The sequence below is a fragment of the Crinia signifera genome, chromosome 8 (genome assembly GCF_055691185.1).
Source record: "Crinia signifera chromosome 8, ASM5569118v1, whole genome shotgun sequence".
Lineage (NCBI taxonomy): Eukaryota > Metazoa > Chordata > Amphibia > Anura > Myobatrachidae > Crinia > Crinia signifera.
In genome coordinates, this window is record NC_139224.1 from 23,782,646 (window position 1) to 24,071,003 (window position 288,358).

At 45.7% G+C, this 288,358-nt stretch overlaps 1 protein-coding gene across 13 annotated transcripts; it reads right to left on the reverse strand.

Annotated features, from left to right (window-relative positions):
- Positions 1–25,441: 25,441 nt before the first annotated feature.
- Positions 25,442–242,709, reverse strand: MITF (melanocyte inducing transcription factor). Of its 13 annotated transcripts, XR_014454310.1 has the most exons (11): positions 242,463–242,704; positions 124,930–125,176; positions 53,659–53,874; positions 51,088–51,180; positions 48,312–48,429; positions 45,554–45,610; positions 44,213–44,288; positions 33,547–33,585; positions 31,101–31,248; positions 26,921–29,594; positions 25,442–26,848 (listed from the first exon to the last, which is right to left on the reverse strand). XR_014454310.1 is itself a non-coding variant. In XM_083155998.1 (10 exons), exons 1-10 carry the CDS (start codon positions 242,564–242,566, stop codon positions 29,199–29,201), a joined length of 1,488 nt encoding a protein of 495 aa, XP_083012124.1. In that variant the 5' UTR covers positions 242,567–242,707; the 3' UTR covers positions 25,442–29,198. The 13 variants fall into 13 exon arrangements, 12 of the variants coding, with proteins under 12 accessions (XP_083012124.1, XP_083012123.1, XP_083012122.1 ...); XM_083155998.1 differs by having other exon boundaries at positions 25,442–29,594; positions 53,659–53,868; positions 242,463–242,707; XM_083155997.1 differs by having other exon boundaries at positions 25,442–29,594; positions 124,930–125,173; positions 242,463–242,705.
- Positions 242,710–288,358: the final 45,649 nt, after the last annotated feature.

Genomic DNA, 288,358 nt, shown 5'->3' on the forward strand with positions numbered 1-288,358 from the left:
GGGGGGGGGGGGGCAACTATACTATAAATATATCAAATAAAAAATGTTCAATAAAATCTATATATTTTTTTTTTATAAATGACAAAGGGTGTTGTGAATTGGTGCCAAAATATAGACATAGCGAATAAGGTGCTCCTCTTTGGGGTGTAACTAGGGGTTTCCAAATGGTGCTCCTGCCCTATGTGCTTCTGCAAGGGCTATTCCTGGCCCTAATTGCCCCTGCATGCTATTTACAGCATGAACAGCCACCAGGGGCATATTTTGGACATGCCGGCCCCCTCTTCATACTTGCCTAATTTTAAGCTCAGAGCACTATATTTGGGGGCATGGCCAGTTCAATCGCATCATCTTGGCAACGCCCCCTGCGGTGCAATCTCGGTATTACATTGCACTGTGGATCAAATTATGGGAAATGTGACTCATAGCCCCCAGTTCCCTAACATTTAATCCTCACGGGAGACCGATGGCAATGTTAGGAAGCTTGCTCACCGTTCCGGGGCGCTGGGAGACGGACCGGGTTTTTGGGGGACTTGATACTTGAAGGGGCCACCGTTTCTGCAGCGCCCTTCAATCCAGCAATACATATGCAAAAAGTAATGAGAATAATACAGCCAATCAGCAGTGGTGTCAGTAAGGTCATAGGACCAGATGTGCGAAGCTTGAAAAGTGATAAAATGGAGAGTGATAAACCACCAGCCAATCAGCTTCTACCTGCCATGTCACAGACTGTGTTTAAAAAATGACAGGTAGGAGCTGATTGGTTGGTGGTTTATCCCTCTACCTTTTATGACTTTTCAAGGCTTAGTACTTCTCGCCCATAATATGTAAATATCAATGACAATAACACAGGGTTCCAATGAGGACAGGAGGCCTCACCCCAAGCACTAGAGCACACATTTTGCTGTAGGGCATACTTGGATATGGATTTCCACAGCAGCTGCCTAGCGCTGTCATAAAAGCTGCATTTAATGTGGAGGAAATTCCCAGGGTTAAAATGAGTGGATACAGTGTTACTCTCCATTGACTGTTGAGAAAGAGCAGGACTGAGACTTGCAGTTCCACCCCAGTTAGATATATATATACAGTATATATATATATATATACAGTATATATATATATATATATATATATATTTATCTTGCACACATTCAGCTGTTTCAGCCCTCTGCAATTATCTGAAAAGTACATCATAGAGCCCCTAATACCACTTTTACACCAGAATGCCGGGTAGGACCCGGGAAATTGAACACGGGAAATTGCCAGGGCATGCCCTGCCTCAGACCCAGGGGAGCCGAGAGAGGGGGGGAGCAGGTACTAATTACCCGGGCCCAGGCTTGCTGAAGGGGCCCCGCAGGGGCCCTGGTTCGACCCCTCCCTTTCCCCTCCGTCCCTCCCGGGTATCAACAGTAGCACACACTTCTACAGCATGTGCTGTTCTGACAGCAGGCTCAGCATGAGTGTCTCACTGACAGCGTGAGAGGTCATGCTGAGCCTGCTGTCAGCACAGCACATGCTGTAGGTGTGTGCTGCGTCTGAGATTACAGTTTTTAGAGTTTTCTTTTACCCACCTCTAAACATTTTGGGGGTGTGGCCTAAGTGTGGGAGGTGAAAGGATTAGTTCCGAAACGATTGCGCCAAGAGACTGCTGCACTGTAGCCACCCAAGGATTACCACTCCTCATAGAAACAATGTAGCCAGAAAATGATGTCTACAGTTGCGCGGCCTCGGCTTGTAGAGATTCTTTCAGAACCTTGTAGACCCCAAGCTTCGATGGGGGGATGTGTAAAAGAAGACAAAGGGAAGCTGGTCAGTCAGATGTCAATGGATATTCATTCACACCAGGGGTACTCCGTAACTGACCTGTGAAAATAGGGCAAAGTGAAAAGGTCTTCTTTTACACATCCCCCCATCGAAGCTTGGGGTCTACAAGGTTCTGAAAGAATCTCTACAAGCCGAGGCAGCGCAACTGTAGACATCATTTTCTGGCTACCCTAAGTGTGGGAGGTGCCCACACCACCTCCCACACTTAGGCCACACCCCCAAAATTTTACCGGGGCCCGGCATTCCTCTCGGCTGCCCTGCTCAGACCCCATTTACACTGCACTTCAATCCAGGTTATTCCCAAGTAATGCCCTTTTACACTGAAAATGGATCAGCCCTGTCTTTCCTTGCTGCTGGCTTTTTGGCCTGTTGATGATGAGGTCACAAGAAATGGAACATGAAACTGTCAGATTTTTTGCTTTATTTAGCTGAAAATATGCATAAAATCTTCATACATTGTAATCTTTATAGATGTAATGCATTCTCATAAAGAAAGATAAAGATGCGCATGAATACAAACTTGTAAAAACTTTAAAATAGACAAAAATTACACTTTGTGCCCGAAAAGTTTAACATCCCAGGATGCTTTACAAAATGGTGTTTTGTAACACACAAACATAAAACCTTAACCTACAGTATATTGCACAGGTTCTGAAAGTCGGTCCACAGGACCCCCAGTGCATGTTTTGACCTGGACTTTGAGAACCACTGGTATCATAAAACTACCTGTGTATATAAAACACGTAACTAAATGACTGCTTCTATCGGAAATCACACAGCCATAAAGAAATAAAGTGCAACCTCGTAAAAGATTTTCTAAAGAAATAAGTGCAACCAGGGCCGGTGCAAGGCACTGGAGCGCCCCAGGCGAGTCAGGGTGGGGGCGCCCCAGTGCCATGGTGTGTGTGTGTGTGTGGGGGGGGGGTACCTGTTGTGGTGGGAAGCGCATCTGTTTTGAAAACACTGGCCGCACGCTGATTGGCTGAATCAGCGTGCGGCCAGTGTTTTCAAAATAGAAGCGCTTTCCGCGCCGCCGCATAGTGCTAGTTATTTATTATTCACTGCAGGGACCCCCGCCGCCAGGTTTATACACAAAGCGTCGCAGGACAGGTACCCGCGCAGGCTCCTGTCAGATCCCGGAATAGACACCCCTTCCTCCCCAGACGGCACAACAGGTACCCCGTGGCATGGGGGGCGAAATGCCGCCCTCCAGTGGCCAGCGCCCTAGGCAAATGCCTAGACTTGCCTAGTGGTGGCGCCGGCCCTGAGTGCAACCTTTTAGGAAATTTTTTAAGAGTACGCAACCTCAGGTCAAATTCCGGTACACGGAAAATTCTGGGGACTCTAGGATTTGCGGGTCGCAAACTTTACTACTAGGAGCACTAGTGTCATAGTTAAAAGTGGCCCCTCTATATTCTGGTGGTGGTTGGTTTGGTTGGGTGTTAGAAGACGTACCAGGATTGAAGCTGACCCCTCTATTGTAATGATCATATGGGTTTGGTGTGTAGTTAGGGGGGTGGTGGGGAAGTGGCGCTGGCTGCGTGAAAGCACGGGAAAATGTGCGTTCTAAAAAGGACATTTGTCTCTCTTGCATAGCCATCAATTGAGACATAAATGCCTGCTGATTCTACCTCTCAGCTTCCAAATATTTGTCCATGCGAGCATCCTCATTGGACATCCTGCTTGGACATCAGTATCCAATTGGCGTAGATGTTCCACTATCACCGATGTCATCGCTTTAGCCGCTAGTTCAGACTGGTTAAGCTTTTTCTTTTTGGCAGGAACACTGTACACTGTAATAAAAAAAAACAATCACATTAGACACTTCCATGTCAAGTGCACTGGCGTAACTATAGCACCGCAGCCCCCGCCACCGCGCGGGGGGGCGCTGTGCATATGGGGGCGCCGGGGGCTGCGGTGCTATAGTTACACCTCCCCCCAATCCCCCGCAGGCTTACCTATTTCGCTGGTCCCGGCGGCTCCGTTCTTCTGCTGAGGACCACCACAAAATGGCCGCCCCATATAGCACACAGTTCTCTGAAACTGTCTGCTGTATGGCGGCGGCCATTTTGTGGTGGTCCTCAGCAGAAGAACGGAGCCGCCGGGACCAGCGTGAAAGGTAAGGCTGCGGGGGATTGGGGGGGTTTGAATGGGCGGCGGGGGGCGCCCCGCCCCCTAACGGCGGGGGGGGCGCCCAAAACGTAGCTACGCCGCTGGTCAAGTGTTATATCAAAACAGCAGTATTGTTTGCAGAAATGTGCTAGTGGCCTTCTTCCACCTGCATGCTAGCAACTAGGGATGCCAATCCCGGGGCATTTTTTCAATCCCGGGAATTGGGATTGAAAAATGCTCAATCCCGAGATTCCCGGGATCCCCGGGATTGGCCTCTCTAATAATTTTTTTTTTTAAATGACCTCGCCATCTAAACTGCCCGCACCACACATGTCATTATTAATGCCTACTAAACCAGCCCCCAACCCCAGACAATCCTCCCATCCCCCTGTCAGTGCAGCCACTTACATCGGTTGTGACAGGCAGAGGCAGGAGCAGGAGTCTGTCTCCTGTGGACGGGCTGCAGAGCAGGCGTGTGGCCGGGCGTCTGGGTTCGGAACACTGATCTGCACTAACAGGCATAGCGGCGGCCAGGCTGCGCAGCATGACGTAATGTCAGGGGTCACGCTGCACAGCCTGGGCGCCACCATGTCTGTCAGCAAAGATCCCTGTCCCTAACAGCGGCGCCGCAAGGAGGGTGAGAAGAGTCAGCCGGGCAGCATCTGAGCCATATACTAGTGCTCAGCGCTGCCTGGCTTTAAAAAAAAAAGTGAATTTTACACGGGGTACTAATCCCGGAATCCCGGGATTGGAAGCTTCAATCCCCGGATTCAAATCCCGACGATTTTAGGCCAAAATCCCGGGATCCCGCCTAACCCGATCCTGATATTGGCCTCCCTACTAGCAACATTCTGCAACAGATACTGAGCCTCATCCCACCCCGCCCCCAGGTTGTATAGAATGTCTACTTCGAACGTAATGGAGTGCTTTGATTGGGGAGCGCCATCTGACTGTGGAGCGCCGTCTGACTGTTTGCTTCCACAACATCATCTATGGCTGCTTGGACGCTGTCAGAATGCATTTACAACATGCTGTTGCGTGCGATGGATACCTCTGGATTCCAGCAACTCCACAATATTGCAATACACAACCGCGTCCCTAGCGGTGCCGGTCATCTGACACCGAATCTCCTCATCTGCCCTGATTTGCAGGAGCTCACATACCTCCTTATCAGACCAGTTGGATGTAGTGGACATGGACATGATGGTGCAGGTCAGGTTTGGGGTCTGCCAAATAGTCAGGCTGAGGGTGATGCTGTGGGACACACTGCGTGACAGCCAGCGTGTGTTGCTGCAGATGAGGCTGTAAACACACTGGGGAGAGTGCATCCAGCACAGACTGTTGCTGTAGTGTAGGGTACAGGCTGCAAACAGCGTGGTAATGCTGCTTCTGCTGCTGCTGCGATGAGCCCTGTGCGGGTCTCCGGCAGATGACATCATCTGCCAGAGCCGCAGAAGCACCAATCAGCTCTTCCCGACCTTCTCCCCACCAAATGACCCAGATAATGACCATTTACACCACCCTGAGCCCCAGATAAGCCCCGTGTCCGACCCTGAACATTTTCAGATTCCAGGGGAACAGTACCCGCGTTATTTTTTTTCAGCCCATTTACACCGCGCCCCGGACTGGAGCGGCAATATCCTGGGTCCAACCTCTGGTGTAAAAGGGGTATAAGTAGTAATTGCTGCCTACCCTCCTACATTCTGCAGGAGACTCCCTGAAATAACAGCAATCTCCCTCTTTCCCTCATTAGTCTAGCAATCTCCCTCATTTCACCTAGCCCACATTACACTGTTACATCATAGTTACCTCCCCTCCTGCATTCTGCAGGAGACTCCCTGACATAACAGCAATCTCCCTCTCTCCCTCATTAGTGTAGCAATCTCCCTCATGTCACCTAGCCCACATTACACTGTTACATCATAGTTACCTCCCCTCCTGCATTCTGCCGGAGACTCCCTGACATAGCAGCAATCTCCCTCTCTCCCTCATTAGTCTAGCAATCTCCTCATGTCACCTAGCCCACATTACACTGTTGCATCATAGTTACCTCCCCTCCTGCATTCTGCAGGAGACTCCCTGACATAGCAGCAATCTCCCTCTCTCCCTCATTAGTCTAGCAATCTCCTCATGTCACCTAGCCCACATTATACTGTTACATCATAGTTACCTCCCCTCCTGCATTCTGCAGGAGACTCCCTGACATAGCAGCAATCTCCCTCTCTCCCTCATTAGTCTAGCAATCTCCCTCATGTCACCTAGCCCACATTACACTGTTCTATTTTTGGGGGAAAAAGGAACGAGAGACAGATACATTTACATTGAACCATCAGCGACATTTCCCAGCACTTTACCAAGTACAGTATCTATTACTAACTGCTTTGGGGCTCATCTACATTTGGATATAAGTCATTTTAAAAGATTCCTCTCAGATGTAGCAGTGCACACCCACGCTTCTAGGTGCCACGTTCACAATCCTTCTATATATGGAACTAGACATGCCCTTTGGGTGGAGCATGACACGCCCCCTCAATGGGGCCCTGTGCAAAATTCTAATACCAACTATAATCTCCCTGAAACTAGTGCTGAGGGACACCTAGTAGAAGTGAGTGAGAACCTGGAACTGGAACATTGTATATCATCGTACTGGAACATTGAGGACCCACCAGGCATAGGCAGTAGAGGGTGCTTATATATACCCCGACTCATTGTCTCCCCGACTTCTGAAATCCCTTAAGTGGGTCTTGCCATGCCGGTGGCGTGACTGCAGCCAGAAAAGGGGCGGGGCTGCAGTAGGAGGGGAAGAACCTTTGATGGACGGGAAGTGACAAAGTGCTTCCAATTTCATCATTTCGGGGGCATGTTCAGCATTCCCTGTGCAGCTGGGCAATCCGCGAGCTGCCTCTCCACACTTGAGAGATGCTGTGCGCATGTGCATGGCCAGGCGTCTATTCAGTGATCACCAGAGCAGCAGGGATAACTGGCTCTTTGCAACAGATCTCCCCCTCCCACCCTGCCCATGGGGGGGACAGTGCCCAATTTGCAAGACTGTCCTGTTGGGAGGTTTGAAGCCTGAATAACAGCAATACACTGCAGCTGCTACACTATAGTCCTGTATAGTACAATATAACCTGCCGAATGTATAATTCAAGTGCACAGTCTGGAACCGGAACCCTAGAGGAGGGGGAGGAGCCACCGGCGGTTTCTCCACTATCCCTGTGGGACAGTCTGGAATTGATGATCATATCACACTGTAATGATTCAATTGATTAGAAATAAAATAACATACTGTATCCTACACTTAATAAGGGAATAGAATTATTGTGGGCTTGGAACAATCTTTCACATACATATATGTGAGCCTATCTCCTCTACCCGAAACGGCAGCATTCTGTAAGGTACAATATAATGTGCCTGAAGGAGGGGTGTGATTGCCAGGGGCCGGATTGACATAAATGGAACACTCTGATCCACATTTATTTATGTGTTGCCACACCTCAGTGACAGGAGGTGCTTTTCAGGTACAGGTGAATTAAATACTAATTATACCCCTTTTCACTGCTATTGGCATGTGAGAATTGGCTGCATCTTAGTTGAAATGGCTTCTAAGAAAAAACCTTGGGTCTCAAGACTCTCAACCCAGTTTGATGGGATTGCAAATGCAGACAGGGGTGCTATACTGTACACCTCCTCCTGCTTTTGCAATGCTTAGAGATTGTAGAACAGACAGTGTAATGGTTAGCATCACTGCCTCACAGCACTTAGGTCATACTTGCCTACTTTTGAAAACTAGTTTCAGGGAGATTTGAGCTGCTAAAAGAACGCAACGTGTCACTGAGAGGGTGTGTCATGCTCCGCCCAGAGGGCGTGTCTTACTTCACCTATGGCGCACCTATGGCCACTATGGGGTTTTCCTGCAGTGGCAGAAGAAAACTCTGAAACACTTTGGGCCTGATTCAGTTGCGGATGTTGCTTAGTGTAACACTGCACTAAACATGTGAAAGAAAACTTCTGCCTCTCTTGCTGCCTAACACATATATAAGTATGCATTACACACATCTACCCCACAACCCTCCCCTGATATTGCAGTCAGTACACACCACTATATTACATTCCCCCATATTACACCCAGTACATACATGCTATTACATTACACCAGGGCTTGCCAAATGTTTAAAAATATAGGAGCCAGGATGAAAATGTGGGAACCAAACAAAGAAAAAATAGGGACAGCAAAAAAATTACATTGCAATGCCTATTATACATGCCACCCATTACATATTATACCACTTGCTTGATGCCAGGGGTTGCATGCTCTTTGCCAGGGGTTGCATGCTCTTTGCCAGGGGTTGCATGCTCTTTGCCTTGAGGGATTACCCCTCCTCCTCTTCCCTCTCTCTCCCTCCCCACCGTTACAATGCGCGGTAATGACAAAAGCTGGGCAGAGTAGGGGACAATCCACCTGGCTCCGGCTATATCATATCAGGTCTGCGGCATTGGCTATTTCAAAAGGGCCAATTGGAGCTTGTGGTCCAACAGCCAGTCAGGAGCCACCACTGTTGCTCCTGCTTGGCTCCCGAAGTGCGAGCTCCGATTGGTCGCAAGCCATCTCCACACTGCGGACTTGATCTGACACAGCCGTAGCCAGGTGGATTGTCCCCCACTCTGCCCGGCTGTTGCATTAACACAAACCACTACTCTGCCCACCGTGATCTGCTGCCTGGCAAATCTGGTCATCAGCAGGGTCTGGTCGCCATGGCGACCTGGCCCCGGGGTTTGTCGAGCCCTGCATTACGCACTGCTCCCCCATACACACACTGCCACATAACATAACACACATAATATTAAATTATACACAGCACTCCATATTACAACCAGTACACACACACACTGCTATTACATTACAAACACACACCATTATATTAAATTATACACAGCACACCATATTACAGCCAGTACACACACACTGCTGTTACATTACACACACACACTTATACAGTATTACACATCCCCCATAAACCATTAAATCCATTAAAGCCATTAGAACCTCTGTTTTAAATTACAGGCAACTCCTAAATAACACACACATTTTATACAGCCCCTACTACCCCAGGAGATACAGCTCTCACCTGGCTGTGTTCTCCCTCCTGTGCAGGTGCAGGGACCCGGCAGTGTAGTGGAGCAGGCAGCTAGGCTCACTGAAGGCAGACATACTAGGAGCAGGAAGAGGCAGGAGCAGGGCATGTGCCCCTGATACATACAGATAGTGGTAGATGCTCAATTAGTTCAGTAACATTACCCAGGTGCATGAGGGAGGGGTTAAATACTGGGTAAGTAAAACAAGAGATTTTTTCCCCCGGCACACTGAGTAATGTTACTAACCAATCTAGAACACTACATGATAATAGAATTCAGAGATATTGGTTACATATACCTGCGCAGGTGTATGCTATGCCCCCAAGCCACGTCAAGGCTTCTCTGTATATTGGGGGTCCCTAGCGCTATATCTAGGTGCAGGGTGCGGCACTCCAAAAACCATCATAAGCTGGGAAGCCCAGCGCGGCATGCCAGTGAGATACTAAGTGTTAATAATTAGTGATAGGAAGCCGAAGCTATATATAAAGAGAGAGATAAATTAAATGTAATTAAACTAGGAGAGAGATAGTGTTAGTGAGGGAAAAGTGTTAATAGAATGTAAGGGCATACCGCACTAAAGCCACCCAGCCCATCCAGTCCAGGAGCACCGCACCCCACACCACCGTTACCCTAAATTGGGTCTACGATTAACCAGCAAGGAGCCACATGATAATGGCTCCTTACTTGATATATCCGCGGCTTGGGGGCATAGCATACACCTGCGCAGGTATATGTAACCAATATCTCTGAATTCTATTATCATGCAGTGTTCTAGATTGGTTACTAACATTACTCAGTGTGCCGGGGGAAAAAATGTCTTGTTTTACTTACCCAGTATTTAACCCCTCCCTCATGCACCTGGGAAATGCTACTGAACTAATTGAGCATCTACCACTATCTGTATGTATGTTGTTAGAGGCAGAAGGGAGCCCATATTAGGAGGAGATGTGGGTCCTGATATGCCACATGGAGTAGTCTGGGGTTGCTCCAAGGTAGGTAGCTCTTAGTTTGGATATATCAAGTAAGGAGCCATTATCATGTGGCTCCTTGCTGGTTAATCGTAGACCCAATTTAGGGTAACGGTGGTGTGGGGTGCGGTGCTCTGGACTGGATGGGCTGGGTGGCTTTAGTGCGGCATGCCCTTACATTCTATTAACACTTTTCCCTCACTAACACTATCTCTCTCCTATTTTAATTACATTTCATTTATCTCTCTCTTTATATATAGCTTCGGCTTCTTATCACTAATTATTAACACTTAGTATATCACTGGCATGCCGCGCTGGGCTTCCCAGCTTATGATGGTTTTTGGGGTGCCGCACCCTGCACCTAGATATATAGGGACCCCTAATATACAGAGAAGCCTTGACGCGGCTTGGGGGCATAGCATACACCTGCGCAGGTATATGTAACCAATATCTCTGAATTCTATTATCATGTAGTGTTCTAGATTGGTTACTAGCATTGCTCAGTGTGCTGAGGGAAAAAAATGTCTTGTTTTACTTACCCATGTGCCCCTGATACACGGAGCCTGGCTGCTGCTCTGTGTGGTGGGCGGGGCCAGCCGCAGCAGTGCAGAGCCTGGCTGTCAGCTGAGGTCTCACTCGCTCCATTTACCGACTTCCTCTCAGCTCGCGACGCCGGCTGTGATGTATTCCCCGAGGGTCCGACCCCACCATTTCAAGATGGGCACATGCGCAGTCTGTCTTTCTAGGATGGGGGTCCAAAAAACCGGGAGGTAAGAGGGAGCTTGCGGGGCAGCGGGAGGCTCCTGTAAAATCCGGGAGCCTCCCGCTAAAAGCGGGAGGGTAGGCAAGTATGACTTAGGTCATGGGTTCCATTCCCACCATGGCAGGGTTGCCTACTTTAAAGTCTCCTCTCCGAGAGAAGCCCAGAGAGGAGACTGTCAGCAGCATTCCGGGGGGGGGGGGGGGGGGGATGTATGTAAACATTGGGTTGGTGCACAACCTAAAATAAAAGGCCAAAGTGCAAAAAGCCTGGTCTCGAGCTTTTTTTGTAAATCAAAATCTTAAGGGTTATAACCAGTGGCGGCTCCTACCTTCTTGGGGGAGTGGGGCTGCCTCTGGCCACGGGGGGTACCACAATGCAGGCACCCCCATCCCCCTGTCGTAGGCGCCTGTCATCACTGGTGCATGCGCAGTACAAACATATGTACTGCGCATGCGGCCAGCTTCTATGGGCTGCTTCGGCAACAGCCTATAGAAAGAATCTTGGTCCCGGCGCCTGTACAATACAAATGACAGGCACCGGGACCAGCGCATGCGCAGTACCAATATAGGTACTGCGAATGCGCAATTGCGTTTTTGCACTGCAGCCCGCAGCAAGGCGTCCCGGAGGGAGGGAACTGGGACTGCCTTGGTGAATGGCAGGTCGGACTTCCAATAGGAAGTCACTGCCAGTCACAGTGAAGCCAGTGCAGTCTCACAGACTGCCTCTGGCTTCACTACAGTGGTGGATTTTACCTGGGGGGGGGGGAGTCTGTAGCCCTGCAGCCTATAGGTAAAAACCACCACTGGTTACAACCAGGGGGGGCTGCAGCGCAGTTCAAAATTCAAATAGGGGAAGCCCAGCAACTACCACCAACTGACATTCCAAACTGACTCACTTGCAGTGGGTGTGGCTCCACTATTTGAATTTTGAACTGAGCTGCAGCCCCTCCTCTGGATCCGCCACTGGTTATTTATAATCATTGTTCGTAAGGCCTATTAACCTTAATCAGCTCCATGCTTACAGATGAAAATCTGTGCTGGGCGCAAGGAAATCTCAAATTATCAAGGTACTCTAGAATGAAACATACCGATCAATGTCAGACAGCTCAGCCACAGGTCATGGGTCACCAACAGGATAATAACTCAAACACACAGCCAGAAGCACCTGAGAATGTATAAGAACAGCGATTGGACTACTGTAGTGGCCTCTGTGACCCCTTATCTGATCCTAATATCTATGGAAAACGCTGAAACATGCAGTCTAGAGAAGGCACCTTCACATCTTAGGCAAGGGTCAAAGGCATGGACCAGGGTCCCAGTTTGTCCATGCCTTTCCTCAATTTAAATATTCTGTTCAATAAAAAATCTAATACAAACCCTAATTTCTATAATTTATGGAATAAACAATGCTGGGTACCAATTTATTTTGTTGCTTTCGAGCTTTTTCAATGGAAAACATGAACCCACTCTTATTTAAGCCTGATTATTTATTTTCCTCTGTTACACATTGAACAACAGGTTGCTTAGATAACAGCATGAAACAGGTAACGTCTTGAAGACAATAGATTACAAAACTGGATATAGCACTACGTGAGGTATGTCGCCTTCCCCTCAGGGGTGAGTCATTTCTTTATGTAACAAGTTAAATAACTTATTTTATAACCAATGTTCCCTCTAGCAATTACGACCGTGATGCATATTTTCGGTTTGCATAATATAGCAAGTAAGGTACATATAAGCCCTGATTCTGATTTATTCGGCTCCCCCGCGCGTTCATACGGGGGAGCCGTGTTTCCGGCAGGACATGTCATGGGTGTCCCAACGCAAACCTTGGGTGTTTCCATGTAAACGAGGACGTGGGCTGGGGATGGCTGGCTGACACCCACCCTGTCTTCGTCTGGCCACACGCAAATATAAATAAGTCTCCAGTCCACAGACTTATATTTGCGTGTCCACGAGAAATCATGAGATGGTCGTGACCCCCTAGAACCACCCGGCAGCTTCCTGGGCGGCAGGATTGCATGCGCTATATTGTATGCGATTCTTTTGCATGCGATATATTAAATGCATTCCCAGCAAGTGCTGCCGAATATAAAATATCTAAAGTGCAGCAATTGTGATCTAGGGGCTCCAATCCAATGCGCACAGGACCGCACATCAGATGGGATCTAAAACACATGTGATTTGCCACTTTTCACCCATTTTCTTGGACGTTTCCTTGAAATCGGGCAAAATGGCATGTGTATGGTCAACGTTACATTCACACCCAAGAGGAGCAAAGAGAACTGATGTCTGCAGTCATAAATAATGATCTGAGTACATGGGGAGAGCAAACCACTGTCTGCATTTATTCCAAGTGTCCTGGTCATTCTGCTTACTGTATGTCCCTGTCCCGACTTTGATCTCACAGGTTGGTGATCCGAGGCCTTCACAACCACACAACCCATTCATCCCAGACCCCTCCATACCCGCCACTACATCACTGATCCATCTATACCCTATACTACATCACTAACCCCTCTATACCTTACACTACATCACTAATCCCTCTGTAACCTACACTACATCTGACCCCCTATACCCTTCACTACATCCCTGACCCCTCTATACCCTACCCTTTATCACAGACCCCTCTCTACCCTACGCTATATCCATGACACCTCTATACCCTACATCACTGATCCCCTCTTTACCCTACACTACATCCCTTACCCCTCTATACCCTACACTACATAACTGACCTCTCTATACCCTATGCTATACCCCTGACACCTCTATATGCTATGCTACAACGCTGAGCCTTCTATGCTCTACACTACCTCATTGATACCGCTATTTGCTTGATGCCAGGGGCTTCATGCTCAAAGCCAAGGGGGTTTCATGCTTGTTGCCAAGAGGGATTCATATTTGTTGCCAAGGAGGATTCATGCTTCATGCCAAGGGGTTTCCATATTCAATGCCAAGGGGATTACATGCTCAATGCTACAGGAGATTACATGCTCTATGCCACAGAGGATTACATGCTCGATGCCACAGGAGATTACATGCTCGATGCCACAGGGGATTGAAATGATCATTGCCAAGGGGGAATACAGTACATGCTCGTTGCTACAGGTCTGTTAAATGCTCATTTCCACAGGGGAGTTAAATGCTCGTTTCCAAGGGATAGTGAAATGCTCGTTGCCACAGGGGAATGAAATGCTCATTGCCAAGGGGGAGTTCACTTCTTGTGAGCAGAGACTGCTAGACAGAGAGCAGGGACAGACAGGCAGAGAGCAGGGTCAGGCTGAGAGCGGGGAAAGCCCGGCGGGAGTGGTGGGCAGCCTGGCTGTATTCAGACCATGTCCGCTGCTATTTCATATTTTACGCTGACTAGCCGGCCAATCAGAGCTCGCGGTCCAGCAATCAGGAGCGGCAATGGTGGCCCGTGATTGGCTGCTGGACTGCGAGCACCGATTGTTCGGTGAGCCGGCGCAAGATTTGTAATAGCCGTGGACCTGCTCTGAATACAGACGGTCTTTCCACTGCTCTCTGCCTGGCTGTCACCACTTTCTCCCAGCTGGTGGCTGTCCCTGTTACCGCGAGTAGCAGTACACAGTTAGGTGCCATAGTAATCAGGCAGCAATTAAGAAGACACTGTCAGCGACCTGATTACTATGGTGCCTTACCCTGCTGCGTACTCCACTTAACGGGTAGGCCGGCCCTGAACCTAGAAGAGGGAGTGGGAGAAGGGGAGGAGAGCTGGGGGACAGGTGTCTGTGCAGAAGCCTCTAGGATAGATGTGAATGAGTCCGCACACAAAAAATGCTCGTAAGCGTTTTATTTTTATCTGTCAGAAAAACCAACATGTATTTCATGAAGGCTATTGGATGCCTATTCACAGGGTTGGTGGTGCTCCCAGTATAAGTTCAGAAAAACTTAGTCACAGGGGATGTGGGGGTATGGAACAAGAATGCAAGAAAATACTGATTTAATCTTTTTGGGGCACTCTTTTATTATCAAATTTGTGTATATATTATTATAATTTAAGAATTAACTTTTATTTGGTATGCCTTAAAATATAACGTGCTTTATAGCATAAGATTAATCTTTGTTTAAATTAGTGCAAATACGCATAAAGATCAATCTTTGTTTTAAAAGATACAAGTACACAATACCATGTTTACCCAGTTCATACAGAATTAATGAATCATATCCATAATAGATTTCATATTCTTCAATGATTTCCAGTTTGGCGAAAAATAAATCAAAAGTATACATACATATATTAAGTATACTTCTGAGACCCCAAATCCATATTTAGGGTCCTTACTGCTTTCCTCTACAATGACACACCCCTTTGTTTGACTCCTGTATATATGTATAATCAAATCACCAAGGGCGGGATTCTCTAAAATCCGCAGCCCTCTTCGCCGGCCACCGCATTTCTAATGACCGCATATTCTCTAAAATATGCGGTCATTAACGCAAGGGACAGCTCTTGCGGTAAGAGCTGTCCCTTGCGATGCTGCGCCGTTGCTGGACTTCCGGGTCTATGACCCGGGAGTCCGTCTGCGCATGCGCAGACTGACGCGCCGGCCGCAGGGCATGCTGGGAGGGAACCGTGACGGATCCCTCACACACCGCTGCGGTAAGAAGCCCATAGGCTTCTGCAGGGGATCGCCAGCTTTTGCTGGCGATTCCCTCCGCAGGGGTGACACTGCGGAGGGACATTAGAGAATACAGAAATGCGGTAAAAACCCCGATAACGGGGTTTTTACCGCATTTCTGTAATAGAGAATCTCGCCCCAAGTTATTAATCTATGGAGTCTGGGGTTTGTGCCTCAGCACTATCACTCCTAGTTATTTAGAATGTCAAACACACATCTGAAACTGTTGCAAGATAGACCTCTAATGGGAGTGTTCTTGACACACTGTTTCTTTATTGTTTGTAAGAACAGAGAAAAGTTGCACTTCCTCTTATACCAGGTCTATTCTGCTTTCCAGTATCATGTAACTACAGTACATCAGATACTAGGTGAGAGTTAAACCTTTTCCGTCCTATGTGCCTTAAAATAAAGATATAAAGTAGTGTTCACCTCTATTGGTCAAGAAAAATCTGCTCAGATTGTCTCTGTTGTGATATTGCAGCGCAGAGAAAACAAACGGCTGATTTGACCTAGAAGGGTCTCACTGAACCTTGGTTTCGCAGAGGAGTTCAATAAAGATTGCGGCGCACCTCATAGAGAGGAAAGGGAATCTGGGGTGTTCACATATGCCCTTATTCTGCTGTCTGTGCAGAAGCCATCAGGCAGGTCGGAGCAGTAGTGTAATTGGAAAGAGAGGTCACAGTGTGGTCGGGGGAAGTGGGCTGCGGCTTACAAGACCTGCTACTGATGCCACCAATACCATGTAGTAGAAGGAGAGAATGCCATTCAGCTACCCACAATTCTCTGTTTTGAATCCACTCCGTCATGTCCTCCTGTTGCTCTGGGCAAGGAATGTTGGGAGGTGTGGCTGTTATAGTCTTCCCAAGAATTGTGAGGTGACATGAGTGCTGGAGGAGATGGGCCCTTTGATGGCCTTGCCCCCATAGCAACAGCCCCCCCCCCCTCCTGCACCATGGTTACAAAGCAATTCAAGCCAGGGGACTGGGTACACATGGTCACCAAATATATGTGTAAAACTTGTGTCAACCTTTTCATCTGTCAACCTTGTTCATGTCGACCAAACTTTTGTCAACCTAGCCAATGTCGACCTTATATACCACACCCGCTTCTTGAACATGTCATTGAAAATCATTGGCTAATTGCGTGAATATTGGCATTGCATCCAAATAAGGCCCACAAAGTCCCAAATTACCATCATATGTGGAAGGCAACATTTTTTTTTTTTTAGATTAGCGGCGCCTTGCTCTGAGAATAGGATGGGCAGCTGACAAAACCATGTGCCCCCCCCCCCCCCACCTGCACATGGTTTTGCCCATTTTGAGAACAAATTTGTACTGCGATCAGGTCACGATCCTAGGCGGAGATTCCCGAGATACGCCAATCTGAGAATCTCGGCCACGTGACACGGTTACTGAGTACCCCAAGCGTGGGCGTATTTCACCACTATTTCGCTTGCCACCAATCAAAGTATGCTTTTTGGACTTAGTCCACCACAGCTTTGATTCTGCCGACACCGAATGATGAATTACACGGTAGCGCTCTGGCGAATTCCTATCCTACCCTAACCCCCTGTACCATGCAGTCTGCCCCATCTGTGTAAGATCCCCGAAGCAGGGACCTCTTCCCTTGTGTGCTTTTCCTAATCTTATTTATATTGTCTATTACTCTATGCCATACTTAACTTCTTTTAGTGTCTGCTCTCCGGGAGAAGCTCGAAGATTAGAATCTGCTGCTTTTCTTGGGGGCAGATGCACGGCTTACCGTCATGAAGCCCCACCCCCTTTCCTGAAAATTCCATGACTTGAGGCTCGTCGGGGAGGGGGTGACACTAAATTACATGATTTGTGTCCTTTTTGCCCCGCCCCAATCTCCAAAGAGCCGTTTATCCTGGTAATTGACCGGCAGAGAAAGGGGCTGATGTGGGGGCCCCGCTAAGTGCGGAAGGCTTCCCCACTCTTCTGGGGGAACAGGAGGGGGACCTGAAATTCGGGACACTGACGGCCATTCCGTGAGGGGTGGTAAGTATGCTCTATGATAGGGCTGGGCAACACCGGCCCTCCAGATGTTGATGAACTACACATCCCAGCATGCCTTGCATCCGTTTTGCATGGCTACATAGCAAAACTAATGCAAAGCATCCTGGGATGTGTAGTTCATTAACATCTGGAGGGCCGGTGTTGCCCAACCCTGCTTTATGCAATGACACCTAATCTTCTGTTTCTGCCATTGTGATACTTATTTCAGTACCGTTTGTTGAAGCAGCGATGTTTATATACCCTGTCCTATATTGTCTTACATAGTACTGTAAGTTATGTTTTTCTTGTTTTGCCGGTTTATGTAATGCGTAATTAGGTGCTGCGGATCCCTTGTGGCGCCATATTAATAATTAATAATAATCATTATTGGTGTGTTATCTGGCAAAGGTAATTAGGTCGACACATGGAAAATCTCAACATGGTCTAGGTAACCACAAACAAAAGGATGACAAGTTAAGGGTAGACACAATGATTTCATACCCTTCAACTGTACCATTTTAGCCGGTACAGTACCGTTTTTTAACCGTCTGTACCGGCTATAATAAAGTGTACCGATTGTACCGATTTTATTAAGCTCTGGCTGAGGGACTCTGGGAGATGTAGTTAATAACATCGCCGACTGCTTCCCAGGGAGTGTGAGGGAGCGGTCGGCCAGGACTACATCTCCCAGGGTGCACGGTGGTGGGACGTCCAGGCCTGCCTCACCCTGCTCAGGGAGAGACTCCGGTTGGGGGACGTCACGGCTGTGGGGGGCCGCATGTATAAGCTGCACCCCCCCCTCCCAGCACCCTCTCCCCTTGCAGCCGGGACCTGCTTGCTCCCTCTCTGGGCTGGATTGGCGGATACAGGTGTGGGACACCTGTATTGGAGCCCTGGCCAGAGAGTACAGGGATCCAGGTGAGCGGGGGTGGGAGGACACAGAGGCTGGGGCTCACATGTGTGTCTGAGGCACATGTGGCCACACCCCCTGGCCTGTACCGACGTTTGCATTGGAATTGTTGGAGGGTATGTGATTTTCTTTTTCTTCTTTCGATCCAAGTGAGCATAGAGATAGAGTTAACAGTATAACAGTGTGCCGAGCGCAGCACAACAGTGCTCGATGCATGGCACGCCATGCGAGGGGACGCAGTATACTTATACGATGTCCATGTTGGCAGATTTTGACATACTGTAGAGACCATAAACAGTGAAATCTCATGTTGACCTTATCCTGTATCTACCATTTCCATGTCCACCCTATGTTTGTGCCCGCCTTTTGTCAATTTCAACCTTTTTGATGTGTCGACTAGCCTGTTGACCAACAGTGGTCATATAGTAGTCAACCTATTGACTGTCGACCTAATAATCCACACTCATTTCTGTATAAGTGTGTTTTATCCTATATAATAAAAAGCTTAGCACTGCTCCTCACCTCTATGGGGGTTAAAAGTCTTTTGTGTGCCAGCGGCCAGTAGATGGCACCCAACAGAGCAAATAATAGTGTTGCCCCTTTTGGGTTCATTTAGCTGCCGGCACTGACATCACTGATGGTTTGTTCCATCATTTTGATAGGCTGGGAACTAGTCGAGTAAGAAGATAGATAAATGATAGTAATAAGTAACAGTTAGTAATAAGTAACAGTTGTATTATAAACATAACAAAGGATCGAAATGTGAAAAAAAAAACAATTTTTTTTATTCATTCTATCAACAACAATAGTTTACATTTCGTCATTGGATACATTAATATTAATCCATTCCATACAGGGATATGAACCAAAAGACAAAGTAACGCCACCCGAGGCAGCCAGATGCGTACATCAACAAAGTGTTACAGTACAACGCAATAGGCGTCTCATCCATGTCATCTGAAAATTCTAGGTCGTCACGCTAACACATCATCTTTCCAGTGAAGTTTATGTGAAAACAAAACAAAAATATTTAGTTTTTTGTAGAGATGTGCAGGTTCTGATTTACTCTGATTTGAAATCAAAATATCATTAGCTATCCCAAATCACATGACAGCTGATAGCCAATAAGATCCTGCTTTGAAATCAGAGTAAATCAGAACCTGCACATCTCTAGTTTTTTGTGCTTTGCATACTTAATTTTGAACATTTTTTCTGCCAAAAGAGGCATTCTCTATCATGGCAGAGAGAAGGTCAATGAGTCCTACCAGCAGAGGGGTCTTCTTAAAGGCACAGTATAGAAGATTACCCTCTGTGAAGATATTGCTTACCTACTGATAACAAGCATAAAAATATAATATTGCTATTACAATTGATGCATATTTTTTGGCAAAAAATGTTGGCTGTTTAATTCATCGTAAAGCTAGAATATTGTTCTCTAACCTCCATGAGCACGTTATCCCCTCCCGAAAACATTCATAATGTAATATTACCTTCTTGTCTATGTGTGATTACCATGGAAGATGCACAAAGGCAAATACTGTACAATGCATTTAATGTTCCTTTGACAGGTACTGTAGGCCTAACATCGAAGTACGTATAAAACTGGATACATTTCTTGCTAAAAAGGGAATCGTATAGTTATGACCTAGCCTAGGAACGACCAGACTAGTTGTATGGGTTGAACTCGATTGACTGAAGTCTTTTTTTAACCCTAAATTACTATGTTACTAAATTACTATTCCACATTCTGGCCCTTATTCAGATCTGATCACAGTATAAATTTGCTCTCAAAATGGGCAAAACCATGTGCACTGCAGGTGGGGCAGATGTAACATGTATAGAGAGATTTGTGTGACTTATTTTGTTTCTGTGCAGAGTAAATATTGGCTGCATTATTTTTACACTGCAATTTAGATTTCAGTTTCAACAGACCCCATCCTAATCTAACTCTCTCTGCACCTGTTACATCTGCCTCACCTGCAGTGAACGTGGTTTTGAACATTTTGAGAACAAATTTGTACTGCGATCAGAACTGAATAAGGGCCTGTGTCTGTCGGTTATCTACCTTTGTTTACATGTATTTACCATTTCCACCTGGCATTATATAGCATATTGTTGTGATGACCTGCACGCTAATCAGCGCATTTTTGCTGCCTAATGAGCGGGTAAATACCGCCCCAACAAATGACAACCCCGACCTGCTGACCGAATCCCCGCAGTAGCATGTAAGTGGATGTGAACTCTTTCGATGGTCGCTCACCATGTGACATCAGCCGTATGCTCCTAGGATGCATGGGCACACCTGCATTCACAGGTGTACGCCCAGAATTTTTTTGGGCACACTCAAAAAACACTGTGTAGTGCCCTGCATCCGGTCCTTCCTGCCCGCTACTGAGCAAATGCCTCGGCGATGGTGAAACTCGTTGAAGGCATTTGTTCCCAGGTGTGCACATGCACATATTCACGCATGTGCAAACCCACACCATTGGTACCGGGGCAAATTAGGACATGAGCGATGATGTCTAAATCGCAGCCAAAGTTATCAAGCCAAGATTTCAAAGTCACTAGGCCCAATTCCTGTTTCTAAGCAATGCCGATGCTCACACAACTGGGCAATTAGTGGTAGACTGCTCATGTGCTGGGAAAGGACTGTTCTGGGGTGGTAAAGGGCCCTAGTTGGGGCCTGTATATGCCATCAGCTGCAATCGCTTACGCACAAAAACATTGCAGTACTGCTGTGTCTAATCTGCGTAGGCATAGGTCTAGAAAAAAGTTTTTTTGCTGCGCTCTTTTTGAAGTAGATAAATTTATTAAATTAAACAAAAATATTGATATTCTACACACTTTAAAATAAATTCTACACAATTTATTAAAACATTGACAATAAAAACAAAAAATATATAAGGTGCATAATTAATTTAGAGAAAATTCTCTTGATTATTTAGCATGCTAGGGTGCAATTAAGCAGCAGAATAGTCACCCGTAACCGGTTACCAGGTTTTGGTCCGTTTCTTTTGGGACAGAGGAATGCAGATTCTTGGACTAAGTTGGTATTTCCCCCTTGGCACTTCGTAAATTTGCAGGAGTCCTTTATGGATTTGGCGACAAGTTGTTTTCCTGTGAGTTGGCAGTTGGCTGTATGGAGTCAGCAAGCTGGATATGCCTCTCTCTTTTGTTGCCCAGGTTCCAAAGGTTTGGCTCCAAATTTTCAGCAAATAAAGTGCTTGTGCAGGAAAAAAGTGTAGGTCCAAGGGTAAGTGGTATGGTGACCCAAATTGTTATCTGCTAGCACCCTTCCACCGACGCGTTTCGCTGTGGTATACACAGCGAAACGCGTCGGTGGAAGGGTGCTAGCAGATAACAATTTGGGTCACCATACCACTTACCCTTGGACCTACACTTTTTTCCTGCACAAGCACTTTATTTGCTGAAAATTTGGAGCCAAACCTTTGGAACCTGGGCAACAAAAGAGAGAGGCATATCCTGCTTGCTGACTCCATACAGCCAACTGCCAACTCACAGGAAAACAACTTGTCGCCAAATCCATAAAGGACTCCTGCAAATTTACGAAGTGCCAAGGGGGAAATACCAACTTAGTCCAAGAATCTGCATTCCTCTGTCCCAAAAGAAACGGACCAAAACCTGGTAACCGGTTACGGGTGACTATTCTGCTGCTTAATTGCACCCTAGCATGCTAAATAATCAAGAGAATTTTCTCTAAATTAATTATGCACCTTATATATTTTTTGTTTTTATTGTCAATGTTTTAATAAATTGTGTAGAATTTATTTTAAAGTGTGTAGAATATCAATATTTTTGTTTAATTTAATAAATTTATCTACTTCAAAAAGAGCGCAGCAAAAAAACTTTTTTCTTTCCACTATATTGGAGGCTGACAACCTCTTAACATTGCTGCAGCCTGTGTGAGACATCTCATTTATCAAGCGCCCCTCAAAGGGATAACTAAACGTTACCCTTACTTTCTTCTCTAGGCATAGGTCTACCCTAGTAGTTGATGTTCCTGAGAATTACATATAGTCTGGACATGTGCGTGCAGTTGCAAATGGATCTGCGATGACTCTGGTCGGCATCTATATTTTTGCAAAGAATAGAAGCAAGTGCATACAAACATGAATTAGGCCCACTGTCCCCTAAATGCATTTGCCAAAATGCCCCTTATACCGAGGAATTCATGGGCTAGACATAAGTTTAATGGGATTAGATCTCTCCACCCCTGGGCCTGTCCTATGTGAGTTTCAGTTGATGTAGCTTTACCATACCTCCCAATGGTGCTAGGTCAAACTGCTTGTTGTGGACTCCTGGAAATCATGAGAAAATACCAGGGTATCGGAGAGTTGCGACAATCTGTTGCAGATGTAAGGGGGACTTAAGACAGGAGAGATTTCCATATTATGTCACGAAGACTAAGGGTTCCGTTCTGGTTGACTCGGAGTGAACCGAATTCGGCCCCTGCCCCTACGGTTGGGGTTTGTGCATGGGCATTTCTGCATAGATGCAAACCCCGACTGCCGCGGCAATTTACAATGTAGCTGGTCCGTTTGCAAGGAGCGGTGCGGGCCGGGGGCATGTGGCGGCAGGCTTCGGGTGTTGCCCATGGGAACTCCCAACATTTCATGGGCTTCCCCATAAAAACGCTGGGCGTTCCCATGGGATTGTGGGTGGGACCAGGTGTCTTCATCCCGCTGCCCACAAATATAAGTCAGTCTCCACTGACTTATATTTGTGAAGGGAGGAGAAATCCTTCAATGGTCGAAGACCATCAAAGGTTTTCTCTTGCTGCGGGCACATGTCTTTGTGGCACATCCCCTTGCATGGTTTCGTGGGCGAATGGCATGTGTGGGGGCGTGCATTCGCCGGGGCAGCAGGACGGCATCACATGGTCTCGTGAGCTGCGAGCTTCCCAGATTACCGAGTCAACTAGAATCACCCACTAAAGCAGGAATCAACTGTAAACTATAATTAATGTATAATATAAGTAATGTATAATGTTAGTGATGCTAAGGGAAACAGGAATATTATAAGGTATTGTTAATACAATATCTCTTTTACACAAATACAAAGAAGTAAACGTTTGGTTCAGTGTACAGAACCTTTGAAACTGACCAGCCAAGCAAAATGCTCCAAGACCAGAGACAATTTTGTAGAATGATACTTATACATTCAGCCTGCTTCAATGGCACAGGGGCTTGCTGATGGGTGAAATTAGATTTTTATATATTAAAAGGGCTTACTAGAAAGGAACTCTTTCACATTACTATGTACAGTACATACTGTATGAAACTACTAATCTCTCAAATTAAGCAAAAGACTACAGCACTTTGTATTTGTAAAGAGGTAAATTCTTCAACTATCTTTAAAAAAAAAAAGACATTAAAAAAAATTCTTCATGTTGCGCTCTTCATAAGCAAATAAGCTATTTGTCTCTATCATTTTTTTTTCTATTTATAAAAATTCCTAATAAAATATTTTGAAAGTTGGCAGACTTTTAAATTAAAAACATATCTGACTGTATATTTATTATATTTATATTAGGCAAGCATTTGCTATTCATTTATAGGTTGCAAAGCTGTATTAAGGGTGGTGCTACTAGATGATTGTGAATTGAATATCTAAAAGACAATATACTATGGGGGGGTATTCAATCCTGGTCCGTTTTCGTTTTGCTCCCATTTATTTGGCAGACGAGATCCTCGGAAAGGGGGTGTGTCGGCGGAAACGGCCGTGGATTATCGTGATATAGCCGTCATCTCGAAAATCTACAGCCATTCTCAGCAAAACGGGCCAGACTACTTTTAAAGTCGGGTCCATTCTGCCGAGATGCCGCTTCAGTGCTGTTTGGAAAGACAGCATTGATAGGCGCCTGACGCTTTTCCCCCCCATCGCAAATAGTGGTGGGGATTGAATACCCCTCTTGATATCTCAGGAAGACAAAACAAATGAGTGGAATGAGTGGATCCCAAAGTGACCTCTCAAAGAGTTTGTACATAAAATGTACAATTTCACCTTAAAATCCTAGAATAAAAATGCTACAATTTTGTGTTACGGCTGTCCCAGTTTATTTTTACAAAACATTTTTTAAAAATATACACATCTTTTTTACCTGTACTTTGTAAATAAATGTCCTACTGTATAGCCTGCAACCCACATGGGATATGATTTGTCCTTATTACGCAGTTCCCATGTCTTAGTTTACTATGTGGACAAATATAATGTTGAGAACATAAGAGGATTAAAAATGTCAACATCATTAATGCAAACAACTGCAAAATTTGTCATTGACCAATGTCGACATAAGTTAGGTTAGCATTGTAATAATGTAGACATATTTTTGAGGCTCAGGTTTACCTTAAGGATTGTCAGAGTTAGTGTTGCCATTACCATTATGGTTGCCGTAAGGGATAATGCTAGTGTTAAAGTTAGAATTAGGAACAGAATAACAGGAAAAACAGTAGATTGACATTCTATAAATGTCAACATACCATCAGTAATGCCAACATGGTCTATGTTGATATTATAAACCTGTTCACATAGTCAAATTTGACATTACAACTACATATATAGATATTGTGAAGGTCTAACAAATATACGGAACCCTTGTCCTCAGCTGCGAAAAGGAAGAATAATAGCTGATGCAAATTTTGATTTGTAAGCAATTTTAAAATACCTATAAATTAGCCTGATTTTTTTTTAAATAATGCAATTTTAAATTGTTTTTGTACCTAAAAACTGCATTTGTGCAAGTAAAAGCCATCATTTTTAAGACGCAAATTTACAAAATCTTTTAAAAAGTTTAATGTTTTTTAATTTACTTGTGGCAAATTATTAGCATTTTTTTAATTCACATAAAAGTACAATACATCAAGGATTAATTAGTGCAGAACAAAAAAAATGCTTATATTTTATTGGTAATTATGGGAAATGCTACTTTGTTTTAATTCTTTAAGAAATGGAGTATATACAAGAGAAAATTCTATTAATTTACAAGAAATGTGCATCTGTGTTCGAGATACAGTATGAATTTCAAATGCCCCCTAAATAAAAAAAAAATTAATTGGTACATATATTTTCTGTACAGGAAATGTTACATCAGTACATAGATTTTCTGTACAGGAATTGTAACATCATTATTTTTAGATTATATTATTATTTTATTTTTTCATGTTTCAGCCTTATGTTGAATAATATTATTGAAAGGTTAAAGCAATTGAGAGTTTCTGGGCTATGTCTGTTGACTCAAATGTCACAGTAAAAGAAGCTTATACCCACCACAAATATCCCATTACAAAGATTCCTACAGTATTCACATTTTGGGATCCATTATCTTAGAAAATACTGCTTCTCCGGAAATGTAATATTACCTTTATCTGAACCATTAATTGAAAAAAATCTGTAGTTGGCTGCTTGGAAACTGCTACAACCTCTATATCAAGACAATTTCACAATAAAATTCAAACACAATAATTCGGAAGCACTTGACAAGACCATTTGGCACCTTTGTACTGTACTAATCCAATAGGTTTAACTAAGACACACTTCAGTCAGTGCAAACGTAATAGACTATAGTTTAAGGCACTTCATACTGAATGAGACTGTAGTCTGACTACTACAAGAGGAGAGACTGCAACTACAGTGAAAAAATGTAATTAGGTTACAGTATTCCCAGCTTGTTACAAAATACAACAGCCCTCTAATATATAATGTATGAGAGAAAATCACTTACTACTGTTATTGCATAGGTCTAAATGAATAATACATGAAAATTACCTTCACAATATGGATGTACAGTATATTATGATAATTAACAGTTATCATACTAGCCTTCATATAGAACAACTTCTGATAAGACCACAATAAATTGCATAAAATGCATTTATTATTCACATTGGCAAAATAAAAAAGGAACACTGGAAAATTAAAAATTGCAGATTTCAAACAAGTTCAACGTACCGCTAAAAATAAATAGTTATTATTTCTGCTAAAAGATCTAGAAGCACTAATTTAGAAAAACTTTTTCCTGCATTTCCAAAAACAAATATACAAAATATTCCCTAAGATCTCTGTCATGATTTACATACAGAACAGGAATTAAACACTGAAAAGGATGACAGAATGTTTAAACTTTTTAGATGCATATTTTTTTTATAAACCGCAAACTATAAATGGTGCATTTTGACCCTTCAAAATTTGTCAAATAATCACACAATTAAAAAAAAATAAAAAAATAACAGCAATTTGCAAATTAATAAAATAAGTGAAATTATTTGGAGAAATTAATAAAAGAATAGTAAACTACAGCATGGTTGACTGGTCGGAATTCTATTTGTCCATTACCATAAAATTAAATTAAAGGGGATTGCCACGGTCCAAAAGATTTATGTATACATTCAACAAAAACATTTTCAAATGTAATGCTAAAAAAGAAATTCAATAATTGAGAGGATCCCCCTTTTTTACCTAGCCCTATCCTTTCTGTCTCAGCTCAACTACCTCTCCTTGACAACAATTGAGAGGATCCCCCTTTTTTACCTAGCCCTATCCTTTCTGTCTCAGCTCAACTACCTCTCCTTGACAACAGTCTCCAAGGTGCTGTTGTCAAATGACTAGTCCTTTCAAACTCTTTTGCATCTATTTGAACACTAATCTTTAACCATTGGAAGTAATCCCTATATCGTAGTTCATCTTTTCCAATATGACCAGTAAAAATGATTGGATTTTAGGTTATGTATACTGTACATTAAGATTGGCCAGTTCAAGAGTTAGAAACAATTTCAGTTATTTAGGTAACCTCTATAACAGGGGTAGGCAAGTATTTTTTAATGGAGTCCAGTTATTTCTAATTATTTTGATCGAGGTCCACAAAATCAAATATTTGTAATGTAATTAGAACAAGTTTTTATTTTGGTGCTGAAACTAATACTGCTTTCACATTGCAACCCTGCTTTCAACCCATTTTTGTATAGTTTCATAAAACGGGTCAAAAGCCAGTTAAACCCTTTCACATTGCATGTTGTAACCAGTATATTACTGTTTATATACCGTTTTTGTACCTTTCACATTCAAACCGTTTCACCCATAAAAAAACAGCTTCTTTGCAATACAACTCTGTTGTGCATTTCCTGCTTGTGGGCAGTGACAACATGCAGGGAGACAACCCTTGTACAGATTATCATGTGTAGTTCAAACCGGTTCTGGGCCGTTCAGAATGCAGGAAAAACGGCTCAGAACCATGTAGGATCCTGCTTTTGAAACATTTTATAAATACTGGTATTGTCTAACCGGTAAATTGGCCGGGGAGCGTTCACACTGCAGCTGGTATCGTTTTAAAAAACTAAAAAAATAATATATAATATACCGGCTTACAAGTGTGATGTGAAAGGGGTATTATACTACATTCCTTAAAATTTAGTATAAGTTTAAGCACCAAAATAAAAACTTGAGGCTTAAAACGTCACTAGACATTACGAGCCTGCACTGCTTGGTAGTTTTAATTTCTCCTTGAGGCAGGACAGAGCTGTCAGTCTGTCTCATGTGCCTTTATGTTTGTTTACTGGGTCCTTTTTGCCTAACGATGCTCTAAAAGAAAAACTCGCTCCACCAACTAAATACAGGAGGTTTTAATTCTAGAAAATCGGCATCTGCATTATGGGATTTGTGGGGGGGGGGGGGGGGTTCCAAAAAGTTTTCTTACACTAGAATGCGGAATGCTACTTATTGGTAGGCCCGAGCCACCACACTGTTAACAGCCCAGAAAATCTCTCCTCGCCCCTACTAAAGATCTTGTTATCAATGGTTCACAAACATGTGCTTTCCATTCTTGACAATGGGCAATTCATAGGAAATTCAATGGAGCTCTTTTTACTTGGGTAGGACTGCATAGCTGGACTGGCTCTAGTAAAGGAAGACTTATCAGATCAGTAGAACCGGTAGACAACAGGTAATTAGTATTTCAATATTATAGTAAATCTTTTTTTAAATAAAAAAGCTGTGTAAAGCTCTACACATTTGTGACGTTTTATAGAAATTGTGACGTAATAGATGGACAAAAAAAGAGATCAAACATAAGAATATTTCCTGAATTAGAGATCCATCATCTGCCAGGCCAACAAGAAAATATAACTGGAACTTCTGATAACTACATAAGTGTAGTAAATACATGAATTAACCCTGAATAAGACTCTTTTCAATCCTGAGTTATTTCTGCAAAGGGAAAAAGCTGTAAAAAAAATGGTTGAACTGACCTGTACCAGTTTTTGTTTCAACTATGCTAATTAATGCTACGTGGTTACACAAACTGGAAAGATAGCACTAAGCACCTATTGCGGAGTTTGTCATCCTGTTCTTTGCAAACATTTCCACAATCAGAAATCCTAAGTAATTCCCCACAATTCTATTATTAAGGCAGCTCTACGGAATCTACTCTTCTTCTGCAAACAGATATTTGGTTTGTATACATTCATCACCATATTGATACTGACATATGGTTCATTGTAAGCCCAACCCTTCACAGACCCGTGCATTGGTTCTGAGGGCTGTGGGTTTAAACAGATCTGACTTCACAATCGGTTTTGCCTGCAAGTGGATTCAATCCTACCTATTGTGCACAATACTTTGGAGGCAAAGCAAGTACTGTAGTTCTATACACAAATATATATTTACAAAATTCTAAAAAATAAAAACAAAGCGTTAAGTGCTGGCCTATGGATGAAACACAGCGCAATTTCTATGAAAATGAACTCTCTAAAAACTTATTACTCCAAAATAGTACAATTTATGAAAGTCTGTAAGAAGTTGCCTTCAACCACTGCTAACAGTGGTGGTCGTTTTCTTCCATGCTGATGCTGCTCCGCCTGCTGTTTGCTTTGGAGGCCCCTGGAGATACTGAGTGAAGTACTTCATGTACTCTTGGAGAAAGCGTGTCGTCCATGAACATGTCTTCCAGTTTTGAACCCAACTTCGTGGGCATGCTGTAGGCGGTGGGAGAGTCTGTAATATTTCTTATGTTGTTGCTAAAAGTGATGGTGCCATCTGTGAGATCCAGGGTGGTGGTGCCAGAAAGATTGTGGTGGTTTTGCAAAAGTTCTTGGTTGCAGCTGTCCATCATGGGCTCCTGCTTGATGACACGACTCACCAGGTCAGCAGAACAGAGACCAGTAGCAGGCATGATGGAAAGTCCATGGGCTCTGGCTTGCATCTCCAGCTCCTGAAATGTACAAAAAAAGAAAACTTGTAGATTAAAATAAATAAACTTGTTTAATATTCCAAGTTCCTATATAATGTAGACATTACAGGTCTGACACTCAAAGGGTTAAATAATATATTTAAGAATACATATAAAGGAAACAGCTGTTTTGTCAAACGCAGAAGTGAGGAATATTAGGTGATATACAATATTTCCGCATGGAACTAAATGATTTCCATATTAACATGTCGGAAACCAAATCCTCAACAGTCCAAATAAAGATTAATTAAGAAAATCAATATGGTGGCTGCGTGCTCAATAACATAAGATTGATGACACGTGTCAGTACAAATTATCAGAACATTTTTTCACGGAGCTAAAATTACCGTTGCATAACACAGCCGCCCCAAGCCACCGGTGTATGTTATATTTATTTAGTGAAGAGAATTACACTTGAGCTCATTATCAAGGAGCCTAGTGATAACTAAAATAAGCTGTTAAAATGAGGAAGTAAAATAAAATGAAATGAGCATTAATTGGTCTAAATCTGAATGCCATATCCCAGAGGTAAATGGTGTGAATGGCCAGGGAATGGGACCTCATTTTAGTACATTTACTTGTATGTTTTCTCATGACTACAGGTTGGTCTAGTCCAGTGAACACTCTAATGCTCAGATTGACTAAAAGTTTGTCTAGTCCAGTGAACACTGTAATGAACTGATTGACTACAGGTTGGTCTAGTCCTGTAAACGCTCAAATGCTCATATTGACTAAAAGTTGGTCAAGAACAGTGAATACTCTAATGCTCAGATAGACTTCAGGTTGGTCTAGTCCAGTGAACACTCTAATGCTCAGACAGACTACAGGTTGGTCTAGTCCAGTGAACACTCTAATTCTCATATTGACTAAAAGTTTGTCTAGTCCAGTGAACACTTTAATGCTCTGAGTGACTACAGGTTAGTCTCGCCCAGTGGTTCTCAACCTCAGTACTCAAGGACCCCCAACAGTGCACGTTTTACAGGTCACCTGGCAGGTGCACAGCTGCACTAATTACACACTGACACATTTTAAAAGATCCACAGGTGGAGCTAATTATTTCACCTGTGATTCTATGTGGAGACCTGGAAAATGTGCACTGTTGGGGGTCCTTGAGGACCGAGGTTGAGAACCACTGGCGTAGCCTAATGAACCCTCTGTCACTCTGATTGACTACAGGTTGGTTTAGTCCAGAGAACATTCTAAGACTGATTGACTACAGGTTGGTCTAGTCCATTGAACCTTCTAATGCTTTCATTGGCAATAGTTTTTTAGCTCTGTGAATGTTTTAATGCTCTGATTAAAGGACAATCTAGTTTTGCTATGATTTTATTACTGTGATTGGTATTGGATTGCCTATCAACACAACACTATCAACACAAGATGGTCTATTCCCAATGACAATCTGATTTTGTAACGAACGATCACCATTTGAAATCTAGAACTGGATATTGTTCTTCAAGAGGATAAGATGAAAAGATTATAAATGACCTGTATCCGAAGCAGTAGATGTCTGTTAGCGTGTTCTAGCTTTTTCTGTTTGTTCTCAAGCTCCTTGGATCGCTGCTGTTCTCGTTGTAGTTTGCGTATATAATCCACAGAGGCTTTCAAAATCGTTCCCTTGTTCCACCGCATATCCCTGGAACACACAGTGCAAATCACACTTTTTGATTATTGTGGAATGTTTCCAATGGCACCGTTATATTTCTCAGTGCAAAGTTTTTTAAGCTACAAATGTCTATTTCATTTTTATGCAATATTAGTAAGTGTGTGCTATGGTCATTGCTGTTGTAATTGCATTCAGTGCCAGATGGAGTGAACTTTTATGGAGAAAGATACAGAAGGAAAGAAGGTGGTGGTGGTGTGTGTGGGGGGGAGGGGTTATCATACAATTAATAATGGCGTGCAAGTGGATTTATGAGCTCAATCCTGACCTAAAAGAACCATAAACACTAATTGTGCTTAGTTTAGGTTAGAGATTAGAGGGTTCAGTTTACTCAGATTTACTTGGTTCTTATCGTCAAATTATCACAATTTCTGATTTTTCCGATTGGCTATCGGCTGTCACATGTTTTTGATAGCCAATAAGATCCCACTTTGAAATTCGAGGCGATCCGAGTAAACCTGAGTAAAACCGAACCCGCTTATCTCTAGTTTAGGTTCATTATGATGAAGTTATTCTAATAACTCACATCAGTATACTTTGGAAGGGGCTTTGGTCATGCAAGAATGGAGGCATTGCCCCTAATCATTATCAAATCCAAACTCTATGATTTCAAAGGAAGGGGGAAATCTATGCATTGGACCTATGTCCACAAGATGAGAAATCAAAGGGAAAACTGCAGTACAGAGAGGAGTTATTGTATTGGGTCCCAACCAGGTTGGAACAGCTGAATATACAGTACATTAAGCCAGGTTTTATCAAACAGAGAAAAATCCCTTCATCTCTATGGTAAGGCCCAACTTGTTATTCATATAAGTTTTGCTGGATTGTTTAAGGGGTATACTATTTTGAAACTGCTTTGAGACAGATGCCTCGCTCTGCGCACTTTATGGTTCCCAATCATAGTCCACATGGATGGTAAAGTATGGAAAAGTAAAAAAACTAATAAAAATCCCAAAAGATTCATGTTGACTTTTTTTATGTTTCTACTATAGCCATGTTGACTTTTTTCTTTTTGTCTACCTTTTGACCATATTGACCATATGTTGACCCAATGATTGTTAAACTAGACCTTGTCGACTTATCATCCAAATCCTGCCTAGAAAGATAATAGTGAATGTGAACTAGGTAGATAACAAGGGTAGATAATGGAACAGACAATGGAGCAAGGGGCATAAAAATGTTTTGGTGGACAACAGCATCGCATACCTTAAGTGTTGGGATAACTTTGGGAAAGGCACATGAAGGGCTGGCATAAGTTTCGAGGGTGCCACAAAAGAGGACTTCAATCTCATCCAAATTTTGTTAGAAAAAAAGAGTAGTGCTGAAGCTTGAAGGTGAGAAGGCTGGCATGATCCCTAGATCTGTTGAACACTGATATAGGGACTCCTGATACTGTATATCCTTCTTGGAAGTCCAAGACAATTACTTGAGTGGTCCTAAGGTATTGGGAATAGGCTCTATAACTGAACTGATATAAGAATTTTGGTAAGGTCATAATTTACAATCTGGCTATCTTAACCAACAATCCGATATAAAATAATCTAAATACGTGCAAGGGGGTTTTGATCTCTGCTAAAAGTAATGTAGAACTGGATATGAATGTATAAATAGTCAAGGGAGAAGGATTGTCATTTCAATTTGAGGTGCACCAGAGGGCAAGGAGAACTTTAAAACTCAAGACCTTGATTTAATATGCAATAGAAGCCTTTGCTTCTATTGCATATTAGAACATTGTTTGGCGTATACTTGAAATACACAGGATTATTTACGGCCATTAAAACATCATTTGTAAAATAAAAAAGGTAAATTGGATGCAATTTACCATTCTTCACTAGACCCCATATCTGAAGGTGCCAATACAATGAATAAGGGCAATTATTTTTTACCATTCATGATGAAAAGGCTTGAGGAGTATACAGAATTGAACACATTGGCTCACAAACTTGAAAACAGCTCTATGGTGGAGGCCAAGATGTGACCGGAAACCCCAAATAAATGAGGGTTATATTCCTTTAGTCCCATAGGAGCTAGTCAAACTCAGCATCCAGGGATAGTATAAAGAAGGTAGTATTGTTGAGGGAAAGCAACATTACTATCAGTGCCTTCTACTGTAAGGTACCTTTCTGCTATATATGAAGTCAACATGATGGTTCTTCATTAGGAGTGGTAGCAAAAAGTTATTTCTGCGGGTTATCCAATTGGCGTATATATTTAAGTTGGAGTTTAATAGTGCAATGGGTCTACAATTTTGGCACAATGTGGGGTCCTTACCAGGTTTCGGTACGGTCACAATCTGGGCCTCCAGCATTTCTAGAGGGAAAAGAGGAGGTAAGGGAACAATCATTGTATATAGCAGTCAAATTAGCTGTAACATCCTCATTGTAACACCTATAAAAGGTGTCTGAGTAATCATCAAACCATGGGGCAATGGGAAGGTCTAGTGAATTAATGGCTGTTACAGTATGAAGGATGTTATCAAACCAGTTGAGCATACTCAGATTAAAATCTGTTCTAAAAGGTATCTATCAATGTATGAAGGTCATTACCGCATTTATTTACAGTTGCAACTGATTTCTGTAATTACCTGGGAATCTCAAGCAGCTGGTAACATTTAAGCTGTAATCTGTATTGATCTGTGGCGCTCTTTATTTGTACTGTATTTTTGTTATTTATTTAATGTTTTGCCAAGCTTTGTCTCCCTGTATTGTTCCTTTGTACGGCACTGCGAAACACTTGTGGCACCTTATAAATAAAATTATAATAATAATAATTCAGTGCCATATTAAGCCTGTGTCTTTCCTGTATCTGAATTCATGTTGCTGGCCCGGCTCGCTTACTGACCATGCTGACCTCACAAATCCTGACCTCTGCCTGTTATTACACAAGTGACTGTGTTTGCTATTATTACTATTTTAAAGTACCAGCCAACCAGTTACTAACTGCCATTTTTCAAAATAAGCCTGGAACATGGTAGGTATTAGCTGATTGGTTGGTACTTTATATCAGGCCACTGTATTTCTGTACATGGCTTATTACATAGGAGGAAATTTAGGCCTGATCATTGAGGTCCGAATTTGCCACCTGTCCCAATGGTGGGGCTTTGCACATATATATGCATGTGCAAGACTTGGGAGTGAACGCCTTTGGTGAGTTTCAAACTCACCGGGGCGTTCGCTCAATGGTGGCCAGGAAAGGGGCGGTCATGGAGAGGAAGCAGGGGACCGGCCAGCATTTTATGTGCGTGGCCACAAAATCCAATATAAGTAATGGCAAATTTGGGTTGTGCTTAGCTGTTGTGGTGCAGCTTTAAGTGTGAGCCGAGGAGCTATTTAAAAGAAAGCCAAGCAACCAAAAATTACCAAACATATCAATGGATTCTTCAGAAAGGAGATACTAACATCATTAGTGAGCATCATTAGCTTGTTTACAATTTCCCCTCCTAAAAGGAACTACAATATATACCTTCATTAGCACACACCACTGGCATAAGGTCAAATCATCACTTAAAGAGTATAGATAATATAGATAATATTACTGCCTCATAGTAATCACACACAATGTCCCCAACAGAAGCTTAATTGTTATTAAGCTACCTTATATATCAGTGTTACCCGCATTTCTTAGATCATTTGGACAAGGTCATCATGATCTTGTTTTAAGGTGACAAAAGAACCATGGAACCATGGGAATGCTCAAGGTCCTCAAGAAAAAAGATGAACAACTGAAACATAACTGTAAAGTTCCAATTTGCTTTCGTCCCAATCTATATGTAAGAGCAATTTTAGTGGTTAACACATTTTCCAACAATTTGGTTGGATAACTCATTAATGGCAAAAGACTCAACAAAGAGCATTGAGATTTCATGGCTCTCAACAGGTCGGCAAGTAGTTGAAGGTTGGTAAGCTGATTCTTAATGGAACGGTTTCTCTTTAGGATATGGTTCTTCTAATGAAATAAGCTAATTTTTTCACACAACATCATTGCGGCTTTGATCTATTAATTCCTATATATTAAATATAGGGTAAAAAGTAAGAGTAACTATCTAGCTTAGTGGGGTCAATAGTTTCCGATAGGCTCTGAATTTATATAGAATCGGTGTATGTTCCTGCGCTGGCGGTCTTTCAGCTGCCTCAATTGGGATATGGATTTGGTTTAGATTTTTAAGGCGCTATTGTGAAACGTAAAACATATATATATGCGATGTAAAATAATAAATAAGGTAGAATAAAATATGTGTAACGATGTGCTTGCCTGTGGAAAAAAAGATGGTTAAAATTGAATGTATACAGCTCTTATTGGAGTACTGTTTGGTTTTAGCGTTTGTGCGGAGGCTCCGGGGATTGGCGCTTGGGTGAAACAGTCCTACACTTTCCCTACAATACCTCGCGGTCGTCTTGCGGGGATGTCCGTGCAGGGCTGTCACTCTCGATGTTTTCAGCGTCAGCTTCACCCGGCTTCTCCGTCCGATCGTGGTGACCGGAAGTTCGGGTAGCGTGTTTCCGGTCCTTCGTTACACGCTCCCGGCAATGTGTGTCCAACGCGTTTCAAGTTTGGCACTCTTCATCAAGGATACAGAGCCCTTGCTGGGGCTGTCTTTTTATTCTAAAAAAACTTTATTTAAAATTTAAAAATTACAAAAGTCCGTCCCGGAAGTCATCTACGGGAACGGAGGAAGTTGTCATCATTTTCAGCGGCAAGCACATGTTCTATATATATATGTGTTAAAGGAAAGGATTAAATCTATATCTATGTTTAAACCAGCGGGAGTGAGAGTTCTTAATTCATAGATCCATTTGGTCTCATTTTTTAGCAATTCTGTGACGATATCTCCTCCTCGCCAACTTGGTTTCACTTTTTGTATTGCAACAAATTTTAGGCTTGATGGGTCTTTGTTATGGTGTTTTGCATAGTGGTCTGAAACACTATGGGTAGCTAAGCCTCTTTTTATGTTGTGTATATGTTCAGCCAGTCTTATCCTCATTTTTCGTTTCGTCTGGCCCACATATTGATGTTTACATGGGCATTCTAATACATAAATTACTCCTATTGTTTCACAACTTGTTTGTTGTTTTAATCTGTATTCTTTCTTTGTTTGGTGTGAAACAATATTCTGGGTCGGTTTTGATATTTTCTGTCCTGTTGTTCTGCATCCTATGCAGTTGAGGCACGGAAAGAAGCCTGGAGAAGTTGTTTTTCTTTTTTCTTGTTCCATTGGAATGAAGCTACTTGTTAGTTCCTGATTCAGGGTTGTTGCCCTTCTGTATATTATTTTAGGTTTTTGTTTAATGATTGTGTTCAGTTCCTGGTCAAGTTGTAATACATGCCAATGTTTATTGAGTATATCCTCTATTTGTTTATGATTGCTACTGAACTGGGTTATAAAAGTGACTTGGGGGTCTTGATTTTCTGTTTTGTGTTCTTTGTATTGAATCATTTGTTGTCTGTCCATTTGTTGTACTTTGATTCTGTCTGCTTCTAATGTGGATTCTTGGTATCCCTTCTTTAGGAATTCTTGTTTGGCAGCTTTGCTCTGTATATCATAGGTCTCTATTTCAGTACAGTTCCTCATAATTCGTCTGAAGTTGCCATTGGGGATGTTTTTTACCCATTTTCTGTGGTGATTACTATTGAAGGGCAGGATGTTGTTGCCATCTACTTGTTTCTTGTATGTTCTTGTCATTATTGTGTTATTTTTTATGTAGATCTCTAGATCCAAGAAGACTATTGTTTCTTTACTGGTTGCCGTTGTGAACTCTAAGCCATAGTTATTTTTATTCAGGTATTCTTTGAAGAGTTCCAAGTCTTCCATTGGGCCGTCCCATATAAACAAAATATCATCTACATATCGATGCCAACTCCTGATGTTTTTTTGGTAGACGTTGTTTGACCAAATTTGCTCATTTTCCCATTGGGCCACAAACAGGTTTGCATATGACGGTGCGAAGGGGGTCCCCATCGCAGTTCCTTTCACTTGTACATAGAAGTCGCCTCCATACCAGAAGTAGTTGTTGTTTAATATGAAATCAATCTGTGCCATGATGAAATTAATTTGTGCATTAGATATTTCTGTTGATGTGGATAGATGATGTCTTGTTTTTTCGCAACCAAGTTCGTGGTCTATACACGTGTACAAGGACTTCACATCACTGGTACAAAGAATGTATGACTGATTCCACTCCATGTTGTCCAAGATCTGAAGGACTTGCGAGGTGTCTTTTAAATAACTTTTATGTTGTTTTACTATCGGCTGTAGAAACTTATCTATATATTTCGATAAATTTGAGGATAGTGACCCTATTCCCGACACTATTGGTCGGCCGGGGGGGTTCCTCAGATCCTTATGGATCTTCGGAAGATGATAGAATGTTGGTATCCGTGAATTCTGAATGTTAATGAAATCATGTTCCTTCTTTGTTAGTATTCCAGTTTCTAAACCCTCTTGTAATTGCTCTGTGAGTATTTTTTGAAATTTTTCGGTGGGATCTGTAGTTAATTTCTTATAGGTTGTTTCATCTGATATTAAATTTTCAGCTTCTTTTTTGTAGTCTGTGGTGTTCATAATGACAAGTCCGCCGCCCTTGTCTGCTGGTTTTATTGTTATCTTTTTATCGTTTTTTAGTTCTTTCAGTGCTTGTTTTTGTTGTTTGGTTATATTAAAATGATTCTTTGAGTGGTCGGGTAGTTTTCTGATATCTTCTTCAATGAGTTTCTGAAAGGTCTCTATGTGTGGACCTTTTATGTATGATGGGTAGAAAGTAGAGGTGGGTTTTAGGTTTGTATGTACTTCTTCTCAACCTCTCTTCCAAATCCACTATTTTATCTTGCATGATACATTCACATGTTCTTCATGGGCTTTCAGTAAATCCTTTTGGCATGAGAGTTCTCAAGCTTTGTGTCCAAGTGGTCTGTTATCCCACCTATTTCTTCAATGTATAGCTGAATGCTCCTCATTGTTGGTGTGAGGTCTAGATAAACAGTAGGTCATCTTTAAAAAAAAGCAAGCAGGGATGGTGTTGGACATTCAACAATATCACCAGGGTATGGTGAGTGTGAAGGAAAAAGGAGCCATGCTGACTCTCAGCTTCTCCGATCTCTGGAAGCCTCTGGGTCTACATGGCTCAGTGTTGAAAAAAAATGGCATGGCCAATAAAATGCCAACTATCTGGAGATCTCTGATTAAGATCTCAAAGTCTTATGCTCATTGAACAGATCCCTCTCTTAAATAGGTTTGTGTACAGTAATGCTGGGTACACACCAGGATGACTAGGGCCCGATCCCCACAATCTAGATCCAATTCCGATCAATTGGATGTAGATTGTGTGCTGATTGGGCCCTTTTCTGACCTGGTGTGGACCGATACCGATCCGATGCGCGGTCCCGCGGGTCGGTCGTTATTGAGATCCTACCTGCTGCAGGTAGGATCTCAATGACGACCATACAGCCGGGTGCGGGTCGCCATCGGATCGGACCCGCTCACGGTGCACATCGTGAGCGGGTCGTGCCCCCCCGCGTCACCGTGAGCGGGTCGGACGAGACACTGACGACCCGCTCACGATGTGCATCATGAGCGGGTCGTCCTGGTGTGTACCCTACATAAGATTTGAAGTTGATGCACAATGAGGCCATTGAGTGCGGCAGTTATCTCAATTCTTGACTAAGGCTGTTTGTCCTTCAACTGAAGGTCTGAATTCATATAAACCTTCTAGTGTTCTAAAAAAGCTGAGTGACTTGAAAAGAAAACAATAGGTAGGTCTTTACGTTTGTTATGTCGACTCATCTTTTACTAAATTAAGTACTCACAAATGGACCATTAGGTGCTTTTAATGGCTGAAACACCTACCTGTAATTATATTTATGATTGTCCCACTGTTAAGAAGATGTTTGCGTGTGCCGATAAATGTAAGGAGAAACTACATAATAAACATACCTAATGCAAATGAGTAGGAAGAGATAAAGGGGTAAATTTACTAAAGCTAAAGAGGTGATGTTGTCCATAGCAGCCAATCATATTATGGGGGATAGTAAATCTATGCCGATATTTCCGACAAGGGAAATATCGACAGTTAAGTATTCAAACCTGGCTGGGACTCGCGTGCTCCAGACCCGCCTCCTTATGGAGGCGAATCTGTATTGTCGGAAACGGCCACAGATTGTCGAATCCATGGCCGTTTTTCAAAAATAATTGCTGCTTTTTGCCCATCCAAGGACTTTACGACACTCAACAGCCAGATCATTGAATTCTGACTGTCGAGCTACCGTCATAAGAATCGGAAATGGCCCGGACGTTCCGACAGTCAGAGTCCCAGATAAATCGCTCCCCTAAGTCTATCATTTTAAAGGATGGAATAGAGAAAAGAAAGACAGAATCTGATTGGTTGAGCAATATCACCTCTTTTATTGTTAGAAGCTTTTGTAAATTTACTCAAAACACTGGTTGGTGTAGCTACAACTGCTATGTATAAATGTGAAGTAGAAGATTATAACCATGCAGTAGACTGTCTCTATCATGTCACAAGAATGGATAAGAACTTCCACCCACAAACTTATAAACGGAGATCCTACATTCTGCCTAGTTATAGTCACTTAGCAGCTTTTAGGGGCACTGTAGGGCAGGGGCGGGCTGGGCCGGGGGCCAGGATGCCATGTGCCCCCCGGGCTGCTCAATCGAATTGTATGCGGGCCGCCTGGTTCGGTGGCTGCTGCTGCAGCCACGGCTAAGTGCTGACCAGTTTCGGACTGGTCTCCATAAACATGGCCGCCGGCCTCCTGCACTAGACATGTCCTCAGTGCAGGAGGCCGGCGGCCATGTTTATGGAGACCAGTGAGGCGGTGCGCTCTCTGCGTTCCAGCTTACTTCAGTTAAACAGTTCCAGCCTGCGCTGCAGCCCGCCTACTGTAGGTGTCCGACTCCAATGTCAAGATCAGGTAAAAGGGAGTAGGGAGCAGCCTGTGGGGTCCTGTTATTACACAGGGAGAGCAGCCTGTATTGTCCCATTATTATACATGGGGGAGGAGCCTGTCGAGTCCTGTTATACAGGGGGAGCAGCCTGTGGGGTCCCATTATTACACAGGGAGAGCAGCCTGTAATGTCCCATTATTATACATGGGGGAGGAGCCTGTCGAGTCCTGTTATAGAGGTGGAGCAGTCTGTGGGGTCCTATTATACAAGGGGAGTAGCCTGTTGTGTCTTTTATATAGGGGGGCAGCCTGTGGTGTACTTTTATTACACAGGGGGGAGCAGCCTGTGGGGCCTCGTTATTATACAGGGGGAGCAGCCTGTGTGGTCCTGTTATACAGGGGGAGCAGTATGTAGGGTCCTTTTATACAGTGGGAGCAGCCTGTGGGGTCCTGTTATACAGGGGGGGCAGCCTGTCGGTCCTGTTATTATACAGGGGAGCAGCCTCTGGGGGGTATCCGGACTATTTGTCTACAACAAGAAGATAGACAGCCATTAGGTCGACACCATTAGTTTGACAACTCAATAGGTCGACATGCTTTTAGGTCGACAAACCATTAGGTCGACATGTCATTAGGTCGACATGCCATTAGGTCGACAGTGTATAGGTTGACAGTCAAAAGGTCTATATGTTTTTTTTCACTGTTTTTTGAGCCGACATGTGCCGACAGGCGGTATTTCATGCCCTACCATCCACTAGGGCGTGGAGTTAGATTATAATAGTGTGCCGAGCGCAGCAAGGCACCGTGCCCGAAGCATTGCGAGCAAAGCGAGCGATGCGAGGGGCTGCGGTTCACTTCAAACTGTGTCCATGTCGACTGTGTCGACATTTGGGTAAAAAAACAGCGAAAAAACCATGTCGACATTTTGACTGTCGACCTAGACACAGTCGACCTAATGGTAGTGTCGACCTAATTACATGTCGACCTAATGGTATGTCGACCTAATGGTATGTCGACCTAAAATCATGTCGACCTATTGAGTTGTCGAACTAATGGTGTCGACCTAATGGCTGTCTATCTTCTTGTTGTAGACAAATGGTCCCGCATCCCCTCTGAGGTCCAGTTATTATTATGCAGGGGGAGCAGCCTCTGGGGTCCTGTTATTATACAGGGGGAGCAGCCTGTGGTGTCCTGTTATACAGGGAGAGCAGCCTCTAGGGTCCAGTTATTATAATTATGCAGGGGGAGCAGCCTGTGGGGTCCTGTTATTATACAGGAGGAGCAGCCTATGGTGTCCTGTTATACAGGGAGAGCAGCTCTGGGGTCCAGTTATTATTATTATTATTATTATTATTATCATGCAGAGGTGCAGCCTGTGGAGTCCTGTTATTATACAGGGGGAGCAGCCTGTAGTATACTTTTATTATACAGGGGGAGCAGCCTGTGGGTTTCTGTTATTCTACAGGGGGAGCAGCCTGTGGGGTCCAATTATTAGTATAAGACAGGGGGAGTAGCCTGTGGTGTCCTGATACTATACAGGGGAGCAGCCTGTGGTGTCCTTTTATTACACAGGGAGAGCAGCCTGTATTGCCCCATTATTATACATGGGGGAGGAGCCTGTCGAGTCCTGTTATACAGGGGGAGCAGTCTGTGGGGTCCTATTATACAAGGGGAGTAGCCTGTTGTGTCTTTTATATAGGGGGGCAGCCTGTGTCGTACTTTTATTACACAGGGGGGAGCAACCTGTGGGGCCTAGTTATTATACAGGGGGAGCAGCCTGTGTGGTCCTGTTATACAGGGGGAGCAGTATGTAGGGTCCTTTTATACAGTGGGAGCAGCCTGTGGGGTCCTGTTATACAGGGGGGGCAGCCTGTCGGTCCTGTTATTATACAGGAGAGCAGCCTCTGGGGTCCAGTTATTATTATGCAGGGGGAGCAGCCTCTGGGGTCCTGTTATTATACAGGGGGAGCAGCCTGTGGTGTCCTGGTATACAGGGAGAGCAGCCTCTAGGGTCCAGTTATTATTATTATTATGCCGGGGGAGCAGCCTGTGGGGTCCTGTTATTATACAGGAGGAGCAGCCTATGGTGTCCTGTTATACAGGGAGAGCAGCTATGGGGTCCAGTTATTATTATTATCATGCAGAGGTGCAGCCTGTGGAGTCCTGTTATTATACAGGGGGAGCAGCCTGTAGTATACTTTTATTATACAGGGAGAGCAGCCTGTGGGTTTCTGTTATTCTACAGGAGGAGCAGCCTGTGGGGTCCAATTATTATTATAAGACAGGGGGAGTAGCCTGTGGTGTCCTGATATTATACAGGGGAGCAGCCTTTGGTGTCCTTTTTATTTTTTTAATTAATACATATAGGCCGGTGCTCTTGACTTGCCCCCCAGGCTAAAAGTTGCCAGCCAGCCCCTGCTGGAGGGGAATATGTAGAATTTCAACAATGTGTAACTGATGACCCCTGTATACTTGTTAGATTCCCCTTAGGCATTTACTAGACTGTTAAGGAATAAAGGTCACACACAATTATTTGCACGCCTAGTGTGTCTTTGGGCCACTATAAGTGGCTGGAAAGGCAACTAACTTAGAATGTTAAATAGCAGCAACGTCCCATCAAAATTCAGATTTTTAAACACATTTAACTGTATAATGGAAATCAGATCCAATAGAACCAGGTTTGGCTACGGTGGAGTGAAAAACGGATGGCTCCATCAATACATGTCATAGGCTAACCAGGACTGTATGACATCATCTGCAGTCTAGAGGACAATAGGTAGTAAAACCCTTATCATCTCCAAAATAACGGGCCATATTTTAATGATCATATTTAAGTGGATGCAAAATGGAGGTGTGAGCAGAAGGACCAATGAGAAGCTGCAATGTCAGTAAATGTTCCAAATGAGCAGCCACAGTTTTCAGCAGGAACTACGACATGAACTATAGACTTTGGGGAGGATTTGTTCCTGCATGAAATTGTAGCATAGTGCAAATAACCACTTTATGAGCAAGTCTCATTGGTTGCTGGAGCAAATCATTAAGTACAGATGGAGCCGGGCTCCCTCTTGCTGGCGAATCGCCAGACTGTCTCCGCAGGCGATCCACCAGCAGCCCGGCGTCCATCTGACTGAGACGCGCATGCGTCTCACGTGCACGTGCGTCTCAGTTTCCGGGCGGCGAGGCGACGGGAACCCTGTCTGTCTCCGCTTCAGGGAGACGGACAGGGTTAGGGGAGGCGGTGGGGGGGGGTGCGGGGAGGCGTTGGGGACCCCGGGTGACCACCGGCAAGCCAGCGGGGACCCAGGGGAATCGCCGTCGGAAGTGGACGCGCGCGCATCTCGTGTGCTCGTGTCCCCTTTCGCAGAGCATATGGCGGCTGGCGGGGGATGGCGGCTGGCGATTCTGCAGCCATCCTCTGCAAAGACAACGCCAGCTCCATCTGTATCATGAAAACTTTTTCAGGACAAATAACAATTGGGATAAAACTGTATCACTTTTAAGGTGCCCATACATGGTACAATTGCCGGGTGCGATAAGATGCGTGCTCCCACGCACAGCTCAAGAAGTATGTGCTGCACATACCTTTTTGTACTAGATGGAATCTCATTGCGTTGCAAAACGTATGAGATGCGATGTAGTCCAAATTGCATACAATAGTTGTACCGTGTATGGGCACCTTTACTGCAGTCGGGATAAATATTTAGGGGGAAATTTAATAGGATGAGAGATTCAGAAAGTGAGAGATTTGGTAAGAAATCTCCAGTTTCTTTAAAGCGGCAATCATTTACACTGCAAAACCAGTTTGATGTTTGAAGTGTAAATGATTGCTGCTTTAAAAAAACTGGAGATTTCTTACCAAATCTCTCACTTTCTGAATCTCTCATCCTATTAAATCTCACCCTAAGTTTCTGGGGACAGCATAAACCATATTTTGACATCTTACTTATATGGTTTTATTTATAAAAAAAACAAAAGAAATTTATACTTTGTCAAAAGTAACATTTCTGCAGACTGAAATTGAAATTACAGTTACACTTACGGGTCGTTTGATTTTGGAATGAGCGTTCCTAATTCTTTTATACGATCATTAATGTTGAATCTTCTTCTTCGCTCAACTGCAGGGAGAGAAAAAAGCCATACTGTAAGATGAAGACATATTTGGTAACAGCCATGCATTTGTTTATTACGAAGATGAACACTGGGTTACAATAGCCACCTTAATTAGAGCACATGAAAGGGCGAATGAGCCAGATCAATCAGAGGATGCATGCAAGAATACTCTTTACTTTAAATCAGGGGTGACCAAACCGGCCCTCGAGATCTATCAGCAATTCATGTGTTTCTGACCACCTGTAGAACTTTATGTGTCAGTTAGGAATAAATGCAGCAGGTTTGAAAATGTGACAGTTAGTAATGACTACAGCTGTGCACCAGCTACTGTAGGTAGTCTGGGAAATGTGACATTTAGTAATGACTACAGCTGTGCACCAGCTAGGTGATCTGGGGAATGTGACAGTTAGTAATGACTACAGCTGTACACCGGCTAGGTGATCTGGGAAATGTGACAGTTAGTAATTACTACAGCTGTGCACCAGCTAGGTGATCTGGGGAATGTGACAGTTAGTAATGACTACAGCTGTGCACCAGCTACTGTAGGTAGTCTTGGAAATGTGACATTTAGTAATGACTACAGCTGTGCACCAGCTAGGTGATCTGGGAAATGTGACAGTTAGTAATGACTACAGCTGTGCACCAGCTAGGTGATCTGGGAAATGTGACAGTTAGTAATGACTACAGCTGTGCACCAGCTAGGTGATCTGGGAAATGTGACAGTTAGTAATGACTACAGCTGTGCACCAGCCAGGTGATCTGAGGAATGTGACAGTTAGTAATGACTACAGCTGTGCACCAGCTAGGTGATCTGGGGAATGTGACAGTTAGTAATGATGACAGCTGTGCACCAGCTAGGTGGTCTGGGAAATGTGACAGTTAGTAATGACTACAGCTGTGCACCACCTAGGGGATCTAGAAAACTTGAACTATTGGCAGATCTTGAGGGCCAGTTTGGCCAGCCCTGTTTTAAGGGGTTATCACATTTGGGTTCTGCAGAGCTCTACAAAAGTTTGTAACCAGATAATCTGATACTTAACATTTGAAGGATTGTTTTTTTTTGGACCCCCTTCCCCCTAGCCAGCAGTTCTCTGGACACTAGAAGGCTCTAGCACTGTCACAAAGTATACTAAGTATGCGCAGGTGTTTCACTCAATAAGACAAGATGGAATGAAAGCAATACCATTCATTGGCTAAATGAACAGATTTTATTCATAGACCTTGGTGGCATATACATATGATGTTCTGATATGTAACAATTTTAACGTACTGAGATTGTGATTGTCTTTCTTTTGCCTTTCCTTAGCCAGGGCCCTTGCTTCTGACTCTGAAAAAACAAATTCCCAAGTTAAATATTAATAATAAAGATAACTTACAGCATTTATATTTTAGTTAAAAAAACAACAATTTAAACAAATGATGACAGTAATCGAATGACCACCGCCGAGCAATAGAAATTAACGTATGCTATACCAAATCTCTTAACATTAAGGTGCATTTGTAGAAAACAACCATATTGTCAGTTGAATTACTATTGATTACAGGCTAACCATGGGGGTTATTCTAGTCCATTCTTTCTGACAAAATCCTTCTTAGATGGACAAAACCATGTGCACTGCGGGTGGGGCAGATGTAACTTGTGCAGAGAGAATTAGATTTGGGTGGGGTTTTTCTTCAAAGTGAGATCTATATTGAAGTGTAAAATCATGCAGTCAGTATTTTCCCTGCACAGAAACAAAATAACTCACCCAAATCTAATTCTCTCTGCACATGTTACATCTGCCCCCCTCCAGTGCACATGGTTTTGTCCATCTAAGAAGGATTTTGTCAGAAAGAATGAACTAGAATAAACCCCCATGTGACATCAGTGATGTCACTGTTCTTAATGAATTGATAGGCTGACTAATTTTTAGATAATGGTTCAGTCCCTATGTCTCCTTCCACTGCGTAGGCAAAGATTGCCTTCAATGGATGGACATAATCTGGAATAATCTTACACAAAAGTATCGAATTTGATTCTCGGACAAGGTCAAAGTAATTCTCCATCTACCCACTAGATGGCACTCTACGTCCATCATGATTTTAGTGAAGTCGTTCATCTCATCGCCTCACATTGGACATAAATTAACTACATTAGTTATCTTAAAAAATAACAAAACTGAGGTGAACAAGATAAGGATCACTGGTCTGGTCTTGCAAGCAGAGATAAAGACTTAACTGTAATGCAAATCAGATTTGGGGGAGATCTTTTTGTTTAACCCCTTTGCCCCCAGTAAGGAGTACTATTTTATATTTTTGAGAAGTATATTGAATGGGAGCAATTTAAAAAAATCTAGCTTTGATTTCTTTTGTTACTTATTTCGCTTTCCAGTAAGTTTATCTTTTTTTTTTTTAAGGGACCCCTATTTTGCAACTGATGAGTGTTAAATGTGTGTAAGACATTACTTAAACAGTAAAGATGGGCCCCCTTTAGCTTTGTGCCCCATAGCGTCTTCATCCCTTGCACCTATGACCAACTTCAAACTACTTTAATTCCTAACCGTATACAGGTCGAGTATCCCGTATCCGAATATCCGTTATCCGAATTATTCCGAAATACGGACATTCCAGAAAGTGAAAAAAAATATTTTTTTTGCTAAAAACTCACTGGGGACATTTGTAACAGCATCACTGGGGACATGATATGTAACTGGCACTATATATGTGCAAGACAATGATTGCTTGGCATTCAAATTCAATGCTGAGATAGTACACACATTTTGTTTCACGTTTTGAAACCTTGTTTTTTGAACAATTAAAATATATTTGTGTGTATTTTATGTGGTAATAAAATATATTTGTGTGTATATTATGTGTTTATACAGCATAAATGCAAGATACTTCAAAATACATCATTGAAATATTAAAATATTCCGAAATACGGAATAATCCGTTATCCAAAATTCTCCTGGTCCCGAGCATTTTGGATAAGGGATACTCAACCTGTACTGTAAATGTCCTCCTATGACTTTCATTGCAAACGTTTTTCTTTATACAACTCTACATAATTTTTAGTCATACGTTTAAGTCATTATGATGAACGGACATATTTTTTGTTCTCCTGGGATATAACCCGGCTCTCCTGTGGGACTAAGGGGTATATTTACTTCAGCTTTTAAAAATGAAAAGATGATATTGCCAGGGCACCAAGAGGTGATATTGCCAGACTGTAAACATGGCTTCATGCATTAACATGTGGGGTTCCTAATCTCATAATTATTACTGGTTCACATGATAGGTATTCTAATGGTCCTTTTACAATTAAACTAATAATGGGCTGATACCATCATTAATGATTGATATTTTCATGACTGCACTGGCTACACTGTGATTGGCAGTGACTTACCATTGGAAGTGCTACCTGCCAGTTAGCATAGGACAGGCAGAACCATTGGGAGGTGTTTTCTCTAGTTGGGACTTCCAGACCGGGCTGTGATTAGCAGACAGCTGGCTTCCGATGGGAAGCCACTCCCTGCCTTTCAGGCAGCCCTACCTGACTTCTATGGGCTGAAGGCGATGCAGTCCTAGTACCTGCCAGATACATTGCACAAGTTCCAGGGTCAAGCTGACCAGTTCTCTCCTCCAACTGCAGGCACCATGAAAAGAGGTAGGAGCTGCTGCTGGTTGTGATATAGTAGAACTTACAGAGGCATGGCCACAATCCGTTGTGAATATTAGGGCCCTCCGTACACACTGCACTGCTGAATAGGGCAGGGCCCCACCCTCTAAGGGGCGTGGCTACTGCTCCGTGGTAGAATCAGGCCCCTGTCCTCAAATAACATACTTGTATTAGGTACCATCCTTGCCCTAACACTACACGTACAAAGCATTATTTCAACCTCAGCTTTATCACTCTAAGGAAGTACCTCAGAGTATGTTTTCCTTTTCATTCGTCAATGAGATGTCCAATTGCAAGGTAATGGTTTGCAATATAGAAACAGTGGGGCCTAAAATCTCATCTCAACCTCTCTAAGATTTAAAAAATTTACCTGTAAGCTCCCTTTTGATATTTGGAAGATTAGCAGGACAAGAATTACTGATGTTTAACCCTGGAGGAGGCATACCTTGATTTCCATAAATGTCAATCAAATTAGCAGATACTGGCATCTGCAAGAAAAAAAAATGGATGTATATTAATACATATTTACAGCATGTAACACACTAGAAATGAAGACGTCACTATGGGACGAGCAATTTAGGGGTCAACGGAGACTATGCAAATTTACAGTCGCAATGTATTTTTCATGATTAAGAAAAGTAGCGATAACTCACATCGGAAGCACCGATCCAGGTATCTTAATCTGAAAAAAATAGAACCTGAAACTGCTCTAATGAGCTGCAGAAAGCGGTTGCAGGAAAGGTATCTGGCATAACATTGAATTCTCACAAAGAAAATAAATATTAGTAATACCCATGAAAATAACATTTATTGTCACTACTATGCGGAAGCCTACATGATACATAGGACTGTACGTTTTATCCACTTTGAGGGAAAAGCCTTTAACTCTAGAATTCATCTTTTGTGCTGTATGGAGGAAGCCATTTTATAGGATGAACCAATATAAGAAAGATAATGGAGCACAGGAAATGGCCACCTCCTCATGCATGAATTACATCACAGCTTCCAAATGAATGGGTCACATTGCTGTCTCAATTGGGTGCAAGTGATAAGACCACTTTATATATAGTTTGAGAAGTGAATTCCTGGGAGGGTGCCCCTCCAAACACACATACGCAAACACCGTACAGTGCCCCGTCCCTTCTATCTTCTGCTGATAGCACAATCTAAAGTGGTACTGCTACAGTACTGGAGTTTTTGGTAATAACTGCAAGGGTGTCATCTTTTTAAAGAGATCACCTAAAAAATGGTGACACTGGCAGACTGAATAGGGGGATGGGCCCATTGCAGACATCCAGTTGGATCTATTGATGCTGTAGGGTGTGCAGTCTGGGCCCCTTTGGACCCAGGGGCTAGTGTATACCGCATATCCTGCTGCCATTGTATATACACCACTGGATATTGATGAATGTCATAACATTTATTTTGATCTTACATATGCCCCTCCCAGACCTCACTAAAAAAAACGGTATTTTGCCGATTTTAACCATTTTAAAACGGTAATATGTGTGGTCTGAAAGGTGCAGAGTGATTTTACCGTTTAAAAAAAAAAAATGTTTTTTGGAAATGATAAAAAAGCAGGGTCCTACCCGTTTTAGACCCGTTTTTTTTGCTGTCTGAACGGGTCTTAAACGGTACCCAGGCAGCAGTGAGCACTATTGGTCCCCACAGCGCAGTGCATATTTAATGAGCCGGCCACTCATTACATATGCGCATATGTAATGAGCGGCCGGCTCATTAAATATGCACTGCGATGGCTCAGAGGGGACCAGCTAATGCGCTCAGTGTCAGACACCCTACCCTTACCCTTCCAGCATCCTGCAGCTCTCCTCCCTGCCTGCAGTGCGGGAGCTCCTGCTGGCAGTCTAGGTGCAGGCTCTGGTGTCTGATCCCCTCTCTCTACACCTCCAAGAGGTCACTGCCCAAAGCATCTCCGGGATGTCTCATGCTGATTTCACACCGCAAACCTGCTTTAGACCAGGTATTTACATGCAATGTGAAAGGGGGTAAAATTGCTCTGACCCATTTAAAAAAAGTTTTAAATACCTGGTCTAAGCAGGTTTTGCGGTGTGAAAGCAGCAATACTGTATTACATTAGTAAATTTACCCGAGTGTCTGTGTGCCTCAAAAGTCATTGTGTCATTTTTCTAAAACCCAAATTATAATTTTGCCATTGTTATGGGCAACCAAGTATCAGTGTGCCACTGTCCTAAAACCTTAAAAGTCATTGCGTCATTGTTCTGATACCTGAAATGTCAGTCTGTCATTTTTCTGGGCCACCAAGTGTCAATATGTCACTGTTCTGGGACACAATCTTCCAAAGTACCATTGTTGTGGAACCTCAAGAGTCAGTGGGTCATTTTTCTGTAACTATAAGGGTCAGTATGCCATTGTTATGGAACATAAAGGGTGAATGTGATAATGTTCTGGATCCTTAAGAGTCAGTGGGCGAAATTTAATAGGATGAGAGATTCAGAAAGATTCCAGTTTTTTTAAAGCGGCAATCATTTACACTTCATCAATGGTTCATCATCAAATCAAACTGGTTTTGCAGTGTAAATGATTGCCGCTTTAAAAAAATATATATATGAAGATTTCTTACCAAATCTCTTACTTTCTGAATCTCTCATCCTATTAAATTTCACCCAGTATGTCATTGTTCTGAAACCTTAAGAATCGGTGTGTCATTGTTCTTAAACATCAAGAATCAGTGGGCTGTAGGGTGGCGTTGAGGGGTTGCACCCATGGGAATGCCCAGCGTTTCATGAAAACTATCTGCGTTCCCATGCTAATGCGTTCTTGACGTGGGTGCGGGGGGTGGGCATCTGACATCAGTGGATGTCAGCTGTCCGCCATCTTCCCTTACAGGCACCCGCAAGATCTAAGACACCAGAGAGGTGTCTGAGATCTGCGAGCGCTTGCAAAATCATTCAATGGTTTGTCGACCATCAAATGATTTTGTCTCTGCATGCAAGGCTGCGGATGGATGTTTATACTTAACATCCATTTGAATGCGCGCAAACTTGTTTTCATACCGGAAACAACATTGTAGTAAAAAAAGTTTCCTTTTTTGCCAAATGATTAATAACTTTTTTACTATTAAATTAATGAATTTTACTAAGTTTTAATGATAAAGTATACCGTACCGTGTTTGCCATTTGCATTGCAGGATCCATCATGAGAATTTCATCATTATAACTAGATTCCAAGCTAATAATGTCATCGATAACATCGTCCATCTGAAAAAGAGACAAATATTAAAGTATTTGTTTTTGTTACCATTTCCAATTGTAAAGCGCAACGGAATATGCTGCGCTATATAAGAAACTAAATAAATAATAAATAAATTCTTAAACAAAATTGTGTCTACCATATACAGTACACATATAGGGGCAGATGTATTAAGCCTGGTGAAGAGATAAACTGGAGATAAAGTGGAAGGAGATAACGCACCAGCCAATAAGATCCCAACTGTCATATTTCAAACACAGCTGATTGGCTGGTGCGTTAACTCTTCCAAGTTATCTCCACTTTATCTCCAGTTTATCTCTTCTCCAGGCTTAATACATCTGCCCCATAGTTCCTGATGGAATCCCCAAAGAATTACTAATAATCGACCCTATACAAACAAACAAACAAAATGTACTAGAGTGTTGTAAAGAGAAAATGTGGCTTTGCAAATACATAAAAAGCCACAGTTATATGTTTTATATTGTAGCCAAAATACAGTATGTCTATGGCCTATCTCTGCTAATTTTTACAGTGGACATTTAGACCAACTTTTCGACATTGTACCTTTTATTCATCTATGGTATAATGCACCCCCTCCTGTATATTATAATGATAACAGAAATCACGGAGGCGCTCTGTGGCCAAATAAAGTACAATACTGTAGGACAAGTGCCCTATAAAGGCCACCTTTATCACAACGTCTAATAATAATAATACTTTTCAGTATAGGATTCTTTATGACTTAAAATATACAATTTTTTTATAGGGAACAATGAAGTGATTATATCAGAACTCAACTATTATAAGAAAGATTATATCTATAATCTCCTATTATAAAGAGATTATAGATAGACTAACGACACCTATTTATAAACAACCTGTACTAGAGTTACATTTTTCACAGCGACATAGTACCACAAATAGTATATTCTTAACTCTAGTCAGTTGATTATGTGTTTATGCATTGTTTAAGGTTCAATTAATGATAGTTATATTAAAATGGACCTAGATAATTCATCAAGTCCCCATGGCTTTACCTTTCCTACATCACTTTAGAGAAACTTTTTGCTTTACCCACTACCACGTGGCCAGTACACTTATGTAGGGTACACTCCAGAACGATCATGATCGTGAGCAGACCGTAAGCTGATCATATGATCGTCGCACGATCTGTGGGGGCACACAATCTGCATTCGATCTGATCACGATCTGTACCCAGTTGAATGGATCATTTTCAAATCCTGACTGCAGCAGGGAGGATCTGCAAAATGACTTAACAACCAGCAGGGACGCTCATCGGATCGGAATCGGATCTAAAACATGCCAAAACATGCCCAATTTACATACAATCGGTCGAGATTGCATAGAAATTGTGGCTAAATCATTCTGGTGTGTACCTAGCATTACACATTGACATTTAAGGGTACACAGAAGACTCCAATAGAAGGCAATAGTGATTCTATAACATATAGCAAAACATTCTATTCTTAAACTTTATTGTTTAAGATTTTTAATTTTTAATTACTGTGCTCTTTAAATGCACTGAACATTTGGATAAAAACTATATATATATATTTTAAGCCATTCCAAATAGCAATTCATACATATGTATTTATAGAATAGGATGTACTTGAATTTATATAAAAATATTGCAACACATACAAACTAAGGTCTGTCAGTTATTGATAATCTCTTTAAAAAGCAAATTTAGTTTTTGAAATTCTATATTTATTTTATAATCTGAATCTGTGTTTGAAAATTCAGTTGGGAAAATGCACAAGTACAAATGCTATATATTGCTGAGAATAATAATAATTATAATAATAATCTTATTATTAATAATAACTATAGCAATAATAACAACAGTAAATAATAATAATAATAATAATAATAATAATAATAATTTATTTTCATAATAAACTGTAATATATTTTTGATGAAGAAGAAATATTTATATATCATGTTCCTTAATTAAATGAGTAAATATAATTGCCATCAATAAAACAGATTAGTTCCAACCTGAGATAATTTTCAGCAAAATAATTTAAGTTAAAAAAAAACATTACAGCATGCTATTGCAAACATTACCGTAGGGAAATAAAAAATAAAAAAATGAACTAATCCACCAAAAAATGTAATAAAATATTAAGCAAGCAAATAAAAAATGAGTTATCACTACGGACCATATCACAAAAGTGTATCTAACATATGGCATTTTAGAAGTAAACTAAAATTAGTGTTTTTTCAAAAATGTTTTATTTTAAACACACGAGTTATAATTGTAATTAATACAAATTGGTTAATACATGTAGATAAAAACACAACGCCTTGATTGTGTACAAATTATTTTTTTTTATTATAAAATTAACTTTAGCTAAAAAAATGTTAATATTTAATTTTAGAATAAACAAATGATGTTGTGGATTTTAAATGGTGGTAACAGGGCAGATTAATAAATTAGAGAGTAGAATAAATGATATATTCACCTCCTTCTCACAGGTACTAAGTGTCAGCATAGCCATGGGACTGTTTGGCGCACTGCTTCCTGGTCCTGGTGGCATGATATGGTCCCCTGGCTGGTTTGGACAGGGCAAGCTTAGTGCTTTGCTGTGATGTTTGGCAGTTGTCAGGTATTGCTGCACCTGCTGTTTCTGAGCTTGCTGGATGTGGTATTTTGTAGGATTTTCAAGGTGAGTCTGCACCTGGCAAATAAACAACAGTGATTGGCCCGTAGTGAAATTAAGTTCAAGATCATTGCTTCCTTATGACGAGAACAAGAATATAGCAGCCGACGTGTGCTACACACATAAAAACTGCAATTTCGGGTAGAATTATTTGCATCAGCAAACGAATTGCTCGGCTTATTGCTCTATACACCCAATACAACCGTAGGACCACATTGTCTAACAAAATATAAGACAATCCAAAATAAAATACAGGAATTCAAATATAAGCAAGGAAGTGACTAAAAGACTATATTTATAGATGTGAAATAAACAATTTTATTCTTCGCTAGTTTGAAAATCAAGGGGGGAAAATACAGCATCAATCTTAGTACTCAGAACACAATGGGTACAGACAAATCACTGATGCATGGTCAGATTTGCATTAGATGCTTAAAAAGAATGAAATTAATATAATTGGTTCATAGGTTTTATTTTTCCACCCAAAAAAATCCAGATGGAAGTAAATGTAAAAAAAAGTGCATAACCTAATTGCGTGTATAACTAGATTACGGAATAGATAGACAGACAGATAAATACTGTAGATAGACAGAGAGATTGATAGATTGATAGAGAGATTGATAGATCGATTGACAGATAGTTAGACAGATAGGTAGAAGATTAATCATTAATATTTTTTTATTAAGGGAGGCTGCATGTAGGTTTTATAAACAGTATATATTTTTACAGTATTCCATAAAGCCTGTGATCTCAAAATTGCACATATCAGGACTGGGTCACCAAACTATTTAGGCCATATGCCATAATGCTGTGTTTGCTAATCTATTCTGTATTACCAATACGTACACTAATTATTTATCATACTCCTATATTATTTTTCAGAAGCCTCAATTAATTAATATTTATGTTCATAAAAATAAAATACTAAGGGGGAATAAAACCAGACTTCCATAAAAAAAAATGTCCACTGTTTTTATTTTTCCACAATTAGATTAATCCCCATTTTTTTTGTGCCCAAAATTGTCTTCTATTTATTGGATGAAATTACATAGGATCTGTTATAAGTTCACCGATCAATGTGTTTTTGCGATCATGAAGACGAGGCAGATATTGGGAATTCTTTTTAACATGCCAGACGAGCAATTCAATTACAGCGGCAAATTGACTGCCCCCTAAGAACACTAAAGACTAAAATTCTTAATAATTTTTAGACATAGCTAACATCATTTAAATATAGCACAATTTAATTTAAAAAACAAACAGATTAACAGATCACAAAGCAGATTTACAAAGATAGTTTGGTAACCGCACAAAATAAGGATGAAAAGCTCTGAAATACCGTATGTGCTTACATAAGGAGAGCATAATAAGTAATGTACATGTCAATATAATACTACAAACCATATGTAGTCAACTATAATGTAACAGTAACAAAATGTAGAACAAAACAAAGTGCAAAGAAAACGATAATCACCTGGTAATGGTTATAGTCAAGCATTTCCAACATGTTACCAGTCCAATGGTTTTAACCTACAGTAAATCCCTTAATTTCGACGATCTTTTGGCTCTGGAGCAAATTTATACAACCACCACAAACAAGTATTTTAAAGTGTGCTCAAGAAACTTCATTACAGCAGTGTAAGGCTTATAATAAGCCCAGCTAATTAGTTACGCGTGTAAAGAAACAAACGCTTCATACAAGAGGTTTTTTGGAAGCATTGCAAGTGTAGCCATTTGTTTAGATGCTATTTTTTTTAAACGACTTTGACGTCATGCTCCCTCATACACAAAAGGGTCTCTTTAAGGGGCTGTGTTATCAAAGTGAAATTGAAAAAACGCTTTAGGCAGTTTGTCTATTCATCTTTTGTTCCAGTACTACTGATACACAATGGTATGCCTTTCTAATCTATAAGGTTAAAAGTTGTGTGTTCTTTTTAAAAAGCAGACTTTGCATTAAAATTGCTACGCATGAGTCTCTACTACTGGTGTATAGCTGCCTTAGTTGCCTAAAAGTAAAACCTCCAAGACCTGTTTGCGGGTTTTCTAGATGATATAATAATAACTAATAAATAATCAAATATCAATTAATTTTTTGGAGACCATATAAAAGAGAGCTTTACTATTTATTTTTCTTGTTTTCAATCATATCTATTTAGAAAAAAATATATAAAACAAACCAAACTCTATTAGGTCAGTATTAGCCAAGTAGTTTTCAATCACGTTTTCGTTCTGCTCGCCAGTATTCAATGTCCTGCCTGCCGATCGGTCAAAAGGGGGAGTGTCTACAAAAACGCCCATGGATTATCGAGATCCGGCTGTGATCTCGACAAACCACGGCCGTTTTTAGCAAAACGGGCCCGACTGCTTTTAAAGTTTGTTCTGTCGATCTGTCAGGAATGACAGCATTGAATAGGCGCCCACCACTGTTTCCCCATCAGAAATAGCAGAGTGGATTGAATACCCCCTATATAGAGGTAGTCTTAAATACTGTAAACAAAGGATGAAATGCATTGAAATATATTGTAAAACGCTCTCCTTTGATGCAGAGGTGAGGCGCATTTTAATTAATTCTATTGTAACCGGACCATTGCTTTTATGTAATAAAGTGTTCCTATATACTAAACTATAGAAAACAATTTTCTTTCTAAGAATTTTTGGTTTTAAGGTGGAAAATGTGGATGCCGTTGAAACTGTGCAAGTGGACAATTGAGACCCCACTGTGATTGAACCCTAAAAATCAAAAGTTACAAAGGCTATGTTATTATAATATTCCCTGGCTTTTATTGTCTTGGTTTGGAGTGCAGCATACACTTGGGTGTTTTAGAAGGCTCTGTTTGTGTAAGGACAGCCAGTACACATACCCCCCAGCTAATGCTGATTAAAATTAGTGTACCCAGTTTATATTATGCCACATTACAGTGTGCCCAGTTCATATTATGCCACATTACAGTGTCCCCAGTTCATATTATGCCACATTACAGTGTCCCCAGTTCATATTATGCCACATTACAGTGTCCCCAGTTCATATTATGCCACATTACAGTGTCCCCAGTTCATATTACGTAACAATATAAGGTCCTTCATTCAGTTCATATTACACCACACTACAACCAGCAGGCCCAGAGTCATAATCAGATATAGTGCCTGATTCTGGTTCACTTACAAAAACAACTCTCTCGCTTATGGGCAAAACCATGTGTACTGCAGGGGAGGGGGGGGGGGGGCAGATGTAACATGTGCAGAGAGAATTAGACTTGTGTGGGGTTTGTACTTTAAACTGATATCTATATTGCAGTGTAAAAATAAAGCAGCCAGTATTTACTTTGCACAGAAACAAAACCCAAATGTGACTCTCTCTGCACATGTTACATCTGCCCCACCTGCAGTGCATATGGTTTTGTCCATTAGAGAGTGAATTTGCTTTTGCAAGTGAAACAGAATCAGGCCCCTAGTGTGTACGTCACAAGGCACAAGATTGTAAGGGCCCTTACTGTATGTATCACCCAATGGTAAACATGTATATAATACATGTAAATATAGATATAAACATGTATCTAATCTAGTTTAACCACTAGAAAGAATATAATATCACAAAAGACAAAAAGAAAAAAAGGGGCAAACAAAGCTCATCTGTACAATGCATTGAAACCCAAGGAGCAGGTAGGTGTAAACCAACATTTCTATCATCTACTATAACATTTTCCTCAGGTATATGTATTCTAGTGTAACAAATCTGCATATCTCCACCCCCTGCTTGTCCATACTCCACCTCTGACCAGCCCCGCCCCCATACTTACCTAGGTGGCCAGTCCTTCTCTTGTAAGTCTTTCCCGACTCCCTTGCAGTGGGAGCTGTTGGGGAACATATCTATCTATCTATCTATCTATCTATCTATCTATCTATCTATCCAATCCCAGTTGGTGATGCCAAGAGTTGATTAAAATAAATGACATACAAATGACTCTACTTCTGCTTTCTGTGTTTGTGGAATATGAGAGGAATGCGTGGGTTGGGGGCACATTAAAGCCCCAATAGTAAATGGGGTAAGGGATAATGAATACATTCCATAATGCTTGTCCAACTTGAGGCTATAATGTCTCATTAGTGTAACACACTCCCTGCTGGTCTCTTGTTACTGTGGGCCAGAAGTACTAAGCTCAAAAAGTGATAAAATGGTGAGTGACAAACAACCAGCCAACCATTGGCTTATTGTTGTTAATCACTCTCCATTTTATCACTTTTCAAAGCTTAGTACATCTGGCCCAGAGCAAGAAGAGAAGCCAGGTACTGGCACTGAAAGACTAAGCAGCTGAGTCTTTTGAAACCATCCGTAGACAAAGATGCGCAATGAATTCAGCGTCTGATATTAGCCGCTGCCATCCAACCGGATGCAACCACATAGTCCTGCTCACAGTAAGCTAAGTACCCTGCACTGAAGTCTGAAAGCTTCATACCCAGGGGGGAATCACAGTTACTTACACACTCCCGATGAAAACCGCTACTAAATAATGTTATCCGAGTCTTCCTGGAGCAGATAATGATGTCCAACCATTGGAATACTGTAGTATGCTTTTTCCTGACCACGTTCCCTTCTGTTTGATATCTACATTAATTATTACATGCCCTTAAAGCTTATAAATCATATTTTTTTTTTCAAACAATGCCTTCGTCTGTGTTATTAACCAGACTGTAGATGCATCTGTATAATGAGATTTGTTTTAAATGAAACCTATATCAAATAACCTTAACTGTGGAACAAACATGAAGTACATCAACAAACAGGGCCATAACTTATTCCGATAAGGAACTTATCTATCCACAGTTTCAGCTGTAACGTACTTTGTCTTCTGTGCGCCGGTTATACGCTTGTACCATGCAATTACCCTACAAAGCATAGACGGGACACAAGGACTGCCGCATGTAGGGTAAGAGGAGATGAAGGCCAGTAATACATCTATGAGCAGTGATGGGCCCAGACAGTGCAGAGAGGGCTTTCAGCATCAGATTTCTGTATTCCAGCAATTGTTTTATGGTAGCGTAACTTGGATTGTGAGATGAGAGATGTGGGGCGGACATAATATAGGGGGACAGAACGGCATAAATGCAAGTTGTCTCAAATACACCAACTAGTTAAAAGCGGTCAAAATGATGGTTTCTGTAATGTGCTTACACTTTTGATCTGTGACCGTTTTCATGTGCTTTGAGCTGTGACAGTTTTTAGTCCATAAACTCTCCACCGCACCCCCAGTTCCTATTTTCTCCTACCTCCAATCCCTGTCTTTACAACTCCCTCTCTCCATATACAGCAAATGTAAAACCGACCAGTGTCCCTGCAAAAATTGCTTTCACTTTCTGTAATTAGATCTTTGGTCCGTCAAGTACAAGTTGACATCCTTGTACTAGGTGAATGGGGATTGTCAGGTTGCCATCAGTGTAATTATAACCTATTCTAATTACTACTTAAGGGGAAGATTCCTTTGCGTAAGGGAATTTGCCCCTACATATACAGTACTTCATAGCTTTCACATTTCCTGGAGCAACAAAGAAGAGAAGGGAAGTCAGACGGAACAATCGCCAGTTTATCTAGTACACAGCAGATAAGAACATGTTACTGTATAACCCAATAAATGAGTCATCTAATGATACAAAGTAATTAAAGGCACATTTTATTTAAAAAATGTCTACTGTACAATAGACTGGGGGAGGGGTGATTTGTCAAAGCTTAAAGAGATTAAAGACTACATTGACGTTAAGGGGCCTACACACGGGGTGATGTTAGGGCATTTTGTAAACGATCTCACTAGATTGCTTGGAAAACGCCCCTACATCGCTCCTAGTGTAGGGGCCCTAGCAAAGGATATGTGCGGCCCCAAGCATCCCTATCGCCTGGCGATTAATATCCAGCATGCAGGATAAATCTAGCAATATCACCGGTCAGGGCCAGTATTCTCACCGGAGAACACTGGCCCTGGCCGATCGCTCAGAACACAGCGCTGACATCTATCTGTGCTGAGCGATCCTGAACAATCTACCATCCCTTAGAACAATCAGGAAATCTCCCCGTGTGTAGGCCCCTTCAGAATCAGGTTAGTATTTTATCTCTCTCTTGCATCACCAAGCTAGTGAGACAAATGTAGGATGCCATATATCTCAGGTCTACGAGTGCCTACCAGAGAAAAGTGACTACTACTATGGAGTAATTCAGACCTGAGACGCCCGTGAATTTGCAACGGTCAGCATTCAGTTAGATGCCGCCCGGCCAGAGTAAAATCCCCCCTTTGCAAATTAATGTGATCGCTGTGCAAATAGATGTGTTCAGCTGCAAATCAATTTGTAGCTGTGCGAATATGTTAAAAACCCATCGTAACAGGCTCAACATCGATTGATTTTTCACCAGTCATCGCAGGTTCAAAGCAGCCAGAGACTTACTCAGCGGTGCGATAGATGAAGGCATATACGGACTGGAGCTTCCATCGCGCACCTTCCCTAAAACACTTGGGCACGCCTGCATTTTCCCTGACACTCCCAGCATTTTTATTTTGGCACGTCCAGCATTTTTAATGGCTCTCCCACGAAACGCCCGTTACCAACCCCTGGCGCCAAAAAATACATTTAAAAAATTAAATTCGGTCATAACACAAATAAAGAGGGGGCAAAATAAGGCTAGAATCCTTCACTTTTTGTTTTTCATTTTGTTTGTTTTTCGTTAAAATTAATTCAGTTAATAATTAAATGTATTAATGAATGTGTGTTTTTGTATATGTATGTGTACGTAGACAAACAAATCATGCCCAAAACATTTTTTAGTTTGATTGAAGTTATTCATTTCATTATTAGGACAAAAAAATATAAAGAAATGAAGAAGAAATATAATTAGTCTGTTTTTTGGGGGGGGCAAAAGCGCAACGTGGCAAGTAAGACGCCTATAAAAATATTATCTGAACAGGTCAGTAATAAAGTGACCGGAATCTGCATTTTCAGTTACGCAGACTTCATAATAGTGCCGTACATTAATCTGACAATAACATTCTAGTCTATGCAGAGTCATTATGCTCTGGCAAATATTGATGTTAACGTTAACAACAAAAAAAGTTTGTGATGTTGGGTAGTAGAACGTTGGCTGAGGGGGATGTACATACCACAGATTTACAGAGGACGTTCATGCGGGTCTCAGACAGAAAAGATGTTTGTTCTGGCAGAATGGCCGCAGGACTTCAGAGTTTATCATTTAAAAATAAGTTATTTTTCCAGGCCCTTCTTCCAGTTGAAAGGAACTTTTTGTTTTCTCTGAGATTGCAATATCATGGGATTTTGAAACAAAGTTGAAATGATTGATCATTTAAAGTGTATTGAAGGCATACACAAACAATAGACACTAGACACACCCCCGGTCTCCGGGTACACGGGCATGATGTCTTTGCACTGCAGATCACCGATCCCTATGGAAAAGTAGTGTGAATACATACAAACACCTTATCGCTATACAATTGCTAGCCACAGTGAGTCTCTCTCCGGCGGAGGGGTTGGGGGCATGGTCAGCAGCTCACAGAGGGCTGGCCATGTCCCTTTATGGGGGGAGGGGGGCACATGGATCCCCGCTGCAGGCTGCGAAGCCACGCAAACTTTTTGGGAGCGGGCAGTAAAGCTCTCAAATGTTGAGAGGTTTGGATAAAGGGGGTTATTCCGATTTAATCGACCCCCTGCACAATCGCACGGGGGACCCATTTTTTGCGCATGTGCAGTCATGCACATGTGCAGATGCTTGGTGCGAGCGGACATGGCAAACTGGATGCACCTAGCAGTGCAGGCGGTGGGGGCCCCCAGCGTTTCATAGGTGTTCCCACGGTAATGGCTCGGTGACGCGGGTGCGGGGGTCGGGCAGCGGATGTCAGCTGCCCGTCCGCTTTCCACGCAGGGTGCTTGGCGATCTGAGACACCACAGAGGTGTCTCAGATCTGCGAGCGCTGGAGAAGTCATTTGATGGTCGCCAACCATTGAATGATTTCTCCCCTGCATTCAAGGCTGCGAATGGATAATTATGTAAATCAACCATTCACAGCCCAGCGGGGGATCGCGGCGTGCAAGGGGTGGCCATGTGGGCGGCGCCTGGGGGACAAGCAAGGCTGCGAACTTTGCAGCCTTGCGAGTCATCCAAGAATAAGGCCCAAAGTACCAACCAATCTGTGTCTTACAGTCTGTATTTGAAAAATGACAGAAGCTGTTTGTTGGTACTCTATCTCTCTCCAAGCTTTGATACCTCTGCCCCTAAGTTTTCCGCACTACTTTATGATATAGGTCGGAGTTAGCAAGCATCAGATGAGGGATATTGTGGGTTTGGCAGATGTGGTTGGAGTGGCAATCGTTGCTGCTTCCTTGGAAGCGATAGCACTGTATGGTAATGCAGCAGGAGGTGTCTATTACAAGCAGCCAGCTTCTGCTTCCCGTAGTTACCCGAGCTGCATCCTAGGACCCATGGTGCTGCACAAGCTGAATGCTGCATAGGCCAGGAAATCTCTGTCCTACAAATGACACTTCCGTCCTCTAAACGGCAATGACAGTCTCCGCAGACTGGAAGCAGACTGTCAATCATTGATAATCTGCATCCTGTGTGACAGGACCCGTTCGCACACACGCATGAGACGCAACAGCAACTGGAGCGGTATGATGTCCATTGAGAAAAGCACTACTGCTAGGGTACCCTACACATTGGCCCATACTTCTGTCTGTGTATACTATGAAATATAGAGGATCACATGGCACTGAATAACCATATAGGGGTGGAAACCGAGACGGGAGCTTCCACTGGCTTATTGGCTATAAGATGAATACCTATATAAATGGAAAAAGTTTTGGTTTGGACTAGGATAGCGACTTATTTGCACGTTTTAGGTAAACATGGGACAATAATTGTAATTAAGGTGAACAATTTATTTAACACAGAGAGATGAGATAAAACATAAGGAATATAAAAATATATATAAAAAGACAGAGAAGAAAAATACAAATATATCTAAAAAGATGACAATTTATTTAATGTGTGACAGAGTTGGGAGAGATAAAGTTAGTCAGTAAGGCAGACTGGCCAGACTAAAAACCAATATGCTACGTATGTAACTGACTAAAAACTAAAAGCAAGATCACTAAAAAAAAAATTTTTTAAAATAGCAGGGTATTAAGTTGCGAAAAATGAAGAATCAAAAAGTAAAAAATATCAGCTTAACTTGGAGCAGTGCGGTGAGGAGCAGGTGACCGAAGTTTATCCCAACATGTTTCGTCCGACAGGACTTCGTCAGGGGTAAGGGACTGAATGACTGAGGCTGTATTTATGACAGGGATAGAGACTATGGTGCCGCCCCCCTCGTTAGCAGTGCTTAATTGGACCAGGTACAAGTTAAACACAAAACAATGATTAGAGACACGTGGTACATGCTAAAAGAGGCATCTAGTGGCCCCACTTATACATTTCTAAAAACGAGCTGTACAAAGTCTGAAAGACTGGATAGTAAGGTTTGGAGTGTGTCAGCTCCGTTTGGAAGGAGCGTGACATCACATCCGCCCCACTTCCGCCACACATCCGGCGTCAGTATAGCGCTACTGCGCATGTGCGCCAAGTTCTTATAGCGTTATGAAGACACTTCAGTTAGTAACATATGGGTCCTTGTGCGCATGCGCGTTCGGACGCGACCATTCGTTTCTGCGCATGTGCGCTATGTCTCTGATGTTCTGTGTCCTTCTGTGTTGTTCATAGGAGACACTCTCGTGTAACAGCGCTGCAGGGTTATTTCTGGTGCTGACAGTTTGGCTTGAAGTTAACTCATTCATAGCAGACTTTGTTTGAAGATTCCCTATGTGTTGTTCATAGGAGACACGAGAGTGTCTCCTATGAACAACACAGAAGGACACAGAACATCAGAGACATAGCGCACATGCGCAGAAACGAATGGTCGCGTCCGAACGCGCATGCGCACAAGGACCCATATGTTACTAACTGAAGTGTCTTCATAACGCTATAAGAACTTGGCGCACATGCGCAGTAGCGCTATACTGACGCCGGATGTGTGGCGGAAGTGGGGCGGATGTGATGTCACGCTCCTTCCAAACGGAGCTGACACACTCCAAACCTTACTATCCAGTCTTTCAGACTTTGTACAGCTCGTTTTTAGAAATGTATAAGTGGGGCCACTAGATGCCTCTTTTAGCATGTACCACGTGTCTCTAATCATTGTTTTGTGTTTAACTTGTACCTGGTCCAATTAAGCACTGCTAACGAGGGGGGCGGCACCATAGTCTCTATCCCTGTCATAAATACAGCCTCAGTCATTCAGTCCCTTACCCCTGACGAAGTCCTGTCGGACGAAACATGTTGGGATAAACTTCGGTCACCTGCTCCTCACCGCACTGCTCCAAGTTAAGCTGATATTTTTTACTTTTTGATTCTTCATTTTTCGCAACTTAATACCCTGCTATTTTAAAAAATTTTTTTTTTTAGTGATCTTGCTTTTAGTTTTTAGTCAGTTACATACGTAGCATATTGGTTTTTAGTCTGGCCAGTCTGCCTTACTGACTAACTTTATCTCTCCCAACTCTGTCACACATTAAATAAATTGTCATCTTTTTAGATATATTTGTATTTTTCTTCTCTGTCTTTTTATATATATTTTTATATTCCTTATGTTTTATCTCATCTCTCTGTGTTAAATAAATTGTTCACCTTAATTACAATTATTGTCCCATGTTTACCTAAAACGTGCAAATAAGTCGCTATCCTAGTCCAAACCAAAACTTTTTCCAAAACTACCCCTTGAACAGTACACCACTGTTCCTGGACTAAGCTGACACCCAGTATACTTAAAGGGGATTGCACTATATGGGACCTGACGTCCGTGAAAGATCACCTGTTTTAAAAAATCTCTTGGCGCACATCTCACTCAAATCTACTTTGTCCACCTATATAAATGGTTAATGGGTGTCATGAGAAGCAATATTGAATTTTCTCTATATAATGTCACATGTCCATATTAACAGTTTATATAGCGCCTGCTTATTACACAGGGTTAATACAGAGAATACTGCATCATTTAATTCTTATGACCCATTCAGGGTTACAAACCATATCTCCAGCCACATTGATACACGCACTAGTTACGGCTGTCAGACCACAATCAACCTACCAAGATGTCTATGGAGACATGGGAGGGACCCATAGAAACACGGGAAAAGCCACACAAACACACGGGGAGCATACAGACTCCACACAGATTGCATGAAATCCAAACCGCGACCCCAACAGCGAGAGGTGTCAATGATAACCACTGTGCTATTGTACTGCCCTTTCCAGAGGATAACTTTGTTTGCTTTCAACTCTGTCAATGGCCCACATAGTAGATTCTTACTTTTTTTAACATGCTAAAAATAATTTTATTCTGTTTACTTTTAAATGCACATGATAATAATTCTCTTTATGCTGCATCAACTAAAAGCAAACAAGCATGGCATACTAGATATTGTTTTCCTGTGAAGGCGTGCCAGCTTAGAGATTTGGCTCTAGTCTTGCATGTCACACTACAGAACTTTAACAAAGTCCATTTTTTGTGTGGTGCAGACATCACAGGCATGTTACTGTATCTTGTTTGCACTAATTTAACACATAAACTATATAGTCAAACACCCTGCCATCAACATGCAGCCACAAGGCAGGGATTTGGATATATAATCAATGGTTCTACCCCATCAACCAGAGACCATCAATGGTTCTACCCCATCAACCAGAGACCATCAATGGTTCTACCCCATCAACCAGAAACCATCAATGGTTCTACCCTATCAACAGGAAACCATTAATGGTTTTCCCCATCAACCGGAAACCATCAATGGTTCTACCCCATCAACCGGAAACCATCAATGGTTCTACCCCATCAACCGGAAACCATCAATGGTTCTACCCCATCAACCAGAAACCATCAATGGTTCTACCCCATCAACCGGAAACCATCAATGGTTCTACCTCATCAACCAGAAACCATCAATGGTTCTACCCCATCAACCGGAAACCATCAATGGTTCTACCCCATCAACCGGAAACCATCAATGGTTCTACCCCATCAACCGGAAACCATCAATGGTTCTACTCCATCAACCGGAAACCATCAATGGTTCTACCCCATCAACCGGAAACCATCAATGGTTCCACCCCATCAACCGGAAACCATCAATGGTTCTATCCCATCAACCGGAAACCATCAATGGTTCTACCCCATCAACCGGAAACCATCAATGGTTCTATCCCATCAACCGGAAACCATCAATTGTTCTACCCCATCAACGGAAAAACCATCAATGGTTCTATCCCATCAACCAGAAACCATCAATGGTTCTACCCCATCAACCGTAAACCATCAATGGTTCTATCCCATCAACCGTAAACCATCAATGGTTCTACCCCATCAACCGGAAACCATCAATGGTTCTACCCTAACAACCGGACACCATCAATGGTTTCACCATAGTTGGTACAGGGCATCGCATGCACAGATGAAAGGAACCATGGCAGAAAATACAAGAACTTCCACCATTGTCAGCTAATATTGCTGCAAACCAATGATAATTTGTAATCATTGTCCAACGATGGCCATTCCTACCATGAAGACACAGGAAAGAGTAGACAAGAAAGCTTTACATTTACTTATAGACTGTCACTCGTAACTGCCACTAGTCTTATTCTGATGCACGGATCTCTGTTCAGTGGTGCAAATGGCAAGTTTACGCATACAGCACAAGGGGCAAAGGGGCCAGCCCATGGACGGGGGCATAATTAGCAAAGCTGCTGTCATTGATAATTGACAGCATTTCATTTCAGTTCCTTTTTTTATAGTATAGCTATTGTACGTGATCTGAGCCACTGATTTACAGGGTGATTCTGGGCACCTGAACCCCCCCCCCCCCCCCCTGCATTTGCCTATGCTGAGAACATGCATAGAAGTGAGTTTACACATTTATGTTCTGAGGCGGACACAACTTGGCAAGATCAGTCTTTTTGGGAAATAGCGTTCCGGTCAGGTGGTAAAACAGCTAAAGAAACTCGGATTACCCGAAGCACAATGGGCTAGAAAGTTGCAACCCATTTGGACATGCATCATGAATCACACCCACTGCGTTCTCTTAAGTATGAGAACAAGGAATCTAATCTTGATAAAGTTAAACCGGAACTAGTTACAGTTTCGCTAAATCTAAAATACTACAGTTATGGTACTCCATCATCCAGCCATATATTTTTGTACAAGAGCAGCACAGAGAGGAACATTGTTTTCCTAATCTGTTCAATTCATCAGAGCAAATCAATTTTAGCATTATTTTTGCCAACAATAAAGTTAAAGTTCGTTTTGCTACACACCCTGGTCCAGAAACATCAACAAAGGTCTAACATATTGAGACTACAGATACTTTTGTGTTTTAGCGGCGCCCCCGATGTTGGTCGCGCGATGTTTTAATCGAATTGCATTGCATGCCATGTACCAGATGGCATGCGATGCGACGCGATTTTGGCCTCCTATACGATTAAAAATTGTATAAGCACCCTAAAGGGTGCTTTTAAGCACCCAAATGGGTGCTTACGATGTTAAATGCAGCCCCACGCCAACCCCCCACTACAAACGTGAACCCGAAGCGCGGCGAGCACAGCGAGCCCGCGAGGGACGGCGGTACGCGTCCTACGACCTTTTCATACCCCCACTATCCACGTCGGCGTGGAGTTAAGAATAGAAAGTGGCGTCCCCTCGCGGGCTTTACAGGTATCCGCGTCCGTTCGCCACGCTTCGGGCTCGGTGGCTCGCTGCACTCGCCACACTTTCTATTCTCAACTCCACGCCGACATGGATAGTGGGGGTATGAAAAGGTCGTAGGACGCGTACCGCCGCCCCTCGCGGGCTCGCTGCGCTCGCCACGCTTCGGGTTCACGTTTATAGTGGGGGGGTGGCGTGGGGGTGCATTTAACATTGTAAGCACCCATTAGGGTGCTTATACAATGTTTAATCGCATCGCATTGTATGCCATATACAATGTCATACAATTTTAAAATTGTATGACATTGTACAACATCGCATACCATCGCATGCCTTTTGGTATGCGATGCGATGAGCGCCGCTAAAATACACAAGTACCAGACTACAATTTATCTAACTTCATCTTTTGGACAAGGCCCTGCTGCAGTGGTGGCTCCTGCCTTTAGACTTAAGGGGGGCTGCAATTTCCTGGGTACTGCTCGTTGCAAACAGTCATTAATTATTTGCAGGTTATTAGTTTGTTTATTTGCGCTGTACATGCTTGCTCATTGAGAGGGAAGCTTGCATACTAAAGTGAAGCTTGATTACTTAAGTGACTTGTGAGTTGGAAACTGAAGCAGGTGAGTTATCTTGCATTCTGTCTGTCTTGTATTCTTTATCTGTCTTTCTATATAGAGACTGTAATTTTGAGGGAGAAATCTGAGTGTGATTTTGGTTGTGCCTGTATCTGTATAGTGTATTGTTACTAGGTGTGAACAGATACTAGGAGGAGGAGCTAAATCTAGGTGTCAAGGAAGATTAGGGCGAGGAGCTGAGTGTAACAGGGGCCTGACATACTATATAAGGAGGGGCAGAGCTCATTTGGGAGCTTGCTCATTCAGTGACTTGTGAGTTGGAAACTTAAGCAGGTGAGTTAGAATACTGAAAAAGGTGAGTTTGAACACAGTCTAAATTTTCATATTCTGTTTTATTGTAATATATTCATCTTCTTTCTATCCTATTGTAACCTGTTGCTCAATTTTGACATTTAATTCATTTTATCTATATTTTTCCAACATTGTATTTCATTTTACTCATTCACTATTATGTTCTCTTATCTTTGCCACACGTTTATTGCACTCTGTTTCCCTCTTCACGCCTGCTCACATTTGCCTCACTTCTGACCTTCTCTGTTCCCTTCATCCTCTCACTTGTTGTTGTTTCATACTTAATTGGATTACTCAATCAACCTGATTTTACCCACTTGTCTCCTCTCTGACAGTAGTTCCTTGCCTGTTACCTTCTCTTCTTTTCTACCACATCCTCGCAAATCTACTACAGACGCTGTCTGTCCTCCCAAATCCCTCTGTCTGCTTTCACTAACCTACCCTCTCACCTTCGGTTCCTCATGGCTGTTAATCTCTCACCTTCACTTTCTCCAACTGCTCCTCCCCCCTCCCATCCCATACCTATCCTGACCACTCGCCCCCGCACCCCCACCCTCCCAATGACCCCCTCTCGCTTTTGCAATCCCAAAAACCTTATCCACATAAATACACAACCCACCCCCCCTCTTTCCTGTGCACTATGGAACGCCAGATCCATCTGCAACAAACTCCCTGCCATCCATGACCTATTCATCTCTAGAGCATTCCACCTCCTTGCTATCACCGAGACCTGGCTCTCCACCTCTGATTCTGTCTCTCCAGCTGCTCTCTCCCACGGTGGCCTCTCTTTCTCTCACACTCCCAGGCCTGACGGTCGCCAAGGTGGCGGTGTGGGTTTTCTCCTCTCAGCCTCATGCGCCCACAGTGTCATTCACCCTGAACCCTCTCTCCTTTTCTCCTCCTTTGAGTCTCACTCTATCCGTCTATACTACCCCTACCACCTCCGTGTCGCTGCAATCTACCGCCCCCCTGGCCCTATCTCTCAATTTCTTGACAACTTCGCCGTTTGGCTTCCACACTTCCTCTCCTCTGACCTGCCATCTGTCATTCTTGGTGACTTTAACATCCCCTTGGATAACCCCGCTGATCCTGGCACCTCCAAACTCCTCTCTCTCTGCTCCTCTCTTGGCCTATCTCAGTGGACTACCTCTCCCACCCACATCCAAGGACACTCCCTCGATCTTGTCTTCTCTCGCTTCTCTCGCTCTTGTCCCCTTACTGACTACACTATCTCGGCTTTTCCTCTTTCTGACCATCACCTCATCTCCTTCTCCCTCACTGCTTCCCCCTCTCCCACCCCACCTCCTAAGCGCATTGTCTCACGGCATAACGTCAACACACTTGATCTTGCTGCCTTCTCAAACACGCTGTGTCCTCTTCTCGCCCCAATCGCCCTCATGTCCTGCCCGAACCTCGCTGCCTCCCTCTATAATGACACCCTATCTTCGGCATTGGACTCTGCCTGCCCTCCCTCCTCTATCCCCCTTCGATGCTCCAACCCCCAACCGTGGCACTCGCCTATCACCCGATTCCTTAAAAAGTGCTCTCGCACTGCTGAGCGCTTCTGGAAGAAATCACGCTCCCTTGCGGATTATCTCCATTTCAAATTCATTCTTTCCTCCTTCAGCTCTGCCCTTGCTCTGGCCAAGGAATCCTACTTTAAGTCCCTCATCCTTTCCCAATCATCCAATCCCCGCAGGCTCTTCGCCACCTTCAACTCCTTGCTCTCCCCCCCTCCTCCAGCTCTTCCATCCTCCATCGTAGCCGCTGATTTTGCTACCTACTTTTCAACCAAAATCTCCTCTCTCAGGACTGCCATCACTGCTGCCATGACCTCACCCTCTCCCTCCTCCCCTCCTACATCTCCACTCCCCTCCTTCCAACCCCTGGCCTCATTTTACCCCACCACTGCTGCTGAAGTCCACTCTATCCTTCAATCCGCTTCTCCCTCCACCTGCCCGCTCGATCCTATCCCCTCCAATATTATCCGTCGTCTCAGTCCGTCAGTCTGCTCTCACCTGGCTCACCTCTTTAATCTTTCCCTATCCTCTGGGATCTTCCCTTCCTCCTTCAAACACGCTCTTGTCTCCCCAATTCTCAAAAAAACAAATCTGGACCCCAACTCTCCATCCAACTACAGGCCCATCTCCCTCCTCCCTTTTGCCTCCAAACTCCTAGAACGTCTGACCTATAATCGTCTTCTAAGCCACCTTACTGCTAACTCCATTCTAGACCCCCTCCAATCCGGGTTCCGCCCTTTACATTCCACTGAAACTGCCCTGACCAAAGTCACTAACGATCTACTATCGGCTAAATCCAAAGGCCTCTTCTCTATCCTCATCCAGCTTGATCTGTCGGCTGCCTTTGACACTGTTGATCACCCTCTCCTGCTCAACACCCTCCGCTCATTTGGCATCACTGGCACGGTCTTCTCCTGGTTCACCTCATACCTCTCTGATCGCTTCTTCTCCGTCTCCACTCCGAGCTCCTCCTCTCCTACTACCCCACAGCCAGTCGGTGTTCCCCAAGGGTCAGTCCTTGGCCCTCTCCTCTTCTCCCTCTACACCACCTCTCTGGGCACCCTCATCAGCTCCTATGGTTTTCATTACCACCTTTATGCTGATGATACCCTAATCTATCTCTCCTCCCCCGACTTATCCCCATCACTCCTGTCCAAGGTCTCCGAATGCCTCACGGCCATCTCAGCCTGGATGACCCAACGCTTCCTGAAACTAAACATGGCTAAAACTGAACTTCTAATCTTCCATCCCCCGAACATCCCCTCTTCTCCCACTATCTCCATCAGCATTGGTGAAACCGAGATCACGTCCACCGACCAAACGCGCTGCCTCAGTGTCATCATTGACTCCTCCCTCTCTTTCACCCCCCACATTCGTGCTCTCTCACAGTCTTGCCGCTTTCACCTACGCAACATCTCACGCATCAGACCATTCCTCTCCACTGACGCGACCAAAATTCTCATTCACTCTCTTGTCATCTCCCGCCTTGACTACTGCAACATCCTTCTCTCTGGGCTACCTCTCACCCGCCTCGCACCTCTCCAATCCATTCTTAACGCTGCTGCTAGGCTCATCTTCCTCTCCCGCCGCTCTACCTCCGCCTCCCCCCTCTGTCTATCTCTTCACTGGCTCCCCATTCCTTTCCGAGTTCTCTTTAAACTCCTCACCACCACCTACAAGGCTCTCTCCTCCTCCACAGCTCCCTACCTCTCTTCACTGATCTCTATCCACACTCCCTCCCGTCCTCTTCGTTCCATCGCTGACCGCCGACTGACCTCTCACCTAATCACCTCCTCCCACTCCCATGTCCAAGATTTCTCTCGCGCTGTCCCCCTGCACTGGAACAACCTCCCGCCACCCATCAGGCTATCTGATTCCCTTACCTCCTTCAAGCGCTCCCTCAAAACCCACTTTTTTCGACTAGCCTATCCCTCCTCCTAACCTCTTTTGATCCTCCTATCCTGCCTCCGTTCCCCTTCATTCCTACTTATCCTATTGTATTTCGTTTGTCCACCCACCTATTTTTAGTATGTTAACTCTTATGAGCAGGGCCCTCCTTCCTCACGTACTCACCCTACCTCATTACCTCACTTGTGCTCCTGTCCTGTTCTTCCCTTCCTCTACTTCATCTTCAGTCTCCTTGACAATTTTGACACCTACTTCTGAACTTATGCTGATTTTAGTTCCACCAGCTATACCCCTATTTATACTGTATCTTTCAACACACCCTTTACGTTACCTTGTAATTTTATTTTTTTTTGTTTGCTATGTACGGCGCTGCGGACACTTTGCGGCGCCTTATAAATAAACGTACTACTACTACTACTACATGTGTTTGTATGCATTTACTGTAAATAAATGATGTACTCCTATGCACACAACCACAGGTACAGAGCAAAATACACACTTTTATACCCCTTTCACACTGCACTTGTTAAAAGGTATATTGCCGTTTTTTCCCCATTTCAAAACGTTTAAGGCTGCAGTGGGAAAGCGCCAGAGTTGATTTACCGGTTAAAGATAACCGATATTTCAAAATGTTTAAAAAGCAGAGTCCTACACATTTCAGAGCCGGTTTTTATGCAGTGAGAATGGCACTGAAACGGTATTTGGTAAAAACAACAGATTCCAGACCTGTGATAGGCTGTCCCCTGCATTCTGCCTTGAAACGTGTTCAGGGGATTAAACGGGTTCACTGATGTGAATGGTACTTAAACGGTATTTAAAACGGTAATCTACTGCAATGCGAAGGCTCAGACCTGTTTTCAATACTGTTTAAAAATACAGTTTTTAAAAACGTTTTGGCAGTGTAAAAGCGTTATAAATAACTTTAATATTAAAGTACACAAAATGATACTCTTAATAAAGATCTACACACAAATATTATTAAAATAAAATAAACTTCCAAGCACCTCTCTGTTGCAATCCATACCTTCATTCAGCTGCATCACACTGAGTGACTCACTGAAGTCTGGCCATGCTCACTGCAGAGGAATTGCTTCTGGGCTGCACAGACAGCAGCCCATAGAAGCACTGTAGCTCTGGCGATTTGCACAGAATGGCTTCCTGTTGGAAGCTATTGCTGTCATCACTCCATGTACTGGCAGCCCAAGAGGGGGAGGAGTTTTTAGCTCTGTGTATGATGAGCAGAAGCAGCTTCCAATAGAAGGAATCTACAACATACTGAACTCCTCCCCACAGGGTAGGTCTGTTGCTGTGTCTGCCCTGCTACTTCATGGAGCCTGGTGAAAGGAGGTTACTAGCGTGTCAGACACACAGACAGCCAGCACCAGAGCTCCAGAGGTAGGGGGGTGCCCGCGGGGGGTTGGGAGCACCGGAGCTGTGGTGCTGTCTGCCTGTGTCGCTGTTGTGATTTTGACTGGAGGGGCTGTAGTCCTGTCATACCAATATATCTGGCAAAAGCTGTTTTTGTCATTACACAGATGTGTCCTTCCTCATCATTGCTATAGTCACAATAAACACCTCTTCTACTTGTGCCTAGTTGTGAGTGCTTTTACAAATGTCGTGCAAATTTTTGTGCCTCTCCCCCCCAAAAAATGTGTATTATTTGCATTGGTTTGAGAATAAGACTCACAAGCAAACTTTGCTGATTAAAATGATATGTGGCATGTGTATATTCTTTGTGCGACGGTGGCTATATCTGTATACAAAATGTTTTATAGGCAAACACTGTAATATGGCATTTCATATGCAGACACAGTTGCTACGGCACACAGCATATAGGCATGCCACATACAATTTTAATCAGCAGAGCCTGCTTGTGCATCTTATTCACATAGAAACACAAAAAAAAGACGCTTGGCGCAGGTCAAGTTGCACGGAGCTCTCATGCAACTCATTACAAAACTACTTCTGTTACTGAGCAACTGTTTGGGAGTACTGCCTATCGATGTCAATAGATATTAATTCTTTACAACAAGGGCGGGCAACTGTTTAAGGTTTTGGTGAACTGCCAAGGGTATAACATATTTCCAATCCTACAAAGTTTGCTGATCGGGGCAGAGGGCTTGGCCATATCAAGCAGGGGACATCTGTATCACAGAGGGTATGTTACCATGGCCCTGGGGATGCCCCTTATCTCCCTCCTCCACGTAGCGGCTAATGCGATATACTGTACCTCCTAACTTAAATTCAGTCTAACTTGTAATGGCAGCCCACAACTTGGGACTGCACCACCAAAATTGGGGTAACTATATATCGCCTACAAATATGATTATTTTCAACTTTCATTGAATTAATTTACTTTTAATGATTACTTATTTTCATACTTGTTCTATACCAGCCCTGGTCAACCTACGGCTCTCCAAACTATTGTAGGGTATGCTGGGACTTGTAGTGGCAAATTCACTAAGATGGGAGGTCAATTGAAGATGGGATATTGACCTTAGAGACCCATAAGGTTCCATCTATTATCTTAGAAGGTGCATTTTATTTATTAAGCACCTTCTAGAAGATATAATACAATATCTGTTTGGTTACTATGGGTAACATCCCATCCTTAATAGAACACTTTTATTTTTTATCTCAGGGAGCCCAAGGTGTGCTCCCACCACCAGTGCAGTGACTAAACACGTGCATAGGGGGTCGTGCGATGGAATGGACCCTCTCCCAAAGGATAAGGGCCCCGTGTTTCCCCTAACCCCTCTCAGCCATAAGGCCGAAGAGGGGAAAAAAGGGATCGGTGGGTCCTCTTCGCCGGAGCTCAGAGAGACCCTCTTTCCTCAACCCCCGGAAGGGTAGGACGGTGGGTCCTCCGCACCCAAAGGTTTGGAGAGACCCGCATTAGGTTTCCCTCTGCCTTGCGGCTCAGGGTCGCCCTCGAGGGGACCAAAGCCCTCCCCAAAAGGACCCCAAAAATCAAGTGACAAAACTACAGAAAACGTGAAAAGTGCACGAACGTGGAGAAGGAAGAGAAATAAATAATAAAGAGGACCCCAGCCAGGATAGAACTCCTATCTTAGTAAATTCCCCCCCCCCATAGTTTAAAAACAACTGAAGAGGCACAGATTTGTCCGGGCCTGTTATATTCCAACGTGTAAAAATAAAACGGGGATACCATGTCGAATTGGACATGAACGGTGAGTTACACAATTGCTAATTTAGGGCACATTTACTTAAATTGCCTAGGGGAGCAACAAGCCTAACAATGGACAGGGAACGGCATTGGTTATTGCTATGTACAAAGATCTATTTTTGTTATATGGGGGGGGGGGGCAGGCATTTTAAATGAATAGGTTAAAGATTGCTCAAAGTACCCTATTCAGAGGCCAGAATATTTATACACAGACAGGCAACATAAGCATATTGTTGTGTTAAAGGCCTTGAGGATTCCAGAAGGCTTACTCTTTGGATTGGGGCAGAAAAATGGCCGCTTTGTTTCACGAAACTCCCCCAATAACCACTGTATACTGTGTTTTCTTACTTGCCAAGGCATCGTTTTTCTATTGTTAATTAAAAGAAACACTTAAGTATCCTAGCTAATCTAGCAAATGCAAAAATAGAAATCGTTTCTTCGAAAAAAAAAAAAAAAGATTTTAATCATAGAAAGGGGCAAAGGTCGTTTAACTTTTTAATGTTACTCACATAACAATACCTACCTTGTTAATATTTTCCTTTATACATTTTGGAACCGGTGTTGGAGACAAAGGCATCGCTTGTCTTATAGAGGAGAAATGACTGCTCAGACCAATGTGAGATATGTGTATAAGCATTACATCGAATTAAACTAGAGATTCTTTGTCACGTGCGCCAGCAGGATAAGAGAATAATAACTGGCAGATGGCAAGTAGCGCTACACTGTTACTGGAGAGGAAACACGCTTTTTTAATGATAATATCAAGAGGACTGATGTTACTATTCATGGTCATTAGTGTGGTTCTGTTTGTAGATGTTGTGGAAAGTAAGAAGGGCATAATTCAGACCTGTACACTAGGCAGCATTCACACATCCCCTCGCATGCCGCCGAAGCGGACAGAACTGATTGTTATTTCCGTAGGAGATCGGCAACAGGGGGTGGGTGCCGGCGTCATGTGATGTCAGCAGCCCCGTCAGCAGGGAACGGTCCGCCTGCATTGCCAGGGGAACACCGGTGTTTTCATGGGGACATCCATAAAACTCTGAGCATTCCCCTGATGCCGCCCCTACCTATGCGAACTCCTTCGTCAGTGTGATACTTGACGAAGGCGTTCGCACAGGGGGGGGGGTCTGCACATGCACAAATACACGCATGCGCAGACTCCCCACCATCGGAACGGGGCCTTTCTGTGACCAAATGTTTAGTACAGCTGGAGCGCAACTCGCTATTGCTCCGCCAGCGCCAGAATCTGGCCACTGGCGATCGCAGGCAGAGAGGCGCCCCATCTGACTGAGATGCGCATGTGTCTCACACGCACGCGCGTCTCAGGTTCCCGTCGGCAGGGGGATGGGAACCCTGTCCGTCTCCGCTTTAGGGAGATGGACAGGGTTAGGGTGGGGGGCGGCAAGGCGGCGGGGTCCCGGGGCGACCCTCGGCGAGGCGGTGGGGGAGCCGGGGGGAGCCCCGTTGTAAGGCGACGAGCGCGCATCTAGTGCGCGCGCGTCCCCTTACGGTGGCTGGCGAATCTTCCGCCATCCCCTGCAATAGCGAGAGGCGCTCCATCTGTATATACAATTTTTACATCTGATCCCTCAGCCAATATGTGGGCTAGCATTGCAGTTTGGAGGGTCTGCCAAAATACGATTCGCTTTGCCTTGTGGAAAAATGTGCTATCCGGATGATAGGTCAACAGTGTCTAGAACAGGGGTGGCCAAACCGGTCCTCGAGATCTACCAATGGTCCACGTTTTCCAGGTCACCTAGCTGGTGCACAGCTGTAGTCATTACTAACTGTCACATTTTAAAACATCCTGCATTCATTCCTACTATAGATCCACAGGTTGCCTGGAAAACATGCACCGTTGGTAGATCTTGAGGACAGGTTTGGCCACCCCTGCTCTAGATAGACCGTCAATAGGTTGACAGCAAAAAGGTCAACATGTAGAAGTTCAACAAAGATCGACATGCACTAGGTCAACATTGACAAAATGTGGGAACAAGCAAGAGGCCAACATGGCAATTGTCGACACATGAAAGGGTTGACATTTGGATTTTTATATAAAGTAACTTTTTCATACTTCCACATCCATGTGGACTTTGGTAGTGCAGCGAGGTCCCTGGTCAGAAGGATGTTGAGGGAAGCGAGCTATGGGGCCGCTACACTAACTGGACGACCTTCCCATATGTCGACCATTTCCATTTAGCCTGTGTCGACCCTTTTGTCACTGTTGTGCATGTCAACAGTGACAAAATCAACCTAGCGCATATGGACCTTTTGTCACTGTCAACCTTTTGGCCTTGACCTATTGACTGCCTATGTAGATACTGTAGACCCTATAATCGGAATACCAAAAATGCAAAGCAAAAACTGGGCACTTTCACGTATCTGTGCAACCTCCCTCCTGTTCTGATGGTCAGCACAATGTTACAGATCTGTGCAACCTCCCTCCTCTCTTCTTGGTCAGCCCAATGGCCCTTATTCTGGTTGGTGCGTATATTTCCGCTCTCTTTCGGAGCGGTCCGCACGCCACGCTGTGCGGACATCGTCCGTAAAAACGCCCACCGGTCCTCCGCATTCGGACGGTCTCACTCTTTAAGAAGAGGGCGTGTTTACGGACGACATCCAAACCATGCGTGTGCGGTGGACACACACAGATTCTGCACGTTCTTACAGCGCATGCACGGTCTTACCGCGTCAGAACGGACAGGAACCTGCCCGTACGCACCGATGCGGTGTATTTACGCACAAATCACCACTCTTATCAGAACACCCAAATCTGTAACATGACCCACTACCTCATTCAAAAGGGATTGTTTTTAATGGTCTTCTATTATTTATAGTAAGTTCTGTCCATTGGTTGCAGTATAAATGTGTGTGAAAACTGCAGCATATATGTGTGTGTTTAGTAATGGTCCATTTAAGCTGCAATGGTTCCAATTGAAGCACTGACAAGCGTGTAATTAATGAGTAATGAGTAAAGGAGTGGATTGTATTGTGTTCAGCTGACATTGGTTGAGGTGCGGCCGTCCTGATTAGGCGTAGCGATTGAACGAGTGGTGTCCGCAAAGCAATACTTGCTTATGAACACCGCATATTTCTAGCCTTTTTGTTCGCGTGCATTCGGTGTGCTGTCTGAATGCATGCCCACCAGAATGAGTGCACTCCCTCGTGTCCGCCCATGTTTACGCCCAGTTTAACCCACTTTGAAACTACGCCCCTGTGTACTTCCGAATGACGCCCATAATACGCCCATATTTCCAGAGTGATTGCAGTGCACATTCCTGTACGGTATTAGTGAGAACAAGTACGGAGCCCATTCGTGGCACATGCGCATAGCGTACCCCACGCATGCGCAGACGGCTAAAAACGCCATCCGTAAGAATTCGGGAAAGTACGCACAGACCAGAATAAGGCCCAATGTTTCAGATCTGTGTAACCTCCCTCCTCTCTTCTTGGTCAGCACAATGTCCAGCAAACAATCTGTGGTGCAACTCTTGCTGTCTACTTAGAAATCTACATACAGTTCCATGAAACACAAATAGACGTATGTGATGTCACACAGACACTTCTGGCTGTGCCCTTGCTCTATGTAAGTCACCGAAACAGACTTTTCTGATCCGTCTTCTCTACTTTCTCTACTTTGTATGCAGTGTCGGACTAGGGCATAAAGGGCCCATCTGGAAATTACGTTATAGGGGCCCACTTAAGGGTTGTGGCCAGTCTCCCAAAGGCATTTCTTGCCACTGTCCTAATTACAGCAGGACAATCTTGCTAATTGCAGACTGTCCCGCTTACCCTTCCTCGGGTCACAGGGCTCGTGCACGGGGCAGGGGGGGGACACATAGGGTGAGCCGGAGATCACCTCTGGTAATCTGCGAATAGCTGTAGAAGATAGGCCATAGTACTGTGCAGTATAATGTGACCTGCGTATAATGTATAATTCATGTGCACAATCTGGAATCTGATGCATATAATTTGATGTGGGCCCCAGGCAATGCCCCTGCAGGCCAGTCCAACACTGCTTGTATGTAGCTCTTTTGCAAGCAGCAAAAAGCTTCTTTTATACTAACCTGCTAGTCTGGCACCACCAACTGGAATCTTGTGATGGAACACAGAACAGGAAGTATACTGCAATCAGGGTATTAGTACAGGGACTGTCAATCATTGTGAAATCAGCATTATTAGATAGCAGATCTCCAGATCTGCCTGTCTAGGGACTGCAATGTTCCACTCTGTTAGTCAGGGGAAACCAGAACCAATGATGATGACGCAGGCATTCCCAACCTCAGTCCTCAAGGCACACCAACAGCTTTAGTGATATTCGGGCCTCAGCACAGATTGGTAAATCCAAAAAACGGAGGTACAAATTAAGGGGGCTATCATTAAAACATGGCAAGAAATTTACTAAGATGTGTATTCTACTTCACATGTGATGTTGCTATGGGCAACCAATCAGAATCTACTTCTTACTTGCTTAGCACCCTGTAGAAGATAGTAGACAGGATCTGATTGGCTGCCCATGTGAAGTAGAATACACATCTTAGTAAATTTCCCCCATAGACTGTTAGTGTGCCTTGAGGACAGAGGTTGGGAATGCCACATTTAATGGATGCCTATAGATGGACCACCCTCACTGGGTGATCTGTTCCCCACCCAATTCGGTCATGTCCATGAATGGGCAGACTGGACCAAGTCTGTCTCGTGTTTTTCAGACGAGACTCTATAGCGATCATCTTCTAACCACGTTTTCCTCCAAGCCTGATAATGGTCATTGAGCCATTATCAGTTATCACAAGCTGTGCTATAGAGATAACTGCTTGGCACGGTCAGTGACATCATCCAGCTTAAGTACAACGGATGTGTATAGTTTGATACAGTACTTCCAAGAAATAAAAAAAAAAAGCTTCATCCATGTTCTACCAAAACAAGCCCCCTATTTATTTTTGTTGTTTTACGGCTTCTCGAGAAGATAAACATATATGAAATTTCCTTACAATTTATAAACAAAAAAAATGATACAATTAATGGAAAAAATGAAAATACTGAAATATGGGCAATTTCCAAGTCTTGTGATACCAGCAACAGCATCAAGTTTTTGTTATTTTTTTTCTGAGAACTCTGCTTCTTTATCTCTTTGCCCATTTTCTTGTGTAGATTTTACCCCAGGCATTGTTCCCTTGCGTTAAAATCTAGAGTCCTGTACAGCACACTTTACAATGCTGCTGCAATTAATAAAACAGACCACATCCTCTTTAGTTCCTTGATCTATACTTGAAAAGGCTTCAAACTATCCACCTAGGGCCAAAACCCAAGTGTCTGCTGTTTGTGACTGGTACGTAGAAAATTCGTAAGAACCCCCCACAGTGGCTTCCCATGGGCAGTATACCTCTTCAATAATTTAATGGCAGATATCCAAGTCCACTGCCGGTGCCATGTATAATGTTTCTGTCTTTAATTTGCCCATATGTTGCATCCTGTATATGCCACGCTGATATATATACAATAAACTAAGGGGGGGTATTCAATCTTGGGCCACGGCAGCCATGACCCTGTCCCGTTCTCGGTCTGCTCGACCGATAATTTGCAGGTGGGATTCAATGTCCCTCCTGCAGCAGGATGAGAAGGGTGCGTGGCTACGCGCTGCGGCCGGGAAGATGGGAGCTGCAGCTGGGAGCTCGTCACTTCATGGCCGTTCTCAGCAGAACAAGCCCGACTGCTTGTGAAGTCTGGCTCTTTCTGCTGAGATACTCTGTTCAATGCTGCCGGGGAAGACAGCATTGAATAGGGCCCGGCAGCCATCTCCTCCGTCGGGAGATGGCTGAGGGTGATTGAATACCCCCTAAGAATGTATATGCAGGTCATAATATGCCAGGTGGAGCATTATGGGGTTGTTCCAAGGTAGGTAGCTCTTAGTTTGGATATAAAGGTTTTGTATAAAAAGTAATGAGACCTATTTTTTCCTGATGCGACTGTATGTCACAGCAGCATGCTCCAGGCAGGTTTGATGGGGGGGGGAGTCAGCTTCAACAAGCACCGAGCATCAGTCGCTGATGAGGTTCGTATCGTGGTTTTAGTGGACCCCTGTTCCTAGGCTCAGTTGAAACTTAAAAATGCAACGTTCTATCGACCAGCGCTACGCCATTAAATTCTGTGTGGAACTCAGAAAACCGGCTATGGAGACGTTAGCCATGATCTAGAAAGTGTTCGGGAGCAAAAGCCTATCAAAAGCTGCTTTTATGAGATGGCACAAGTGCTTTAAAGATGGTCGAGAGGGTGTGGAAGACGAAACCCGCACAGGATGCCCGTCCATGAGCAGAAACGAGGACAATGTGCAACGTTTGCGTGATGTGTTGAACTCAGACCAGTGGTTAAGTGTTAGAATGACCGCAGACCATTTGGGAATTGATCAAATGACTGTGAACATCATCATTACCAAGGATTTACAGATGAGAAAAATCTGTGCCAAGCTCGTCCTAAAAGTTTTGACAAAAGTTCAGAGGCGAAGCAGTGCGCTTGTTTGCAAAGATCTTTTGCAGAGAGTTCAAACAGACCCAGAGTTTTTGGAAAAAGTGATAAACGCCAAGGGACCATAGCAGAGGTCAAAGCGGCTTCGATGAACTGCTTGAAGGACGTTCTAGAAAAGGACTTCCAGGGCGACTTCCAAACATGGACAACTTGTTGTCAGAAGTGTGTCTCATTACTTTTTACACAAACCCTGTATTTAAGGAAGGAGCCATTATCATGTGGCTCTTTGCTGGTTAATCGTAGACTTTAAAGTAAATCTGCACATAAGTAGGTAAAGGCCATTGAAATTAGTATTTGCATCAATGTATTTCATGGACATTATTGATGAAATTAATTTGTAATGTATGTAACACATCAAATACAGATCTGTCACTATATATACACATGGCTAAATCCTGCTCACCCTTTTGAGGTGAAATACCACCAGTGACCACTGGAGGCCACTTGACAGAGCTGTGAGATTGGAGGTAGGAGCAGATAAGGACGAAGCCGTCATTTTGGCATGCTTTTAACTAGTGTCATTTATATTAAGGAATTTCAGCACAGGTGATTGCAATCATACATTAAAAGGGAAGTCCAGGTAGAGAGGATTTTTGGGGTTATTCAGACCTGCTGCTCTACTAAATTGCAGAGCCCCGCGATCAGGTATAAGCTGTCCAGCCAGAGTGAAATTCCGCCTGTGCAAGCCTCAGGATTGCTTGGACCGGTTTGATAAAATTAGCTGGATCGGCTATTACATGCAAATCCATTCCCAAGCCGCTTATTTTTCCCGTGTGTGCAGTCTGTGCATAGCCCAGGACTTACCCGGCAGCTGGAAGTCATGTCAGTCAACTTGCGTACGGCCAGCGATAAAAGAATAAAAGAATGAGCCTTGATGGTGTTTGTACAGAGGCATAGTGCAGATTCAGTATAGTACAGTACAGATTAAGCACGCACCAAGAAATGTGTTGGGTGTTCAGTGGAGGATTCAGGGGGGCACCGGGGCCCCTCTGCTGCACCCCGTCCCTTTAGGGCTGCTGTCATACATTTCCAAAGTTGGTTTTACAATGTATACAGAAATGCATTTTGGAATGACCATGTGTCTATCCTCAAAACAGATTGGAAGAGACCATCTTTCTTGAAAAGGATGCTGATTAGCATGTTCCTGCCTCTCATTTGCATTCTGTAGCCACTGGCTTTAGCCAGCAGGAAGTATAGGAGAATGATCTTAAGGGCAGTAATAACTGGGAGCAAATAACTCGCCTAATATGCAGTGAAATACTTGTGAACAAGAATATATTTAACCAATGTGACAGATGCACTTTAGAATAAAGTTCATGCTGATATAATACAAATTATATAACCGCTTTCTAAAAAAAATGCAAACAGATAAAAATAAGTAAGGAATGCAACTAATTTCTTCAATTAAAATACCTTTGCAGCCACTAGATAATATTCATCCTGCAGGGGTTCACCGGGCACCCGGTTCTAAGCTGCCGGGACCGAAATCCATGTTAAATAATTAAACGAATTAGCACAATAAATGCTTGTTAATTTCTTTGCACTATAATTCGGGATAATGTAGAAGCATATTTTCGCTGGTATGTTTCCTGTGCAAATTAACAGGTCATTAAAGAACAAAATCTACTTATAAAATAATCACCGTTGTAGGTGGAACAAAGCGAAAATTCATCTGGAATCCATTCAGACAACAGTTTAGTCTAAAATAACCTTTAACCATTTTACAGTGGCTATTCAGATGCTGAAGTATAAAAGTACGTGCTGAGCCACCTTTAGTGGTTTGATAGGGTGCCGAGGTTAAGGGGCACACAAAATATAAGTATGTATAAGTGACATCACGACACACATCCAGTGATTTTGATGCTCCCTTGGTGTACCCACATTAAATGATGAGCGAGTGCTTAAAAAAGCGCAAGCAAACTTAAACTTCTATTTAGTAAGATCGGATGAGCCTCACATTAAGTCATTAAACAGTTAGCAGTTCTGGGGAATGAACCAGTTAGGTCAGAGGGAGTGTCTAGGGCGGAGCCATCAGGCATTTTATATGAGGAAGGAATAGGATCTGTCAATTTGTCACTGGATTCCCCACCCACCCTTCCTAAGTCACTTTTTTCCCCATCCATTTTTTTTCTTTTTCTTTGCCGGTTTGGGTTTGTCAACCGGATTTATCAATATGTGGCGGGATAGAACGGTAGTACAGTGGCTACTGCGCCGCTTTTTGGAGGTGAGATATTTGCCCAATACATTGTATAGACTGGCCTTCCTTACCGAGGGCCACTGGGCTCTGGCTTTCTGGCTGGTCTCATTATGGTGTATTGGGGAGAGAGTTGGAGCCTCAGCCATAGGTGCCGATTCTGTGGGTGCTCAAGGGCCCGAGCACCCACGAAAATTGATGAGCACCCACGGGCCCGAGTCCTGCTGCTGGGCCGCCATATTAACTTGCTAATTTGCGGCTGCAGCACCCACATCGCCGGACATGCCATCTGGGAAACAGTATGCCGGGAAGAGTGTATTCTGTCCGCGGAGTACCTGCACTGTGGAGGAAATTTATGTACCTGCACTGTGGGGGCATTTATGTATGTGGAACTCTGTTGCCATAATTTGAATATTGGAGACAACTTTGCTCCATAATATACATTGTTATTATTTTGTGGCCACACCCCTTCCCCATGAAGCCACTCCTCTATATTTTTGGATTGAGCACCCACCAGCAAAAACATAAATCTGCACCTATGGACTCAGCTGTTTATTGGCCTAGCCAATGAGAGAAATAAAGTTGTGTCGTACCACTATACTTAGCTTACGTATGGGATACCACAGCAGGGGCACAATGATAGTTGGTGTCTCAGCTAACTATCCTACTAAGCGTGAGCACCTCAAGCCTATGGGACATGGCGATTGGAAGTCTTTTAATGCAGAAGGGTAGGGAGCATATTGGATTCAGGAATATTTGTGGTGCGCGGAGTATAATCTCCTGGCAGTCTTGCAGTGTCAGTGGAAGATAGCTGGAGGGATGGAGAAATGACGTTGGAAAGAATTCAGAGACAGCGGGAACAAGAAAGCAAAGTCATGGGAAGAAGACGACACACTGAGGTATTTTGTTCCATAACTGAGATGTACAGTATTATGTAGTGTTCCCGCTAGGCTGTTTTAGCGGGGCGCTGCGCCCTGCCCGATTTCTAAAGGGCAAAATGCGCCCTGCCCCTCCAGCAGCGCCCCGCTAAAAGAGCCTGCTGCCTGACTAATGTTGTGCCCGGGGAAGCTCCAGGCACCGCAGGGTCGGCGGCGCTAGGCTTCCCCGGCAGCTCACGGACTTCGGCGGGGTCAGACGGAGGAAGCCCGGGCACGCCCACTTTGGTGACACGGCGGCCCGGGTACGCCTCCTCTGGTGACGCGGCGGCCCGGGCACGCCTCCTCTGGTGACGCGGCGGCCCGGGCACGCCTCCTCTGGTGACGCTGCGGCCCGGGCACGCCTCCTATGGTGACGCGGCGGCCCGGGCACGCCTCCTTTAGTGACGCAGCGGCCTGGGACCGCCTACAACGATGACGTCGGCGGGCCCGGTCCACCCCCATCCCGTACAGCAGCGGCCTGCCCCCAAAAATTCCTAGGGGGAACACTATTATGGACAATTTATGAAGGTGGGAAGAAAAACATGAGGCCAGTGGGAGATCACTGCAGAAACCCAACGGTCAAACAGGAATGTACAGTATTTGGAGCCAGCAATATAAGAATGATGAAGGTGGTGGATTTGTCTAGGTAAGGGCCCCACCCTCAATTAGATTCTTCAAAGTAAAAGACGTCGGTTTAGGGAACGATAGAGAGGACATATAATGTAGAGCAGGGGACCTCAAACTATTTTGCTCTGGGACCCCATCAGATAATAAAAACCATGACAGGGCCCCAGCAAGTTACATGTGTAGCCAGCAGTCAGCACATACATGGCAGCATTGTGGAGGCACAAAGTGGGAGGAGTCTAACATAACAGACAATTCAACAGATGTTTCAGACTCCTTGAATCACTGACTGAGATTAGAAAAGTCATCAGCCTGATGGTCAGCAACATGGAGTTGCGACCCCATGCTGAGAAGGTCAGGGCCCACTTTGGGGTCAGGACCCACAGTTTAAGAACCGCTGATTTAGAGTAAAGCCAGATAAAGCCAGGGGGCGGGGCACTTTACACAGATGGGCCCGCCCTCACTCCTCCAGCCCTCCATTTGTCAGAACCAACCCACTATGGGAAAGCACAAAATCAAGTACAGTGTTCTGTGGGGAGGGGGTAGTCTATATTAGATTGTGTATATAAAATTTAAACCAATGGTGTATCCTATATTTAACCCCTTTAGTGGTGGTTTTTTTTATGAAGAGCGCTCCCTAAAAAAAACCCACCACTGTCTCCCCGGGTCCGGGCAGCGCCGCTGAACCGTCAATCAGCCGCTGCCCGTCCCTGCGCCCCATCCCTGCATGCAGAGGAGGGGAGGGAGCCGGGCAGCGCTGAAGAATTTTCCAGGCTTGCCAGCCTGGGCATTAAGGCATAGCCCGGAAAATTCTCAGGATTACCAGTGAAGGGGTTAAACTAGTGCCTGGGTACACATAGAAAAATAAAATCATCTTAAAACATTTTATTTATTACCAGTTATTTATATAGCGCACACATATTCTGCAGCGCTTTTCAGAGAATATTTGAAAATTCCCATCAGTCCCTGCCCCAGAAAGCATTACATACTGGGACTGGTATCAGCAGCTACGGCCCCAAATACTCTCATCAGACAACAGGTTATACAGGACCCAGATACATCAATCTGTCATGCCATGTATGGGGATTGTAGAGAAAGTGGCTTCCCAGAGTCACTTACATTCCTTTCTCTAACTCATATCTCTGATATGGTCAAGAAGCTCTGCTAACATTCTGGCCGCCTGTTTCTTCCTTCTGCTGTTGCACAAGAGGGAGAGCCAGTGACAGCGGATGGCTCGGAGTACAATGTCTGCTGCACCCCCCTTTTATTGAGCTTTGATGTTGAGAAGGCTACATTGCCACCGAGGAAGATTAGAGACACTACTTGTAATGGAAAGTTTGATGAAATATATTGACTGAAGTTTTTGTTTTTAAATTAAGTTTATTTTTTTTTATTTTTTTTTTAACTAGAGGAAGGGAAACACAATAAAAAAAAACAATCACCATCCTCTAATAATAATAATAATAATAATAATAATAATAATAAATAAAGTAGAAAACATACATGCATTACTCTAATATTCCTCGGTGGCAATGTAGCATGAGATTTTGACTATATAATCAAAATCGCATAGGGATCGTATGCAGATCGCACAGGTTTTTTACATTGCGATCCCGATGTGCGTTGCCGGGACAGCACAAATCGAAACCCAGATAGACAGGGCAGCAATGACTATATAGTGCAAATCTAATGCAGATTGTATGAATTGTATGTAAATAGCACAGGAGTTAGCAAAGATTGCATAGCAAGTCGAATAACAAAGGAATCTCACTGTGTGTACACACCATTAGACATACATAGTAAAGCCTTAATGCAGGGTTTCTCAACCTTGGTCCTCAGGACCCCGCACAGTTCACGTTTTCCAGGTCACCCAGCAGGTGCACAGGTGAATTCATTACTGATTGACACATTTTAAAAGATCCACAGGTGGAGCTTATTATTTCACTTGTCATTCAGTGATGAGACCAGCAAAGGACCGAGTTTTAGAACCTGTGCTTCAATGTATAGAAAATAAATGTCCTCCAGAACCAAGTGTACAAAAAGCAATTATTAAGGTTGGGGAAAGATATAGTAATGGCCAATAAGATTCTGTCATTGGACAGGCTGTATTTACAATAAGAAAGGACAGTAAGGAGCTGATTGATTGGTTGATAATTATCACTTTATCTCTATGTATGCTTTAATTAGTCTCCCCCTGGGTGCCATCCCATTAACAGATGTGGCCCCTGCCTCCCATGCCAATACCATGAATTGGAGTGTGCCACAAACAATGATATTATGTTAGTTATGATTAGTATACCAGAACCGTTCATGCCACACCACTGTGCTCAGTAGCCAACACCACCCAGCAAATATAAGGGCTCTAGAGGCCAATCAACTACGGGCAATACTAACGTTACACAAAGCCAGGGCATTGAGAATATATTGTTCGGTCGCACAATGACTGAGGCCAAAACCAAACTATACAGATACCACGGGGCGAAATGTAATAGGGTGGGATTTTTTAGATTTTTGGTCAAAATCGGCCAAAATCGCAATTTTTCTAAAAATCGCACATGTAATAGGGTGCGATTCGCGTGAAAAATCGCATTTTTTCCCGTGAATTCGCACATTTAAAAGATGCGATTTTCAGTCACACTGAAAATCGCATCCAGATGTTTTCCCATAGTAAACTATAGAACTCCCATATGTAATAGGATGCGAGTTCTATAGTCGCATATGGGACAAAAAAAATAGACCAGCTTCTTGCTGGCGATTTTTACAGAAACATTGCAACATTTTACAGAAACATGCACAGATCATTGAGATCTGTGCATGCTTCTGTTGTAAAAAAAATAGTTAAAAAAATAAATAAAAAGAAAAAACGGCGTGCGGTCCCCCCCCCCTAATCATAACCAGCCCCGGGCTCAAAAAGCCGGTGCTGGTATAATAAAATCAAAGGAACAATCAAGTTGGGGTTCCCTGGATTTTATAAAACCAGCACCAGGCTCAAGGTCCGGCGCTGGTTCCCAAAATACGGGGGACAAAATGACTAGGGGTCCCCCGTATTTTAAGAACCAGCACCAGACCCAACCAGCCAGCAGGGTAATGCCACAGCCGGGGGACACTTATTATATAAGGTCCCGCGGCCAAAGCATTAACCCCCTGGCTGGTCAGCATGGGCAGGGGTCCTGGGGAAGTGGGGACCCCCCAAAGAAGGGGTCCCCCCCTCCAGGACTTACCAGCCCATGCTGAAAGTCCGGGGCTGTCCCCGATGCCCCTGGGCGGTGGGCATCGGGCTGATGCAAAGTGTAAAAAAAAGAATATAAACTATTGTTTTCTACTGTAGAACTATGAGTCCCAGCAAGCCTACCCCGCATGCTGGGACTTGGAGAACCACAAGTCCCAGCATGCAGGGCATTAAAGGGCCCGCTGGCACTTGTAGTTCTACAGTACAAAAAATAGTTAAATAAAACACACTGACACCCTGAAAAATAAAAGTTTAATACACACACAGCCCACACATACTTATACTTACCTACCTTGAGCCCGTAGGTCGGTCCCTGGATCCTGGGTCCGGGCTCCGGGGCTCCAGGGCTGAAGAGTCCGGTTCCGGGGCCTTGGTCCTGGTTCCGGGGCTGGTCCGGGGTTCCGGGGCTCCTGGGCTGAAGAGTCCGGTTCCGGGGCCTTGGTCCTGGTTCCGGGGCTGGTCCGGGGTTCCGGGGCTCCTGGGCTGAAGAGTCCGGTTCCGGGGCCTTGGTCCTGGTTCCGGGGCTGGTCCGGGGTTCCGGGGCTCCTGGGCTGAAGAATCCGGGGTCCAGGATCCGAAGTAGTCCACAGGGGTACCTGAGGAAGGAAATCCTACTCACCTGGTCCCCGGCGACGACCCCGGCATCTTCAGCTACAGGCGCGCTGCTCCCGGCTGCTGTGGTACCCGCTCAGTGACACGGACTGGAGAGGCACAGAGATTTTCATCTTCCGCGCCTTTCCTCCGGATGATTCTATTGGCCGCCTAGCGGCCAATCAGGAGCCAACTTTCTCGGCTCCTGATTGGCCGCTAGGCGGCCAATGAAATCATTCTGAGGAGAGGCGCGGAAGATGAAACATCTAGGAATGCCTTTGGATTCTGTAGAGATTGTGGGTGAGAGGAGAATGATCAGCAAGATAACATCATTATTGGATAATGCTTCACACCCTCTCAAAAATATTCTGACGGATCTGTGTAGCACTTTCAGTGATAGGTTGCTTCACCCTCGATGCTCAACGGAGAGGTACCGCAGGTCTTTTCTACCTGCTGCAATCAGAATGTACAACTGTCATGGTCTGTAGAGACCTACATGTTCTTAGATTCTAGATTTATATTGTTTGGACTTCTTATCTTATTTGCTATTTTCACCCTTATCTGTACTTGAACCTTGCTGTAACAATTGTAAATTTCTCCATTGTGAGACGAATAAAGGAATTCTATTCTATTTTATTCTATTCTACTAAAATGTAAATGCTGCTGGACAACCGGGGAGGGCCGGGGCTGACGGATGCGGGATAGTGAAAATTTGAGGTCTAGGTGGCAGAATGAGCATGAAAATAGAACATGAAAGAGAAACGGAATCTGTAGAGGAAATGTAGATGAAGAGCAAACCCTGATGGCCCCTGAGTGAGCACTCCATAACACATGATAATAGAAGGTTATATGCATGGCAGATGATGGCAGCCAACAAGCCAAAGAGCGAAGGTCCATTTCCATTACAGTAGTCAACATAGAAAAAATATCCCACATATTATTCCATGGCCTGTTAGATGGGTTTTAGATAAACCTTTTAGGCGATGTAGAGACACGAGGGCAACAAATGGGTTAATATAACTTTAAAAAAAAGTTATAAAAAGCTAAATGAGCCATTGAAGACTGTGTCCAGGATCCACAAACAATGTACTGTGCAGTAAAACCCATGTAATGACAATGGCTGCACTGTATCATGTACGTCTGTACTAGGTCAGTAGAACGCGGCAGCAGCCACTGGACGCAAGGATTTTTTCTACTGACATTTGGATTTGGCTATTTTCAGCTACTGTCATTCACGTGAGCGGAACTCGGCAAGAGCAGAACCTCTCTGATAACATATAGTCATAAGCGGATTAGAGGCGGCAATATTCAGAAAGTTAAAGGCAGTGTTTTAGGAAGGGTTGCCCACCCAGGAATGCCGTTATAGGGGCCCATTTTTATGGGAGTGGCCAGTATGCAAAGGGCTCCACTCCGACTCCATCCTCCCTGCTTTTCCATATGAGTATCACGGTCATGCACACAAAGGGGGCCGGTGGAGTTTGTGGGTGCCATTTGGAAGCTGGAGTAAGTTATTGTAAACAAGAATTCAGAATTTGCTGAATGCGGGGTGGCCACATGGCACCTCTAATAATGTATGGGCCAGTTACGTAATATGTTTGCATACATTATTGCTGCAATCATGCCAACCAACATGACTGCTAGGGGGGAAATTTACTAAGATTAAATGGGTATGGGTGGTTGTACCCACTCAATGTGAACGACCTATGTATTTAATTTATCGTCAACTTTATTCATGTACAAATGTGTATGATTTGTATTTTTGGCAGTAGTATTTTTTTAGAATGTCCAAAAAATACGAATGAGTCCACCATCGATAGAATATGGCCGTTAAAGCCGATTCTTTTCAATGGGACTGACAAATTCACTAATGATTCGTACTGGAGAATACGAATCACTAGTAAATATGAATTTCAAATAGACCATGTTTTTGGGTAGTATTTGAGGGTAAAAAAATAGAATAAATAAACAACTAAAAAAAAAAAAACGATGTGGGGTCCCCCATGGCTAGAACCAGGCCCGGGCCCAAAGAGCCGGTCCTGGTTTTAGAAATTGAGGGGCCAAAAATGTTGGGGTTTCCCTAGATTTCTAAAACCAGCACCAGGCTCAGGGGCCAAAAATGTTGGGGTTGCCCTAGATTTCTAAAACCAGCACCAGGCTCAAGGGCCAGTCCTGGTTCCCAAAATTCGGGGGACAAAATGACTACTATAAGACAGTATAAAAAGTATGTGCAGCACATACTTTTTGTACTGTGCGATGAGATTCCCGCGGGAGCGTGCACCGCACGGTACAATCGCACCGTGCATGGGCACCTTCCCCCCTAGTGTCAGGCGTCTTTTTACCTTTTCTTAGTCGCAAGAGTGGGAGACAGAAAGAGCAAAGGATGAAAGAGACCAAAAAATTCATGTTAGTACAAGGCGATAATAAAAGAGAACACTCAAGAACAGAAGCTATAAAGGGTACATACATTGATAATCACAAAGTTGATATTATCATCACCATAATGTCAAAAGTAATAATATTGAAATGAAAAAAGTTAGCATGCTGACCCCATGCAACACGTCAATACCTGCAAAATGTCGACACAATAAATGTTGACACTGTAAAAATGTCAACAGTATATATTTTAGGGTTAAAATTGAGTGTCAACGTTATGTATCTGTCAACATGTTGGCTTTCGACATTTTAAACATGTTGATATTTTGCAAGTGGACATTGTGGTAGCGGAAGTTAACATTTTGTCTGTCGACATTCTGGTTTCTACATAAAGACTGTCAACATTATTATTATAATAAAATATAAAATTTTCTGGGAGTGTCAGAGAAAATACAGGCGTGCCAAGGCATTTTTCGGCAATGTCATGTGACATCAGCTCCAGCCCCGAACCATCTGTTTCTATCGCTGTCGCGGACCATCAAATGATTTCTCTCCGCTTTGGAAATAAACGTTAGTCTGAACTGACTTTTATATCCATCTGTGTCTGCTAAAGAGAGGGCGCCGTCGGTCCCCTGAAGGCATCGAGCCCCCAGGGGAATGCCCAGCGTTTCATGGGGATACCCATAAAACGCTGGGCATTCGCCTGATACCATCCCCTGCATGCCCCCCCCCCCCCCCCTTCACTCCCTCCGTTCCCTACCTATGCGAATGCTTCGGTGAGGCGTTCGAACAGGGGGTCTGCACATGTGCATATATATCCGCATGAGCAGACCCCCCCCCCAATTGGAACGGAGCCGAATTTCGCCCCGTCCAATCAGTAGAGAATAACCCCCTACATGCCAAATACAATTTAAATATTGCACCCAGAATTTCCCAACCTCAAAATTGTCATGTCAACACAAATGAAACCTCTGTTGGTGATAACCAGAAAGTCACTTTTCTGCCATTTTTAATTTTCACAACACTCGAGTGGTTTATCGGAGGTCAAAAATGTCCAGATTTTTTTTTTTTTTTTAATCTCCGTAAATGTTCAAAGGACAAAGTAAACTGATGTCCTCAGAAATTTTAGCTGGTTTTAAGCTATTATTTTCTTTTGCGCTATTCATAAGGGGCACAAAGAACAATTGTGTAAGAACACGTCTGCCTAGAGGATGCGGGGATCCACGCATGGAATGCTCAGAGCCACAGGAATGAAAAAGATAAAGAATGAAGATTTTGTTAAATCAGGATGGAGTTGTGCAGTTAAAATAGCCTATAGCCAATGATTCTAGACGTCACAGACAATAAACAACAAATCTGGAATTTTAACCCAGTCGCCTTTAGCTGAAGAAAAAAAAAAGGATTTCAAATACTTAAGCTCCTCAAGACTTGCGACTTAAAGGCACCTATTACATTTTTCACAAGAAGTAGAGGGCTTTGTTTTTCAACCTTTTGAGTTTTCCGACTTGTAAAAACGCTCGATTTTCTGAAAGCTACTACTGATGTTAAGACTCTCTTCATACAGTATATGGTGTTGTATAATGTGCCTCAATACTCTAGCTAGAATGGGTGCCAGATGACTGGCCGATGGTTGGGAATCTCGACGGTCAATAGAGACGGACTGTTCGACTGCCCAACAGTTGGGATGATGACCAACAGGGGCTATTCTTCCTCATGGGCGACCCCCATAGAGGGGGAATAGAACCTGTTTTTTGCCCCCCCTTTTGGAGTACTGGTGGCTGGGTTTCCGAATCCCGACCGTCCACTAGTCATGCCACACCCGGCCAAAATATCCTGGGTTTTAAACAATATGATCTACATATTAATCTGTTACTGAAAATTACACTTAGAGAATTTGGGTTTATTCACAACAGCAAAGATTTATTTTGCAGAGTATAATAGTTCTCTATAAATCTCCACATATCCACTATTTTATAGTCAACAAATATTCGAGAGAGTAGCGCTGTGGGACAAACTATCACCACAAATTGCTTGCTTCTGGCCTGGCCAGCCTTTATATAGGGCTGTGTGGCCCTATGACATCACTGACATGCTCACAACAGCCTGCTGCCGATGATGTCATAGAGCCAATGGATTCTGCTAAGACCTCTGCTCCCTATAGTCTCATCATGCCGTCATCTGAGGAATTTATCCAAATCATTAAATATGATCTTCATCTGGTTAAGATTCTCTATTCCCCGCCGTTAAAGGAACGTTTGTTTATGATCATTGACAAAGTGGCACCTGAAAAACTGGTCACTACCATCTATCATCTTAGTGGTGTCCTTTGTTGCAAGCGGCTGTCCAAGTGTGAGATGCACATAATCTTGGACTTTTTCTGCCATGTATTAAAAATAAGGAATGATGTATCTAATACAAGCATGACTTATATGTTGCCTGGAATATGTTCCTGTATGGAATCTGCAACCGATCCCAGCACGTGGAGAACTCTTGCTATACTGACCCACAATGCTGCGCTGGCCGTGGAATGTACGGCTAAGCTACAGCCAGGAATCAAAGCGTGTTTCATCAAAGCCTGTGCCCTGATGAAATTTTGGGGATTCCACAGCTACAATAATCCTGAGACTGTAAATGTAATACTGGCTGCCGTAGTACAAGTCCAGTGTTTGCTGGATGATCAATGTAGAAGATCTACATGGGGTACAAAGAAAGGAGGCCCCGGAACACCACCTCTTTCTTTAGAACTAGGCAAAGTTCCACCTGATGCTTCATACAGCCGATGTCTATCTGCTGAAGACTATGTTGCTTGTCTTGTCCAGACCAGGTACTTGAAGAACATTTTGGGTCATCTTATGCCTCTATGGAAATCCAGTAACATGAACAACAATTTGAGGATTGCCAGTATTTGTGCAGCCCTCCTGGCCTATCCAGATGACGTCACTGGGCACTTTTTTGTAGCTGTCATTAAGGAGATGTTGCCCATGTTGTATGACCTTGATAACAATGTTTGCACAAAAGTGCTTGAAGGCATCGCTAATTGCATCAGGGTATCTCCACACCATGCCCGGAGATACAGAAATGTATTTAGAACATCCATTCTACAAAAAATTAAACTGGAAAACCTGGAACTACTCCCCGCATTGCTGGAAACATTACTGGCGGTAATACAGATCCATCATCGTATGACACGTCAGCAGTGTAATGAAGTCATCCGTTACATCATAAAATTTCTGGACATGGACCACCATGACATACAGCTGTATTCGACTAGACTATTTGGGGAGATAGTTAAGAAAGACTGTTTGTTCCGGTGGAGTCCCAACAAGAGGCTGATTGTAGACCAGGGTCTACCAAGAATGATGAGAAAACTTCATAGCCAGGACTCTGACATTGTATCGGCTGCATTGGTTAGTATTAACCAATGCCTTCCTCACCTGGGATGCAAGAACGTGGGCAGTGAGTGGCAGGACATCAAATACGTACAAGCAGTTTATTGTAAGCTGGCAAACACATGTCTCCTTAAGCCAATGCTGCTACGTGCAATACAACATCTGTCCACCACTTCTGGGGACATCTGGCCAACAGTGAGCCATATCAATGCACTGAAGGATTATATACCCTATGAGGAGCTCACTGAAAGAGACTACAAAGACTTGTGGCATGAGATCAAGAGAGCACATGGCACATATAGTACAGAAAGACTACTGGCGGCCAGGAGGGTATCACAAGATCTAGGGCAGAAGTGGAAGTGCCTGGCATTAAGACTGTAATCATTCCTTACAGATACCTTTAGAGAACGGCTTGGAAAACCTACAAAAGCCGGACCCCGCTTCCAGAACTGGATACCACTACATCTGGGGAGTTTATACCAATGTGCCTTTCATAGCGTTCATTTTCATTATTCTAATAAATGCTATTATGCACATTTCCAAATAGACTAATGCTGCTTTCACATCGCAAAATGAAGGTTCACATTGGGACTTTGAAACGGGTCAGCCACGGCGCGAACCTGCATTTTGGGATGTTCACATTCCCACAGTGAACCGGCATTATTGCCGGTTCGCTTATGTCACCCGGGGGTGCGACGGGGAGTCGACGCGTCTTCAGGGGGGGTGGAGGAGGCAGCACTTAGAGCTGGTGCTGCTCCATAGTGTGAACGGGAAACGGGTCGCTCGACCCATTTAACCCGTATATACAGTACCTCCAAGCAACACGGCAACGAACCGGTAAGAACTCCGCTTTCTTACCGGTTCTTATTGCCGTGTTGCTACCCATTTTAGGGACATGGTAACCCCTTTCACATCGCACCAATTACCAGGTCAAACCGGCTTGTACCCGGTAATTAGCTGCTATGTGAAAGGGGTATAAGGTTATTTGTCACACCAGTTTTCTATATATAAACCATTTAGTATTGATCTTCCTCATATATAGGTCCTATTGTGACCCGATATATATTCCTTCTCTCTGAATGAGCTGCCAGCTGTGCTGTAACAGCCCTTCACAGGGTGGCAGCATTGCCCTTTATAGAAGGAAATAATACTATACCGTGTGGACTGACATTCACAGTGGTGTGTGAGCGCAGCGTGCTATTATCGTTTACTGTCTTTTATCTACACATTTATTATATTGATATTATTAATAATTTAATTTATACAGCGCACTTTCTCCAGTAGGTCCTAAGATGCTCCCTCTTCCTCTTTTTCAATATTCCGCTTAGCATAGAGGAACTTACAGTATGCGTAGGGATGAGGCCAATTCAGACCTGTTTGTTATGATGCGTATATTTGCTGCCTAGCGAGCCAGTAAGCGTCACCCCACCGAACACACATACAGATGGAGCGCCTCTGGTTCTTGGCCGGGGATTGCCAGCATGCCTGCGCTGGCGATCGCCGACGCAGAGGCGCTCCATCTGACTGGGACGCGCGTGGGTATCACACGCACGTGCATCCCAGTTTCCAGACGGCGCCACTGCGGGATAGGGGGGGGGGGCGGCAAGGGGCACCGGGGAAGGCGGCGGGTGGTGGTGAAAGCACCGAGCGAGAGCCGGCCACTGGCGGGGGCTGGCGATAGAATCTCCAGCCCCTGCTCCATCTGTACTGTACACCCCCCCCCCGCCCAAATCCCTGCAATACCATGTGAGCGAATGTTTCGCTTACACATCCACTCGCATGCGCCCGCACAAAGGAAAAATCATTTGATGGTCGCTCGCCATCGAATGATTTCTCCTCTCTTCAAAGATAACAGTAATCTTGGACTGCCGAATTGGGGGCGGGTGCTGACATCATGTGACATCATTCACCTGCCCCAAGCAGGTATGTGCAGGCGTGCGTTATATGTGCACGCCCACCTTTTTCGTGGGCACGCCAATGAAACGCTGGATGGACCCCAGAAACTGCTCCCTGGCTGCCAATCATTTGCGAATGCCCTGGCGAGTGAAAAACTTGGGTCTTGCACATACACATGAGCGACTATGCGTATGCGCAGACCCACACGATAGGGGACCTGGACAAATTCGGACCTGTGCGAACAGGTCTAAATACAGTAGGCCCAGAGGTCGGGACTCAACAGTGAGAATGTCCATGGTAAGTCCTGGGGTTTTGTTTAGAGTTAGGCAATAGGATGAGGATTTGGGTTAGGCTGCAGGTGGCGGGTGGTTAGGCTGCAGGTGGCGGGGCGGTTAGTCTGCAGGTTGCGGTGTGGTTAGGGTTAGGCTGCAGGTGGCGGGGCGGTTAGGGTTAGGCTGCAGGTGGCGGGGTGGTTAGGGTTAGGCTGCAGGTGGTGGGGCGGTTAGGGTTAGGCTGCAGGTGGCGGGGTGGTTAGGGTTATGCTGCAGGTGGCGGGGTGGTTAGGGTTAGGCTGCAGGTGGCGGGGTGGTTAGGGTTAGGCTGCAGGTGGCGGGGTGGTTAGGGTTAGGCTGCAGGTGGTGAGGCGGTTAGGGTTAGGCTGCAGGTGGCGGGGTGGTTAGGGTTAGGCTGCAGGTGGCAGGGCGGTTAGTTAGGCCCCAGGTGGCGGGGCAGTTAGGGTTAGGCTGCAGGTGGTGGGGTGGTTAGGGTTAGGCTGCAGGTGGTGGGGCGGTTAGGGTTAGGCTGCAGGTGGCAAGGCAATTAGGGTAAGTCTGGTGTTAATAAAGATCATTAATATCTTAATAGAAGGTTGCCCAGTCCCCAGCACACTGCAAGTGTATACAGACTCACTTTGGGGCCCGATTCAGATTTGATCACATGGCCAAGAATTCTACATCGCCAGTGTTCAGTTAAGCCGCCGCCCCACTACAGTGAAATCCCGCTTTGCGAATCAATGTGGTCGTTGGGCGAATGTGTACGACTGAGCTATTTGCAGCCAAGTGATTTAGTCCAAAACCCATCATTACAGGCTCACCATCCAATGACTATTACACTGGGCACCAGTCCTCACAGGCACCGCATAGCCAGAGACTTACTAGGTGGCTGTGATAACAAAAGGCATATCCGGCCTAGTCAGATCGCTCAGAAATGGGGCTTTCATTGCCCGGTGTATGCCCCATTATCTGGGAAGTAACTGGGATGTTGCAGCATCTCCAGGTTTGTAAATAAATTCTCAGGCTCTGCCACTCTGACTGACACAGTATAAATGATGATAGCAATGGTATGCAAACACAAGTGCTACATGTGTCTTTGGGCTCAATAAAGTAAAAAATAATAGGATCAATTCAATTAGCTGTGAAGGGTACAAGTTGCCTTGGGTGCGCATTAAAACGCCGATCCAGTGGGGGTACTCCAGGAGGAATTGCAAGCAAGGGGCACACATAAATCTGTCTGCACCGCTGATAGAGTAGCTGCGGTGTGAAGAGGTGCAGCCGCCCAGAAAACACAGAAGGTGGCAAATGTCTGTGGGCTGCAGTCAGACAGGCATTTTATCTGCACGCGTATACTCAGCATAAGGTAGCAATTTATCAAAGCTTGGAGAAATAAAGCACCGATCAATCAGCTCCTAACTGTCATTTCTAATCCACAGTCTGTAAAACAAGAGCTAGAATCTGATTGGTTGGTACTTTCAAACCAGACAAACCACATAAACCATGGAAAGGTCTAAATCAATGATGACACTTTATCAGTTCAGTTATGTACATTAATATATAAAAAGAGAGACAGTGAGCCTTTATAATAGGATTCAATCGATGGCTCCTCCCAGCAAAACGTCCGTCTGACCCAGCGCAGGCCACACACGCGGCGACACGGAGATCCAGACACACCATGGAGTACTAGCACTACCCCCGTCACCCGGTACTATAGGGGTTATTTTGGTTCACTCTCTCTGACAAATTCCTTCTTAGATGGACAAAACCATGTGCACTGCAGGTGGGGCAGATGTAACTTGTGTAGAGAGAGTTAGATTTGGGTGGGGTTTTACTTCAAAGTGAGATCTATATTGCAGTGTAAAAATAAAGCAGTCAGTATTTTCCCTGCACAGAAACAACATAACTCACCCAAATCTAATTCTCTGCACATTTTTACATCTGCCCCCCTGCAATGCACATGGTTTTGTCCATCTAAGAAGGATTTTGTCAGAAAGAGTGAACTAGAATAAGGCCCATTGTAAGCAGCGGTAACCGAAATCCGCATATGTAGTTTGGGACCGCGCATAGAGCCGCCCACTTTTATTACGGGCCACGCTCAAGCATCTCCCATTCCCACTTTCTATAATTTCACGCTGACAGGTGGCTGGTAGCGCTCACTCTCTAGCAATGGACCAGCAAATGGAGAGCAGCAGCATACCGACCCGCCCAGTGGCGTAGCTTCAGGGGTCGCAGCGGTCGCAGATGCGACCGGGCCCCTGAGCCAGGGGGCCCAACCCCCGCCACTGGCCTGGGAGAGGGATGCGAACAGGACGCACCCGTTCCCAGTGCTGCTTTGCGGGCCCGCGTGCGTCGCGCTGACGTCACGCGGCAAGGGGTCCCCTTCCTATTGGCTGCCTGCGGCTGGGGACGGGACACGGTGGCCGTATCTCAGCTGTGATTGGCTGCAGCGTCCCCAGCCGCAGGCAGCCAATAGGAAGGGGACCCCTTGCCGCGTGACGTCAGCGCGACGCACGCATATCGATGCTAGTTTTTGCTATGGGCTGTTGAGCAGCGTTAGGTGGACACCCGGGCGGACAGTACACATAAGCAGCTGCAGGGAGGAGTGCTGCTCGGTGCTGTGCTCACTGGGGTGTGTGCTGCAATCTGTGTGTGATTCATTGCATGTGAGTATATTACTTTTACACTGCTAGAGGGGGCAATGGAGAAGTACAATATGCAGTAGGTACTGTAGTCTGTAATTTGTGATTCTCTGTGTTTTGTTACAGAACTACATGCACCAAATAACGTGTCCCATATGTTTAAATGTTAGTTATATTATTAACATGGGGGGCCCCAAGCTGACCTTTCGCACCCGGGCCCATGAACCCTTAGCTACGCCCCTGGACCCGCCGATCATAAGCTGTCTCTATGCCTGTATCCTTCACATTCCCTACCTTTTCTGGGGCACTCATCTCCCACTTGGGAAACGAATCTCCCTTGCACTGACCTTGTGCCATCAGGTTACCGGATCCCACTATAGACAGCATATGCGCCCATTTTTTCATATATTATACTCTGTACATACAGATGAAACAGTACAGCCCTCTCATACCCCTTTCACACTCGCAAAAATATCCCGGGTTTGATGCACATGAATGCGCATCAACCCGGGATTTAGCTCAGTGAGAAAGGGTCTAGAAAGATAAGGGATATTACTGACTCTCAGGTGATCTGGACGATCCTGATGGCCAGCAGCAGCAGCAGCAGCTGTGTGCTTTACTGTGGAGTCTCATATAAAGCTATTAAAAGAATACTTTGCAAGCTCTTTTATCAATATTGTCCTTTTTTGACAGACCAGACAGAGAACCCCTTTTTTTGGGCCAACTCACATAGGCCATCGATAGAATCATATAATAAAGTCTCAGTGTCTATCTTTTTATATATTAATGTACATAACTGAAGTAATGAAGTGTCATCGTTGATTTAGACCCGCATTTTTTGTCTACTAATTTAGGGCCACCACATATATTATACATGAAGGGTCCTTGGTGATTTTTTCAGTATATGTACTTACCGTTCCATATTTTACACGGTTTGTTTGCCTAGATTCAGATTTTTATATGTGATGAATTAAAAGTTATATTTTAAAACAATTTTTCTGATTTATGCAAAAGCGTGCCCCCACCCAAAAGAGAGTACTTGTTCTTCTCCCTTTCTTTGTACTGAAATCTTACTCTCAGGGGTGCATCTCCACTATGCGATTATCCATACTCTGGTATTATATCTAATTAGTGTGGACATAATATAATTCTGACTAGAATTTTCTTCATAATAATTTCTGTTAATTTATAGTGCAACTTGTGCTCAGGTTTCACCCAATTACCCCTTGCCCCCTACGACAGTACATTAATGGTGCCATTACGCCAGTGGATTACTTCTGTTCCGCTGAGTGCAACAGGATATATTGTTGTCATACACTAGCGGAACTGACACAGTTTGCCCTGAAGAGCAGTCTCGGCTAAATATACAATTAATGAGAAATAAAGTGTGATATTCCAAGTGATAATGCACTGAATCATAGCATAACACCATCCAATCTGGATGACGGTCAGCACACCACAAATAAACCTCACTGGCACCTGAACGGTTTTTGTGATGTTTATCTCGTATTAGCTACAAGCGAGTGTTGAATGCATGGATAGGATGCATGGAGACGCTAGGTCTCATGGCATAAGATCGACCATCGAAGGTCGACATGCATGAAGGTCGACATGACTGAAGGTCGACATTCATAAAGGTCGACATGGGGAAGGTCGATATGTCATTAGGTCAAACAATCATTAGGTCAACATGGGGAAGGTCGACAGTCAAAAGGTCGACAGTCAAAATGTCGACATGGGTTTTTTGACATTCTTTGTCCCAAATGACGACAGTCGACATGGACACTAGAAAAGTGGACCGCGTCCCCTCGCATCTTAGGCACTTAGGACAAGTCAGACCAGTTTGCCCGACAGCTCCCCAGGAGGCTGCTTACGATTTGGTACTTGATGTGCCAAATTATACATGCATTAAATCGCATGCATGTATATCCCTGGGGAGCGGGCGGGGGGGCGGCGGCAGCGGGGTCCGGCGGATGGGAACTGTGTGAATAGTGAATAGTTAAAACACTGGCCGGACGCTGTTTGAGATTCAGCCAATCAGCGTCCGGCCAGTGTTTTCAAATTCAGCAGCACTTACCGCGCTGCCGCCCGGCAAATAGCGCTATTCACTCAGTTCCCATCCGCCGGACCCACTGACGAGCACCGCAGGGAGTCAGAACCCCGCTGCCCACCCCACGTCGCTTCCCAGCTGCCGCTGCCTGCTCCCGCCACCCAACCAGCTGCCCGGACCACGTGGCCCGCCCACCACTGCACGCGTTGGAGGTCCCAGGTCAGGTCCGATACGCACGGGCCCTGAGGGGACATCAAACTGAGCCGATTTGGGCCGATTTCACTGCCCGATTGCTTGCGATTGGCACCATTAGGTTCATGTGATGTTTACGACATTTAAGCTTTAGAGACAAACGTCCCAGATTTACAGGTCAGATTTATTTCTCTAGGAATAATTAGTATAACACCGGAAAATGGGCAAAGGGCCAGATTCAGGGGAGGATGCAATGGTTTTCCCCGCTGACAATGTACAAATAGAGGCGTATTCAATCTTGGTCGAGTTTTTCACCAAGTGGAAAAAAATGGCAAAGATTTGCCTATTAGTATTCAATCAAGGGCATTTTTGCCTATCTATAAGTACATTTTGGGCGAAAACGGCTGCAGAAATGGGCGAAAACTGACGCAAATTCACCAAAAACACAAATTTGCGTCAATTTAACCAATTTACGTGGTTTTCGCAGACTATAGATTTTTCACCCAGGCGAAAAAAATCAGCATGGGGATTGAATAGGGCAAGTCAAAAATGGCAAAATTGCTAAATTTTGCCCAGGATTTAATACCCCCCATAAGGTGCATATACACTGGACAATGTATGCACTGAAAGACATTGATGACCAATTTCCCTTGAACTTCCCCAGTGTACTGGACAAAAGATCTGGTGCATACACACTGAACAATTTTACAAAAGACGAAGGATCTAGCTACAGTCAATAGGCTTATTTTGAAAGATATCCAAATTGAGCTGCATGCACAGGCAATGAACAACCTTGATGAATGACCGGCGGGTACTTGCATCATCGTTCGTCGTTCATAGCAGACACACTGAAAGATATTTTGATCAATATTGTTCAGAAGGGCCAAAATTAACAATATTGGTCAAAAAAATTGTACAGTGTGTATGCACCTATAGTCTCAGAAATCCTTACGGCACTTGTGCAAGTTGAATTTTTGATACTGGACAATTTAGGAGGAACATCGCAACCATCATTATGATATGAAACCGCCACAAAGCATTTGCGTAGGTGGGTGGTGGCCAAAATTGTAGGTACTGTAAATGGAGGCTGTTTTGTGGCAGCGCTGTCATAGTGGCCACATTAGATAGACGGTTGAAGCTGCACGCCCCAGGACTTGCTAGAGCAGCCAATGTTGGATCACTGGTTGAGTGTACGGATCTGCTTAGATGAGTAAAGTGGGTGTATCCAGATAAGTTAAGTAGGCGTCTCACGATTGTACACGTGGATAATGCTTAAACTAGAATTTGCATATTTTTGCCTTTTTTAAAAGGTTCCGCCCCTTAGAATTCGCCAATAACAGCGCTGTGGTAGGAAATGCAGGTTACAACATTCAGTTTTCAGAGTGAATAAGTTTTGTGCAAATAATTAATGACTAATTACAATGTTTAGGGAACATAATCAAAATACCAATAACATACTAAGCATCATACAGCATACATGATACGGTATGTGATAATAATAAGCCACTTTGCCATTTAGCATTACATGGCACATTAAAAATAATGATCTTAGAACACATTTGGACCAGCTTGCGGAAGAGAACTTGCCGACGTTGTTCATTAGCGGTATTCCGACGGATCGTCGGCTTTTAAAAACACTTCCATCCATGACCTCATGTAGCCATTTGAATGGAATCAAAGACAGACAGTCCATCCCTTACATCAGGCATGTCCAAACTATGGCCCTCCAGCTGTTGTGAAACTACACATCCCAGCATGCCTTGCAATAATTGTAGCATTTCCTAATAGCAAAACTGTGGCAAGGCATGATGGGACTTGTAGTTTCACAACAGCTGGAGGGCCCATCGTTTGGACATGCCTACCTTACATGATTCATTTCCCAGCCATAGAACTATTGCAGGTTCTAGTGCTGGGACTGTCAATCAGAATCATCATCAACAATATCATGGCGAGTGGGGGTTATCCATAACTGCCTACAGAGGGGACACCCTGCTTAAGCACATAAGTGACACATAACGCGAGGGGATGTGTACGCAAGGAGGAGAAATCTTTCCATGGTCGCTCACTATTGAATGATTTCTCCAGCCTTCGCTAAGCCAGCGTTCGCTGTCCGCCAGAATCAGCTGGCCTCCCCAAGCAGTCATCGACTGAATCGGCCCCACAGCACAGAAGATCTATACCTGAAGGGATCTGCTACCCGTGCAAGTTTAACAGATCATAAGACTACCGCTGTCACCTCCTGGTCTCAATAATGTGGTCAGTGTATTAGGAGGAGGCTCACATGACTGGGTATCTCTGTCCAAGGGATGTAGCTTCCCTTCACAAAGACAGAAAGAACGCAATACAGTGTTTGTGTTCTCTACAAGTAGGAATGAGGAGCCTTAGGCCTTCATCATGTGTTTAACAAAAAGTTCCTAATGAATGTCGTTAACCTTTGCGTCTAATGTCTGGCAGAGTTAAACTTGGAAATAGTACAAATAGAATCCTCACATTCCAAGAACACAGTTTTACAACAGTTTGATGTAAGCCCCCATAGACGCTTTTATTTACTCGGAAGATCTGCAATATCTGTGTACCTCTTTATCCACATCTTGGCCCTTATTCTGGTCGGTGCGGATATATCCGCGTGCGTTCGGGCCACCGATGTTTTGTGTCTGCGCATGTGCAGAGGCGTCTCTGCGCATGTGCGAGCGGGGCATACGGCCAAATCCTGCATGATATGTGAACACTCTGAACAGGGGGTGGAGAGGGGCGTGAAGGGCTATTTGGGCTCATTACCATATGCATACGCCCCGCGTTTCATGGGCATTCCCATGCAAACGCTGGGCGTACGTATGGTAATGCGGCCGTGACGCACGTGTAGGGGGCGGACATATGACATCGCCGGATGTCAGCTGCCCGCCCAGATCCCTGCTTTTGCACGGAAAAATGTCCGTGTGGTCTGAGGTTGCGGGTGCTGGTGGAGCACTCGGTCCTGCATTCGATGGTCTGCGACCATCGAATGATGGGGGAGGTTCCCTGAGATGGAGGAGGCGTATTCATGAGAAATACACGTGCGGTCCGTTCGGCCAGCTTCTTACCGCGTACGGACGGAGTTTGCAATCCGTATGGAAGGCGGGGTTTCGCACGCACGGTCCTGGCCGCATAATCGGATCCGGCCGCACCGATCAGAATAAGGGCCCTTGTTATCGTTTACCGCTGCCTGCCACGGGTATGGGCCATTGGGTTGACACTATGAAGGTCAACATACATTAGGTAGACCACGAAAGGTCGACAGGGCTTAAATCTACACATGAAATAGGTAGACATGGCTAAGGTTGACAGAGTTGGAAGGTCATCACAGGCATTAGGTCGGCAATGGGAAGGTCAACAGTCAAAAGATCGACATGAGTTTTTCATGATTTTTGTCCCGAATTTCGACGTAAGTGGTCGACCTAAGAGATCCTTGAAGATGCCGGAAAGCCAGGATCCAGCAGAGTGGTGCACCGGACAGCATGGGCAGAGCTCAGCAAGCAGGGAGACCAGCAGTGTGGTGCACCGGACAGCATGGGCAGAGCTCAGCAAGCAGGGAGACCAGCAGTGTGGTGCACCGGACAGCATGGGCGGAGCTCAGCAAGCAGGGAGACCAGCAGTGTGGTGCACCGGACAGCATGGGTGGAGCTCAGCAAGCAGGGAGACCAGCAGTGTGGTGCACCGGACAGCAGGGGTGGAACTCAGCAAGCAGGGAGACCAGCAGTGTGGTGCACCGGACAGCATGGGCGGAGCTCAGCAAGCTGGGAGACCAGCAGTGTGGTGCACCGGACAGCATGGGTGGAGCTCAGCAAGCAGGGGGACCAGCAGTGTGGTGCACCGGACAGCAGGGGTGGAGCTCAGCAACCAGGGGGACCAGCAGTGTGGTGCACCGGACAGCATGGGTGGAGCTCAGCAAGCAGGGGGACCAGCAGTGTGGTGCACCGGACAGCATGGGTGGAACTCAGCAAGCAGGGAGACCAGCAGTGTGGTGCACCGGACAGCATGGGCGGAGCTCAGCAAGCTGGGAGACCAGCAGTGTGGTGCACCGGACAGCATGGGCGGAGCTCAGCAAGCAGGGGGACCAGCAGTGTGGTGCACCGGACAGCATGGGCGGAGCTCAGCAAGCAGGGGGACCAGCAGTGTGGTGCACCGGACAGCATGGGCGGAGCTCAGCAAGCAGGGAGACCAGCAGTGTGGTGCACCGGACAGCAGGGGTGGAGCTCAGCAAGCCGGGGGACCAGCAGTATGGTGCACTGGACAGCATGGGCGGAGTTTAGAAAACAGGGCGGGTCAGCGGTTGAGCTGCAAGAGACAGCCTGGAGGGAGCCCAGCAGGGTCATTCAGCACCAGATTAACAATGGGGCATATGGAGCAGGCCTCTAAATAAAACAGGCCAATCATCATGACAGCACAATGATCACCAGCTGGTCACATGGAGGGGCTAACCTGCCAGAGACAATGGAGTAAGTTGCCGTCAGGATACAGTCCTGAAGGGGCCACCTACTTTATTGTCTCATAGCCAGCTCAAATAAGCAAATCCCCCCCCCACAACCAACCTAACCATAACCCAATACCTATCATGGCACTTCTCCTGAAAAAGGGCTCCTCACAACTGTCCCCCTTCCCCGATCCGCGGGACAATACCACCCGCAGGAGAGACAGCAAGACAATCTAAAATTAGCCGGATTGCCCCCCTGTAATCTGAACCATTGGGTGGAATGCACAAACACGGAACACCAGAACGGAATACAGATAATCAAAACTATATATTTCCAATACAAACAGCGATATTACTGTGTACTACAATCACTGTGCTAAATTGTGACTTTAGGACAACAACCTGACATGACTTCATAGCCAAAACCACTGAAAATCAAGGTCAGCATATACATCACAGCAAACAGCTGCTGCAATTAGAGTCAATGTAACCTTCCGGTCCAGATGTTGGTAGAAATCTGCACGTAAGCTTTATATAAGGCACTGACAAATTAGCATTTCACAGTCTTGTATGCAACACAGTACCTAGGAAATCTGATTCCGTGAAAATGATTTGCCATTTTCTACACTATTTAATCTGTTAAACCTTTTGCTTCCTGTGGCATTCCTGTGATACAGCTCATACGCCGCTCAGCGGCAGGCTGACTTATCCCGGCTTTGAATTGTAAAAATGCTATCCACTTATTCATGTTTTTTTTTAACTTTGATTTGCAAATCTTTGTTATTCATAAGGCTGCTTTATGGCTTAAATAAAGCACATGCATATTACCAGGGGCACAGAAATGTGTGCATTATTTCACACACAGAGGGAGAGAGAGAAGAGGCTGCCGCTGTCTCTCTCCCCAGCTCAGCAAACGTCACTGAGTAGTGTGTGCTGAGCTTTGTACCGTGTGCTGAGCTGGGGAGAGAAGCTGTGCTGCAGCGGTAGCCTGTCATCTCTACCCCACTGCCTCTCTTCCTGCAGTGGGGGAGGGGGGCAGCGGGACCTTGGCCCCTCTAGCAGTCCTGGGCAAAAAGTACCCGCTCCCCTCCCCTTCTTGACACCATCTTCGCAGGAAGAGACTGGTTGGCAGGTCAACAGTAATGTGGTTGATAGTCACTAGGTCGACGGGCCATGGGCCATGAAAAAGGTCAACATATCTTAGGTCAACATGGTGAAAAGAGGTTGACACAAGCAATATGTCAACATGGGAAAGGTTGACTTGAAAAGGTCAACATGCATTGTTCACATTTTGTTTTTTAAAAAGGTGTTTTTCATATATTACCATCTAAGTGGACAAACAGATTATAATAGTGTGCTCAAAGCATGGCGAGCGAACGCGGCACACTTCAACCGTGTCTGTGTCGACTTGTGTCGACATAGACAACAAAACCCAAGAAAAACTCATGTCTAACGATTGCTTATGTCGACTTTTTGACCTTAACGACTTAAGGTAGGTTGAACTTCTTCAACTGTCAACCTATGGCCTGTCAACCAATAGTGGGCGACCTATTGACTTTATTATCGTTCACCCTATGACCTACTGTATACCGCCATTACACTGTTGCCTTATAAGCACAATCTATTATCAGACATCTTTCTGGAGTCAGGACTGCAGCGCTCCTGGCTGGGCTTCATAAGACTGAATATTATTGGGAGGTTGGGAGCAATAATTGATAGACTAAAGGGAAGGGACCAGTGGAGTAACTAGATATTTGTAGGCACCATAGCGAAAGAGTCCCATGTACCACCCAGTGGTGAAAAATTAACATAACACGTTACTTTGAGAGGAAAGGTGGCCCCTCTCAGCTCTGGACCCCTGCTGCACTCCCTGCACCTACGGTAGTTATCTCCTTGGAAGGGACCCCAATAAAGAAATACTGTACGGTGTTCAGTTACTTATAATAAAAGGGAAGTTTCCAAAAGTTCTTCATAAAAGCCAGATACCAACCATCCAACTTCTACAGTTCACTGTCCTGGGATCCAGTGTTCAAGAATTCCCGGCGCCTCACAGTTCAGAAAACTTTTGGGATTGGGGTGTAACTTTTTGATATTCCATCTGAAAACTGGATTCTCAATTTTGGCTTGAATTCTTCCACTCACAATAGTTCCTTCACAATGAGCAATTAATAACAATTATTTGCAAATAAACGTATAATAAATCATTTAAGGATACAAATGAACACAGCAGGATCGCCTACGATGGAATAACACAATAGGACGCAGCGTGCTGTAGCTCCTGTGTTGTGCGAGCGTTTATTCCACCTTTATCATCAGCCGCCAAGGAGTGATAACACGGTATGTGGCTGACTCATTATTGGAGTCATGTAATTGGCACGCACCCCCAAGACATATACGCCAACGGTTCCTCAATACCCGGGGTGCATGACATTATTCCTTCCTTTATTTGCTGAACTGTTTCCCCAATATCCAGGGACAGGTATGGATCATTGGATAGACAGTAACTAGGTCGAAAAGCGTTAGGTCGACATGGGGTATGTAGACAGTCAAAAGGTTGACATGGATACTGAAACGTAGCACCGCGTCCGCTCGCCATGCTTCGGGCACGGTGCCTCGCTACGCTTGGCACAATATTTTATTCTCCCACCACATCCTAGTGGATAGTAGGGCATGAAATACCGCCTGTCGGCACATGTCGGCTCAAACAAAAAGTGAAAAAACCCCATGTCGACCTTCCCCATGTTGACGTAATGCACGTCGACCTAATGACCCTGTCGACTTAACCCATGCAGACCTTCCTGCATGTCGACCTTTATGCATGTCAACCTAGTGGTGTCGACCTAATACTTGAAGGCCTAGTGACCGTAACCCCCAGGGACGGCCCGGGTTCCCAAAAATTTTTCCTAAGAACCCCTCCCCCCCCCTGTTTTTTTATTCTGACCAACTGTCCTGTATAATTCTTCGTACCCTATATGTTTATTTCAAACCTTGCTATCTGCGTTCTGTCTTCATAAGTTTGGGACCGATACAGCCCCTCTGTCGATTGGTTGGGATCGGCGCATAGGCGCTAATGCACATGTGCAGATGCGAGCGCCTTTGATGAAATTTTCATTCGTCGGGGCACTCGCTGCCTGATTGACAGGCAGGGGATCGTTCTGGGCTGGACATCCGGCGTTTCATGGGCGTGCCCATGAAAAGGTGGGCGCGCCCATAGAAGAGCTGGGTGTTCCGCTGCCTGTTTGGGGTGGGTGGCTGAGGTCACATGGGGTTGGCGCCTGCCTCCAGCTCGCAGAAGACCTTGCAACCGAAGTCCTTACTTCCTTTCGGCTGCGTGCAGAGGAAAAACCCTTTCGATGGTGAGCAGCGTAGTGAGGGGATTCGGGCGGCGGAGGGTGTCTGTTCGCTGGGGCGGCGTGGCAGTGTTAACCTGCTCGCTAGGCTCCGAATAAACGCAGCCTAGCGAGCAGGTCTGAATGACCCCCTTTGTGCGTTTGTAGCTTTTCATGAGGTTTGTAGTTTACACATTACTTTAATATGTTTCCCTACGCAATGTACAGCTGGCTAAATAAAGCCTTCTATTACACATCTGACACGTTCTCTAGAAGGACACTAGTCACAAAGCTGTGAATGAGATATATTTATGTTGACGCACAGGTTTAAATTTAAACGGAGATTTGTTCCTATACATAGAATTGAGGAAGGTGTAACTGACAAACTCTACAGAAAAATATACATGCTTCCCCTCCCGATAGCTGCCTGCACGTTGGTTCCGGACACCGGAAACTGAATCTGGATGTCCGTACCACATGCGGCTGAGGGAAGGTGATGGCGTGGGGGTGGAGTGCGTAGGTGTGCCTCCGGCACAGGACAGGTAAGCTTCCACCTCTACATGTATATATATATTGCGGCTGGTACACTTTGTGATTGATGCCATTTGATGAAGGTATATGATTACCGAAACGGCCCGTCAGGGTTATGGGACAAATTATCCCGCACTGTCCAGTCGGTCTGTCTAGTGAGGACATGATAAGTATGGATCTGTACCATAAACATATGTGATTTGTTGACCTGATACAACATTAGCCTACCTCCCAACATGACCCCTCCAGGAGGGACAGAATGCTCCATTTCTGGCCTTTCTCTTAATTTATGATTGCCATCACCTGTTTAAACAGGTTAATTGTGAAGAAAGGTGTTTCACCACAGGTTATGGTAATCGTAAATTAAGAGAGAAGTCCAGAAACAGAGCATTGTGTCCCGCCTGGAGAGGGTGATGTTGGGAGGTATGCATTACATTTTATTGCATTATTTGGCGTGCTGGTTCACTCTGAATCATGGAGGACGTTGCTTCCTGCTCATGAATTGGATTATACAATATATGATTGCCCGACCTTGCACCCATCGGTTGTTCTAGAAGAGTTTCCCACTGGTCATGCATGGCTTGCACACAGTATGTGTCCTTAGCAAGACGGAAGCTGCTGGAGAGGGACCCCAAATATCCCTCTCCTGTGGGAATACCTCCATAGGAATAAAGCAGATCCCTTTCAGAGTTTGCTTCCAGTGTCGGAATGGGACATGATGGCCCACCGGTGGGAATGCAGTGGTAGGAGCCAATCTCCAGAGGAGGTGTGGCTAGCCACCATTTTGGTCATCCTAACCATTACGGAATGGGCCCCTTGATAAATATATACAATAAATACTGCTAGGGCATGCAAGATAATGTACTAGATTAATAACATCAATGCAACACCATAGTCCTGTACTGTATAAGGCAACACATGTATAATGAACAATTCAAGTGGTCAGTCTGGAACCTCATCAATAAAGGAGAAGGTGGGCCCTCAGGCAGTGGGGCCCATTGGGAGTTTATTCTGTACCCTTGTGGGCCAGCCCATCCCTGTTTGGTACATAGGGCTCAGAAAGTAGTCCCCATTGATAATAGTGGGGTTTGCCGCCTGTAGCACCAATTAGTATTCAGCACTAGACTGCTGTGAAATCTCCTGCGTTAGTAGTTTAGTACATAGCAGTGATATAGAAAAATATGCAGAAACAGGAGTTTCTGCAAAATATTATGAAACAAATATGCCCTTTGGTATCAACATTTTTGTTTACAAAACATTTAATAATTTTAAGGCCCCCATACACACTTCCGATTTCATCCAACACCAATGGATCGAGCTGATATATCGAATAAAATCCGCTCAAATCTGAGGTGTTTGACATCGGAATAGATCCTGTAGATCATATCTGCAGCACATATGATATATCGGGATGGGATCATCAGCGGGACAATGCTGGTGCTTTTTATCACCCGCGATGTATGGCATCCATTTCCCCTTGAACGGGTGCTGGATGACTGCACAACAATCGGAATCCTGACAGTCATTATACCGACATCAGAATCCCGACTGACAGGGGCTATCTCCCTTGTGAGGGAGAATAGAACCTGTGGCGAGCGAAGCGAGCCGCCAAGCCCGCAGCGTGGCGAGTGAGCTTCTTTGCACTCGCCCCCCTGTCAGAGCACTGGAAGTCGGGATTCCAATGTCGGTATACTGACTGTCAGGATCCCGATTGTCGGGCAGTCATACCACACCCCCCTTGAACTCCCTCAGCAGCTCCGATTTATCGCATGTAAAAAATGGCACATCAAGTGGAAATCGGATGGATGCTCTCCAGGGGAGCTGCCAGGGGAGTTTAAGGGAAAACGGGTCCGACTTGTGTCTCGGACAAGTGGGGCCATTAGATCACCCACACAAAAAAATAAAACTAAACTTAGTGTGCCATTTAAATTGCTCAATAATTCAAAATGAATTGGATAAATAAGGACAGCGACAGCGATAAGAACGTATTTTAAAACAACTACATTTATATGCCTTTCAAGACCAGAAATGTGCTAATTTCTTTTCTCCTTTTCTCAGGTACAAGATGTTAAATGCCAGCTCACTTCACAATCCAGGTTTTGTTTCGGAGCCAGGCACTGCACTACAAACTTGTCCATAATGAGGCAGAAGGCATTACCGTAGACAGTCTAGCAATAAGCCAAGAGGGGTAAAGCAGCACGGCTAATCACCAACATTCCTTGATGAATTACTAAGCAGTGTGTGGTAAATCTGTGTGCATTTTCTTGTTCTGATCCCCCAAATTCATCCTCGACTTATTTCTTAAAAGGTTAAAGTTCTCTCTGGTGATTAGAGCTGCCGATCAGGCAGCAGACGTGTCCGCTGAAGGTAAGTGTTTCTACTTCCAAGATTTTGGAATCCAGCCTGGTACTTTTTAATCTAATTTTGCAATGTTTATAGTAGTGACGGGGGGAAAGGGGAGAGAGGAAAATAGGAGCTAAGCTGGTGGCGCAGTGGGGCAGGTTACAGTTACCACGCCGTGCTGGGTAGAGTGTTGCATATTTGTAGATTGGCCAAAGAAATTCCTTAAGCCTCTTTTGAAAAGCAGGAATGCCTCTGGCTTGTCAGTTTCAATTCATTCACGACTTTAATTGTTAAGGAACGAACAAGAATAAAGTTATACAACCACAACAAAGTCAGATAATTATGTCACTTCTGAGCGGAGACATGTAGTAGAACGATAACGTACAACACAACATTAAAAGCCCCTCGGTGCTTATAGACATGGGTGAATTTCCTGCAACTTATACCCCTTTCACATCGCACTTTTAAAACGGTATATTGCCATTTTTTTCCATTTTAAAACGTTTAAGGCTGCAATGTGAAAGTGCCAGAGTTGATTTACCGGTTAAAGTTAACCGGTATTTTAACACGGTTAAAAAGCAGAGTCCTACACGTTTTAAAGCCGTTTTTTTGGGCAGTGTGAACAGCTCTATTTCAATGGCTTGAAACGTGTCCCTTGGGGGTTAAACGGGTTGAATGTTTGAATGGTATTAAATGATTTTTAAACTGGTTTTCACCTGCAATGTGAAAGGTCTCAAGGCTCAGACCCGTTTTAAAGTCCCATTTAAGAATACCGTGTCATTACCCATTTCTGCAATGTGAAAGCAGTATCACTTTACAGAGCCGGCAAATGAATTCTCATGCAATCAAGCTCGAAATCTTATCTCTCCATAGGGTTGATGTAGGGGTGTGGTAAAGAGAGGAGCAGGGCTGTGTGCAGGGCGCTAACAGACTCTAGCTTTGTGCTGGAGTCTACGGTGCATGCACTGGACTCCAGGAACATGGGACCTTATTCTGGTTCACATGCAGCACTGCAAAGTTCGCAGCGCTTCGTGTAATTTGCATGGCTGCGAATGGATGTTTTAAACATCCATTCACAGCCTAGGGGGCGAGGACCACATCATTCGATGGTCGCCAACCATCGAATGATGTGGAATGAGCACACAAAACTAAAACACTCATTGGTGTCAGCTTTGCGTGCGCCCTGTGTGAGGACAGGGCGGGCAGATTACATCTGGTGATGTCAGCTGCCCGCCCCCGGCACCCGCGTCACCACCTAATTTGCATGGGAACGCCCAGCGTATTTATGGGAACCACCCATGAAATGCTGGGCATTCCCATGAGCGTGTCTATCCGCCGCCACCCGCCCGCACTATTGGGTGCAAATGGGATGGCGAAACTGCAGTTCATCATGCCCGTTCGCGCCGAGGGCATGTGCAGAAACGCGCGTTAGTCAAACATCACTCCCCTGCGAGTAGACGCAGGGGGCCGTGTCAACCAAAATCAGGCCCATGGTGCGGTGGTGGCCGTTTACCTTTTGATCCCTCCGCAGCAGATTGGGAGAATAAATAGTGTGCCGAGCACGGCGAGCAAAGGGGACGCGGTACACTTTGATGTAGACAAATTTATGTCGACCTTTTGACTACTGACATACCCATTGTCAACCTAATGCTTATATCGACCTTTCAACCCTGTCGACCTATTTCATGTGTCGACCAAAGAAAGCCCTGTCGACCTTCACTGGTCGACCCATACCCTATCAAAGATGGAGATAAAGTGGAGAGAGATAAAAGTACCAAATAATCCGCTCAGAATTTTTTTCGAACACAGCCTATAAAATGACAGAAGCTGATTGGTTGGTACTTTATCTCTCTCCATTTTTTCTCTTCCCATGATCCAGATCCCTCGGCACTTCACCAGTGATGTGTGCTGAGTGATCTGTCACAGCAGTGTTCTGAGTTGAGAGAACAATGGCAATGGCTAGATTTATATGGCATGCAGTATCAATCTAGTCATGCAATAGCGACACACGGAACCGCCAGAGGCCATACAGCAAGAGCTGTAAGGGGAGCACTGAGGAGAGCAGAGAGGGAGATGTACCAAGGTGGAGATGGACCAAGGAGGGTGGGTCAGAAAGAGCTATGGGTGTAGCAGTGAGAGAGAGAGGTATGGCTGGGCAGTGAGAGAGGTATGGAGGGGCAGTGAGAGAGCTATGGGGGTGGCAGTGAGAGAGGTATGGGGTTGGCACTGAGAGAGCTAGGGGGTGGCAGTGAGAGAGCTGTGGCGGGGCAGTGAGAGAGGTATGGAGAGGGCAGTGAGAGTTATGGCGGGCAGTGAGAGAGCTATGGAGGGGCAGTGAGAGAGAGTTATGGCGGGGCAGTGAGAGAGGTATGGGGTTGGCAGTGAGAGAGCTCTGGGGTGGCAGTGAGAGAGGTATGGAGAGGGCAGTGAGAGAGCTATAGAGGGGTAGTGAGAGAGCTTTGGGGGTTGGCAGTGAGAGAGCTATGAAGGGGCAGTGAAAGAGGTATGGAGGGGCAGTGAGAGAGCTATGGAGAGGGCAGTGAGAGAGCTATGGAGGGGCAGTGAGAGGTATGGAGAGGGCAGTGAGAGAGCTTTGGGGTTGGCAGTGAGAGGTATGGAGAGGGCAGTGAGAGAGCTATGGAGGGGCACTGAGAGAGCTATGGAGAGGGCAGTAAGAGAGCTATGGAGGGGCAATGAGAGAGCTATGGAGGGGCAGTGAGAGAGCTATGGAGGGGCAGTGAGAGAGGTATGCGGGTAGCAGTGAGAGCTATGGAGGGGCAGTGAGAGAGCTATGGAGGGGCAGTGAGAGCTATGTAGAGGGCAATGAGAGCACTATGGAGGGGGCAGTGAGAGAGCTATGGAGGGGCAGTGAGAGGGCTATGGAGGGGGCAGTGAGAGAGCTATGGAGAGGGCAGTAAGAGAGCTAATTTAGAGGGCAGTGAGAGCTATGGAGGGGCAGTGAGAGAGCTATGGAGGGGCAATGAGAGAGCTATGGAGAGGGCAGTGAGAGAGCTATGGAGAGGGCAGTGAGAACGCTATGGAGGGGGCAGTGAGAGCGCTATGGAGGGGGCAGTGAGAGAGCTATGAGAGGGCAGTGAGAGAGCTATGGAGGGGGCAGTGAGAGAGCTATGGAGAGGGCAGTGAGCGAGCTATGGAGAGGGCAGTGAGAGCTATGGAGGGGCAGTGAGAGCTATGGAGGGGCAGTGAGAGCTATGGAGGGGCAGTGAGAGCTATGGAGGGGCAGTGAGAGAGCTATGGAGGGGCAGTGAGCGAGCTATGGAGGGGCAGTGAGCGAGCTATGGAGAGGGCAGTGAGCGAGCTATGGAGAGGGCAGTGAGAGCTATGGAGGGGCAGTGAGAGCTATGGAGGGGCAGTGAGAGAGCTATGGAGGGGCAGTGAAGGGGATATCAGATGGACCAGTAACAGCCTGGTAAGTGCTTTGTTGCATCCTATTGAGTGTAAGATGCACAATTGCCAGACCACTTGCCGCAGCTCACTGGTGCCAATCGTTTCACGCAGCATATTGTGCCTAGGTGCGTGAGGGCATAGCTGTACTTTGTCCCAGTTTTTATGCAAGTTTTCTGGAGAATTTTCATGTGCCAAGAAAGAGCAGGGACGCCTCAGTAATGAATGGACTTTGAGCTGTAATCAGATTATACTGACCAATTTGTCCCATTAGTAATGCTTTTAATGCTTGTTATAGAACGTTTCGCTGTTATAGAATATTTGAGCCCATTACAAAATATTCTGCTGCTTGTCTCTACAGTAAGTGGCATCTGGTACACAGAAACTCATCCTGCGTAATAAACTAGCCCATTTAAAAAAAAAGTCTGAAGTGATGTTCCTACATAATTTCATAGCGCTTCATATACTTCGTCTGTCATTTAAACTGACCCACTGAAGATATTTAACTTGGTGACCAATCATGCACCTGAAAAGGCAATCTTTTAATATTTTTAAAAGCAACAGATTCTGGGGGGAATTCAATTGTTGCTATTTTTCACCTACAACAATACAATTTCAGGTGGCGCTTAAAACACAAGCAGGCAACAATGGTAAAATTAATATATAAAAATTTATTTTAAGCAGCATAAAAAATGAATAATTCTAATATAGATATCACCTCCCAGGGGGTATCAAAAATAACGATAAAGGTATACAAAAAATAATGATAAAACATATAAACAATCGCTGAAGAGAGATATGCAATTTTCATCAATACAGTAAAATGAATTGCATGACTCTATAGGATGGTATTGGGAAAAACAACCAAAAAATTCCTCTGGGTGCTGGGTCATCAGAATGTTCACAGTAGTAAGAGGTGTCGAGTTGATCACCTGACTGAGGGGGGTATGCAATTCCGGATCACGGCTGTCGATCCCTCCCAACAGCGGTTTGCCTGACAGCAAATCTGCAGGCAGGATTCAATGTCCCGCAAGCCGATTGGCAAAGAGGGGGCATGTCTGCGAAAATGGCCGTGGATTGACGATCTGCGGCCGGGATCGCGACAATCCACGGCAGTTATCGGCAGAAGGGGCCCGACAGCTTCTAAAGTCGGGCTCGTACTGCCATGATCCCTCTTGAATGCTGGTCGGTAAAGACAGCATTGAATAGGGCCCCGCCGGCGGGAATAGCAGCGGACAATTGCATACCCCCCTCAGTGTTGGACAGTGGAAGGAGCAGGGTCTCCAACAGCACAGAATGAAATGAGGCCCTTTGTATACTGTACACATGCAGGAAAATCCTGGAGTCAGAAGCAACTTCACATGACATACAGTTTACACTTATTTACTTGATTTACACCACTGGAATCTGGCTTTACACCATACGCAGAGTGAAAAAGCCTGTTGTCACAGAGATCTGCTGAGGATTTTAATGATTTTAATTGATTTTGCAGAGAATACTTCGGATGTCTAATTGAGGCAGTTGGTTTTAAAACCTTGTAAGCTGCAAATACAGTCCAACGCAGAAGCCAACATTTTGTATCGACCACGCGGGTATATCATCGATGACTTTTTAACCGGTGGTTTTTAAACAACAACAGCCCCTGGAGTCAATGCTAAATCGGCTGCTTTGAAAATATGCCCATTTGTAAAAAGCCAGATTTAAGGCTAGAAAAGTTCAAGACTTTAGACATGTCCAAAGAAGGGGCTGAAATGAGTTTCGCAGTGGAACAGAAGAATTTGGCGATTACTGGAAATCAGATTGTATGAACAGAGCTGCAGAGGTGACATTCATTCTGCTGGGGAAGGTTTGGAAATCTAGAACGTCAAATGATGCTGCAGAACTTGATGCCGAACAGTTTGAAACATTCTATTCATTCATACACTGGGGCCGATTTGGGTGGGTAATATTGTTTCTGTGCAGGGTAAATACTGGCTGCTTTATTTTTACACTGCAATTTAGATTTCAGTTTCGACACACCCCACCCAAATCTAACTCTCTGCCCAGGCAGGGCCTGATTAAGGGTTCCTGCCACCCTAGGCTAATTTAGAAGTGGTCGCCCCCCTTCCCCACCACCAACCACCAGCCACCGCTGCTCCCACAGTTTCCCGGGGGAGATCACATGAGTCCTTGGTTAGCCCCAACTCCAGCAGAACCAGGAAGCACTCCCACCCCAGCGCAATCTATTATGCCGGCAATGCGCCCCGCCCCAGGACCCATCGCTCCAGGCTGCAGCCTTATCAGCCTAACGGTTAATCAGACCCTGTGCACATGTTACATCTGACCCACCGGCGGTGCAACATGGTTTTACCCAGTTGGGTGTTTTTTGCTTTGCTAACAAACTTGAATCATTGCCACAGTATCACACAATAAAGCATAATGCTGTAGCTCCCATCCCCTTGTATTCACCATAGTAATTTCAGTCCTTATCTGCTGAAGTAATGACCTCGATGGCTGGCTGCTCTGTCTCCTGCTGGCTGCCAGCCCCCAATATGAATCGTTGGGAGATATTTGGCGGTTTTGTAGAACAGCATTATTTTATGCACCTGTTTTGAGAACACTTTGTATTCCTGCACTAGGAGACCAACCTGGAGAGGATTCTTAACAAAGCAACACTGATTTATGAGAGAATAGGATCTAGAGGTGTACGCGATGGAACCGCAATAAATCAAAGAACAAAAGAAGGGAGGGGAAAAAAAGCATATAACATTAGGAATGAACTCTGAGAATTGAATGTCGTTAAACAATGGAAAAAGTTGTGCAGGAACTTTAAAAGTAGAACTTGAGTTGCATCTGTGAGATACATAAATCAATAGGAAAATCCCGTATGCAATGTCATCTTACTTTGTAAGGTATAATCAATGTACTGCAATGATAAAATGCGCTACCACTGGGAGACGCCAAGTTTCATAGCAGCATATTTCAATCTGCCCCTAAAGCTGGGTACACACGGATAGATTTGAAGCCCGATGTGGGCGTTCCCGATCGATGGGAACGACCAATCGTTCCGTGCATCATTAACGATGTGCGTACCTGCGAATCGTTAACAATGGTCTATGATCTTTCCTGCTTGCAGGAAGATCATAGACAAATCTTCTGTCAAGTGTATACAATCGTTCCGTGTGTACGCACTATAAGACTGCAAGTAAAACTAGATTTAGACGTACTGTACGTCACACAGAACTCCATCCGGGGATAGCCCCACACTGTTCTGTTTATTATATATGGAGAAATTGATTGATGACGTCAGCGGATCTCCCCACAGCAATTGCAGCACTGAGTAAGTCTTGGCTTATGCGGCGTTGCACACGGGAAAGGGGGGGGGGGGGGATTCATTTTGATGGTGACTAAAGCCATTCACAGCTGTGCACAGGGGTGGATCCCACTAAGGCAGGGAGGGGGGCTAACTGATCGCAGGGTGCAGTTTATTAACGGACAAATATATCATGCACAGCTATTACTAGAAAACCGTTAATTAATAGAAACATTCATATTGAATCACACCTCAGGTTCCATGCACAAGTGTATATTCATTGGGGACATTCATTAAAACTGTCATACAGGTAATTGCAAAGAGAACATGGTAATGCCGACAGCAACAAGGTGTTCGTTTTCACATTTTCGATAATTGTCATTGGCACCTCTTTTTCTGTAATTACCTGTGGAACCAGTTTCATAATTATAGCTCAATATGTCATGTTCCAGTTACTACAGAGCACACAGGCTGAAAGCAAATTCAGGCACAGGTGACAATATGGGGAGAATGGAGTTCCACCTTTAGTCTGAGGGTTCCTCAGTGCTCCTGGGGCAAATGACCGGTCAGCAGGCTTTTCGCAAAAGTTTGCATACCTTTAAGTTATTCAGATTCTTATCACAGACGGACCCAAAAAATAATGAGATCTGCCACAGGGGTTATTATTATGTGGCTGTAGCCCTGGGTTTAATGCCTTGGAACAGGGGAGGCTCCAGAGGGGGGAGCTGCAGTACAGTTCAAAATTCAAATAGTGGAGGAAGAGCAAATGCCACCAACTGTCATTCCAAACTGACTCACTGGCAGTGGGTGCGGCTCCTCTATTTGAATTTTGAACTAAGCTGCAGCAACTCCTCTGGAGCCGCCACTGCCTGGGACTATTCAATTACCAGCCAATTTCCCTGCCCAATATGCCTATGGCCATCCATGCCTCCCAACTTTGGTAACCTGTAAAGCGGGACTGGTCCAAAAAGGGGGTGTGGCTAATGGGGATAGAAGGTGGGGCCTTGGGTGAAGGGAAGTGGCCTAGTGGCGCGACCCCTGTTTTTACCATTTCAGGTACAGCATCTCTTCAGTGATCACCCCTGCTCTGCAGGATGGCTTCGTGCATGCGTGCTTTGGGCCGTCGTGTATTAGTCCACTTGTGCTCAGGTCTGAACGGTTTTGCCCATTGTGAGAACATTTTTGTCCTGCGATCAGGTCTGAATTAGGCCTGATATACTGCAAATACATGCTGGCACGGACAGCTGGGAAGCCATATGATGGGCAGGAAATCACGTATGAGGGTTACAATGGTTCCCTACACTAGCCCCCCCTTGTGATTGGCTGTTTGCAAAAGCTCTGCTGACACCATTTTTTTTTTATTCAGCACTTCCAGTAAATGCGCTCGTTACTAATAATACAACAAATAGGTTAATAACATGTTCACAAGTAGGATGTAAGTGTCTGCGATGTTTCACTGGAATAAACCAGGCGCATATGCTACTACTGCCGACAGGCAAGCACCTTAATATAGCCGCCGTTCTGCATATGGTACTCATTGTACCTTACCTGATGAACCCAAATGACCTGTACCTGGGATTAAAGCTGGATACGCATACATCATTAACTATGCGCAAACCCCACCGGCGGAGCAGCCTATTAGCATATGTGTTTCATGGGCGTTCCCGTGAGAATGCTGGGCTTTCTCATGCTAATGGTCCGATGGCGGGGGTGCAGGGGGGACCGGCAGCTGACATCACAGGATGTCAGCTGCCCGCCCACTTCCCTCATAGTGCCCACCTTAGATGTGCATGCCATGGAATGATGTGGGTGTTCCCCCGCAGGCTGCGAATGGATGCCGTGAGAACGTACACGCTGTGCGAATGGTGGGCCGGTGAATATGCATCCAAGCGAATCAACTAGAATAACTCCCTAAACCTTGAAAAGTGATCAAGTGGAGAGTGATAAAGTATCAGCCAATCAGCTCGTAACCACCATGTTACACAGAAATGCGGTAAAAACCCTGTTATCTGGGTTTTTACCGCATTTCTGTATGCTCTAACCCCCCTCCGCAGTGTTAGAACATATGCCGTTATTAATAATGCGATGCCCAGCGATAATGGGCAGCGGATCTTACAACATCCCGCCCTATGGCTGTTATCCTATTAGCCCTGATGTATTTTCGGATGATAATAGTGGCCAGATATCGCAATTAATGACCGATGGTCATTACCGCTGTATCCAATAAGCAGCCATTTGTTTATCGACTGTAAATGGACTGTAAACGCGAAAACGCATGAGACCAGGGATAAATCCCGAATTCTTATGTGTTTTCGGCCATCCGGCGACTGGTTATCGCGGATTAGGCTTTGCATGCCTAAGCATAATACCTGATAACAGAGGGTATCGGGATATGGCATGCCGACATCGAGGCTAATAGGATAGCCCCGGACGTACCGATTAGCCGTGGTGAAGCACAGCTGCCAGTAGGATAGAGCCCTATGTTTCAAAAAAGACAGGAGCCGGTTGGCCAGCGTAGTTTATCACTCTCCACGTTATCACTTTTAAAGGCTTAGAGGCCGTTTAGACCTACTCGCTCAGGTCCGAATTTTGCCACATCTCCGATGATGGTGGGGGACTGCACAAGAGCATAGGTTCATTAACCGGGGCACTTGCTCGCCAATTGACAGGCAGTGGGCATTTTGGGGTGGACAACCGTTGTTTCATAGGCGTGCCTACAAATGGCGTTCAGATGATGTCACATGATGTCACATGATGTCCCCGCCCCTCATTCGGGAAAAAAAACTTGCAGCAGAAAAGTAAGTCCGGGGCTACTTTTCTGCTGTGAACTAAGGAGAGAAACCATTTGACGGTGAGCACTCATCAAATTATTTCCTCTGTCTGGGCACTTACGAGAGAATGTGTAAAGGTACACATCCAGTAGAAGCGCAATGAGGGGAATCGGGCAGTGCAGGGGGGTGTGAATCAGGCCCTTAGTACTAGGGATGCCAATCCCGGGGCATTTTTTCAATCCCGGAAAACGGGATTGAAAAATGCTCAATCCCGGGATTCCCGGGATTGGCATCTCTAGTTCGCAGGCGTGTAACTAATACCCACCCCCACACCGGCCGACCCACACATTTACTTACATTGGCAGTCGGGCGGCCGGGAGTGGAGTGAGTTCGGAGGTGCACGGTGCCTCCGGGCGCGTGCACCTCCTCATCAGCAGCTGGAGAAGAAGCAGACAGGCTGCAGGTGAAGACGCGGGCGGGCACAAGTGAAGGGGTGGGCTGGCAGGCGCAGAAGAGGTGGGGGCGGGCGAAAAAGGAGAAGGGGCGTGCGGGCGGCCAGGAGAAGGGGTCACAGCAGAGTGGGCGGCGTGGCCTGCCCAGCATGACCGTCACGCTGCGCAGGCTGCAAGCCGGGGTCAGGAACAGCCGGGCAGCGTCTGAATGAGTGCTCAGACGCTGCCCTGTCTAATCCCGAAATCCCGGGAATGGATACTCCAATACGGGATTGAAATCCCAGACTTTTTAGGGCAAAATCCCAGGATCCCGCCGATCGCGAGATTGGCCACCCTACTTAGTACATATGGCCAGTTGTCTTTTAGCATCTGGGTATCTTTATAGCAAAATTCCTGTATTATCTATTTTTACAAATGATCAACATATTTTAATTGTATCTTAAGTTCCACTTTAGTTACAGTTGAATAAACAAATCAAACATAAATTCACAAGATTCCGATGAATAAAACTGCATTCACGCACTTCCGCCATTCCCAAGTAATGCTTCCTACTGTCTCCGCAGAGGAGCCTGATCCCAGCACCCCTCTTCCCCTCCCAAGAAAGATTTATTTGTGTTTTACTTTGTTTGGACTAAAATCTCAATGTGTGAAATGAAATCTATTCTTAAGCATGGAGAATTTTCCGGTAATTAAGAAACTACACATCCCCGTGGTGCCCAGTTGCTAACAAGCTCCTGCCGATTCTCATCTAACGACGGCTGATAGCTTCTGTGCCCAAGCACTCATGGGGGAATATATCAAAATAAAAGGAGCAAATCTGTTATTTGGACAAACTAAAGAGAAAAAAGTTGAAAAAAAAAAAAAAAACGGGAACCACGTATGTCACAAAGTTTTTCATGGAACACATTGAAGACTTGGTTCAATCGGACCTGTATCAGGACATACTGCAGCGTCACCTAATCATTGTGCTTTGATGGACGATATTAACCCTTTCAGTGCTAATGGCTCTGTGAGAGGTGTGCAAAATATCAGCTAAAAATGCCGGCGTCGCTCACATTTGTTATATAAATTCAAATAAAAAATGTTGTGTAAAAAAAAGATATTTCTTATATAAAGTAAACACTACAGGTCGTTATGATGAAAAAAAATGTTTGCTTGGCAATTTTCACACCAATTTCGACAAATTCACTTGGCACTCAAAGGGTTAATCTAACTGTATAATGAAATCATCCACAGGGACCGCGAGCGTCCGTGCAGGTGAAGGTTTGTCCTTTTAAAGTTTTAACTACCTGCAAAAAAAGTACAGACATCCTTACTGATATCCAGGGTATACACCAGTGGTGTCAAACTCATGGCCCTCCCGCTGCTGTGGAACTACATGTCCCAGCATGCCCTGCCACGGTTTTAGCCATCCATTAAATAAAATCTGTGGCAGGGCATGCTGGGATGTGTAGTCCCACAACAGCTGGAGGGCCACGAGTTTGACACCACTGGCATAGACCCATCATATGTCAGAGTTATGCAAACTCAGACTCTTCAGCAGGTGTGGTGCAGCAAGTCATGTTGGGACTTGTAGTTCCACGGCAGATGGACAAGCCACCGGTTGCACAAACCTCTCGAACACTCACTGCTGCAGTGCTAGATTATAGCATTTGCATGGACATACGCTAAAAGACCCTTTAATACAAAATAGGTTTCACCCTGCAGGGGATGGAACGCTCCAAAATATAGGATCCAAACCCCGCCAGTGTGTACCTGTTAGGCACAGTGCAAGTTGATCATCTTCTTTGGACATTTGGGCAGCTGAAGCCGTACAAAGAAACAGTGTTACTCTGAGAAATTGTCTGCAGGATCAGAGTTTACTGGAAGACTGGGCACAGGGAAAGGCTGATACAGGGCAGAACCAAATTTGAATCCTCTCTTGCAGTCTTGGTGACAGATGCACTGCACAATACATTAATGTCTACCTGTCGGTGTTCGGAACAGGGAAAAGTTCTTCAGACTTCAATGCAGTTACTACACGGATAATCAGCAAACCCCTCATACAAAGGGGACGAACCGCAACAGTCCCGTGTTACAAGTTCCCAGGTTAATATGCCCAAAACAAAATGTAAATGCAGGCGCAGAGACCGCCGATGAATGTAAAGCACACTCGGTTCCACAACCTAAGACAACAGCACCTAGAGTAATGTATTAAAATCACAGTGCATTCAAGCTGATGGAGCCTCTGAGGTTTCAGCATCTTTTAACCGGCATCAATGCAACCAGAATTGGAGAGGAAGGGACGTACCTTGAGAACTTCCATTGGTACCTGGGCAGGAGCGGGCAGGCTGGAGGACACGCTGACGTTGATGGCTGGTGTGTGACTGGCTGGTACCCTCTGCTGCATGTACTGAGCTGCCTGCTGCTGCTTCTGCTCACGACGCTCCTGCTCTTGCATCTGCTCACGCATGAGTTGCTGGCGTAGTAGGATCCGTGATGTCATGTTGGAGGAGCTTAGTGGAGGCTTGGAAGCTCCTGGATGCTCTGCTGAGCTGCTGTGAAAAGGCAAGAGATAGACTCCCAATTAGTGGGGAACATTGTCAGAGTGCACGGAGCATGTTTAAAGGGTTCTGTGACAATTAAAAAAAAAAAAAAAACCTCACTGAAAACATTTACATACATTAAAGCAGCAAAACTCTTCCCTGCTGCAAGTACAAGCGGGCAGGCTGGTTGTGGCCATTATACGGGCATGACAGGTTCACCAGGCGGTGGATGCTTCAGTGCATGGTGCCGTACACTCAGGGCTACATACAGACAATGCATTTCCTTCCTGTACAAACTTATCCACACCTTACTGGTATTTCATTTCACATACTGCACTGGTAAGGTGCAGGAAGTCGTAATGGACCCATCAGAATTGTGCACTTAGTGAGGACTAGATTATAGAGGCCGGGATTATAAAGCTTCATCTCCAGAATCTTTGTGCCAATTATGCTCCCACGCCAATCCCTGAATGTCTCACTTGGACCTCTACACCAGGACCTAACAGGCGGAGAGTCGTAAAAAGCAGCTGGTTCACTCTGTAGAGGTGCTACAGCCTCACGCTCTATCCAGGAATAATTGCGCTCTCTCTCTTTTTACAGAGAATCCAATACATAATTCCACTGCCTATTTGCACGTGGATGTTATTCTCAGTACCTGTTATCAACTGCCCCACTATACAAAGTAGAGCAGGGGCATACACATGATTATACCTTCCCTACTATAAAAACTAGAGCAGGGGCAGAACCATGATGATAACGCCCCCAGTACACCAAGTAGAGCAGGGGCGGTACCATGATGATACCACACCCACTATACAAAGTAGAGTGGGGGCTGAACTATGTTGATACATTCCCAATTATACAAAGTAGAGCAGGGGTGGAACCATGATGTTACATCCCCCCACTATACATAGAACAGCAGGGGCAGAACCATGATGATACATCCCCCTATACAAAGTAGAACAGGGGCGGAACCATGATTATACATCCCCCATTACACAAAGCAGAGCAGTGGAGGTACCATGATTATACTTTCCCCACTATACAAAGTAGAACAGGGGCCGAACCATGATCATACCACCCCCACTATCCAAAGTAGAGTGGGGGCTGGACTATGTTTATACATTCCCCACTATACAAAGTAGAGCAGGGGCGGAACCATGATTATACATCCCCCATTACAGAAAGTAGAGTAGAGGCGGAACCATGATGACACCACCCCCACTATACAAAGTAGAGCAGGGGTGGAACCATAATGATATTTCCCCCACTATACAAAGTAGAGCAGGGGTGGAACCATGATGATACCACCCCCACTACACAAAGAGCAAGGGCAGAACCATGATGATACTACCCCCACTACACAAAGTAGAGCAGGGGCAGTACCATGATACCACCACCCACACTATACAAAGTAGAGCAGGGGCAGAACCATGATGATACCACTCACACTATACAAAGTAAAGCAGGGGCGGTACCATGATGATACCACCCCAACTATAAAAAGTAGAGCAGGGGCAGAACCATGATGATACCACCCACAATATACAAATTAGAGCAGGGGCAGAACCAGAATTATATCAACCACACTATACAGAGTACAGCAGGGGCAAAACCATGATGATACCACTCACACTTTACAAAATAGAGTAGGGGTGGAAAATTATGACATGAATCATATCATCAAGTCCCCCCACTTCACTCAGGTGCTAGCGATGATAAATTTAGGACAAACTGGAAATGATAATGTGAACCTGACTGGCTACTTTGGGCAAGCACGCGTTCTTTCTTTATTATTTATTAACAGTTTCGTATATATAGCGCACATATCCCGCAGCGCTTTACAGAGTATAGTTGAACAGTCACATCAGTCCCTGCCCCAGTGGAGCTTACAATCTATATTCCCTACCACATGTACACGCACACACAGACATTCTAGGGTTAATTTTATTGGGAGCCAATTAACCTACCAGTATATTTTTGGAATGTTTCAGGCTTATCGATTCATTATAAAGAAATTACATTGGCTAATGCTCAATTAAATTAGACGTTATTTACAATATCTTAAATAAATAACCTCAGTTGTGCCATTTGCTCCCTGTGAATTGATTGGCTGTGCAATGGTCCAGCCCCCAAAAAATGGCTGCCTCCGTCCTGCAAGCGGCAGACATAACCCCACCATCATCCAATACAGAACGTGCACCGACCAGTACTGCTTCCCGCACATGGCTATAATGCATGAAGTCAGTAAATTGCTCTGTAACTTTGTGCTGATGTTCTTACCAACGGTATATTTAGAAAACCTCAGAGACCCTTAACAGCTTCACTAACACGGTGTCAGACTTCTCACTGCAGCACAGAATCCTGATATTTCCCAAACAATTCCACATCAATCGTCACATTCTGCTGCTAATTAGGAGCTGCCAGCACATATGGAAATCTGGATATAATAGGCCCAACTGCATCAAACCACATCTATCCAATAAAACATCTTTTATCATTGGCGACCCCTTAGATTTCCGTCGCACCTTCAAATTTGCCTTGCTGGCACTTAATTCTGCACCTAGCAGGAGGAGGTACGCTGCTGTTTGAAGGGGAGATCAAACAATGATTTTGTAGGACGCACAAGCCGATTTTCTGAGGTAAAGATCGCCTTGTTATTTAAGACCTGTCAGGTCACAACATTCCCAAAGAGTCTGATCCTTTTGATAAACCAGGAGAAAAACCTTTGTTCAGAGGCTAATGCAGCTGTGTGGTAATCGCACTAATTAGCTGCTCAAGACAAGTCACTGACTGTGATACTCGCATACAAAAAATAAAAAGTGAAAAACGATGTGGCAATTAACAATGGGGGGGGGGGGGGGTAGACTTCAGACATTCTTGGGCACAAGTCAACAGTGATAAGGTTACTAAATAGCAAAGTACTCCCATTTTGTTTTATCAAAAACAGTGAAACTACAGTAGGAGCAAGTTTCATCTTTGCTCCTTTGGCCATGGCTAGCCATGGCCAGCCATGGCTATTCTATTGTTCTCAGCTGCAATACGTATTGTATTGCAGCTGAGAACAATAGAATAGCCATGGCTAGCCATGGCTAGCCACGCCCAAAGGAGCAAAGATGAAAGTTGCTCCTACTGTATCTGGGACCCCGGTAGTCCGGGACGACTCAAGTTCCTTAGTGCTGTAAGGCCTTGCCATCCCAGAATGGAAATCTTGGAACACTTCAAAAGGCTCCATGTGACTCAGTGATATTGATCATTTACACTGGTCTGATATAAAGCAAAAAATAATAATACAAAAAGTTAACAAACTAAACCACAATATCCCCTCTCTCTACGGGAACAGTTAGAATAAGCCCCAACCTCATCTCTGCAAGCCACGCCCCATTTCATACAAGACACGCCCTGATCCACCAAACAATCATTATGCAGCATGGCTCTGCCTACGTCTGTGCAAACTATATCCATTTTGTGGTCTCCAAATAGAGACTGTACCAAATAAATGGGGACAGATGAGATTTATGCAACATTAGTACCTTTGTTCCTGGGGCTCAGATGCAGTGGAAAGTACTGTATCACTACACTACGGGGGTTATTCTGATTCACTCAGAAAGGCACAATCACTCTTTAATGGACAAAACCATATGCACTGAAGGGTTAATCAGCCATCTTGTCTTAATGTACTTCTTGAGTTTCATTTCTCCTTTACATTCTTAAGTGTGTCCCTGAGTTTCGTTTCTCCTACACACTCTGTAAGTTTCTTTTCCTGCATGTCACGTGTTGCTACTTCCCCATCCCTTCTCAGTTTACTCTGGATGGTGTATTTTTCAGATAACTGTATGTTTTGTGATTTGTCCAAAATTGCTGTATTCTACACTATGGCCCTATATGGTAACTTGTACTCACCCCTCCCTAGACACTGTACCCACCTACCTATATGCCAGCCTATTAGCTTGTCGAGCCTATATTCTATGTATTGTTATAAATATGCTGTAAGCCCCCATTAAAAGCAGAGTTGTACCCTGCATTACGTGGTCTCCGATTACTGATCATTTCTATACAGGGTCCCTCTCTCACGGAATTCTAAGGAGTGATTACATTGAGGTCTATCAGGTAAGGGGGAGATAAGAATATATTCCCCAAGATGCACTGCAGGTGGGGCTGATGTTACATGTGCAGAGAGAGTTACATTTGGGTGGGGGGTGTACTTCAAACTGATATCTATATTGCAGTGTAAAAATAAAGCAGCCAGTATTTACTCTGCACAGAAACAAAATATCACCCAAATGTAACGTTCTCTGCACATGTTCCATCTGCCCCACCTGCAGTGCAACATGGTTTTATCCATCTGAGAGTGAATTTGCCTTTGTGAGTGAACCAGAATAACCCCCTATGTCCGTTTACCTGATTTTAGATCCCAAATTGCTGGGGGTCACTAGGTCGACGCCTTGAAATGGTTGACATACCCATGGTTGACATTGACAAAAGGTCGACATAATATTGTGGTCGACAGACATGGTCGACATGAATAAGGCCAATGTGCGTTTTTCACATTTATTTATTCATGTTGACCATGTCTATGTCATCCATATCATGGTGTCAACTGACGACCATTAGTGGTCGTCCTGGTGACTGTTGACCTAGACATTGTCTACCCAGTGACCGCATACCATTGCTGGGACCTACCAGAATGCTGTGTGATTGGTTTGTGAGGATGAGGCCATGGTCTAAAGCCCCATACACACTAGAAGAAAATTTAAAAGATATCATGAGTCGGGTCCTTCTGAGCGGTATCTGTATAAAAAAATGCGTACTTTTAATACGGTTATCCAGGTGCGCTCCAGCACACCGTTAACAACCTGCACGTTCAGCGGGTGCGAGTGACGTCACTGCACAATATCAGTAACCAATAGTCTAGTTGACCAGAGGCCCCGCGATATAAGTAACTACTTTGTCAGTGCCCCGAGCAATCTAGTGTGTATAAGGCTTAACAAACAATAAGGTTTTCCTGCTGTAACAAACATACTTTAGAAGCAGCAAACTTTTTCTTATTTAAAAAATAAATAAATGCTGGAGAAATCAGTGGGTTTTCTAGCATTACCCTAGTTAAATACCATAACCAAAGACTACCCTAGTTAAATACCATAACCAAAGACTATGGGGACGGTGACAAAACCAATCTATGAAGCATAACAAAACTTGTCGGTAGCCGACATCATCTAAAGACGACATTAGCTACACCCAGCAAATGGGTCAGATAACTAAGCACATGCACGGATGTTAGCTCTTCATGCTCTCTCTGTCTCCCTCTAACATGCTACTGGTGAACAGCAATCAGCAGCACTGCAACTAGTGCTCCTGATGCCCTGTGCTAGCCCCGCCTACTTAACATGTGATGTCACACACAGGGGAAAGGTCTCCAGAACCCAGAAACTAGAAGGCAGAAGGCACTACCACCAGACAACTGGCTGCAGGGTGTTGTTCCATGCACCCTACATGCCAGAAGTAGGGACATTATTACTATGGCAATAGTGCAACTGGCCATCGATAGTGTTAAACTATGCAATGGATGACCATCGATGTTTAATATGGTCATCTTTTTTTTTTTTTGTACTGATTAGCCTGTGGGCCAATCAAAACATTGGGCGGGTCTTCACGATTGTATGGGCCGGAGCTATGCTCTGTGTTCCGGCCCTTTGGGGGAAAATGAAAACCGAAACTAATTCTATATGCTGGACATCGATGGAGGGAAACCATTTGGTTCTCCCCATCAATGGCTAAACTATTCTACATCGGCCATAGACCATTGATCATTTTCGAATCATCGATGGCCATCCCTAAACAGAAGTGCAGGCAATGGGGAAGGCGACGAAGCTCAGAGCAGTACACCGCTCGCCCTTACCAGGATACGGCACTGGCAGTGGGTAATCACAGAGCAGGGAGGTTTCAACCAGCATTGCTATAGTACAGCCATTTCCAAACTGTGGCCCTCCAGCTGATGTGAAACTACACATCCCAGCATGCCTTGCAATAATTGTAGCATTTCCTAAGAGCAAAACTGTGGAAAGGCATGATGGGACATGTAGTTTCACAACAGCTGGAGGGCCATAATTTGGACATGCCTACTATAGTAGCACTAGGATGATAAATAATTTCAGGACAATGGGCCTTATTCTAGTTCACTCTTTCTGACAAAATCCTTCTTAGATGGACAAAAGCATGTGCACTGCAGGGGGGGCAGATGTTACTTGTGCAGAGAGAATTAGATTTGGGTGGGGTTTTACTTCAAAGTGAGATCTATATTGCAGTGTAGAAATAAAGCAGCCACTATTTACCCTGCACAGAAACAAAATGACTCACCCAAATCTAATTCTCTCTTCGCATTTTACATCTGCCCCCCTGCAGTGCACATGGTTTTGTCCATCTAAGAAGGATTTTGTCAGAAAGAGTGAACTAGAATAAGGCCCAATATCTCTGCAATAAGTGAACATAAATTATTGCAGGTTTATAAAAAATAAGGAAAAGGCAGGGAAAAACAGTCACTAATTAATTCAAGAAAGCAAGTGTATATAACGATGGTCCAGGTTAGAACTATGCGATTACAGGCAAACAGCTACAGTACTATTGTGAAATATATAGTATAGTTATTTGTTCATATGTATATCTGTGTGATAAACATGGCAGCTACTGAACCAATAGAGATGTGGTTTTCACTGAATGTTCCTTGACATTGTCCAAGGGCCTGATTCAGACCTGGTCGCTGGGCTGTGATTCCGCAGCCCGAGCGATTATCAAACAACCTTGCATGCTGAATGGTGGCTAATTAGCAGCTAAAATGTAAAAAAAACGAATGGCGTGAGGACATCTTGTGGCCAAAAAGTAGAATGCCATTAGGCTATGTGTTAGTGCAGGGATGGAGAACGTTTGGCCCTCAATCTGTTGTTGAACTACAAATCCCAGTATGCCCTGCTGCAGTTTGGCTACTTGGCTGTTGCAGGGCATGCTGGGATGCGTAGTTTAACAACAGTTGCTGAACTACAATAAAATAAAAATATCAGGGGGGCACATGCATTGGTGCCCAGCCTAGAATACGGTATTTGCCATTAGCATTAATGTGATACGATTTCCTGTTAGGGTATGTTCTGGAATGATAATAAACAAAACGCAAGGACAGTCCTATCATTTAGTTTGTGTGGAATTGCATAGCAAGATTCTGTCACATGGTTAGCTATACCCGGGTATCATATCAGTAATGCTACTAATCAAACGCCGGCTTCCTGTCAATCAACTTGCATACGGCCAGTGATTTAAAGTAGCAGGTATTTATGGCAGGATGGCCTCGTACATGCGGCTGTACACAGGCCTATCGATAATAGCTCGACCTGCAAATTCGCAGCCGTACGGTCCGGTCTGAATTAGTCCTTTTGTCTGCAGGCAATAGAACTCTAATGGTTGGCCGAGCCTCTGTGGTAGCAGTCCACACACCCCCTGGAAGCAATTAGGGCTTTGCACATGCTCAAATAAACAGAGTTCAATCTGCCATAGGTTGGGCATCGGAACCAGCATCCGATGCTTGTCAACCATCTCGAACCTGTTATTCTGAGGAAACATTACTTCCATCTAATTGGAAACATCGATAGTTGCTAATCATCTGTTACGGAAGCTCACCCCGAGTATCCTTTGACCACAGTCTGTGGTCTTACTTAATCTTACTAAATGTTTATATAAATCTGTAGAATGCTGATGTATTAATAACTAGGTTCTCTGCATTCGTCTCCTTTACAAAATAGCTACATTGGCCTACAGACTCCAGGCAGTTAGTCAGGGTTAGCTCTCATTCACAACTATAGCTAATGTGTGATTGTGACATCATCATAGTGACATCACAGGCATAGGATGGTTGTAACATCATAGTGACATCACAGGCATAGGATGATTGTGACATCATAGTGACATCACAATCATTGGAACACTGTAACTCTCAGTGTTCCACTGCCAGTCATTGCTCACTTAACCTTCGGTTAGTTCAGCAGCTTTTTGTTCTCTGTTACTTATTGTTCAGTTGAACCGCGATTTATTCCAGGACCATGAGTTCCTGTATTATTATTCTATCAATATTCCTCCTGGTACCTGGGGAGCTCTATGCCAGGCCTCTCCCAGCAGGACGGACACAAGGCCCAACGGACGAAGCCGCCATGGAACATATTAATGAGAAGCCTCATGAACTTCAGGGACTTCATAATGGACGCCATCAGATTCGGCATTATGTGCGCCACCATGAACATCACCATGGGCGCCATCCAGAGAGACATCATGGGCGTTATCAGGAGCATCATCACGGGCGCCTCCAAGAACAGAATGAGGTACGCCACAAGGAACAGCATCAGACACGTGGAATTGTCCAGAACTTTGTGTATGGATTGCTGAAGTGGCTCCTGATTTCCGGGGCAGTCTACATCATATTTATTTGCCTGAGCATCTACTGCGGCTACAAGTTCCTGCACAGGTACGGGGATCAAATACCAGCCGGCATGTTTTAAGGATGAATGTAAGACACTCCTACGTCCACCTGCGGCTCGTCCATCTGCCAGATACATCAGCAAAGGGTCAAGATCAGTGCGTCTGCATCACCAAGCAAGACTCCACCAAGCAGCATCATCTGACTGCAGCATCTCAGCATCGCCCATGGTACATCTCAGCGGTGCCTCTCACCTCACTGCCCCAGCAGCACCTCAGCAGTGCTTCAGTGATGTCTCTCAAGTTAGGTGCCCATACACATTAAAATTATTGTATACAATATTGTATACAATATAGCATCTCATTGCATCTCGGTTTTGCGTTGAGATGAGATGAGATCAAGTACAAAAAGTATGTGCAGCACATACTTTTTGTACTAGATCTCATTTCATCTCATCACAAAACCGAGATGCGATGAGATGCGATATTGTATACAATAATTGTAATGTGTATGGGCACCTTTACTGTATCTCGCTGCCCCGGCGTCATATTAGCAGTGCCTCCCATCACATTGCTCCTGCAGCATCTCACATCGCTGCCCACAGGAGACTGATCGGCATCTGCAAACTCACATTTACCAAAATAAAATGGTTTATAGATACAGTAAGATGCATAATGTGTTTGTGGTTTTATTCATTTATGATATATTTATTCAGTGTCCTCTGCTGATGCAGCTATGGTTATGTACACTGTACTGATCCTCTATTGTAATCAACTGTAAGTAACTAAGTTGCTTATTGGTTTATGTACTGTGTAATTGGGGACTGCGGATCCCCAGTGGCATCATAAGAATAAAGGATAATAATAATAACAGTAATTGATGAGTTATACTGTACTTGCCATCCAGTGCCAGAATAAGGTCTAAATGGGCCTGGAGCTGAAAATTATTGAGGGCCTATTATGCAAAATAATAGGGGTTGTGGCCAGCACTTAATAATGTGGGAGGCGTGGCCAGTGTTCTGGTTGGGTGGTCTGCTCATGGGTGTGTCTCTATTTGTGTAAATACTTTCAACTAATTATATATGCCTGGAAAAGGCAGGGGGCTTGCATAGGAAAAATGCAGGGAGATATATTGGCGGGTGCCCTCTAAAGGTGCACCAGAAGGACGCTGATGTCCTAAGATACTTGCGGGGTGAGACGGCACTCCAGTCCTAAAAAAAAATACTGAAAGCCAAAACTAGGTAGACAACATTTCAGCACCTTTTATGTGGTCACCTAAGTTTACCACACCATATACCCCTTATACAAATCATGCAACACAATAGTAACCCCCCTTATACTGTACTTGCCTCTTACACATTATGCCACATGGAATGAGCCAAAATTCACACTATGGCACATGGATTGAGTCAAAATTCATGTTAGGCCACACAGATTAAGGCAAAATACACACTATACCAAACTAATTAAGCAATAATGCACAATATGCTCCACAAACAGGGGCAATGCATGCCAAAGGTGCGCTCTAAAAAATTACACCATTCTGCCCATTACATGTTAAACCACACACCATAATGTGCATTACGTATTATGCCAAACACCATAATGCCTATTCAAAATTATGCTACATAAGTACTGCTTACCTACATGCTCATTACCAGGGGTTCCATGCTCATTCCCAGGGGTTCCATGCTCGTTGCCATGTTGGATTACATGCTCATTGCCAAGGGGGAATACAGTACATGCTCGCAGTAACTGGGGGACAGCCACAGCCGGGCAGAAATGACAGCTGGGCAGAGAGCAGGGAGCTGCCCGGCTGTATTCAGAGCACTGCAGGTCCCGGCTATTTGAAATAATACCCCTTTCACATCAGAAAATGCAGGGACTTACCCAGGAATATGGTCCCAGGATCATGCAGGGAAATTCCCGCCCCCTTTTACACCAGACTAGTCCCTGCATTTTCTGGTGTGAGGGGGAGAGAACCCCCCCCCCCCCTTTAACCGACAGCTATATCTTTGGAACCAACTGACCCATTTACATGAGACTAGTATCATATTTAAGAACTTTTGAGTGGGCTTCATTTTGGTCCCGTGAAACTGGGCCATTTGGTTCCAGAGAAATCTGCCCTCAAACAACATGAACAGCCATGAAATTATATTTTAGAAATTAAAAAAATCGGTTTACCCACAATATCTCTGGAACCAATGAACCCATATGGACCAATGGTGGCTAATTAGCAGCTAAAATGTAAAAAAAACTAATGGCGTGAGGACATCTTGTGGCCAAACAGTAGAATGCCATTAGGCTATGTGTTAGAGCAGGGATGGAGAACATTTGGCCCTCCATCTGTTGTTGAACTACAAATCCCAGTAAGCCCTGCTGCAGTTTGGCTACTTGGCTATGCTAAAACTGTTGCAGAGCATGCTGGGATGCGTAGTTTAAGAACAGTTGCTGAACTACAATAAAATAAAAATATCAGGGGGGCACATGCATTGGTGCCCAGCCCAGAATACGGTATTTGCCATGTGCATTTATGTGATACAATTTCCTGTTAGGATATGTTCTGGAATGACAGTAAACAAAACGCAAGGACAGTCCTGTCATTTAGTTTGTGTGGAATTGCGTAGCAAGATTCTGTCACATAGTTAGCTATACCCGGGTATCATATCGGTAATGCTACTAATCAAACGCTGGCTTCCTGTCAATCAACTTGCATACGGCCAGTGATTTAAAGTAGCAGGTATTTATGGCAGGATGGCCTCGTACATGCGGCTGTTCACAGGCCTATCGATAATAGCTCGACCTGCAAATTCGCAGTCCGGTCCGGTCTGAATTAGTCCTTTTGTCTGCAGGCAATAGAACTCTAATGGTTGGCCGAGCCTCTGTGGTAGCATCCCCACCACCCCTGGAAGCAATTAGGGCTTTGCACATGCTCAAATAAACTGAGTTCAATCTGCCATAGGATGGGCATCGGAACCAGCATCCGATGCTTATCAACCATCCCAAACCTGTTATTCTGAGGGAACATTACTTCCATCTAATTGGAAACATCGATAGTTGCTAATCATCTGTTACCGAAGCTCACCCCGAGTATCCTTTTACCACAGTCTGTGGTCTTACTTAATCTTACTAAATGTTTATATAAATCTGTAGAATGCTGATGCATTAATAACTAGGGGCCTTATTTTGGTTCCTTCTTTCTGACAAAATCCTTCTTAGATGGACAAAACCATGTTCACTGCAGGGGGGCAGTGCAGAGATAATTAGATTTGGGTGAGTAATTTTGTTTCTGTGCAGGGAAAATACTGACTGCTTTATTTTTACACTGCAATATAGATCTCACTTTGAAGTAAAACCCCACCCAAATCTAATTCTCTCTGCACATGTTACATCTGCCCCACCTGCAGTGCACATGGTTTTGCCCATCTAAGAAGGATTTTGTCAGAAAGAATGAACCAAAATAAGGCCCTAGGTTCTCTGCATTCGTCTCCTTTATAAAGTGGCTATATTGGCCTACAGACTCCAGGCAGTCAGTCAGGGATAGCTCTCATTCACAACTATAGCTAATGTGTGATTGTGACATCATCATAGTGACATCACAGGCATAGGATGATTGTGACATCATAGTGACATCACAATCATTGGAACACTGTAACTCTCAGTGTTCCACTGCCAGTCATTGCTCACTTAACCTTCGGTTAGTTCAGCAGCTTTTTGTTCTCTGTTACTTATTGTTCAGTTGAACCGCGATTTATTCCAGGACCATGAGTTCCTGTATTATTATTCTATCAATATTCCTCCTGGTACCTGGGGAGCTCTATGCCAGGCCTCTCCCAGCAGGACGGACACAAGGCCCAACGGACGAAGCCGCCATGGAACATATTAATGAGAAGCCTCATGAACTTCAGGGACTTCATAATGGACGCCATCAGATTCGGCATTATGTGCGCCACCATGAACATCACCATGGGCGCCATCCAGAGAGACATCATGGGCGTTATCAGGAGCATCATCACGGGCGCCTCCAAGAACAGAATGAGGTACGCCACAAGGAACAGCATCAGACACGTGGAATTGTCCAGAACTTTGTGTATGGATTGCTGAAGTGGCTCCTGATTTCCGGGGCAGTCTACATCATATTTATTTGCCTGAGCATCTACTGCGGCTACAAGTTCCTGCACAGGTACGGGGATCAAATACCAGCCGGCATGTTTTAAGGATGAATGTAAGACACTCCTACGTCCACCTGCGGCTCGTCCATCTGCCAGATACATCAGCAAAGGGTCAAGATCAGTGCGTCTGCATCACCAAGCAAGACTCCACCAAGCAGCATCATCTGACTGCAGCATCTCAGCATCGCCCATGGTACATCTCAGCGGTGCCTCTCACCTCACTGCCCCAGCAGCACCTCAGCAGTGCTTCAGTGATGTCTCTCAAGTTAGGTGCCCATACACATTAAAATTATTGTATACAATATAGCATCTCATTGCATCTCGGTTTTGCGTTGAGATGAGATGAGATCAAGTACAAAAAGTATGTGCAGCACATACTTTTTGTACTAGATCTCATTTCATCTCATCACAAAACCGAGATGCGATGAGATGCGATATTGTATACAATAATTGTAATGTGTATGGGCACCTTTACTGTATCTCGCTGCCCCGGCGTCATATTAGCAGTGCCTCCCATCACATTGCTCCTGCAGCATCTCACATCGCTGCCCACAGGAGACTGATCGGCATCTGCAAACTCACATTTACCAAAATAAAATGGTTTATAGATACAGTAAGATGCATAATGTGTTTGTGGTTTTATTCATTTATGATATATTTATTCAGTGTCCTCTGCTGATGCAGCTATGGTTATGTACACTGTACTGATCCTCTATTGTAATCAACTGTAAGTAACTAAGTTGCTTATTGGTTTATGTACTGTGTAATTGGGGACTGCGGATCCCCAGTGGCATCATAAGAATAAAGGATAATAATAATAACAGTAATTGATGAGTTATACTGTACTTGCCATCCAGTGCCAGAATAAGGTCTAAATGGGCCTGGAGCTGAAAATTATTGAGGGCCTATTATGCAAAATAATAGGGGTTGTGGCCAGCACTTAATAATGTGGGAGGCGTGGCCAGTGTTCTGGTTGGGTGGTCTGCTCATGGGTGTGTCTCTATTTGTGTAAATACTTTCAACTAATTATATATGCCTGGAAAAGGCAGGGGGCTTGCATAGGAAAAATGCAGGGAGATATATTGGCGGGTGCCCTCTAAAGGTGCACCAGAAGGACGCTGATGTCCTAAGATACTTGCGGGGTGAGACGGCACTCCAGTCCTAAAAAAAAATACTGAAAGCCAAAACTAGGTAGACAACATTTCAGCACCTTTTATGTGGTCACCTAAGTTTACCACACCATATACCCCTTATACAAATCATGCAACACAATAGTAACCCCCCTTATACTGTACTTGCCTCTTACACATTATGCCACATGGAATGAGCCAAAATTCACACTATGGCACATGGATTGAGTCAAAATTCATGTTAGGCCACACAGATTAAGGCAAAATACACACTATACCAAACTAATTAAGCAATAATGCACAATATGCTCCACAAACAGGGGCAATGCATGCCAAAGGTGCGCTCTAAAAAATTACACCATTCTGCCCATTACATGTTAAACCACACACCATAATGTGCATTACGTATTATGCCAAACACCATAATGCCTATTCAAAATTATGCTACATAAGTACTGCTTACCTACATGCTCATTACCAGGGGTTCCATGCTCATTCCCAGGGGTTCCATGCTCGTTGCCATGTTGGATTACATGCTCATTGCCAAGGGGGAATACAGTACATGCTCGCAGTAACTGGGGGACAGCCACAGCCGGGCAGAAATGACAGCTGGGCAGAGAGCAGGGAGCTGCCCGGCTGTATTCAGAGCACTGCAGGTCCCGGCTATTTGAAATAATACCCCTTTCACATCAGAAAATGCAGGGACTTACCCAGGAATATGGTCCCAGGATCATGCAGGGAAATTCCCGGCCCCTTTTACACCAGACTAGTCCCTGCATTTTCTGGTGTGAGGGGGAGAGAACCCCCCCCCCCCCCTTTAGCCGACAGCTATATCTTTGGAACCAACTGACCCATTTACATGAGACTAGTATCATATTTAAGAACTTTTGAGTGGGCTTCATTTTGGTCCCGTGAAACTGGGCCATTTGGTTCCAGAGAAATCTGCCCTCAAACAACATGAACAGCCATGAAATTATATTTTAGAAATTAAAAAAATCGGTTTACCCACAATATCTCTGGAACCAATGAACCCATATGGACCAATGGTAGGCTAATTAGCAGCTAAAATGTAAAAAAAACTAATGGCGTGAGGACATCTTGTGGCCAAACAGTAGAATGCCATTAGGCTATGTGTTAGAGCAGGGATGGAGAACATTTGGCCCTCCATCTGTTGTTGAACTACAAATCCCAGTAAGCCCTGCTGCAGTTTGGCTACTTGGCTATGCTAAAACTGTTGCAGAGCATGCTGGGATGCGTAGTTTAAGAACAGTTGCTGAACTACAATAAAATAAAAATATCAGGGGGGCACATGCATTGGTGCCCAGCCCAGAATACGGTATTTGCCATGTGCATTTATGTGATACAATTTCCTGTTAGGATATGTTCTGGAATAACAGTAAACAAAACGCAAGGACAGTCCTGTCATTTAGTTTGTGTGGAATTGCGTAGCAAGATTCTGTCACATGGTTAGCTATACCCGGGTATCATATCGGTAATGCTACTAATCAAACGCCGGCTTCCTGTCAATCAACTTGCATACGGCCAGTGATTTAAAGTAGCAGGTATTTATGGCAGGATGGCCTCGTACATGCGGCTGTTCACAGGCCTATCGATAATAGCTCGACCTGCAAATTCGCAGTCCGGTCCGGTCTGAATTAGTCCTTTTGTCTGCAGGCAATAGAACTCTAATGGTTGGCCGAGCCTCTGTGGTAGCATCCCCACCACCCCTGGAAGCAATTAGGGCTTTGCACATGCTCAAATAAACTGAGTTCAATCTGCCATAGGATGGGCATCGGAACCAGCATCCGATGCTTATCAACCATCCCAAACCTGTTATTCTGAGGGAACATTACTTCCATCTAATTGGAAACATCGATAGTTGCTAATCATCTGTTACCGAAGCTCACCCCGAGTATCCTTTTACCACAGTCTGTGGTCTTACTTAATCTTACTAAATGTTTATATAAATCTGTAGAATGCTGATGCATTAATAACTAGGGGCCTTATTTTGGTTCCTTCTTTCTGACAAAATCCTTCTTAGATGGACAAAACCATGTTCACTGCAGGGGGGCAGTGCAGAGATAATTAGATTTGGGTGAGTAATTTTGTTTCTGTGCAGGGAAAATACTGACTGCTTTATTTTTACACTGCAATTTAGATCTCACTTTGAAGTAAAACCCCACCCAAATCTAATTCTCTCTGCACATGTTACATCTGCCCCACCTGCAGTGCACATGGTTTTGCCCATCTAAGAAGGATTTTGTCAGAAAGAATTAACCAAAATAAGGCCCTAGGTTCTCTGCATTCGTCTCCTTTATAAAGTGGCTACATTGGCCTACAGACTCCAGGCAGTCAGTCAGGGATAGCTCTCATTCACAACTATAGCTAATGTGTGATTGTGACATCATCATAGTGACATCACAGGCATAGGATGATTGTGACATCATAGTGACATCACAATCATTGGAACACTGTAACTCTCAGTGTTCCACTGCCAGTCATTGCTCACTTAACCTTCGGTTAGTTCAGCAGCTTTTTGTTCTCTGTTACGTATTGTTCAGTTGAACCACGATTTATTCCAGGACCATGAGTTCCTGCATTATTATTCTATTGATATTCCTCCTGGTACCTGGGGAGCTCTATGCCAGGCCTCTCCCAGCAGGACGGACACAAGACCCAATGGACGAAGCCGCCATGGAACATATTAAAGAGAAGCCTCATGAACTTCAGGGACTTCATCATAGACGCCATCAGATTCGGCATTATGTGCGCCACCAGGAACATCACCATGGGCGCCATCAGATTCGGCATTATGTGCGTCACCAGGAACATCACCATGGGCGCCATCCAGAGAGACATCATGGGAGTTATCAGGAGCATCATCACGGGCGCCTCCAAGAACAGAATGAGGTGCAGCCCAAGGAACAGCGCCAGACACGTGGAATTGTCCAGAACTTTGTGTATGGATTGCTGAAGTGGCTCCTGATTTCCGGGGCAGTCTACATTATATTTATTTGCCTGAGCATCTACTGCGGCTACAAGTTCCTGCACAGGTACGGAGATCAAATACCAGCCGGCATGTTTTAAGGATGAATGTAAAACACTCCTACCTCCACCTGCGGCTCGTCCATCTGCCAGCTACATCAGCAAAGGGTCAAGATCAGAGCGTCTGCGTCACCAAGCAAGACTCCACCAAGCAGCATCATCTGACTGCAGAATCTCAGCATCGCCCATGGTACATCTCAGCGGTGCCTCTCACCTCACTGCCCCAGCAGCACCTCAGCAGTGCTTCAGTGATGTCTCTCAAGTTAGGTGCCCATACACATTAAAATTATTGTATACAATATAGCATCTCATTGCATCTCGGTTTTGCGTTGAGATGAGATGAGATCAAGTACAAAAAGTATGTGCAGCACATACTTTTTGTACTAGATCTCATTTCATCTCATCACAAAACCAAGATGCGATATTGTATACAATAATTGTAATGTGTATGTGCACCTTTACTGTATCTCGCTGCCCCGGCATCCTATTAGCAGTGCCTCCTATCACATTGCTCCTGCAGCATCTCACATCGCTGCCCATAGGAGACTGATCGGCATCTGCAAACTCACATTTACCAAAATAAAATGGTTTATAGATACAGTAAGATGCATAATGTGTTTGTGTGGTTCTATTAATTTATGATATATTTATTCAGTGTCCTCTGCTGATGCAGCTATGGTTATGTACACTGTACTGATCCTCTATCTATTGTAATCAACTGTAAGTAACACAGTTGCTTATTGGTTTATGTAATGTGTAATTGGGGACTGCGGATCCCCAGTGGCTTCATAAGAATAAAGGATAATAATAGTAATTGATGAGTTATACTGTACTTGCCATCCAGTGTCAGATTAAGGTCTAAATGGGCCTGGAGCTGAAAATTATGGAGGGCCTAATATGCACAATAATAGGGGTTGTGGCCAGTGTTCTGGTTGGGTGGTCTGCTCATGGGTGTGTCTCTTTTTATGTAAATACTTTCAACTAATTATATATGCCTGGAAAAGGCAGGGGACTTGCATAGGAAAAATGCAGGGATATATATTGGTGGGTTCCCTCCAAGTGCACCCGCAGGACGCTGATGTCCTAAGATACTTGCAGGGGAAGGCGGCACTCCAGTCCTAAAAAAAATACTGAAAGCCAAAACTAGGTAGACAACATTTTAGCATATCGGTAATGCTACTAATCAAACGTCGGCTTCCTGTCAATCAAATTGCATACGGCCAGTGATTTAAAGTAGCAGGTATTTATGGCAGGATGGCCTCGTACATGCGGCTGTACACAGGCCTATCGATAATAACTCGACCTGCAAATTCGCAGCCGTACGGTCAGGTCTGAATTAGTCCTTTTGTCTGCAGGCAATAGAACTCTAATGGTTGGCCAAGCCTCTGTGGTAGCATCCCCCCCCCCCCTCCCACTTGGAAGCAAAAAGGGCTTTGCACATGCTCAAATAAACTGAGTTCAATCTGCCATAGGATGGGCATCGAAACCAGCATCCGATGCTTGTCAACCATCCCAAACCTGTTATTCTGAGGGAACATTACTTCTATCTAATTGGAAACATCGATAGTTGCTAATCATGTTACCGAAGCTCACCCCGAGTATCCTTTTACCACAGTCTGTGGTCTTACTTAATCTTACTAAATGTTTATATAAATCTGTAGAATGCTGATGCATTAATAACTAGGTTCTCTGCATTCGTCTCCTTTATAAAGTGGCTACATTGGCCTACAGACTCCAGGCAGTCAGTCAGGGATAGCTCTCATTCACAACTATAGCTAATGTGTGATTGTGACATCATCATAGTGACATCACAGGCATAGGATGATTGTAACATCATAGTGACATCACAGGCATAGGGTGATTGTGACATCACAATCATTGGAACACTGTAACTCTCAGTGTTCCACTGCCAGTCATTAATCACTTAACCTTTGGTTAGTTCAGCAGCTTTTCGTTCTCTGTTACTTATTGTTCAGTTGAACCACGATTTATTCCAGGACCATGAGTTCCTGCATTATTATTCTATTGATATTCCTCCTGGTACCTGGGGAGCTCTATGCCAGGCCTCTCCCAGCAGGACGGACACAAGGCCCAATGGACGAAGCCGCCATGGAACATATTAAAGAGAAGCCTCATGAACTTCAGGGACTTCATCATGGACACCATCAGATTCGGCATTATGTGCGCCACCAGGAACATCACCATGGGCGCCATCCAGAGAGACATCATGGGAGTTATCAGGAGCATCATCACGGGCGCCTCCAAGAACAGAATGAGGTGCACCCCAAGGAACAGCGCCAGACACGTGGATTTGTCCAGAACTTTGTGTATGGATTGCTGAAGTGGCTCCTGATTTCCGGGGCAGTCTACATTATATTTATTTGCCTGAGCATCTACTGCGGCTACAAGTTCCTGCACAGGTACGGAGATCAAATACCAGCCGGCATGTTTTAAGGATGAATGTAAGACACTCCTACCTCCACCTGCGGCTCGTCCATCTGCCAGATACATCAGCAAAGAGTCAAGATCAGAGCGTCTGCGTCACCAAGCAAGACTCCACCAAGCAGCATCATCTGACTGCAGAATCTCAGCATCGCCCATGGTACATCTCAGCGGTGCCTCTCACCTCACTGCCCCAGCAGCACCTCAGCAGTGCTTCAGTGATGTCTCTCAAGTTAGGTGCCCATACACATTAAAATTATTGTATACAATATTGTATACAATATAGCATCTCATTGCATCTCGGTTTTGCGTTGAGATGAGATGAGATCAAGTACAAAAAGTATGTGCAGCACATACTTTTTGTACTAGATCTCATTTCATCTCATCACAAAACCAAGATGCGATATTGTATACAATAATTGTAATGTGTATGGGCACCTTTACTGTATCTCGCTGCCCTGGCATCCTATTAGCAGTGCCTCCCATCACATTGCTCCTGCAGCATCTCACATCGCTGCCCATAGGAGACTGATCGGCATCTGCAAACTCACATTTACCAAAATAAAATGGTTTATAGATACAGTAAGATGCATAATGTGTTTGTGTGGTTCTATTAATTTATGATATATTTATTCAGTGTCCTCTGCTGATGCAGCTATGGTTATGTACACTGTACTGATCCTCTATCTATTGTAATCAACTGTAAGTAACACAGTTGCTTATTGGTTTATGTAATGTGTAATTGGGGACTGCGGATCCCCAGTGGCTTCATAAGAATAAAGGATAATAATAGTAATTGATGAGTTATACTGTACTTGCCATCCAGTGCCATATTAAGGTCTAAATGGGTCTGGAGCTGAAAATTATGGAGGGCCTAATATGCACAATAATAGGGGTTGTGGCCAGTGTTCTGGTTGGGTGGTCTGCTCATGGGTGTGTCTCTTTTTATGTAAATACTTTCAACTAATTATATATGCCTGGAAAAGGCAGAGGGCTGGCATAGGAAAAATGCAGGGAGATACTGTATATTGGTGGGTTCCCTCCAAAGGTGCACCCGCAGGACGCTGATGTCCTAAGATACTTGCGGGGGGAGGCGGCACTCCAATCCTAAAAAAAATACTGAAAGCCAAAACTAGGTAGACAACATTTCAGCATATCGGTAATGCTACTAATCAAACGCCGGCTTCCTGTCAATCAAATTGCATACGGCCAGTGATTTAAAGTAGCAGGTATTTATGGCAGGATGGCCTCGTACATGCGGCTGTACACAGGCCTATCGATAATAACTCGACGTGCAAATTCGCAGCCGTACGGTCAGGTCTGAATTAGTCCTTTTGTCTGCAGGCAATAGAACTCTAATGGTTGGCCGAGCCTCTGTGGTAGCATCCCCCCCCCCTCCCACTTGGAAGCAATAAGGGCTTTGCACTTGCTCAAATAAACTGAGTTCAATCTGCCATAGGATGGGCATCGGAACCAGCATCCGATGCTTGTCAACCATCCCAAACCTGTTATTCTGAGGAAACATTACTTCCATCTAATTGGAAACATCGATAGTTGCTAATCATCTGTTACCGAAGCTCACCCCGAGTATCCTTTTACCACAGTCTGTGGTCTTACTTAATCTTACTAAATGTTTATATAAATCTGTAGAATGCTGATGCATTAATAACTAGGGGGGTTATTCTAGTTCACTCTTTCTGAGAAAATCCTTCTTAGATGGACAAAACCATGTTCACTGCAGGGGGGCAGATGTAAAATGTGCAGAGAGAATTCGATTTGGGTGAGTTATTTTGTTTCTGTGCAGGGAATATACTGACTGCTTTATTTTTACACTGCAATATAGCTCTAACTTTGAAGTAGAACTCCACCCAAATCTAATTCTCTCTGCACAAGTTACATCTGCCCCACCTGCAGTGCACATGTTTTGTCCATCTAAGAAGGATTTTGTCAGAAAGAGTTAACTAGAATAACCCCCTAGGTTCTCTGCATTCGTCTCCTTTATAAAGTGGCTACATTGGCCTACAGACTCCAGGCAGTCAGTCAGGGATAGCTCTCATTCACAACTATAGCTAATGTGTGATTGTGACATCATCATAGTGACATCACAGGCATAGGATGATTGTAACATCATAGTGACATCACAAGCATAGGGTGATTGTGACATCATAGTGACATCACAATCATTGGAACACTGTAACTCTCAGTGTTCCACTGCCAGTCATTGCTCACTTAACCTTTGGTTAGTTCAGCAGCTTTTTGTTCTCTGTTACTTATTGTTCAGTTGAACCACGATTTATTCCAGGACCATGAGTTCCTGCATTATTATTCTATTGATATTCCTCCTGGTACCTGGGGAGCTCTATGCCAGGCCTCTCCCAGCAGGACGGACACAAGGCCCAATGGACGAAGCCGCCATGGAACATATTAAAGAGAAGCCTCATGAACTTCAGGGACTTCATCATGGACGCCATCGGATTCGGCATTATGTGCGCCACCAGGAACATCACCATGGGCGCCATCAGATTCGGCATTATGTGCGTCACCAGGAACATCACCATGGGCGCCATCCAGAGAGACATCATGGGAGTTATCAGGAGCATCATCACGGGCGCCTCCAAGAACAGAATGAGGTGCAGCCCAAGGAACAGCGCCAGACACGTGGAATTGTCCAGAACTTTGTGTATGGATTGCTGAAGTGGCTCCTGATTTCCGGGGCAGTCTACATTATATTTATTTGCCTGAGCATCTACTGCGGCTACAAGTTCCTGCACAGGTACGGAGATCAAATACCAGCCGGCATGTTTTAAGGATGAATGTAAAACACTCCTACCTCCACCTGCGGCTCGTCCATCTGCCAGCTACATCAGCAAAGGGTCAAGATCAGAGCGTCTGCGTCACCAAGCAAGACTCCACCAAGCAGCATCATCTGACTGCAGAATCTCAGCATCGCCCATGGTACATCTCAGCGGTGCCTCTCACCTCACTGCCCCAGCAGCACCTCAGCAGTGCTTCAGTGATGTCTCTCAAGTTAGGTGCCCATACACATTAAAATTATTGTATACAATATTGTATACAATATAGCATCTCATTGCATCTCGGTTTTGCGTTGAGATGAGATGAGATCAAGTACAAAAAGTATGTGCAGCACATACTTTTTGTACTAGATCTCATTTCATCTCATCACAAAACCAAGATGCAATATTGTATACAATAATTGTAATGTGTATGGGCACCTTTACTGTATCTCGCGGCCCCGGCATCCTATTAGCAGTGCCTCCCATCACATTGCTCCTGCAGCATCTCACATCGCTGCCCATAGGAAACTGATCGGCATCTGCAAACTCACATTTACCAAAATAAAATGGTTTATAGATACAGTAAGATGCATAATGTGTTTGTGTGGTTCTATTAATTTATGATATATTTATTCAGTGTCCTCTGCTGATGCAGCTATGGTTATGTACACTGTACTGATCCTCTATCTATTGTAATCAACTGTAAGTAACACAGTTGCTTATTGGTTTATGTAATGTGTAATTGGGGACTGCGGATCCCCAGTGGCTTCATAAGAATAAAGGATAATAATAGTAATTGATGAGTTATACTGTAGTTGCCATCCAGTGCCATATTAAGGTCTAAATGGGTCTGGAGCTGAAAATTATGGAGGGCCTAATATGCACAATAATAGGGGTTGTGGCCAGTGTTCTGGTTGGGTGGTCTGCTCATGGGTGTGTCTCTATTTGTGTAAATACTTTCAACTAATTATATATGCCTGGAAAAGGCAGGGGGCTTGCATAGGAAAAATGCAGGGAGATATATTGGTGGGTTCCCTCCAAAGGTGCACCCGCAGGACACTGATGTCCTAAGATACTTGCGGGGGGAGGCGGCACTCCAATCCTAAAAAAAATACTGAAAGCCAAAACTAGGTAGACAACATTTCAGCATATCGGTAATGCTACTAATCAAACGCCGGCTTCCTGTCAATCAAATTGCATATGGCCAGTGATTTAAAGTAGCAGGTATTTATGGCAGGATGGCCTCGTACATGCGGCTGTACACAGGCCTATCGATAATAACTCGACGTGCAAATTCGCAGCCGTACGGTCAGGTCTGAATTAGTCCTTTTGTCTGCAGGCAATAGAACTCTAATGGTTGGCCGAGCCTCTGTGGTAGCATCCCCCCCCCCTCCCACTTGGAAGCAATAAGGGCTTTGCACTTGCTCAAATAAACTGAGTTCAATCTGCCATAGGATGGGCATCAGAACCAGCATCCGATGCTTGTCAACCATCCCAAACCTGTTATTCTGAGGAAACATTACTTCCATCTAATTGGAAACATCGATAGTTGCTAATCATCTGTTACCGAAGCTCACCCCGAGTATCCTTTTACCACAGTCTGTGGTCTTACTTAATCTTACTAAATGTTTATATAAATCTGTAGAATGCTGATGCATTAATAACTAGGGGGGTTATTCTAGTTCACTCTTTCTGAGAAAATCCTTCTTAGATGGACAAAACCATGTTCACTACAGGGGGGCAGATGTAAAATGTGCAGAGAGAATTCGATTTGGGCGAGTTATTTTGTTTCTGTGCAGGGAATATACTGACTGCTTTATTTTTACACTGCAATATAGCTCTAACTTTGAAGTAGAACTCCACCCAAATCTAATTCTCTCTGCACAAGTTACATCTGCCCCACCTGCAGTGCACATGTTTTGTCCATCTAAGAAGGATTTTGTCAGAAAGAGTGAACTAGAATAACCCCCTAGGTTCTCTGCATTCGTCTCCTTTATAAAGTGGCTACATTGGCCTACAGACTCCAGGCAGTCAGTCAGGGATAGCTCTCATTCACAACTATAGCTAATGTGTGATTGTGACATCATCATAGTGACATCACAGGCATAGGATGATTGTAACATCATAGTGACATCACAAGCATAGGGTGATTGTGACATCATAGTGACATCACAATCATTGGAACACTGTAACTCTCAGTGTTCCACTGCCAGTCATTGCTCACTTAACCTTTGGTTAGTTCAGCAGCTTTTTGTTCTCTGTTACTTATTGTTCAGTTGAACCACGATTTATTCCAGGACCATGAGTTCCTGCATTATTATTCTATTGATATTCCTCCTGGTACCTGGGGAGCTCTATGCCAGGCCTCTCCCAGCAGGACGGACACAAGGCCCAATGGACGAAGCCGCCATGGAACATATTAAAGAGAAGCCTCATGAACTTCAGGGACTTCATCATGGACGCCATCGGATTCGGCATTATGTGCGCCACCAGGAACATCACCATGGGCGCCATCAGATTCGGCATTATGTGCGTCACCAGGAACATCACCATGGGCGCCATCCAGAGAGACATCATGGGAGTTATCAGGAGCATCATCACGGGCGCCTCCAAGAACAGAATGAGGTGCAGCCCAAGGAACAGCGCCAGACACGTGGAATTGTCCAGAACTTTGTGTATGGATTGCTGAAGTGGCTCCTGATTTCCGGGGCAGTCTACATTATATTTATTTGCCTGAGCATCTACTGCGGCTACAAGTTCCTGCACAGGTACGGAGATCAAATACCAGCCGGCATGTTTTAAGGATGAATGTAAAACACTCCTACCTCCACCTGCGGCTCGTCCATCTGCCAGATACATCAGCAAAGGGTCAAGATCAGAGCGTCTGCGTCACCAAGCAAGACTCCACCAAGCAGCATCATCTGACTGCAGAATCTCAGCATCGCCCATGGTACATCTCAGCGGTGCCTCTCACCTCACTGCCCCAGCAGCACCTCAGCAGTGCTTCAGTGATGTCTCTCAAGTTAGGTGCCCATACACATTAAAATTATTGTATACAATATTGTATACAATATAGCATCTCATTGCATCTCGGTTTTGCGTTGAGATGAGATGAGATCAAGTACAAAAAGTATGTGCAGCACATACTTTTTGTACTAGATCTCATTTCATCTCATCACAAAACCAAGATGCAATATTGTATACAATAATTGTAATGTGTATGGGCACCTTTACTGTATCTCGCTGCCCCGGCATTCTATTAGCAGTGCCTCCCATCACATTGCTCCCGCAGCATCTCACATCGCTGCCCATAGGAGACTGATCGGCATCTGCAAACTCACATTTACCAAAATAAAATGGTTTATAGATACAGTAAGATGCATAATGTGTTTGTGTGGTTCTATTAATTTATGATATATTTATTCAGTGTCCTCTGCTGATGCAGCTATGATTATGTACACTGTACTGATCCTCTATCTATTGTAATCAACTGTAAGTAACACAGTTGCTTATTGGTTTATGTAATGTGTAATTGGGGACTGCGGATCCCCAGTGGCCTCATAAGAATAAAGGATAATAATAGTAATTGATGAGTTATACTGTACTTGCCATCCAGTGCCATATTAAGGTCTAAATGGGTCTGGAGCTGAAAATTATGGAGGGCCTAATATGCACAATAATAGGGGTTGTGGCCAGTGTTCTGGTTGGGTGGTCTGCTCATGGGTGTGTCTCTTTTTATGTAAATACTTTCAACTAATTATATATGCCTGGAAAAGGCAGGGGGCTTGCATAGGAAAAATGCAGGGAGATATATTGGTGGGTTCCCTCCAAAGGTGCACCCGCAGGACGCTGATGTCCTAAGATACTTGCGGGGGGAGGCGGCACTCCAGTCATAAAAAAAAAATATTGAAAGCCAAAACTAGGTAGACAACATTTCAGCACCTTTTATGTGGTAACCTAAGTTTACCACACCATATACCCCTTATACAAATCATGCAACACAATAGTAACCCCCTTATACTGTACTTGCCTCTTACACATTATGCCACATGGAATGAGCCAAAATTCACACTATGGCACACGGATTGATTCAAAATTCACATTATGCCACACAGATTAAGGCAAAATTCACATTTTGCCATATGGATTGAGCCAAAATACACACTATACCAAACTAATTGAGCAATAATGTACAATATGCTCCACAAACAGGGGCAATGTACGCCAAAGGCGCGCTTTAAAAAATTACACCATAATGCATATTACATGTTAAACCACACACCATAATGTCCACTACGTATTATGCCAAACATCATAATGCCTATTCAAAATTATGCTACATAAGTACTGCTTACCTACATGCTCATTACCAGGGGTTCCATGCTCATTCCCAGGGGTTCCATGCTCGTTGCCATGTGGGATTACATGCTCATTGCCAAGTGGGAATACAGTACATGGTTGCAGTAACTGGGGGACAGCCACAGCCGGGCAGAAATGACAGCCGGGCAGAGAGCAGGGAGCTGCCCGGCTGTATTCAGAGCACTGCAGGTCCCGGCTATTTGAAATAATACCCCTTTCACACCAGAAAATGCAGGGACTTACCCAGGAATATGATCCTAGGATCATGCAGGGAAATGCCCGGCCCCTTTTACACCAGACTAGTCCCTGCATTTTCTGGTGAGAGGTGGAGAGAACCCCCCCCCCTTTAACCGACAGCTATATCTATGGAACCAACTGACCCATTTACATGAGACCAGTATCATATTTAAGAACTTTTGAGTGGGCTTCAAATTATTTTAGTCCCGCGAAACTGGCCCATTTGGTTCCTTAGAAATCTGCCCTCAAACAACATGAACAGCCATGAAATTACATGGTAGAAATTAATAAATCGGTTTACCCACAATATCTCTGGAACCAATGAACCCATATGGACCATCTTGGTATCAGATTAAAGGCCCTGCGATTTGGGTTCGAATGAGATCTTGAGCTTCTGTGATTACGAAGGGGGAACTGGAAGCCTTTTGAACTGGGCGGTGGTCGGAATTAGCGGGTCCCATGTTATCCTATGGAAAAACATTCCAGGTTTGTCTGACGGTATCTCCGGTTCTCAGGGGGCTAGCGACGCGGGGCAGGGCTCGTTGGAAAGCCCTGGTCCTCAGCTATAAAATGGGCCTATTTGGAGAGTGGGTCTGGACCTGTAGCTCCATCAGGCCCTTTAAAAATCCGGCCCTGTTGCCATAAACCAGACTGCCCCCCAGTCTACTGAATAATGGAGGCAAGAAGGAGGGAGGCTGTGAGACAGTAGGTTGGCTGGTGGGTGTGATGTCATCAGCTATTCTGACCACTTTTTCACTTATTAAGTGGGAGGCTGCGGACAGGAGTTGACCAGCTCCGGGAGATTTTTTGTCCAAAATGTATGTCAAGCCCCTAGATGTTGCTCTTATAGTTCATTATAGTTATTCTGATAAGTATGGAGGGTCCAGCTGCATTGTTTTTATTTTATGTGTGTTACAAGTCTTATTAGGATGGCACCTCTCCTTAGGTTTTCAATTTGTGCAGTCCAAGGTCCCATCTCCATATATTCCAGTGCAAAATTGAGCCTATCTTTATGTAGACACCAGCACCAGAGAAGGGTCACTGCCAGCCTGTAGTAGCCCCGCCCCCAAACACATGACGTCAGCATTATTGGCCACAGGGTGTTATGCCAAGCACCCAGCTAACTAGAGGCAGGGCCTGTCGCATAGCAACAATGCTGCACCTCAGACTAACGGTGTTGCTTACACACACCTCCCTAGGGGCCAAATGTATCAAGCTATCAAGCTTTAAATAGTGATAAAACGGAGAGTGATAAACAGCCAGCCAATCAGCTCCTACCTGTTATTTTTTCAAACCCAGCCTGTACCATGGCAGGTAGGAGCTGATTGGCTGGCTGTTTATCCCTTTTCATCTTCTAGTGTGCCCCCATAGGCGATATCCAGACCCCACCAGTCTAATCCATCTGAGCCTGTAACACCCTTGTTCTTGTTCCTTCCCTATACACACAGATGCACAATAGCATGCATTGATGAGAAGCATGGCTTTCCTGTTTCGTCTGTTAAGTTTAAGCCACCATAATAAAAAGATGCGGGACCATGAAACCACAGCTAACATCACTACAAAACCTGTGTAAATGGCATATACGTCCAAAGAACATTAGCAGAGTAATCTCATATTAGCGCAGAGCCGGAGCAGGACTGAAGCCACACAGTATGCGCTGCACTCTTTTATGTGGGTATGTTCTCCATGTTCTGCACTCCATGGGCCCGTTCCAGTGAAATTCATTCAGTCTCACACAATGTCAAACAATGATGAAATCCTTTGATTTATTTGCCCTTTGGTGTTTACTCAGAAGATGTATCAAATTGGTTACTAGAAGGGACTGAAAACAGATTGCATCACCCTACTGTATTATTGGCTCTGACACTAGTGAGGGGTGCAGCACACTACAGGGACAATATAAACCTAGGATGGGAGAAGCTGGGTCCCAAGTAACCAATCACCACCAAACCACTGCTGCAAGATCAAGTCAGGAAATAAAAGCAGAGATTTGATTGGCTGCTGTATAGTACAAGCAATTTCTTTCAAGGTTCCAGCTTCAGGAGCTGTGATTTCAGCCTATTAAACATCTATTTATTATTTATTTATTACTGGTGAGCATTACTGCCTCACGGCGCTGAGGTCATGAGTTGGATTCCACCATGGCCCTAACTGTGTGGAGTTTGTATATTCTCCCCATACTTGCGTGGGTTTCCACCGGGTACTCCGGTTTCCTCCCACAACCCAAAAATATACTGGTAGGTTAATTGGCTCCTGACAAAAATTAACTCTGGAATGTGTGTGCATGTACATGTGGTAGGGAATATAGATTGTAAGCTCCACTGGGGCAGGGGCTGATGTGAATGCTCAATTATTCTCTGTAAAGCGCTGCGGAATATGTGGGCACTATAGAAACAACTGGTAGTAAATAAATAAAATATTAAGTATTTAAGGGTTTAATTACTAAACCAACCTTTTACAAACCAACGATTTCAGCAGATGCTTCAGTGGCATTTTTTTCAAGGCAGCGTAGAAAAATCCACGAGTACGGGTTAATATTGGGGAACAGAGGTGGTTGTGCCATTGGTGGCATTTCTAAACGACTGCAACAGCAACTCTACCCCCCCCCCCTCCACCCAGTCTCTAACTGAGTTGACCCCATAAACGTTAATTTTAAATTTCATAGATTTTTAGTTTATAAATAACTTATTCATTTACTTTTATCTGACGCTTAGAGTGAAACTCAAACATTATTCAAAGAAGTTTTCGCTACTGCCAAACATACATGTTTTACTATCTTTTATGGTGCGTACACGGTGAGATTTCACTTTCTATTCGACCCCTATTCGATCTGGGTCTGGGTATGTGTCTAGATCTGGCTTGGTTATGGTGTTCAAATTAGATTTTGACTATGTAGTAAAGATCTGTACTATATATTCTTGCCTGCCAAGACAAACCTCAAGTAACTTAAAAAATAAATAAATATTATAAAAATAATAATAATATATATTAAAAGGATAACTACTCCTCACCTCTATGAGGTGAAGTATCACCAGTGACAACTCAACTGACCAAATTACTCCTTTGTGCGCTAAAAGATGTCATAACAGAAAGTAAAAGCAATTTATGCAGGGACACTAATCTGTTTCAAACTTGCTAGATATGGAAAGAGAGAGCTTCGAAGACAGATCGGAGGTAGGAGCAGATAGGGACTGGGGGTGGAGGTGGAGAGTTTGCGGGATAAAACTGTCACAGCTCAAAGAGAACGTAAAAACGGTCACAGCTCAAAGTAAACGGACATTGCAGAAGTCATAATTTTGAGGGGCTTTTAAGTGGTAGTATTCATAATAATAATCCAGCTTGCATCACTTGACAAAGTGTGACAGTCCTGCCACCTACTGGTTACATACAAGTCCACATCTTCTTTGTAACTTTCTAAGTCTGATCCATCAGTTGCTATGCTTACAGTACCCCTGACAGTCACATAACGTTATGACACTCTGTTACAGATTATTTTTACCTTTCTTGGAAAGTTGCAATGGTGGCCCAGCATAGACTGATATGATGGACAAGGTGGTTTTAGAACATACTGTCCTCTCGACTCATTTGTAATTTATTGCAACTATAAAAAGCAAATATTGGCAGTAAGGCCTCAGAGGTCATACACGGAGCCAGGGATTTCTGTTACTCAGCAATATATAGAGGTCAGGTGTCATAGCACTTAAGAGTGGTAAATATTTAAATGAGCAATAAATGAGAAAGTCCTAAAGCTTTGTTTGTGCTACTTCTGCCTAAAGGGTAATATACTGTAAGTACAAATGAATTATTATTAAAGTATAAATTACTATCATAAGCATACCAATAATATATACTGCCATTATTTCTTACATTTCCAGTCTCATGAAGATTTTTACAGCAAAATTGGTCATTCCCACTATGGGTCCGATTCAGACCTGATAGTTATGCTGCATAAACTCGCAGGCTAGCGGAAAGGTCAGCGCTGCCCCGCCAAACGCACAGCCACACCACCACCCGCATCCCCTCGCTAGCATGCCAGGGGGTATGTACGAGAACCCCTCGCATGCAGCTGAAGGGGAGAGAATTAATTTATTCATTGATCAATGATTCCTCTCCCCTTCCGTAATAAATTATTGCCGTCAGAGTTGGGCACCTGAGTTCCCAGGGGACACCCATAAAACGCTGGGCGTTGCCTTGCTCCAGTGCCCTGTTCAATCCAACCAGCCCCTTCTGGAGCAAACAGCTCAGCGAGTGTATATACACCTGGCCAACAGGTCGGCTGTACTAGGGATGGCCATCGGTGCAGATGCCATCGATGGTTGCCCTCGATGGGGATTCTGCACCCAGCCATCGATAGTCATAAACTATTTGCTGAATAACCATCGATAGTTTTAGCTATCGATAGTCATCATTATATGTTATTAAATGGCCAGTGGGCCAATCAGAACTCGGGGCGGGACTTCTTGGTGCCAGAGGCGGAGCTATGCTCCATGTCAGTGCATATTGAAAATAAAAAAAACCTGAAACATCGGTTCTCCTTTGTCGTTGATGTAGGGAAGCCATCTGGTTCTCCCACATAGATGGCAAAAGTATTTGACATCGGCCATAAACCATCAATGATTTAAAATCATCAATGGTCAATGGCCATCCCTAGGCGGTACCAATCTAACGACTAGTAAGTGCATATACATTTACAAATCATTTGCCCGATACATCGTGCCAATGCCACAACTACAAAGAGATTTGTACGTCATAGTTGAGATGACATTTACCAGTGGTTCCTGCAGCCAGAACCCCAACATATCTGTAGATATATCAGGTACCAGGTATCGGCTGTGCTACAAGGCTGAAGCCATATGTCTGAACAACTTTGTTCACAAACAAAGGGTTACATTTACTCAGGGTTGCCGACTTTGAGAATTCCCTCTCCAGGAGAAGCCCGGAGAGGAGACTTTCAGCAGCAGTTCTGGGGGTGGGACTTGGGCGTGGCATCATTAATCCCCGCCCCCCATGATGCAAAATAACCAAATTCACGGCTCTCTGTGGAGGGGGCGGGGCTAAAATGACACGATTGTGACATTTTACCTCCGCCCCCTCCTCTGATAATAGATAGAATCTGATTAATGGACCATAGCAACATCCCATTTTTCCATAGAAAATAATAGGAATAATAAGCAGTAAAAATATGGCTTTATTGAAAGATGTAAAATAAATTATACCAAAACGTGTTATTGTTCAAATGCATTTAAACACGGTTGAATAAGGTTTTTAATAGATATCCATGTTTCATGGTATTAACATAATAAGCAGGATTCAATTAAATATTTATTCAAAAAGAAATGCTGCTTTGGGGGTATGAGTGAGTATTGATGTGGAATTAATGGAAGTTTTGTGTGAGCTGTGCAGAGGGATTTGGTTGAGTTGAAAAAGTTTTCGAATGTACTGAGGACTTTGATAGGCCGGCATATGTACACATATAACTGTATATAAAGTTACGCATAATGTACTTGTAATGTATGTAGATCAATAAATATATAATATTACATTTCACCTAGAGAGAAGGTGACTATAGTTGATATGCTACAGTCCTTTGTGCTACATTCCTGAACTTAATAATTGACTGTGGGATGCGAAGCTATTCCATTAAGCAATCCTACTGGCATAGCTTGAAATGGAAAAAATAGTTGGCACCACGTTAAATATTCTCCTGCCAAGGACACAGCCTTAAACTCAATCATTTTACCCTGTCATATCAGTAAGAGGAGAGGCGACATGGGCTTTGGGATCCCAATTGAAAAGCCCCTTTTAGCTGCACGCCATTGTAGGGGAAGTGAAAGAGGCTTTGCAGTTTGACACTATCCCGCAACAGTAACGCAGGGCCCTGTCGCAAAATGAAAGGGCCACATATCAGAACAGCTATTTGTTTAGGTTCCACAGAAACAGTTCAGCCCATCATCTATATTTACAGCAACCACTATACACATCAATCCATGTAAAAAAAACACTTAGATACTGGGCACTTTCATCAGGGTCTAATTTCCTCAGAGCACATTGGGGTAGATGTATAGTATGGAGCAGTGATAAGGGAGGAGAAATGATAAAGTGCCTGGTACTTTATCACCGGCCAATCCGCTCCTGACTGTCCCTTTTTAAACCCAGCCTGTAACTTAACAATCAGGAGCCGATCGGTCGGTGATAAAGTACCAGACACTTTATCACTTCTCCTCCGTTATCACTGCTTCATACATCTACCCCCGAGTTCTTATCTCAGCCATGTAGACTCCATGTTTTCAAAAATGTTTGTAAAAATAAACATAAGGGGGGGTGGGGGGAGATGTAACAATCCTCCTAAAGAGGACAACCAATCAACTTCTAGTATCATTTATTAAGTACAGGGTGTGTATACAGATGGAGACCCTCTCATTCTTGCTCGGTTCTCTACAGAACGTCCCCGCTGGCGAGAGCCGGCGGAGAGGGGCTCCATCAGATTTGGGGTGCACATGCGTCTCACGCGCATGCGCATCCCAGTCTCTCGGCGGCGGGATTCTGCCCGTCTCCGATTCAGGGAGACGGGTAGGGTTAGGGGGGTGTCAGCGCGGCGGTGGGGACCGGTGATGGCGGCTGTCTCCACGAGGCATGCAAGCATCTTGTGCGCGCGCCCCCTGGCGATGGAAGCGCCAGCCCCTGCAAGAACAAGTGGGGCTACATCTATAAATGGGTCTACCAGAAATAGGTCAACAGTCAATAAGTCTACTCTATATGGTCAACATGAAGTAGTACGAATGGGTCAAAAGATCGATGGGGTCTATCATAGTTCAACAAGAAAAAGTTAGACACCACAAAAGGTCAACATACACAAAGTTTTTTGTGTAGTTTTTATATTAACCTCTCAGGCTTGCTTCGCTATTCCTGAAGATATGACTGGGAAGATGGTGCCAGGCACAGCCATACTCTGGAGGAAAAGGTGGAAGCAGTGGCATAACAATAGCACCGCAGCCCCCGTGGTCGCGGGGAGGCGCTGTGTAAGTGCGGGCGCCGGGGGCTGCAGGGCTATTGTAATGCCCCACCCCCATCCCCCGCAGCTTTACCTGTATTCACTGCAGTGATCCCGGCTCCCCTCCTGTCTTCATTCTGATGCTATGGAGACGGACTATCATAAAATGTCCGCCCCCATATAGCAGACAGTTCTCTGAAACTGTCTGCTGTATTAAATTATAGTTACGCCACTGGGTGGAAGGGGGCAATGGACCTGGGCCCCCGCCTGCCAGAAGCCCAGGTCTGGGGGCTGATTTTAAGTCAGATGGATCTCTGCTCATGGCTAAGATGGGAGTTCTATTGAATATGGGACTCTGCTCATAGCAACCAATCAGAATGGACTTCTTATTTATTTAGGACCTTCTAGAAGGTAATAGATAGAATCTGATTAGTGGACCATAGCAACCTCCCATTTTTCCATAGAACTCGCATCGTAGTAAATAAACCACAAATAAAATCACTACATAAAAGTCACGCGGTAGTTTTCCATTGCAGTTCTTGTCCCGCAATACAGTATGGGTGAAGGTTTTATCATTCCCAAACCTGACAGGGCTTGTTCTCGATCTTTTAGTAAATAATTAATACAATCTAGACGCTGCTACTGCTTATGCACAAAGCTATACTGGGTGATATGCTTCAGCGCTTGAGTACATGGTGGTCAGGAGGTTTGCTGCTTATTTATTCATCTTTTCTAGCCACAAGGAAGAGCGTAAAAAAAAAGTCGGCGTCCCATTGGTAGAACAGATGTTCCGTGCGAGCGACTTTTGTTTCATAAAGTGTTTTGTACCTCGCCGAAGTTATCAGGCGTAGATTACTTTATCATTACAAAGTCGTTATCGGAAATGTAGGAATAATATTATGTAAATGTGGGAATAATATCATATCAAGTCCAGTTAGAACTTGCAACTGTAATAACTTGGTATTATCTTAATAAAAATTTGATACAATTATAGTTTGCAAATGATGTATATATTTTTTTATTAATCTTGAAATCATTTTGACTGTTAGATAGTGACACTGTCGGGCATAGGTGCCGATTCTGTGGGTGCTCAAGGGCCCGAGCACCCACGGAAATTGATGAACACCCACAGGCCCGAGTCCTGCTGCTGGGCCGCCATATTAATTTGATACCTGGGAAACAGAATGCCGCGGAGTACCTGCACTGTGTGTGTGTGTGGGGGGGGGGGGGCATTTATGCATTTGGAACTCTGTTGTCTTAATTTGAATATTGGAGACAACTGTGCTCCGTAATACAAATTGGTATTATTTTGTGGCCACACCCCTTCCCCATAAAGCCACTCCTCTAAATTTTTGGCTTGAGTACCACCAGCAAAAACATAAAATCGGCACCTATGCTGTCGGGGTAATTCAATTAGCTACTTCGGCTATTTGATCCCCCAGAGGCTATCCAATTAGACATGAAAGCCAGCACTGTTGGGGATTTTTTTTTAATCAGGTGGAACAAAATCCCTGATAACTGACCCGTTTGCTAAATCGCGGCCGCAAAAAAAACACATGGATCCGAGAATTTATCCTAGATCTATGTGTTTTTGTCTGAAAACTAGTTCTTTTTGATTAACAAAAAACATCTGCAATTGAATTGCCTGATAAATAACATTAGACGGTACTTCTTTACTTTCACGGCGCCAGCATGGCGCCGCGCGTCAGAGTCCCCTTGCGGGGCTCGCTTCGCTCGCCCACGCTGCGGGCTCGGTGGCTCGCTACGCTCGCCACGCTAATTAAAATCAACTCCATGCCAACATGGATAGTGGAGGTATGAACTATCCATGTTGGCATGGCGTTAACTTAGTTTATTTAACTTAATTAGTGGCGAGCGTAACCCGGAATTACGCGCGGCGCCATGCTGGCGCCGTGAAAGTAAAGAAGTACCCATTAGACAACAGTCACGAAAACAATCATTTTTTTCTGGCCTGAAAAATTATCTGACCGAATTAAATTCCCCCAGCTTAACAGCTGTCTACATCAGTGGTTCCTAACCTATGTTCTCTCCTGTACCCCTTGATTAGGCTTTTTATTTATGAGTATCCCTTCTTCTCAATTTGAAATATCCACAGTACTTACGAGCAGAGTGTAAGTAAGCGCTATGTGTGTCCTTATAGTAGTGGAAGAGTAGAGTGTGGTCAGAAATCGGGTCCCCCTGTGTGTGGCCACTGGCTTTGTACGGGGGTTCATGCTGGTCGGGTAAAAACACGAGGAGACGCTGATGACACTGCAGACGGAAAAGGAAGTGACGCAAGGTGGTTCATCTCCACGGCAATGGGAGACTTTTTCCACCATTGGGAGACTTCTTTTTCTTCTTCCGCCATTACCAATATTATTTTCAAGTACCCCCAAGTGTACGAGTTCCCCAGGTTGGGAACCGCTGGTCTACATAATTATTTATCAACATCTATAAGTCATATAAAGAGAATACTGGTAATGCCGCTACCTTAATAGTATAATTTATTTGTATTGTGGCACCAGTTACGCGGTAATATTTTCCATTCCCATCAGCACATGTTGGAACTTACAGTCTACAGAGTCTAGTTATCAAATTATAATCCACGACAATGGCCAATGGGGATGAGGATCAAAATAACCGGTTACGCTTTTCCCAATACCGTTGTAGAGGTACGCCAGCTTCGAAAAATATTTCCAGTACTGACGATCACCTTTAACCAAATATAGGTGCCCTGAGTTCATCTTTACAATATGTACTAACATTTTTACAAGATGTACCAATTTTAAATATCAAAATGTTGGTTTGTAAATAATAAAATGCCACCCACGCTAATTGATTAATTCACTGCGCCTTTATAATATACCTGTTGGCACCGCTGCCAAAGATATGGGAGAAAAATATATTTGTATTCTACCCATAATATAGGCTTCCATTGTGCCCAATTGCACCACACTTTAAAAAAAAAACAAAAAAACATTTGCTAAAGTCAAACACTTGAACCTTACTGAATGGTGACCCGATGACGCAGGTTCTAATGGACTCAGATCACAGGAATAGTATTTGTTTTCCCCTTGTTTGACATAATAACCCCACCCTAATGGACCCATGCCCAGTTGTAAGTCATCGATGGGGGCAAATACAACCACAAATGATAAAAACAAAACAGATCAGGTAAAAACAAAATTTATAAGCAGCACTTTTGTTTGCTGCTTTTTTTTTGTAATAAAAATAGAAAAATGGCATAAAAATCAAAATAAATACTGTTAAATATATTTTTTAAAAATGGGGGTAGATTCAATAAGGGGTGAGGCACGCAGTAGCATTATTTTGTTTGCAGCCCCATAGGGTGGGTACAGGAATAGGGGCCTGGGTATAATTCATGTCAACATTTCCCATGTCGACCCAAATGCTTGTGTCCATCTATTTCATGTGTCAACCTAGTGTGTCACCCTATAGTAGTCGACCTTAAGTTGTGTCAGCCATATGACCCATATCCCAACACTGCTTATACCTTAAGCCACTACGATAGTCAGGTATATTTCATGTAAATATTTATTCTTTGGAAGTGGGAATGGTTTGCATTAGATAGAGCACAGGTTCCCAAACTCGATCCATGGGATCCCACGCAGCTCATGTTTTCCAGGTCTCCTGTGGATTTTTATAATGTGAAAGTTGGGTTGGATCCGGGATCCCGGGTTGGCACAGGGGTTGGATCTGGGATCCCGGCATCAGAAGACCGCCCTTGGCATCCCGACGTCAGTGATCCCAACAGCATGGATGGTGTTATGGTTAGCATTACTACCTCACAGCACTGAGGTCATGGGTTTAATTCCTACCATGGCCCTAACTGTGTGGAGTTTGTGTCCACCTAATGCTAAAACTCTTTTACTGCAACCTAACCCCAGCCTTTCCTCCCTACTCACCACAGCCTGAACGTAACACTTCCTCCACACAGCCTAACCCTAACCTACCCCTGATAGTTAAGTTCAGGATGTCTGCTGTTGGAATTCCAGCTCCCTTCAGCCGTCCACTGGTATCCTGAGCCTACTACATCCCATATACAGTGGAGCTGCCTGGTGACCTGCATGGTGTCCTGAGGACAAGCCGGACAGATTTTGAGAACCACTAACCTAGATCAATACCATTGAGAACCTCTGGGGACAGAGTTTGAGAACCACTGACATAGACCAATACAGTTGACAATGATTATAACAAAATAATTGTCTGTAGCCAATCAAATGCCTTCATCGGTGACCCTTCTTGACAAGACACTGAACAGTTATAGGATAGCAGTTAGGGGGAAGTTCTTTATACCGGCTGTTCAACAGAAAATCTTTGTGTCCAAGTGGTCGCAGATTCAGTTTTATCCCAAGAGAATAAAAAGTTCTCTCTCAGATCTCTCTGGTAGCGGTTACTGTCAAAAGAACAAATGTATTTTAAAGAGAATGTTGAGGAGGGGAAGGTTGAGAGACAGGAGGAATGTGCGTGGTTAGGGCATAAGTTCCAGCAGTGTCTGTCACACATACGGAAGAATATTTGTCACATGTAAGACAAAGTTGTGTGTGTGACGTGTTTGGAAGGTGTGTGCGTGTCACGTGCAGGGGAGGTGTGTGAGGGGTGTGAGAGTTGACTGTGTCAGGCGTAAGCAAGTAGCTGGGACTTAACTGGGATAAACTGGGTTCTGTAAGCGCGTGGAATACTTACATGCCTGCAGGTGCCTGGTAAATAGTTGCCAGGTGGGCAGAACCAGTTGCTACAACTGCTTGTCATTTAGAATCGTTTCGCTCTATTACTGCCTTGTACAACACTTGTCCAATAGCGGAGTCTTACTTGGGGCTGACAATCCAGAATCAGTTTGTACAAGTCAGGTTTTCTAGGTCCAGTAATCCAGCAATACGCAGGCATGCATTCATGGATAGATACACATACCACAAACACACACACTCTCACACACACACACACACACTTTGATAAAGGGGCCAGAGAGCTCCGAAATGTTAGTGGAAGAAGTTGTCTCCAGTCTCTTCATTTGCGAGTGCAGCCGTCCCCCCCCCCCCCACCCGTTGTATACAGTGTCAGGAGTTCCCTGACACAAAGGAAGGCACCGCTTTATTTGATTTATCCCTGACTACAGCCACCAGCTACTTGGAGTGCCGCCACTACAAATATATATATATATAGATATATAGATATATATATATATAGATATATAGATATATAGATATATAGAGAGAGAGAGAGAGAGAGAGAGAGAGAGAGAGAGAGAGAGAGAGAGAGAGAGAGAGAGAGAGAGAGAGAGAGAGATAGATAGATAGATAGATAGAGAGAGACCTATCCTATATAATAGCTGGTACTTGTTTCCTAGCACGGCGCCCATCGCATCGCATACCATAAGGCATACGATGGTATGCGATGTTAGCCAATGTTATACAATTTTAAATTGTATACCATCGAATTGTATGCCACTGTATGGCATATACAATGGTATACAATTTTAAATTGTATAAGCACCCTAATGAGTGTTTTCGATGTTAAATGTGCCCCCTATAAGATAAAAAATTGTATAAGCACCGTAATAGGTGCTTACACCGTAATAGGTGCTTACAATGTTAAAAGCACCCCCATGCCACCCGTACTTTCAACGCCAACCTGAAGCGTGGCGAGCACAGCGTGCCTGCGAGGGACGACGGTACGCGTCCTCTGTCCTTTTCATACCCCCACTTTTCACGTCGGCGTGGAGTTGATTTTATATAGTGTGTGGCGAGCGCAGCAAGCCACCGGGCCCGAAGCGTGGCGAGCCCAGCGAGGGGACGCAGAATACATGTGAAGTGCTGCGCTCGCCACGCTTTGGGCTCGGTGGTTCGCTGCGTTCGCCACACTATATAAAATCAACTCCACGCCGACGTGGATAGTGGGGGTATGAAAAGGTCGGAGGACGCGTACCGCTGCGTTGGCCATACTATATAAAATCAACTCCGCACCGACGTGGATAGTGGGGGTATGAAAAGGTAACTCCACCACCCGTAGTATCCCTGCACCTGCTACTGCCCCACCCACAGCACCCCCAAGCACCCTCCCTCACCCACGGCACCCTCGCACCCGACCCTCACCCACCCACACCACACCCATCCACAACACAACTGCACCCGCCTCTACACCACTCACAGCTCCCCCCGCATCCACTTGCGGAAACACCACAACTGCCCCTCCCCCACCCACGGCACACCGGCATCTCCCCCATCCACAGCACGCCCAGACCCCGTCCTTCACCCACGCCAACCCCTCCAACACAGGTGGCAGCCCTGCCCCCAACCAACTGCAGCACCCCTACACCTGCCCCTCCCCCACCCACACCACCCAAATGCGGCACCCCCGCTCCTGCAACTCCATCACCTGCAGCACACCCACATCCGACCCACCGGACACCCTCCCCCACCTGAGGCAACCCCACACCTGCCGCTCCCCCACCCTTAGTACTAATGCACCCACCCATGGCACCCCCGCACCCAGACCTCCTCAACCTGCAGTACCCCTGCACCCAGCCGCGGCAACACCGCACCCGCCCATTCCATACGCACCCATCACTCCTCCAACCACACCATCCCATCTCCAACTCTAACAGCCGGAAATCCTCCATATAATAGAAATCATATTTCACACAGGGGGCGGAGCCCCTTATGATGGTGTGAAGAGCGCCATAGTTCTAAATGCAAGAGATTAACACTGCATGCAATCTGTGTAATGGCTCTGGCTGGGAAGGGGTTAACGTGTGCATCTGCACACTAACAATCTGACTGTCACAGGCATCATTCATTGTGCTAGTCTGTCTGAGGGAGATAGGTAGCTCTTCATTGGGTTACTCTGGCAGGGAGATGGTTAACCCCTCACAGGGTTCCGTTGTAGGGAAGGAAGTGGCAATAAGTAATAAGAAATAATTCTCTAAGTCAAATCAATGGTCAATCTATTATAGGGTTCCTTTGTGGCAAGGAGATGGTTACCCTTAAATTGCCCCTGAGTAATACGACGAATGCAATAGAAATTTTAAATAGGGAGGTGGGTAAGCCTTTCACAGGGGTACTGTGTGGCAGGGAGGTGGGTAAGCCTATAACAGGGGTACTGTGTGGCAGGGAGGTGGGTAAGCCTTTCACAGGGGTACTGTGTGGCAGGGAGGTGGGTAAGCCTATCACAGGGGTACTGTGTGGCAGGGAGGTGGGTAAGCCCATCACAGGGGTATTGTTTGTCAGGGAGGTAGGTAAGCCTATCACAGGGGTACTCTGGCAGGGAGGTGGGTAAGCCTATCACAGGGGTACTGTGTGGCAGGGAGGTGGGTAAGTCTTTCACAGGGGTACTGTGTGGCAGGGAGGTGGGTAAGCCTATCACAGGGGTACTGTGTGGCAGGGAGGTGGGTAAGCCTATCACAGGGGTACTGTGTGGCAGGGAGGTGGGTAAGCCTATCACAGGGGTACTCTGTCACAGGCCGGTGGGTAAGCCTATCACAGGGGTACTGTGTGGCAGGGAGGTGGGTAAGCCTTTCACAGGGGTACTGTGTGGCAGGGAGGTGGGTAAGCCTATAACAGGGGTACTGTGTGGCAGGGAGGTGGGTAAGCCTATCACAGGGGTACTGTGTGGCAGGGAGGTGGGTAAGCCCATCACAGGGGTATTGTTTGTCAGGGAGGTGGGTAAGCCTATCACAGGGGTACTCTGGCAGGGAGGTGGGTAAGCCCATCACAGGGGTACTCTGTGACAGGTCGGTGGGTAAGCCTATCACAGGGGTACTGTGTGGCAGGGAGGTGGGTAAGCCCATCACAGGGGTACTCTGTGAAAGGTCAGTGGGTAAGCCTATCACAGGGGTACTCTGTCACAGGCCGGTGGGTAAGCCTATCACAGGGGTACTGTGTGGCAGGGAGGTGGGTAAGCCCATCACAGGGGTACTCTGTGAAAGGTCAGTGGGTAAGCCCATCACAGGGGTACTCTGTGGCAGAGAGGTGGGTAAGCCCATCACAGGGATACTCTGTGACAGGTCGGTGGGTAAGCCTATCACAGGGGTACTCTCTGACAGGTCGGTGGGTAAGCCTATCACAGGGGTACTCTGTCACAGGCCGGTGGGTAAGCCCATCACAGGGGTACTGTGTGCTAGGGCAGCGGGTAAGCTCATCACATTGGTAATATGGCACAGCGATGGGTAAGACAATCATAGGGGTACTATGTGACAGAAGGGTGGGTAAGCAATGCAATGCACACTCTCCCATCAGCACCCAGTCTATACATGCAGCACTATAATAAACACAACCATGCCTGGGCACAGCTTCCCCTAGGGTAAGTAAAATGCCAGCATTACTTACCGGTAGAAGCAGGGCTGGAACATCTGTACCCCAAGTGTCTCCATTGCCCCAATAGATCTATTTCCTTCTGTCCTGTAAACCCTTAGAGGCCAGTGAAAGTCAAATGAAGTTCTGCCTGTGCCTGTGTCATTGTGGGAGGCTGCTTATTACACCTTGGCAACTCCAATCCAGATAGAGCTGTGTGGCCGGCCAGTGCCCTGTGCTGTGTGTCTGCTGCCTGTTACCGACCTGTTCTATCCAGCAGCTACCTGGGGCTGAGGACAACCTTGTGTGCAGTGCAGCAGTGCCAAGGGCAGGTGCTCGTGCAGTGGGGAGGGGGGGGGGGGGGATGTACTGTATCTCTGCTGTCCCTCAGGACACAGAAACTGAAAGCACCAGTGCCCAGCCGGGGAGAGCCCCCGTCAGGAGGTAAACACTAAAAATATTCTGGATTTTTATTGATGTTTTCATACTACTCAAGAGTCAAGTTACAGTATATGGGTTGAATTGCTGGGATGATGCATTTTGCACTGCACACAGGGAACAGGTCTGATATGTCACCTTTGTAGGAAGGGTTGGGATCATTTGGTCTACAGCATGATGGTCGACAGTCATTAGGTCGACACCATTAGGTCGACATAAGAAAAGGTCGACATGGGTCTAGGTCGACTTGGGAAAAGGTCGAAAGGTCATTAGTTCGACAGGGCGTTAGTTCGACAATGTCTAGGTCGACAGTCAAAAGGTCAACATGGGGTTTTTCACTGTTTTTTTATCTGAATGTCAACACGGTCGACATGGACACAGTTTCAAGTGCACCGCATCCCCTCGCATCGCTCGGCACACTATTTTATTCTCCCACCACGCCCTAGTGGATGGTAGGGCATGAAATACCGCCTGTCGGCACATGTCGGCTAAAAAAACAGTGAAAAACCCCATGTCGACCTTTTGACTGTCCACCTAGACATTGTTGAACTAATGACCCGTCGAAGTAACGACCTGCCGAACTAATGACCTTTGGACCTAGAACCATGTCAACCTTTTTCTATGTCGACCTAGACCCATGTCGACCTTTTCCCATTTTGACCTAATGGTGTCGACCATCATGCTGTAGACCAAATGACCGTATCCCTGTAGGAATTACAGATTGCAGCCACTGTATATGATGGTGCAACGTATGAGGTGGTGCACAGGAAACATGCACTATGGGGAATCAATGAGCAATATCCTGGGAGGAAATGTTTGGATAAATTACTGTAATGATGGGTGTAGTGTGTGCTCAGTGGTGATTTACACTTGTGCAAGGCGACTAGCTGCCAAATCACTATGATTGTGCACATTACGATCACTAGGACGATTCACATGCGATTTAATGGCGGTGATCAATCGCATGTGATTACCAGCAGGTCTGATGGGATGCGCGGTCCAGTGCGCTTCGCAGCGGATCTGTTGAGTCGCACCCCAGCTGGGCAGGCTTGGCTGGGATCGCTTGTAATATGTCACATGCAAAAGGACCAGGACACGTCATTAGGTTGAGCCTATTTAGGTCGACATGCATTGCGTCGACCAATAAAGGTCGACATGGCTTAGGCGACTCCTGAAATATTTCGACATGGCTAAGGTCGACAGTGACCCATACCCAAAAGGAACGCATATGATATATAACATGCGATCCTGACAACTGGGAGGGTCCCAGGCGAATCAAGGAGGGATTGCTGGTGACCTCTCTGCTCGGAGACATCACGCTAGTGTATGGGGGCCTTCAGTATGATGGATGCACACAATTCCCTGCCCATGGGCAATACAACTGTAATGCAATAGACATTCCAAATAATTGTAATTAATTTTTTTTAATTGTGTCATTTTATCTATAGCAGATGACACAACAATTTTCACACCTGTGACCCCCATGTCTTTTTCTACAAAAGCTCCTCTGAATCACCTCACGGCAGTGCAGCCATTTTTTCCTCAGCAGGGTGAAGGGTGTTGTGAGAAAAACACTTCAGGTACTCTTGAAATAAAAACGTAAAATTGAATAATAAAAAAAAAAAATAGAAACTCATATTACCACCGACTGGCACTTTGCAATCCCCCACAAAGGCGTTTACTACAAAGCGCTATGCTGTGTGAAGGAACGAGCCCTCGCAGTGTAATAGTCAGAAGAGCCTGAAGCTAATGATGTATGTAAGTTAATAATTAGTCCTGCTGAACTCCATCCAAACTACTTATCGGTTCCACCTGTACATTTCAGATTACTGTCACCACCGGCTCCGGTATTATTGCCATTCAGGTTTCCTGTTTTTCTCCTTGAACAGAGCCGTTTCAAGGAGCTCAGGACTCAGAGTATGGCGCCAAGCATTAGTAAATTTACTTATACCATGTTCTCATTGCCCCCCTGCAAAATCCCGGGTTTTTCTTGCCGGATTTTTGGGGGGGCACAGACCCCCTTCACACTGCACCTCAGACCCGGGAATTTCCCGTGTCTGACCCTTTCACACTGCTTTCCATGGTTTGCCTTCCAACAAGGGTGTGGAATGTAATAGCAGCTGTGATTGGGTGTTGGGAAATTTGTACAAATTGCTGTGATAGGCTGTTTAAAAGCAGCTTTTATTGGCTGGCTAATGATGATGTCACAGATCACATGATTACATCCCCCAATGAGCTCGTTTTTGTGTGAAAAACCCTGGTCTTTGCTTTTCACACTGCCATACACCCGTGTATTACCCAGGAAAAACCCTGCAAAAAACGCGGGTGTAATTGCAGGGGCATAACACCCAGGAATTTCACAAAGACCCTTTCACACTGAGACAGGACACGGGAATTTTCAGCTTGCCTCGGGAAATACTCGGGTTTTTGCGGCAGTGCGAACGGGGTATTACAGTGCATTAAAAAAACCAGGAATAAATAAATAGATGAAGATCAGCGTAAAACATCTCCTTATACCCCAAACACGGTCCTCAAGGAATCCCAACAGTCCAGGTTTTAAGGATATCCAAGCTTAGGCACAGGTGACATAAGAATCTATTTACTAAGTATTGGAAAAGTAGAATGTGGTGAGAGATAAAGTAGCCCTCGTTCAGCTCCTACCCGCTATGTTACAGGCTATGCTTGAAAAATGACAGGAGCTGATTGGTTTAGAAATGATCTCCGCCCACTTTATCTCTCTGTAATACTTAGTAGTAAATAGTTTGAAGATGCCATGTGCGCAGCAATATCCTAAAACCTGGACTGGGGGCCACGTTTGGAACCACTGTCCTATACCATACCAACGTTACTAAACATTGTATGGTGGCCTCATCGAGATGACAGGAACTTGGGTCTTTCCTCCTCCAAGGTACGCTACCCTTTCGGATGTCGCTGCGGACGAGCGACTTCAGGAAGCCACAGTAGGGCATCCAAGAGAGTATATCAGATTTCCAGGTCAATACATAGGGGTGATTCAACACCGTCAACTAAGCAGCGGCCGTTCGCCGCTCAGCAAGTGGCTTAACGCCCCCTCCCCCGCTCTGAATCCACTCAGTAAAACATTACCAAGGGGATGTACGTGAAAACATCCCCTCGGATGCGGCAGAAGGGGACAGAAATCATTGGATGGTCACCGACCCTTCTCTACCCTTCAAAAATAAAAGTCAGTCTGAACTGACTTATTTCCTTTGGTGTCCGCCGAAGAGGGGGCGGGCGCTGACATCCTTTGACGTCAGTTACCCTCGGCCCAACTGCTTTTCCAGGGAACGCCCATTGTTTTCTTGGTGATGCCCTTAAAACGCTGGGCGTTCCCCACCGGCTGCCCTCCACTACCCATACGAATACGCGAATATGCTGGGGGACGATCACAATTGAATCGGGCCCATAATACTTAGCAATTTGATGTGCCACAAGTTACTTCACATATTGCAATTCCTGCACCGGCATACAGTTATGGCTTATTTGTAATGCATGACCTCCTTTGTCCTCTAGACTCTAGTACATTCATTTGTTTGATATGTTTAATAATTACATACAAAATATATAAGCAAAAAAAAATGTTTCCGTCGGTATGTGATCTATAAAGCTGTGAGGAATCTTTTCTAAAAAAAAAATAATTGGCAACTCTTTTCCGATTGTATTAAATGCCTGCTTCTGCTTTTCCAATATATTTTTCAGTCCAGGTTGAATTAATTAACTGCAGTTACAACATTGTTGTTTTTTAGAACATTAAGCAATCTATTCTATGTTCTAGAATCTAGCAGATAGAAAATAACTGGAAAGTAGGAGCAGACTATTATTACAGTGTGAACAGAAGCCTGCTTGGCAGACATTGCAATATTGACGTTCTTACCCCCTTATGCTGAAAGTGTGTGCAAGTGGTATCTTTGCAAGGGTGAGGAAATGGGAGTGTGGCGACTCCTGTTGGCAGGACTTCTGCCACCACTCTCATAGAAGAAGTATAATAACAGAGGTAGAGTAGATAACAGTGTTTTTGCTTGGGTTACAGCATAGTTGACTACCCTCCTACATTCTGCAGGAGACTCCCTGAATTAGCAGCAATCTCCTGCTCTCCCTCATTAGTCTAGCAATCTCCCTCATGTCACTTAGCCCACATTACACTTACATCATAGTTGTCTACCCTCCTACATTCTGCAGGAGACTCCCTGAATTAGCAGCCTGCTCTCCCTCATTAGTCTAGCAATCTCACTCATGTCACCTAGCCCACATTACACTTACATCCTAGTTACCTCCCCTCCTGCATTCTGCAGGAGACTCCCTGACATAGCAGCAATCTCCCTCTCTCCCTCATTAGTCTAGCAATCTCCCTCATTTCACCTAGCCCACATTACACAGTTAAATTTTGGGGGAAAAAAGGAATCAGAGATAGATACATTTACATTGAATCGTCAGCGCCATTTCCCAGCACTTTACCAAGTATAGTAGCTTTTACCAACTGCTTTGGGGCTCATCTACATTTGGATATAAGTCATTTTACAAGATTCCTCTCAGATGTAGCAGTACACACCCACGCTTCTAGGTGCCACATTCACAATCTCTTTTCACCATCTCTCCATATATGGAACTAGACACACCCTTTGGGAGGAGCATGACATGCCCCCTCAATGGGGCGCTGTGCAAAATTCTACTACCAATTATAATCTCCCTGAAACTAGTTTTCAAAAGTAGGCAAGTATTCCCTTTAAATGGAACCTAGAAATTATAGTGGGAAATTCTATTTTTTGGGGGTAAGTAATAGGTGCCCAACGGGCGATATCCAATTGTTTTGCCAATGGGCACAAGTGCCGCGGTGACCATAACCGATCGTGGGAACCTGGGAACGTTGTGTTTGGGCAGATTCCGGTTACCCACCTCAGGAGGGTGAGAGCAGAAATAATGGATGCTGGTGACACTCGCACCCATTGGCACAAACAATTGAATATTGCTGCATCCTCCCACTATAACACTTACTATTTAGTCCTATTCAGTTAACATGGAAAGTCACGCATTAATCTGAATATGCTAATTATCAACTGAGGAGCCATCATTTAGGCAATTATGCATTAACTCGGAGGCTTTACTTATGAGTTTTGCATTCATTTAAGGGACTGAGGGGTGAATTTATGAAGCTTGGAGAAGTGTTATCTATCCCCATAAAGAATGTTATGAGCAAGGTGATAATGGTTCAGCCAATCAGCTACAATATGTAAATTGACAGGTAAGAGCTGATTGGCTGAACCATTATCACCTTGCTCATAACGTTCTTTATGGGGATAGATAACACTTCTTCAAGCTTCATAAATTCACCCCTCTATATTAATTTGCATAATTTTTGAACAAAAAGTGGATGAGCATATTCCCAAAAAGTGAAAAAAAGGTGGAAAAAGGTTATTTATCCTTAAATGGGGATGTATAGTTTTCATCGCTCTGTGAAGGGAATGCAATGGTTTTCCCCCACATTTGACTGAGTATGGGTCACAGGGTCGACTATATTAAGGTTACATTAATAGCCTTAATGACATTAAAAAAGTCAAAATGTCTTCCATGTCGACCCACGTAATGGGCCGACATGGAAAAGGTCAACACGAAAAAAGGTAGACATGAGTTTTTCACAGTTTTTGGTGTCAGTCGACTTACGTCGACATGGACACCTTGTCCCCTCACATGGTTCGCTTTGGGCACGCTATTATACTCTCTCTCTATGGGCCAGATGTATCAAGCTTCAAAAGTGATAAAATGACAACCAGCCAATCAGCTCCTTCCTGCCATGTTACAGGCTGGGTTTGAAAAATGGCAGGTAAGAGCCGATTGGCTGGTTGTTTATCACTCTCCATTTTATCACTTTTTGAAGCTTGATACATCTGGCCCCAAGTCCATTTGGATAATACAGTAATCAGCAGGAGAGAGGGTAGGCCAGTCGGCCACCAACAGGCAGCAGTATGTGATGTCTCAGCGTTCCTGATGTCATGCCGTCACGCTACCCGCCTGCCAAATAAAGATGGAGCAGCGGACTTTGCAAGCATGGAGCAAGTGCTAAGTGTGAACTGGGGTTACCCAGGTCTGGTGGTGGTTTGGAAGGCTGGAGATAAAGTAGCATGGGGAAACACAGGGGCATGTATCGGACAAAAGGATGATGGGGCTGACATAGGGTGGGGGGGCCGGAGAAACACGGGTTAGTAAAGAGAAACAGGGTGAAAGGCATGGGGGAGAGGTGCTGAGAGACATTTGGGGGGGGGGATACTCAAAGGCATGTTAAAGAGAGGAGGAGGCCCATGTTGCAGGCTCCTCCGACTGAGCCCCCTCCGCTCTTCTGGGAGTAGTGCAGAATAGTATGGTCTAAGCCACGGGTGGGGAACCTTTTTTGTGCCAAGGGCCGTTTGTTTGGAGGGAAAAAATGCTCAGGCGGCTGCCGCTGAATAGGTCTGACAGTCTCCAGCTGCTGTTGATTAAGAGGAATCTCGCGAGAACTACCAACCTCTCGCGAGAATTCCCCTGTACTTGACTCCCGGCAAAGCCGCGGGGCGAGTGGGTGGGCCACTCAGACCGGCTATGGGGGCCGCATACGCCCCCCCCGGGCCTGAGGTTTCCCACCCCTGGTCTAAGCACTAGGGCACTCAGACCCTACTGTGCATGCGCAGATCACAGGAAAAAATGGAGCAGCAGACATTTTCTCCGGTGATTTCCGCACCAGCTGTATAGTGGAGTCAGAGCACTCAGACTTCATTGTGCATGCATAGATCGCTGGAAAAAATGGCGCTTTCTGCAGAGCTCCTGCCTCTGCCGCAGTACGAGGGGAAGTATTTAAAAACTGGGTGCAGCATGTGCGGTGTGGGGGGTCGTCTGCACCGCGCATACTGCATTCATTATAAATACGCCACTGTTGATGCTGAAGAGACATACGGGAGAAGCAATAAAGGTGGGGAGTGAGGCTGGAGACACAGGGGATGAGGCTGGAGAGAGATGGGGATGAGTCTATAGCCGACCGACCTGTACCTAGGGGAAGGATGGGGGCCCCAAAAACAAGATTACTGTTGCCAGTCCTGCTGACTGAAGTAGTACAGAAATGTTACACTGACAGACCACAGCCCATGCTCCTCTCTGCAGATACGCCGGCCCCAGGCGCATCGCACAGATGCTTCACACACCTCTAAAAATAACCAATAATCTCTGTCTATTGTTAGTTAAATCCACCCCGGTTGGCCGCTCGCTAGCACAGCCTCTGCTTCGTGGTATTTTAGGTACGGCTGGCATCCTGCCAGCTACCCACTCATGTAAACAGCTTCCAGTGCCAGAAACAGCTCCAGGACTGGGACAAGTCAGAAGTGCCAGCAAAATAAAAACTGAAAGCAAAGAATTACATTTACAGAAGGATAAATCGTGCCGGAGCCGTCAGCTAATCACGTCCCAGCTGCGGCCCTGCCAGGGCCAGCCACGCGTAATGCTGCTTGTTTACCAGCCCTAACCTTTATTAAGTATGGAACAGCTCACTTTATTTATACTATAGAACACAATGTAACACAGCTCTAGATTCCAAAGATTCTGATTAAGGTCTCTTGGCAGCCTGGGATTATTTATAGCTCTTGTTAAAGAGGTGTAGTGTCAGGATAGCTTCCCTATACCCACCTCCCCTTCCTGTGCCAAGATAAAACCTGTCTGTCATGTGGTCTAATATTTCATGTGTTCATTGAAAGTAAAGTTGATTCCGGGAGGGGGAAATAAAGTGCATTGAGTCAGTGGTAGAGGGAAGGTAAGAATTCTGCAGCCCAGCAGGGATGTACAGAGAGATGTGCTGATCAACAGTTACTGTTTACTAGCCCCTGGCAAGCATTTGTTTTACATTACAATTAGACCACTAGATGGTGCTAAGGACCAGAAGTAGTTTGGTATATTTGCATGCCATAATGAGATATTTTGGGGATGGGACATCTTCTATACACAGCCTAAAGGCCCCCATACACTATGCGACTTCTCCAAGGTGAGAAGACGCATCCAATACCCCCATGAGCCGTCCGGGATCTTCCCGGGAGGCTCACATGCGATTTGGCACTTGATGCCGATAAATCGCAGGTGATTCTCCAGATTGTTAACTCAAATTGACTGAGGTACTAAATAAGTCACCTGTGCTCAAGCATGGATAAAGTTCAAATCTGCATTGTTATGGCAGAAACTCTGGGCTATGGGGTAGATGTACTAAAACTTCTGAAAATGTAAAGGGGTGGAATTGTCTATAGCAACCAATAAGAGTCTAGCTATTATTTCTAGGATGCAATGCAGAAATGATCGCTAGAATCTGATTGGTTCTATGCAAAACACGGTACTTGTGTACTTTCACGGCTCCCATCGCATGCCATATGTAGTGGCATGCGATGGCATGCGATTTTTGCCGTTTTTAGGCAATTTTTTTAAATTGCATGCGATCGCATCGCATGCAATTTGATCGCATGCGATTTTAACAGAAATGCATCCAAATGCATTGAAATTAGTATCAAACATGTTCAATGGCCCCAAATGTTATTTTTCAGGCTGTACCACCCCCACTATCAACGCGAACCCGAAGCGTAGCGAGCCCGCGAGGGGCGGCGGTACGCGTCCTACGACCTTTTCATACCCCCACTATCCACGTCGGCATGGAATTGAGAATAGAAAGTCTGGCGAGCACAGAGAGCCACCGAGCCCGAAGTGTGGCGAGCGCAGCGAGCCCCGCGAGGGGACACGAACACCTGTGAAGATCGCGAGGGGAAGCTTATACCTGTGAAGGTATCCGTGTCCCCTCGCCACGCTTCGGGCTCGGTGGCTCGTTGCGCTCGCCACACTTTCTATTCTCAACTCCATGCCGACGTGGATAGTGGGGGTATGAAAAGGTCGTAGGACGCGTACCGCCGCCCCTCGTGGGCTCGCTGCGCTCGCCACGCTTCGGGTTCGCGTTGATAGTGGGGGTGGTACAACCTGAAAAATGACATTTGGGGGCCATTCAACATGTTTGATACTAATTTGGATGCATTTCTGTTAAAAATCGCATGCGATCAAATCGCATGCAATGCGATGCAATTTTTTACTATACGATGGACATCGTGGGATCCGTGATTGTACACAAGTACCCAAAACACCACCCCATTTCATTTTTAGAAGCGGAAGTAAACCCATACCTCCTAACTAATATAATTTTCATGGGACAGTCACGGGGCCAGATGCACTAAGCTTCAAAAGTGATAAAATGGAGAGTGATAAACAGCCATCCAATCAGCTCCTACCTGCCATGTCACAGACTGTTTGAAAAATGTCAGGCAGGAGCTGATTGGCTGGTTGTTTATCACTCTCCATTTGATCACTTTTGAAGCTTAGTGCATCTGGCCCACAATGTTTTGTGGTCCTAAAGGTGCTCCAACAGTCCAGGTTGTAAGGATATCCATGTTTAGGCACAGGTGGCTTAATTATTACCTGTCAGTTTGATTATACTGTGCACTAGCAGAGATACCTTAAAACCTGGACTGTCAGGATGTCTGGAGAACTGTGTTTGGGCTACCAATTATAAATTGTTCTGATTTACTTTTTTGGGGAAAGCCGCCAGGTTAAGAGCTTGTGGAGGGAACCAGTTGATGTTTCTATGTGCGTCTGAATCTGTGAGTCTGTGCGCACACACCGCGGGACGCATACATCGTGAGACTTTCCTACTCTCAAGTGCAGTCTAAAAACATCGGCCATGGCATCCAAATCAGAACCAGCCCCTTTATGAGCCCTGTCAACGGCATTATCAGTACCTATAGTGCGAGGGCTTGCAACTAAGCAGAATCACAGAACAGAGAAAACGATTACCGTAAGCATTTTCTAAAGCTTTTTCTGTGCACAATTCACATAGATTAGCTAAGGAGAGAACTTGCCTGGAGCGTGAATACTTTTAGTAACACTGGAAGCACTGAAACTATAAATAGGTGTGATTCTAACTTCAGTAACGTACGTTCTTTCACTTGCAGTAATATACATAACCGGTGAGAACGTAATATCGGAGGAGTCAGTTACTCAATGTAACAAAAACTTACAACAAGCGTCCTCACAAAGAGCTCGGAATGATCTCAGCTGTCAGTTCGCTATTCTAAGAATAAGGCTGTGATACTTCCTTTCTGAGTATTCCAAGTCTTTAAACAAAGCAGGTTCCAAATTAGCACAGAAAATAAAAAGACTATGTTCGCGGAATCATGGTTATTTAGCAGGTACTTACAGACCTGATTTACATTATTATTAATAGTAGTATGAGCAGTTATTTATATAGCACACCAGGGTTGGGTAGGAGATGTCAGCGGCCATGATCCCAGTAGCACAACGTTTCTCAAACTCATTCCTTGGGACCTCAAACAGAGTTTGAGAAGTACTGCGATAGCGGATTCCTGACGCTAACAATGCAAATTGATCTTGGTGAGGATTCAAAGTACAAACCTAGCCCTAACCAACCTCTCCTGTAGCCTAACCCATTCCTCCCAACTTTCGTTACTGGTTCAGTGGGCCTTCAAATCGCGCCACTCGTGCGTGGCCATGCCCCTGTTTTACCACTGCTGCCACTCGGCCTGTGGGGAATAGACGCTGTGAGCATGCTGACAAACGGATGGCAACGGGGACTCCCAACTGCCCGTGCCGCGGGACACTGCTAGCCCTGTGCGGGGCTCAGGAATGTCCCCAAAAACCAGGACATTCTCACGGTAAATGGGACAGTTGGGAGATATGGCCTAACCGGAACTCTCACCTTCATCACCCTAGCCCAGGGGTCTTCAACCCATGGCCCGCGGGCCACAAGTGGCCCACTGAGTTGTTTTGAGTGGCCCTCCACCTGCCGCCTCTCATTGCTGTGTAAAAAAAAAAAAACCTTCCGCGCTAGTCCCCTTTGCATGTGAGACGCGGCAGAGGTGGATGTGCAGTGGCTGGGGTGGTCGGGACTGTGCGCGGACATGCGCATTGTGTATTTCCTGATACCGTGCACCTGTCCCCCCTGCGCCCTTTCAGAGCGCAGTGACAGGCACTGCCAGTCCTCTGATGAAGCTGTTGTTTCCTAAAACCTCTGCCAGGGACATGGAGCATCTTGTGACATTGCAGAAGATTCAGGCAAGTTTCTTAGGGAAGGGGGAAGCTGGCTAAATGCAGTGCTAACTTCGGGGGGCTGGCTGCAACGCGGTGCTGAGTATGGGGGGTGGGCTGGCTGCAATGCTTTGCTGACTATGGGGGGGGGGCGTGAGCTGGCTTCAATGTTGTGCTGAACATGGGGGGGTGAATGGGCTGCAATGCGGTGCTGACTATGAGGGGGGGCTACCTGGCTGTGTGGTGCTGACTATGGGAGGGCTGGCAGGCTGTGCAATGTGGTGCTGACTATCGGGGGCAATACTGGGGCACTTTGTGAGGGACACTACTGGTGGCATTTTGTGAGGGACACTACTGGTGGCATTTTGTGAGGGACACTACTGGTGGCATTTTGTGAGGGACACTACTGGTGGCATTTTATAAGAGGCACTGCTGGGGGCATAATATGAATAAGCAGGAGTATTGGGGGCATTATAGTGCAAGGTGCAATGGGCATTATGGTGTGTGGCACAATGTGTAATGGACATTACAGATAAACCGTGTATATTAATTTAAGTAGCCTGTCATTGTTTGGGCTTGATTTGTGAGGCGAGCTAGGTCACTGTGTGGACCTTAATGTTTATATGTCACTGTGTGGCCTTTAGCCAGCCAACTTAAGCGTGGAAGGACAACAACTATTCCTGCTGTAACCAATGTCTGGTCATGCAGGTTGCAAAAGTGAGATGTCAGGTAATGGTTTTCCTGCTAGTTCACACTCTTATAATTAGACCACGCCCCTTAGAATTAGGCCACACCCATTTTTGGGAGCGCGTCTACACCGCGTGCAATTTCATCAATATAATATTATGTATGGGGAGCTTCATTTTTTTCTGTTCGCACTGGGACCCTAATTGTCTAGAAATAGTCCTGATGCTGACTATATATTGGGGATGGGGTTTATGTGTATGGGCAGCTGTGCCAACTATGTATTCAGGGGCTGTGCTATCTATAAATGGCTGTGCTTTATGGGGGCTGCGATGTCTATCTATGAAGGACTGTGCTAATTATCACAGTAGAGATTAGTGGCCCTCAGGCTTCATTGAATTTTTTAATGTGGCCCACACTGTCGTAAAGGTTGAAGACCCCTGCCCTAGCCTCAACCATCCCCCTAGTGGCTAACCCTAATAGTCACCATCGGGATCCGTCAGTATCGTGATGTCGAAATCCGCCCGTTGGGATCCTGACTACATTGTATCTCAGCATATTCCATTGAGATCAAAACAGTAATAGGACAGAATAACAGAGAGACAAACAGGTAGGAGGGCCCTGCTCACTAGCTTACAATCTATAGGGAAATAGCCATTGATACAGAAGGAGAGGTGTTATCTATTGCATGAAGGTCCAGCCAGATAGCAGAGGTCCTTGGTGGGCTGTATGATATAGTCACACAGGATTGTTGGCCTGGGGAGAGAAGGATGTAAAAGTGAAGAAACAGAATGTATATATATATATATATATATATATATATATATATATATATATAGTCATGATTGGACTGTATAGTGGGGATGTGGTTGGGTATAATAACTTATTGAGATTATGTGGGTGGTTCTGGAATATGAGAAACTGAAGTGAGATTTCAGGGAACGCTTGGAGGTTTGGTGACTAGAGAAGACTCTTACTGTGAATGGGAGGGAATTCTACCTAGTGGGTGCAGGCAGAAAAAGGTTCTGTTACGGTGAACAAGAGTGAGTAATATGTGTGTGTGGTTGAGAGACGCAAGTCTGTTGCCCCAGCGGAATCAGTGATCGGTGTCCACCCTGTGGGGTGCCTGGAGAGGGGCCAAGTGCTTGGATTGGTGCCCACTTTCTTGGTCTCCTGTTCCTCCCAGGTTTTGTAAAGCAAGGCCACGTGTTCTGATTACTGTATGTTAGGGCCATAATAAAGGCCACATGGGCCTGGAGCTAAAAATGTTCAATGGTCTATTCTGCGAAGTGCAGGAAAAGAAACCGATGCTGTGTGGGTGTAGCCAGTGTTGTGTGGGTGTGGTCAGGGATGTGTGGGTGTTTAGGTCGTCACTGATTAGGTCTACACGTAAAAAAAGGTCAACATGCATTGTCAACGTGATAAAATGTCAACACACGCAATACGTCAATGTGGGAAATGTCAATATGGGAAAAGGTTCACATGAGTTTTTTATGCAAGAGAATATGCCAGGGAACGAGGTACACTTATACGATGTCCATGTCGACACCAAAAACTATTAAAAACTCACGTCGACCTTTACCCATGTCAACCTTTCTCATGTCAAACTTTTGCTTGTGCAGACCTTTTGACCATCTCTACGTAATGCATGCTGTAGACGGTCGACCTGAACAGCGACGATGTAATGACCCCATACCTCTACCCAGACACTTATCATCTTGATCCCCTGCAGTTTGTCTACACAATGGTGGCCTTTGTCGTACGCTATGCACATTTTTTCACATTATTTTTTATTTCTTCTTGTCCTGCCGACCGGAGAGCAAACAACGTATATCCGTTCGCTCTGCCAGGTAGGATGGTAGGGAAGTGAGCGGCTGGAAGGGGAACTGAGGAACAGAAAACAAATATTTAAAAAGCCGAAGCGAAGGGAAGCACGTTCAGCACCAACACAAAGCAAATGCTGAACGGAACAGTCACCATTCAGAGTTAATGGTCCTGAAAAGAAGTACGTACAGGGCATTAGCAAATACTAGCAACAACTTTCACACAAAGCCAGTCACTCTGGTCACAGCAAATGTTACAAGGTTCAAAGGCTATCACCACACTAGCAAAGCCGGATTCCTAGGCTAGTCTCACTGTAAAATGTGAGATGAGGACATAATATAATATAAGTGTATCATTTTACATAGCAACATATCAAGCAGGGACAAAAGTGGAGAAGTTGACTATAGCAACCAATCAGGACGTACCTACAGAGCCTGATCAACCAATAGGCTGAAAAGGCTGCAGCCTGGAAGGGTAAAGGAAAGGAACCGGGGGCACTGAGAACCGTCCTCACTGGTACTGGTCACATTACACATCTGCCTAACCTTGGTGTCATAGCATCATTGTAATGGGACGTGGCGACTTCTGTATTAGCCTAGGGTGGCTGAAACACTAAATCAGACCCTGCGTAGCTATAATTTTTATAAAGAGTACTTGAGAAGTGTTTCCTCAAAGCTGATTGGTTGCAATAGGCAAAGTGAGATGCCGATGGTACAGTACAGTTGGAGCCCCTTTCATTCAGTCCCGGCGCCCGCCAGAACCTCCCCTCTGGTGAGCGCCGGCGAAGAGGGACTCCATTAAACTGGGACACGCGTGCGTCTCACGCACACGCACGTCCCAGTTTCCCCACGGCAGTGGGTCCCTGCCCGTCTCTGCTTCAGGGAGACGGCAAGGTTAGGAGGGGGTCAGGGTGTTGCCATGTTGCATGCGAGTGTCTCACGCGCACGTGCCCGCTGGCTGCTGGCAGGGGCTGGCGATAGTTTTGTTTTAGTGCATTTTGTGCTAGAGAGCTAATTCTATTCCTTAATGAGCATTTACTATCATCTGAGAGGTTCGTTTACCACAATAAGAAAATAGACAAAAAAAGACCTTGAGCGCTAAAAATCTGTCCTGCTGCTGTTTGTCCATCAAATAATAGTTCAACTGTAAACTAGAAAAAGAATCACAAAATTTCAGGACTTCTCACAGCGCTGAACCCAGCTGAGAAGCATGGAATGTATATTACCTCAGTGGGCAAGATGGCCGCCTCAACTCTGAAGAACTCACAGAAGCACATTAATATATATTACTAATAAAAAAATATATAATGTATAAAAAAAAAAAGCAGGCTCTGGTTGTAAGCAATGCATGTCCTCAAATATCCTCTGTTTTCTTTGTAATAAGAGTAAAATTAGAAAAAAAAAATTTTAACAAATACCTTCGTCCTGTAACGTGTGCTGCGCTGATATTTGCTTAGTCATGGTCTCCCCAGAGATGGGGAATTTCCACATCTTACAGTTTCTCTTAGCAAATAATATATACACACATGCGGGGTGGCACGGGTGCGGGGAGCGGGCAGCTGACGTCAGCCCTCTTCCTGTGCAGGGCACCGCAGATATAAGGCCAGCAGGGACTGACTTAGATCTGCGAACGCTGCCGAAATCATTCGATGGTCGGTGAATGGTTTATATGCAAAACATCCATTCGTGCGGGGAGATTCGCGGTGCGTGCTTTGGACGGGTGTTTGTGCGTGCAGCGTTCAAATCACTTGCAAAGCAGCGATATTCGCAGCTTTTCGAGTCAACCAGAATCACCACCATTGTGGGAGCATGCATCGTTAATGAAATAGTGTGTACACACTTGACAATATACATGACAACGTTGTTACAATATTGTTGTCAGGGTGCATATTGTTTAAAGATCACATTGTTACGATAGGTCGTTATTGTGCATATTGTTTTTTAAAATCGTCTAGTGTGTACTCACCCTATAAAGAGGGAGCACGGTAATATTATTATTATTATTATTATTATCAGAATTATTCTTTTATAATTATACTAGTGAAATGCATGCATTTAAACATCCTCAGTTTTCTTTGTCATAAGGTTAAAATTACCCTTCTTTTATTAACAAATACATACGTCCTGGAACATGTACTGCGCTGATATTTGCCTTGTCAGTCTCTTCCCAGAGATGGGGAATTTCCAAATATTACAAATAAACAAGGCGAAAACACACAGGATTCAGTAAAGCTGGACATACACAAGTGTAATTTGGCCCTTTTTCCACCTGATTCCCATGGATCGGGCTGATAAATGAGGGGGGGGGGGGGCAAATCACATGTGTATAGACTTCGGAGATAAGTCGGCGATCGGGCCGGCTGCATGTCTGACCCCCGACTCGCACAGCCTCCCGGCAGTGGAGAATGGGATCACATACGATATACAGTATCCCCTCAGAGAAGTCGCATAGTGCATAGGGGCCTTTATCCTGTGGGCGGGATGAACTAAAGGGAAAATGCGGTAAAACCCCCGTTTTACCGTATTTTCCTATGTATCATCACCGGTTCGCCCCGTTTTCGCTGGCCTATAGAAGCCTATGGGCTTCTTTCGCCGCCCGCCATACGCCGTCCGCGCGCCGCCGCCCCCCCTCCCGTCCTCCTTTAACCTCCTTCTGGTGTCACAGCCGGGAGGACATCCGGCTTCAGGGGGGAGGAGGAGATGCAGGGGGACGCTGGCAGCCGCCGGGAGGTGACGGAGACCCCCGCAGCCCACATCACAGGTATCGCGGGGGTCTCTGTTACCGCAGCCCGATGCTGGCCACATATGTTAGTACATATGCGGTAGCATCGCAGCGGCTGCCGTGCGAAGGGCGGAGATGTATGTTGATACATCCTGCCCTGTGTGTTTTCAGGTGAATCATACCTCCCAACAGTCCCGATTTTATCGGGACAGTCCCGATTGTCAGGGCCTGTCCCGCTGTCCCACCCGCGGGCGGCAGTGTCCCGCGGTGTGGGGGGGTCCCGCGGTTTGGGGGGGTCCCGCGGTGTGGGGGGGCTGTTAGGAGTCCCCCCGTCAGATGCTAAGCAGCGGGGAATAAACGCTGTGCGCATGCGCACAGCGTCTATTCCCGCAGCCAGGGGGCTGGGGGCATGGCTAGAATCTACAGAGCCTCTGGGTCATGCCCCCTCTGGGTCATGCCCCCATAGCGGCAAATAACGCCCCCGAAAATTACGGCGTGCCTACGGCACGCAGCAGCAGCGTCCCGCCTGCTAACCTGCAAAAGTTGGGAGGTATGGGTGAATTATTGTTACTATTATTTTTTTTTTTTTTTTGGGGGGGGGGGGGGCTCCAAATTGGATTGCCTAAAAAAAAATCTGAAAATCATCAGGGAAAAGAAGGCAAATTTTTCGCACCAGATGTTTCTTCAGGGCTAATACATAAGTATGTATTCTGAGTGTAGACCTCCAAATGGGTAATTCACGATCAGATGGGGCTGAATTCGGCCCCGTTCCGAGGTGGGGGGGGGCGGTCTGCGCTTGTGCGTATGTGCACATGGCTGTTCGCTCCAGAGGGGGCGGGCGGGGCAGACAGGGAGCCAGATCATGGGAAAGCGGGTGGGCCGATGCCTGCCGGGGACGGCTGACATCACATGACGTCAGCGCGCACCCCCTCTTCGGCAGACATCGAAGGAAACAAAAGTAAGTTCAGACTGACTTATTTCTGAATGATTCCTCTCTCCTCTCGGTCGAATTCGAGGGGATGTGTTTGCGCACATACCATCACATGTTAAGGAGGGGATTCAGCGGGGAGAGGGGAGGTGGACCTTTGTCTGGGCGGCGATTCAGTGCTCCCTAAGCAACGAACGACCGCTGTTAAGCCTGGCTGAATCAGACCCTAAATATATTTGAATACAGCAGGTTTATTATATTTCTTTTCTATACTGGTGAATTCATATAATTGCTAAATCTTCATTTGAAATCTAAAAGAAACCAACAATGAGGATTACACCAAGAACAGTGCGACTCCCACTTACTCACATTGAGCCCTACAGTACAGTATTGTTTATGCCCGGGTATTGCCTGATAACTAGGAATATTGTGGTATCAATGTGTAACCAGAGAGATCAGCTCTGTCCCTGCAGTGGGGTTCCGCTACACTATCGGAGTATTTTATACGAAAAACACCCTAATCCTGTAGTGCACATGGGCCACCGCCTGCCCCCCCCCCCCCCCCCTCTCTGTCCTGACGATCCCGTGAGCCGCGACCAGCCCCCACGGGGGATCGGCTCCTGCAGTGCTACCGGTCTTTGGGGCTTCCGAGCTCTGTGACCCCCCGGTACTGTAAAATGAGCTGACGCTTTGCAGCATTATTACTTTACTGCCCCCTGGGGTCACAGAGCAGCAGGAAATTTGCCCAGATCGTATTTCCCATTGCAAGTATGTGATGTAGTTACTAAAATAATGTAAATGACAGAGTTTTGAGCAGTTTTTCACAAAAACTTTTCCAAAAGCCCTTTAACCCCCGAGTGGTGGGATTTGCTGGGGTAGGACAAACCTACGAGGGCAGGTTTGTCCTGCCCCAGCAATACTCACTACTCTAAGGCAGCAGCCAGTCACGACTCCCCCCCCCTTCTGTTGCTCCCCTCCCCCCCATTCTTGACCTCTGCCCTTCTGAGATCTTACGCCGGCTCCCTGCCGCCATTCGCACTGCAGCAGTGACCAGGTGGCCGGCCACACTAGGGATAGTTTGGGGCGGCTTGGGGGGACTTGGGTGCCAGAACTCCTGAGTGCTCCCTAGTCCCCCCGATCGGGGCCTGCAACCTGGTCACTGACAAAGTGCGAATGGCGGCAGGGGAGCTCCAGCGTACGATCGCAGGAGTGCGGAGGTCAGGGGGAAGTGACAGGAGGGGGCAACAAGAGGGTGCCGCTAGAGGTGGTGCGCCAGTGGTGCACAGCTGGAGGCACCGTTGCCACACACCTACCTACTGATGGCATGCCCAGAAATTAAGTAGTTAATACATTTATACCAAAATAATGCCAAAGGTGTGTGAATAAGAAAAAAAACAAAAACATTATTTTAGTAAAAATAATGTTAATAAATAGCCTCCTAAAAAACAGAAATACTGCACTAATACCATTGGACAGAATAGAAAAAAGGTGGGTAATTGTACCAAATAATAAAAAAATAACTAAATAAACATTGGCATATAAAAAAAGTGTCATTTGAAATGACAGTACAACAATAAATGATTAGTAAATAAAATATATTCAACAGTAAACTAAAACAGAAGCAAATTCATGCATGATAAACGAGAAAAACATTCCTAAAAAAAGTAAACAAAATAATAAAAAAGTTAATAAATGTGTCAAATAAAAACAACCTACAGTAGCCAATAGGGCCATCAAGCCGAAATGGTATATTAAAATTAAATTAAACATTTCTTCTAATTACTACTAATAGCCTTCTAATTTCTATGATTAAATATTGACACTCATCTATTAAATAAACTCACAATGCGCCCTTTAAAAATGACATTTTAAACCTACAAAAAAGTCACCTAACAAAATGATTACGAAAACACGGGCACAAAACATGTTTCACATTATTGTTCCAAAAATTCCACAGTCAAAATTGGGCAGGGTTCAATAACTCCAGCAAAGTGCAGAAGATATACGGCACTCTCCTGCTCTATATAAACTCTACAGCGTAACATGTACAGTATCCCAAGGATATACAATAATCAGAGGCACAGATCTTACCTAGTGATAAAGTCATATGTTATCTGCTGGCTGAGTAAGCAAAGCGTATTCATGATGCACTGACAGCCGGAAAAACCAGCAAGTATGATAAAAAAAAAAAAAATCAACACAAAAATAAATAAAATAAATAAAAAATCTCTTTTATCACCAGCTTCCAGAAAGAAGTGATTGCACAAACGCTCGCGTCCTTCAGCGTCCTGGTGTGCAGTCACAAGTCGGGAACTATAAGCCCACTGACAAATCCAAAACGGTGAGTAATGACTGATAATAACTAGTGAAAATGCTGAGCCTGTGGATAGCTCCAGCCGGTTTCCATGCATAATTAGCATACCATGAAAACTATTTGTTGATGCAACATTGCAGCATGTATTTGCTCTTTGAAAATCCGGTTATATTTTCCTGTTTAATTAATGGGCTTTGTGTAACTACAAATGCAAACATTGACTAGAATTTAACATTACGTACAGTCATTCAAACAGGTACAGAGATTGCTTTAGGTTCATCCTAAGAAAATCATTTCGTACCTCATATACATTTAAATTTAAGTTTGATTAATGCAAAATAGGTCATGTGAACCATAGTAAAATATGCAAGCTTGATCTAAAGTATCACTATAGCTTAGTAATGGAGGCATTAAATCATATATTCACACTCGATAACCCAGGATCGCATTGCAATATGTGATCCTAAGAGCGGGATGTATGTCCCTGCAGATGCAGTGGCAGGGGGTCCAAAAGGAGCCCGTCCATGCGGCAGGAGAGATCGCAGCAGGGAACGCAGGTTCCTGCTGTGGTCCTTTTGTCCTACATTTCGGAGGTTTCTCTGAGGTTTTTCAGAGAATTGGCCGCAGATATTTAATGGTAAATGGGCCCCTATGACAGGAGCATCACATCACTGGGACCCAGTCAGAATGTCGACATTGGCATAAGTTCGGCAATAAAAATGTTGGCATGTTCATAATGTCGACATTTAACATCTCAGCAGAGGAAATTCGACAGAACATTTCTTTGTGATTTTAGGCAACAAAAAAAAAGAATATTATTATTTTACCCTTAAATGTCGTCATTTTAACCATGTTGACATATGCAAATGCAAACATATTGCTTTTTGACCTAATGTACATTTCGGAACCTGTTGACATTTTGAAAGTCGAGTTTGGGTATCACACCCACATCACTATACTGTTCTCCTTCCACAATATAACTCTGTGGTTTCCTGCTGCCTCCATTCCCCTCCTTGAATCTTGTCACTGCCCGTCACATGAAGCCATGCTCTCAGTAACAAATCGCTCTTCCCCTGACATACTCTGTGCTGCTGGGGGACCTAGCTCCTTTTTCTATATAACTCTCAGTCTGTGGCTCCCTGCTGCCTCCATTCCCTTCCTCACATCATGTCACTGCCCCTGTCACATGCAGCCCTGTCCTCACTGACACATCACTCATCTCCTGATATACTCTGTGCTGCTGGGGACCCTGCACCTCCCACTATATAACTCTCAGTCTGTGGTGCTGCCCCCCATTCCCTTACTCACATCATGTCACTGCTCCTATCACATGCTGCCCTGTCCTCACTAGCACATGCCTTATCTCCTTATATACTCTGTGCTGCTGGGGGACCTGCTTCCTTCCTCTATATAACTTTCAGTGTGTGGCTTTCTGCTGCCTCCATTTCCCTCCGCATATCATGTCGCTGCCTCTGTCATATGCAGCCCTATCTTTACCGACACATACCTCATCTGATATACTCTGTGCTGCTGGGATACTCTGCTGCTTCCTCAATGCAACTCTCCTGCTGCCTCCATTCCTTCCTCGACATCACAACACTGGCCACCACTTGAGGCCCTATCCTTGCCAACATAATTAAAAAGGTATACGGTTGTTTGGTCGACAAGCATAAGGTCGACGGGCATTAGGTCGACTCCACTAGGTCGACATGCTGAAAGGTGAAGGGAGAAGGTTAACAGGTCATTAGGGTGACACAAGTATTAGGTCGACATGGGCTCGGTCGACAGTCAAAAGGTCGACATTGGGGTTTTCACTGTTTTTTGAGCCGACATGTGCCGACAGGCGGTATTTCACGCCCAACTATCCACTAGGGCGTTGTGGGAGAATAAAATAGTGTGCCGAGGGTAGCGAGGCACCAAGCCAAAAGCATGGCGAGCAAAGCGAGTGGGTACGCGGTGCACTTTTTCCTGTGTCCATGTCGACTGTGACGACATTCGGGTGAAAAAATAGTGAAAACCCCAATGTCGAACTTTTGACTGTCGACCTAATTATTTTATTGACCTAATGACCTATCGACCTTTTCCCATGTCGACCTACTTGCTGTCTACCATATGATCCACACCCATTGAAGAGGGAATAAGTAGACACAGGCAGTAATGAAAGCACTGCTCACAGAAATAGGGATGTGTTTTTGTTTATCAACAATGTGTTCTCTATACAGCATTGTAACTAGCTCAGAATGTGTCTCCATAGTCTGGGCATAAGTTCATGTTTATAACCTTTATACACAGTAATATGTCATTGTTTTAGGGGTCTGTTTTGTTGTTGCACAAAACTATTCCAACACTGAAGAAAATATGTAAACTTTATAAATACTTCTCAGTAATAAGGACTTAAAATATCTATTGCCTGGTCCCATCAGCTGCTATTTCTGTAATGGTCACTTTCTACCCATGGGCCAGATTCTCTAAGCTTCAAAAGTGGATAAAATGGAGATAAACAGCCAGCCAATCAGCTCCTACCTGCCATGTCACAGACTGTGTTTGAAATATGTCAGGCAGGAGCTGATTGGCTGGCTGTTTATCACTCTCCATTTGGTCACTTTTGAAGCTTAGAGAATCTGGTCCCCATGTCCGTTCCCAGAATAGCCACTTGCACAAAGGGGCAGATCTATTAAGCCTGATAAAGTGCTCATAAAGCGGTGATAAGGTGGCAGGTGATAATGCACCAGCCAATAAACTCCTAACTGTCATTTTTCAAACACAGCTGCATTATCAGCACTTTATCACTTTGCCACAATATGCCTACCAGCTGTTACAGGCCGCTCCCTCAGCTCCCGCTCAGCTGTTAATTAGGGCCTTATTCTAGTTCACTCTTTCTGACAAAATCCTTCTTAGATGGACAAAACCATGTGCACTGCAGGTGGGGCAGATGTAACTTGTGTAGAGAGAGTTAGATTTGGGTGGGGTTTTACTTCAAAGTGAGATCTATATTGCAGTGTAAAAATAAAGCAGCCAGTATTTACCCTGCACAGAAACAAAATAACTCACCCAAATCTAAATCTCTCTGCACATTTTACATCTGCCCCCCTGCAGTGCACAGGATTTTGTCAGAAAGAGTGAACTAGAATAAGGCCCTTAGAGAGGTGGCACAAGGGCATCTCTACTGCCTGCTACTGGCTCTGGCTCCAGGGGGAAGGAAACAGATCAAGACCTGGTTTTGTCTCCCTCCAATCAGCCTCCATCTTCTACAGAACATGGCACCTGCTCTGTTACCTCAGGAGACTCCTCACCCTCAGCCCAAATCACTCCGCCTCTACCTCAGAGACAGATCACACACACTACCATGTATAACTCCGCCCCTCAATCTCCCCTCTGTGAGGGATAGCTGTGTATCTCCATGAATTTGAGTGCCCCAATAGTTTTGTTTTGTAATAAATGCCCATATATGCACAGTGATGCCCCATATATCATTATAGGAGGTTACATTAATGGGGGATCAAAAATGTGCTTAAAAATGGAATTTTTGGCATCACAGAACTAGGGTGTTGATCCTATTAAATGGAAAGGGTTTGCTGCGGCATTAACATGCTGCCAACGGCACCAAATCTCGCACACTTTGTGCACTGAAATCGCATAAAGCTGCTCGCTGCGCCTGACTTTTATGCAAATTCCATCCACAGTAAAGTGCGGCTGCAGCTGCAATGTTTCACAACTGCGAAATCATTGCAGCTAGTAGGATTGACCCCCCCCCCTCCCCATATAGGAATAAAGAGCAGGCAACCAATGATGCGATTCTTGATTAATCATGTGCCACCACAGCCACAACCACGATGTGCAATGCCGGTGATTGTATAGTGAGGTGATTGTATAGTGAGATTGTATAGTGAGGTACCACTTCCTATATTGTGCCATGCCCCCACCCAGTCCTCTATGCTACACCATGCCATCCCACTGCCGACCTGGCTGCTTGGCCCTGGAAGGAGGTAACTAGAAATTTGCCAACTCTACAAAAGCCTAAGGGCCAGATGCATTAAGCTATAAAAGTGATAAAATGGAGAGTGATAAACAGCCAGCCAATCAGCTCTTACCTGTCATTTTTCAAACAAATGGTCAGATTCTCTAAGCTTCAAAAGGGATAAAATCGAGAGTGATAAACAGCCAGCCAATCAGCTCCTGTCTGACAGTTTTCAAACACAGTCTGTGACATGGCAGGTAGGAGCTGATTGGCTGGCTGTTCATCTCTCTATTTTATCACTTTTGAAGCTTAGAGAATCTGGCCCTAAAAGCACCACAGTAACAGCTATAGTACAAAGCCAATAATGTAGATTGTACCACAGTGGCCCGGTGTGAGGTCACAAATTCCACAATCTTTTCAATGCCACTCACATCATTAACGTTATAAATGTGGATATTGCGCTGACGGATGTCTGTGTGCCTATTAGATAAGGTCTGCACCTCTATCCTTATCACCTTACAGCCCTCTGACGTACGTGTTTGACCGGTATTTCTGATGACTGTAACTAGACCCTGCAGTAATCTAATGTAACACAATGATTTGATTTGTACGACCTACAGTAACTGCTATGTTTTAATATGGTCAGGGACATGAATCTCAAAAATTAGCTATGCTTTTATTGCCTGACAAATTGACAATGGAGGCTGTGGGGTTCAGTGCGGAGGGTAACGTTATCCTAGAGAAGCCGTTGGGTTCATTTCCAATAAGCGATAAGAGCTACAGCAGCTCAGAGTACAATGCACTAAGGCAGTGAGTCTCAAACTCGGTCCTCAGGACCCCCCAACAGTTTACATTTTCCAGGTCTCCTCACAGAATCACGGGTGAAATAAGTAGCTCCACCTGTGATCTGTTGGGGGTTCCTGAGGACCAAGGTTGAGAACAACTTCATTAATACCACTTTTACACCAAAACTGCCGGGTCGCACCTGGGTTTTTGTACCCGGATGCGACCCGGCAGTTGTTCCCTTTTACACCGGCGTCCCCCGGCATTTCTTGCCGGGTAGGGGACGCCGGTGAATTTGGGCCCTGACCCTGTGCTCGCAGATGACCTCATCTCCAAGCGGCGGGAAACCCACTGACCGTCACCCCCTCAACGAAGACTGACACGCTGGGGGCAAGCTCAGCCCCCAGGTAAGCTGCTGGGCTGCACCCAGCCTCCGTGTGCCCCCAGCCTCCATCCATGAGGTGAATGGATGCTGCACACAGGCATCCATTCACCTCTGCTGCTGTCTGCATAGTACCGCAGACAGCAGCGGAGGCTGTAAGCAGCCCCTGCCCAACCTCCAGACTGACCTCAGGGCGCTGCATAATACCGCAAACAGGAGCGGAGGCTGTAAGCAGCCCCTGCTCAACCTCCGGACTGACCTCAGGGCGCTGCGGTCCGGAGGTTGGGGCTCCCTGATTGGAGGAAATGGGTCCCTGAGTCGGATGACCCTGGTTACCCATTTACACGGCCCCTGACTCCGGGAAGCCCCGTGTCCGACCCTGAACATTTGCTGGGTCTGACACCGGGTAACAGGACCCGGGGTTATTCTTTTTTTGCCCTTTTACACCAAGCCCCGGCCTGGACTGGAGTGGCAATAACCCGGGTCGTGGCTCTGGTGTAAAAGGGGTATAAGGGAACCGTTCCCACGGCTCTCACTAGGGGCTAGATTCTCTCAACTTCAAAAGTGATAACATGGAGAGTGATAAACAGCCAGCCAATCAGCTCCTACCTGCCATGTCACAGACTGTGTTTGAAAAATGTCAGACAGGAGCTGATTGGCTGGTTGTTTATCACTCTCTATTTTATCACTTTTGAAGTTTAGAGAATCTGGCACTAGGGGAGGGAGAAGGTAGGTAAAACATGTACAGTTTGTGGCAGTGCAGCTTTAAGAAGCAGATACCTGGAGTGTTGTACAGTGCTCACAAATTCATAAAGATTTATGTCCTTGCTATAAAAATACCACAGAGCTACTGGTGTCTGCTACATGTTTTGTTGGTAGACTGCTTTTCCTATTACCTGATATGGGGAACCTCTGAGTTCCACACATGCTACAGACCAAGGAGGGACATTTATCATTAGCAGCCCACAGACAAGGGAACCGAATACAATTAAATGAGGTAGAGCTTCAATAGAATTTGATCAACGTTCCAGGGACTAGAATTATGTCCATAGGACAACCTTCAATACACGCCGATTCAATTCTGCAGATTACAAATCGTGGCTTGTGTTCACAGTACACATTAACATTATAAAATCATTTCAAAATGTTGCCCGCTGGAGCTTAAGTGACTGCAATTTTGCAGCATTTGGAATGGAACACATTGCTATGTTCCACATGTGGAGTTAAGGTTCGCCATTCACATTTGAAAAGGTGTTACAACGTCCACCTAAGATCAAACATGGGGGCTAATTCAGGTTGAATCGCATAAGCGATCCAGCCCGTATTATTTTTGATGTTGCAGTTCTGTGCGTTCGCAGGACCCGTCTTGTTGACGGGCTGAGGCATTTCCGGGGAGGATCAGCGGCATTGCTGGAAATAGGAGCGCCAGTCCTGTTTTCCAGGAGTGGCCAGGCCAAGGACTGCACAGTGAGCTGCAGTTTTCTTGGCCTACCAAGCCTCCCTGTTTGGGGGTGCGGTGCCCCCTGTGTTGGTGTGCATTAGGGATAGCAAAATGTTCTTTCTGCCCTGTGGCAGGCAGCCTGAGTAAGGTTAGACTTACTAAGGCTGCAGTCGCTGAGGGACATTGTGACCAATAAACTGCAATCGCATAGCAGTCTGGTGTGATCTCATATGCATGCAAGGGGCGGTATGCAGGCAAGGGGCGGTATGCAGGCAGGGAGCGGTATGCAGGGAGGAGGTGGTATGCAGGCAGGGAGCGGTATGCAGGGAGGGGGCGGTATGCAGGCAAGGGGCGGTATGCAGGCAGGGAGCGGTATGCAGGCAAGGGGCGGTATGCAGGCAGGGAGCGGTATGCAGGCAAGGGGCGGTATGCAGGCAGGGAGCGGTATGCAGGCAAGGGGCGGTATGCAGGCAGGGAGCGGTATGCAGGCAAGGGGCGGTATGCAGGCAGGGAGCGGTATGCAGGCAAGGGGCGGTATGCAGGCAAGGGGCGGTATGCAGGCAGGGGGCGGTATGCAGGCAGGGGGCGGTATGCAGGCAGGGGGCGGTATGCAGGCAGGGAGCGGTATGCGGGCAGGGAGCGGTATGTGGGCAGGGAGCGGTATGCAGGCAGGAAGCGGTATGCAGGCAGGGAGCGGTATGCAGGCAGGGAGCGGTATGCAGGCAAGGGGCGGTATGCAGGCAGGGAGCGGTATGCAGGCAGGGGGTGGTATGTGGGCAGGAGGCGGTACCTCCCGACTGATTTTTGCAGGACTGTCCTATTTTTTAATGGGTGGTCCCACGTCCCACTTATGGCCAGCAGTTTCCTGTGGTAGATGGGGGGGGGGGGCGGGACATTAGGAGTCCCCCTCTCACCTCCAGAGCAATGGGGAATAGACACTGTGCATGCGTGCACAGTGTCTATACAGAGAAGCGGAGGGACAGGGGCCATGGCTAGCAGCTCACAGAGCACTGACCATGCTCCAATAATAGTCATCTTTAGGCATGGATAGCAGAGGAACCCCCTGTGAAGCCACTCCCTTTTTAAAATAGACCACTCCCCTCACTGGGAGTGCGGTGCTTTGCTGCGGGCAGGAGTGACGCTGCAGTGATTTTGAAAGTGTGGAGGTATGGTATGTACATTCTCCTGCATTTGCATTGCTTAAGGATCGCATATTGATGAATCAGGCCCATGGTCATAACTGTTTTTTGTTGAACGACATACGACAATTACCTCTGGATTTTTGACCTGTGATTCGATTTGAAGAACCCGTTGGAAACAGTTTGGAAATTCCAGCATCCCTAGTCATTGGTAAATGTATTACTAAATTATGTTGTACACATTCCTAAAACCAACTTGTATATAAATTCTATTTCCTACCCAGACTTTCTACCCACCAAAGTTCTCCTGAGAAGTCGCGTCTCGTGATAACAATACTTCTGGTGCCCATTGTTAGAACACAGGGTCAGGACAACCTTTGGCGCTTTACAGCACCCTTGCTCATCATCAAATTTCTGATTATCTGGTCCTGCTTGGCATGCAATGGAGAGAAGCCTTTACAGAAAGCAGGATTATATGCCAGATTCTCTAAGCTTCAAAAGTGATAAAATAGAGACTGATAAACAGCCAGCCAATCAGCTCCTGTCTGACATATTTCAAACACAGTCTGTGGCATGGCAGGTAGGAGCTGATTGGCTGGCTGTTTATCACTCTCCATTTGATCACTTTTGAAGCTTAGAGAATCTGGCACAGTCATACGCTTCATTTATATCAGGGTTGCCAACCCTCCCGCATTTAGTATCCCGCTATTTGCTCCTTTCTCCCGGTCTCCCGGGAATATATTGAATCCTCCTGGCTTTTAGCCTGCCTGGCAAAAAAAAACCAGTGACTGCGCATGCACAAGTCACAAAGTGCAGGGGCTGACGCCGGTAACCTCGCGGCTGTCCTATAAATTGCCGGCCGGGGTTCTGTGGGACCAGATGTGGTCACCATCATAGCCCTGGCAGCGGCAGCACAGCATGCGGCAGCAGCAGAGGAGGTGGAACGAGCAGCAGCGCCGCAGATGACATGGTAAGCTAGCGGCTGGGTGCTTCCCTCCTGCTTCTCTCCCTCTGCTCCCCGCTGTTTTATTTAATTGGGTTAATGGGGCTCAGGCTGTCTCTCCTACCCTCTGAAATGTAATTTGGATAGCTCCGCCCATGGCCCCGCCCCATTTACATGCCGTAAATGGGGCGGGGCCATGGGCGGAGCTATCCAAATTACATTTGAGTGCTCCCACACCCCCTCTCTCCCGCAAAGCCCAGCTGAGAAGTCGGCAAGTATGATTTATATGTAAATTTATCATCTACATGTTGAGCACATTAATTTCAAGTGAAACCGAATTTTAAACAACCATCGATGATTTACCACCAATGACTGAGCCCATCTATTGCAGATATCCAATGGTTCTCCAAAATTAGCCATCACCAACCAGCAGGATTCCAACTGCTGTAAAATGACACCTCCCAGCATGCCCTGCTACATTTTTTGCTGTTTCTGCCTGCTAGAACTGTGGCAGAGCATGCTGGGATGTGTAGTTTAACAGCAGCTGGCGTTTCAGACTTTGTCTTACTCCTGTCGGAAAACCGGTAAGTTGCCCATGGTATCGGCTTCTACTTAGCATTTTATAGGATGTACTTGATAAATGCTAAGTAGAAGCTTACTGGTTGCTTTGGGCAACCGTGCCACTCTTGAGAAAGTTTAATACATCTCCTTAAATAGAAAAATGCTTTTATACAGGAAGAATCCTCACTTCTTCCAGATTCACACTCCCCTAGTTTTAGGAAGAAGCCTGGAGAGGCAACACTTCTAGGTGGCGGGATGAGGCTGATGTCATCAAGTTCCACCCCCATGCCATGCAAAAGTTGTAATTTGTCACTTCATTTTAGTTCCACCCCCTCTCCGCAGAGGCACACATTTCAGTATTTGAGTCAGCAGGGAAGGGGGGTGCGGGGGCTCTGGATAGCAAGTGGCAGACTTGCCCACCTACCCAGGGGGGCCGGGAGGCAGACCCGATTTTCAGGAGCCTCAATGCCATTTCGAGAGGGTAGGCAAGTCTGTCCTGATGACTTAAGTAATATATCTATAGTGTCGATGTTGCATGCAATCAATGTTTTAAGTCTGCGCTTGTGCCAAAATGGCACAGCGGATGTGCCTGTGGAAAAAGATGCAGCATCGTCCACGTGTGCCTCTGTCTCTGAATCATGATATAGGTGCGTACCTTGTGCCTCACAGTTCTGATCCCTGAACGGACACATTGCACCCTGATGTGCATCGTACATGGTAACTCCCCTAATGTACACAGATTTCTTACCTTTGCTGCACCCTAAAACTTGCTTATAGCGAAAGCTGTCTCGTCATACCGACAGCCATTTACAGTACCTCATACTTACACAAACAACTGTACCAGGAAGCCTCTGTGGTAGAGGGATGACTTACACACAATATAGTATTCCAGCAAACATGAATTCTAGGAACAGCCCCCCCCCCTCCCCATCCCCCCCCCACTCCCCATCCCCCCCCCACTTATCTGCTTCTCCCTCCTACACAGATGAATCAGGAGCGCTTCCAATCCTGCTTCACTGATAATATTGCTGACAGCCAGTTCAGTATCCGGGGGGAAATTTACTAAGATGGGAGTTCTATTGAAGATATGATGTTGCTTACAGCAACCAATCAGATTCTGGGCAGGATGCACTAACATCATACTTGCCGACTTTGGCATACTCCTTTCCGGGAGAAGCCCGGAAAGGAGTGAAAGGGGGCGGGTAGAGGCTTCGTTTTGGGGGCGGGGCACGGGTGATGTCATCAAGCCCCGCCCCCATGACGGGCTGAAGCCTCAATTTGCTGGTCCGTGGGTGGGGGGAGCGGCTAAAAATGCCGCGAAATGCCGCGAATTGTGTCATTTAGCCCCTCCCCGCAGACCCGCGAAAGTCATAGTTTTTAGACCGCGGGGAGAGAGGGGGAGCCGGGACTGTAGGGAAATGCGGGAGACTTGCCCCCCTTCCCGGGGGACCGAGAGGGGGACCCGATTTGCGGGACCCTCCCGGCCATTCCGGGAGGGTAGGCAAGTATGACTAACATCCATGGCCCCACTTTGCCGCAAATCGCACGAACATATGCGATAATTATTTCAAAGGACGGCTCTTGCATTAAGAGCTGCCCTTTGTGTTGTGCCAGCGATGTGCAGGGGGTCCCCGGTGGCTCCCCCACCCTCCCTTACCAGGCTGATGATTACGATGCTGCTGCTGCGGGCGGGATCTCCTCCTCCCTGCACCTGGAAGAGGATGTACAGTGCAGGGAGGAGGAGGTCACTGGTCCGGGCAGCACAGCACTGTGGACAAAGGTGAGGGGGGGTTGGCGGGGGTCCGCGCGGGGCGGAGGTAGGTTGCATTAAGAAGCACATAGGCTTCTATGGGGTATCGCCAGCTTTTCACTGCCTCCCACAACGAAAAACCGGAGTGCGGGTTTTCCTGCATGTCAAAATGCGGTAAAAACCTGTTAACACATAGGGCCCCTGTCTTTTACCACTCACTGGCCCCATCACACATGGGGGAGAAGTGGTGTCAGCACACATTTTCTCCCCATAACACAGAATACGTCTGCCCCATACTGTAGCAGGGTTGCCTACCCTCCTGGAATGGCCGGGAGGTTCCCAGAAAGCTGGAGCCCCTCCCGGCCCCCTAGAAGGAGGAAGAAGCCTACTGGAAAGCTAGCAGTCTCCCGCGACCCTCTCGTTGCATAGCGTGAATCGTGTCATTGTAGCCCCGCCCACCAATGTGCAATGCCTGTAATACTGCCATTGCACAGTGGGGGGGGGCATGGCCACAATGACACAATCGTGCTGGCCACGCCCCCAAACAGGGTGTTCCTTCCATGGCTCTGCGCCAATTCCGCCTCTTTCCTCCTGCCTCACTGAGCTGGCTTCCCTTTCCTGAAAATGGCAGCCAGAAATTAGGCAAGCCTGCCCCATAGACTGTAGAATGAATTACGGGTTGGTAATTTATCTTTTTTTTCCTTGATCTCTCTATTCGTTTTGATAAATCGTAACCCCCCCCCCCCCACCATATCTGTTTATAAGTTTTTGCGATGCTAAGTTAGTACTTGCACTTTCTCCTACATAACAGACAATAAAGCACGCTAACACCACACAGTTTCCCAGGCTAGATATCTGCGTGTTTATAGGCTAAATATTCCCAGGTCCCATGCCCTGGTGCCCGGGGTGTAACAAACAGGCTGCTGTAAATATTTGCTCTATAAGCACAAATGTGACAATACATTACAGGTTAGAAAAGACACACACATTAATAAACATAAGCCCCGAGCCATTAACAAGATGTAGAGATGGGAAATATAAACACATAGGCTTTGGCTGTTAAGAATCCCAACGTGTACTTTCGATAGATTTAACAAGAAGTAACAAAGGAACCTAAAATTCCCCCCGAGGCACGGAGCCAGGGAAAGTAAAAACAAACTACGGAGCCCGGCTAATGAAAAAAATACCCTCCGCATTTATCCCAGAGATGATTCAGCCATCAGCAATGTGCTTACACACGTACAGAGATCCTTGTGGTGACCACACTGGCCATCTGGCAATGTCATTCAACGGGGAAACTGCTGGACTGCACTAGCAGAGAGTCAGGACCCTGCACTCAATAAGTCATTCACTCCCTCACCTACATGATCTGCTTACCGGCCAGAACAGGGGTCTGACTCAGAACGGATCGCTCATCTGCAAAGTACGGATAGCAAGAAGACCCGCCCCGTTCAAATCTGCAAATGAATTGCAAAATCATCGCTATTCGCTATCCTGTCGCACATACATGCGCATTTCACGAACCGTTGAATGATTTTTACAGTTTGTGGAAATCTGAGTAAAGGCCCCCAGACGCTACCATGATTTGGGTTGATTTCACCCGTTCCCGACGGCCAAAATTGGGTGCGTGTGATCCTGTGCGCATCGGACCTAAGGGGACATCACACACGCATGACTTGGTCCGGCCCCTGGGTCAGGGGTCAGACCGGCATGCAGGTCCAACCTCGGACCCTCCCATAAGGGGGAAACAGGGATCGCATGTGATGTATTGCATGCAACCCTGCCGATGGTCCTGGGCAGCTTGCGGGGGATTGGCTGGCCTACACTGCTGCGAGAGTGAGCCTGCCGGGTGGCTCGCGGGGGATTGGCTGGCCTACACTGCTGCGAGAGTGACCCTGCCGGGTGGCTTGCGGGGGATTGGCTGGCCTAGACTGCTGCGAGAGATTGCAGTAGTGTATGGCCAACATAAGTCTGACCCTTCCACAGAGACAGGCTGATCGAGGGCTGGCACTGACGTCTCAGACCCTCCCTTAAAATGCCTGGGCAGGCCTGTGCTTTTGTGACACTCCTAGAAAACTGCTGGTTACCGCCAATTTCCGGTCAGCCAAATTGCAAGGGGATTGCCATACATAGGGTAACCACCACTCATCCGGGATAACTCCGGAGAGTCCGGTAATGAAGACCGGAGTCCGGAGGGTTGGCGTCCTTGGACTAAATTGCGACAGTATGGTTTGCTAATCGCCATCCACTCACAAATCCAATTTCCGAACCATGAAAAAGACACACACTGGAAGTGGTCATAGCTGACGTCACAGACCCTCCCCTAAACCGCTTGGGAACTATAATCGACAAAAAGAATGCATGTTCAGCAGGGGGGGCATGTCGAAAAATATCTCGGTTCTGGCAATCCGACCCCAGGTATAAGCAGTGTTATATCCCCAATCCATCTATCTATCCATCTATCCATCCATCTATATATCTATATATCTAAATATATATATATATATATATATATATACGGTGTGATGGCGGACCGGCACTCAGTTCCTGACTTGTTGTATTTGCTGCGGTGCCTTCCAATAATGGGAGCAATAGGAGGTAAAGAAATAGCGGCACTCGCAGGCTTGATGAAAAAGATTGTCTTTTATAAAAGCATTTTCAAGTGCAAAAAAGTGACCGACGTTTCGGGGTCAAGCCCCGTTTTCAAGGTGCAGAAAGTACAACAACAATGTGAAATGTAAAGTCTCTTACCTATATAGGGTCAGAGAAGGCTGAGGCGGGAGCCCGTCTCCCACGTCCGTGGCCGGCGTCTCACAGGAAGACGCTGGTGTAGCGCTTCCGGTTCTTCCGGAAGAACCGGAAGCGCTACACCAGCGTCTTCCTGTGAGACGCCGGCCACGGACGTGGGAGACGGGCTCCCGCCTCAGCCTTCTCTGACCCTATATAGGTAAGAGACTTTACATTTCACATTGTTGTTGTACTTTCTGCACCTTGAAAACGGGGCTTGACCCCGAAACGTCGGTCACTTTTTTGCACTTGAAAATGCTTTTATAAAAGACAATCTTTTTCATCAAGCCTGCGAGTGCCGCTATTTCTTTACCTCCTATATATATATATATATATAAAAAAAAACATATGCATTTCGACACATCAAAACAATAGACAGCAGGAAAAGCTATAATTAGCGCTGATTGAAATAAAAGTGAGGACTGCTGTCACCAAGGGACTGCTGCTCCTGTTCCATCTGCTCGTTAAATGAATTTGTTTTCGGAGTATGGATACCTCAGTGAACTTTTTAAATTCAGTATGTGTAAACACAGGGAGTGTTCCAGCTCTGGGGGGAATGAAAAGCAGACGCAGTATGTATAATTCCTGGTGCTGGATTATGAGCTATATTACACTTCATTTACTAACAGGGCCAGTGTAATGTGTGGGTTCCAGGGCAACCACCTTGTGGGGACCCCTACCCATAGAATTGTCTATATGAAGATTTTATCAAAAAGTACGGGGTGGAGGAGAGTGGGCTGGTTGCCACCTCAGGCATCTTCGATTACTGGAGATTCCCCACACATACACACACACACACACACACCTTCATGTGCGCGTGTGCTCCCGGGAAAGTGGGCGTGGCCTTGTAAAACAGGCGTGCCAATTTCATAAAAGTGGGCGTGGCCTCTAATACAGGCATGTATTGAAGTCCCTATTGTTACATTTAATAACACATTTCCCCTACTGACAACTCCCACACAGAGATACCTCATACATCCTCCCCTCACCCTGACACCAGTGACAACAACTTCACAGCAACCTCCCCCACCCCCTCACTTCTCTAACATGCATATCTGCCCCAAACACTGACCACAAATCCCCCCCTCAACACTGGCCTCACCATTTCCTCAGCTGACAGCACAGACGGCTCTGCCCTGGGACTAATGCACAGTAGCAGATGGCTTATCTCTCCTCGGAGGCTCAGTTTGGGAGGAAGCGCTGCTGCAACATCCTAAGCTGTTAGCTGCACAGTGCTCCTCAGTCCTCTCCTTTCCTGTGGCCCAGTTTAAATATTTCTGGAGGTAGAGGGAGCTGTGGGGCAGACAGCAACTCGCAAGTGCTGGAGACGCACTGTGCATGTCCTGTGGCTTTTCTGGCGCCCGGAGCTCGCACTCCGCTGAAACCACCCTCCCTATGCCCATGACAGTGTGCACACTCAGTTGGGAGGCTGTGGAGGCTTTCAAAGTCACCTGGGTTCCGGGAGAATCCCAGAATCCGGGAGACTGCAAAAACGTTCTGGAGGGTTGCCACCAATTCAGGGAGAATCCATGAAATCCTGGAGAGGTGGCAACCCTAGGTATAGTGGTATACTGAATCATAACAATAGTCCTTATACTGTATGAAGGATAGTTTGCAGTCCCCTTGCGATCGGGCCTTACTCCGGACAGTTTGGAGGTTTAGTATATGGGTAACTGTAAATATTGAAGCATTTTGCTGAGACTTCCAGTTCCTATAGGATATAGATAACAGCTGAGGTAGCACTAGTGGTATACTGTAGTGTTGGCAGATGCTGTAGAGCCCATCGCCAGCGCTTACTGTTGTAATAGGTTGTCCTAGTAACATTAAACACTTCCAGAGGAGCCATAAAGCAGCAATCAGCAGTATTTTGGCGGATTTGCATAAAATACAAAATTTCAGCAAAAAAACTGAAAAAGTAATAAAGTGCAATAACTGTATTTAATGAAGGAAAGAAAAAGGGGAAAATGAAATGCTTCAGCAGCAAAAGGAAAAAAATAGACAGCGCCTGTGGCTAGTGCGAATGTAATGATTTAACCCACCATGGCCGGCTGTGAGCGAGGAACACGGGCAGGTGACAGAAAGGGACGGATACCGTGCAAGAGAGAAAAGGACATATTTTAATAATAATAATAAGCTCTGCTGTCTGAAGAAAAAAATGGTGCTCTTATGTGACCCTTAACCTCTGCTGAGATACTGCACAGCAAAGGCTGTTACTGTAGGCCTCAGGCTGGTCATAGCCCATTGCAGTCAATTTGCATTTGTACGCCCAATATTTGCAAATCAATATAGAAATGAATAGAGATAAAGATAAGGGATAAAGGGCGGGATTCTCTAAAATCCGCAGCCCTCTTCGCCCGGCATCGCATTTCTAATGACCGCATATTCTCTAAAATATGCGGTCATTAACGCAAGGGACAGCTCCTGCGGTAACAGCTGTCCCTTGCGATGCGGCGCCGTTGCTGGACTTCCGGGTCTATGACCCGGGAGTCCGTCTGCGCATGCGCAGACTGACGCGCCGGCCGCAGGGCATGCTGGGAGGGATCCGTGACGGATCCCTCACACGCCGCTGTGGTAAGAAGCCCATAGGCTTCTGCAGGGAACCGCCAGCTTTTGCTGGCGATTCCCTCCGCAGCGGTGACACTGCGGAGGGAGGTTAGAGAATACAGAAATGCGGTAAAAACCCTGATAACGGGGTTTTTACCGCATTTCTGTGATAGAGAATCTCGCCCAAAATGTTTAGGCGGCACTATATGTAAATAAGAAGTGTGCTCTAAACAAGAACCGTGCCATCGCACAGAGGGCATAATTCATGCTTGTATGCAATAGCCGAATACCACACAACTGAGCAATTATCCACAAACTGTGCATTTGCTGTGGTCCTAATGCACACGCGGCAAGGTGCAGCTGTGATCTCGCCCGCAAAGAGGATAACAGAGAGGATTGCAGTGACTGTTTGGAGGTGTTAATGTAGTTTATGGGGAGTGATTGGGAAATCGCAGGCCTCATTTCCGTTTTCAGGGGGGGGGGTTGTTTGCTGACGGCTGCGAGCTCAGCTGTGCATTAACATGGCGTCTGTGCAAGACTGTGTAGACATAAAAACAGCACCCTGTAGCCAGCACAGCTGCTACAGTACTGCCCAGAGCGTCTTCTGGATGCTTCAGGTAGTGCTGCACTTCCGGGTGCTGATGGCCCCACCCTCTTTATGCACGGTCCTCCTCAGTGGACAGAGCCAGTATAGGGCTTGATGTATCAAAAGAGTGAAGTAGTTGCCCATAGCAACCAATCAGCTTTGAGGTAGCATTTATGTAGTACATGCTATAAAATGATAGCTAGTAGAAGCTGCTGATTGGCCAGTTCACCAGCGTTCCACTTCCACACTGTTTTCACATTAACCCCATGGCATTAAGGGTCTGATTCAGATCTTACCGCTAATAAAAGAAATTGCAAATCGAGTGACTATCGAATGACTGCGCATGCATACGGTTAGCCTCACGCATGCTCGAAGGTGATCAGCAACAGAAAATGGATCGTAAATGCAAAGTGGTTGGACTGACAGGAAGCCGGTGTTTGGGTGGTGGTAACTGGGCCATTTTGTGGGCGTGTCAGAAAATCAGACACGCCTCCTGGCATTTATGGGGAGGGTCTGTACCTCCTGAGGCTTCCAGACTGTCTCAGTCGCAGATTAGTGGGGCCACAGACCTGCTCACATTTGCACAGACTGCAAAAACTGTTCGATGTTTCGAGAATTGCAAATGGATAGCGATGTATTCACAATTTATCTTCTATTTCTGTCTGGCAGCAACTTTCTCCTCAGTCTACTACAAATTCCCACATTTGCGGTCATATCTGAATCAGGCCGAAGGTCTTTAAAAATCTTAATGACTGAGTATACAGGTTGCGTATCCCTTATCCGAAATGCTCGGGACCACAAGCATTTTGGATAAGGGATTTTTCCGGATTATTATTATTTTTTTTTAAATACTTACCGTTCAGAATCCCGACGCCGGAATCCCGACAGCCGAAATCCCGACAAGGGGGGGGGACGTGGATCGCCCCCCTTGCGGGCTCGCTGCGCTCGCCATGCAGCGGGCCCGGTGCCTCGCTGCGCTCGGCACACTAATTTATTCTCCCTCCAGGGGTGTCGTGGACACCCACGGAGGGAGAATGTATCGGGATTTCGACGGTCGGGATTCTGAACGCCGGGATCCCGACCGCCGGGATTTTAACTGCATCCCGGTGCCCCAATGCTCCCCTGGCATCCACGGAATCCCCCGGCGTCCATGGTGGCCTTCAGGATCCTCTTCAGCGGTCCCAGGGGTGCATTGCACGAGTTTGCAGGTGCGCCAGTGATGTCACTGGCGACCGGAGATGCCGCTGAAGAGGATACTTAAGCCTGCCGTGGACGCCGGGGGATATATTAATAATGAAATAAGGGGTGGGGGAACAAAACAAAACCTAAAAAATATTCAAAAAAAAAAACAGTTTTTGGAATTTTTCGGTTTTTGTATATACGGATACGGGATACTCAACCTGTACTGGGATACTTTCCGATTTGTAATTTTCAGGAGTTTTCCAAGTTATAGAATATATTTGCTCTGTAATTATGTGTGTTATATTTTCTGCATTCCGCTACCTACTGACAATGATAATGAATGGCTGCTTCTAGGACCGAGACTCTAGGTATTCCGTCTCACTGTATCATTGTTCTCATCAAACAAAACATTTCTTGTTCCGGTAATAAATGTTGATTTTGTTTTCTCAAAGCGACTGTAATCTAGTGTCCCGGCTGAGATAAATATCAGTTTTTGTCCAGTATTTCACAAAGAAGTTAAAATAAAGTCAGTTTCTCATCCACTAAGTACTAGCTTGTGTGTCGGGTAATAGAGGGCTGTGCAGGAATGTTGGTTCATATACGGTCAAGACTGCAGTAATTTAATAGGCGCTTTGGTATATTTACAATCAGTGATCAAACACAATGTTGTACTGTATGCATGATACAGTATCTATATATGCATGATAAAGTATCTAATAAATAAGAACAAACTACACAAATACACAAATACACATGTATCTATGTCACTGAGTACATCAGCTTAGCAAGATGAGCTGTGGGCGGAGCTAGGACAGGGGGAGTTCCCTCCCCCGCTTCAAGATCCACCACAGAGATGGCGGAGGACACCTCTGCTATGTCAATTTAACCATGCGGCATGGTACATAATAATATCATACATACAATACAATGCGTCTCCAAGCATTAATTCAGATGCTCAGTGTGCATTAACAATGCCTGGTAGAACACGCTCAGATGCCCTGAAATAATGTTAATAAAGGACTCCTTTAATGGACCATGGCAAGATGGGCTTTCCCTGACGTTGTCGCATCTGATGCGACCGTGTCAGAGGTGCACACCAGCAGCTACCGGAAACTACTTTTCCAACAGTGCCAGGCTCCACCCCTCAGCCGGACCCTCCTCCTGCAGGGTGCGCACAGGGCAGAAAGCACTACCCGGAGGAGGGGCAGCAGCTGCATTACTGGACAAAATTGGGAGAATTTATCCCATAAGCCCCTTGTCATGGCAAAAGGTCAATGGTACAGATAGAGCCAGGTTCTTCTTGATTAAGTTTTTGCACCTAGGCGCAGAAAATGCTTCCTTTCATCTACTGTTCTCAGCTGCAATACAATAAAGAGAAGGATGCTATAAAGCCTATGATATCCAGCTGATTCAGAAGTGGGAGCAAGGTGAATAAAGGGAGTCACTTTTGCACATGCATTTGGATGTAGCCCAGAAATACTGGACTGTGGGCGAGATGAACTAACCAGGGCATTGCAGCGGGCGGTTACGCCAGTTCTGGTGTAACTCCATAGAAGCCTATGGGTTTTCCTTCGCTCCCCCCCCCCGCCACCCCCGTACATCAGCGCCACACTCCTCACCTGTGTCCGGGCAGCCTCCTGCTGTGCTGCCCGGGCAAGTGACCTCCTCCTCCCTGCTCCTCTTCCAGGTGCAGGGAGGAGGAGGTGGAGCCCTGGCCGAGCAGCAGCAGCAGAGGGAGGAGGGACCCGCCGCACATCGCTGGCCACAATGCAAAGGACAGTTCTTAACACAAGAGCTGTCCTTTGCAATAATTGTCCCATATGCGATATTAGCCGGCGATGTGCGACGGAGAGGGGCAGCGGATGTTAGTGCATCCCGCCCTGGGTGACTTACATTATGGACCTGGCCACCCTGTTATGATTGGACTTTGTGTCTATCCTCCCTGGCATTGTACTTTGCACCTGCACATGTATATGTGATGATTGTCTCATGTTGCATTGCTGTGATTGGCCAACTGTTTGGTCAGGGATGCTAAATATACCACTTGTGCCATCCCAAAGCATTTCACTTACCCATTGTAGATAAAGGTATATACAGATGTAGACGCGCTCATCTATCCTGTTGGCCCACCATTCTAGCTAACCAAGTGGCGTAAGTTCGTCCAAGTGACCCAGAGGCAAGATATATATAGGTGCCCCCCTTCTTTATATATCACTCAATAGCGAGAGAGAGAGAACAGATATATATTTAAAAACTCAGCCACAGACGTTATATTGATGGCTTTCAATTAACTGATTTAAACTCGCAGGGGAGGAGAGGTGACCCCTTGGGAGCTGGAGCCCGGCGGCAGATGACTCCATTGCCTCCCAGAGTTCTGCCTCTGACCACCACCATTAGGGAAAGCCTAGAACAGTGCCAAGGAATTTGTGCCCTACACAATAGTAACTACAATTAAAATTACACCACACGGTAGTACAATTATATAAACATTATACTGTATGTAGGGCCCCTGATTCATATTACACCACATAGTAGTGCCCCTTCTACACATAATGTCCACAGTAGTGCTATTTATACACATCTGTCACTGTCACTCCAGTAGCTAACTGTCCATGTACCTCAGCAGCTCCATGCCCTGTGCCCTGTGTGCAGCTTCCCCTCCTCTGAGTCCCTCCAGCCCCCTCTCACCCTGTCTTTAGCAAGCAAAGAGCCTACTCCACTTAGTGGCTCTTCTTCACTTCAGAGGTGATGATGGCATGACATCACATACACCGTGTCAGAAGAAGCTGCTGGGACAGGCTTTACTGTTGGAATTACTGTTCAGGACTGTGGTAGAGGTGGAAATCAGTTCTCCCTACCATTAGAGGTGGTGGAACTCAGTTCCACCCCGTTCCCCCTCACTTTAACCCCTGAGAATCACCTTACACACCTTAACTATAGCTGTCCCAGGGATCTAGCCCTAACGGACTGCCTGGAGTCTGTAGGCCAGTGTAGCAGCTGTATAAAAAGGAGACACATGCAGAGAACCTAGTTATTAATACAGGCTTTATTTATTAGCATTCTACAGATTTACTGTATATAAACATGTATTTGGTAAGACGGAGCAGATTATAATGAACTTGTACACAGACTGTGGGAGGAAATGTTTGGTCAAAGAACTATTGATGTTTCCACTTAGATGGAAGCATTGTTTCCACAGAATTGCAGGTTTGGGTTGGTTGCCTACCATCGGACGCTGGTTCCGATGCCCATCCAATGGCCAAATGAATTCAACTTATTTGAGCGAAACTCTGATTGCTATCACATAAATAAATAAATGAATAAATCAGTGTGTGTGTGAGTGTGTGTGTATATCTCTCTCTATCTCCCCCCCCCCCCCCCCATCCCCCTCACACACACTATCTACATCAGTATCTCTCTCTGGCCAGGATGTATGAAACGGATAGTGCGGTAAGAACCCTGGTTTTGGGGGTTTTACCGCATTTTCAGATGTATCCACGTGGGACCGCCACGTTTCCGCAGCGATATAGAAGCCAATGGGCTTCATACCGCATCCCCCCGCCACCCAGGACCCCACTGCCCCGCGCCGTCCACGGTGCGTGCCCTCACCTGCTGTCTGGGCAGCCTCCTGCTGTGCTGCCCGGACCCAGTGACCACCTCCTCCCTGGCAGCAGTACTTCCCCTTCCTGGTGCAGGAAGGAGCCCGGGAGTCCATGCAGCCGCCTGCAGCAGGAGGCTCCCGGGAATAGGAGGTGAGAGGGACCCGCGGGCACCTTCTCACCCGGCTGCTTTGCAAAGAGCAGCTATTTTCACAAGAGTTGTCCTTTCCAATACTGTGTATGTTAGTACATATGCAATTAGGATCAATACGATATACCGCACATGCTTAGTACATCCCACCCTCTATCCCTCTCTCCCCAACACACACACACACATATACAGTATATTATTCCCACGTCTCATACAAAAGATGAGTACGTCTGCCTGATTTACCAGTATGCAAAGCAGGTACACTCAAATACCTAAATATTTGCTAATTTTAATGAACAAGTTTGATTATAAATATTTAGCACACTGTTTACTTTCTGCTCTTCTTTTCCCACAGTGCACCTTTGAGCCACAGACGAGGGACACCTGCAGGCGGATAAGGATACGGTTACAGACATCTCTCTGCGACGCTGCCAGAAAGATTTAAAAAAGAAACAAACCTGTCTTTGCCTAATAAAAGATCGCTACTTTAAACCAGTGGACAAGCTCCCTAGGATGTCGCATATGCCTGCAAGCCACAGGTCACTATGTCTACCACTATAAGGGGCCCATTTATGAAGGATCGCATTTACAATGCGATCTGGGCGGAATATTACCTATCGCTGGAATGTATTGTCCCCCGCTCGCAGGGACCCCACAGGGACAGGGCTACGAAAGCATCCCGTCCTTGCGATGTGCTGAGCCGGGCACCAGGGGTTTTGTGCATGGCCTCTCCTCCGACTTGGTGAGTGATCAAGTGGGGAGAGATAAACTAGCAACCAATTAGCGCCTGTAATTTTTCAAATGCAGCCTGTAACATTCCAGTTAGGAGCGAATTGGTCAGTACTTTACCTCTGGCCAAGATTTACTATATCTGCCCCTAGACTTCAAAGACACCACTGAAGAGCCTTTATATTACCCACACTCCTCAGCAGGACTGCAGCAGCGTGAGAAATAGTCTGGGCACACACTGGACGACCTTGGAAACAATTTTGCAGATTCCGACGGGTTGGAACGACAAAATGTGAATGTCATTCAGTGTGTATGTACAATGTCGCTGGACGACGGAGGATATTGCTAGCAAGAGCCTTCCCCATACCCTTGCTGGGTTCCACCGCGCACGAGGTCACTATGTACACACGACATCCAGTGTGTACCTAGCTTAAAAAAAAGATAAGATGTATATCGTACTGTGGGTGGGATGTACCCAGGGCCGGTGCCACCACTAGGCAGCTCTAGGCATTTGCCTAGGGCGCCGGCACCTGGAGGGTGGCAGTTCGCCCCTCACCCCCAGCATATAGCTGTTGGCGTCCCTGCAGTGCTGGAGCGCGCAGGGGTGTCCGTGCCGCGGGGGTACCTGCGGCGCTGTCACTGTATAAAGCTGCTGGTACCCCCGAGATTCAGCCAATCAGCGTGCGGCAAGTGTTTTCAAAATCAGAAGCGCTTCCCGCTGCCGTCGCGCGCATAGCGCTAGTTATTCTCTATTCACTGCAGGGACCCCGCTGCCGCCAGCAGCTTTATACATTGACAGCGCCGCAGGTACCCCCCCGGCACGGACACCCCTGCGCGCTCCAGCACTGCAGGGACGCCGACAGCATCCACCACAGGTACCACACCCCCCCCCGGGCACCGGGGCGCCCCCACCCCGACTCGCCTAGGGCGCTCCGGTGCCTTGCACCGGCCCTGGATGTACCAAGCAATTGCGGTGAGCGAGTCTACATGGCACTCCCCCTCCAGCTGTGTCCGGCAGCCGACAGCTGCAGGGACTGCTGGGCTCCTCCTCTCTGCACCCTGAAGGTGCTAGTGAGGAGGAGGGGTCACTGGTCCGGGCAGCACGGTAGGAGGCTGCTCAGACGTCAGGTAGGGGGTGTCGCGTGGATCCATGTGGGGTGGTGGGGGTCAGTTCGGAGCAGCGTAACCCCTGCGGCGAAGCACCAGTGCAGGGGCTTTAGTGCATCTGAAAATGTGGCAAAACCCCCAATAACAGGGTTTTTACCACATTTCCCGCCCTGTATCTGTCAGACAAATGTCCGGCACTGCCGAATCTGTGGCTCCTTATACGCAGAGCCATAGCAGGGCGTGTCCCAAGGTTGATGCATGACTTGCACACCCCTAGTTACAGATGTATACAGGCGGCGAATCAATCATGTTTAGGTCGACAATACCTTGGTCAACCACTAGTGGTCGATGTCGTCTAGTTAGACGACTAAACTTGCTCTACCGCCACTAGTTAGACAGTGATGGGAGATTAACGCCTGTACAGTAAATGGTCGACGGGAGCACGTTACAGAGTAGCAAGGTCGACACTAGTGGCCGATCATGGTATTGTCGACCTAAACATGGTCCGATCCTCTATCCCAGAACCGTTACAGACCTGTCTGTACATAAACAATAATGGTAATGAGAGATTTGAATCTGCATATCTTTATTTTTATGTTTTTATCATCTTAACGATCGTTAAAATCTGTTATCACCAGGGGAATTAAAACCAAACAGTGTATGATTAGAAAACTTTGTGTCAGCCAGATAGAAATTATCATCATCCTACAGTTGGCAGCAAAAGATTGGCATCAGCGTCTGTCACCACAGCTACGTGCTGGAGAAAATAGATAAATACTTTGTCCAGACTCCGATAATGGAAGCAGAGAAATTGTTCTGTATGAGCGTGACACACAAGCTGGTTTCCACCCATGACTGTAACCCCGTTTAGCCCTTATTAGAGTTAAGGCATCAACACAATCACAAGGAAACCGTAACAACAACGCTAATTAATTTATTTTTCCACTGTTCCAGTACTACAGATTCAGCACAACAGACTAGAAAGGGTTACGATGCACAGAAAACTTTGTGTGTGCTAGGCAGCAGTTGTGATGGCGGCCATATTGTTTTGTGGCTGAGGTAAATTTATCTCCCAGAACCTGAACACATAAGTATACTACATATACAAGCGGTTTATAAAGAGGTGTTCTCATACATTATTGCTCCAGTCGCGGTTGGGCTAAGAGTCTTTTTCGTCTACTTCACATGTATTGATTAATTTTATGTAAAACATTTTGCACATCTGCGTGCCAATGAGTCTGAATCTGTATACAAGGGGCTACGATGCAGAGGCCACCGCTGTTTTTTTTTTTTCACGAAGAGTTCCACAGTGCGAACCTGTAAATACGTTATGCTAATTCCTGTACGGATAAAGTCGCAGCCCGGCGTCCGTGGTACAGATTGAGTGGGGTGTTGCTGCAGTGCTAATAAGAGATAGATTTAAAGAATAAGTTGCCGTGCTAAACCGCTCGTTGTCGATCAATTTCGCGCCAGGCACCTTGCAACGGATGGCGTATTGAGCCTACTTGCATATTTGTATATTTATTATTTATTTATTTGCAGTTTCTTAAATAGAGCAGCAAATTCCATTGCGCTTTACAATAGGAAACAGTGATAAAAAAACTGGGTAGTAACAAACTGACATAGAGGTAGAAGGGCCCTGCTCGCAAGCTTACAATATTCCCATGTTATCTTACAAAAGTGAGAAAAAATACATTTTTAGTTTACAGTATCTACATTCATTGCCAGCCACAGACGGAATGTGACACAAGTTAGAGATTAGAAGACTTACATTTTTAGCTGCAATCAAACTGTCAGTAATCAGGGATGAGTATCATCATTATTAAGGCGATCAGAGGCATCCTTAAATAATGTCAGCTACTGTAGGATATATCAGGATTATCAGGAGATATCAATCTGACATGGAGATAACACATTTCATTACTTTCATCTTCTGCTTGTTTATATTACATTATTTTTATTTCTTAAAAGTTTTTCAAAAATCACTAAATAAGACAGCTGTCATACACCTCGGCTGGCAGACAGGCTGCATTGAGAATAAGCAGTTCCCTGCTGACAGGCTGCACGGATAATCAGCAATTCCCTGCTGACAGGCTGCACGGACAATCAGCAATTCCCTGCTGGCATGCTGCACTGAGAATCGGCAGTTCTCTGCTGACAGGCTGCACCGAGATATCGGCAGTTCCCTGCTGACAGGCTGCACCGAGATATCGGCAGTTCCCTCCTGAAGGCTGCACCGAGACATCGGCAGTTCCCTGCTGACAGGCTGCACCGAGATATCGGCAGTTCCCTGCTGACAGGCTGCACCGAGATATCGGCAGTTCCCTGCTGACAGGCTGCACCGAGATATCGGCAGTTCCCTGCTGACAGGCTGCACCGAGAATCGGCAGTTCCCTGCTGACAGGCTGCACCGAGAATCGGCAGTTCCCTGCTGACACGCTGCACCGAGAATCGGCAGTTCCCTGCTGACAGGCTTCACCGAGAATCGGCAGTTCCCTGCTGACAGGCTTCACCGAGAATCGGCAATTCCCTGCTGACAGGCTGCACCGAGAATCAACAGTTGCCTGCTGACAGGCTGCACCGAGAATCAACAGTTGCCTGCTGACAGGCTGCACTGATAATCAACCGTTTCCTACTGACAGGCTGCACTGATAACCAACTGTTGCCTGCTGACAGGCTGCACCGAGAATCAACAGTTGCCTGCTGACAGGCTGCACTGATAATCAACCGTTTCCTAATGACAGGCTGCACTGATAATCAACCGTTGCCTGCTGACAGGCTGCACTGATAATCAACAGTTGCCTGCTGACAGGCTGCACTGATAATCAGCCATTTCCTGCTGACAGGCTGACAGGCTGCACTGATAATCAACCGTTTCCTACTGAAAGGCTGTACTGATAATCAGCCGTTTCCTGCTGACAGGCTGCACTGATAATCAGCAGTTCACTGCTGATATAAATCTGACATGGGGATTACACCAGGGTTGCCTACTTGTAAAGTCTCCTCTTCGGGAGAAGCCCAGAGAGGAGGCTGAGTGTCAGAAGCACTTGGGGGAACAGGGCCTGATGTAGAAATCATCAAGCCCCCAGTACTGCAAATCCCACAGTTTGTGGGTCTTTGGCGAAGGGGCGGGGCTATATCATGTGATTTGCATATTTACCCCACCCCACCAAAAGCCTTGAATCACAGGAAATTACCTCTGCCGTGAGGGAGATGCTGCAGTCATGTCGGTATCCGGGAGGGTTGCCCACTTTTCCGGGGGGCCGGGAGGGGGACCCGATTTTTGCCATCGATGGGTTCCTAAGGCGAGCTCAGGGAGGACAGAAACCTCCCATGGAGCAGAAGGGAACCTTGGGGAAAAAAAACTCCCTGCACCTTGGGGAAAAAAGCAAAAACGAAACTATTCGTTTACGCTTGACATCGATGGTGGCAAACCATCTGGTTCTCCCCCATCGATGGCAAAACTATTCAACATCGGCCAGAAACCATAAGACATTTCAATACTTTCATCTGTTTGTTTATATTACGTTATTTTTCTATCTTAAAGTTTTTTCAAAAGTCAGCTGCCATACACAGTTCCCTGCTGACAGGCTGTACCGAAAATCAACATGGGTGACATGTTGGGGAAAACGGGATGGGCAGAGGGGCATGCGAGGGAAAGCAGGTGGGCAGAACTGTATGTTTTATGTGAGGAAAATGATAGTGGGCAGGAACATCATTTTTCTTTACTCTGCTTTAGAATAGACACTTTGGTGCTGTACATGCTTTATTTTGTTTCATTTTCTTAATCTAACATTTACATATTCCTTGTTTGACGCTGGACAGCAGTGGAGACTGGACAGCAGTTTGCATCCAACATCATTCTATTTGGACAGCAGCCTTGCAGGATATCAGAGAAGAGTTGGTTTTATTTTAGAAAGTCTGGCATGCTATTGGCTGAGAAGTGGGCCGAGGTGGGAGGTTGAAGTTGGGGAACCCTTGTATTGGCCCTGTTTACGAACGGTTTATAAATTTGATGTAAATCAGTGGAATATTTCTAAATCAAACACTAGTATACAAAACTGCTTATGTTACAGTACACTAATATCAAAATTAAAGGATGTCAAAGTGGATGTTTCATCTGAACTTTTTTTTTTTTAAAGTTAATCTGAACAAAAACACAGAAATGTCTAAAAGGTTTTAGAAAGGATATGAGGAAGGAGTGTCTTAATGAGTAATTATTACTATTATTGATATCATCATATCATTATTTACACTAGGAATTAAGAAGGAAGGCTTTGTTAAAAACACATTATTGCACTACTTGCATCACCTTGATTATAAATGTCTTTTTATTTTTATATCAGATGATTTATTTCATTTTGGGAGCAACGTGAGGAAATGATTATATATTATATCTAAATTATTTATATTGACACGTGTGAAAGCAGATACAGTAATACTGAACCCACATTATAAACCAGGAATCGATTTCTTATTCTTCAGCCAATGGGAAAGCTTCAGAATAATCAACTTAATTTGACAATATAAATATTTAAGCGGATACTAAAATGGGTCTGGTGAAAAACTGTTGCAGTACTAGCGATAGACACCAGGGGGCATGAACTGCTGGTATCAAATTCCTAGGTGTCAGCATATAAACTCAATATAAGATGGGAATTCAATATGTATAACATACAAATAATATGATATATTAAATAGCTGTTCTTCTAACGTAACTTGTTTTTTTTATATTTTCTTGTTAGCGTAAGTTAATTCAGAGGTAAAACAGGTAAGTCCTCCTGTGTCTCGTCAGTAAGTTCTTCTACTCATATTTGCTATGGATTCCATGTACAATGATCCCTTGACTCTCATTAAGGGGAGGCCTTGTGCCTATTACTAACCTGTAGGCACTCAGGACTCAACATTTTAAGTGTGTGCCTTATGTGTGTTTTATATATATATCAACAGCGTAGAGGTGGCACACGGATAAACAGCATAAAAGACACGGATCCCGTAATTAGGTCAACGTTTCGAAGCTTTAATATTCCGCTTCTTCTTCAGGACTTGGTCCTGAAGAAGCGGCGGAATATTAAAGCTTCGAAACGTATACGGTTTATCCGTGTGCAACCTCTACGCTGTTGATGTGATTACCTGCTGCCAGCAGGATTGTGGCGTGCACCAGACTTGTACCCGTGGAGAGGAGTGCTACTTCATTTGTGACTATATATCGGCATCATTGGCTTTAATCAAATCCTGCCACTTCTCCAGGGCTAATGTATGAGCCCAATAGGCAGCTGCCCAAGGGCATTCTAGGGGCCTTCAAGCTGGGGCTGATTGGGTTGTTGGCATCTGCCACCTGAGCTTCTTGGGAGACCGTAGAGAATGCTGCCAGGCCATTGATTGTGAATCACACACAAACCGAGCGACCAGGCAGCATTCCCTTCCTGCTTCCCAGACTGCAGCCAGACCGTGAATGGCTGCCAGCATGCTGACTGGTGGATGGCTGGAGCGATCCACCAATCAGAGTCCAGCATTATCTGTCTGCCTCCCAACTGAAGCCATACAGTGAATGACTGTCAGCATGCTGATTGGTGGATGGCTGGAGCTAGCCACCAATCAGAGTCAAGCATTCTCTACCTGCCTTTCAACTGTAGCCAAACATTGAATGGCTGTTAGAATGCTGATTGGTGAATGGCTGGAGCAATACACCAATCAGAGTGCTGACAGCCATTCACTGTATGGAACCAAGTGGAGATATGGCATGGGACCACTAGAGGGGCGTGATATCATTTTGTTTAGTTTACATTTTTTCCCATGAATGGGTGTGGAGGGGCCCAAAAGCATTGCTTTGCCTGGGGCCTACAATGCAGTTAAGATGGCCCTGCACTCCGAATCACCTACAAAGAGATGGGGCAGCCACAATTCCTTAGGATCTAGTCACATTATTGGGGTTCAATGAGGTGATCTGGAACCTGTTTCGGTTTGTAGGCTGGATGGTATCATATTCAAACTAGCAGAGTAGGGGCCATAAGCTGGGGACACATATTCCATCCTTCGGCTAGTTGGCTTAAATGCTCCCAATCAGCCAACCGTGACCCTCTGTGAGGAGGTGGTAACAACAGTGAGGTAAGAGCCTCCTCTATGGTGATCGGGAGGTCGGAGGTGAAACACATACGGTCCGACCTGCCACACAGGGGCAATATAAGCCGTTTATTGGCTAACAATCCTGCATGCATGCACTAATATGCGGGTACAATCATTGGCTGACGATTGTGTGTATACCCAGCTTATGCGTATATTCAACAATAACCACAGTTTTGCCCCGTTAAAAATAATTTCTTGGTGCCGCAATAATAAATGGTAAATATTAGGCTCTGCCGGAACACGACTTCAGATAAGCGGCCATCTCGGTGAACAGATACAAGCAAAGTAATAGCTGAATGTGGTAATGATTCAGATTTATAAATAAAGCACACAAAAAAAAGCAGGAACAAACCATGTTACCAATGCAAGGGGAGCAAATCCATTTATACTTTCTCTATGCAGGTTAAATACTGGCTGCTTTTGCAAGTAGCCCACAAGTGATGGACCGCTTTATATTTACACTGTTATTTAGAGTTCAGTTTGAACACACCCCACCCAAATCTAACACTCTGTACGTATTACATCTGCCCCACCTGCAGAGCAGTATGGTTTTGTCCAGTTGCTTTACTTGCAAAATTGAATAAGGCCCTTTGCTTCCATATAAGGATCTAATGAGCGTAATGTGCCCATGCCATGGTTGCTGGGATAGAGAGGGATCTGATGGATCCGTCTCTACAAATATACAATTCATCATCCATAGCCAACCAATCAGATGCTTCTTTCTTAACATACCCACTGTACTAGCAGCACAGCCATCCCTAACAAGCATTAGGGGTGGGGCTTCACAGGTGTTGGGGGCGGAGCTGTGCTCCGTGTCCAGGCCCCTCGATGACAAAAGAAAAACGAAACTGTTGAGTTAAGCTTGACATCGATGGTGGGAAACCATCTGGTTCTCCCCCATCGATGTCAAAACTATTCGACATTGGCCACAAACCATCGATGAGTTCTAGTCATCGATGGTCATCCCTAATATTGCTTGTGTCGACCTTCGGCCTGACGACCTAGTTCTTGTGTCAACCTTCATACTGTCGACCTTTTGACCCATGCCCGATAAATGGAGGAGAGTCGTCAAGTGTGTGTCGAGGTGTGTTGGGGGACACACAGGCACGCAGCCATAAAGCGAACAACCACATTTGGGAAGTGCTAATAAACGAAGAATGATTCAAAATAAACACAGCTCTGAGTTCACGTCCTTAATATGAGATTCTGCAAAAAATCTCTAGGTCAGGATAACGCCCTAATTCCGTGCATTATATGTCCAAAAGTGGTCATGGGGAGGAACTGCAATTGCTACAGAGGTCACTGCGTCCAGTAATAATAAGAACTGCTTTACATACAATGGATATTGATGAAGTGTAGGAAGTAATCTAACGATACTGCTCAGAGTGAGCGGGAACCAGGCATACAAAGCGAGCCCTGCAGTGAGCGGGACCAGGCATACAAAGCGATCCCTGGAGTGAGCGGAACCTGGCATTACAAAGAGGCAGCGAGCAGGGTGTGTGTGTGTGTGTGTGTGTGTGTGTGTGTGTGTGTGTGTGTGTGTGTGTGTGTGTGTGTGTGGTGCCTGGCTGGCATTGTGCTCGGCACACAATAGCCGGCCACTGTTCTGATCTGCTGGAAAGAGGCAGCTTGTACTGACGGGACAGAGAGAGGGAGAGAGATGCTGCGATTAAATTCTCTAAAATGACACAGATGATTCCCATTCCAGGACATTAATACAGTCAGCGGTTTTCTGTGCATGGCATTTTCTAAATACACATAATAAAAGGAAGGAACAATACACAAGGGAAAAGTGCAACTGCTGAGCCTATTATATTGTTGTTCTAACAGAACCACAATTCATTTTGTGCAGGGAGGCATCTGTGACCGCCGCACCGCATACTTCTGGCAAATTGTCATGGAAAAGGACCAAATAATCCCCCTTTTTTGGGATGGAGGGGGGTCAGTACAAAAATAGTAACAATGTCCAAACATGACAAAGTTATAGTACAAGTCTAATTATATCCCTTTACGATAACATTACACTTAGCTGGTGAATACATAGTAAACGTGCACTCTTAACCAATCCTTGCATAACTTGCACTAGATTCATCAAAGTCAACAGCTGAGCTGATTGGCTACAGATAGCTTCCAATCATTCTCATTGTGTTCATGCAATACAGAAAAAAAACACATGCGCATACCTCTGCAGCCCATAGAAACCAAAGTGGCAGCCTTGGAGAGAGAGGGAACACCTCCCAATTGGACTGCCTTGGGTGATTGGCAGGTCGGACTTCCAATAGGAAGTCACTGCCAGTCACAGTGAAGCCAGTGCAGTCTCACAGACTGCATCTGGCTTAAGATGGAGGGGACTGCAGTCATGCACCCTATACCCTCCAACATGGCCCATTCCATTAGGTAAAAAATGCTCTGTTTCTGGACTTCCCTGCCAGTGGCAGTTGCAGAGGTGAGGCTGCAGCACAGTCTTATTCAAAAGGGGAGCCACACCTTATGCCACTCCAAACATCACTGTCCTGGACTCACTGGCAGTTGATGTGACCCCCTCTTTGAATTTTGGACTGTGCTGGAGTCTGTAACTGCCACTGGCAGGGTAGTCCAGGAACAGAGCATTTTGTACCTAATGGAATGGGTCATGTTGGAGGGTATGGCACCCCATAGGTGAAAACCGCCACTGGTACCAACCAATCAGCTTCTGACCTGTTTCCAACACAGTCTGTAACATGACAATTAGGAGCTGATTGGCTGGTACCTAATCTATCTCCCCTTTCTCTTCAGGCTTGACACATCTCCCTCCTAAAAGAGAAAATAGGATTTTCTGTAACTGACTCAAAACGTGGGGAACCAGTCACGCCCCGGAAGCTTTAGTCATATTATAAATAACATAATGACCCTTTCCCTACCGGGAAAATGTTATGGTCATGGCCTACCTCACATAGCAATAGCGCGCCCAAACTCACTACGCACCAATAGAAACCCCCCCACCAGTAACCTCTGGCAAAGCACAGAAACAACTATTGTTCCCTCTGACATATTTTACACATGATGAATGGCTTCCAATATCCTACACTAAATGCCCCTATTCGCTGCTGCGTCCCACGTATACTGATCTTACAGCTGATTAGCGCCAGTAAGCAGCCTAGCCCCCAAATCTGTCCTCTTGGGTCACAACACAATAAAAGCGGGTCTCCTGACCCAGATCCACGGACATAAGTAAGGAGTCAGGGCAATGAGTACAAAAATAGAAATGTAAAAAAAAAAAATTCAAATATGACATAAATGTGTGAAAGCTGGAAGCAGCCTCCGGTCTAGACAGAAAGGAAGGCAAAGTGTAACACCAGAGAACATTCGGGATTTCACAATATACAATAAACTGTCAAAAACAAACTTTGTTACAGTAATATTGCCGACATGTGTAGACCGGTCTGTACATATGGAAGCCGATGATACAACCTTCTCCTAACCGTAAACAAATGCTACAACTCCAAATAACTGTAATTATCCAAAGAATGGCAATAAAGGATCACACACATTTTATCTATATGCATGTTAATAGTAGAAGGACAACTTTTATCAGTGACTTATTTCTATGACGTCGAACACATCATATACCAAATGAACAGTCTTGGAGGATATGGATCATTGGATAGACATGAACAAGGTCAACATCACTAGGTCGACATGACTGAAGGTTGACATGCAAGAAGGTCGACATGACTGAAGGTTAGACATGACTGAAGGTCGACAGGGGCATTAGGTTGACACAAGCATTAGGTCGACATGGGGACAGTCGACAGACAAAAGGTCGATATGGGGTTTTTCACTTTTTTTGTCCCGAATGTGGACACAGCTGACATGGACACTAAAACGTAGCACCGCGTCCGCTCGCCATGCGTCGGGCACACTATTTTATTCTCCCACCACGCCCTAATGGATGGTAGGGCATGAAATACCGCCCGTCGGCACATGTCGGCTCAAAAAAAAAAAGGGGAAAAAACTCAGGTCAACCTTTCTGACTGTCAACCTAATGCTTGTGTCGACCTAACCCATATCGACATTCATTCATGTCGACCTAATGCTTGTAGACCTAGTGACCACATGCCATCTTGGGGGCCGTTTCAGAACCGTTCCTTAGGGTCCGAATTCGGCACAGTTTTCGATGGCGGGGGTCTGCGCAAGTGCAAACCTCCTGTGTGAATGCCTTTGGCGATTATCGCACTCGCCGGAGGGGTTCGCACTGTGAAGGGAGGGAAGGGGGCGGGCAGGGGGCTGTAGCAGAGGAACGCCGAGCGTTTTATAGGTGAACCAATAAAACGGTTGGGTGTCACATGATGTCAGCTCCTGTCCCGAATATGGCCATCTCCTGACTTTTATCTGCGAACGGGGAGGGGGGGGGGGGTGTGTGTGTGTGTAATTAATTTGATGTTCAGCGACCATCTAGAGCGTACACATCCCCTCGCATACAAATGCAGAGATTCGCGCAGTGGGTGGGGGCGGGCATTTCGGCGGGGCAGGTGGATTTAGCTGCTTACTAGGCTGCGGACATATGCAGACTAGCAAACAAGTCCTGAATCAGGCCCTTGGTCGGTAGAACTGCAAAAACATATCGATGCTTTGTTTCAGAGTTATATGGCAAAACATCAGCCAATCACAATGCGACATTGTGACAGTTGGTGGAACTCCCCTGGGCATATGTGACCTGCTGTGTGACAGAACGGGGAAATATCTCCTTGACAGTACTCAGGAGACCATGCACTGTGAGATCTTCCAGTGTACGGCCGGGATATCTGCAGTGTTATCTGACGGTGTATGCCCAGCGTTAGCTGTGCAGAATACTGCATGCCGGTCCTGCACTGGTAACACGAGGGTGATGTGATAAATCAGAACAGACCACGCCTCCCTCATAAACAAAGGCCCGGCCCATTCAACAATCCACGTAATCAGTAGCCCCTCCCCTTCTCGACACCCCTGAATATAGCCACTAATATAAGATCAATGGAAGCAGATCCAAGCTAAGATGTGAACACACGGTATGATCGGCTGCTGCCTATATCAGTGAAATCCATAGCCACGAGGAGTTGTCGAATTATAGCGATTCCCCCCCCCCCCCCCCCCCCCCCCGTATTTGGGGAACCAGGACCGGCGCAATGAGTGTGGGGCAGGTTATGCTCAGGGGGGAGACCCTGTGCATTTTTATTATTATTATTTAATTTTACAACACTTTTTGACAGATCCATGTACAGTTCTCACTGATCTGTGCATGGTTCTGTCAAACTCACCAGTCTGGACCTGGTCTATTTGTTTTGCGATTTTTGGTCATTTTAAGGGTGCAATTTTAAATTTTGCACCTACTATATTTGCGATTTTGTTTTCTATGAGAAAACATCTGGATGCGATTTTGAATGTGCGATTTTTTTCATCCCGGAAGTGAAAAATATAAGATTTTTGCGATTTTTCACCAGTAATTTTTTAAGGGTTATCCAATTAGATCTTGTGCGGAAAAATAATGTTTCATGCAGAAACACACAGGTTTAGTGAAACCTGCGTGTTTTTGCTGACACAGCCGCAAAAAGCCGACTCCCATTATGTTTATACGTTCCCTTTAAATCTAATGAGCATGTAGGTAAATCAGTCTGAATCAGCAGATAATTTATGTCTACAGGGCGCGGAGATGAAAATTTATGGGCTTTTTTAATAGACAACGAAACATATTTAGCTTTCCATTTTCAGCCAACAGACTCCCTCTGTCCACATGCTCCCTGCGCGGCCTGGTACAGACTTTTCATGAGCCTGATCCGACGGACACTGTCTATACTAGGTGCTGGGCCCTTTCCAGGAGTTCTAAATTCATTATTAATCAGCATACAATTCTATTGTATTGTTAAGTGCAAAAACATTGTTGTAAAGCAGGGCAATAAGCGTCCCTCCAGCTGTTGATGAACTACACATCCCAGCATGTATTGCCTTAGTTTTGCTATTTAGCCATGCTGAAACTGAGGCAAGGCATGCTGGGATGTGTAGTTCATCAACAGCTGGATGGGTGCTTATTGCCCACCGCTGTCGTAAAGTGACCTGGTATTCCCCCAAAAAAACTATAGAAGTGGTTTTAACATATCAAAAGGACAACAGGACCATCATACATATGGGATGCAGTCATTAGGTCAACACCATTAGACATGGGAAAAGGTCGACATGGATCTAGGTCGACATAGGAAAAGGTCGACAGGTCGTTAGTTTGACAGGTCATTAGTTCGACAGTGTCTAGGTCGACAAACGGTAGACATGGGATTTTTCACTGTTTTTTGAGCCGACATGTGCCGACAGGCGGTATTTCATGCCCTACTATCCACTAGGGCGTGGTGGGAGAATAAAATAGTGTGCCGAGTGTAGCAAGGCACCGTGCCGAACGCATTGCGAGGGGATGCGGTGCACTTTAAACTGTGTCCATGTCCACTGTGTTGACATTCAGGGAAAAAAACTGTGAAAAACCCCATGTTGACCTTTTCACTGTCGACCTAGACATTGTCGAACTAATGACCTGTCAAACTAATGACCTTTCGACCTAGAACCATGTCGACCTTTTCCCATGTCGACCTAATGGTGTCGACCTAGTGACTGTCGACCAAATGATCCCAACCCATACATATGGCTTCCTAATAGTGATGGTTAGGCGCACCTGTATGGATGACTTTCCTATGGTCTGTCTCTGTAGACAAAGGTCCTGACATCAGTGATGTACAGTATGTAAATGTGCAGCTGTGGTGTAGGCGGCAGAGGGATATGTACTGAGACGCCCACCGGTGGCTTTGCAAACCCCCAGTGCACAAAACTTATCCGGAAAGACTAAACTTTTGAGAACCACTGCTTTAAGAGACTGTCCCTTTAAATTATTGACCATACCTGTCTGGATCTCTCTGGTGCCTGCAATTCACAGGCTATTACCATTATTTACATCATCTGTTGTGCAAACTGTTGTGATTCACAGTTGTACACTATTCCAATGTTCACGCCGTTGAGTGATTATGGGTGGGCTGCCCATGTGACCCTGCCGCAATGTACTGTATACGCGCCATTATGGCCGAATTGAGTATTTCAGTCGACTGGGACTGACAGTGGGAGCCTGTTTGGTAGGAGGTAAAAAGGAGTGGGGCCAAAAATGCATTTGTATCAGGACCACTTTTTTGGGTTGTAGATCAGCCGCCGACTGTAAACCCATACACAGAAAATACGTCTCTGGTGTATAATTTGCGGTGGACATTCTGAGCGACTATAGGGTCACTCAGGAGTTCGATATTTGCCTGATCTGCTTCGATGCTGCAAATGTGTAGACAGCAGCAGTAGCGGAGGTGGCTCCGGTGGGTACAGCAGCGTACAACTATAAACCACTACACCAAGATTGGGATTTTACTATGCTAACTTCCGGGTGACAGTTATTGAGGGGACTTCAACATCCTGGTGGACATTCATATCCTGTTCTGTCTCCGCAGTAACGTCATTATTCCTGACTGTGATAAGCCGAGGTTACAAGATCCACAGCCTATCGGGATCACGTGCATATTATTCCTTTATAACTATCTACAGCCGGATGATAAGTGCGCAGCTAATAAAACCATTTTACTACCGTTTATCAATGAAAGAATTTCTCACATGCTTGGATATGACCCGAGGTGAAAAAGAGTTTAAGGTTGTCTCTTTTTTATCATGTTATTATGCGTTGATGTAATCCCTTAAGTAAAGTCACCAGTGGCTGATTATCCAATTATCGATTTATGAGATCTCATTTTTTTTAAGGCTCATAATATGTGATGGCGCAACTTGAAAGCTTCCGGAACACTTGTGAGCGTTTTCCTTTAACTCTTGACTGAGGGCAGAAATTATATTTACAGAGGAGGCAAGAACACCACCATGTTTAGTTGGCAAACAGTTCTGTTCACTCATACCCCTTTCACACGAGCCTAATTTCCCGGGTTGGTCCCGGGAACAACACGGGACTAGCTCTGGTGTGAAAGGTTCCAGGGACAAATTCCCGGGTAAATTTGCCAGCATTTCAACCCTGCTAGGTAGCAGAGTTGCTCCCGGGTCTTTCCAGGGTTACAGGCTGGTGTGAAAGGTGCAGGGACATGTTCCTCCTTCCCGTGTTTCCTCTGTTGATGCTGATTGGCTAGCAGGGCAACTTCCTGTTGTGGTGGACGCTCACAGACACGCCCAGAGGCAGCATACAGCGTGCAGGGAGACACTGTGCATGTTCTGTGGCACCACAGACCCCAGTAGTACGTTTTAGCCCCCTGAATGCCAAGAATGTCTGCATTGGCAATCACACAGCATACAGGAAGACAGTGTGCAAGCTCTGTGGCACAACAGACCCCAGCAGTGCTATGTCACCCCTGAAAGCCTGCAATGTCTGCCTCTCACCCTTTACCCCTCTCCCTAATTACCTCATCTTTGTGAGCCTAAAAAAGTTCTCATAGAAATGCAGGGTCATCCCGGGTTCAGTGTGAAAGGTGCCGACCCAGGTTTTCCCTTCTTCAAAAGCATGTGTGAATCGGTCCCAACCCGGGAATGTCCCTGCATGTCCTTGGAATTTAATTCCCGGGTTGGTCTCTGCATTTCTGGTGTGAAAGGGGTATCAGGAAATCCTTTCCGAGTTGCTTTTTACACGCTGCCATATTTCTGTGGCTATACAGTGCAGATCTAGATTTGCTTTTTAGTCTACAAATGGAAGTCGCTATAAATGACGCGCTACACTGATACGGTGTCGATTTTGAGTTACGGTGAAATCCGGGGCAAATTTTTTTTGAAAAACTCATTTAGACCTTTTGACTGTCGACCTAATGCTTGTGTCGACATAATCCCTGTCGACTTTTAGTTGTCGACATAATGTATTTCGACCTTCATATTGTCGACCCTATGACACATTCCCCACCTGACACTGGTGCAATTTTGTTCTACATGCATGTAAGATTTAGGAAGAGGAGGATGCGTGAGCTGACACAAGTATGCAACATATCCACTCGTCATTGCACAGTGGCAATACTGGAGAAATCTAACAGTGCAGGGGCCACATGTGCCGTCTCCCTGCCGGCCCCCTTCTCAGTTGCATGTCCCCAGTAAACTCGGGCACTGTGCCAGAGTCTATTGCCCATGCATCGTCTCAGGTAAAATGGCAGCCACGCATTATCTCTGTGACTCAGTGACAGACAGAGAGGTAAGTAAGTGAATGGATGTAATGGGTGCGGTGTGTTCCCCACAGACTATGGGGCTATTGTGCACCGCACAACCCTGCTCCTATTCTAAAAGAGGCCCATGACCCCACAGACCCCTTTTGTGTTTGTGCAGCCATATATTGAAAGGTGTGAACAATATGAAAGAAAAGGAGAGAAAAGAAGAAAAAAGAGAAAAGAGAGAAAAAAAGAAGAGAAAATAAGATAAAGGAAGAGAAAAGAACAGAAAAGAACAGACAAGAGAGAAAAAAAGAAGAGAAATGAAGAGAAAAGAAAAGAACAGAAAAGAGAGGAAAAACATAAGAGAAGAGAAAAGAAGAGAAAAGAAGAGAAAAGAGAAAACAAAAAAGAAGAGAAAAGAGAAAAAAAAAAGAAGAGAAAAGGAAGGGAAAAAAATAAAAAAGGCTGCTCATGCAAATCAGCTTCTACTATAGATAAAATTTACCAATTCCATGCTATAAAATGATAGATACAAGAGACTTGGTTATTATGGGAACCTTCTCCACCCGTCCGCTTGAAAAGCTTTGCATTTATTACGCCCAATAGGGAACACCAGAGCAGCCCCAAGTCAGAGACCTCTATTGAGGAGTAATACTGTCATTTCCCCGTTCCACCATCTGAAGAAAATTCAGCACTAGTCATCTCACACTTCACCTAAGTGGGGTCTGTAGTATACCACACGAGGGGCATATTTCTTTAAGAAGGAATTGGCCGCCTTTAATTCATTACCTGCAATTCTTCATTTTGACCTGCACAGCAAATACTAAAAGTGTGACACAATACTCCAAGTGCCTAAGGGAACAAGAGATAAGTGTGTGATACAATATCTCTGGGAGTAATGATGTCACAACGTCACAATGGAAATCTCTGCACACTATTATTCCATAGAGTCATTCCAGCGCAATCGTCACCAGGACGGGAGGTTTTTATGGCTTATATACACCTACACTGGGCTGATAAGAATACGCATCCCATAATGACGTTATGTTCAAAGGGGGCAAAGGTCCATGTATATAAAATCTGCAACGATACAATACACAAAAGATCATTCATATACTGTAATATATAAAGTTACATGCCATTCATACTGCAGAGCCACCTGGGAACTGTAGTAAAGCGGAACATGTGTGTAGGGCCGGGTGGAACATTTCCATAGTCACTGGAGATTAGAACATCACTAAATGTATATACAGGCACAACACCAATAATTCGGCACCCTGGGTTCCAGCACTGTGCCGGATAACCCATTTTACCAGATTATCAGTGGTATTCCCTTGAGCTCCCGGGGGAAATGCACCTGGTTTTTGACACCCTCACAGTGTGACCCCCCACAGGCCATCTGTCAGACCGTCCTATTGTGTCCTGCCTGCAGCGTGACTCCCCCTGCCCCCAGCATGTAGCCGCTAAACTCTGCCACAGCCTGAATACCCCCAGCACCTGATGAGTTCGGATTGTAAGAGGTTACGGCCATCAGGTGCCAGAAAATCTGTGCTATACCTGTATCTACAGTATATCCAGTGGCATAACTACTGTAAGGCAGCCCCAGCAGCCGCTTGGGGGAGCAAGCAGCAGCAGGGTCTGTGTGGGCGCCAGCACCCGCTCGACGCACTGACATGCTGCTGCCTGCCACTGCCCACTGACTGAGCACTGGCGGCGAGTCAGCCACAGCGTGGGTGGGGCCATGTAATTTCTTACATAGGAGGGTGGTTCAGTACGGTAACAAGACGTCCCACCATTGTAATGTTATCTATACCTTCCCATCAAGGCCATTAGGCTGCAGCTCATATCGATCACACTAACCCAACATCAGCTGTAACATAGCAGGGCTGGCAGAAACCGGGTCAAACATTGGGGTACTTAAGTGGCAGATGTCTGTGTCTAATGGAGGGAGCAGTTATGTTGCCCTCAGGGGGCATGAAGGAGGCGGTCTGGGGAGTGGAGACATGATTGCATAATTGTAGCTGCATGTGTCATCACCCCCTCCCACTGGGCGGGATTCTCTAATAACCCCCGGTGCACATCGCCGGCATTCGCATTGTTAATAATCACGGTACTTATATGTTAGTTGGGCACCCACTAAGCTATTTGCTTAGTGGGCTATTCTGCGTAGGGAAATCGCATCACATAGGCCATGCAGTAACATATGTGATTATTAACTCAAAGGCGATGGCCAGCGATGTGCAGCTGGTTCCCCCCTCCCTTCCTGCTCCCTTACCTGGCTGTAAGGGCTCAGTTTCCTCCTCCCTGAAGGTCACTGGTCCGGGCAGCACAGCAAGAGGCTGCCTGGACACAGGTGAGGGGGATGCGTCGTGGATCGGAGGGGGATGCGTGGGGCAGCGGGGGACGTGAAGGGAAGCCCATAGGCTTCCATGAAGTTACGCCATCTAGAACTGGCGTAACCCCCTGCAGTGAAGCCTCGGCTGTGTGGCTTTGCTGTATATGAAAATGCAGTAAAAACCCCGAAAACAGGGTTTTTACTGCATTTTTAGTTTGGTGAATAATAATCACACAGATATGAGCAGCCACATTGAGCTGACTGAGGACCGGAGCCACCGTAAGGTTACAGACGTTTGAAGCTGTGTATACCGGCGGAGAGGCAAGCAACGTTCTCCGCCAACTTGTCTTACAGTTAGTGCCCCTGTGCCATCTCCTCCTCTTAGTTGTTGTTATTATCTGAGGCCAATGAAGTATCTGGTGATGTCTGAGATCTAGAGATGCCAGATTATGTGCATGTCTGTGAGTCACGAAAAGCAGCTGCTGAGAGTATCCTGGCGTGCCGCCTGATCAGTCAGGGCTACTGTGGCAGAGCCGGGGGTAAGGAGTACAGAGAGATGAAAGGATCATCCTGAATTCACTTCTCCGCACTTCAGCTGAAGACAGTCCTGGCAAATTACGTGAACACAGACAGGCCGCTGCTGTCATCTGTTATGGTGCCCATATACTAGGGCAATATTGCAGACAATCCTTCGATTTCTACCACATCTGTGCGATAAATGGAAGTATTGGAATGGATGCACATCGAATGGATCACCTGACGCAATGTGCTGGCCCGCCAGTCAAATGTCGTGTCAATAGATATTATGTGCTGCACATAATATTTACCAAATTGCAGGAGCAATCGCATGTGGTTTATAGTGATTGGTGGTCAGCAGGTTCGGAGAGTGGGCAGAAGGATCGCTGTCGGCAGCAGTCAGTGTATCTCAGCGCTGTGCAGGACGGCTAGAGGGGGGCAGCAGCAGCAGAATTTGACAAACTATTTAAAACACTGGGAGGCACTCTGGGGCCTCTGATTGGCTGAGAGCTCTCTCAGCCAATCAGAGGGCCGTCCAGTGTTTTAAATAGTTTTTCAAATTCTGCCGCTGACCCCCACTGTCCACCAGTGCTCCTGCACCAATGTGGCATTGCAGATGGCATGCAACATTGGGTGCTGGAAAAAAGCACTTTAGGCGCCATGAGATGCGATGGGATGCAATGGGACATCACATTGTGATGGGCACCATAACAGAGACAAGTAGGTGGTCACATTGCAGCAAATAACATCATCAGAAGCCTCCCGATGCAGACACTAAGGCAGTGGGAGAGATCCTGGAGAATTTCCTTCTCTCCCAGGAATCAGGGAGATTTCCAGAAGAGCATCCTCACCTGCAATCCCGCAAATGGTTGTGCATGCTGGATGCATGTGTATGTGCTGTAGGTCAATGATAGCTAACCTTGACAATCCAGCTGTTGTTGAACTACACATCCCAGCATGCCCTGCTACAGTTTTACTATTTGGCCATGCTAAAACTGATGCCGGGCATGCTGGGATGTGTAATTCAACAACAGCTGGAATGTCAAGGTTAGCCATCACTGCATAGGTGGACAATTAGGCATATCTCAGCATAAAGAAATGTTCTGCATGCCTGTATCTTTATGGATGCTGTATATGTCTTTCTGAGGACATTTGTGATACAGGCTTTCTGCCACCTGGTGGCGCCACAGTATTGCTCTGCAGCAGCAAAAGATAGCATTTGTAACTATTGTATTGGGAAGCATTAACCTCTGCCTTTCTCCTACTACATGTACCACTTCCCCTTTTTCTTTGTGCTGCTTAACGGGGACCATGTGATGAATTCTAAATAAAGTCTATTTTCCGCTGCCACGCAATTGTACGTATTAGCTTAAAGTGCATTACAGAGCAGCAATCGGGGTAAGCCAATACCCATCTATAGCATCAACTCACACAAGGCAACGCATTCAGCTGACCGTGAAAGCTGGTTTCAGAAGCCCAATGTAATAAGCATCATTTGAATCACGTTATGAAATAAATGTACAAATTAGACATTGGCAGACGTGCAGTGCACTCCGTGGTAAGGCGTCTTCAGTCCAGCGGTGCAAAACATCCAGAGGATGCTAGAAGATACACTGTAGTCTGTCCTCACTCAGAGCTGGGCACACCACAGTGTTGCTTGGCACATCGGCCATAGACCTTACAGGGAAGATTCCCGGTAGGCCGGCGCACCTGTGAGGCCACTTATCAGCTTATCCCTTACTTTTATGATCTGTCCCTGCCCAGAGTAGTGGGCCCGCCCCCTCCGGGCTCCCACACACATTTGGCAGACAACAGAGCAGAGTACCCGATGCAGCCAGGGCCGGCTCTACCATTAGGCAGCTTTAGGCATCTGCCTAGGGTCTCGGGATCTGGGGGGGCGCCACCAAGTCTGCAAATCAAAAAAAATCTAAGATGTCTATGAGGATCCTTTTTGCCCTTAATGCAGGTGGCGGCTGTGGAACCTCTAAGACCTCACCTCCATACTTTTCCTTGAGACATACTTCCCTACACTGCTGCCCCCTCCTTCTTGTACTCTGTTGCGGGTGGCAAAGGGGAGGGTGCAGAGGGCCTCCAGGGAAAGCAGGGGACTTGCTCACCTTCCTGGGAGGACAGCATGATTTTTTTTTCGGGGGGCGGGGGGGGGGGGGGGGCGGTTGCCTTGGGTGCTGAGAGGCCTTACTCAAATACTCATCTAAGGTGGGCGCCATCTTTATCCATTGTGACATCTGTTACAGGGACAGGAGTGGGTGCTATCTAGGGGTTTAACAATGTCTGGGCTGTTTCTGGGCTCCACTGGGGAAGGTGGGGCGATAGTTGTGGTATTCAGAGGATTACGGTATTAAGTTGTTTGTCTGCATGATGGAGGTTTTGGGGTCTGTTCTCAGTCGGAGGGGGTGATTCAACACCATTCGTAATGGACTGAATTCAGAGTTGGGAATGTGGCTTGCCCATGGGAATGCAGGCGGCCAATGACGTCACAGGACTTCAACACCCACCCCCTCTTCGGCGGACACCAAAGGATATAAAAGTCAGTTGAGACTGACTTTTATTACCAAAGGGGAACGAAATCATTCCATGGTCGGCGCATGTGAGGGGATGTGTTCTTAGACACATCCCCTTGCATGTTACCGAGGGGATGCGGGTGGAGCGGGGGAGCGGGGGGGGCGTTAAGCAACGAATGACTGCTGCTTACTGGGCCTTGTTGAATCGCCCCCTTAGTCTGTTGGGTATTCTTTGGAATGTGGCGGTTGGTGGTTTGTCACAGCAGATTAACAGTCTGGGGGTCACCAGAATGCCAAGCGCATTGAAACCAACGGCTTCCACACAGGTGTAGTGATGTAGTAACCCCACCTATTTTGGTGTTGGCTCCGCCTACATTTGATTTGGTGCCGCCCATGTGAGACCACTTCTAGGAATTTTTCCAGGGCCAGTTTTTGTTCCCAAGCCGCCCCTGGCGTGGCAGGACATGTACCAGCTAAGTAGGGATGGCCATCGACCATCGATGATTCTAAATCATCGATGGTTCATGGCCGATGTCGAATACTTTTGCCATCGATGGGGAGAACCAGATGGTTTCCCTCCATCGATGGAACTGCAAAACAATGTTTTGCTTTTTTTTTTTAAAGTGCCGGGACATAGCTCCGCCTCCGACACCAGTGAAGCCCCGACCCCAGTGTTTTGATTGGCCCACAGGCCAATCAAACACAATGGATGACCATCGCTATGTACAAATATTGATGGTCATCCATTGCATAGTTTAGCACTATCGATGCCCAGTTGCAGAATTGCCATCGATGGCAACTATAGATGGAAATGGCAATGACGGCCATCCCTACAGCTAAGCATCTCCGTGCTGCATAGTGGATGTGATATACTGTAAGAAAAATCCGCAATCCACTATATCAGCCTACTACTGTGCATAATGGTGTACTGTCCTGTACAAACAGTGTGCGCGCGCGCGCACACGCGCACACACACACACACACACACACACACACATACACAAAGCTGAACAGATGGAACAGTTGAGTTTTGCAATACCGGGGCTGGTAGACACATCTGGATTAACAGTCCGCACAGTATGCAAATCGTCCCACTGCTGTGGCAAAGCCCCCACTTCCCCCTTCCACAATCAATATCACTGGCACGGAGCCCTGCACAGAAGCTGAAAAATTGGGCAGTCTGCAAACCTATTTATACGTCCGATCTGGTAGAATGCACTGAAAATTCGCAGGATGAAAAAGCTGAGATACTGTATTAATCATTCTTTTTCAAGTATGAGCGTTTTGTTTCTGGTCTGCACAGTTAGCACAACTTAAAGGAAAATGACATAAAGGATATTCCTGATTCGAAAAGAACTGTCAGCAATGGCCATGATACAGGTTGGGGCACAGAAGCGCAGAAATTGCAATCCTGAAGGAAGCAGGGGGGGGGGGGGGGGGGCAATGCATCCTCTGTTGAGAGTTGTCCAGACAATTTGGGCATGTCCGGACCGTATTTAGGGTGGCTGTAAACATCATCACAGCAGATGAATGTGAAACTATCTACAATTCACACAAGCTTTTCTGATACAGCAGAGATGGGTCACTAGAGGTCAAACTGGCTCAGCTACATCAGACTGCCTTATAGTACACAGTGCAGACAGAGCTCATAGGCCAGACCAATGGGCTTTCTACATCATGGGGGTTATTCTAATTGGCCCGGTCCCCAGCGTTCGCACTGGGGACCGATGTTTTCATTTCTGCGCATTTGCCGATGCAGGGTGCGAGCTGACATGACAAACTACATGTTCACCGTCCCGCTCCAACTAGCGGTGCAGGCAGGGCGGCTTGCGGCGGGAACACCCACCGTTTCATTGCCGTTCCCATGAAAACACTGGGCGTTTCCATGGTAATGGGCCGGTGGCGCAGTGGCTGGGGGGGCGGGCAGCTGATGTCGGCTGCCCGCCTGCTTCCCGCATAGGGCGCTCACAGATCTGAGACACCATAGAGGTGTCTCAGATCTGCGAGCGCTGAAGAAATCATTCGATGGTCGCGGACCATCGAATGATTTCTCCCCCGCACCCAAGGTTGTGAACGGATGCTTATTCAAATCATCCATTCGCAGCCGTGTGGGGGATCATAGCGTGCGAGGGGGGGCGGCGGGAGTGCAGGAGGCGTTTAGTCCACGCGCAGCGTTGCACGTGGACCAGAATAAGGTCTTAAGTGTCATGCGACTGTGGTTGGCATGGTAATTCGCCACACTACAAAATTGTAAATAGATGTTAGAAATTTCACTCTTGAAGCTACGGTTGGAGAACAGAGACTGAAACAGATCACCTGACTCAGAACAAAAAGGGAGATGCCGAACGGATGGGGGAAATGGTCTTCCAGCAAATGTAGGAAGATGAGAAGAAAAACTGCAATCTCACGATGATAAAGAGTCAAGAAGAAATGGAATAAGCAGAGACTCAGAGGCAGATGTGACACCAAAACAGCACAAAGCGGTATATGTAGTGCAGACAAATAGGAATGATCACAAGAGAGCACTGCATGAGAACAATGTAATGATATACTGTCAATCTAGCATGAGCCTCTTCGGTACTTGTGTATAATCACGGCACCCATCGCATACCACTAATTAAGGTATATTGAATGGCATGCGATGCGATTTTAAATTGTACAAGCACCCTGATGGGTGATTACTATGTTAAATGCACCCCCACTGTTAACGCCACCCCCACTATCAACGCCACCCCGAAGCGTGGCGCGCGCCGCAAGCCCACGAGGGGCGGCGGTACACGTCCTCCGACCTTTTCATACCCCCACTATCCACGTCGGTGTGGTGTTGATTTTAGCCCGAAGTGTGGCGAGCGCAGTGAGCCCCGCGAGGGGATGCAGATTACATGTGAAGTAATGCGCGTGCGCTCGCCACACTATCTAAAATAAACTCTACGCCGACGTGGATAGTGGGGGTATGAAAAGGTCGGAGTATGTGTACCGCCGCCCCTCGCAGGCTTGCGGCGCTCGGCACGCTTCGGGTTGGCGTTGATAGTGGGGGTGCCGTTAACAATGGGGGGCATTTAACATAGTAATCACCCATCAGGGTGCCTGTACAATTAAAAATCAGGTCGTATGCGATCGGATCGCATGCGACCAATACGATGCTGTACGATGGAAATCTTGGGCGCCGTGATAATACACAAGTACCGCCTCTTCTACCAGTGGTCAGTGGTCTGCTAATAACCCCCATGCAAACATTAATACAAGTATATCTGAGTCCCCATTACACACATTGTATAAGCTGCAAATCACACAAATGAGTGCCTTCAATTAATACTTTGATGTTTGTATAAAGAGGGTGATTCAGGAAGGCTCACAAAGCACATTTGGGGCCTGATTCTGGCTGACTCAGTAAGCTGCGATCTTGCTGGACGTTGCCATGGACGTTCCTAGCCACCGACCACCCCCGGCCGTCCTCGATCCCTGCAAATCCTGCGATCCCTCTCCTGAGCAATGTGCAGACTTGCACCTCTCTGGATGGGTGCAGTCAGGTCTGGATAACAGGATAGGATAGGATAAACACATCCTTGGGTGCGCTGTCAGCATCTTGAATGGTGGAGTCAGGTAACAATGGATAAAACTTGGAGTTTATACAGATCACCTGGGAATGCTGAGTGGACAATTAGCAGAAAGCTCAGCTTCCTGATGATGCTGATGGACAGCACAGCTTCCCAGTGTTGGTGACGGATAGCTCAGCTTCCTGATGATGCTGATGGACAGCACAGCTTCCCAGTGTTGGTGACGGATAGCTCAGCTTCCTGATGATGCTGATGGACAGCACAGCTTCCCAGTGCTGGTGACGGACAGCTCAGCTGATGTTGCTGATGGACAGCTCAGCTTCCCAGTGTTGGTGACCGACAGCTCAGCTTCCCAGTGTTGGTGACGGACAGCTCAGCTTCCTGATGATGCTGATGGACAGCACAGATTCAGCTTTCTGATGCTGCAGACGGGCAGCGCAGCTTCACAGTGTTGCTGGCGGGCAGCTCAGCTTCCCTGTGCTGCTGGCGGGCTGCTCAGCTTCCCTGTGCTGCTGGCAGGCTGCTCAGCTTCCCTGTGCTGCTGGCGGGCAGCTCAGCTCAGCTTCCCAGTGTTGCTGGCGGGCAGCTCAGCTTCCCAGTGTTGCTGACTGGCAGCGCAGCTTCCCAGTGTTACTGGCTGGCAGCGCAGCTTCCCAGGGCTGCTCACGGGCAGCAAAACTTCACAGCAATGAGCACCCCCATATATCTATAGTGTTCATTCTAGCACCTGCCAATTTTGAAAACCCATGCAGTTCATCTTCCCTGCCTGTGGTGTCGCTGTCTGCTGTGGTGTTTCTAGCACAAGTCTGGTTTGCATTTCAGTGCGGATATAAAGACCACAGTGTGCTAGAAGCACCACAACAGACAGCGACACCCCAGGCAGGGAAGAGGAACTGCATGGGTTTTCAAAGTTGCCGGGTGCTAGAATGAACACTACCCACATACAGCAAGATGTAAGGAGACAGTCACTATTCACTGCCAACAGAATGATGACTGGGAGCACTGGACAGGTTGGATAACCACACCAAGCAATCCTGACTGGAAGTTAGGCGATTATTTTCCAGTGCATACACTGAGTGATAATCGTTCAATCAATTCTTTGTCTGTATTCCCTTTCCTGCATTCAGCAGCAGTGCAAGTGTGATTGGATAGCCATCTACTAATTAACAACAATTCTGCATACTAAATACTAATAAATAACTGACATACTGGGCTTTGCTGATTAAGCTTGTTTTCTTATATCTGCACCTGTTTACTGATTGTTTTAGGATGCTTCAGCAGAATTACAAAGCCCAGGGTAGGGGGAGAAATATACTGTATATCCACAATATTTGGTGAGCCACTGAATACTTACCCACTACCTAGGAGGCCATAGATGTTTACAGCTATGGAAGAGGGAGTAAATGCTTCATTTTCAATTTGTTTGTTTTTTTAAATAAAGCTTTAGTTGGGACTCACGATAGGACTGAGGGCAGTTGATCATTGATACTCATGTTAGGACTGAAGAGGGCACTTGCTGATTGGGACTCATGATGGCACTGAAGAGGGAAATTTATGACTGGGACTCATGACCGGATTCAAGAGCTCATTTGATAACTGGGACTCATGAAAGGACTGGATAGGGCATGTTATGTTTTGGTTTCATAAAAGGACTGAAGAGGGTAGCTGATGATAGGGACTCATGACGGGACTGTGGAGGTCAATTCATGACTGGGACTCATGACGGGATTGAAGAGGTAACTTCATAATTGGGACTCATGATAGGACTGAAGAGAGCACTTGCTGATTGTGACTCGTTAGGACTTGAGACGGCACTGGATAATTGGGACTCATGATGGGACTGAAGAGGGCACTTGATAATTGGGACTGAAGATGGCACTTGATAATTAGGACTCATGATGGGACTGAAGAGGGCACTTGCTGATAGGGACTCATGAAAGGACTGGATAGGGCATGTGATGATTTGGTTTCACAAAAGGTCTGAAGAGGGTAGCTGATGATAAGGACTCATGATGGGACTGTGGAGGGCAATTCATGACTGGGACTCATGACAAGATTCAAGAGATAACTTCATAATTGGGACTCATGATAGGACTAAAGAGGGCACTTGACTGGGACTCATGAAAGGACTGAAGAGGGCACTTGATAATTGGGACTGAAGAGGGCACTTGATGATTGGGACTCATGATAGGACTGAAGAGGGCGCTTGATGATTGGGACTCATGTTAGGACTGAAGAAGGCATTTCATGATTGGGACTCATGATAGGACAGAAGAGGGCATTTGAAGATTTCATACATGAAAATATAATGTATCTCAGTGAAACACCATTAAAAAATGTGTATATGAGGAAAAGTTCTACTTGCTGCATAAAGAGAACAGAGTACACCTATGATCACAAGCCTTTTGCTAATTAATGAAAATCAGAATTATAAATTAAAATAAAAACAACAGGGAAGCATCTGACCGACTCCGTTCACATTAATAAATGCGGATGAAACAATATTTACTGCAGGACAGCTTAAGTATATATTTTTTGAGGCATTCTAGTACAGCAAAAGAGAACTTGCATAATTACAGTATTATGGTGTCAGTTTATTATCAGTGTTATAGAAGACATTTATTTATATCGTTAAAATTAATTTACAGATAAATTTGGACACTATTGGAGCTAAAAAGGTGCTGTAACCATGGTAAACAGTCAGGTATTTTAGTAGCGCATGCAGGAGGGGTTTCTGAGTACCCTGAAACCCTCCTTAGAGAGGAGACAGACCAGGCACTATATTACTATGCCCCTCCCCCTCCACTCGTAACAAATTGCCAGGTTTCTTGGGTCAATGGGGAAGAGGCGGAGCCAATATGAAGCAATTCTGTAGAATTATGTAGTGCATAGCAACCAATCAGATTGTAGAATATACAAGAACCTGAGTAGTTTCCTTTGGCAAATGCAGACCCTACGTGCTATATGTATCTGAAAGTGATCTTAAAGGGGATATTCATTTATTTCTCTAATTTTAAAGAAGTTTACCCGACATTGCTCCCCTGAACAAGTGTCCTGCAGCCATTATGACTCCTCCTCCGGAACCAGTGCCTAGATCAGGCAAAATCAGGGTGCGTACACACTATACGGTACGCTCCACAAGCTGGTTCATTACCAATTTGCGCTGAACACCCGGGCAAATGATATAGTGCATATACACTGAGCAGGGTCGCTCATGATATCTCCACTGAATGATATCTTTTAAAGATATTGTTCAAAACTCCAATATCATTAACTGTATCAGCCACGGCCAGGATCGCCGAGTGTCATGCACTTGCGAGACATGCATTTGTTTGGGTTGGGATCATTTGGTCTACACTCAGCATGATGGTCGACAGTCATTAGGTCGACATGGGAAAAGGTCGATATGGTTCTAGGTCGAAAGGTCATTAGTTCGACGGGTCATTAGTTCGACAATGTCTAGGTCGACAGTCAAAAGGTCAACATGGGGTTTTCACTGTTTTTTGACCGGAATGTCAACACAGTGGACATGGACACAGTTTAAAGTGCACCGCATCCCCTCACAACGCTCGTTGTGAACGCTATGCGTCTGGCACGGTGCCTCCCTACGCTCGGCACACTATGTTATTCTCCCACCGCACCCTAGCGCCATGGTAGGGGATGAAATACCTCCTGTCAGCACAAAAAAAAAAACAGTGAAAAACCCCATGACCTTTTCACTGTCGACCTAGACACTGTCGAACGAATGACCTAATATAGGTCAACATGGTTTAGGTCGACAGAGTTGGAAGATCAACACAGGAATTAGGTCGACAATGGCAAGGTCAACATGAGTTTTTCCCACAAATATCGACATAGTCGACATGGACACTGTCAAAGTGTACTGCGTTCCCTTGCATGGCTCTTTGCGTTCACCATGCTTTGGGCACACTATTTTATTCCCCACCCCTGCCGTAGTGGATGGTAGGGCATGAAATAATGCCTGTTGGCACATGTCGGCGCAAAAAAATACTCGTGTCAACCTTCTGTCTGTTGACCTGCAGGGGTCCGCCCAATGCATGTCGACCTAGTGACCGTGGGCCAGATGTACCAAGCTTCAAAAAGCCATAAAATGGAGAGTGGTAAAGCCAACCAGCTCCTACATGTCATGTTACAGGCTGGGTTGGAAAAATGTCAGGCAGTAGCTGATTGGCTGGTTGTTTATCACTCCCTACTTTATCACTTTTTGCAGCTTGATACATCTGGCCCATATGCCCTAGAAAACATGCAAGAGAATAACACAGAACCGCGGCAACCAATTGTTTTAGAGATATATATTTTATTTTTTATTAACTAGTGTGAGCCCCACACATATAATAAATACACACTGGACCTACCAGCTGTGCAGGACAGAGGCGTAGATATTATGGGCTGAATGTATATCCGTGAGAAGCCGGCCTATGGTTACCCTGGGGCTAATATCACTGCACAATGTACCTTGGTGACATGACCAGCTCCCATTGGGCTGCAATATAATGCCTCAGTGATGTCACTAGTTTTTAAAAACGAATAGGCTGCATTTTCAAAAAATATTGGCCCCTCCCACAAAATGTCTGCCTCCGCTTTGTGTAGCGCATCTGCTAATTTCTAAAGATGATTTTAACATTAGTCACCCCAAAAGGAGCAGCGAGAGAGATTAAGGTGATATATTTACCAGGCCTTGGATAGACATAGGGGGCCAGATGTATCAAGCTTCAAAAAGTGATAAAGTGGAAAGTGAAAAATAGCCAGCCAATCACGTCCTGCCTGACATGTTACAGGCTAGGTTTGAAAAATGACAAGTAGGAACTGATTGGCTGGCAGTATCACTCTCCACTTTATCACTTTTTGAAGCTTGATACATCTGGCCCAGAAAGTGGATGGAGATAGAGGGCGAGATGTACTAAGCCTTAAAAAAGTGCTAAAAGTGGAGAGTGATAAACCACCAACCAATCAACTCATAACGGTCACCAACCAGTCAGCTTATAGCTGTCCTAACTGTCATGTTACCGGCTGTGTTGGACAGATGACAGGAGCGAACGTGTTTGTCTCCCCTGTCAAAGCTCCTTGTGTATATGTTTGTTCTCACTTTGATAGTATACCGAGATCCTTACTGTATTCTGCTGTAGACGACAAGGGGTTTACTTACTAAGATGGGAGTTCTATTGAAGATGGGAAGTTGCCCATAGAAATCAGATTCTATATATTATCTTTTAGAAGATGCTAAATAAATATGTAGAGTTTGATTGGTTGCTGTGGGCAACATCCAATCTTCAATAGAACTCCCATGTTAGTAAATAAACCCCCAAATGTCTTGTTATACTGTACTCCTAATTGATGGGACGTACTAAGTAATTGCGGTACATACCGCCACAATTCACATTGATACTAATCACATATGTACTAACACCTGCGATTAGTATCGCAAAGGGCAGCTCTTGTCATAAAAAGCTGCCCTTTGCGAAGTAGTCGGCGGGGGGCGAGTGGGTCCCTGCGGTTCTACCCCTCCTACTGTGCCCATCCGCCTCCTACCCAGATGGCTGCAGGGACCACCACCTAAATAACCACCTCCCAGGCACCGCCCGACACATTTCCAGTACATTTCTGATACTGGGGGTGACATTTAATGAGATGCGAAAATTAGATTTTTGCGTTGTTTGTTTTTTTTTTACAAAAAAAGTCCGAAATCGCACTTTCCCAAATTCGCGGATTTAATGAGATGTGAAAAACGGCAAAAAATGGCGATTTTGCTGCGAAATCGCGCATTCTGAAAGTGCGATTTTTAGTCGCGCCGGAACTCGCATCCAGATGTTTTCCCATTGAAAAGTATACAATTCGCATATTTAATGAGATGCGAAATCGGGAAAATGTGTCTAAAATTCGCCACATATGTAGACCAGGTTCTGAAAGGCGAATTGGCCAGAACCCTGCACAGAGCATTAAATATGCATTAAATATGCGAATTCGCGGCATAAAATGCGATTTTAAAATGAGTGTGCATACACACTAATGCATGCGCTGTATGAGTGTGCAGTGATTTTGTGCGCACACCACAAAGTTTGCCCTAAAATGTGCAAGAATTCCAAGAAGGTACAGTATTAATAAGATTTACCAACCAGTCTGCAAGCGACATAGTTTGTGATTGCTTCAGGTTTATCTTACATGGCTTTCACTTGTTTAAAGGGACAGACCCAGTTACAGAACCTCAAAAACATTCATTGTAATCGATTATTTCGCTGTGTCCAATCTGACAAGCTCTGTATAGAATATAGACACACAGATTGGCAGGTAATATCCTGAACAGAAATGCACTAGGCAGCTGCCTAAAGTCACAACCGGCCCTGGGTGGGATGTGCCCCTCGTTCGCCGTTCATGGGCTGAAACTGCACAAAGTGTCTTGTCACATGCCAGATCATTGGGCAACTCATACCCCTTTCAGACAAAGCCCAGGATTTTTCACGTGCATGCGCATAATCCCAGGACTAGCGTATATCTGAATGGTTCTACGTGGGATTTTAGTCGACTAAAATCCCGGGTCCTGCACACCTGCAATGGACCCAGGATTTTTTAAAAGCCAGGATTGAACCGGGTTTAAAATCCCAGGTAGTTTGTCTGAAAGGGGTATAAATGGACTGACCCCCAAAGGTGTATATTTACTAACAGTCCATTTTAATTCATTGCGATTTATTCCAGAACGATTAAGATCTGATCTTACTTGATGTTGGCCTTGCAGGGTTCAAACATAAATGAGAGAGAGAGAGAGAGAGAGAGAGAGAGAGAGAGAGAGAGAGAGAGAGAGAGAGAGAGAGAGAGAGAGAGAGAGAGAGAGAGAGAGAGAGAGAGAGACATTATACATACATACACATACATACATACATACATACATACATACATACATACATGATAGATAGATAGATAGATTAGATTGTAAGCTTGCATGCAGGGCCCTCCTACCTCTATGTGGGTTTGTCACTACCCAGGTTGTTTTATCACTGTTTACTATAGTAAAGTGCAATGGAATATACTGTGCTATATAAGAAACATATATATATATATATATATATATATATATATATATATATATATACACATATATATATATACACACCAACATCGATTACGATCAATCTCTAAACAATTCAAATGGAACTTTATAGTAAATATCCCCCGCTGTCACCACACACAGCAGAATATTGTATAGCAGTAACATTGCAATATATCCACCAAGTTACAAACAAACAAAAACCCAAACTTCAAAGTATCTCAGACCAATCCTGCCTGCAGCCAGTTAAATGCCCAATAATAATAACTGTCACAAGGAATCTGTACTGTACACCATTATTCCCACACTCATTGCCTCTCAGTGTCAGCCAGCAATTGCAGTGACATCTGCACTGATACCCCAGCAGCAGCACCAGTCACAGTGCACCGTCCACCAGGCACACAGTTACTGTACTCCCCAAACAGATGGCACCGACCTGTAATGTATAGGCTGACTTTTCAGCTCGTAATAGGTCTTCGGCTCTTCGTGAAAGTCTTCGCCGGCGTCGTAATCCGCCACGATCCCTGACTCTGCCTGCATGTCTCCAGCTGTCACCGGGAGCCGGGGGCTGTACTGCGGACTGTCCCAGCAGCAGCAGCAGCAGCGCTGTCACTGGTGGCTGGCGCTCGCCTGCGCTGTAGGTGCACACGGGAGGGAGCTGCTCTCCGCTTTCTCGCCTCTATATTGACAGCTGCTCCCGGATGTTGGCTCGCCTCTGCCATCTATAGACTATAATAAATAGCCCATGGCTTTCCTGAGCCAGAGCTAATACAATGGTTCTGCTCCACTAACCTGAACGTTCTAACGAGCACCTATTGCTGGAGGTGGCTGAGTTCTAGAACCAGGACAACTGTTCTACCCGGGTGTCACTCTCTGAGCAAACACATACACAAACTTTGTAGGGGATTTCCCCAGCTGGGGGGACTGATTCAACATGGATAATGTCATGCAGCCAGCATAATGCCAACAGAGACAGGTAGGGAAAGTAATGTATAGTGGGAATGGGATCATTCGTCAGACTGCATTTAGGTCTACAGTCATTAGGTCGACCCCACTAGGTCGACTGGCAGGAAGGTCGACCTGACTTAAGGTCGACATGGTCCAAGGTCGACATGACTTAAGGTCGAATTTGCATAAAGGTCGACATGAGGAAGGTCGACTGGTCATAAGGTCGACATGGGTTTTTCACTTTTTTTATCCGAATGTCGACACAGTCGACATGGACACAGTTGGCAATGAGAATCGGACCCTCGCATCGCTCGCTTCGCTCGCAATGCTTCGGGCACGGTGCATCGCTGCGCTCGGCACACTATTTTATTCTCCCACCACGCCCTAGTGGATGGTAGGGCATGAAATACCGCCTGTCGGCACATGTCGGCTCAAAAAACAGTGAAAAACCCATGTCGACCTTATGACCAGTCGACCTTCCTCATGTCGACCTTTATGCAAATTAGACCTTAAGTCATGTCGACCTTGGCCCATGTCGACCTTAAGTCAGGTCGACCTTCCTGCCAGTCGACCTAGTGGGGTCGACCTAATGACTGTAGACCTAAATGCAGTCTGACGAATGACCGCATCCCGTATAGTGGGGGGTATTTATCAAAGCTGGGAGAGAGATACAATTGCGAGAGATAAAGGACTATCCAATCAGCTTCTCATTTACATCTTGCAAGCTGTGTTTGACATGTGACTGGAGCTGATTGGTTGGTACTGTAGGGACCTATTTATAATTTAATATTTGCTGCTGGGATACGGTCGCTAGGTCGACACACCGCTAGTTTCAAGATGCATGAAGGTCGAAATGACTGAAGGTCAACATGGATTTAGGTCGACAGGGCCATTAGGTAGACACAAGCATTATGTTGACATGGGGAAGGTCAACGGTCAAAATATTTTTCACTTTTCTTTGAGCCAACGTGCAGACGGGCAGTATTTCATGCCCTAACATCCACTAGGGTGTGGCGGGAGGATAAAATCAGTGCCGGATTATCCTCGGGACGACAGGGGTGGCGGTTGGGTGGCAAGCAGTGGGTCCCTGTGGCAGATGGGAAGTCAGTGGCGTGGTCCCTGCGGTGGATGGGAAGTGGTGATATATACGCTGCAGGGACCCCACTGCCTCCCCAGTGCTGTTCGGACACCGCTGCCTGGACCACACGCTGCCCAGGTACAGGTGGGGGGACTTGCCAGGGGGCGGGTTGCGGGGGAAGGCCTGCCTCCATCTGGGGGGGGGGGGCAATTTTGTTCTCCAGGGCCCCCACAGACCTTAGTCCAGCCCTGAATAAAATAGGACTAACACACCACCCTACCGCGCCCATCTGGAACAGGTGAGCAGCTGATATTCTGATTGTGTGCTTCTCCCTCATGTGTTATACAGGGTAACCATGTATTGTGCTGATACTGTGTCCTACCCTATGACATCATCACATAATATATATTATGCTATGGAAATATTAGAGAGGATAGTGTCACACATTTTCTCATGGAACCCGGCCGGCTTTAGTTACACCACTATAATTAGCCCTACACGTTCGTCACACATTCATTCATACATTGTCCCAAACATTTTCCTTACAGGAAACTCCCATTACCCCCAGTGCATGAAACCACTGCACGCTCTACTATATTCTCACACAGTCAGTTATTTTATTCCTTAACTTTATAATTAGCATACAATAGTAATGCGTTAGTGCAGTGGTTCCCATCCTGCCAGGGTATGTGTACAGGTTGGGAACGTTGAGTCTACAGCAAGTTGGTCAACAAGCAGTAGGTCGACACTGTTAGGTCAACATAGGGAAAGGAAGACATGGGTCTAGGTCGACATGGGTTTAGGTCGACAGATCAATTGGTCGACACAAGCAATATGTCGACAAGGTCTAGGTTGACAGTCAAAAGGTCGACATGGGGTTTTTCACTTTTTTTTTACCCGAATGTCGACATGGACACAGTTTCCATTGCACTGCATCCCCTTGCATCGCTCGCAATGCTTTGTGCACGGTGCCTCGCTGCGCTCGGCGCACTATTTTATTCTCCCACCACACCCTAGTAGGACATGAAATACTGCCTGTTGGCACATGTCGGCTCAAAAAAACTGTGAAAAACCTAATGTACTAAACCTTTTGACTGTCGACCTAGACCATGTCAACCTAATGCTTGTGTCGACCTAATGACCTGTTGACCTTAATCCATGTCGACCTTGACCCATGTCAACCTAGAACCATGTTGACCTATGCCCATGTCAACCTAACGGTGCCGACCCAACACTTGTGGACCAAGTTGCTGTAGACCCAATGACTGTACCCCTATGTGTACCCCTGGGGGTAAACAGCGAGCCAGTTGGGGGTACTTGAAATTAATATAGTTAATGGCGGAAGAAGTCTCCCGTTGCCATGGAGGGGAACCGCGCCGCGACACTTCATCTGCAGCGTCATCAGTGTCTCCTCGTGCTTTTGCCCGACCAGCAATTCACTGGGAGCTACCTGCGCTGCCCTCAGATATCAGCATTCATTTGCCCCGCACTGACACAGGTGGAGGAAGCAGCGGCATTACAGGCGTTAGTGGGAACCCCCGAAGTACACAGCCTGCGGCCAGACACGAAAGCAACTAGGCTACACCAACCCAAGGGGAGCCGCGCCCCAAATCCATCTCCAAGACTAGCAATTAGTGTAAATGAATATACCAAGAACCTCTATTATTGTTTGATTTGATGAATAATATGGAGTGTGCATCTGCACCAGATGTTTTTCTTTGCAGAACTACAAGTCCCAGCATGATAGCACCTCATGCAAATCGGGTGTGCATTCTAAGATCTCCCCCATAAGCTAACGTTGTGTACACCTGTACACCTGAAGGTTGGGACTCTTCAACTTACAGTAGCACCCCTCCCACCTGATCTGAACATTAGTTCACCAGTTTGGTCCCTGGTAGCCACAGACTGCAAACTGAGGGCACAATGAAGGTAAGACCTAAAAATTTACACTAATTGCTAGTCTTGGAGATGGATTTGGGGCGCGGCTCCCCTTGGGTTGGTGTAACCGAGTTGCTTTCGGGGTGGCACACCCTAACATTTATTTAGCACTATTTATTTTCACTAATATACTTTCCAGCACTACACTTTTTAACCTCTAGCTTCTGCTTCTTTCTTATTAACACACATTTATAGCTTAGTTTTCTCACTTGTGTGCTGCCCTGGGGTGACTGGCTTATGCTGGCCTTTTTGGGGTTCCGCTCCCCAGATTCAAACTTAGTATTAGGGACGACCAGAAATGAGGTCACCGTGAAGCTGGTTGGTGGGCAAATATGCGTTTTGACAATTTGAATATCGCCCCGTGGTCCTCTGTCGCTTTAGACGGGAGATCAGGCGCCATAAAACATCTGAATTACCCCCATAGAGTCTGATTTTCTAGGATGCAATAAAGAAGTGATAGACCAAATGTGATTTACCCCTTACTCTCCCAAGAGGTTAACACATGAAGGGTTAAATGTACTCAGATGGGAGATCTATTGAAGACAGGATGTTGCCCATAGCAACCAATCTTAGTAAATAGACACTGAAAAGGTTGGCATGGGTTTTTATGTGTGTCAATTTTGACACCTGAGCACGTAAACCCCAATTAGTGGCGCGGGTACCTTGCTTAGGGTTACCACCTTTTTGTTGAGAGATTCCCGGACATTGGCCCGCCCCTTGACACACCCACTGCCCCGCCCCCAGCTCCGCCCTTTGACCCGCCTTTTGTTGATTTTTTTTTTACCCTTTGCTTCACTTTCATTCTTGATTTTGCCTACCATAATGCCAGTTACATGTTACATCACACACAGTAATGCCCATTACACATTATGCCACACACCGTGATGCCCATTACATGTTACGCCATTCACCACAATGCCCATTATATGTTATGCCAGGACTCAAAACGTTTTTTTGTAAAGGAGGAATAGTATGGACAGTGCAAAAATTTTCAACATAATGCCAATTACACGTCACACACCCATTACATAGTATACAAAATGCCATAGTATACCACATGTCATAATGCCCATTACATGTTATGCCACACCATGATGCCCATTACATATTATGCTTATTACTTGTTATGCCAAATTTTCAACATAATGCCAATTACACGTCACACACCCATTACATAGTATACAAAATGCCATAGTATACCACATGCCATAATGTCAATTACATGTTATGCCACACATCGTAATGCCTATTAAATGTTATACCAAACACCATAATGCCCATTACAAATGATACCAAACACCGTAATGCCATTATATGTTATACCAAACACCGTAATGCCAATTACACATTATATTAAACACCATAATGCCCATTACACGTTATTCCAAACACCGCAATGCCCATTGCACATTACACCACACACCGTGATGCCCATTACATGTTATGCCTCACATGATGCCCATTACATCACACATACTGTAATGCCCATTACACATTATGCGACACACTGTGATGCCCACACACACATGGGGTGACAGAGCTGCATACACAGGGTGACGGGGGCACACACAGGGTGACAGATAAAGGGACAGTAGTAAGAGAGAGGGATAGGTTCACATATATATACAGCGTGACAGAGGGGCAAAGCTTACAAAAATTCCCTAGCATGTCGCAGCCTGCAGAGAACCCGAACCTCCACACCCCCACCCAGGTGACAGCAACAGTACAGACCCTCTATCCTTACCAGGTGCTGCATGTATGCTCCTCTGCATGCATGTTCTGGAGTAGGGCAGGCAAGTGAGAGCATTGGAGGGCGCCGAACAGGGGTAACTTCACTGTCCAGGAGAGATAGCTGCGGCGCAAGACCTGCTTGTCAGTCCTGGCATTTCAAATTTTGCGCCCCCCGCCAATAGGAGCTCGCATCCGGGCAACCAATCAGGAGCAGCAGTGGTGGCGTGGCTAATCCCCCCCCACACACCCGTTGGACTGGAACACCACCCATCCGGACTCCGGACACCGGGTTAAATTACCGGACTGTCCGCGTCCGGAGTAATCCCGGATGGGTGGTAACCCTAGGGAATCGGCATATGCAGGGGGGGAGGGGTTCGTCGGTCCATTGAATCCAGACAGCTGAGCTTGCCCCCAGCATAGATTATAATATACCCCAGCATATTTAGAATATTAATAAAGCTTAAGTTAGCTGACTAGCTAGCTGATATTTATTTAAAGGTGCTGGGCTGGCTGGGCCTGGGGAGGATGGCTGGGGCCTGGGCTGGGCCAGGCACATTGCCCAGCAGGTGACCTGGGCTGGGTGTGCAGAAGGGGGACTGCCTGGCAAGTTACAACCCTGGCTGCCCTGGTGATTGGCTGCGCTGCTGCTGTAGGTAGCTAGGTAGGCTGTGTGCACCACTGGCAATTACTCCACACAAACTCACACTGCACCGTGTCTGTGCCGACCAGAGATGCTGAGGACTCACGTTACATGTGTGTCTCACAGGTCACATCGCCGTAGCCTGCAGGAGGAGCCGGACGAGTGACACTCATTCTGTCACTCTGACTCTGTGTCCCGCCTCCTCCCTTCTCCTCCCAGCCAGCCAGCGCAGCGCCGCAGCGGAGTGTGTGTCACTCAGCAAGAACAGAGACAGTGACACTGAAGGAGGAGGAGTAGGAGGACGGTCCTACTCTCTCCCTCCCCCCTCCCCCGGCTTCCTCACGTGGGTTACGGGCTGCCCCGCTGCCGGGTATGTAGCTGACTGTCAACTTGTCACCGGGCAGCCGCGGGGGGATCAATTACCGGACAAACTATAGTCCGGGACAGCCACCCTTCCGGACTCCGGACGCCGGTCTGTATTACCGGACTGTCCGGAGTAATCCCGGACGGGTGGTAACCCTAACCTTGCTTCAGGCATTTTCCCTCGCTCTGTTACCACTGCGCTCAGCACACTTTACGGTTCCCAATCCCAACCGAATTTTTCAGAATTGCGAGTCATTTCAACACTGCCCACACAAACGCTCGTCACACGCGCCGCGAATCTCCCCGCACACATGCGAATGGAAATTTTGCATAAACATCCATTCGCAGATTGTGTGCGGGGTAGAAATTATTCGATGGTCACAGACCATCGAATGATCTCTCTAGCGCTCGCAGATCTAAGACACTCTCTGGTGTACACACCTGTGTATCGCTGGGTACACACCTATGTGTATACCAAGCAATATCGCAGGCGACGGGACTCGTCATCCACAAGTGCATACACACTTGCTGATTCCACCAGTGACGGACTCCCAGCAGAGCCTCAATCAGGGCAAGATGTACTAAGGGGGAAATGCGGTAAAACCCCAGTTTTACCGCATTTTCCTATGTATTAAAACCCGGCCGCACCGTTACCGCATAATAGGGTATCGCCACCTTTGGGTGGCGATACTCTATAGAAGCCTATGGGCTTCTTTTCGCCGCCTCCACCGCCCCCCTCTCCCTCTCCCTCTGGCTTACCTGGTCCAGGTCCTCCTGGACCCGGAAGGTAAAACCTTTCTCCCCCTAGTGACGCAGCCGGACGTCCTTCCGGCTGCAGGGGGGAGGAGGTGGCGCCGGGGACAGGCTGCTTAGCTGTCCCCGGCGTGAGGGGAGCAGGAGGCAGCAGGGAGGTGACGGAGACTCCCCGCACACCACATTTCAGGTATTGCGGGGGGCCCTCATCACCGCATCGCGATGCCAGCCGCATATGTTAGTACATATGCGCTGGCATCACAGCGGACGGGCGACGATGTATATTAATACATCCCGCCCTCAGTGAGAAATGAGAGACTGACACTGCAGGAGGTACCGCAGGAGCGCCTGTGCGCTGCACTGCCAATGATAAAGGTGGTTACATCTGCTTTTCTTTTTTCCGCATTGATTAATATTCACCAAAATGTTAATAATGCATAAAAAATAAAGAGAAATTCTTAAGGATAATGCTTAAAAATTAATTTACCTCAGGATACATAATAAAAATGGGAGAAAGCAGCATCGTCTAGTTTACCAACTTGCATCTACTTTTGACATTGAGATGGAGAAACCGGCAACATATTTTTTCACACTTTCCCCGTGTTTTGTGCATATTTGCTGAGTCATACACAAGCCATTTGTTCCCTCACAGCGCAGCTGGTATCTGTTTACATTGTCTCTCTTAACACTTAACTTATTTTCGAAATGCACACCATCCAGTAATTAACTCTATAGATTGCCGAAGCACCCACAATGCATTGCTCCACATCGGAAGGTGGCCTGAGATTGAGCTGAAAAGGTTAAAAAACGTGTGTGTAAAATGGGATCTCTCATCCATGAAATTGCTAACTCTTATTAAACTTTAACAATCCTCCCATTTCCCTTGATGTAGAGCTATTTCTGATACAGGTTGAGTATCCATTATCAGGATTTCCAAAAAACAAAATATTCCGAAAACCATGTGGACACCAGGGGACCACGGGGAGATCTCCAGGAGACCAACGGGGACTGGGTGAGTATGCAAAAAAAAAAAAAAAAAAATTCCAAAATCCAAAATGTTAATTAGCTATGGTTGAGGCCAATGTATGTGCATTTCAGGAATGCACATATGCTGCGTCTTTAAATTTAGTAAAGCTTACTTGCAGCCTAGAGAACAGGTCATCCCCACCCGCTGCCCCGCCGAACTGTTTTTCATTTAATGGACCCTTATTGGCCTTTAACCCCTTCGGTGGTATGCCCGGAAATTTCTCGGGCTGCGCTGCAGGAGAGGGCACTCCTGAGAAATTTCTGGGCGTGCCACGGTAAAGAAAGAGTGTGCCAGTGGTGCCTCCAGCGGTGAACCACTGGCACACCACCATCTCCCCCTGTCGCCAGAGCCAGATTAAGGTCTAAATGGGCCTGGAGCTGAAAATTATCAAGGGCCTATTATGCGCAATAATGTGGGGGGCGTGACCAGTGTTCTGGTTGGGTGGTCTGCTCATGGGTGTGTCTTTATTTGTGTAAATGCTTTCAACTAATTAAATATGCCTGGAAAAGGCAGGGGGCTGGCATAAGAAAAATGCATGGAGATATATTGGCAGGTGCCCTCCAAAGGTACACCCGCAGGATGCCGATGTCCTCAGATACTTGCGGGGTGAGGCGGCACTCCAGTCATAAAAAAAATACTGAAAGCCGAAACTTGGTAGACAACATTTCAGCACCTTTTATGTGGTCACCTAAAGTTACCACACCGTATACCCCTTATACAAATCATGTAACACAATAGTAACCCCCTTATACTGTACTTGCCTCTTACATGTTATGACATATGGAATGAGCCAAAATTCACACCGATTGAGCCAAAATTCACACTATGGCAAACAGATTGATTCAAAATTCACGTTATGCCACACAGATTAAGGCAAAATTCACATTTTGCCACATGGATTGAGACAAAATGCACACTATACCAGGCATGTCCAAACAGTGGCCCTCCTGCTGTTGTGAAACTACACGTCCCAGCATGCCTTGACATAGTTTTAGCATTCCCTAATAGCAAAACTGTGGAAATGCATGGTGGGACTTGTAGTTTCACAACAGCTGGAGGGCCATAGTTTGGACATGCCTGCACTATACCAAACAGATTGAGCAAAAATGCACAATATGCTCCATAAACAGGGGCATTTGGCGCGCATTAAAAATTGACACCATAATGCCCATTACATGTTAAGCCACACACCATAATGTCCATTAGGTATTATGCCAAACACCATAATGCCTATTAAAAATGATGCTACATAAGTGTTGCTTACCTACATGTTCATTGCCAGAGGTTCGATGCTTATTGCCAGGGGTTCCATGCTCGTTGCCATGTGGGATTACATGCTCATTGCCAAGGGGGAATACATGCTCGCGGTAACTGGGGGACAGCCACCGCGGGGCAGAAATGACAGCCATTGACAGCAGGGCCAGATAAAAGCAGGGGCAAAAGGGGTCAGTACCCATGGGCCCCCTCGAGCTAGGGGCCCCCTGTGGTTGGCATGTATTTTTAACAAAAACATTATTATTTTTTTTTTTAGCTAAAGGTTTGGTGCATGGGAGTGGGGTAGTGCTGCAGCTTCACCTATCTGCCAATGTGACATTGATTAATGGTGCTGAGCATCGGGAGCCAAGGCACACTGACTGCACAAGTGTGCAGTGCATTACTGGGAGTTGACTAAGTCCCATGACACTTTGCACAAGAAGGCAGAGGCTGAGAGGTTTATGCTGAGCTCTGATTGGTGGAGCTCATTACATGCTTCTCAGGCCTATGGAGGACAGCAGCAGCAGCCTAGTCATGGGAGGGTTTTTAATCAGAGGCACTGACACTGTGAGGTCTCCTACAGTCCTACAGAGTAAGCAGTTACCCATTGACCAAGTTTATACTGTCTTTACTCTGTGTTTTGACAGTATAATATTCTCTCATGCAATTTGTGGCCAGTAATGACAAGTGCAAGGGGGTCCCCCTGTCTAAAGTGCCCCGGGCCCCCCGAAGGCTTAATCTGGCACTGATTGACAGCCGGGCAGAGAGCAGGGGGCTGCCCGGCTGTATTCAGAGCACTGCATGTCCCGGCTATTTGAAATAATACCCCTTTCACACCAGAAAATGCAGGGACTTACCCGGGAATATGATCCCAGGATCATGCAAGGACATTCTCGGACTGGCCCCTTTTACACCAACCTAATCCCTGCATTTTCTGGTGTGAGGGGGAGAGAACACCACCGCCGCCCCCTTTAAACAAACAGCTATATCTTCGGAACCAACTGACCCATTTAAATGTAGGCTTCGAATGATTTTGGTCCCGTGAAACTGGGCCGTTTGGTTCCAGAGAATTCTGACCTCAAACAACATGAACAGCCATGAAATTACATTTTAGAAATGAAAAAAAATTTTGGTTTACCCACAATATCTCTAGAACCAATGAACCCATATGCACCAGGTATCAGATTGAAGGCCCAGCGATTTGGGTTCGACTGAGATCAACCTCGAGCTTCTGTAATGCCGGAGTGGGAACTGACAGCCGTTGGAACCGGGTGGAGGTCGGAATTAGCGGGTCCCATGTTATCCTATGGGGACAACGTTCCAGGTTAGCCAGGCGGTATCTCTGGTTCCCGGGGGGCTAGCGACACGGGGCTGGGCTCGTTGGAAAGCCCTGACCCTCAGCTACAAAATGGGCCTATTTGGAGAGTGGGCCTGGAGCTGTAGCTCCATCAGCCCCATTGTTAATCCGGCCCTGCCTGTCGCTGATCCCCCCCCATGTTGCCGATCTTCCATTTTCACGTCACTGCCCCCATCCCCGATCCTCCCCATCGCCACTCATGGAGGATCAGGGCCGCTCGGGAAGGATCAAGACCGTTTGGGGAGGATGAGGGCCGCTCGAGAGAGAGATGGTGGAACATCCATACAAACAACAATCAATTATACTTATGTAGATGATACACCTGCTTCATAGATAGCAATATATTTTAATTTAAAAATAAAGGTGCGCTTATATATGAAATGTAATTAAATAAAATTAGGAAGACCATACATTGACTTTTGAAATAGAAGAAAGTAGATTTGATTACAGATGTTGCGCTGAATGTTCTTTGTAATGTGATTTTGAGTTATGTAATTTCATTAAGATGAATAAGAGCTGCCAAGACTTATGGGTAATTGTACCTGCCCCCAAAATCCGCCCCCCACCCCAGCAGAGCAATTTGGGCAGTGTACTTAGGTATGCAATGGAGAAGCTACAATAAAAATGTCTACATGTTCCAAAAATGCATAATAGAATCCAGCACGAGCACAGACATAGAGATGGAGTTCCCACCTTATTTAATAGATAGAGAAAATGAACAGGGCAGGCATTAGGCTGTGGGGGTTCGGTGAGAGTTGGACTGAAGTCTGGCCTCATGATCCAGTTAGATGGGAAGCTGGATTGAAGTCGGGTGGTAAATTGATAGAAGATCAGTGGCGTAACTATAGCACCGCAGCCCCCGCAACCACGGGGGGGGGGGGGGGGGGGCGCTATGCATGTGCAGGCGCCGGGGGCTGCAGTGCTATAGTTACACCCCGCCGCCCGCCGCACCAACCCCCGCAAACCCCCCCATCCCCAGTCTTTACCTGTGTTCAGTACGCGCTGGTCCCGGCTCCCTTCTTCTGCTATGAGGACCACCACAAAATGTCCGCCCCCATTTAGCAGACATTTCTCTGAAACTATCTGCTGTATGGGGGCGGACATTTTGTGGTGGTCCTTATAGCAGAAGAAGGGAGCCGGGACCAGCGCATACTGAACCTAGGTAAGACTGCGGGGGATGGGGGGGTTTGCGGGGGTTGGTGCGGCGGGCGGCGGGTGAGTAGCTGGGCGCCCTCCCTTTAACGGCGGGGGGGCGCCCAAAATGTAGTTACGCCGCTGGAGAAGATTGGTCTCCTGATCCAGTTTGGTGGGAGTTGGATTGAAGTTTGGTCTCTTGAGCCAGTCTGGTAGTAAATTGAGAGAAGTTTGGTCTCATGATCCTGTCTGGCGGAAGCTGGAGTGAAGTTTGTTGTTCTGATCCAGTTGCTGAACGGCCTATTGGCATGAATAGGTACATTTTGGGGGGAATGGTTAATAGATGCTCAAATGGAAAAAAAAATTAACAAAAAGATTGAAATTCCATCTATTTTGACCGTTTCAAAGTTTGAAACGGTCAAAATAGACGGAACTGTTTGTTATAGAACCATGAACTTGAATTAGTTCAATATTTCAGTTCAAAGTTTGCAGGTCACGCTCAAAGTCCTTAACAATAGAGAAAATGAATCTTATACATAGTATACAGTGTAGCCATGGCTCTCCAACCGTCCCGAATCAACTTGAATGTGGTTGAACCTGTTTACCTCGCTGACATTTAGTTAGAATGGTTTGATTTAGCTAGTCTGGGAATTTCCAGAAATAAAGTTGACTGGACAAAATTGGTTTGAAAACCACTTTGAAAAAAGTTTGGCCCCCTGAGGGTATATTTACCGATGTTCAATTTTGGATTTTCTTTTATATTGAATGAAATTAGACTGAAATGGAATCAAATCAAACTTCTTTTTCACTCATTAAATCCTACGTGAACTAATGTTTGATTTCAAATTTGATTTAAAAAAACACTTGGATGTTGTTCGCAGCGATTGTGTTCATTTGAGGATATCCTTTAAAAATCAACCATAAAATTCAATACAAACTTTAAAAAAACGTCCATCTGTATATAATACATGTGCTGGATAATCTCCCGAGGATCGTCATTGGAGAGTGCATCGGGCTCCTGTGAATCACCATTACTCATTGTTATGCCTACCACCGGAACTCCAATTCGTGTGTTTTACAGGAGTCCTGGGGGCGGGCTTAACAGTGTGTAATGACTTATGCTGATTCCCAGGCAACTTGCACTCAGTGCTGGCATGTAAATATATTTATTTGTTCCTATTGAATCCCCCTTGCACTTCATGGTTGGAGCTGCAGCCGCCACTGTTGGATTCTCTAATTCAGGTTTATGTACATTTCCGGTGATGAGGCACCGGCGCAGGACCTGTTCTGTGCATGTGGGTACTGCATTGTCATGTCACTGTTTGGGGGCTCGAATCTAAAGAGGTACAAGCTGCATCGCACTCATCTCTGAATGAGGCCCAGAGAGGCTGATTCAGACCTGTTCGCACAGGTCCGATGGTGGGTCTGCACATGAGCAAAGTCTCTCATGCGCAAACCCCAGGGATGTGGATGCGAGTGGATGTGTAAGGCCTGATACACCTCACCCAAAGGCATTGCATATTGCAGACGTTGATGCTGGCAGAGGGGAAGCATCATCTGATTAATCAGATCAACTGCCAGCTCTCAAGGGGATTTGAAAATTGCTCGATCCCTGGATTCTCGGGATTGGCCTCCCTAATTAACACCCCAAAAGAGGGGCCACGCCGCACATTTATTTACATATGATGCAGCGGACGGTGCTTCCGAGAGCCGTAGGTAGGTTTGTGGGGTGCACATAAAAGCAGAAAGACGGATGGGTGGGTGTGGGGGTGACCGGGCCCCCTCTAGCTAGGAGCGCCCTGCAGTGCATTACTGGGAGTTGACTAATTCCCATGACACTTTGCACAAGAGGGCAGAGGCTGAGAGGTTTGTGCTGAACTTTGATTGCTGAAGCTCATAACATGCTTCTCAGGCCCATGTAGGACAGCAGCAGCCTCGTCATAGGAGGGTTTTTAATCAGAGGAAGTGCTAAAATTAACTATAAATTCCCCCCCCCCCCTTCCTGCAGTTAACCATTGACCAAGTTTATTCTGCCTTTACTCTGTGTTTTGACAGTGTAATATTCTCCTGTACAGTTTGCGACAAGTAATGACTAGTGCAAGAGGGCCCCCCCATCTAAAGTGACCCGGGCCCCCCAAAGGCTTAATCCGGCCCTGGGGGTGATGGTGAAGCCAGAAGCGGGCGGCAATGGTGTTGCCTGTGTAATGTGACCGCTGACCGTCACGCTACGCAGAGATCTTGGGATTGGAAGCTCCAATTTTGGGGCCAAATCCTGGGAGCCACACTACTCATGGCTCAATACCCAACTGTGATTGGAGATATTTCACAGATTGTTTTCCGGTCAGAGGGTAGGCAGTAACCATATTGTCAAATCCTCAAAATGTTGACACGTGAAATCCCCACCACGTGACCTGTCGGCATGGTGGGGATGCCGAAGGTTAAGGGGGTCAGGGATAAGGCATTAACACCCACTGGGAAGCTGCATGCAGAGACATGCCAGGACCTGGAAGAAGACGTTGGACTGCTTTATAATAAGCAGTGCTTCAGTATAATGTCCCTTTAAGTTGATGATATGGATAAACCACGTTTCCTCTTTTGACATCAAGTATAATCAGGAGATGTATTCTGTTTCCCTTTGGCAGATGTTTGCTGTAATAATCATGTGACAGAACTTAGGGCTCCATCAGTTCCACTACGGGACAATCCTATTTAGAGGAAATTGGTCTCCTCATGCCCTTAACAATTTGGTTACCGCTACAATCTACAGTATCGCCAGTTGGCCGGAACTTTGCGGCTCCTCACTTTGAACATCTTCCCTCCCCTTATTTTTAATGGTCAACAACTTGTGGCTCCTGGTTTGTACCCATTGCAATACCATAACGCTTTGTCTGACTACATCTACATCAGTATGTAAAGACTGATTGCCTCTAGGCAAGACCCAACACCTCCGCTCTGCCTGTAACACTAACACGAGACCACTTATTGTGCCGTTCCGCCACTGACTGGATGTGTAGGTGTTCTGTTATGTCAGGTGTTGACGTTTAATTAACAGCCAATCATAGAACTGTAAAGGCATTATATAAGGCATGACTTAGATTCCCTCTCATGAGCAATGTTATCTGCCTTCCGGTTATCACACAGGGTCCTAACGAGCTTCTTTGTCCTATTCATCGTTCTGCGATTGGTGCGCAGTTGTGAGAAGCAGGCTCTAATGGGAAAGTCTGAACTTACCAAGTGTGAATCACGCAGAGAATGTAATAACTGAACATATGGAATGGAGGCAGCTGTGTGTTATCCAGATGCATTGGAAGCCATAGAAAAGTATATTTATACTTCGTGTTGTCGTCCATTTGGGAAGTCTGCTTCAGTAGACTAGACCTACGAAATGCTCAGTAACATTTTACAGTTCCTCAGAAAAAAAGGCACATTTTTTTGGGATGAGTATGGGTCATAAGGCCGCCAATAATAAGGGTCAACAGGCCATATGCCGACACATGAAAAATGTTGCATACATTAGGTCAACAGGTTCAAGGGTTGACACAAGCAATATGTCGACATGGAAAAGGGCGAAATGATTGTTTTTTCACGGTTTTAGGTGTCAACATTGGTTGACATGGACGCTGTTTAAGTCCCCTTTTTGTCATGGATTACAGGTCTTGCTTGCACGCTCGGGGGCTAATACAGGCTGCACTCCCTGTCACGAAAACATGTACTGCTACTTGCCCCCCCCCCCCCCCCTCCTCCCCAGTCCCCATTCGTATGCTGGACCGCGCGAGGGTATCGATCGACGTAGCACGGTTGCCTGCACATTAAAGGTACATTGTTCTATAAAGTTCGCCTTATCAGTTTAGGTGGTGCGTCATCGTGTCTCAGACAAATTTCTGTCCAATTTGCAGCACTTTGATTGTTTCACGCACCATTACTCCGAAACATAAAATGCCACGCACGCGAGTGATAGCTCATTCCAAAGGACTTATAAGGGCCCTCCCTTTAATGCAACAATTATCGATCTACTCTGAAAACTTTAGAAGCAGCTGCGCTTTGAACTTCTGAAACAAGCGTCATGCCACAAAAGAAGAGCAAGGATCTGAGTCGTAATCCGGCACAAAACCAACAACGGCGATTAACTTCGGCAGAGCGGAGCCGCAGGTACAGAGAGAAGAAAAAATAAAGAGAATCCGATCACCAGGAGAGAAGTTATGGGTCTCCAAATACTAACGTGCAGAACGAAAACGGCATGCATGCCGCTTCTCCGCAAACGGGTCCCTCGGGAGGGCCACCAAAATGACCGAGGATGTCGAATATGTATTTGCGAAATCGAGACGAAGCTGACGAGACCACTCATGACCCAAGTTTGGTCACAATGGACCCCAACACAGGCCATTCAATGCTGTTACTAAAGCAACCAGCAGGGTTGTTGCATGACTGGTGCAGACAAACTGTTCGCCAAGCTATTTCTAAACAATTCCTCCGGCCATGTGTGCGGTGTCTGCGATGGCCTCTGGCACATGGGTGAACTGCGCAAGTGCACCACATTTGCGTACTAACTATGGCGTTTGGCGATTACAGAGCAAATGCGAAGGTTCTGGCATGCGGTATGTGTATGCGATCATTGCGACAAAATTAATTTCCACCCATGTGCAAGGAGTCCAGCTTCAAGTATGCACCGAAACCAACTCATCTGCCATAGCCCACCGCATTGGAAGGGTGTCTCATTTGTCCGCGTCCTCTGTTTATGCAAATACAGGCTCTCGCTTTGCCCGCTCAAAACGCCTACTACACTCGGCAATAGCTTGATCGATCTCACATTTACGCTGAATTTGGACATACGAGCTCACCAAAATGTATCTTACTTTACTTACCACCGGCCAATTGTACATAGGCTAGCTATTTCTGACGAATAAACAAATCATATTCAGATTCTAATTAGATACTGCGATAATGACCATCGGTCATTAATCACGATATCTCACTGTTTTATCAGCATCAGGGCTAATAGGATCACCGCTAAATAGGTCATTAACAAGTTATCTCCATAAATATATCACTGATTTGATTGGCCACAAGCTTGTCTATCTCCATGAACATGCAACTCTGATTGGTCACAGGTTGCTCTATCTCTATGGCCAAGCCAATAATCTGCTACTGTAGCTACAGGTTGTTCTATCTCCATGAACATACCAATACTCTGATTGGCTACAGGCTGCTCTATCTCCATGAACCGGCCAATGAACTGCTAGTTACACATTGGTCTATTTCCATAAATACACACCAGTAATCTTATTGGCTATAGGTTGGCCTTAGCACTGTATCATTTCTGATGCTGTGACTGGCTGCAGGTTTTATGGTCCACCCAGTGTTTTACAGGCGTGCCCACAAAAACAGTGGGTGATCCCATAGAAATGCTGGGCATACCCATGTATACGAAGACATGCCCATGTTTGCTCGGGCGGGTGACTGAAGCCCCCAATTTGCCAATCTCTGTGCAGGATAAAAAGTAAGTATAGGCTTATCGAATTATTTATTTCTGTACGGCCGCATGCGAGCAGATATATATACGCAGGCTAACGAGCAGGTCTGAATGACCCCTGTAGTACCCCGATGCATGACACAGTAGTAGGTAGTATTGCTTTGTATCTGCAGTGGCGATCATTTGTCTCCTCTGCAGATTTGAATTTTTCGTGTGTTGTTTGTTGGGTCGTACAAAACACCAACGCACGCATAAAACATTGATGCAAAGCTATTGAAAAGTCATGAGACGCTTGTTGATCATCTCCTCTGGGTATTTTCAGCGAGCACACAAGTCTCAAGGCAAATTAAACTGAAAGAAAAAAAAAATCAAAAAACTTCAAGCTTGGAAAATAAGTGGTGATACAGCGGTCTGTGAATACAGTGAGGTTTTTGTTTTACCAGGGAATACTGAAAAACTTATAAGCTTCATGTAATTCATTTTATTTCCCACTGTTTCCACTGTTTTTGCATTATTTAGCAATACTACGTAAAGACGTACGTGGGAGCCATTTTGAATTTTACGGGAAAAATAATCCTTTTTCACATAAATTAAATAGGAATAGAAGGAAAAGGGGAAAAACTGAAATTCTGTATCAGTAGTAAACATTGGTGCAAGATGAGCGGCCGACACTCGGCATCCTGAACAACAGGGGCCCTTCTTCCTCGTGGGAGTCCACGACCCCCCTAGAGGGTGAATAGAACCTGTGGCTAGTGCAGCGAGCCACCGAGCCCACAGTGTGGCGAGCGCAGCAAACCCGCAAGGGGCTCCTTTGTGCTCGCCCCCAGTCAAAGTTCCGGTAGGTGGCATTCCGATACCGGTCTACTGATTGGCGGCATCATGACCGGCAGCCAGTCATACCACGGGTGCCGGACGCGTTCCCGACAGTCGGGATCCCGACAGTCATTTACCCGATGTTGGGATCCCGACTGTCAAAACGCCAACAGCCGGGTGCCCGACGGCCACCCGCTATTTTCCCTCGTGGGGGTCCACGACCCCCATAAAGGGAGAATGGAATAGGTGGCTCGCAGCTCTACTACTGGGGGCATTATGTGTATAAGCAGCACATCTGCTGATGTCAGCTGTCCGCCCTCCGCACCTGCGTCACCATGACAATTGCATGGGAACACCCAGCTTTTTTAATGGGAATGCCCATGAAACACTGTGCATTTCCATGGGCTCTGCCGCCCCCCAGGCCCCCCGCTCGTACTGCTTGGTGTGAGCGGGGCAGCGAACGGGCATAGATGCACAAACGCTAATAATCATTCCCCCGTGCAAAAGCGTGGGGGAGTAATTAAACCAGAATAACCCCCATACTGTACACGCAGAGGCGTAGCTACCGTAAGGCAGCCACCGCGGCTGCTTGGTTGAGCAAGCGCCCCCGGTGCCCTGGCACTCTGGTCAGACCCCCCCCTTACCCCTCCGCATGCCGCCGCCACCGCATTCAGTCCGGCACCGCAGATAGCCTCCGGGCTCCGTCTCCTGCAGTAATGAAAAATGACACGACAAAATGGCTGCCCCCTAATAGCAGACAGTTTTTAAGGATGCTAGAGGAGGCCGCCGCCTCCTATAACATCCCTAAAAAAAACTGTCTGCTGTACGGGGGCAGCCATTTTGTCGTGTCATTTTTCATTACTGCAGGAGACGGAGCCCGGAGGCTATCTGCGGTGCCGGACTGAATGCGGGGCCGGCAGCGGTGGCATGCGGAGGGGTAAGGTAATTTTTTGGCGGGGGGGGGCGCCACAATATTAGTTACGCCTCTGTGTACACGTATGATTTGGTGGTGAGTATTGTCTATAATGATGGACCGGCAGGTGGCGGTTGCAGGGGCCCGCACAGTTTTTTATGTATGTGCACACAAAAACGTTGGTCGGATGGTTTTTCCCCTGTACGGCCACATGCGCGTGGATGTGTAAGCGTACGCATCCGCTGGCATCATGTTGCGGGGATTCGGGTGGTGGGGTGAATTTCCATAATGGCCCTTATTCAGATCTCATCGCAGTACAAATTTGTTCTCAAAATGGGCAAAACCATGTGCACTGCAGGTGGGACAGATGTAACATGCATCTGTGCAGAGTAAATACTGGCTGCATTATTTTTACACTGCAATTTAGATTTCATTTTCAAAACACCCCACCCAAATGTAACTCTCTCTGTGCTTGTTACATCTGCCCCACCTGCAGTGCAGCATGGTTTTGCCCATTTTGAGAACAAATTTGTACCGCGATCAGATCTGAATAGGGGCCAATGTGTATGTATTGCACACAACCCTAGAATAAATAATGAATAAATTAATGTAATCACTATTTACGTTCCAATAGGGAAGCCTTAGGTTACAATGAGGTTTGTCTTTGTGCAGCGTAGCTGAGAAAGGTCTTAACTGTATCGTAACAGTTTACATTGAGCAATTTGAACATTTTAATTCAGATGTTATAGAAACGTATTTGCTTATTTAATAACTGGACTCATCATTGGAATTATATGAGAATATACCTGTCAAGTTATTGTGATACTGCAACCACAAGTTGTTAGGGTAATTACAATTAACTTAAAGCTTTGTGTCAAGAGATATTTATCCTATGTACTCACACAATTAATTTGTAATGTTTTTATAACTGCTGTATTAAAATGACCAAGTGGCCATCCAGCCAATCACAAGTGGTTTCCTAGTCCCGTTGCCTTGTTATTGGCTGACTGTAAGGTGTTTGACATTGTTTCCTCACAGAACTGAGGACATGGGTTTGATTCCGAACAGGCTATCATCTGTGTGGAGTTTGCATGTGAATATCTAAATATCTCCATGGAAAGAAAGTCCACACAGAGGTTTGTACTGAATGAATGCAAAAAAACACAAAAAAGATCAAGGTTTCACATCACATCACAATGTTTTCAATCCCTGGGCGCCTCCTCCCCTCACGCAGGGAAGCCTAAGCAGGCTGTCCCCGGCGCCTCCATAGACTTCTATAGGGTATAGCCACCCAAAGGTGGTGAGACCCTTGCCGGCGAAGATGGGGCAGCCGGGTTTGACAAAATGTGGGTATTTGAAAATGCGGTAAAACCCCCGAAAAAGGGGGTTTTACTGAATTTTTTCCTTAGTACAGTACATCCCTCCCAAAGTCTCTGGTTTTTATCACCGGCCAATCACGGCAGAACTGAGATCCTGTCCCAGATTACAGGCCTCTACCTGTGAGCGGGGACGTTGTATTTTATGTATGTTACCATGAACACGGGATCACTTTATATATAAAAGATATATACGTTTGTTTGTTCGTACATGAATAGATTCCACATCTCTCAAGGAGAAGCTGCCAAATCTTACACGGTTATGTCGTATCGAGAACTGAAGCTATTAGACCACATAGCGAGAACAGAACAATGCGACAAAGCCACGGAGCATGAGTGTCGACTATGGAAAGGTTGACAATAGGAAACAAGGTCAACGTGATTTTTTCACAATCTTTTTTGGTGTCGTCAGCTGTTGACATGGACCCCCAATTAGTGTAATGCTTATCCTGGCATGGCTTGCTGCGCTCATCATGGGTATTTTGGGGGGAATTAGCCACAAATATTATATGATAAATGCGCCCCTGAATGTTGTTTAGGAAGTACAATGCTGGGTAATCCCCGGGCGATATAAATCGTTAACGAATTACACGATATTGGTATCGTTAATGATATATTGAGAACATCGGCCAGTGTGAATGCTCAATATCATCAAATATACGCGCTCCCGCGCATTGTTACCGACTCCCCCTTCATCTGTACATGCCGCTTAATCTTAATCTGACAATATTGTCAGCGACTGCAGTACAGAGCTGGGGGCCCGGTGATGTCACTGACCGATGTGATGTCACTGACCGATGTTGTTAGCGATATCTGTCAATGTGTATGCACAATACAATTCTCCTATGTCACCGCCAGTATAGTTAGAAATATTTGCGGTCACGGTAATCGCCCAGTGTGTGCCCAGCATCAGTGTTAGCGAAGCGTCTGACTATTGTGGAGCATGAAATGACCTAGAGAAGAATTGGGAGGATATCTCTTATCAGAACATAAATACATTGCAGTGCTTTGACAACGGAGGGGTGGTGCGAAAGCTACGGGGAACAATGTATGTCACTGTCCATGTTGTTTTCTTTATACACATAAACAAGAATTACATAAGGCAGAAATCATGGGTTTGACACGATGTTAGAATTCCCCCTCCTGACGTCAGCGCATGTGATCACTGGAGACGTTTAGAATAAGGGAAGATGTGACAAACTTACTTTCAATACTGCAAATATTACAAGATGTTTTACTACAATTTATTTACGGACTGTGGGTCTGATTCTGAGCAACAGGGAGAGGCGCTGGCAGCAGCGTCTACCGCGGGCACCGGTCTGCGACTTGTAGTGTACATCCGTGCGGCCGTATATGCCAGGGCTGAGATGCCCATTGTTAGAGTCTGCGCAGACTGTAATAGCACTTAGGACCTTATTCAGATCTGATCACAGTACAATATTTTTCTCAAAATGGGCAAAACCATGTGCACTGCAGGTGGGGCAGATGTAACGTGTGCAGAGAGAGTTCGATTTGTGTGAGTTATTTTGCTTCTGTGCAGGGTAAATATTGTCTGTATTATTTTTACACTGCAATATAGATTTCAGTTTCAACACGCCCCACCCAAATTGAACACTCTCTGCACATGTTACATCTGCCCCACCTGCAGCGCACATGGTTTTGCCCATTTGAGAAGGATTTTGCCACTGAGAGTGAACCAGAATATGGGCCTGTGTTATCACTGGCATTATATGGGTTCATATAAAGGGCCAGAGGTAGCAAGCTTCAAAAAGTAATAAAATGAAGAGTGATAAACAACCAGCCAATTTGCTCCCAACCAGTGTTCCCTCTAAGCTGTGCGCACGTGCGCGCGCACACAACTCGGCGAGCATGCGCACAAACATTACAACAGAGCGCACAAAGCATCAGTGGTCCCTTTTTGCAGTTGTGGACTCAATTAATGTGTGTTCCACCCATTAACTACATTGTGTGCTGTGTTTTGAATGTTTAAATGTTCAATATCATTTTGAAGTAAAGTTAACACAAATGCTGAACGTCATTTTCCAGTTATGTATAAGTGACGCACAAATTTTTTAATTTCCTTCCAAAGTTGCACAGCCAAAATCTTTTGCCGCACATAGGCTGCGTAAAATTATAGGGAACATTGCTCCCAACTGTCATAAAAAACACACATGACAGTTGGGGACTGATTGGCGTGGCTGTAATGTGGCAGTTAGGAGCTGATTGGCTGGCTGTTTATCACTCTCCACTTCATCACATTTGGAAGCTTGGCTTGATACATCTGGCTCATTACGTGAACACAATAAAAATAATAGTTATGTTCTGGAAAAGTGGGCATACAGACAGGGCCAGTGCAAGCCCCGGCAGCGCCCCATGCGACCAGCCCACCTCACCCGCTCCGACCGGGGGGGGGGCAGCGGGCACCACCCACGGATTACTGTGCTCCAGGGGTGTCCCGACGTCCGTACTTGGCAGCTGCTGCAGGTTTCTTCTGACTTACTGGTCTCCTCTGCGGCTCAGTGCCGCCCTCCAGTGGCCGGCGCCTAGGCAAATGCCTAAAGCTGCCTAGTGGTGGTGCCGGCCCTGCATACAGACCACTGCCACTTACAGTATAATACCCCACTTTATAGTTGCTGCAAGCAGGACATGGCCAAAATAAGGGGAAATGGCCAAAAATCATGAGCCACACCCCTGTTTTTCATTACTTTTTGGGGCTTGCAAGGACTATGGGAACTGCTAGCTGTGAAGTACGCAGACGCAACTGCAGCAAAAGACGCCAGGAAGGCCACAACTGCCTCCAGCTCAGATCTGGACCTTTGAGGAGGGATCTTGCCCCGCTTGACAGACTTCGCCCCCATAACAGACCCTGCCCTCCATTAGGAATGCTTCCATCCCAAGATACCCTAATTGGATGGGAGGGTGGGATTGCTAAAAAACAAACAAAAAACAAGAGACCTCTATAGCACAGAAACTACTAGAAAACGTACTAACCAAACCCACAAACAGTATCGGACTGGGGTGTAAATGGCCCACCAGGGAGTGCAGGTATAGGGATCTATGTTAATGGGGTGTGGCCAATCTCCAGAGAGGGTGTGGCCAGCTTCCACAGAGGTTGGGCTAAACATTAGAGAGTAAATTGTATTTATTCCAGTAACATAAAGTAAATGATGCTAGTGCATGCGTGTAATGTGAGAGATTACAATGCACTGTAGATAATACAGCATAGCCCAGCACAGTATAATGCAACATGGATCAGTCAAATGTAAAGTTTGGAACCTGTAACCCTCTCAGTGTTCCACTGCCAGTCATTGCTCACTTAACCTTCGGTTAGTTCAGCAGCTTTTCGTTCTCTGTTACTTATTGTTCAGTTGAACCGCGATTTATTCCAGGACCATGAGTTCCTGCATTATTATTCTATTGATATTCCTCCTGGTACCTGGGGAGCTCTATGCCAGGCCTCTCCCAGCAGGACGGACACAAGGCCCAACGGACGAAGCCGCCGTGGAACATCTTAATGAGAAGACTCATGAACATCAGGAGCTTCATCATGGACGCCATCAGCTCCGGCATTATGTGCGCCACCAGGAACATCACCATGGGCGCCATCCAGAGAGACATCATGGGCGTTATCAGGAGCATCATCACGGGCGCCCCCAGGAACAGCATGAGGTGCGCCCCAAGGAACAGCGCCAGACACGTGGGATTGTCCAGAACTTTGTGTATGGATTGCTGAAGTGGCTCCTGATTCCCAGATTGGAGCACCTTGTGAGACAGTAGGTTGGCTGGTGGGTGTGATGTCATCAGCTACCCAGACCGCCCATTTTCGGTTATTAAATGGGAGGCTGTGGACAGGTGGCGCCACCTCCGGGAGACTTGCCCACTCTTCCATGTGGCCGGGAGCATCTCCCTTTTCTCGGGATCCTCTTGGCTGTGCCGGGAGAATGGGCGAGTGTGTGATGGGCTCAGTCACACGGCTCCGGTGCACACTCACTGCTACATAGAAAGGACCAAACTGAGTTATGTTGGGAACCTGCATGCCGGTATGGGAAGGAGTACTGGGTGTATAATTACATATATATATAAATATGAAGAGGGATAGACATTGTCAGTGATGAGGGATACTATGTAGATATACGGTATATGATGAGGGATACTATGCAGCGCTGGTGCAAGGTTTCTAGGTGCCCTAGACAAAACTGCCCCTGCTCCCCAATACCCTCCTCCCAGCCCCTCACACACACTTTGCTTATCATATATTATTACACCTAGTAACATACAGAGGTACATACATGACCCGGCTATGCTGTCACACAGGTCCGTCGTCAGGGGGTTACTATCGGGGCTTCTGTCCTGGGCCCAGACAGAACAGGGGCCCCACCACTGGCTCCTGCAGCCAATCACAAACACATACAGTAGCAGCCGCTGTATGAATAGACCTGCTGGTGACTACCGTGCACTGTTGATCCCTGGGGACTAAGGGGCCCACGGCAGCGGAACGGCAGCTGCCAGCACTTTGCCCTGTAGGCTACTGGAACCTGAAATGGAAGGAAGACAGCAGCAGAGCTGCCTAATGCTGACTAATGGCCATTGCCTTCACCCTGTAGGCCCAGGGCAGGATATAGGGCTTCATGGGTCTTGAGCTAAAAATGGTCTGTTATGACAAGTGGAGGAGGTGAGGCCAGTCCCATGTAGAGCCAGGGGCGGATTGGCCCACCAGGAAACCGTGCCATTTTCCCAGTGGGCCGGCCCAAAAACTCATCAAAAAGGGGCCGGCAGCGCTTGCCCATGGGCTGGTTGGGCCGCGGGCACTTTGTCCAAATCCAAAATGGCCACAGGAGGGCTGCTGCGCATGCACGCACAGCACCTCCCAGGCTCCCAGCTCCTGTTCCCCCTCCATCTGGCCAGCAGAAAAAAGAAGCAGCAGGTGAGCAGATTTTGAGCACATTGTTTTTCTCCAATCCGTCATCAATGGCTGAGGATGAATCAAATCAACAGAACGGGGAATTGGGGCCACCGATATATACCCTGTATTAGTCATCTATACATCAAGATCACTGGATTCTGTAGACGAAGTGTACTCAATAGCCGTCTCTCATTCCTCCTTGACATTTTCCATAGGCACGTTTCACCAAACTCCACCGTTACAATCCAGGTTTTGAGGATATCCATGCTTGAGCCGAGGTGACTTTATTAGTAACTCTAAATTGGATTTAACCATCTGAACACAATTCTGGATATCCTTGAACCCTATCCTTGATTAGCCTCCCATCAGAGGTGGTAGAGGCTAAGACAGTAGAACAATTTAAACATGCTTGGGATAGGCATATGAATATCCTTACAAAGAAATAAGGATCAAAAAGGGATGAGATTACCTGAAGGGTAAAAAAGGGGCAGACTAGATGGGCCAAATGTTTCTTATCTGCCGTCAAATTCTATGTTTCTATGTAACCCCAGACCGGGGCCTACACACAGGCGACAGCATCTTAGCAATGTACTGGTGAGAACTCTGGCCCTGACCGGCGATTAATATCCAGCATGCTAGATATTAATTGATAGATAGCAATACGCGGGGCCATGCATCGCTATTGCTATATTTCCTACACCCGGAACGATGTAGGGGCATTTTCTAAATGATTATGGGCGGGATGTATCAATTACCTTTTTTTAGTGTCCTCTCTGCAACTAGAGCGGCCGTTTCCGCTGCTTGCCTTCTCTAATGCAGTAATTTATTTTCCTCTAGCGGCTGCTGCTGTAGATGCGAACAGCTTTTTTTGTATTTATATTTTAGTTAACTTGGCGAATACACCGTGCGTTTCTCCTTGGTAGTGTTCTACATTCTGCTTTTTTATAAGTGTCTTCTGTTTGGCTATTAATATATTAATATTATTCATTTGCAAACATGGTTGGTGCGTGTGTGTGTGTGTGTGTGTGTGTATATATATATATATATATATATATATATATACTAGGTGATTCATCGTGCCCTATGGGCGCTCTTCACACCGTCGTAAGGGGCTGCACCCCCTTAATTTGTGAACGTTTGTATTGTGAGAAATATGGTTAGAATTGTATGTAAGATGCCTGTATTGCAACTTGAGTTACAGGTGAAATTACATAGAGAGCATATGATTTGGAAGGGGGTGTGTATTGTTTTGTTTAATTAAAAAGCGGTTACAGAGTTAAAAGGACATTGATTGTGTGGATGGTACAGGGACATTTGTGGGTGTGGGTGGGGGGGGGGGTGTACGTGTTGTTTAAGTGTGTGTGTGTGCAATAGTATAGTAGGGTGTTTTTGAGTCAGCGGCTTCCCACTGGTGGAGGTCACGACACAGGAAAACAGGAGGTTGGGTAGTGATAGGGGTTTGTGGGCATATGGGGGACTAAAGAGGAGGGTGGGGGACACTGTGCAGCTTCTGCCAGTGGGTGAGGGTCCAGCGTGGCAGCACAGGAGTACAGGACGGTGCCCCTGAGTCAGTGTCTCCTCCTACTGGGTGGGAGTTAGGGTGCATGAGAGCAGGAGGCTGGGCTATGAGGCATGATAGGGGTATGTGGGCAACACAGCATCAGCGACTCCCCACTGGTGGAAGTTACGGTTCAGGAGAGCAGGAAGCTGGGTAGTGATAGGGGATCGCGGGAGGGGGGTCGCGGGGGGTGCCGCGAATCGGGTGAGGGGGGGTATGCCCGCGAATCGCGGGAGGGGGGATCGTGGGGTCCCGCCAACCGCGCGGGGGGGGTGTGCCGTGAATTGCGGGGGGGGGGGGCGCGCGAATCGCGGGAGGGTGGGTTGCGGTTGTCGGGGGGGGGTGCAGGCAGACCTGCCGCTCACCTGGTGGCTGTGGAGTACCAGTGTCTTTGCCTGGCAGCATGGGGAGGCAGAGGGTGTCTGGCACTGTGGGCTGGTTCTCTGTCACTATGTGAGTGTGTGTGGGCGGAGTCAGAGGCTCCACCCAGCATTATAGACACACTCACACATTGAGTGACAGATGTAGCCAAATATATAAGAGATATATATAGCTTGGGGTGGCGAGCTGGCACTCTCCTCAATGCTTCAAGCACCCCGGTGCCCGTTAGTAGATAATGGATAGACGTAGAAAAAGACTACGGCACTCAGGGGATTTTGTAAATCACAAACGTGTATTCAAACAAGGTGTCCAACGTTTCGGGGCACAAGCGCCCCTTGACAAAGCCAAACAGAAGACACATATAAAATTTAAAGACCTGCGGCTGTTTTTAGAGCATAACAAGCCGCGATGCTTCCAGTGTCAGCTATGAGAGTAAAGAGCGCCACGGAAGTATCGCTTGATTTAATGCGGCGGGGAAGCAGCGTTTTTTTTTTCTTTTTCATCAAAACTTAAATAATACATCGGAGAAGACAGAACCGCTGCGGTAAAGCAGAGGCAACGCGGCGGTAATTGTAAGTACATCCCTCCCCTAGTGAGATCGCTTAGAAAATGCCCTGAAATCGCCCCGTATGTAGGCCCAATAAGGCCTATCAAATAGTCCCCATGCTTATAGTACCTCAACAGCTCTATCATCTTTGGGAGATAAGTCTACACTTTATGACTAATAAGTAGCAAACATCTAAGAATTAGCGATCACGTTACCAGCATTTTTATCATAATTACACGAATGTTCCTCTTTTATCAACAGTCAAGGAAAAAAAAACCTGGAAAGGGTGCGTACATTTATCTTTTCTTTACACACCCTTTGTGTAATGACCTTATAAACTTCTATGTTCATTCTTTCAAGGTTTATGGGTCACAGAACTGTGGGTGTGACAAATATGCATTACGTCTACCTGCCCGTCCTTTCCTAGATAGGCCGTCTGATAGCGAAAGGTGCTGTGTGCCACCTTGTGGACAATGTCATTACTTGCGATTATGCAACACAAATTCCACTGCCGAGACCATTTATTTACCAGCTCTGCACATTTTCTCTGAGTTACAAAATATACAGTATAGGTTTTTCTTAGAATAATTTCATAGAATGTTTGTAGTGATAACAATTAACAGTTCCAGGACAGACAGACAATAAGGGTGAAATGTAATAGGATGAGAGATTCAGAAAGTGAGAGATTTGGTAAGAAATCTCCAGTTTCTTTAAAGCGGCAATCACTTACACTGCAAAACCAGTTTGATTTTGCAGTGTAAATGATTGCCGCTCGGCACACTATTTTATTCTGCCACCATGCCCTACTGTATGGTAGGGCATGAAATACCGCCTGTCGGCACATGTCAGCTCAAAAAAAGTGAAAAACTCCATGTTGACCTTTTGACTGTCGACTTAGACACTGTCGAACTAATGAACTGTCGAACTAACGACCTGTCGAACTAATGACCTGTCGACCTTTTCCCATGTCGACCTTTTCCCATGTCAACCTAGACCCATGTTGACCTTTTCCCATGTCGACCTAATGGTGTCGACCTAATGACTGTCTACCATCATGCTGTAGACCAAATGACCACATCCCATTGTGCTACAGCACCAGCCGGGCAGCCTAAAGCCAAAGTCTCCTTCCCGCACCACAAGCATTAGATCCTACATGCCAGGTGTATGACCTTCCTTACATGCACATGGGCAGTATGACTGGCGAGTCCCTGAGCGCCCATACACATGTCTTTAGCAACCCTACATGGGGAGCTACACATGTAGCTCCCCCAGGGCACCTGGAGCCTTTAATCAGGCCCTGCATATGTAGAGAAGTGCCCTGGTGCTGGGACAGATTTCCTGCTCACATCACCAGAGCAACACTGTCAGGAGGGAGAAGACACTGTGTCCCCAACGGGACCCAGCTCCAGCCAACGCTGGGATCAAATGTCTGATACCAGCACTGGCACTGCGGCGAGGAGCAGTGACAGCGATGGGGAGCAAAGCAGCATTTTTAAATTGGCGCCATCTCTGTGCCAATCCAAAGCGCTGCTCCCGGCGATTTGAATCTCCAGACATTCGGGTGCCAATCACAGCTGCCGAATCAGTGGCCATTGGGAGACGGCCACAGTGAGCCAATCAGCGCTTGCCGGGCCATACTCGGCCCCACCTCTGTCGTTTGATATCAGATACCCCCGGGAGGGCGGAAGAAGAAGTGCAGGAGTGCTTCAGAAGAAGGAAGACATCACGGCAACAAGAAGCCGGTGGACTGAAGAGCTCCATCGGCTGCTGAAGAGGCCAAAAGACAAAGAAGATCTTCGGCGCCTCCTGGAACAAAAGGAAAAGCAACGCTGCTGCTGGCCAGGACGGACCAGAGGCAGAAGAAAGATGACAGCTGGCTATGGAGAGGCCAGCGGGGGTGAGATGCAGAAGAGCTAAATGAAGCTCCCCCGTGGCCAACATCAGGTAGGGGGCCTTGGTGCCACTCACCCCCTCCACTAGACCACTGGGTGTTCAGGCATTAGGCCATGGGCAGAGTCAGGCCCTTTCAGCCTGTGGACACTTTAGTCAGGCCCTATCATCCTGTGGCCCTTCAACTGTCGGGCCCTCCTGGCCCGTTTATTGTTAGGTGGGCCCTCCAAGCCCGTGGCCCCCCTGAGGCCCCTGATAGGTTGTGCATTAGGCCGTGGCCAATAAAGTCTGGCCCTCCAGGCCCGTGGGTACCTTAGATGGGCCCTCCTGGCCCAAGCCCCCCCACACACACACACACATTTGGGCACTAGGTACGTTATTCAAATATTTTCAATGTCAATGCAAGAGTTTTCCTTTTTTCAAACTATAGTTTTTTATACATTTCTGATTCATTTTAATGTTGTTATATAACTTCACAGTCATAATGGAATCACCGACATGAATGTGACTGCGTAGGGCCGGATGGATAGGTTATAACATCATGAGCTTGTTTACATTTACATGACTTTGTACTTTGATTTTAACACAACTAATTCAATTTTAAAACTTTGATTTATGGGACCTCTTCTTTTGTGACATGACCTCGAAATGATTTATAAAATGTCATATATTTGCTCAATATTAATGACCTTATCCTCTGTAACCCTGGATATCAATACCTGCTAAATTTCCTGCGCAACAGACCTGACTGGCGCCAGAATCTGAGAATAACCAGCAGTGAGGACTGTGCATGGGCAAGACTCTGGCTTTCATGGACTGCACAGGCTGCAGCCCTTAGTTCGCTAGGATTGACAATGAGACAGGGAGTGGCTTCCAATAGGGAGTGGTTTCCCCCATTAGCAGCCTGGTCTAGCAGTCCCAGAGGACTCTCTCAATGGGACTGCCTGTCCTACGTGTGGCTCTCAGGTAGAACTTCCAATATGGGGGTCTACAATCCTGCAGCCCATAGGTAAAATTCACCATTCTATATATGTATCAGGTGAGATGGGCAAACCGGGTCACTAAGAAGAGCTGGGATCAAGCGAGCAATCCATGAAAAGATCCGGATCTTTTAGACAGCTCATCGGCACGCTCTGAAAAAAAAGGGGTAATTTGATAATAACGAAGCATAATTTGTTTTACAATCATTTATTGCCATTTATTTTTTTTTTTTAAACAGTGAGCTGAACAAATAAGAACATAAATGACCAAGTAAAACACTGATCGATGGCTGGGTGCAGAATCGCCATTGATGGCAACCATCGATGGCGTCTGCACCGATGGCCATCCCTAGCAGCAGCAGCTGAGCTCAGGCAAATGCATTGTAATGAAAAACGAAACTGAAAGTAAAAGAATGACGGTTTACCTTTATTGGATCGGTGGCTCACTCTCTCATACATGAGATCCGTCCAAAAGATCTGCTTCGTTCGCGAATGACCCATCTCTTATCAGGTAGGTTGTGTGATGGCAGTGGTGCAAGTAGAATTTTTTTTTTTGTATTGGGCATGGGGGGGGGGGGGTGCAGGCAGTGGTGGCATGATAGCAGGGGGCACGTAGTGGTACTGGAATACCTATGACACCTGAGATTAGGGATGCCAATCCCGGGGCATTTTTTTCAATCCCGGGATTGGCATCCCTAATACAGTTCTGCTTCACACATACCCACCCCCACACCGGCCGACCTGCACATTTACTTACATTAGCGGGCGGGCGGCCGGCCAGGAGTGGGTTCGGAGGTGCATGGTGCCTCCAGGCTCGTGCACCTCCTTAGCAGGCAGGCCGAAGAATGAAGAGACACTGCAGGGCAGGCCGGAAGGGAGGCGGGCAGGCGGCCGTGCAGAGGAGACTGGATGGGGGCGGGCACAGCAGAAGGCTGCGCAGCATGACCTCTACTGTCACGCTACGCAGGCCAAACGCAGGGGTCAGGATTCGGGAGCCGGGCAGTGTCTGAGCGAGTGCTCAGACGCTGCCCGGCATTAGACTGCGCAGTCTATTCCCGAAATCCCAGACGATCCCGGGATTGGCCACCCTACTTGAGATGCCGATGCTGAAATCCCGTAAGTAAGCATGGTGGGGTAATTGCAGCATATTTCGTAAAGGTATGCCATACCTTCTTACTTACACCACTGTGAGGTGGGTAAGTACAGGGGTGTCATTCCACGATTTAGGGGTGCCAAAATGAACAGTGGTTCCCCTGCATTGGAATTTACAGAAAGCCCCTTACCCCATGTTTGTTGTATATTTGCAATTCAGGTTTGAATGGTAAAATACTGATTACCCAACGTGTTATAATTGCAATGCACCGATCATATAACCTTGTGAACTTGTGTTGTAAGAATAGTGTTATTTTTAGAATGTACAGTAACACACTGTGACACAGTCATTGTGATTCATCATCACTGGAATGGTGACATTTCTCTATAGTGACTAAGCAATAGGTTACCTCATGAAACAACCTTTGCGACCTGTGCGGTTTTGCAATACCTGAAGCACGGAAATGACAATACCTTGAAAGTGTGCACAGTGTGTGTAGTCAGAAGAAGTGACACCATTCTTGATTTTCATTATGTGCAGTGTATGGGTATTTATCCTGAGACATGAGTCACGGGGTGGCTAAATGTCTACAGTGTGACCGACTGGTTCTTTGGATGTCAGAAAAATGATTGTTTAGTTAAGTCACATGTTGCTGAATTCTTCTATTTATCTTCAGTGCTGTTTGTTTCCAACATTGTGCAAGAGCAGCCCTGGTAGCAATGCAGATATGACCCAAAAAGTAATGTACAGATTTAGCCCTTTAATAGGATTAAGTGAGTAATATGATTACTCTGCTAATCCCCTACTGTATTGTTCTATGTATTGTATTGTTTTGCTGCTGACAATGGGATAGCCATGCTGAGCCACAACCTAAGGAACAAAGTTGAGAGGGGCTCCAACACTAGGTGGGAGGGGACTGAGCTCGGAAAACAGTTTAGAAGGGCTATAAGAGGCGAAGGCGAGAGGGATACTGATAGAACTTTATTGACTAGGTTAAAAATTTCTCTACAAAATGTAGTGATGATAGGGCAGGACCAAAAACGTGGAACTGGTGACCAACCTCCGCACAGAGACGCCAACAGAATTTCGAGCAGGAGGGCCATATCGTGTGTAGTCTGTCTGGTGTGAGGTATAACCTATGTAGTAATTTGATGTGCATCTCAGAGTGGTTTAGGCACCTGGACATTGTATAAGAGGAGGTCAAAATTTTCCTCCACTGGGGTTCGTGTAACACCTGTCCAATATCTGCTCCCCAACGAGTTTGAGCTCTGGACTTGTGAGATGGGGTCAGGTCAGGGAAATTGGACGGTGGTTTTGGCAGAGGGAAAGGTCTTTTCCAGGTTTGGCTATCGTGACAATTTGGCCTTCCAGCATTTCTCTGGGGATTGTGTGTCGGTATACACGTTAAGAAGGGTGGGGACTAAAAGATTGTGGAAGGAAGTGTAGAAGCTGTTAATAAAGCCATCAGGGCCAGGCGCTTTATTTTTTGGGAGGGATTTAATAGTTGCGTAAATTTCCGTAGGGGTCCATGGGGCGTTTAGAGTTTCTAATTGCTCGTCATTAATAGAGGGCAGGTTTAGGTTGGCTAAAAAAGCATTGATTGTTATAAGCGTGGGTTGGGGTGTGGAAGTGTCAGTAGAAAGGTTGTAGAAGGAGGCAAATTGGTTAGATATATCAGAAGGGTTAGAGATCTTCAAGTTAGAGGGAGTCTTGATGCTTTGAATTCTATTTCTAGCTTGTTGTGCCCGAAGTTTACGGGCAAGCCTTTTACCCGACCTATTGCCTACTAGATAAAACTTTTGCCTGAGTCTATTCAGCGCGGCCTGTGTGCGTGCTAAAAGGAATTTCTGGAGTTGGGATCTGACCTCGGCGAGCTGTTTCTGGAGAAGTTTTGAGGGTTTATTTTTGTTTTGGTTCTCCAGCTCCTTTAATTTTGCTTCAAGATCCGCTGTAATTTTTTAAGCCAAGCCCCTGCTTTAATAGCCACCCCTCTGGTGACTGCCTTCAGAGAGCACCAATAGCTCAGGGTGGACATGTCTGAAGGCGAGTTACATTGTTGAAACAGTTGGATGGAGTCTGCAATCATTTGTTTGGATGTAGTGGGGAGAGAGCCTCCAAGGGCGGGGGGGGGGGGGGGGGGGCTGGGCAAGGGTCCGGGGGGAGTGAGGAATTCCCCAATGAAGGGGTCCCCCCTCCAGAATTTACCTAACCAGGCTGAAGCCTAGGGCTGTCCCCGATGCCCCTGGACGGTGGGCACTGGGCTGATTCTGGTGAAAAAATAGAAGAAACTATTGTATATTGCTGGTGAACTATCCCAGCAAGCCTCTTTTCTCCCACTTTTCTGTAGGGCCAGGAGAGCCACCCAATTTTCGGGAGAGCAAGCAAGTATCTGCTAATACTTTTGCCATATCACCCAACTGTCCTAATGAAAGTGAGACAGTCCCACTAATTGGACACTGTCCCACTATCCCACCTGCGGGGTGCAGTGTCCCGCGGTGGGGACTAGATAAGGGAGCCAATGATCACTGTTCTGATCTGCAAAGCAGCTGTTGATCACTGAATAGATGCAGTGCACATGCCCCCAAAATGAAGATGGTCCAATTGTAAAGCGAGGGGATATAATTATTCAAATCAAATAATTATAGAGAGCGCACTGAATTAAGCACAAATATTTATTAAAAAAACAATAGATGAAAAGCTCATATAAACGATCACAATTATTTAATAAAATATAACAATAAAATCAATATGATATAAAATAGTTATAGACCACTGGGCAATCACTGATGCCCCACACAATGCTATATGAATAATGTCCAGTTGCTCTTACCCACTAAGGATGATGTTATGTCCAGTAGCGGGGAACTTGTAATTGAGTTTGATGAGATATGAGAAAACAAAGTCCATCCAGTAAGTTTATGGAAATATGTGATGTTTGATTGGGGGGGAAACCGGAGGGGGATTTGTAGAGATGAAAAGGTGACTCGCAGAGCAGCCTCGCTGTTGGAAATAGGTGTATCTGTGCTACAACCGGCAGATGATGGTAATGAGCCGGGAGCACTCCATAGTGAACCAGCGGCGCGGCTAGGTGTATGTTGGAGAGATCTGTCTCATCTACCACCATGACGCTCTGGGGAAGAGAGCCAACGGTGGGAGTCACTCCCGCTACTGGACATAACATCTTCCTTTAGTGGGTAAGAGCAACTGGACATTATTCATATAGCATTGTGTGGGGCATCAGCAGGGCCACTGGGGGGCGGTAGTTGGGAGCAGGGTCCCCCAGAAGGCTGTTGGGAGCAGCCTCCCTTCCCCCCTGGATCAGCGCGCCGGCCGGGCGGCACATGTTAATGCTGGGCAGCGCTGAGCACTTGGCTCACCCTCAGACGTTGCCCAGCTGTACGCGGAAGATTTCTGCACCTGTCTGCACCAGGACTGAATACACAGCACAGTGAGCCCTGCGCCCTCCTGCCCGGTAAGCGAGACCTCCTCACTCCCGCCTCCTGAGCCAGCTCGCCCCGCCCGCTGAGCTAGCCAGCTCGCCCGCACGCTGCGCCCCCCCCCCCCCCCCAAGCAGCACAGCGGCCGCATTAACCCTCCACCCACCGGTGGAGCGGGTGAGTGCCGGGGCGCCCCCCCTGCCTGGGGCGCTCCGGTGCCTGGCACCGGCACTGGGCATCAGTGATTGCCCAGTGGTCTATAACTATTTTATATCATATTGATTTTATTGTTATATTTTATTAAATAATTGTGATCGTTTATATAAGCCTTTTCATCTATTGTTTTTTAATAAATATTTGTGCTTAATTCAGTGCGCTCTCTATAATTATTTGATTTGAATAATTATATCCCCTAGATTTTGTTTCATTGGATCCCCTGGTGGGAATCCCCTGGCAGGGAATCTGCCATCTAATATCTTGTTTCTTATATTAATTATTTAATTAACCATTTGCGCCCGATTATATATTATATATATAAATATATTTTTTTTTAATTGTAAAGCGGAATATACTGCGCTATATAAGAAACTGTGTCCCTCCAGCCGCCTCTCACCCTGTCTACCGCGAGCACATCGCCTACTCCTCTCATACCGCTTCCACATCGCAAAATGCAGGGTCGCACCAGGACTTTGAAACAGTTCAGTCCTGGTGGGACCCTGCATTTTGTGCTGTTCAGATCGATTTGGCGAACTGGCAATATTGCCGGTTCGCTGATGTCATGCGGGGAGGGGCAGAGTGGAGGAGTGTCATCGGGGGCGGGGGAGGAGGCAGCGCTTAGAGCTGGCGCTGCTCCAAGCATTGCCTCCTCCATAGTGTGAACAGGAAACGGGTCGCTCAATCCAATTAACCCGCTCACCGCAAAGCAACATGGCAATGAACTGGTTCATATTGTGTGCTGCTACCGGTTTGCTGGACCCAGTAACCCCTTTCACATCGCACCAATTACCGGGTCGAACTGGCAAGAAACCACCATTAACCCAGTAATTTAGTGAGATGTGAAAGGGGTAGTGACTCTTCTTCACTTCAGTGGCGGTGATGGCATGACATCACATACGCCGTGCCAGAAGAAGAAGCCACTGGGTCAGGCTTTTCTGTTGGAATTATTGTTCAGGGCTGTGGTAGAGGTGGAACTCAGTTCCCCTTGTTCCCCCTCACTTTAACCCCTGGTGAGCAGCTTGCGAATAGATTATCACTGATCCAGCTACTTTTCCCAAGCTGTGCTAAGCAATTTGTAGGCTTGCATGGGATATCACTATGGCTGGGCATCGTATAACTGATCACAGGGCTCTGCAATTTATCAAAGCAGCGATCACGTCTGAATAAGCCCCATTCTCAAATGTTCTTGAGAATACACATGTACCTGTATTACTCTGATTCCTCACTAGAGGTCAGTATACTGCTGAGTAAATAAAAGATTTGTAATTTCTGTGTGCTGTAATAGCATTTACAGGGGTGTAGGGAGCTGCTGAATTCACAGTGACAGACTGCATTACATACTGTATAAACCCTTCATCCCGACGGATGTAGCCTCCTGGAGCCTGGATAAGTAGCTGGGCTTCTCCAGTTGAGATGGGGGGTACCCTTGCTTGGATGACGGGATTCCGTCTTTTCAGTTACTGCATGTTCCCTCATAGAGTTTATTGCCGGGAGATCAGTGTGATACACAGGGATATGACCTGCACTACAAAACAATCTCTGTGGAAGGGGGTAAGATCTCCCCCCCCCCCCCCAACCTGGCATGCACTATCGTCAGATTAACCTCCGCTGTGGCTTCCGTGGCCAGGAGTCTGGGCCGCAGATCTACTAGTCTGTGTTCCGAGGCTCCTAGCCTCCTCCTAGCTCCTTATGACAAAATGTCCCTCACAAAATGGCTGACAGTTTTTAGGATGCTAAAGGAGGCAGCAGTGGCCTCCTCTAGAATCCTTAGAAATGGTCTGCTTTAAGGGGCGGCCATTTTTTTAGGGACATTTTGTCATAAGAAGCCAGGAGGAGGCTAGGAGCGCCGGGACGCAGACAAAGATGATCTGTGGTCCTGACTCCTGGCCACGGACGCGGACAGGTAAGACAGGGGGATGGACGGGTAAGAGGGGGCGCCAACATTTTCCGGCAGGGGGTGCAAAATTTGGCACTACGCCACTGGGTGTATGCTTTCAAATGATGGATCCTTTAGAACTTATTGTCTGGTGGTGATCACTAAACAATGTTACCAGCAGATGAACGGCTATCCCGACGATGTTGCGGGAGCGCGCAGCAGCAGTCATCGCCGGGCCATACACACTGGGCGGGTTTGAGCTGAAAGCCGCTCAAACCTGCTGATTTGAGCGACTTTCAGCTCAAAGTCTCCCAGTGTGTATGGGCCTTAAGAGCAGCCCCTAACTTACCGACAGGTTCCGTTCCCACTGGTGATTACACAGGACTTTAAGTGAGGAGCTTCTGTAATCGCTATTCATTATTGTATTCATAGTGTATTTTTATTGTGTTCAGTAAAACACAAAATATTATTGTTATTTTAATTTTGTACAGAGTCTGGAATATTAATATTGTGTTTAGACATGCATAGTATTTTTATATTTCTTTCATATTATTTTTTTATTATAGAATTCAGTAGGGTTGTTTGATTTTCATTTTCCTTCAGAGAAGAATCTATTGCATTATAAGAATCCCCTGAAGTAAAATCTGATTTTATTTCACTACCATCAAAAAAGAGAAATATTTGTGCTCACAGATCTGGCGGCCATTAATATAGATGATATCACATCCATCTAAGGGATTGGCAGAGAACAGCGCAGGGGATCGGGGAAATCAATTTGTGCAGCATTCAATATTCTCTCAGAGTTCAATGAGCCCTAAGACCATCAGCAGCAACAGAGGTAAAACTAATTATAATACACGACATCCATCCATGGTCACTGACTGAGGGCTCCAAGCCTGCAGGTGAGATCTGCCATAAGCAGGAGCGTCACATTCTAGCTGCAGATTTGGTCAGTGGTGCAAGTAGAATTATTTTCTTGGTGGTACTGATAGCCTCCACCAAAAATGGGTGTGGCCATGTGTCATGAGGGGCGTGGTCACACAATGCTAGAGGAGTGACTAAATGACAATAGTAGCATGGCATCAGGAGACAGGGAATGATAAACGGGGAATGCATACCTCCCAACTGTCACGATTCCGTCGGGACAGTCCCGATTTTCGGGTCCTGTCCCGACGTCCCACCCGCGGCAGGCATTGTCCCGCTGCGGGGGGGTGGCGGTTGGGAGACCCCCCAATGTAGTAGAATAGACGCTGTGCGCACAGCGTCTATTCTCGTATGAAAATGAGGTCGCGGCTAATTAGCATAAGCCGCGCCCTCATTTGCATACGCTGCGCCCCCTTTTCGGGCGCTCGCGCGGCTTCGCCGCGCGAGTGTCCCTATTTCTTAACATGAAAAGTTGGGAGGTATGGGAATGACTGGGGGTGGGTTGGCTCTTGCTTGGGGGAGAGCCGGGCAGCTTGTGTTTACAATTGTGGAGCCTGCTCTTCATGCTGTCGGCACCGCTGATGCCTGTCAGTGTGACAGGCTAAATCAGCAGTAGCCGGTAGCTGCATACAGCACCAATCATAACGCTGGGTGGGCGGGCTGCGGATGCATTATATTTAGACTTTAAAGAAAAATAGAATTGACAGTGGGTCAGGGGGTAAGTGGTACTGCGTACCTGCAACATATTTCTTACAGGTACTCCGTACCACGCCGTACCCCCTTACTTGCAACACTGGATTTGGTGGATATCCCATGCACTGCTTACTGACACTATGGGGGAAATTTACTAAGGAGGCCGATTCCTGGTCCGTCCGAGATCGGTCGTGATCGGCCCAAAGATACGGCCTTAGAACTCGGCAAGTTTGCTAAGCTGTCAGGATTCGTACTTTACGATGTCGAAGGCATTCGTATTTGGCTGCCATATTTCATGGTAGCCAAATATGGACGGTCATGAAGCCTGCACGGAAGCAATACAGAGGACAAATGATTGGGTTGGGATCATTTGGTCTACAGCATGTTGGTCGACAATATTAGGTTGAAACCACTAGGTTGCCATGGGTCTAGGTCGACATGGGACAAGGTCAACATGGGTCTAGGTCGACATGGGTTTAGGTCGGCAGGTCATTAAGTTGACACAAGCATTCGGTCGACAGTCAAAATGTCGACGTGGGGTATTCACAGTTTTTAACCCGGATGACGACACAGTCGACATGGACACCGTTTGAAGTGCACCGCATCCCCTCGCACCGCTCGCTTCACTCGCAATGCTTCGGGCACAGTTTTTATTCTCCCACCACGCCCTAGTGGATGGTAGGGTATGAAATACCTCTGTCGGCACATGTCAGCTCAAAAAACAGTGAAAAACACCATGTCGACCTTTTGACTGTCGACCTAGACACTGTCGAACTAATGGTGTCGACCCAATGCTTGCCGACCATCATGCTGTAAACCAAATGACCGTATCCCAAATGATTAGGGTCCCCCTGTATTCCTGCAACCAGCTCCAGGCTTTTGGACCACTCCTGATTACAAAAATATGCAAAACAAAAAGAACAGGGACCCCCTGTATTTTTATAACCAGCATCGGGCTCCAAAAGCCAGCGTTATAATACCACAGCCTTGGGAAACTTTTTACACAAAGCTCATCTGGCTGTCACATTAACACCCTGGCTGGTCAGCTCTGGCCGGGTCCCTGGGGGAGTGGGGACACCCCAGACAAGGCTGAAGCCAAGGGCTGTCTCCGTCACTCCTAGGCGGTGGGTGCTGGGCTGAAATTAAATAGCATCAGAACATGTGGTAAGACGCTCCTCAGTCCAACAAAGGTTCTTACCCGCTGCTCTGTAGGGGTGGACTCTGCGTGTTCTAGTGTTGGTGGCACCCACTGAAGAAGTCACCAAACATGGCTCCCTCTGCATCCCTGTCTTCCTGCAAGGTAATCACCACTTAGACTTTTGCATAAATTAATTGGTGATGGGGGGGGGGGTGTTTACTCCTGAATTTACACCCCTTAGACTGCCCCAACCTAGCTGAAGTGTTTCCTCCCAAGGAAGAGGGAGCCTCTTTTTAAATCAATCCCAGATGGCCAATGTGAAACCGCTGTTTTGGTTTTACATTAGCCATCTTGGATTCCTCTTCCTTGGGTTGGGAGCCGGCTGGGATATGGGGAGCTGACAACTGCGATGACAGACACCAAGTCGCCCACGTGAGTAGTCTATGGGGTGCATTCAGCGCTCTTTAGCGAGCTGTGATGGCAAACAGTGTTGATTGCTCGCCATCACAGCTTGCGGGTCAGCTCGCTGGGTTTTTACAGCGAGGTGGAAACGGCATGCGCGGCCACCAAAACAGCGAGGCTTGTGGTTAAATGCTGCGGGCTCCCTGCATTAGCCGCAAGTCTCGCTGTTTGGGGGAATCCTCTACGTCCTCTGACAGTGAGGATTCCTCCGGAACGTAGGGGGGTTAAACAGCGAGGATGGCTTGTTTTCGGCGACCACAAGCCATCCTCGCCATAAAAACCCCCTTGCCAGCCACATTGCATGCACCCCTATGTCCTGAGGGGTACATGGGCAGCCTGCACATAGATATGCTTAGGGAACAAGAGACGTATACAATACAACCCAAGTGGGAAATGCAAAGTGAATATCTGACGTATATTAAATCATGTTTTCGGTTATTTGTAGCTTTTGTTTATTCCTTTATTTGTTTTTATTATTTAGTTATTTATTTATCACCGGTTATTTATATAGCGAACACATATTACCCATCCTGGGAACATTTCCAAACCCCAAACATGGAACTGATAACTTTTCCTCTAACGTCCCCCAGAGAGAGACTGCCCTCTCTACAGAGTTTTCTTCTGAATGGCCCGGCACATTTACCCTCCAAGTACCAAACTATTTATATCCGAGTCCCAGCACCAGAGCTCCGTCAGAGTTTGCGTTTACATTTCCACATTTCCTTAGAAAAACAAAATACGGAAGAGTTCTGAGTAAATAGTCCAAGACTTGTATAGTCTTGGACTATTTACTCAGAACTCTTCCGTATTTTGTTTTTCTAAGGAAATGTGGAAATGTAAACGCAAACTCTGACGGAGCTCTGGTGCTGGGACTCGGATATAAATAGTTTGGTACTTGGAGGGTAAATGTGCCGGGCCATTCAGAAGAAAACTCTGTAGAGAGGGCAGTCTCTCTCTGGGAGAGGGCAGTCTGCTAGTCGAAGAAGGGGGCGGAGATCATGCCATAAAGGGGCGTGGCTGGAGGTGGGCCTGAAAAATAGCGGTGTTGTATTTGGGGGCGTGGGCATTGCAAACTCATCATCATGGCCACCCCCCGCATTACAATGCCGGTATTTCAGGCATTGCAGAGAGGGGTCCCCCTGCCAAGTGGGAATTGCGGGAGGCTGGGGGAATCCAGGAGGCTTGCCTGCATTCCCAGGACACGATTTCCGGGAGTCTCCCGGCCATTTCGTGAGGGTAGACAAAGTATATCAAAAGACAGGGTAGGGATTGTCAAAGGTGTGGTGCACCAAGAGAGAGAATAATTTTTACACGTAAAATATACCTTTTATTGGTTTCTTTTAAAACTGCGAAATATACAGACTAACATATAACATGAAACAGTGAATACAGTGATTCTTAAAAACTGCACGTGCGGTGTCAACATGCAATGCCTCCTACTGTGAAGATCCACTCTCTTGATATCTTATACACGTGTATGTCCCTTCAAGTATCTGATGGCTTACACTAGCCTTATTACAGATATCCACGGGTGGGTGTATTTATACAAAAAATGTTGAGTGATCTGTATAGGTGTCACTGGTGTCTCTTATTATATTATAGTGATATCCCTGAGTACGTGTTAGGGTTAAATGGTCGGATTTGGTATCTCTGATGAAGAGGATATTTTTATGATATATATTGGGTGATATCAAATTGAACCAATCCCCAAATCCCCTGGTGTGTATGGTATTCCCAATATATGCGGTGTTTGGTGCACACTCAGATTGTGGATCTGATATTTAGCCTTTTGTGGGTATGGTAGACCAGTTTATTAAGGGGGATAATGTCCCTATTGGGTCCCCTTTATCCTTTTACCACAATTTAAAGGTTTTTGCACTATCTCAAAACACCGATACTAATTTTATACACATATTTCACGGACAGTGTTAACAGGGTATATATATGTCTGCTAGTGACCTGATCTGATTAATTCCCTAATTATAGGTCTGTTACTGTAACATTAAATTAGTGCTCTCCAAGGGGTTTAGCAGCAAAATTAAGGACAGTGACAATATTTGTCTTTAATTGGTGATTGTCCTGCTGTTAGTAGCCCTCGTTTAATAGCGTTACATATAGTTTAATACAGCGTGTTTATTAATGCTCTCCACGGGGTTTGACAGCAAATTTTAAGGACAGAGACACTGTTTGTCTATGATAGATGACTGTCCTGCTATTAATGGCCCTCGTTACGGAGTTACATTTTATTACAGCGTATGGTAGGAGCCCTGAGGAAGATCTGCGAAGCGTACACCGGCCACCTTAGCCGTGCGGTCGCTTCACTTGCATGCCTCAATCTGTGTCTTGATATAGTCCTTGTAAGGACTCCTATTAATATATATTCACTGTGTCTCTTATGCTAGTCCTTATAAGGACTCTAATGATTTAATTGCTAAAATATATTATGTCTGCCTAAGGTGAACCTAACAGCTCCTGGGACTCCGTTGAGCACCCGAGAGGGTTACAGGATCCGGTCTCCAGCCCTGTATGCGAGACCCGACCGCTCCGTCCCCACGCGGCTGTGCACCGCCGACTATAAAAGTTACCAACACCTACGGTCATAATTTTGATCTAACTAAATGTAGCGGCTCCTACCATACGCTGTAATAAAATGTAACTCCGTAACGAGGGCCATTAATAGCAGGACAGTCATCTATCATAGACAAACAGTGTCTCTGTCCTTAAAATTTGCTGTCAAACCCCGTGGAGAGCATTAATAAACACGCTGTATTAAACTATATGTAACGCTATTAAACGAGGGCTACTAACAGCAGGACAATCACCAATTAAAGACAAATATTGTCACTGTCCTTAATTTTGCTGCTAAACCCCTTGGAGAGCACTAATTTAATGTTACAGTAACAGACCTATAATTAGGGAATTAATCAGATCAGGTCACTAGCAGACATATATATACCCTGTTAACACTGTCCGTGAAATATGTGTATAAAATTAGTATCGGTGTTTTGAGATAGTGCAAAAACCTTTAAATTGTGGTAAAAGGATAAAGGGGACCCAATAGGGACATTATCCCCCTTAATAAACTGGTCTACCATACCCACAAAAGGCTAAATATCAGATCCACAATCTGAGTGTGCACCAAACACCGCATATATTGGGAATACCATACACACCAGGGGATTTGGGGATTGGTTCAATTTGATATCACCCAATATATATCATAAAAATATCCTCTTCATCAGAGATACCAAATCCGTCCATTTAACCCTAACACGTACTCAGGGATATCACTATAATATAATAAGAGACACCAGTGACACCTATACAGATCACTCAACATTTTTTGTATAAATACACCCACCCGTGGATATCTGTAATAAGGCTAGTGTAAGCCATCAGATACTTGAAGGGACATACACGTGTATAAGATATCAAGAGAGTGGATCTTCACAGTAGGAGGCATTGCATGTTGACACCGCACGTGCAGTTTTTAAGAATCACAGTATTCACTGTTTCATGTTATATGTTAGTCTGTATATTTCGCAGTTTATTTAACCAATAAAAGGTATATTTTACGTGTAAAAATTATTCTCTCTCTTGGTGCACCACACCTTTGACAATCCCTACCCTGTCTTTTGATATACTCTGTCTAAAAATTGTCTGTGGTGGCACACCCCTGCACCCCCAAGTGTTACATTAACAAACACTAATACTTGCAGAGGGCCTATGGTAATATTATTACAATCTCTAATATTACAATCTTGTGCGATTGAACCTACCAAAAACCCTATCTCTTGAGGGTAGACAACCCTGTGTTCCATATTATAAATAGTACAATGGTTCCCAAAGAAATTATATTGTGATTTTTTTTCTTGCTCACCTCCGTCGAATGATTTCTCCAGCTGCAGGGGGATGTGTTTTCGTTACACATCCCCTCGCATTTTACAGAGGGGAATCGTCGGTGTGGGCGGGGATTAACTTGTATGGGCTGCGACTTTGGTGCTTGGCACTGATCCAACCCGAATCACCCCCTAAGTGCATTTACTGCCCACATAGTCCCACTGCTGTAGTGAAACAATGGCAGGAAAACTTTGTGCGGTCTGTGGAACTACAAGTGGGAGGAGGGGGAGGGAGCATTATATATTGTTATTACATATTCTACACGGCTTGCATTTTATTTATTCATTTGTTTTCTGCAAGTATTCTATACAAATCTCATTTTTCATTATTTATTAATGACGTAATTGAACAAAGAAGAAAAAAACTGAAAGAAAAGGTGATAAATCTTCCTGTTTGCTTATTCTCTCTGTTCCCCTGTTTAATTTATCGCTGCTGCGATTATGTCTCAAAATAATGGGACTGGCAAATGATGCTCGTATAACTTTATTAGCGATCATATAACGCAAGATAAATATTTTTACAGGGAAATTAAATTAACGCGGCTTTGCAATAAGTGTCAGGGGGGATTTATAGGCCTGATGAATATGCATTGGACAATAAAAGATGAAGAGAAAACATAGGGTAGAGTCAGTGTGTGTGTGGGGGGGGGATGCGACTTACTAGTATCAACATTTTATTGCAAAGTAGCAGTCAGGAAGGAGAATGTTTGTTCTGCATAACGGACATCATATAGTACGGCTTTTCCTGGGAATTTTGACCAGAGATTTTGGTGGATCTCCATTTCTCCATTCCATTTCCCCGTTTCCAGTGCCCTGTTTTCCAGGGTTGATCCCTTTTCCACTGAAAAGGGAAAAGCAAGGCAGCGCGGAGGGGGGGGGGGGGGTGTTGCGTCAAGAGGTCAGCATAAGGGGCAATCGACAGGAGGGGGTGGGGTGTTGTGAGGGTTGTGCGGAAGGAGGTCAGCAATGGGGGTGTGTGGGGGGGGGATGGTGTTGCGGGTGGGGGGGGGGGTTGTGGGGGGAGGACAGTGTCGGGGAGGTCTATGGCAGGCGGGTACCAGAAGGTGCTGTAAGTGATGTGCAGGCACTGGTGGGAAAGGGCTGTCAGCAGCGGACGGGCAGTGGGAGGCATCTGCACAATGGTAGCCTCTGCGCGGGTCATAAAAACCGGGGAAAGGGCCTTTTCCACGGCTCTGGCTTCGCTTAGGCAGAGCACGGTGGCGGAATTTACCTGGGAGGGGCTGAAGCCCATATGTAAAAACCGCCACTGATTACAACACTGTAACAATTTGAATCATGTTGATAAAGAAAATGAAAATGCAAACGTCAGGGAAATATTACAGTAAACACGGTGTTCTTGTTGGTTTGTGATTTCTCTATGATCTCCCTCCTATCATCACTGTTTGCTCATCACTTTCTCAGCATTACTCATTATCAGCAGATCTGACGTGAATGAAGCAATACAGTGACCTAGAAGCCGGCCTCAGGAGGCCTGCAGTTATCCACAGTGATATTGTGTATCCACTTTGTTCTCAGTGTA

Bases quoted from the DNA above. Each gene is read 5' to 3' on its own strand.
- MITF (XM_083155996.1), bottom strand. From the start codon at position 242,566: ATGCAGGCAGAGTCAGGGATCGTGGCGGATTACGACGCCGGCGAAGAC. The intron at 48,430-51,087 runs GTACGGTATACT...TTTTTCTTGCAG, and splicing joins CAATGCAAATGGCAAACACG to ATGCCAGTATCTGCTAATTT. The intron at 44,289-45,553 runs GTACGTTAAAAT...CTCTCCCTGCAG, and splicing joins GAAAGACAATCACAATCTCA to TTGAGCGAAGAAGAAGATTC.